This window comes from Cnephaeus nilssonii, assembly GCF_951640355.1.
Source record: "Cnephaeus nilssonii genome assembly, chromosome: 5".
NCBI lineage: Eukaryota > Metazoa > Chordata > Mammalia > Chiroptera > Vespertilionidae > Cnephaeus > Cnephaeus nilssonii.
Window position 1 is genome coordinate 60,716,022 of NC_137076.1, and position 288,358 is coordinate 61,004,379.

The 288,358-nt window shown below is 42.8% G+C and overlaps 3 protein-coding genes and 1 pseudogene across 12 annotated transcripts; 2 read left to right on the plus strand and 2 right to left on the minus strand.

The window, feature by feature from the left end:
• Window positions 1-7,756: 7,756 nt before the first annotated feature.
• On the plus strand, window positions 7,757-16,748 carry MGARP (mitochondria localized glutamic acid rich protein; the record flags this gene model as incomplete). Its single annotated transcript, XM_079770378.1, has 4 exons — window positions 7,757-7,838; window positions 11,733-11,836; window positions 14,807-14,900; window positions 16,215-16,748. 4 exons carry the CDS (start codon window positions 7,757-7,759, stop codon window positions 16,658-16,660), a joined length of 726 nt encoding a protein of 241 aa, XP_079626504.1. The 3' UTR covers window positions 16,661-16,748.
• A 43,621-nt stretch (window positions 16,749-60,369) lies between these two features.
• Window positions 60,370-154,200, plus strand: ELF2 (E74 like ETS transcription factor 2). Of its 4 annotated transcripts, none has more exons than XM_079771712.1 (10): window positions 60,370-60,562; window positions 86,720-86,804; window positions 88,040-88,278; window positions 102,213-102,378; window positions 138,537-138,650; window positions 140,355-140,528; window positions 146,215-146,301; window positions 150,436-150,628; window positions 151,449-151,796; window positions 152,198-154,200. In XM_079771712.1, exons 3-10 carry the CDS (start codon window positions 88,204-88,206, stop codon window positions 152,823-152,825), a joined length of 1,785 nt encoding a protein of 594 aa, XP_079627838.1. In that variant the 5' UTR covers window positions 60,370-60,562; window positions 86,720-86,804; window positions 88,040-88,203; the 3' UTR covers window positions 152,826-154,200. The 4 variants fall into 4 exon arrangements, with proteins under 4 accessions (XP_079627838.1, XP_079627839.1, XP_079627840.1 ...); XM_079771713.1 differs by lacking the exon at window positions 60,370-60,562 and adding an exon at window positions 61,186-62,591; XM_079771714.1 differs by lacking the exons at window positions 60,370-60,562; window positions 86,720-86,804; window positions 88,040-88,278; window positions 102,213-102,378 and adding an exon at window positions 110,566-110,650 and having other exon boundaries at window positions 152,198-154,189.
• LOC307099671 (small ribosomal subunit protein eS26-like) lies at window positions 93,377-96,728 on the minus strand (annotated as a pseudogene). Its single transcript has one exon. The product of its transcript is annotated as a small ribosomal subunit protein eS26-like (transcript).
• Window positions 154,201-157,276: 3,076 nt separating the features above from the next.
• On the minus strand, window positions 157,277-176,300 carry NOCT (nocturnin). 6 transcript variants are annotated; one of them, XM_079771723.1, is made up of 4 exons: window positions 175,920-176,300; window positions 163,260-163,297; window positions 160,190-160,459; window positions 157,277-159,235 (listed from the first exon to the last, which is right to left on the minus strand). In XM_079771723.1, the coding sequence occupies exons 3-4, from the start codon at window positions 160,449-160,451 to the stop codon at window positions 158,400-158,402; spliced, it is 1,098 nt and encodes a 365-aa protein (XP_079627849.1). In that variant the 5' UTR covers window positions 160,452-160,459; window positions 163,260-163,297; window positions 175,920-176,300; the 3' UTR covers window positions 157,277-158,399. The 6 variants fall into 6 exon arrangements, with proteins under 6 accessions (XP_079627849.1, XP_079627848.1, XP_079627846.1 ...); XM_079771722.1 differs by lacking the exon at window positions 175,920-176,300 and adding an exon at window positions 171,013-171,027; XM_079771720.1 differs by lacking the exon at window positions 175,920-176,300 and adding an exon at window positions 166,454-166,782.
• Window positions 176,301-288,358: the final 112,058 nt, after the last annotated feature.

Genomic DNA, 288,358 nt, shown 5'->3' on the forward strand with positions numbered 1-288,358 from the left:
CCATACATTTAAAAATTCAAAATAATAAAAATTTATTGTCTCTCCATTCTGATGTTAAGAGGAAAGTTTATTGCCTTATAATTGGCTTTATGTGTGTTTTAGGCTCTGGCCAACACTTATTATGGGAGATTCATGACAATATCTTGGGAAGTCACTTCTGAATATAAATTCAGAGTTACCTTATTTTGGAATAATTATGTAATCCAAATTCAGTGAAAGACCAGACATAGCAGTAACTATGTTTTTTAAAAATATATTTTATTGATTCTTCATAGAGAGGAAGAGAGAGGGATAGAGAGTTAGAAACATGGATCAGCTGCCCCCTGCACAACCCCCACTGGGGATGTGCCCGCAACCAAGGCACATGCCCTTGACCGGAATCGAACCTGGGACCTTTCAGTCCGCAGGCCGACGCTCTATCCACTGAGCCAAACCGGTTTCGGCATAGCAGTAACTATTAACTGTTGTCAATTTGGAGTCCTAGCTGATAGAGCTGAAATGACCTTAGAGGTCATGTAGACCAAGTTCATAATTTTACAAATGCAAAACCAGAGGTGAGAGATTTGTCCAACATCACTGTGGTAGGTAGAATAATGGACCCCCAAAGATGGTCATGTCCTACTCTCTGGAATCTGTGTCCATGTTATGTTACACGGCAAAGGGGAATTAAGGTTGCAGATGGAATTAAGTTTACTAATCAGCTGGAATTGAGATGTAGAGATTATCCTGGGTTAGTTGGTTGGGCCCATTGTAATCACAGGGTCCTTACAAGTGGGAGAGGGATGCACAAGTGTGTGTGAGTATGAAGGGATCTGAGAAACACTCAACTGGCCATTGCTACCTTTGAAGATGGAACGGGGCCAAGAGCCAAAGATTAGAAAAGTCAAAGTCACACAGCCCTGTTGTTACCTTGATTTTAGCCCACTGAGCCCCGTGTAGGATTTCTCACCTACAAAACCATAAGACAATAAATCTTTTTGTGTTTTCAAGATTGAGTTTGTTATAGTAGCAGTAGGAAACTACTATTTTCACATTGCAATAGAGACCAAGAAGTCAGCTATCAATTCCCAATTCAAGGTACTTTCCACTAAAACACTTAAAAATTCATAGTTCTGAAGGGAAGGGAAAACTAAGACACTTGAAATTCTGGAAACTGATAGCCTCAGTTGGAAATCTATACTAATTAGATCTGGTCAACTGGACATCTTCCAGACGTCTGACTTCCTTCTGGACAAAGCCACAGTGGCGGGGGCCGAGGCAGAGGCAGTTAGGGGCAATCAGGCCGGTAGAGGAGGGCAGTTGGGGGCAATCAGGCCAGCAGGGGAGGGCAGTTGGGGGTGATCAGGCTGGCAGGGGAGGGCAGTTGGGGGAGATCAGGCTGGTAGGGGATTGGTTAGGGATCGATCAGGCAGGCAGGCAGAGGTGGTTAGGGGCGATCAGGCAGGCAGGCAGAGGCAGTTAGGGGCGATCAGGCAGGCAGGCAGGTGAGCGGTTAGGAGCTAGCAGTCCCAGATTGTGAGAGGGATGTCTGACTGCCGGTGGGATCGGGCCTAAACCGGCAGTCAGACATCCCCCGAGGGGTCCCAGATTGGAGAGGGTGCAGGCCGGCCTGAGGGACACCCCACTGCCCCTTGTACGAATTTCATGCACCGGGCCTCTAGTAAAATATAACTGCAATAGACACTACTATAGGTCTGGCCTTGAGAAAAGTTACCCTGTGTGGACTTTCATCTTGATTGTGCCTGTATAATTCCAGAGGAGCTGTCATGAAGACCAGGGCTGTCCAAGAAAACGTTCTGCAGAGATGGAAATGTTCTGTCTGCTATCCAGTACAGCAGCCACTACTCCCATGTGGCGACTGAGCATTTGGAATGTGATTAATGTGACTGAATTTTTCATATTTAACTTGAGTTAATTTAAGTAGCCACAAGGGGCTGGTGGCTAGTTAGCACGGATATAGATTATGCTATGAGTAAACACCTCCCAGAGTTGTGCTACATAGTGACACTGGTTAATAAAAAAGAACGAAAAGCTTTCTAAATTAAATATTGAAACAGAACTCAAATTACTTTAAACTAGAAAAGGGTTATGAAGATACAGACTGACTCACAGACCCCAAGAATAGGAATACACCTGGACTCAGAAATAATTGGGGCCTGGGACTCAAATGTCATTAATACTTTTGCTCTTGGCTCTGCTGTCTGTGTACAGCCTCTGCATGCAGACCTCTTCCCCAATCCACATTATAAAGAGAAAGCCACAATCAATAATTCCTGGGTCTACATTTCAGTTCAAGAGATTAACTGGACTGGAAAAGAATCATTCTGCTTCTAAATCCCCAAGAGGAACTGTGGTCAAATGATGGTTCCTTTGGTAATAACATGAAAGACTTTCCATGAACAAGAGGATGCAGACAAAATGTAGTCATATGTCAAATACAATCAAGTGTTTTATTAGATCAAAATCAGGTAGACCTTTTTCACATTTAATGTCTGTGAAGAAGTCATTTAAATTATTTTAAGTTGCCATGGGGAAAACAAACAAACAAGCTATACAAACTCAATTTCAAGTATAAGAAGTTGTTGTGGGCCCTGGCCGGATTGGCTCAGTGGATAGAGCGTCGGCCTGCGGACTGAAAGGTCCCGGGTTCGATTCCAGCCAAGGGCACATGCCTGGGTTGCGGGCTCGATCCCCGGTCGGGGGCATGCAGGAGGCAGCCGATCCATGATTCTCTCTCATCATGGATATTTCTCTCTCTCTCTCTCCTTCTTCCTTCCTCTCTGAAATCAATAAAGAATTATAAAAAAAAAAAAAAAAAAGAAGTTGTTGTGGGTTGAGTTGTGCATCCCAAAAAGACATATGGAAGTCCTAAGCCCCAGCATCTCAGAACTGGGGAAGTGCAGCCATTGCAGATGGAATTAAGGTGAGTTCATACTGAATCCAATATGACTGATGTATAAGATTTATAAGAAAAGACAGACACATAGGGAGAAGACAATCATGTAATGATGGAAGCAGATATTGAAATGATGCATCTACAAGCCAAGGATTACTAGCAAATAGAAACTAGAAGAGGCAAAGAAGGATTCTCCCATACAGGTTTCAGATGGGGCATGGCCCTGAAAACACCTTAATTTCAGACTTCTAGCCTCTAGAATTGTGAGAGAATAAATTTCTATTTTAAGCCACCCAAGTCTGTAGCAATTTGTTATGGTAGCCTTAGGAAAACAATACAGAAGTGTTTGGAATATCATGTTTATTTTGCTACAGAAGATAAAGTGAGTAGATGGGGAGGGAGGAGAGTACTGAGTGACCTCCAAGAATAGTTTTAGAATTTACCATCTTGATTGCGCTTCCCCCTTCATTTTATCTAAATATTTTAGTCCATCAGGACTTTCTTGGTTGCTTGCTAATTTGTCTTCCTAGATATGCCTATCAATTGTTTCACTTTAGCCCTGGCTGTGTGGCTCAGTTGGTTGGAGCATCATCCCATTCTCCAAAAGATTGTGGGTTCGATTCCAGGGCAGGGAACATACCTAGGTTGCAGGTTTAATCCCCAGTGTGCATACGGGAGGCAAACGGATCAATGTTCCCTTCTCACATTGATGTTTCTCTTTCCCTTCCTCTCTAAAAACCATTAAAACACATCCTCATGTGGGAATTAAAAAAATAAATTGTTTCACTTTATATCTTTTTTTAATATATATTTTTATTGATTTCAGAGAGGAAGGGAGAGGGAGAGAGATACATCAATGATGAGAGAGAATCATTAATCGGCTGCCTCCGGCATGCCCTCCCCCTCCCCCTCCCTCCCCCCCCCCCCCCCCCCCCCCCCCGCCACCTCAGGATCAAGCCAGCAACCTGGGCATGTACCCTTGACCGGAATCGAACCCAGAACCTTTCAGTCCGCAGGCAAACACTCTATCCATTGAACCAAACCGTCTAGGGCTCAATTTATATCTATATTGATCTGTTGAAAGTATATGGTTATGGCCCAAGAATTTAGTGCTAAGAAAAACAAAGCTGTTTCTACCTTTCTGTGGAGATTAGGAAATCACTCAGTCTTTGATAATTGCTTTTAATTATATAGCACTTAAGCCTTGAATAAGTGTGATTAAGTAGAGGACCTCACATTATATTTTCAAAACTAGTATCTTTGTCAACAGTCACAATTAGGTGGAGGTCATCTTAGATAAGCTAAGTTATCTCTGACCCTAGATTCTTGTTTTTCCAACAAGACCAAGAAAAATGTCAAGGATGTGCTCAAGGGCAGCATTGTAAACAGTGTGCCTAACAGCTGGGAAACTATTGCCCAAGCCTTTTGTAGAGGCTTCTACAGCAAAGACCTAATGTTAAAATTCTCTAGGGTTTGTGAGAAGCTGCTTGCCACAGAGTGAATCTGACAACCCACAAGCATGTCCTCTCTTGAGAAATGTTTCAAGATGTGAAGAGTGTGCCATCAGACTGCAAAGCCACATACCCTCCAGGAGCAGTGGAGTAGGTAGAAAATTCCCTCCCATCAAAGAGGCATGAGCTTTTCACTAAGATGAAAAGGGATGTGGAGAAGTGACACTATTTCACTCAGTTTTGCCTTTCCCAGCTGGGATGGCCCTGTCTAATCTAGAGGATACCATAAGGCCCCCACTGGACTCCACCATGTATCAGATAAGATGGTGGGATTCAATGGATCCTGTCATATGTACACTGAAAGGCAGCAGGCCATAGTAAGGGAGCCTTGAATTTTGGCTTAGGCTGGAAGTAGAATCTAGTACCATCCCCTCCAATTAGCTGAGCATGTTTCACACCTAATGTGCTTTACAGCTTACAACAACCCTGTGAGTAAAAGAATTATCTACATTTTACCCAGACCAGTAAAGCTGACTCCCAAACTCATGCTCTTAACCACACTATTATACTACCTTGATTTTTTTCCCATATGTAGCAGTGATAATCAACATCCCCCTACGTACTCTTTAGGGGTGTTGAAGATGAACTACAAAAATAGGTGTGACAATACTCTTGGAAAAGTTTTTAAAGTCCTATATAACATGTGTGTTATTTTTGCATTTTAAAAACCAGTTTAGTTGTAACCAAAGGCCTTAGATTACATTTATGACTGATATCTGGCCAGAGATTTTTTAAAATATATTTTTATTGATTTCAGAAAGAAAGGGAGAGAGAGATAGAAACATCAATGATAAGAGAGAATCATTGATCGGCTGCCTTCTGCATGCCCCACACTGGGGATCAAGCCCGCAACCCAAGCATGTGCAAGGCCGATACTCTCTCCACTGAATCAAACCAGCTAGGGCTGGCCAGAGATTTCTTTGTGATCATTGACCCCATTGATGGTGGGCTTGTTTCAGTGTCTCTTTAATCTGATATTTTAACCTCGGTGAGTGACAGCAGAAATCATATCTTGCTCATTAAAGAATGCCCTGAAACAGTGCCTAGCACATTATCCTCAACAAATGTTTGTGAAATCAGTTATAACCAATCCCCAGCATCTTGCAAGGTCCTAGCATATTGTAGGCATTTTGACAGATACTTATAGATAGTTTGATGGAACCTGGGGATGATCCAGAAGACCTCAGACTACACCCAGACCCCGACTCTACACTGAGTTCTGAAGGGGAGCCTGAAATGGTCCTGAGAACCATCGTCATTTACAAATGTTCTCTCAGAAAGGATTATTTTTAGGGAAGCTTCCAACACATTAAATACCTATAATGCACTTGCCACTTTTGACTGTTCTTCTCCCTGGCAACCAAATCAAAATTCAGCCCTAAGGAAAGAATGAGCTGTAGTGGTAGACAGATTTTTTTTTTCTTTTCTTTTTAAATTTCAAATAGGGTCACGTCAAACTGGGGTGGTTAGGAGTACTCTGGACAGATTTGGTTTTATCTGTCAATCTGTCCTAGGTGCTAGCAGTTCATTAAACAATCTACACTACCAGTGAGATAGCTAATCACTAGTTGCAGGAGGATGTGTACCCGATGCTGGTCAAAGATAGTAAGTTTACTAATCTTCATTTTGTTACTTTCATGACTAATTAACTTGTTGGTGGAGGGCCTGGGGTCTACCCTTTCTCGTGCTGCTTCAGGTCTAAATTTGACCTCTCCTTAACTGCAGATTACCCAATTGCTCTTGTTAAGTGTTTAATCCCTAGGAATAGCTAGCTACTGTATCAAAACAACAACAACACCCATTTCTGACCATTGGTTTGTACTCTTCAAATGAGAATATGTTAAATATTATTAGAACTGCATTCAGAACTAGAATCTCCAAAGACTGTTTAGTTGCCAAGTAGCAAATAAGCAAATATTTTGTAACATGCCTTAGAGAAGTTGGAACCAGAAAAACTTTGTTCATATCCTTAAAAAAAAAAAAAAAAAAAAAAAAAAGACCATTAGTTCCTAGACATTCCTCCCCACCACCCTGTCGTTTGCTAAAGGGAATAATTGCCACCTCCCTCAGAGGGTTGAAATGAGAATTAAAGGAGATAATATGTGAAAGTGCTTTAGAAACTGTTAAGTGCCAAACACACTAAAAGATTATAGTAGGACACGGTCCCTACCAAAGATTAATCATTTAGAAAATGTTATAAACATAAATGGTTGGTATTCATATTCAAACCCTGACAAATTGTTGTAGCCACAATGAGGCAAGTGATTGAAATTTGGGGGAAGAAACTAATAATTTAGCATTTTTAGTTGATGTGGAAATGCTAGTCTCGCACCTCATAGAGGAATATACAGCATTTGAGGGGTTATATTTAAGGTCATTGTGGCGGTGGGGGGGGTTGGTGGTGGCGGGGGAGCCGTTAGCTCAGTTGGTTAGTGTCCTCCCCATAGGCCAAGGTTGCGGTTCCATCCTGGGTACATACAAGAAGCGACTAATGAATGTATAAATAAGTTGAACAACAAACCTCTCTCTCTCTCTCTCTCTCTCTCTCTCTCTCTCTCTCTCTCTCTCTCTCTCTCCTCCCCTCTCCCCCTCAAATCAATAAATTAAAATAAGGTCATCGTAACAGTGAATTGCTGAGAGCCAGCCATTGGGGATTTCGCGACTCTGAACATCACCCAGGACACTAAAGGGCAGGCTACTCCCCCTCTCCCCGCTCCCCTTCCACTCCTAGGAGAGCAAGGAGAGTGCGTGAGATAGTTGGGTTCATATTTCATCCGGCATCATAACCGATGTGTATGTCTTTATTATTATTATTATTTATTCCAGAGAGGAAGGAAGAGGGAGAGAGATGGAAACATCAGTGATGAGAGAATCACTGACCGGCTGCCTCCTGCATGGGGGATCGAGCCCACAACCTAGGCATGTGCCCTTGACTGGAATCGAACCTGGGACCCTCCAGTTGGCAGGCTGGTGCTTTATCCGCTGAGCCAAACCAGCTAGGGCCGACGTGTGTGTCTTACTCCGGATGCGAACCCTGAAACACTTCCAACCTTCACTGAGGAATTCCACTGAGCACAGCAGTGCCGGCAGGCAGGTACCGACTTCTCCATTCCCTATCCTTCTTCTGAGATGCCTCCATCCGCTTCTTGGACGTCGGAAAGAGCAGCAGAGCCTGCAGACCGGGGTCGAGAGAGAAAGGTGCAAACGACTCACCCCGACCCACGCCCAGCGGCCGCCCGGGCGGAGCGGGGCAGGGGTCCGCGCCCCTCCCCGGGGCGGGGCTGGCCAGGGCTCACCGCGCCCCGCCGCGCGCGGGGCTTCAGAGGCTGCAGCGCGGCGGGCGGGCGCGATGTATCTCCGCAGGGCGGTCTCCAAGACCCTGGCGCTGCCGCTGAGGGCGCCCCCCAGCCCCGCGCCGCTCCGGAAGGACGGTGAGTGCCCGGCGCTGGCCCTGAAGAGCACAGGAGCTTCGTGCGTGGATCCCGCGGGCGTCCCTCTGTACCTGTCTGCCCCGGGCGGGCCAACCCGACCCAGAGCCGCAATAAGCCTGAGTTGGGGGTGGGGGGAGAGAAATGGGGGAGGGTCGCAGGGTAGGATGCCCCGAAGTTCTTGGAGATTTTGAAAGTAGGGAACCTTTCAGAAGCCCCTTCTGAATGAAACCCGACTAGACTTTCTGGGTTCAAATCTTTTTTTTTTTTTTAATATTTTTATTGATTTCAGAGAGGAAGGGAGAGGGAGAGAGAGACATCAATGATGAGAATCATTGATCAGCTGCCTCCTGCACACCCTCCACTGGGGATCGGGCCTGAACCCAGGCATGTGCCCTTGATCGGAATCGAACCCGGGACCCCTCAGTCCTCAGGCGGAGGCTCAATCCACTGAGCCAAACCGGCCAGGGCCGGGTTCAAATCTTGATGTTGGGCAAGTGCTTTAACCTCAGTTTCCTCATTTGTACATGGGGACTATAATAGCTGAGTTTTAATGGGCTAATGTGTAGAAAAGAGCCCGGTTAACCTACGCTTGGCTTACCGTTTTTATTACTATGGGGACCAATGCGTCCTCCAAGTTCATGGAGAAGCAGAGGCATAGGGTGGTGGGAAGACAGGCGCTGACCCGTGAGCCAGCCCAGTGGAAGTTGGTTAGGGCTCTTGAGTAAATAAACTCAGGACTTGGCCGGGCGCCGCAGCCTCGACCCCTGAGCCTGGGCCCTGGCATTCCCCACCCCCTCCCGCAAGGATGTGGCCTTCGAAGCATTTTTCTTGGCGGCTGCAAATAGACCTGGAGCTGTCCAGCTGTTGGCCTCCATCGTCCTTGTATGTATCACCTCTTTGGATGTGCGAATTCATGGGGGGAAAAGAGCATCTTCAAACATTTCCTACAGGGAAAGTTGCACTGTGAGCTGGAAGCTTATTAATTGACAAGTACGAATGGGCCTAGCACAGTGCCTGGGACATCGTAGATGCTTACGTGTGAGCGTGGCAGTATTGGTCAGGCCACCAGGTTCGTGCTCCAGTGCGGTCCTGCCCCAGCCAGCTCTTTCTGACTCCTCACCTGTTTCCCCTCCCCTTTCCCTGTCCTGATGGTGGGTGTGGAGGGTGAGGGGTAGGGGTGGAGGGGGTGGGCTGCTCCTAGACCACCTTGTAGAAAGTTCTCAGTTTTCTCAGTTCTTTCTTCACGGCGCCTCACTTCCTAAGGCTTGCCAGGTAGCTTTAGCCCAGTTGGTGCGTCTGAGCCGAAGTGAGATAGAGAAAGACTTGCGAAAATTCCATGGGCCAATATTTTTTCACTTTGATTAGGCCTGTGCTGTTGATGATGGTGGGAGGGAAGGAAGGTCTGTCCAACTAGCTTTATTTTTCTCTTAAAATGCTGGTGGGAAGAAGTTGCCTTACAAGCAACAGAAATAAGGCGTCTTCATTTTTCTTGATCTTTAATACCGAGTGAAATAAAGCAAATACTTTTTCACTGATGAAATGGGAGAAGCCATTCATCTTAAACTTCTGAAGTTAAAGGGCTGTTATGATGGGGGCAGAAGAGGGAGGGAGAAAGATGAGACCATTGACCTGGCCTTTTGCGCTCTGGTTATCGTCTGCATCCCCCATGGTCATTACGCTTTTTTTTTTTTTTTTTTTTTTTTAGCTTCATACATTTCAAATAATTTCCTCTCCAATTGGGGGCAAAAGAAAAGTGGTTTAAAATTTCTAAATAAGTAGTTAGCAATACTGGTTGTAGCAGTATTGGTCTTCCTCTAACTTTCACCTAATTACTTTTTTGTAGCACTGATTTTTTTCGTGTATTTGAAGAACTATTATTGACTGGATATTTGACTTCAGTCATGGACATCAATTAACCTTTTATTGATTCTTTCCACTTTGACAAAAGAAAAAATTTTTTCAGTTTTATTGAAGGATGAAATTGTAACTGCCTCATCAAATTTTGTTCTCTAGTTTTCCTTTTAAAATGTACCTCTTTAATGAATAAATAACTTAGGTTTATAATACATTATTTAAAAAACACAGAAAGGCAAAATAATAGTCACCTGTAATCCTACTATTCAGTGAATGCCATTATTTACATTTTAGTATATTTAATCTTCCAGGCCTTTTTTTCCTCACGCATATTTTTCCTTATGCATATTGCTTCCACAAATCTGGGATAGTCCTGTATAACCTTTCACTTAACATATTGTAAATATTTTCTCAAGTAAGTAAATATTCTTCTGGAAAAGTTCTAATGGCTATTTGTTTCCCATTGTATGAATATGCTAAAATTTATCTAATTAATCCTTATTGAATGTTTATTTCCCATTTCATTGTTCTTTTAAATAACTTTGCCATAATTGTATTTAAGTCTTTACCTAAATCTCTTATAATTTTATTTATTTCTTCCTATTTAAAAAATCCTTTTGTTAGTTATGTCTGGTTGACAACTATAAAACTGACATATTTCCTCTGTAATAGCAAATGTATTTTTAAACCAACAAAAACCCCACTACAAGTCAATGCCATAACCTCTTATCACAGCCTGTTGGGGCACATTTGTAGGGAAAATATTTTTTTCTAAGAGATGATCATTTATATTCAAATTAAGAACATATATGTGGATTTTTTCCAATTTGACTACTACAAAGGTTCGTAATCAGTGCAATTTTTTAAAGATGTGCCCTCTGCAAAACATAACTTCTTACTAATCCCTCACCAAATCAAATTCCTTTATTCTTCCCAAGTCACTCAACTCATGCCTCATGTTGTATCTTCTGCCCCTAGTGCAATTTTCCTTTCATTTATTTATCTGACAAACTTCTACTTTCCTTCAAAACTCAGATCATGTCTTAGAATAGTGACAGCTGCTTTGAGCCAACTAGCTGAGTTTCCTTACTGTGTTTTCATGCTGTTGTTGAAGCTTCTACAGCCTTTATCATACTGCATTGAAATGATTGTCTATAGTTATTTGTCTGAACATCTGTTCCTTCTTTCTAAACTGTGAGCTACTTGAGGCCAGGAACCTCGTGTGCCTTGTTTACAGTTATATCCTAATGCTTCTAAGAATGGCAAACAGGTAACAGGTGCTCAACTGTTTGTCGATGGATAAATAAATGTCTCTTCGTTTTTATCTGTGAACTTTAAGCTGTTTCTAGGTTTGAATCTATTATAAAAATCCAATTCCAGGGAATGTGGTGTATATGCAAGCTCTAGCACTGCAGAGTAAACATATTTAAATATAACAACACAGCACTTTCATCTTTTCTATTAGTTTGTACAGAATTGTACTTCTATTTCAGATATGATCTTTTTGCAACATTTGTCTTAGAAAAACTTCTCACTGCTCATCTCTAAAGGCTTTATATTAGAAATATATATATATATGCATTTGTATTACAGATTTATAGAAGTGTGTTAGATTTCAACATAAATGTTTTATTTAACATAAATTTCAGCTATAAATATATTTAATTAATTTTTTGGAAGAATCATCTTTTCGACTAAAAGATGGAGTACATACAGTAATGGATTTCTTTTGCTTGTATGCATCTTGTTTGACAGTTGAAATTGTTTAGTGCTTTTGTCATTTCTCCTTACCCATGCCTGCACTTCTTCCAAGAAAAGCTTGGTGCTTAGCATCAAAATGACAGGTTTCATAAGTACTTGTCAAATTATATTGGGAAAATGTCAACTGGAATTACTACTATGCAATATTCCCTTAAGCTAAAGTCACTTGATGTTAATAGATTCTAGATTCACTGAGCAGAAGTACTTTTAAAGAAATAACTATTTAAAATACTTTTGCTTAAGCAGTGGAGCTAACCGTGTTTAAACTTGTTTTCCTAGCATCTGTTCGCTGGATGTCATCTAACAAGTTCCCTGGATCATCTGGGTCGAATATGATCTACTATCTGGTTGTAGGTGTCACGGTCAGTGCTGGTGGATACTATGTAAGTGTTTAACCACAGTGTGCAGGAATTCTCATATTTTACAACCGGTGGTAAAACTCAAAGCAATGTTAAGGTCAGAACATGAGATTAAATAACAAGATTATGAAGCTTTTTAAAGTATAAACTCATTATTTCTTAACACCTCTAAGAATGGATGACTTTCAGTAAAAACAATCTATAATAATAAAAGCGTGATATGCTAATTAGACCAGACAGCCGAACGACCTTCCGGACTAAGCTGGGGCTGCGAGGGCTAAGCCCCTTGCATGAATTTTGTGCATCAGGCCTCTAGTATTATTATAAATACTAATAATAATAGCTGACATTTGAATGCCATGTGACAGTCTAGGACTCATTTAATAATTACAACAATTCTATAAGGTAGATACTATTATTTTTTTTTGGTAGATACTATTATTAATATTTAACGGGATATTAAATATGTTTTGAAAAATTAACTTTTTAAAAAAGTTAATAGACTTTATTTCTTAGAGCAGTTGTAGGTTTACAGAAAAATGAACAGAAAATACAGACAGTTCCCATGTATTTCCTCTCACCCCTGTTTTAGCTTTTCCCTATCAATAAGCGTGCTTTAGTGTGGCATGTTTGTTACATCTGATGAATCAATATTGATATGTTATTACTAACTAAAGTCCATAGTTTACATTAGACTTCACTCTTTGTTCATTATAGGGATTTTGACAAATGTATAATGACATGCATCCACCATTACAATATTATACAGAGTATTTTCAGTACCCTAAAAATCCCTCGTTCTCTACTTATTCATTCCTCCCTCTCCCAATCTTTTAACTATCTCCATAGTTTTTATTAGCTTTATATCTTTATATATACTCTTATTATTTTTAAAAAGTAATATTTATCCATAAATTTAAAAAATTCAAAGTAGACATATATAAAATTAAAATAATGCTTTCCTCCCTGGTCCCCATATCCACTCCCCCCTAGATAATCACTGTAAAACAAAGCTTTTAATAATACGATTTTGGAGCTAAAACAATGGAACATTTGTGAGTCAAATAAGATAAGACTATTGAATCATTCCCCATTCTGTCATAAACTTTCTAAACTGAAATCTACTCTTCATTGTGAATAAAAGTAGAATAAGTATAAATCCTTTGGAAACCATAGGAATGCACAATCACTGCATTTTGGCTACAGAAATATGCATAAATGGATTTTTAGTCATAACTAGGAGCAGTTTGTAGAACTGTGTAGATGGCCAAATCTAAATACATATTCTAATCTTCAGTATTTTGAGAGCCTCAAGAAGCCAGGAAGCTTCAAACATGTCATTTATATTATTGTCCTCTACTAACCTACCAGCTTTCACTCATACCCAGGTTCCTTCGCTTTTACTCTCATTCTGTTGCTTAATGCTGAATGAGAGTAAAAGGGCTGCCCAGGGCTACTATAGCTGGATACAGGGCACTGGAAAAATAGATATTGGACTAGTCCATATGATTTCGTGGGAAGCCGGAAGACTTAATTTCACCTGGGCATCACTATATCCCTAATTAGGTTTACTAGTGCTAGACATGAACCTCTCCTGTATACTAAATCTTTCTTTACAAAAGCTATCTTAAACTGGAAGTTATAAACTGACTACTCCTGAGAGCCCCTTCTGGCCTTATTGTCTCACAATGGGAATGAAATTGGACAGGTGATTGATTATCTCTAAGTCCCCTTCCACCTCTAAGATTATATAGTTTTAATCTTAAATCTTGGAAGTGTTAATTCCCAAGAATCTTAGGCTACTTTCAGGAGGAGATACAGAATGTGAGGTATTTAAAAACATGAATTCTAGTCTTCTCCTCCCCTTCCTCGTCCTGTACTAAAATAAGTTCTATATTAGATTTATCTGAATTGAATCCATGGTAGCTAAGAGCAGTTTTTCATTTCCAAGTGAAATCTACTATGAGGGTCTCTTAAAATCTGAGAAAGGCCTAGGTCATTTCAATTATTTGAAGGTCTGGGTATATTTAAAAAAAAAACATAATGCCATACTGATTAAAGTTGTGGTATATATTTAAAAAATATTTTTACTGATTTTTAGAGAGAGAGGAAGGGAGAGGAAGAGAGAAATATCAATGATGAGAGAGAATCATTGATCGGGTGCCTCCTGCACACCCCCTATTGGGGATTGAGCTCACAACCCTGGGCATCTGCCCTTGACCAGAATCAAACCCGGGACCTTTCAGTCGGCAGGCTGACACTCTTGCCACTGAGCCAAACCAGCCAGGGCAAGTTGTGGTATATTTTAAATGCTTATGTTTAATAAATAATATCATTTGTTTAATAAATAATAAATTTGAGGCCCTCTCTTCTATCAGGCCTTCTATTCTGTGTTTGACTATGATGATTTTGGAAAAGCGAGATTCTTTGGGCCACACATGAGTGTGATTATTCAATTCTGCTTTAAGTAGTGTTTTTTCTTACCTCGTGTTCTAGCCCCTTGAACAATAAGACTAGTGTCCCTTAGGATGTTGCTGCTGGTCAGTTCAGGGATGTGAACTTCTACACAGGTTCAGTCCGCATTGGTGTGCTGAGAACTGAGGGTGCTGACTCAGCATATTGGTCCTAATTTGTCTTTGTCTTTCTATCTACTGGGCATGTTTTCAGTTATCCTTGACCCCTGTTACAGCATTGTTTCTTTCCTTCTTTCCTACTTAATGACAAAGGTTTCCAAATAGAAAATACAAGAGTAAATGATATGGCCCTGGCCAATGTAGCTCAGTCTTTCTCTCTATCTCTTTCCCTCCCTTCCTTCCACTCTCTCTCTAAAAATCAATACAAAAAATAACCTCCAGTGAGGATTAACAACAAAAAGAGTAGATGATATACATTGTCTTCTCTTCTTTGAATTGTATACACCTTTGAATTTGGCATGATGAATATAAATCATGTTAAAAAAATGCTTGCGAATAATAAGTATACTTTTGCTTTCAGACTTACAGGACAGTAACATCAGAGCAAGTCAAACACACTGGACATATAAAAAATTTGAAAGAAAAAAACAAAGCAGAGTTACAGCCACTTCAAGGTAAGGTGAATTTATTAGTATTGTTTTCCTTAAGGCTTTGATTTTCATCACCTTAGCCTAGCAATGAACACTATTTTCTTTTGGCTTCTTTACTGACTTAATCCAGAATGACTCTGGGTAGGAGTTCGTTCAAAAAGGAAAAGCCACCCAAAACCTAGAGAATATTGTTATACGTTTTGGATGAGTGCATTTAATAAATGAAAACCTTTTGCATCTATACTGCTGACCAGCAGTTTTGACTTCTTTGTGTGGTAATGTTCCTTTTCTCCTACTCAGGCTCCCATTCATGCAGGCATAATTTTAGTATCTGCCTCTCAGCAGCTTGACCTTTCATTTCCCTCATTCTTTTTTTTTTTTTTAAATCATAAAACTAATTTTTGTTTCAGTTTTGCTTGAGACCATCCAGTATCTTTGCCCAAAGTACACTTGACATTAGTATAAATCAGTCATGTCTGTTGAGTCTCTCAGTTGATCTAATTAATAAAATGGCAACTGCAGGAACAGAAACTTTACATTTTCACCCAAGTAAATGTTTCTTGCCTTAAACTGCTTGCTTGAACCATACTTTCTTCCATTTTAACTATAATACTATTATTATCAATTACTATGATCATTATTTGGTGACAGATAATAGCTGCTCATGGACCAGTTTTAGCCTTTTAGTCAAGACAATAAGAAACAGAATGTATAAGTGAACATTAAATATAATCATAAGAAGGCAGATTGTAATAATAATAAAATGCATTTCCATAGCATGTTAGTGGTTTTAAACCCCTTTTTATACACAACATTTTAATCAGTCTTCACAAAAGTTCTGTGAGATAGATGGCATTTTACAGATGACAAAACTGAGCTTGAGAATAAATTAGTGATTCCTCAGAGTCAATGCCTAGTAAGTTGGCTACATTTCCATGCTGTCCCGTGATGCGTGGGCTGTTTATTTTCCTGTTCTTTGTATTTGAGTAAGAAATATATATAAACTAATTTTTTTAAGTTCAACATGTTCAAAGGGTTTACAGAAAAGCAGATCCCCCATTTTCCCTTCCAGGGGCAGCCAATAATATCAATTTCTCTGAATCCTGAAGAGAGTCTTTGCAAATATAACTATCTATGCATATAACTTACCCTCCTTCTGTCCTAATACAAACAGTACCAAACTGTGTACATTGCTCTTTTCCCACTTCACAGTCTACGTTGAAGACCATTACATATCAGTACATATAGATGTCTCATTTTTTAAAGTGAGCGCACAGTGTTCTTCTGTCTTCCCTGCTCTTTCGATTAATACTTTGATTAATGGGCTAAATCTTGCAGGTGAACAAGAGAACCTGGAGGAAGTGGAGAAAGCAAGTTCAGCAGCCCCTGAAGTATCTTCGGAGGAAGCTCGGGTGGTGGATGCTGAAGAAAGCGCGGATGCTGCAGCTGCAGGCAGAGCAGAGGAGGCTTCAGCCTGTCCCGACGCTGCGGAGGCTGCTCAGGTGGAGATCACCGCGGTCGGTGCTGAACCGGGGCCAGAGGTTCCAAATGCCGCCGCCTGCGAAAGCACCCAAGTCAGCACCGGAACGACCTCGGAGGTCACCAGTGCAGCTCCGGATGAAGCCGTTGCCATCAGTAATGATAAAGGTACAGCCGAGAACGAAAGCTCTGATGAATATGCTGAACTGGAAGAAGAAAATTCTCCAGTTGAGTCAGAACCCTCTGCTGGGGGTGTTTTACAGGAAGAAGCCAGTGTTGGTGCTGAGGCCACGACTCAAGGCTAATCTTGCAGATTCACACTCAGCATAAACGCCATAGCAAGTCTGATAGGTGCTTTTGTAGTTTTAGTCATCTTAGTTTTAGTTTTGTTTTTTTTTTAAAGGCTCCTTTTGTAGAAAACTCTAATGTGCCTTGAAGGTGTTTGGTATCTGCTGATAGGTTTCAGGGTTGAGACATTTGAGATTACACGTGTCTGAAGGTTCCTAGTCTCTGAGGTCAGAATATGACACTGCAGTAAAGAGCTTCAAGAGTTCCATCTTCGGATTTAAGTTTTATATCATAGGAATCGAGCTATCTACACAACCTGCATCCACTCTAACTTTGCTGTGCCCCTTACCTTACTGTAATGTATGTAAATGTAGATTCTCAAGTTTTGATTTGAACTCATTTAAATAAAATTTAAAAATATTTAGTGCTTCTATTTTTATTCACCAATATATGTATAAATAATACAGTATATATTAACACACACACACATATAACATCACACGAACATTGCAATATTATCCAAGAAATCATGTAGTCTAAGGAGGACTCTGCATACAGCAACATGTGGCCTTTCTCCCATCTATATTACAATGGGTCTGTGCTCATATTTTCCATTTCAATTTAATTCAGTTTAATCAATGTATATTAACGACTTACACTTTATGCCAGGAATCATTCATTCACTGAACAAATATTAACTGACCACCTGCAACTTACCAGCTTTAAGTGGTGAGAATTAAAAAAAAAAGATGAAAAGTCCTACCCTTCCCAGTTTATATTCTAGAGTGTGATCAAACAATAAACAAAATAAATAAGAAAATTACATAGTATATTAGATACTGATAAGTGTTTAAAAAGAAAAGTAATGCAAGCAAAGGGTGATAAGTGTTGGTTAGGGGTGGAAGTTGTCATTTTAGATAGGGTAGCCAGAGACAGCTTTACTAAGAAGCTGTCTTGTGAGAAAAACCTGAAGGATACATAAGGGACCCAAGTCATGAGGACTTGAGTGGGGGGCAGGGGAGAATCATTCCAGATGAGAAGTGCAAAGGATTTGAAGCAGAGAGAATTGCAAGGTGCCCAGTGTGGCTAAAGTGGAGTGAAAAAGAGGGACAATAGTTGGAGATGATTTCAGAGAGAAAGAGACTGGTTCTGCAGGGATGGGCTAGATCGCACAGGGTCTGGTAAGATTTGGGCTATACTTGGAGTAAGTTGGCGAGTTGTGGTGGTTGTGGATGCTCTGCCTAGATCCCCTTAACTGGGCCAGTACAGTTACTTTCAGCCGCTGTTACACACACCTCTCCTCAGAGGCAGCTCACAACAACTAACTGCCATAGTGGTACATACAACAGGTGAGGCCAACTCATGCTCCAGAGGCACACTCCCACCCCCGCCCCACCCCGGGAGCTCAGGCTAAAGTTGGTTTCCAGCCAACATTCGGTCCTTGCTTAGCTTTTCTCCAGTCTTATCCGGTTGTCCTCCTCTTACTCTCCTGAGAGCACCCCTTCAGTAAATCTCTTGCAAATATCAGAAGCCAACTCAAAATGGACCAACAACAGGAGGATAGTTATTACTATGTAACTAGCTATCCAGAGGTCGGGCAGCTTATTCTGTGGCTTATTCTGTGGTTCACTCTTCAAGCTGTTTCTATTATTCTGTTCTGCTATCAAGAATGTTTGGTCTTGAGAACCAAGATGGCAGCATAGGTAACCGCCTGTACTTGCTGCCTCCCACAACCACATCAAAATTACAACTAAAATACAGAACTATCATCCAGAACTGCCGGAAAGCTGGCTGAGTGGAAGTACTACAACTAGAGAGGTAAAGAAGAAAGCACATTGAGACTGGTAGGAGGTGTGGAGGCGCAGAATGGGCTGGTCTGGCACCTGGGTGTGCCGCTTTAGTAATCCAGAAGGAGATTGCCTCAACAGAGGCTGCCTGGAGGAGCAAAGGGTCCCAGCCCCACACCAGACCCCCAGCCCAGGACCCAGAGCTGGGGAAAGAAGTCCCTATGGGCAGTAAGAACTACGGACTGTGAAGCTCTTTATCTGACCTTCAATTCTAAATAATAGCTTTGCTGGGTAGAGTAATCTTGGTTGTAGCTTCTTGCTATTCATCACTTTGAATATTTCTTGCCACTCTCTTCTGGCCTGCATAGTTTCTGTTGAGAAATAGCAATGTATGTAGTGCCTGTTTTCTGTCAGAGTGTATTGTCAAGCATTTAGATTTTTGCTCATGTGATAGGTGAAAAATCTTAGTGTAGTTTTAATTTGCATTTTCTTTATTAAGAATGAGGTTGCACATCTTTCCATTTGGTTAAGATCCATGTACATTTATATTTTTTTACAAATTATCTGTTCATATCTCCAGTGAATTTTTTGGTGTTGTCAGTACTTTCCTATTCTATTTTTTTACAAACTATTTATGTACTAGAGATGGTAAGCTTTTGTCTATGATTATCAATTATAAATATTTTTCCAATTTGTCATTCACCTTCTTAATTATGGTATTTTTTTGTACAAGAGATTTTTAAATTCTAGGTAATCAAATTGCTGTGTTGTTTCTGAATTTTGAGCCATTGTTAGTGTAGTGAATTGGGATAAAAAACAACCACAAATTCTTCCCTTGTATGCATAATCTTGTGAAGTGTGACATTATATATCTTCCTATCAAAAGATGCAGACTGGCCCAGCCAGCGTGGCTCAGTGGTTGAGCGTTGACCTATGAACCAGGAAGTCACGGTTTGATTCTGGGCCAGGGCACAGGTTCTGATTGCAGGCTTGATCCCCAGGGTAGAGTGTGCAAGAGGTAGTCAATCAATGATTCTCTCTTGTCATCGATGTTTCTATCTCTCTCTTCCTCTTTCTTCCCATCTGAAATCAATTTATATATATATATATATATATATATATATATATATATATATATATATATATTTTTTTTTTTTTTAAAGAGAAATGCAGACTGTTTTTCTATGCCCTTGAATTTGGCTTGCTTTGTACTCTGATTTGGTGGTATGCTGTGAAAGTGACTGTGAAAGCACTCATACTCTTGGAACCTGAGACCACCATGTGAAGAAACCTGGGCTAGCCTCCATGAGAATGAGACCATATGGAGAGAGAGGCCCCACCTACAACTAGCACTAACCCCAGATATGAGTGAGGCCATCCTAGACCATCCATCCATCCAGCTCCCAAGTTAATACCAGAGGACTGCAATTGTCTGAGTGAGCCCAGGCAAGATCAGATAAGAACCACCCAGCTGGACACAGACCAAATCGCTGATCCACATAATTGTGAGCAAATAAGATAGCTGTGTATTAAGCCATGAAAATGAGGTAGTATAAGCAGTGATGTGTAGTTAAAATAGTTAGGAAATGAAACTTAACTTGGAATTTGGTACAGACTTGCTTTGTATTATTGCATTTCACATTCCTCACCAAGGATGAAGAAAGAACTAGCTGTAGTCTGGCCGGTGTGGCTCAGTGGTTGAGCGTCAACCTAAGAATCTGGAGGTCACGGTTCAATTCCTAGTCAGGGCACATGCCTAGGTACGGGCTCCATCCCCCGTGTGGGTGTGCAGGAGACATCCAATCAATGATTCTCTCTCATCATTGATGTTTCTATCTCTCTCTCCCTCTCCCTTCCTCTCTGAAATCAATAAAAATATTTTTTTTAAAAAGAAAAGAACTAGCTGTGCCCAGCAGATCCCAAATTTGTCTGGCTCAACCTCCAGGCCTATTGTTGCCTTTTCTGAAAACTTTTTTAGAACAACTAAATGCCAACTAAATGCGACTGCATACTGAAGGTTTTTTTTTTTCCCTTTTAAAAGTCAATATTTATTTAATGCTGTGCAAGTGACTTTGAGAGTTCTCTTGAAGCAGCAGCTATCAAGTCCAAAAGCAACCTATATTTTATGAACCTTTTTCAATTTTAACAAGCAATGTAATGCAAGTTTAACAACAGTAGTCCATAAAAAGCACTTTTATTATCAGACCATTGACTGATTTTAATAAAATAAAAAAAAAATACATGACCCTAGCTGGTTTGGGTCAGTGGATAGAGCATCAGCCCACAGACTGAAAGGTCCAGGTTTGATTCCGGTCAAGGGCACGTACCTTGGTTGCAGCTCGATTCCCAGCCCTGATCGGGGTGCCTAAGGGAGGCAACCAATCGATCTCTCTTCCTCTCCCCCTCCCTTCCACTCTCTCTAAAAATCAATGGAAAAATATGCTCAGGTGAAGATTTAAAACAACAACAAAAACACCCCCCCACACACACAAAAACATGTTAAAAAACTCAAAGTGAGCCCGGCCAGCATGGCTCAGTGGTTGAGCGTTGACCTATGAACCAGGTCAGGGTTCGATTCCCGGTAGGGCACATGCGTGGGTTGCAAGCTCCATCCCCAGTGGGGGGCGTGCAGGAGGCAGCAGATCAATGGTTCTCTCTCATCATTGATGTTTCTATCTCTCTCTCCCTCTCCCTTCCTTTCTGAAATCAATAAAATATATTTTTTAAAAAGTCAAAGTGGGATAGTGTGGGGCCCAGAATGTGAAACCTATAGTCAAAGCTAAAAACTGGCAGCAGAATCAGATAACCATGTTACTACACTTTGATGAAGACAGATATAAAGGAAGACTAAGTTTAGAAAAATGCAACACCCATTCTAATGAAACACTGACATTTAAATATTACTTTAAATTTAAAAGTAAATAAAAATATTACTACAAATTTCTATTATTTTAATTCTTGAAAGAAATGTATGACACAGTCATGAACAATACATCTGAGATAACTACCCAGTCCTTTTTTAAAACAGTCTAAATTTTCTATCACAAAGGACAGTGTATTTCAAGCCAGCTTTTGAGAGTTGCGGTTGGATTCAGGAAAGATTAGTTTTTGAATGCGTTAGTAATTTCTGTGCCAAGTATTTGTCCTGTCAGATAGCATCTATTGACCAGAAGCAACACTGTCCATTATAATCAAGCATATTATATAATGTTTTTCCTAGTTAAATATTCCTCTAAATATTGTTCCAGAAAAATATTTATTTTATTTATCATTTTGGCTAAGTTTTTAGTGAATAAGTTGGAGGAATTTGGAAAGGTAAATATTAGTATTTGAATTTTTCACATAGATATATACTTTTAAGTAATCATTGACCAAGTAATGATTAAACTAATATCAAAACTTAACTTTTATTTTTCTGAGATTATTTCTTATGGATTTCTGGGATAGGGGAATAAAAAGAAAATTTGTTTCTTTTTTCCTTCATCACATGACATGAAGATGAGAAGATTGTGGGCATCATTACCCCTGCCCCCTTTAAGAATGAGAATCTCTCCTCACACAGCAGAAATGCTTTCACTCAGACCAGGGAAAGAATCCTCTTTGGAGGGGAAAATTCTATGTAGACTATGGTTATACCTATTTTGACTCAACCAGAATCATCAATTAGACTGATTTTTTAAATTTATCTTTAGATTAGATAGTAATTGATTGAATTTATCATGCAGTGATTTTATTCTATTAAGATATTTAGAACAACAGGTTTTATAAAGCCACAAATCAGTTATTTTAGTCATATAGAACTTTCAATAAGGAAAATAGTACACTTTTGAAAAGACCTCAAATAGTAGCAAAACATTCTGGAACCAAGCTCTTTTGAATTTACTACCATCACATCTCTCCCTCCTTCCAGTCCTCTCCATCTCCAAACTGTCTCCAACTGTTACCTTGGTTCAATTCCTCACACCTGTAGCCACTTAGCAAGTCTTCCTATTCGTCAGTTATTCTAAAACTAGAGGCCTGGTGCATGGATTCGTGCACTGGTGGGATCCCTGGCCTGCGGGGATTGGGCTGAAACTGGCAGTCCGACATCCCCCAAGGGGTCCTGGATTGTGAGAGGGCACAGGCCAGGCCGAGGGACTCCACCCGTGCATGAATCCATGCACCAGGCCTCTAGTATGCATATAAGATCTTTGGTTAATCTCTTCCTGCCCTCTCCCCTTCCCTCTGAGATTCATCAGTCTGTTCCATGTTTCCATGCCTGTGTGTTGAGCGTCTGCCCCTGGTGGTCAGTGCGCATCATAGCTACCAGTCGAACGGTCGAATGGTCAGACACTTAGCATATTAGCCTTTTATATATATATATAGATAGATGGCAAGATGGTCCTGTTATCTCCTAGTGTAAAACTTTTCACTAACCCACCAATACCTAATTGAGGACATTTAAATTTGTTATTACTTTACAGTCAAAATTCTTATTCTATAGTATGACAGTCAAAACACACCTGTCCAATCTCGCCCCAGTCTTATGTTCTGCCCTTATTCCTACTTTCCTGCAGCCTCCAGCCACCTTCCCTTCTCCATGAACCAGACAGTCTAAATGACTTAACAGCATCATTACTTGAACTTGTCATCCTGTTCATATTATGCCTCAAGGATCTTGTAAATGTGTTCACTCTACCTGAAAAGACACTCCCAACCCCGCAGCTGGCTCAATTTCTAATTACTCAGCTCAAACAACATCTGCTTTGCAATACCTTTCCTCACCTGACTGAGTTAAATCTATCACACCTTCCTTTGTGTTATTCTGTACCTTTCTCTATTATTGCATTTATCATTCTGTTTTTCATTTATTTGTTTATATTTTAGACTTTCTGAATAGAGTGGGAATTGCTTGAGAAGAAAAACCATATTAGGGCCCTCAATAAATGCTTGCTGAATAATATTATAAGGCTCACGGAATTATGGTCTGTTTTCTAGAGTTGACCTCTATGAAACTGCTGATATGCAGCCATTTTTTACCTATAGAGATAGAAATTCTATAGGATTCAACCTAAATATATCCCAATAGGTAAATCTTGAGAAGAGTTCAGATTGTTAACTTTACTAAAATAATTATAACTTCTAATGCAAATCCAGAATTTTCTCAGATTGTATGGAAATTCAGCTGAAGAAATTCCCAAATATAAAAATTTTTCCCCCATAAAGAAATCAGCCTAGCCCGGCCAGCATGGCTCAGTGGTTGAGCATCAACTTATAAACCAGGAGGTCACGGTTTGATTCCTGGTCAGGGCACATGCCCGGGTTGTGGGCTCGATTCCCAGTGTGGTTCATGCAGGAGGCAGCTGATCAATGATTCGCTCTCATCATTGATGTTTCTATCTATCCCTCTCTGAAGTCAATAAAAATATATTATAAAAAAAAAGAAATCAGCCTATAGTTTTCTTCTCTTTGTACAAAGCCTACCTGTTATTCTGAATGGAAGTTTTATCTGTCACTTGATTGCCTTACAATTAATATAGAAAGAGCTTCCAGCTCCATTTTGAGGTTGCTGAGGCTACAGGAAAAAGCTCTCCTATGATTACTTTCTGTACTTTTTTAAAAAAAACTTACATTTACAGATATCTTGCTTGAGTCTCTATTTGGATGCTTTCCTCTCATATCTTTGTTAATGGCCTAGGAGGACAAGCATAGGGTTTTGGTTCAACAATGCTCTGGGGAGCCTTTTCAACTTTAGCAACACCACACTAATCAATTTCCATGAGAAGTGTCGCTGCAGGCAGATTCCAGTGCAATTACACGTGCCACCTCCCATTATTGTAGCTTCACTGTTCCCGGAGAGCTTGTTTCCCAAGTATTTACACATGACTTTTCATAACAGTGACTGGCTTTCTCCCAAGCTGAAAGTTGAACAGAACTGTCTTCATATTATTTCTCAACACTCTTTCAAAACTCAAGTCAATATAACAAAGTTGATATGAGAGCTTATATAAGTTCTTGCAAAGACATTTCTTGTCTGACGATAACTCAGAAAGATTTACCCATGAAAGCAACGGTAATGAAGCAGGATTCTGTCTTAATTCTGTTGGACCTATTGGCAATTTGGTTATAGCAATATTTTCTGCTTTTCTTTAAAAGTCAATTTCCTGTTTCCTCATAACTCAGTACTAACTGGAAGCAGAATTCTCATATTCTTGTCAGCATACAGAGTTGGCCATCATCTGGACTATGTGGAGTAACTTTGTCTGGTTCAGTTTTGTCTAGTCAAGTTCCCATAGTTTGCAGTCTAAAATAAATATCTGGCTTAAAAATATATGCTTAAAAATTAAGGAAATTGTGTGTGTGTGTGTGTGTGTGTGTGTGTGTGTGTGTGTGTGTGTGTGTAGGGAACTTACCCTACTAGATATAAAGACTTATAAAGCTATAGAGATTAAGCCCAGCCAGGTGTGGCTCAGCAGTTGAGCATCAACCCAGCAACCAAGAGGTCACCAGTTCAACTCCTGGTCAGGACACATTCCTGGGTTGCAGACTTGATCCCCAGTAGGGGGCATGCAGGAGGCAGCCAATGGATGATTCTCTCTCATCATTGATGTTTCTATCTCTCTCTCCCTCTCCCTTCCTCTCTGAAATCAATAAAAAAATATTTAAAAAAGAAGGTAGTTGGTATAAGTGGATAAATAGCCAATGGAAAAGAATAGGGGGCTGAGAAAGTCCCCAAGTATATAGAAAGGAACATTATGACTGATTAGAAATCAGTGAAGAAATGATGAACTTAGTAAATGGTATAGGGATTATTGGGTATCCACATGGAAAAATAAATAAAATCAGCCCCTTACCTCACAATGTATACACACAAAATTCCAAATGGATTCACAATTTAAAAGTGAAAAGAAAAATTATGAAGTTTTTGGAAGAAAATACTTCTTTGATTTCAGGAAAGGGCAGGACCCCTCCATCTGCATAAGAATGCAAAATGCTCATTAGCCTGGCCCCACATCATACAGACAGTGCCAGGACAGGTATGTGCTCCAAGTCAGTTAGTGATGATCGAGGAAGTGTAATTTTACATTTGTTATTTACTTATAATATGTACCTTTCTGGATTTCAAACGGTATTTACAGTAACTTACAATAAGTCACAGTCATACTCTTTGAAAATTAATATAGGGAAATATGAAAACAGGCAGAAAGAAGAGGCAATAATTATAGATTCATGAGTAACTCATCTATATATATATATATAAAAGGCTAATATGCAAAGTGTCCCCTCCAGAGTTCTACTGGGAGACTGGGAGTTCGATCACTTGCTATGATGTGTGCTGACCACCAGGGGGTGACCCAGAATAAAGGAAGGTCCTGGCCGGCAGCCAGCAGCCAGAGAAAAAAGGCCCCAGCCAGCAGCTGGAAAGCCCTGATCGGCCCTGATTGCTGGCCAGGCCTGGAAACCCTACCCGTGCACAAATTTCATGCACCAGGCCTTTAGTTAAATATAAGCTCTTCTAGCACCTTAAACCTTCCACTCAAAGTTAGCCACTCACTACACGGACTTCAGCTGTAACTTTAGTTTTAAAGGAGCATGAATATTATATTTCCTTACCATGCAAAAGAAAGACAGTTATGAAAATTCATTCAATTACAATGAGAATGAATCTTACTACATCTCAAAATCTTAGGACCTGGTGAAAGTCATTTAGAGAATCCTTTCTCTGCCTCCTTGCATGAGTCCCAGAGAACTCTGTAGGAGACCCAGAAAACACAAATAACGGGCATTTTTGGGAAGGCATTTCTGGTTCCCTCTTGCAGCCTCCCCGCTAAGGAAAGATAAAACCAGCTAGGCATTTCTCCAGTCACTACAGACTTGGAGGCAGGGCTACAAGTGATTGCCAAAGTGTTTTCTGTGGCCAGAAAACACACGAGGAGCTGCCTCTCCGCCTCCTTTGGCCTGCTGGGACCGAGGAGGACAGAGAGGGTCCTGGTGTTTTCCAGATATGAATGATAAATAACTCAATAAGAGGGTGTCTAGTTATGTTAGCACAGGTAGAGGGAGAATAGTTGTTGTTGGGGTTTTTTTTCCTCTTTGGAATTTTAAGAATTGAGACCTTACTTGCTTTTTTCCCCTTTGGCAAGTTTTAATTAAAAAAAAAGATTCCTTTTCTCTGAATGGTTTAAAAATATTTAATTTTCTTCCAGGCATTTTTCTTGAAGTAATTTCCTGTTTTAGCTTGAAAAATGTTAAATGTGGGATGGGGATAAAGAAAGATCTACCAGACGTTAGGACAAATAATCCTTATATAAGGCCAAATCAAAAGTATCCCAAGAGAAGTACAGTCTTGCCATCTTTTATAATTGGTTTAAAAAGATGGGACTAAAAACATACAAATCTGTCACATGATTGCCTTACAATTAGTATGGGGAAAGCTTCCAGCTCCGTTTTGAGGTTGCTGAGACTACGGGATGAAAACTCCCCTGTGATTCCTTTCTGGTGTTTGTTGCAGGTTCTGTGATTGGCTGAGTGATCAAAGACCTGTGGTTATGGTGAGCTGCATATGTATTTTTCTGTCAAATGGCTATTTAAGAACAAGTTTTTTCCTTAGCCATAGGTGTTGCAGATTTGAGATTAGATTCTCATAGTTTTATGCTCAAGAGAGAATTGGGAATACTGAACCTGGAAGAGAAGGAAAGGGCTCAGATTCTCCAGAATAGTACCTGGTTATAATTTCCTGCCAGTCATTTCCTCTGCCACACAGCAAAAACCTTGCTGAAAATGGGAAGAAAGGTGATTATCCTTATTCTTAGATATTCCTGAGCATGAAAAGAGAGCCAAAGTGATTTCTTAATGTTCTCTTGGAGAGAAGAAACTGAAAGAAAACTGAACCATGCTTCTCGATTCTTTTTTTTTTTTTTTTTATGACCCCTGAAAAACTTTGTAGCATCAAGTCTTGTTAGTAGAGTTCTCTAAGTAATTTCTTTCATTTGGTCAAATCAATTCACTACTTTTCACAGCTCCGAATAACATTTATTCATAGGTATTTATTGAACTGCCTACTATGGTACTGTCATTGTACTAGTGTGGATAGACTGAGAAGCTTACATTCTAGTTGGGGAGAAAGAAAATAAACAAAATCCTATAAAGTATGTCAGTACACAGAAATGTGAAAGTAGCTATGGAAGCTTCTAGGAGGAGAGGGTGAGTCATGGTCACAGAGGGCTTCCTGGTGAAGAGAATTTCTCACCTGAGTTTTGAAGGATGAGTAGGGATAGCCAGATGAAGAAGTGGGAACGTGGGGCAGTAGGCATCCCAGGTAAAGGGAGGAGTCAGGGTGGCCATTCAGAGTCTAAGATGGTTGGAGTTCACAGTTGATTCCTGTGTAGGTGCTGCTACTGTTTTAACTAGAGTGTGTGCCCCCATGTATGCCGGATACATTCCAGTGCTACCTGGAGCGCTAACATGTTGGAATAGAACCCTAATAATCACAGAGTAGGCACATGTTTGGAGGACCGTTGCCTTTCTGGTCCTTTCACACAGTTCCTGCTGTCTGCATGCCTAAAGGACTTCCATGCTTTCACATGAACTAATTTTTTAGAAAATGTGGATGTTATATAATCAGAACGCCAATACCTAGAGGCAATTCGTTTTGCCATTAGTCAAGTATTTTATTGACTATCTTTGTCTCGGCTAACCCATCTAGATTCCACTGTACTACTTTTCAATCATGAAAAGGTTCCCTTGTTTTTAAGGCAATAAAACATTGTTTATTGTTTATGGCATTGTTTGGCATTTTCTTTGTTTGGAAGACAGAAAGATATAATAAGGCATTTTACTAGGCTTTTTAAATCTAAGCCATCATTTTTCAGGAAGAATAACGCATACATCTACAGCCTAACCATTAAATTCTAAATATGACCCATTAAAAAAAGAATTTTAAAAGATATCATTATTTTAAAAGCTATTTCCTGACATACTTCCTACCTCCCCATCCTGCAAAAAAACTCAAAAAAACAAAAAAAATAACACACCAAAACTATACACAAGATTACAGCTGCGTTTCTGGACCAACAAAATGATCATTTCTTTTCTGAAATTTGGCATATCTCTGTCTAGAACCCCTTCTGTGCTGTATGCCCAAAGGTCGTGATGCCAGTCACAGCTCCAGGAGGTTCCGCTATATCACTCCTGGTCACCGAGGGTATGACAGCACCCTCACTCTCCACTTTCCAGAGTGAACTAGTGATATGTTTTTCTTTTACATGTAAATCGAGCTTGACTCCTTGGTCCCTGGCTCCCAGCCCTCCCCTGCCCTTCCCTGGGGATTCCAGGCCCACGCCTCCCACCCAGCCAACCTTTGTGCTGCTGAAACCCAGATGCACCAGAGGCCTTCCTTCCTTCCTTCCTTCCTTCCTTCCTTCCTTCCTTCCTTCCTTCCTTCCTTCCATGGGTAGTTATGGAGTGCCTACTACATGTCAGACACTGCTCTAAGCAGACACCAAGACAGACAAAAATCCTGGTCTTCAATAGACTTATATTCTTTCCAGGAAATAATTTTTAATGTTTTCTTTTTCTTTACAAATCACCAGAGCATCATGCAATGCTGCCAGCATCGGTGCAAGCCTGGGTCACAAACCGGCTAGAACGCTCCGTATGACTTTCGTTGTGGAATTACCACCGCTGCATGTACCTTCCTTCTGAGCTCTGGTTTGCCTTTTTTGACTGCGGCCATCCCCATGTCTTGCACACCAGCCGCAGGATGTCTGTTTAGTCGCCCCTTGATCCCCTTCATGGAGAAGATATCCAGATTTTTGGCTCCTGTGCCGTCAGCACAGGTGATCACTACTCCCACCGGAAGGCTCAGGAAAATCCGAAATTTCGCACTGGAGGACCCACCACGTGCTCGCTTTAACACCTTGAACACCGGGAAGGGACTTAGGTTCTAAGGTGCATTTCTGTAGCCTGGTGCCCTGCTCTCCGTTTCCATGGCTTCTGGCACAGGTCTCCGCTGGTGTGGCCGGGGCCCAGTGTGCCTTCCAGGTACTTTGCTTCAGTGCCACTCTTAGAAGTATCCTTCTCAGTACAGCTCTTCCAGTTCATTACACGCAGATGTTTTTACAAGGTGTGCCCTAGTACCTAGGCAGGGAGAAATCCCTGCCTCAATTATATACTGGGCTCCAAGTCAACATCTGCCTCCCAGGATTCAGATCCTGCAGAAAGGTCTGGGGTGGGGGTTGGGAGGTATCAATGCAGCTTGTCCCTTCCCTATAGTAAATTTCCTCTAAAGGATGTTTCCCTCCCATTGTTATTTTAACCATCTGATTCCAGGCTCTCCACAGCCATCTTTGTCATCAGACATGAGCTAATAAATGTGAACCTTTGAAAAAGGGATCTATATCCCAATTTCTAATACATAAAGGTTTTTTCCCCATCCCTATATTAATTTGAGGATGCAAATAAAAGTGGAATAGAATACCTTTCAGCTTCACTAGACAGCATCCAAGCTCAAATGCCAATGAATGGCTACCTTTTTTAATCTAAATGTCTGAGCCTCAGGCTGCCATTGAGCTAAAAAATATCCTATTATATATGAAACCAGAGGCCCAGTGGTGGTGGTGGGGCTGTGTCCCTCAGCCCAGCCTGCACCCTCTCCAATCTGGGACCCCTCGAGGGATGTCCGACTGCCTGTTTAGGTGGGATCGGGCCTAAATGGGCAGTCGGACATCCCTCTCACAATCCAGGACTGCTGGCTCTCAACCACTTGCCTGCCTGCCTGCCTGATTGCCCCTAACCACTTCTGCCTGCCAGCCTGATCACCCTCTAACCACTCCCCTGCCAGCCTGATCGATGCCTAACTGCTCCCCTGTCAACCCAATTGCCCCTAACTGCCCTCCCCTGCTGGCCTGGTCACCCCTAACTGCCCTCCCCTGCTGGCCTGATCACCCACAACTGCCCTCCCCTGCCAGCCATCTTGTGTCCACATGGGGGCAGCCATCTTTGACCACATGGGGGCGGCATCTTGTGTGTTGGAGTGATGGTCAATTTGCATATTACTCTTTTATTAGATAGGATACAATAAACATTGTGATAAAGGTGAGTTTTTATTTTTAAATATATTTTTATTGATTTCAGAGAGGAAGGGAGGAGAGAGAGAGAGAAACATAAATGATGAGAGAGAATCATTGATCGGCTGCCTCCTGCATGGCCCCCACTGGGAATTAAACGCGCAACTTGGGCATGCACCCTTGACCAAAATTGAACCTGGGATCCTTCAGTCCGCAGGCCGACACTCTACCCACTGAGACAAACCAGCTAGGGCATAAATGTGAGTTTCTAAAAAGCTACCTGAATATTTCCTGGATTTTTATTTTAAACTAAGCTCTTTCCAGTTTTTATTGTAAAAAGTAATATATAATCATTTTTAAATTAGACAATGAATATAGAAAAACAAAAATATAAGCCATAGTCCACTATCCAGAGATAATGATACTTGTTTTTTTGTTTTGTTTTTTTTAAAATATATTTTATTGATTTTTTACAGAGAGGAAGAGAGAGGGATAGAGAGTTAGAAACATCGATGAGAGAGAGACATCGATCAGCTGCCTCCTGCACACCCCCTATAAAAATTTAATTATATTGCCCCTCCCCCAAATCATACAGAAAGACAGAGTATAAAAAAGTTCCTAGTTTTCCCCTACAATTCCATTTCTGAGGGTTAATCATTGGTATTAACTGTCCTCCTAGACATTTTTTGCATACATAAACTTATGTTTTCATTCTTTTTTAATCCATAGGTAGGTGTTGATTTGATTTATAAAATGTTACTTTTTTTTTCAACAACTTTGTTGAGGCATATTTTATGCATCACATAATTCACTCATTTCAAGTATACAATTCAATGATATAAAAATATGTTTTTATTTATTTTAGAGAGAGAGGTAGTGAGGGAGATGAGAGAGAAACATGCATGAGAGAGAACCATTGGTTGGCTGCCTCCTGCATACCCCAAGTGGGGATCAGGCCCGCAACTTGGGCATGTGCCCTGACTGGGAATTAAACCAGTGACCTCTTGGTGCACGGAACAATGCCAAACCAACTAAGCCACACTGGCCAGGGCCAATTCAATGATTTCTAGTACAGTTTGTGTATGTGTATGGGGATGTTTACTATTTTTTTAAAAATCTATTTCTTTTTTTTTTTAAAATATATTTTATTGATTTTTTACAGAGAGGAAGAGAGAGGGATAGAGAGTTAGAAACATCGATGAGAGAGAAACATCGATCAGCCGCCTCTTGCACACCCCCCACCGGGGATGTGCCCGCAACCAAGGTACATGCCCTTGACCGGAATCGAACCTGGGACCCTTGAGTCCGCAGGCCGACGCTCTATCCACTGAGCCAAACCGGTTTCGGCTAAAAATCTATTTCTTTATTGATTTCAGAGAGGAAGGGAGAAGGAGACAGAAACATCAATGATGAGAGAGAATCATCGATTGGCTGCCTCCTGCACGCCCCCCCACTGGGGACTGAGCCCGCAATCCAGGCATGTGCCTTTGGCCTGAATCGAACCTGGGACCCTTCAGTCCGCAGGCTGACGCTCTATCCACTGAGCCAAGCCGGCTAAGGCTGTTTATTATTTTACATGCACAACTATCACCACATATGAGTTTAGAACATTTTCACCATTCAGCAAGATCCCTCTTGTAGCCAGGCCAGTGTGGCTCAGTGGTTCAGTATCAACCTATGAGCCTGTGGGGTCATGCCAGAGGCAGCTGACCAGTGATTCTCTCTCATTATTGATTTTTTTTTTAAATCTCTCTCTCCCACTCTGAAATCAATAAAATATATATAAAAAAGATCATGTACATTTACTGTCAAGCCCCATCCCCTGAGCCCTTACACAGGGCAAATACTATCTACTTTTTGTCATTAGAGCTTTGCCTTTTCTGGACATTTCATATAAATGGTATCATATACTATGTGGTCTCTGTGTCTACTTTCATTTAGCATAATATATTTATTCTTAGAAAGTGCGGGAAAATGTTTATGGATGCTTAATGAGTTTCCTTTGAAAATAAGCCCTCACAAGTAAGAACTACAAAGAAGTTTTAAGTATTGCTAATGTTAGGGGAAAAACTCACAGCAGTTATTAGCCATTGAGAACCTGTGGAAGATGTCTAAGTTTTTTGACATTCCACTCTTCCCTCTAGTGGCCAGAATGAAAAAAGGATGTATGTTGTTAGAACACATGCCAGTTTCTTCAAATGCTCCTAAATGATAGTCATATTACATTTTGGAATTTCATAGGAGAGATGTTTCCTTTTTGTTTATTGGAGGTCCTTTATAAAACAAGTTTCCTGGGAGGCATAATTTATCATTTTCTGCGATTCTTCCTATCATCAAATTTACTAGCCTCCTCATATGGAGGGATTTAGAATGGTGTTAAGAGCTCAAGGCACTTTCCCAACTGCCCAAGTTCAAATCTCAGGTCTGCCAACTGCCCAAGTTCAAATCTCAACTCTGCCTCTTGCTAGTGGGATGTAGGGCAAGTTACCCACTCAGTATCTGAGTTTCTTCTTCTGTATGATGAGGATGATACTAAGATCTGTCTCATGGGGCTGCTGGGGGGACGGAGTGAATTAAGGTGCGTGGATCTCCTTAGAACAGTCCTGGCATGTAGTAGGAGTTGAATGAGTCTTATGTAGCCTCTGTGTCGTGTTGCCTGCCTTCATTCCTACTACAATAAACGCCAAAGCTGGCCCTTTCCTGGCTCTGCTGTTTCCCGCCACCACCACCACCACCCCGCCCCCCTTCTTCCTAAGGATTTGCGTTGTTAATTTTCTCCTCTTTCTCCCTTTGTAATTTCCTCTACTTTACTCTACCAGTTCATCCCACTTACTTCCATCTCCGGTATTGCCTCTCTAGTTCAAGACACCATTGTGCGCTGGTCACAATGGAGACTATTGTTACTGTCTTCTGGTCAGTCACCCTGCTTCAACCCTACAGCACTCTGGTACTCAGCAACTCGAGTATTTTAAAAACACGAACCAGAATTTTTTTGTTTCTGCTCAAAAGTAACGTTTTGTAGCCCTGGCTGTGTAGTGCGGTTGGTTAGAGCATGGTCCTGTTACACCAAGGTTGCAGGGCACATTCAAGAATCAACCAATGAATGCATAAGTAAGTGGAACAACAAATCGATGTTCTCTCTTTTTCTCTCTCATTCAAATCAATAATTTTTTAAAAATAAAAACACTTTTAAAAAGTGTTGTTTTGTAGGAATGGGAAACTTAAATGCTGTACGTGATGGATGTTGTAAGAATTCTTAGTAAAAAACAGCTCTTCCACAGCCCTAGCTGGTTTGGCTCAGTAGACAGAGCGTCGGCCTGCGGACTGAAGTGTCCCAGGTTCAGTTCCGTTAATGGGCACATGCCTGGTTTGCAGCTTGATTCCCAGTAGGGGGCATGCAGGAGGCAGCCAATCAATGATTCTCTCTCATCATTGATGTTTCTATCTCTTTCTCCCTCTCCCTTCCTCTCTGAAATCAATGAAAATATACTTTAAAACAACAACAACACAAAAGAGCTCTCCCACAGCCAGCTACTAAAGCCTGACAGTTTCTGCTTTTCCAGGTCCAGCACTGTAACCATGGAATTTCCAGTTTTGGAGACAGTCCTGACCAAGAGAAGCAATGTATCTAGAGCCCATTTTCACCCACAGATGGCGTCTGGGATTAACTCTACTGTTATTAGTCCTATAGTCCTGCTACTCCACACTTCCTCAGTGAGCTCTGGGACGCTAGCACCTATCCTCTGAGCTGCACCCTTCCCAACCACCTGCTGTGCTTGCCTGGGGTGTGTGGGTCTAAACTTTTGCTGCTGTCGACTCTAGACACAAGAACCCTCGGCTAGAAATGGAATCTTTCCTGACTACTAATTTATTATATTTGGATACTCACAATATGCTTAGGTTTTGTCATTTTTCTTTCCAAAGGGTTAGACTGGGCCTCCATCCCCTATAGTTCCTCTGGGGTCCTGATGGAGGCCACATGGACCACGTAACACTGACATTGACCTCACTCGGAACAGCATCTCCCCATTGGAGGCTCCTGCTGACATGCTCTGCCTGCCAGATTAGGACTCCTTTGGATATTGTGGGGGTGGGGCTGCTTATGCCCCCCTAGTGCTGACATATGTGACTAGCCAAGTTCCATGTAGTAGATTTTATTTACTTCTCCACAAAAGCAAGGAATAGGTTCATTCCCTCTCTTAGCCTTGTCCAAAAGCATTCCTATATGAGAAACTGACCGGGAGAGCCTCCATCCACCATCCCTGGCCCAAAAAGGCTGCAACATAGCACAAGAATTGAAATGGAGGCCCTAACCTCATTATTTCACACTAGAGGACTGGTGCACGAAATTCGTGCACAGGGGAGGGGGGTATCCTGCCTGCACCCTCTCCAATCTGGGAACCCTCTCACAATCCAGGACTGCTGGCTCCCAACTGCTCACCTGCCTGCCTTCCTGATTGCCCTTAACCGCTTTTGCCTGCCAGCCTGATCACCCCCTAACCACTCCCCTGCCAGCCTGATTGGTGCCTAACTGCTCCCCTGCCAGCCTATTTGCCCCTAACTTCCCTCCACTGCAGGCCTGGTCACCCCTAACTGCCCTTCCCTGCAGGCCTGGTCCCCACCAACTGCTCTCCCCTGCAGGCCTGGTCACCCCTAACTGCCTTTCCCTGCAGGCCTGGTCCCCCCAACTTCCCTCCTCTGCCAGCCTGGTCACCCTTAACTGCCCTCCCCTGCGGGCTTGATTGCCCCCAACTGCCCTCCCTTGCAGGCCTGGTCCCTCCCAACTGCCCTCCGCTGCTGGCCTGATCACCCACGATGGCCCTCCCTTGCAGGCCTGGTCCCTCCCAACTGCCCTCCCCTGCTGGCCATCTTGTGGCAGCCATCTTGTGTCCACATGGGGGGAGCCATCTTGTGTGTTGGAGTGATGGTCAATCTGCATATTACTCTTTTATTAGATAGGATGTGTGTCAGTAGGGTCCTGATGAAGGCAGATAATGAGACAGAGGATACAGGGCTGGACAGACATAATCAGCAGACCATGATGTGAATCTGACACATGAAAAAGGAAAAGGGGGAGGAAGCAGGATGGGGCAGAGAGAGCTTCAGGCCACCGAAGATCTGATCAAGTCTCAGCCAACCCATCCAGAGTGTTTGCCTGTAAGAGGAGTCCAGCTTTGGCCAGAAATGATCAGATGGAATAGCCCAAGCCACGCACAGTCCTTGGCTGTGGCTGCCCAGGAAGAGCATGGCCTAAGCCTGAAAGCCCAGGGGAACACTTCCTTGCAGCTGAACAGCATATTCCTTGCAGCTGAACAGCATCTCCTTCGAAAGAGATCTAAGCCTGCACCTCCTTGGCGTCCACAGCAGGGACCTTTGTATTTTTCAGCCAACTTTCCATCCTGTTGCAGGACCAAGTGAACCCTCAAAAATGTTTTGCTCATCAAGTAGCAAGATCTAGTTCCTAACTATGCTTTTTCTCTTTACTTCTTTCCATCACTACTGCCCCATTCCAAGCCATTATTTCTTGCTAGGGCTATTGCAATAATCTCTCCTGGTTTCCCCATACCCACTCTTGTACCAGCCACACTCTTCCCACTGCAGTCAGTCATCTTTTCAAATACAGGTCTAATTGGAACTCCTAGTAGCTTAGCATCAATCTTATTTGGTACACTTAAATCCTTGACATCATCTTCAAGGTCCTGACAGTCAGCCTCAATGACCTCTTCAGCCTAATTTCATTCCCTTCATTCACTTTGCTCTAATACTGTGGCCTTCTTTCTTTCCTTCTTCTTTTTTAAAAATGTTTTTACCAGGAGCCCTGTGCACGAATTCATGTACCTTGAAAGGAATTGTGGGCCAAGAGGCTGCATTGGGCACAGGGGCAGGTCTTGGCCCATCCTCCATGCCCCCACCTGGCCCCTCTCACCACGGCCCCCAGTCCCCTGTCTGCTGGAAGCCCTGCTCCTGTCGCTGCTCCCACCTGCTGACAGTGCCGGCCACGCTCGCACCCACTGGCAGCGCAGAGTGATTGGGGCTGGCACCAGCAGCGAATGTGAGGGGGCTGGCACCACCGTCAGTGGGTGCGAGCAGTGACTGCTTCCCTGATCGCCCCTCAGGAGCAGGGGGAGGTGGAGAAGTCCTGAGGGCAATTGGGGCCAGCAGCCTCCACTCGCACCTGCGGACAGCACTGAGAGATTGGGGCTGGCGTCTGGCACCAGCAGTGGGTGGGAGCAGCGGCTCTGGTGCCAGCAGCAGGTGAGAATGCTGGGCGGGACCACAGTGCACAGGAGCAAAGAATTTTCAGTGACCGTCAGAGGTTCGCCCCTATGACAGTGACTAGTGCCCCGCCTTAGCCTGGCACCCCCCCCCCCCTCACCTGCTCCACCATCCCGCTGCGGCTAACGTCCACCATGTTCCATTCTCTACCACCTGCTGCCAACACCAGCCGTGTTCCGTGCACGCCCCCTGGTGGTCAGTGCACGTCATAGTGACGGGTTGTTCACCCTTCGGTCTATTTGCATATTAGGATTTTATATATATAGATTGATTTCAGAGAGGAAGGGAGAGGGAGAGATAGAAACATCAATGATGAGAGAGATCATTGACTGCCTGCTCCCCACTCGGGATTGAACCTGCAACCCAGGTATGTGCCCTTGAATGGAATCGAACCTGGGACCCTTCAGTCTGCAGGCCGATGCTCTATCCACTGAGCCAAACTAGCTAGGGCCAGTGGCCTTCTTTCTATTCCTAGAAAACATGGCTCTTATATATGCAAATCCCTCTCCCTGGAATGTTTCTTGAATCCTTTCCATGTCTGAGAAATACAGTTTGGTGTCTGTTTACTATTTCCCTATTTAACATATGCCAAATTTGTTTTCAAAAATTAAGCAAAATGTAGGTAACAGGGCAGAATTTTTATAAAAATAAAATTAAGTATATAGAGAAACTATAAATAGACATGTAAAATACTGAGGACAATATTACCACCCAAGTCACACGTAGAAATAAGTTGAACACAATTATTGTTTTTGAAGAAATAATTTATTAATCATTTTAGTTATGTTTCAGATTACTATAACGAATAAGTTTGCAGCCAATTATTTCTGGGGAAGCATGAAAAAATTATGTAATGTTCTGAGAAAAGAAGAGAATTAATAAATGTAGGACTTCCATATCTGGTGGAACAGCCAACCAGAAAACCTGAAAAACTTCTTGCCATATAATATCTAGAAATTTTGGATAAAATATAATTAATGTTCTTTTAAACACATATCTTGGAAATATCTCTAAGGCAAAGAGAGGGAGGGAGAGAGAAGATATTAATAATTGATAGAATTAGCTGAAGTTTATAGAGGTGCTCTTTGACCTATTTTTTTCACTGTATTGTGTGCTTGAAATTTTTCAAATTAAAAAAATTAAGTAAAACTATAACAAAAAATAGCAACAATATAGACCCCAAATTCTGAACACAATATCATGTGAGACAGGGAAGAGGATGAGGGGGGAAATGCTCAAAATCAAAGCATTTCCAGATCCTTTATTCTATGGGAGGGTAGAGATAACTACTTTCTGCTTCAGGACAATAAAGGTGATAAACCAACTCAAATATCTCCTGGGGCTATAAATGTTAGATGTACCAAAGAAAAGGTGAGTCCTTTCAGCTAAGACTGCTACCGTGAGTAAAGGTCTTGATTCTGTGGTACCTTTTACACAATCTCCTGAAGTTTGAGCAGCTGCATGAGGTAGTGTCCAGAGCTACTTTCCTTTCTTGTTACCCCAAGTTCCCACATATCCTTTAACACGTCTTATCACTGAAGGTGATCTGTGTGTGTTCCTTTCATCTTCAACAAACTAACTGGTTAACATTCATTTCAGCAACCTTAAAGTTTATATTTTGCTAAAAGTCACAATTTCATGAGGAAGTAAACCACTGCTCTAGCAGGGTCGCCTAAGACCATCGGAAAACACAGATATTTACATTACGATTCATAACAGTAGCAAAATTATAGTTATGAAGTAGCAACGAAAATAATTTTATGGCTGGGGCTCACCACAACATGAGGAACTGTATTAAAGGGTCGCGGCATTAGAAAGGTTGAGAACCACTGTTTTAGACCATGAGATATAACCAAGATACCTGGTTCCACCTGGTAACATGATTTCATTGCGGTCAAGGTCAACGACACTTTACAAACTCAAACCTTTGTAAAGTTGTGGCTAATTTACCCTCACTTCTCACAGTGCAGAAAGTTAGTTCTGGGAGTAGGGGTTTGTTCATTTGACTCTAGGTCATAGGGCACAGGAGTGAAGTCGGAGGTCATGCTCAGGGGAAGGAACCCTGAGTGGCCATTCACAGGGTGACCTTTATGGTACTCCATTCTCTATTCTCTGAGTGTCTCTATCTTAAATAGTTTTGAACTGACATTTTTTCTCCTCCCTCACCCCCAGTTATAATCAGATTAGAATGGAGAATGCTGTCCTTTGTCCCCCTCCATCTCAGAAGGCAATGGAACTGTCATCAGGGACATGGTATAAATTTAAACAAACATTCTCTTTTTTCAGAAGAACTTTAAAAATGTATAACATTTATGCAATGAGATATGAACATATCCTCTCTAAAGAGAACGCAAGCACACTTGGTTTTGTTGACCTATAAAAGAGTGTTGATGTTCACGAAATCAGAAATGTGGAAAACTTATATATTTATTTGAGAATTTTTATAGTTCATTTGAGCCAAACTGACAACGCATGCGGGAAGCAAGATCTCAAATGCTCCCAGAAATTTAAAAGGAATTAGGCATAGTTTTGGAAAAGGAAAGTGAGACAAATCTAACTTCCAGATGTCCTGTTGTGGAGATAATGAAACCACGCCTTTAGAGTTCCTTGCTTTCCCCACATTTCTCAGAAACTTACATTTATATAATTTTTGTCCTGTGTACAAAAGTACTAGCTTTGCTCCCAACAGTTTTGAACTTTTTCAGGCTGCTTGAGAACAAGGAAATTTGCCTGGATGTGCATTGAAAGTTTTAAACAGAAGAGGGCACTATGTCAGAGCGTCAAACCCCACTCCTACCAAAGGAGAGAGGGAGAGAGAGAGAGAGAGAGAGAGAGAGAGAGAGAGAGAGAGAGAGAGAGAGAGAGAGAGAGAGAGTTAGTTTCTGGGCAAATTATGCCCAGAGACTGAGATTGCCTTTGCCAATAATTTATTTAACACAAGTTCACTGTTGGAATTGTTATTTATAATAAATAATATTTCACAAGCCAAAAGCATACAGGATAATATCTCTTAATAAGCCAACAAAGAAATAAGTACTTCAGCCTGGCTGGTGTGGCTCAGTGGTTGAGCATCGACCTATGAACCAGGAGGTTGAGGTTCAATTCTTGGTCAGGGCACATACTGGGTTGCGTGCTCGATCCCCAGTGTGGGGCGTGCAAGAGGCAGCCGATCAATGGTTCTCTCTCATTATTAATGTTTCTATTTCTCTCTCCCTCTCCCTTCCTCTCTGAAATCAATAAAAATACATTTAAAAATAAATTATCCAAAGCAATGATAGAGTAATCACAATGTTATTCCAAGCAAAGGAGAGATGAATGAAATAAATAAAGTCCAAATTTGGTTGGGTTGAGGTGGAACTTCTATGAGTTGATTCGGTAGAGTCAGTCCTATAAAAGGGCTAACAAGCAAACAGTCTAAGGAAGAGACAGCTTTATCACCAGAGATAGAGGATCCAAAGTTGAGAAACCTCTAGAAACAAACCCGTTAATTTTACTAATTTACTGCCCTACACCTCCATTCCATGTTAATTCCTTTCTGACTACACAACCCCAACCCTATGCTCCTTTGTCTTGTCAAATCCCTCCACATTGAATGTTTCTTTAAGTAAAAGATATATAAGTGGACTGTTCCACTTCTCTCACAGAGCATTATTCTTTTAAGTCTCTTGTGTATACATAACAAAACTTGGGATTTTCTCCTGTTATTATCATGCCTTGTGCCAATTTTATTAATAGCCACAAGAACTCAAGAAGGGTAGTCCCGCTCCCTGACAGCGTCTCATGCAGCAAGCTGACTTAAAAGAGCCTAACCCAAACTGCCAAGAGAAGCAAAGAAGAGAGATGGAGAGGGAGCATCCTGAAAGTGAGTGATTTTGTCACAATTGTCCTTGCCTGCCCAAAGGTTAGGCTATGTGAGCCAATAATTGATCACCGTATTTGACTAAGCTGGCTCAAGTCAGTTTTTGTCATGTGCCACCAGGAGTCCTGATAATTCAGTGGATGAAGTCCAAAGTTCTTTCTTCTTTTACTCTTTTTTTGTTTTTTCTAAAGGGATGATGACAATTCTATAACCCTCAGCACTAATCTGTTCTCAGCATATGCTATTCACACCAGGGATGCTACTGAGAATGATTTTTGCATTTCAGGGAGGCTAGAGACAAATCTACTTTGTCATTTAAAAGGTGTGGATTTATTCTCTCATATCTTAAAACCTCTCCAAAATGGCCATGTGCTACTTTTTAAGTAAGAAAAAAAGGCCAACCTTATTCTAAAAAAAATGGAATCTTCAGATAAAAAAGGATAAAATTCATATTTCTGTTTGAGGGCCTTTACATAGGCTGTGGGTAGGGGCTACAATACAGTAAAGCAATCTCTGTTTTAAAGTACTTCCCCACATTTTGCTCAAAATAGTTAACATAGCAAGGACGTTTCCTCCTTATAATTTCTTTCTATTCTGAGAGTGAAAGTGGTCTGCCTGGTTTTGAAGGCAAAATGTTCTACTGTTTAAAAATGTTTATTTCTTTTTAATGTAATTTTTATAACCAGGAATACCCATGTCTATTTTCATATACATTTTTCTAAAATCTTGAAATGAAGTTGATAGTTTATTTTTTTAAGTTTATTTCTTCATTTTCCCCCATTCATTTAAATGTTCATAATTTTGACAAGCTGCCTTCATCCTAATACTACTAGTAGTTAAACCAGACAGAATTGGGACCTCCCCACCCTTCAGAGATTTAGGAAAACTTGGTGCCAGCACCTATTTATTTTAGGGACTATGAGAGCCCAGATTCTGCTTTGAGATTTCTTTTTTTGCTTTGAGATTTCTGATAATTCCTCGAAGTTAGTTTCCTCAGGATGCCCTGTGTTTCTGCCTTAGGCCAAGATGGACATTAGATGGATGCACAAGATGTCTGTACTGCTTTCCATTGGAATTCCATGGCTACCAAGCACTTTGTGAGATTAATGTTTTTGCCAAGGATTCGTGGGGTTGCTGGATGGAAGCATCTCACAGGGCACAGCCAGCTTTCTGTCATCCCAGCGGCTGCACCTCCACCCTCTGTCTCTCCAGTGCATTCAACACATTCCTCTGTTTACTCTGGGCTGGACAGTTCTTCACACATAGGTCCCAGCTTCCAAGTAGGCTAATCATGGCATTTTCCCAACAAAGTTGGGTCTCATTCCTAAGCGAAATGATCACACCAGTTGCTAGGAGAATAACCAAGAGAAGTACTTGACATCTACCTGGGTTAAGTGATCATCCCACTGATCAGAAAGGTTGTTGGGTAGTGCTGAGAGTCTCCCATTTTCTATCTCTTTGTGTGGTCCATTCGGAAAATGTGAGCTATGAAACAGGAAAACCTTCCTAAATAAGTATATGCATGGGGAAAAATGTCATCTCTGACCATGGAATCTTTTAACTAATAGGCTGTAGTCATATTAACATCCTAAGAATTGTGTCATTACTTGTCACCAGATATTGGAGTTCAGTTGTTGTTATTTATTTAAAAGATAGAAGACCTAAGATACAAAAAGTTTTGTGGTCAGTCACAAATCTAGGATTATACATTTCTGGGTGTCCTGGCATCATTTCCAAGGTGTCTTCAAATCACAGATCATGAATTACTAGTTTTAAAGACCAGTTACTATAATGAAAATGTCCCTAGTAAAAGTCAGGGAAGCCAACCAAAGTCAACATTAATCCCCAAATAACTTACCGTCTAACTCTGGTACTTGAATAACTCTTTATTCAGGAAGTTATTCAGCACCACCTGGGGGAGTTCTTGCAATGAAGAATTTTGCAGAAGATGGTAAAGACAGCTTAAGAGGATAGGAAAGTTATTCAAGTATTCATGAATTTACATTTCTTTTATTGAACTTTATGAACTTGTAAAAATTAAAATCAATGTAATTCAATGTTTTGGGGAGAAACACTTGATTTTACAATTTTAAAAAAATGTCTACTGATTTCAGAGAGGAAGGGAGAGGGAGATAGAAACATCAATGATGAGAGAGAATCATTGATTGGCTGCCTCCTGCACACCCCCTTCTGTGGATTGAGTCCATAACCCGAGCATGTGCCCTTGACTGGAATCGAATCCGGGACCCTCCAGTCCCCAGGCCAATGCTTTATCCATTGAGCCAAACCAACTAGGGCTACAATTATATTTTGAGTGACTCATATGTACCAGCACTATTTGAGTCACTGCAAGGATACAAAGTTGTGTAGTCCTGCCCTTGTCCCCAAGTACTAGGGTGGACACAATAGTACTTACTCTATTTTATAGGCACCGTTCTAAGTGTCTCTCATTTAGTCCTTTACAAGCATATGAAGAAAGTGAGACTATAGCTAATATTTACTGAGTACTATTACATGTCAGACCTAGTCTAAGTGCTTTATATATATTAGATCATTTAATTTTCATTGAAAGCCTAGGAGGTATGTAATATTATTTTACAGATTAACTATATTAATCCTTACAATAAGCTTATTAATTAGGCCTTATTAGCATTCCTTTTTGCAGACGTAAACTGAGATGTAGAGAAAGTAAGTGATTAAATAACTTGGCCATGGTTACACATTTATTAAGTGATGGAGCCAGGAATCAAACACACCTAGCCTAATGCCTGAGTCTGTATCTTAACTATTCTTAAATGTACTTCCTCTACTATAAAACCCCATTCTATGTACACTTAATCTACATGAATTCAGCCATATGTACTGAGAACCTGAGAGAACTTAAATGGATAAGGCAGGTCCTCTGCTCATGCTACTCAGCTGGCACATGCTTTGGAGGGAATGGGTTATGGGGGATGAACTGTCCTGCTCGGTTCCTGTGACTCTCAGAGTGTGGGCATTTCATTAAGCTGAGGGACATGGTGGGAAAGCTCAGGGAGGAGCCAGTTGTAGCTAGAGCCAGGACTCTATTGAGAAAAGTGGTGGAAAGTAAGCCTGGAGAGATAGGCGGTGGGCCATTTTACACAGGCCTTTGTAAGGGAGGAAAAAGAGGAAACTAGACCATCAACTTACACCATACACGAGAATAAACTCCAAGTGGATTAAAGACTTAAATGTAAGCCATGAAACCATAAAAATCCAAGAAGAAAAGATACACAATAAAATCTCAGACATCTTATGTAGCAGAATTTTTGCTGATACAAGAGAAACAAAGGAAAAAATAAACAAATGGGACTACATCAAAATAAAAAGCTTCTGCACAGCAAAAGAAACCGCCATCAAAATGAAAAGGGAACCCAATGTATGAGAGAACATATTTGGAATGAAACATCTGATAAGGGGTTAATCTCCAAAATATATAAAGTACTTACACAACTCAACAAAAGGAAGACAAACAATCCAATTAAAAAATGAGCAGAGGACCTGAATAGACACTTCTCCAAAGAGGACATACAAATGGCCAAGAGACATGAAAAAATGCTCAAAGTCACTAGTCATCAGAGAAATGCAAATTAAAACCACAATGAGATATCACCTCACACCTGCAGAATGGCTATCATCAAAAAATCAACAAACAACAAGTGCTGGTGAGGATGTGGAGAAAAGGGAACCCTTGTGCACTGCTGATGGAAATGCAGACTGGTGCAGCCACTATGGAAAACAGAATAGAGTTTCCTCAAAATATTAAAAATGGAACTGCCATTTGACCCAGCAATCCTACTTCTGGGAATATATCCTTAAAACCCTAAAACACCAATCGGAAAGATTATATGCACCACAATGTTCATAGCAGCATTGTTGTTTTTTTTTAATCCTCACTCGAGGATATTTTTCCATTGATTTTTTTTTTTTTTTGAGAGAGTGAAGAGAGAGGGAAAGACAGAGAGAAATATCTATGTGAGAGAAACACATCAATTGGTTGCCCCCTGCACGGGGAGGAACCTGCGACCGAGATATGTGCCCTTGACTGGAATTAAACCTGGGGCTCTTAGGTTCGCAGGCTGACGCTCTATCCACTGAGCCAAACAGCTAGGGCAGCAACATTATTAACAATAGCAAAGATTTGGAAACAGCCCACGTGCCCATATCTTATATAATAAAAGCCTAATATGCAAATAGACTGAACGGCAGTACGACCAGTTGCTATGACGTGCACTGACCACCAGGGGGCATATGCTCAATGCAGGAGCTTTCCCCAGCCTGCAGGCCCCAGGCCAGCCAAGGCGGGTGCCAGTGGGGGGTGGGGCCGGCAAGCAGGGGCATCAGGCCAGCCAAGGCAGGTGCCAGTGGGCGCCCCCCCTCGCCCCACAGATTGGCCCTGATCACCGGCTAGGCCTACGGACACTACCCATGCACAAATTTCGTGCATCGGGCCTCTAGTGAATAGATACAAAAGCTGTGGGACGTTTACACAAAGGAATACTGTAGGTGTCAAAAAGAGGGATCTTTTTACCCTTTGGGACAGCATGGATAGACCTAGAGACTACTATGCTAAGTGAAATAGGCCAATCTGAGAAAGACACATATCACATGATCTCACTTATTTATGAAATCTAATGAGCAAAAATGAATTGACCAACAAAATAAGACCCGAAGCATGTTACCATGGAAGAGACTGACATACCTCAATGTGCGGGTGGGGAGATGAAGAGAGATAAACCAAAGAACTTATATAATTATATGCATAGCTCATGGACATGGGCAATAGTGTGGTGAAGGCCTAAGGGGAGGAGGGGGTGGAGTTGAGAGGGTCAATAGGGAAAAAAGGTGACATCTGTAATACTTTCAACAATAAAGATAAAAAAAGAAATAATGTGATAATATGTAGACAATGAATGTAGGAAAATTATTTTAGAGGTATGTCAGAGAGCTGATTAACAAAAAAGTATAATATATTTTATTTTTCTGGGTTATATAATATTTGAAGTAATGATCAGCTTTTAAAAATCTGTAATTTTGTGATTTATTTACCATTCTAAATAAATATGCATATTCACACCTAATTTTGTATAAATAATTATCTATTTTTTAAATAGAGGGCCCTCGCATTGTGTAAGTGTCAGGTCCTATAAAGGTTTGGAATGGATGGGATCCACAAGCTACCAGGAACCCAGACACTTCTCTCTTGCTCTGTTGTTTGCTCCTCCCTGGGGCTGAGGCACAAGCTGAAGGGCTTTCCCTGCTCTCAGTTTGCATATGGCTCCCCTACAACTACCAACACACATATGCTAGGCTCCAGACACTTTAAGAGGCTGTAAATAGCCTATTGGTCCCAATTCCAAATTCCTGAGAGATCAACTATGATAGGCCCAGTTTATACAAGGTGTACCTTGCTGGTTCAATCAGTCAGTGATAGCCAAAGAGAACAAAGTCACATGGTATGAGCATGACTGCTGGGGCAGAACCAGACAGTGCCTGGTTGTCAGAGAATAGGGTTGGCTTCCATCAAGGTTGAACTAGAGGGGTGCTGAGTAGGAATGAAAGTGTACCAGAACAGAAGGAAAAGCTAGAGAGCTCCACAACTGATGAAATCAGAGTGGGGAGGAAACAAGAATGTTAAATGGGAGGCGAACCCTTTATGGCTCAATATGGGAATGAAAGTGATAAAGTGAGGTTCCTAAGGGAAGACTAAGAGCTGTAGCATGTAAATCAGTTGCTCCTCCTAATCGGGAAATTCTCTTTCTTGTGCTAATCCTTGGAGGCTTTGATATATTTGATGAAGGGAGGCCATTTTCCTTATAACATTTCAAAGCTCATTTGTTATCTGTGAGGATATTTATTATTTATTGTTTTTTGTTTGTCTGAAGGAGACTGGCAGCATTACTATTTAGTTACACTGATAATTAACCTTCAACTATTTGTATAGCACATAAGAAATAACACTGCTCATATATACTGTAAGGATATTTTTATTTTAATTATTTTTAAATATGTTTTTATTCATTTCAGAGAGAGGAAGGGAGAGGGAGAGAGAGATAGAAACATCAATGATGAGAGAGAATCATCTATCAGCTGTCTCTTGCATGTTTCCCATGCAAGAGAGGGTTGAGCCTGCACCACAGGCATGTGCCCTGACCAGGAATAGAACCGTGACCTCCTGGTTCATAGGTTGACGCTCAACCTCTGAGGCACACTGGCCGGGCTATAAGGATATTTTTAAAGAAAATTTTACTTCTTTATAGCTCATCAAGAATATTTAAGAATATTTTTCATATGCTAACTTCTTAATACTATCATTTCAGACTGATGTTAACTTTGTAAGTTATAAAAAAATTTTTAAGAAGTGTTACCTAGAATACTAAATGGCCTTAGGCCCTGGTAAATTTATGTAAATTTACCGAGATTGTCTTCTCTTTTTTTCTTAAATCAGATCTTTGAAATATTTTCCCACAAAAACAGACATAGCTAGCATACCTCCAGTACACAAAAGACTCTTGCTTTCTTATCTTATTTTTTTTTTCTTTAACCCATTCACTTATCTCACCCCAAAAACCTGCTACTGGAAAACAGGATCCCAGCTAAGATATATATATATATTTAAAACATATTTTATTGATTTTTTACAGAGAGGCAGGGAGAGGGACAGAGAGCCAGAAACACTGATGAGAGAGAAACATCAATCAGCTGCCTCCTGCACACCCCCCACTGGGGCTGTGCCCGCAACCAAGGCACACACCTTTGACTGCAACCGAACCCGGGGCTCCTGAGTCCATAGGCCGACCTCTATCCACTGAGCCAAACCAGTTAGGGCCCAGCTAAGATAATTTTGTGGGAAGAGGGTTTCCCAAAGCCAGTCATATACACTACATGAATTAGTCATTAATCTGCTTTGAAGGTACCTAGACCATTTACAGAAAAACCTACAATTGCCATTTGAACCTTTGCCCTCAAAAAGAATCAGTGCTACCCAGTTGGTCTGGTCACCAAAAGTGCATCTTTAATACAAATCTGTCGCTTGCTGGTCTCAGCATGCTGTCATTTGGAAGTTTAGTACTTTAGGGCTTGAGAGGCAGGATATAGGGCCTTTGCTCTAGTACCATTAACTATTTCCTGCCTAACTGTACAAGTATTACCTTAATGATTGAAGGGCTCTTTGGGCTAATGGCAAATTAAAGACTGAAAATGTCAATAGAATAACATAAAAATAATTAAGTTTTCCATCATATGTGTTGGAAAAATGCCAAAATTGGCTTATAGTAAATGTAAATCACCTTATAAAAATATACAGGACATTCAAAGGAAAAACTGAAAACCAAAATAATTTTGAACATATGGGTATGGTTAGCTATAGACAAAATTGTCAAGTCTCCATTTGAGTCCACAGTTTGGCTAACCAATTTTAGCTCTTTCCTATGATTTGCCCAAGCTCCCTGATTTCCTTACTCTGCCCTGCTCACCAGATCCAAACCTGTTTCTGTGATTCTATACCTGGCTTTCTGCCTTCCACCATCTCACTCAGTCCCTCCCTCTCTTGTGGGGCGGAGTGGGGGGTGGGGGGTGGGTAGCTATCTCTTCAATTAAAGGGAGTTTGCTGTTGCTGAGCTCCTTCCACTAGGCTCAAGGGCATCAACATTTCCAAAGACCTTCCTCTTCTACAGCTCTTGTCTCAGTGACCTCAAAAAGGGAGCTTATAAAAATAAGAAAAATTTGGATTCAAATTCCAACTGTTGCGGAAACCGGTTTGGCTCAGTGGATAGAGCGTTGGCCTGCGGACTGAAGGGTCCCAGGTTCGATTCTGGTCAAGGGCATGTAACTTGGTTGCGGGCACATCCCCAGTAGGGGGTGTGCAAAGAGGCAGCTGATCGATGTTTCTCTCTCATCGATGTTTCTAGCTCTCTATCCCTCTATCTTCCTCTCTGTAAAAAAATCAATAAAATATATTTAAAAAAATTCCAACTGTTTAGTTGTATTAACACAAGCCAAGTCTCTTAATTTTTTAGGCCTCAGTGTCCCCAACTGTAGGACGATTAGGTTAGAGTAAATATAAACATTCCTGACAGTTCTAAGGGACTAAAAGCTGGAGGTTGGGGACTCCAACCTTGCCTCTTCCATCTGTGGAAGCTTACTTCTCTAGTTTGTACCGATCACAAAAGGACCTCCTCTGGACTCAGTCACAATCAATATGTTAAGAATTAATCATTGTTAACATATTAATTTCTTTCTCTACCCATGTAATCAAATGAAAATACAGACGTTGTAAGTGTGCTCTGAAATTCTCTACTAGCAGACTATAAGCCTCTTTCAGGCTTGTTGAGCTGTGATTGGGCTCCTTCACGTACCCTCAATCTCATGTCAAAGGTATTGACCTATTCCTAAGGAGAGTACAAGGCAGGGGGGGTCTAACTGCACAAGTATTATCTTAATGATTGAAGGGCTCTTTGGGCTAATGGCAAATTAAAAATATTAAAGACTGAAAACATCCACCCTGGAGGCCACAGTGAGAAGGAGCAGGAGGAAGGTGAGCAGCCTGTGAAGAGCACAGTCTGGAGCTAGCAATGATAATACCTTCCTGACTGGGTTTTTCAATGTAGGAAACATTCAAAGCTGTGAAGAATTTTTGTGAGTTTATTTGAGCCAAAACTGTTGACAATTGCCAGGAAGCAAAATCTCAACAGATTGAGATAATGTTTCGGGGAATGGCAGTTTATTTTATACACTAGGGGCCCGGTGCACGAAATTCGTGCACTGGGTGGGGGGTTCTCCTCAGCCCAGCCTGTGCCCTCTCACATACTGGGAGCCCTCAGGGGATGTCCTACTGACAGTCTGGCCTCCCTTTGTGGGAGACAACTGGGCTGATCAAGGAAAGGCACCAGCTCCAGCCCGACTGGTGTGGTTCAGTGGATAGAGCGTCGGTCTGCAGACTGAAGGGTCCCGGGTTCGATTCCAGTCAAGGGCATGTACCTTGGTTGCAGGCACATCCTCAGTAGGGGGTGTGCAGGAGGCAGCTGATGGATGTTTCTCTCTCATCGATGTTTCTAACTCTCTGTCCCTCTCCCTTCCTCTCTGTAAAAATCAATAAAATATATATATATATATATATATATATATATATATATATATATATATATATATATATATATATTTTTTTTTTTAAAAGAAAGGCACCAGCTCCATCACCCTGCTGCTGCAGTCACTGCAAGTCACCGCAGCCACCAAGGTGTTTTCATCAACACGGACTCCAGTCCCTTCACCATGAAAAAATTACAACTTTCTTTAGGCATTTTCAAGATGTGTGTTTCATAGGATATGACCTCTCTTTCTTTCTTTCTTTCTTTCTTTCTTTCTTTCTTTCTTTCTTTCTTTCTTTCTTTCTTTCTTTCTCTCTCTCTCTCTCTCTCTCTCTCTCTCTCTCTCTCTCTCTCTCTCTCTCTCTCTCTCTTTCTTTCTTTCTTTCTTTCTTTCTTTCTTTCTTTCTTTCTTTCTCCTCACCTGAGTATATGTTTCCATTAACTTTTAGAGAATGTGGAAGAGAAAGGGAAAGACAGAGAGAAAGATCAAAGTGAGAGGAATACTTTGATTGGTTGCCTCCTGCATGAACCCTGAACTGGGCCCAGCCAGGGAGGAGCCTGAAACTTAGGTACAAGCCCTTGATCAGAATCTAACCTGGACCCTGTGGTTGGCAAACCTAGGCATTATCCACTGAGCCAAACCGCCTAGGGCAGGTTATGACATTTCTTAGCCTTTCAGCAGCAGACCTTCGTTTTTTTCTCCAGAAGTGTGGTGGAAAAGCCCTAGATCACCTTTTTGGATTCTTATACCCAAGTTACTAAGAGTATTACCAGTGGTATACAGGGAGCTTAGCCAATGAGAGGTCAGAAAAGGTGTTTCCTCTGTAGTTCCCACCTATCTCCTCTGATCTCCGGCTCCGACCCTGCCAAGGCCTAAAGCCTCCAGCCCTGGGCAGGGACCCCCAGCTGGCTCCGATTACCCGCAGGGGACCCCAGCTGGCTTGATCACCCAGCTCGACCCCCTGCCAAGGCCGCAAGCCTCTGGCCAAGGCTTGAGGGACCCCCAGCTCGCTCCGATTGCCCAGCTCCACCCCGGTCCAAGGCGGCAAGCCTCTGGCCAAGGCTCGGGCCCTGGAGAGGGACCCCAAGCTGGCTCTGATCACCTGCAGGGGACCCCAGCTGGCTCCGATCACCTGGCTCCACCCCGGCCAAGGCCGCAAGCCTCTGACTGAGGCTCGGGCCCTGGGCAGGGACCCCCAGCTAGCTCTATTGCCCGGCTCCATCCCTAGCCAAGGCAGCAAGCCTCTGGCCAAGGCTCGGGCCCTGAGCAGGGACCCCAAGCTGGCTCCGATCACCCACAGGGGACCCCGCCTGGCTCCTATCCCAGCTCCGCCCCTGGCTAAGGCCACAAGCCTCTGGCCAAGGCTTGAGGGACCCCCAGCTCGCTCTGATCACCTGGCTCTGATAGCCCGGCTCCGAGCCCAGCCAAGGCCAGCAAGGGCAGGTGGAAAGCTTGGCTTCCTCCATTGCTGGGGAAACCCAAGCTTCCCTCCTGCTCTCTGTGACCTCAGCCATCGTGGTTCGGTTTATTTGCATATTCGCTCTAGATTGGCTGCAGGCGTGGCTTGTGGGCGTAGCGGAGGTGCAGTCAATTTGCATATTAGTCTTTTATTAGATAGGATTACAATCAAAAGAGGAGATGTAAGTGGGTTACATGAAATCCATTGGTGATAGATTAGGAAGCAAAGCAGGGAAAACTCTGAGATTGGATAAAAAGTAAAATGATAAACACATACTTCTTTTACATAGGTGGGCATAGGATAGTTAACAGTCAACAATGAACTCAATGAGAATGAGGGGGTTTGTGGTCTCCGCAGAGCGGTGCCTGTGCTTTGAGGAGTCCGGAAAAAGAAAAATTACTTTGACATACCAATGATATGTTATTATTGATGCAAAAAGGCAGTACACAGGCTCAGTTTAGGTAAAGACTGACGTTTGTCAGGGAAGATACCAGCCTAGACATGAGTACCCACCATAAACTTTTAGTTAAAAAGTTTTCATTTCAGGCCATCCTTTGTGGTTACTTTAGGTCTCTGAGTTTGCAAGGCCGCCTGCCATGCGGGCCTTCCCTGAGCTAATCAGGTTAGCATGTGGCCCCTTTTTGTCCACAGGTTATTATGAGGGCTAAGAGAAAAAGTAAAAAGAAAGTACACATTCAGTCAGCACTGTTTAAGATGATGCTAAATTTCAAAAGCATGTTGTTGATACTTAGGCCTCTGACTACATGTAACATAAATACAGGTATACCTGTACTATATTACTATACCTACTAGTATTCATGGACTCTTGAATATTAATTTTAACCATGGAACTTTTTTTATTTCCCTCTATTCTTTACATTAGGGAAGTTAACAGTCTCTCATGTAGATTCACAGTATTTTAATACTCGCAGCTCATCCTTTTCTGCCCGGAATTAACATTTTAATTATGGTCTTCCTGTGACCTTTTTATCTTCCATATTGATCGACTTTCTTATCCTGGCCTTAAATTTTTCTCTCTTTTTGCTTAGCAGTCTGTCATCAGCAGATATGGAAAGTACACTCAGATATGGTGCGGCAGACAAGAAGAACAGAATGCAGGAGCCACAGGCTGGGGTAGAGGGAATATGTTGATAACCAGGGAAGAAGAGAGGGGCTGGAAAGAGGAAGATAGGGAACATGGCCAGAAACATCAACCATTTGGGTGGCGCCTGCTATGCTAGGCAGAACGGGGACACCAAACAGAGGTGATTAGGGTTGCAAAGTGGCAGCAGTGACCTAAGAATCTGGGGGACTAGGTTGTTGCAGAAAGCAATACTTTTCATCCCTGATGTTTGGACAAGAACAGTTAAAACAAGGCTGTATTCAGAAAGTGGTTAAGAGCACAGGCTCTGAAGAAGGATTCAATCTTAAACTCCACTGTCTACTGTGTAACTTTAAAAAAGTTGCTTGTCTTTTACCATCAACATGAACTTCAATATGAAGATGGAGTTAATTATATGGAACTCATAAGATTAATGAACGGAAAGTATCTAGTAGTGTACTTATAGTGGCCAGTATTATTGTTTTTATGGCTATTATTTACTTTAATTGAAACAATGCCACCCACTCTGATTAGCTTGCCAATAAGAAAAACCTCCCAAGAAGAAAGCAAATAAATAATGGGGAAAACAAGTCTTTGGTTTGTTTTTCTAATCTTTAAGGCGATCTAGGAAATAAATTTTTAAAATTATATTACCTCATTTTAACTTAGTAGCATGGAAGAAACAGAGCTAAATGACCTTGAAAACTAGTCAGCTCACAAATAAGAAAATTTATTTCAGATCTTTCCCCATGAAAAATATTTATCTTTGTGTTTTAATGAATGACTATAGCATTTATCCTGAATTTTATTAAGAAATCAATTTTATTCAGAAACTTTAAAGATTAATACAGTCTTAAATCACTAATAAAATGTCTTCTTGTACATTTCATTTGGACTTTTAACTTTATAATAAAGGAGGCAAATTCTGCTTACAAAAATTAGTTTTAACATTGAAAAAAATTATAAATTCTAATTAGAATAAAGTGTTATCCATCTTAAACACTTCAAATATTTTAATAAAGCAATAAAATGTACTTTAATTTACTTGTGGATAGAATTAATAAAATGCCTCCAACTAAAGTACTATTTTAAAGAGAAGGTTGCTTTAAAAATATATCAAGAACTAAAATTATGAAATGACTTTAAGCATTTATTTTGCTAGAAATATTACACCATAAAATGACACATGCAACTCATGAGGATTCAATTTCCCTTGTATATTCAAAACATTATATTTTCTGCGTATTTGACCTGATTGCATTTGATGGCACAAATGCCATTCTTAATAATTGTTTCATTGGATTCTGGGAAATTAACATGTCCCCCTAAATTATTTTGGTTTTGATCATTCTTTAAGGCAGGTTTGCTTAATACACAATGTTTAAGAGATTCTGATTCATAAAAGGCAATCTGATATCTAAAATCAAAAGTGAGTTTGGGGATTAGCTTCCTTTGCTGACCAGAGTATGGGAGAGTTATGAATGATCATCTTTATAGAAGTCCAGAAAGGGGCAGTGGGAAGGATGGATACAGTGGATCACAAATAAGGTCAGCTAACACCAGAATATAATTGGGCAGTTGCCTGAAACCACAAATTCTTTAAGTAGCAGCAAAAGAAGAGATTTTTCTGGCTGTTCTTTCCAAGTTACATAGTTGTTGGTAACCTGGGGATTTGCCCACTTGTAATGAGAGAATCTAACAAATTTAAAAATTGTGTCAATTATTCAAAATTCACTACTTTGGATGCTCTTGTGGTGGTCAGTTGCCAACATGGGTCCTAGTGGTCTTCATCTTCTACTAGTATTTATGTCCTTGTGCAGTGTCAGCACTCACTGAATTGGGACTGATTTGCATGACCAGTAGAATATGGCACAGTGATGGCTGTGACTCCAGGGGCTCGGTCAGAAAGGGTAGCACAGCTTCCCCTTGTTCTCTTGGACTATTCACTTTGAGAGCTTCCAAAGATTAGCCCAAGAAAGAGCATTTCCAGTTTGGGAGGGGCACATGATTTCCTGGCTACCACTCAGGGAATTTAGTCTTCTTGTTCCTCACATTGATTATCACTCCCATCCCTAAACTGGGCCCTAAAGGGTCCTCTTCCCATTGTAACATATACAAATCCTGTCTAATAAAGAGGGAATATGATAATTGACCCTCACACCATCGCAAAGATGGCAGGGCCCATAGCCAATAAGGAGGGAATATGCTAATTGACTGCCACACCCTCAAAGATGGCAGCACCCACAGCCACAAGATGGCGGCGCCCAGTCCCCTCAGCCCTGCTGGGGCTGCAGGCGCCTGGCTGCTCCATGCACCTGCCTCTGGAGTCCCCCAGTCCCCTCAGCCCCCCAGCCGCCCAGGGCCGGCTCGAGGTGCAGGCAAGCCTCGGATGGTGGCTGCCCAGCTGCCCAGGGCCGCCCGAGGCTCAGGTAACCAGGGCCGGCCGAGGCTTGCGCTGCCGGCAGTGGCAGCAGCAGAGGTGTGATGGGGCGTCGCCTTCCCCTGATTGTTGGGTTGCCACCTGCCCCTGAGGGCTCCCGGACTGTGAGAGGGGGCAGGCCGGGCTGAGGGACCACCCCCTCTAGTGCATGAATTTTCATGCACCGGGCCTCTAGTATGATATAAAAGCAGGAAAACCTCTTCCCTTGGTTAGCCTATCTTACTGAAGACAGACTGAAATTTTAAAAAGCTTGTCTTAGATAATTAGAGAAATCAAAGGGGGAAATAAACCATCAAGAAGTACAAAAGTATTCTGCCCAGCCCAGCTGGCATGGCTCAGTTGTTTGAGCATCATTCCATGTACCAAGAGGTCCACTGGTTCAGTTCCCAGTCAGGGCACATGCCTGGGTTGTGGGTTCAATCCCCAAAAGGGATTGTTCCTTTTGCAGATGTTTCTATCTCCTCCTCTCCCTTCCTCTCTCTCTAAAATCAATAAAAACCTTTAAAAAAGCATTCTGCCTAATACACATTATATCATCTCATTTATATTTAATCCCTATAAATGCATGCATATGTATATAAATGCACAGGAAAAAAATCTGGAAGCTTAAGTGCTCATCTATCATTTAAGGTTAGCTGTGAAAGAGTAGAGGTATGGAATAGCTGGGCATGTATGGAGGGTGAGGAGTAGACAGGAGAGGAGAGAAGGAAAGGAGACTTGGTTTATAAAAAAAAATCTATTTTGTATTATCTGAAAATTGATAAGGGTATATTAATGAACTACTGTATAATTAAAATAAATGGTTCAATATACAAAAACCAAAAGAACCCCACAAAACCCAGCTCCTTCTTCTGCCACTCCTGGGGCTGCTGTGTGCTCGTTTAGTGCGGACCTGGTATCTCTTTTGTGAAGCGGCAGCTGAGGAGACTCTGGTGCTCACCATGGCCAACTGAAAGCCCAAGGAAGGAGTCAAGACTGAGAACAATGATCATATTAATTTGAAGGTGGCGGGGCAGGATGGTTCTGGGGTGCAGCTTAAGATTAAGAGGCATACACCACTTAGTAAACTAAGAAAGCCTATTGTGATCGACAGGGTTTGTCAATGAGGCAGATCAGATTCCCATTTGAGGGGCAGCCAATCAATGAAGCAGACACACCTGCACAGTTGGAAATGGAGGATGAAGATACAACTGATGTGTCCCAGCAGCAGACAGGAAACTAAAAAGGGAACCTGCTACTTTACGGCAGAACTCTGTTCCTCCAGACCAAGAAGACATTCTCAATTAGAAAACTATAATTTGGTTTCAACACATCTGACTACTATAGTTTTCTCTATTCTTTCATTTTCCTGTTCCCCATTCCTTTATTGTACATAAAGTAACTGATGTATGTGCACAAGCATTTGCATTTTTTAAATTTAATTTAATTTGTAATATATTTTATTGATTTTTTACAGAGAGGAAAGGAGAGGGACAGAGAGCTAGAAACATCGATGAGAAAGAAACATCGATCAGCTGCCTCCTGCACACCTCCTACGGGCGATGTACCCGCAACCAAGGTACATGCCCTTGACCGGAATCGAACCTGGGACCTTTCAGTCTGCTGGCCAACGCTCTATCCACTGAGCCAAACCAATTAGGGCTGCATTTTTTAAAACTAAATGGCCAATGGTATGTTTCTATCTACATCAAATGGAGATGGGATGGGAAAAAATACTGGTTCTGTGAAAAACACCCCCTTTCTACATTAGTGGCATGCTCATTCAGCTCTTATCTTTATACTAGTGGCCCAGCTTGCGAAATCGCATGCAGTAGGCCGCCCACCGCTTCTGCGGGAGCCAGCAGGAACTGGTGGGAGCTGCACTGCTTCCTTGGGAGCCTGCAGGAGCCACAGCCCCGAGGGAGGGAGCTTTGCTGCTTGCATGGGAGGCGGGAGCGAGCCACCGCTGCCTGTGGGAGCCGGGGCGAGGGGGAGGGACTGAGAGGTGCTCCATGCATCTCCTGGTGACCGGTTGGGCATGCAGCCCTGCCCACCTGCATGCGCCTGTTGCGCACGCAGCCTCCTGCTGATCAGTCGTTACGTGTGAGGGCGTGACGACTATTTGGATATTAGCCTTTTATTATATAGGAGGATTCCAGGAAGTTATTTTGCTCTCACTGGTTAACAAAAAAGAGAATATAAAAATTCTTGCTCACCTTGTTTGATTGGAGAATTTTAATGTTTTTCATTTATCATTGTAAAACCAAGGACAATTTTATAACTTTTTTGTACGTAGCTGTTACATGTAGGGCAATCTGTCTTTAAGTAGGGATAAATTACTCTAAAAAAATGAATCCTAGATCGTTTTCCCTTCAAGTCAAGTGTTTTTTTGTTTAAATAAACTTCTTGATTTAATAAAAAACAACAAAACACAACAAAACCCAGAAGTAAAAGCAATCTAGTTACTACGTAGATTCCTCCCATTATATGAGCATGTTTCTAGGACTACTGGCCACATCAGCCCTTTCCTACGGAACCTGACACTTCAGAATGCTATGCTGCAAACTTTCTGGGTTTCTTACGTGGCCAGCTTCCATAAGAGATGTGTCTTTCTAAGACCTGCTATCACAGAGCTGCCTTGGAGATATCAAGCTTGGCACCTTCAAGGACAATACCAAGAGAGCAGATTCCTGTCTCCTATTGTATCAGTCAACGACTGCAACACTAATTCTGGGTAGCAAACCACCTCAAAACATACTGCTTAAAGCAGCAATTCTTTTCTGTAGGTCACTGGCTCCAAACTGGAGGATGGTTCTAAACCTGCTCCATGTCTCTCATTTTTCTTGGACCAGCAGATTACCCAGGCATGTTCTTCACATTGTGAAAGACAGGTGTGGAGAGAGGCAAGTGGAAACATGCAATACCTATTAAATAATGTCAGGCTCAGAACTGTCACACTGTCACTTCTGTGCATGTTCTTTTGGCCAAGAGCAAGTGCAATGACCTAACCACACATCAATGGGGTGGAGAAACATTCTATCTCTAATGAGAGGAACTATAAAGCCACATTTCAAAGGGACACATGCCTGGAACAGTGAAGAATTGGGAGGAAATAATGTTATCTAGCAAGGTTATTCACTTGGGACCTTTCAGCTTACTTCCAATTGGCAGTGGAGGAAATACATTTCTTCTAATGGTGGCTGACAACAGGAATGATTTTTAAAAAAAATCTTTATTGTTCAAAGTATTACATAGGCCCTCCTTTTCCTTTCCCCCATTAACCTCTTCCAGCACCCTCCTCCCCCTTCACCACCCCATTGTCTGTGTTATGCATATATGCATACAAGTTCATTGGTTGATCTCTCCCCACCTATCCTCCCCTGCCTTCCCTCTGAGGTTCAACAGTCTGTTCATGCTTCTGTGTCTCTGGGTCTATTTTGACAACAGGAACGATTTGACCTTGCAGGTGAGATCTGTTCCCAACTCTAAGAATCAGGCTTTGTCCTTGCAAGCTCCTTAATATGCCATGTTTTTGTCATGGAGATGCAGTAGTATTATTAATTCCTTCAAATATCAAAGTGGACAATGGTTGCCACAAGTGGTAGGTTATTTCACAGGAAGTAGGGCAATAGAAATACTTCCCTAGAAAGGATGCTGTGCTTGTGGTATCCTGTTTACTGTGTATTAACATTTTGAATGTTAAAAGGCTTTATAAATTCTTTAGTTTAAAAGGGCGCCAAGACTTGTCATGTTTGAGGACTCAGGAATCCATAAAACTTCATTAGAGTTAAGAGGATCTTTTTTACTAACCCTCTTTGCTATCTGGGTTTCCCCTTTGTTTAAAAGTAAAAGTCCCTTCATTAAGAAAAAAGCCCACCGCTTTGCTTTTTAAGATAGAAAAGGAAGACTCATACCCCTCCCTCCAATAAATAGAGGTATTACTAGCTTTAAAAAAAGAAAGAGAAGATCATTGAATTCTTAGGTTCTTCAGGGACTTAAATCGGTGGGGCCTCCTGTGGTTCTCTGACATTTGAGCCCCATTCTAGGGTTATTTCCATGGTTCCCACGTTACTTTCCAGAAGAGCTACCACTTACATTCCTCAAGGTTTCTTCTTCGCTCAAGACTGGTTGTGGAGCAGCAAAAAGAGTAAAGCTGGAGGCCAGAAATGAACCTGGTGAATACCTCGCCAGGTCCTTCTGAGTGCAGCTGCAAGAGCCCGAGGGGAATAGAATCAGTCCCCACGCGCACGGGGCAGTCACAGCTCTTTGTTAAAGAAACAAACACCGAACCAGAACACGCTGCGGCTGAGAAATGTGATGGTGGTGGGAATAGATTGAGGCGTTTGCATGCATAGCTGTGCACGCGAAAGGCCTTTAGTGAGGCGCTTCAAGCGCAGGACAACCCAGGGCACCGTGTCATTGGCTTTGTGCACTTGAAGGCGCCTGAGAGTGCCTTGCTCAGAGGTTCCCCTTTGTGTGAAAGTGGGGAAACCAAAAGCGTGCAGCTACTGCTGGCTTTTCATTTTCGAATTGTAGGCGCCTGGGCCAAAATACTCCCGCACCGATACACTCCCGCATTCTCGCACCAACAATACTCGTGCTTGAGTTACTTCTCCGTCGCTGACGGAGCGAGGAGCGACAAAGGCTCGGTGCGGGCGCCGGCAGCTCCGGGAGCCGCGCCAAGGGGCTGTCCGCCTCGCTCCGCAGCTGCGCGCTGAGCCCCCGCCGCCCGCCCGTCAGCAAACGCGGGCACCAACCGCCGCGCCGCCCGGCCGTTGGGCGGGTGGTAATTTCTGGGAACGGGGCGGGGTCCGCGGGTGTACGGAGCCGGACTGGGAGGAGGAGCGGGCGGCGCCGAGGGGCGCGCGGCGGGCTGGGCGGTGCGCCGCGGGCGTCAGCGGCCGGGGCGGGGCCGGGGCGGAGAGGGCGGTGCGCTGCTCCTCGCCCGCGCCCCCACCTCTCCCTTAGCCCGGCTGAGAAGTGGAGTCGGGAGGGCGCGGGGCTAGTCTTCCAACCCCGGCCCCCAGTAACTGTCAGACTGCCCGAGTGCGGGGCCGTCCTGGAGGAGAGGGGCGAGAGTCGAGCCGGGGATGGGGTGCCAGCCGGGGCCCGCGAGGGCGCTCAGAGTGGGGAGCGTGCGTGCGTGCGGACCGGCCGGCTGGGAGAAGCGGGCGGGCGCTGCAGGTGCACGAGCGGCCTCGCCGCCTCTGCGCCAGTCCGGGAAGGGAATGGGGGAGCTCCGAGCAGGGCGCGGGACACGTGGGGAGAGTCATTACCTGAGAAGGCGCGTTAGGGAGAAGTTGGGGGATCGGGGGCGGGAGAGACCCGAGAGAGCCACGGAGGCAGGTTTGGCTGGCTGATGGGGGCCGAGGGCGGCGGGCCGCGCGGGGTATAAATAGCCGGCCCCCGCTTTGACAGGCGCTGCGGTGACTGGCGGTGCCGCCCCCCCCCACCCCCCGCCGCTTGGGGAGGGGAGGAGCGCTCGGAGCGGGCGGGGTGGGGGAGGCGGACTCAAGTGTCCTGGTGGCGGCGGCAGGAGGCCGAGGGGGAGGAGCCGAGCGGGGGGTGGAGGGAGGGGAACGGGGCGAGGGCGGGGGCCACCATTGCTCCCCGCGCCGGGCTCTGTGTCGCCGCGGTCGCCTCGGCGGTTGGGGGGTCGGTGGGGCGGTGCGGGCGGGGGGCGCTGCGCGGGGCGGCGCGCGCTGTTTTGTCTCCTCCTCTCCCCGTGGAGCGGCTCGGGCTGCCGGGGAGGCCCGGCTCCCTCCGGACGCCCGGCCAACGGCGGCGGCGGCGGCGGCGAGTCCGCGGCCCTGCCGGGAGGGAAAGCGACGCCGCGGTCTTCCCGGGCGACGCGGCGAGCAGGTAAGAGCGCGAGCGGCCGAGGCTGTGGGAGGGAGCGCGGAGGGCGCGGCGACGAAGCCTCGCTGTCCCGAGTGCCGCCGCCTCCCTCCGCGCCTCCCGCCCCGCGCCTGTGTTGTTTGCTCCGGGGTTTGCGGAGGGGTTTTCCAGAGGCTGTGGCCGTGACACCCGCGGGGAGCGGGGGGGACAGGGGGCTGGTGCCCTCGGGCAACGGTCGGGAAGCGGGACTCGGAGAAAGGGGAAGGCGCGCTGCGCGCAGCCCGCGGCGAGTGCGGGGCGCGGGGCAGGGCTGAGGGAGAGGTTACGGACCCCGGCGGGGGGGATGGGCCGCGCGCAGCTGGGCTCGCAGTGTTTACATCTCCGCGCGAGTCACCTCTGCCGAGAAGCGGGCTGAACTGACCCGCCTTCTCCCGCGGGGAGGCCAGGGCGGGGGTCCGGCTCCGGCTCCGGAGGAAGCGCGTCCTGGGAGGGTCCGGTAGGGCGGGAGGCTGCGGCCGGCGCCTGGGCTGGGCGGCCCGCTCGGGGCGGGACCTGGGAGGCTCGGGCCGCTCGCGGTGGCGTGGAGGGCTGGAGGGCAGTTCTCTCCCGAGCCGAGCCGGGGCCCGACCGCCGCCTCTTACCTATCCGCCCCCCCCCCCCCCCCCCCGGCTGCTAGCTTGCACGGCAGGTTGTCCTCGGTCATTCTTTTATTCTCGCGCTCCTCGCCGGCCCCCTGCGGCCACTTCCCCTGCTCCCCGGGGGTAGGGAGGCTGGTCTCTGCTAGGAATCTGTTTTTAAACAAAACAAAAACGGGCTCTGGAATACTTGCGCGCCCAGCGACCGCCTTCTGGATCCTCTCTTCGCGAAGCTGGCCCTTGGGGAACCGTGCTACGGGCTGTTTTGGGGGGCCGCGGGGGAAGCGCGGGGAGGGTTCCGCGGGGGCTGCCCCAGCAGCTGTTCCGGCGGGGCCGCCGAGCCCCGCTCTTGCTCCAGTTGGGCAATTTTATTGCATGTCCGTAAAGGACGGGGAAAATACTCTTAACACACCAAGAGTAACCCACGTTGCTCAGTTTCGGAGGTTTCTCTTGGGCTAGTATCCCGGGCTCTCTTTTTCTAGATTCGCTGCAGACTAGCCTTCAAGTTTTTAGTACTTCATTAAATGAATGAGGGGACACGAGAATTTTCCTCCTTTCTTGTGATCATGAACATGTACTTCAGCTGTGTGGTTTAAATTTTAATCCGGTGATGAGAGAACAGTACTCGTGTGTTTGGTAATCAGATTTACTTTCCTTTTTATCTGTGAGCCTCTATGGAGAGGTAAATTAAGCACTTTTTCTGGAGCCATAATCACAGAAGAGTGCCAGAATCACCGGAGAATGTGTGTACCCCTTACTAAGATAAGATTGGATGTTTTTGTTTCAGAGTTTCTTCCTTTCTTCAAGACTATATAAAACGGGAAGTTGTTAAGTTACACTTAAAGGAATTTAGGAATAATTAAAGTTTTATACAGTTTACACAGTGCATTCATATGAATGTTACTGAGGTATCACCTAGCAAACACATGAAGTAGAAAATTGAAATATCTTGGGCACCTGAAATTTGAATATTTAATGCCATCCTGTTTTTAAATTTAGTAACAACTAATTAATCAATTATTGCTTCTGATTTCAGACATATATACTAAAAAATCATAATTTCATTGGAAAGAATTTGTAACTTTGAGATTTTTCTATCCTAAGTTAATAGATTGGTAACTGTGTTGATGGCCTTTACCCCACAGATTGCACAAGTGTGCGTTTTTTTGGTTACAGCTTTGAGATATAATTCACATACCATTCAGTTCACCAATTTAAAATGTACAGTTTAGTGTTTTTTTTTCTTTTAAATCCTTATCTAAGGATATGATTTATTGATTTAGAGAGAGGGGAATGAAAAGAGAGAGAGAGAGAGAACGAGAGAAGAGAGGAGAAGAGAAAGAGAGAGAGAGAGAGGAGAAACATCAATTAGTTGCTTCTCCTTCATGCCCAGACCAGCGATGGAATTGGAAACCTAGGTATGTGCCCTGACAGGGACTTGAACCCACAACCTTTTGGTGTATGGTACAGTGCTCCAACCAACTGAGCCTCCTGGCCAGGGCAGTTCAGTGTTTTTTAATATATTTATAAAGTTTTGCCAACTATCACCATAATCAATTGTAAAATCTTTTCATCATCCCAGAAAGGAACCACATACCCATTAGCAGTCACTTTCAATTTTCCCCCAACATCCCCAGGCCTAGGCACCACTGATCTACTTCTTTGTACTTGCCTGTTCTGGGCATTTTATATAAATGGAATCATGCAATATGTGATCTTCAGTGGTTGGTTTCTTTCACTTAACACAATGTTTTCAAAATGCATCCATGTTGTAGCATGTGTCATTATTTCTTTTATTGCTGAGTAATATTCCATTGTATGGATATACCACATGTTATTTATTAATTGGTGAACTTTTGAGTTTCCACATTTTAGCTATTGTGAATAATGCTGCTATGGACATTTGTGTACAAATTTTTGTTTGAATGTGTTTTCATTTCTGTTGGGTATGTGCACTTTTAAAAAATCAGCTTTTTGAGTTATTTAATTCCAAAATTAATTTATTTTGAGTGCACAATGCAATGATTTTTAGTAAATAGAAGTATTAAACCACAAGCTAGTTTATTTATTTTAAATATATTTTTATTGATTTCAGAGAGGAAGGGAGAGGAGAGAGAGAGAGAAACATCAAGGATGAGAGAGAATAATTGATTAGCTGCCTCCTGGGATTGAGCCCAAAACCCAGGCATGTGCCCTGACTAGGAATTGAACCATGACCTCCTGGTTAATAGGTCAGTGTTCAACCACTGAGCCATACCGACTGGGCACCACAAGCTAGTTTTAGAACATTTCTTTTTTTTTTAAAAAAAATATATTTTTATTGATTTCAGAGAGGTAGGGGGAGGGAAAGAGAGAGAGAAACATCAGTGATGAGAGAGAATCATTGATTGGCTGCCTCTTGCACACTCAGTACTGGGGATCAAGCCCGCAACCCAGGCATGTGCCCTTGACCGGAATCAAACCCGGGACCCTTCAGTCACCAGGTTGACGATCTATCCACTGAGCCAAACCAGCTAGGGCCAGTTTTAGAACATTTCTATTGCCTCCAAAATTTCCCTCTAGACTGTTTGTAGTTAACCCTTATTTTTACCCCCAGCCCCAGGGAGCCACTGATTTGTGCTTTGTCTCTATAGATTTGCCTTTTCTGACTATCATCATCATATATAATAAAAGCCTAATATGTAAATTGTCTCCTCTACCGGGAATTAGACTGCTCGCCATAACGTGCGCTGACCACCAGGGGGCGGTGCGGAACATGGTGGGCGTCGGCAACATGGTGCTGGCAGTGGGCAGCAGTGGAGGTGCTGCCAGCCCCCGTGGGCCCCAATGAGAGCAGGACTGCAGTGGGATAGTGGAGCAGCCGAGTGGGCCGCGCCAGGCTAAGGAGGGTGCGAGGGGGGCCCAATCACCCCGATTGCCCAGCGGCAGTGGTGGCGGGGTGGGGGGCCTGGGGGTGGGGCTGCTGCCTGGCTCCCAGGTGCTAAAGGAGAAAGGGCGAATAGCAATATTAAAATACTAGTAGCCCTGCGCACGAATCCGTGCGCCAGTAGCTCTCTGCAGGGCCTGGCCACTCTGCGCCCGCTTCCCAGAGGCCCATCCTCGGCCGGGTGCGGAATGCTTGCCTCGTTGCTGTGGCCACTCACGCTGCCCGCTCAGGACTGCGGGACTATGGTGGGGCTGAGAGGACTGGGCACTGCCATCTTGTGGCTATGGGCGCCGCCATCTTTGTGATGGAGTGATGGTTAATTTGCATATTACCCTTTTATTATATAAGATTCCTTCTAATTATTTTCCTTTCAGTGTGCACGAATCTGTGCACCCGGCCACTAGTTTTATATAAATGGAATCATACCATATGTAGTCTTTTACATCTGGCTTCTTTCACTTATACTGTTTTTGGAATTTATCTTTATTGTAGCATGTATCTGGATTTTTTCCTTTTTACTGCTGAATAAGTATTCTTTTGTATGAATATACAACATTTTGTTTATCTGTTGACCAATTGATGGGTATTTGAATTGTTTCCAGGTTTTTTTATTTTATTTAAAAAAATTTTTTTTTAAAAAAAGTTTTTATTGATTTCAGAGAGGAAGGTAGAGAGAGAGAGATAGAAACATCAATGATGAGAATCACTGATCAGCTGCCTCCTGCATGCCCCCTACTGGGGATCGAGCCCACAACCCGGGCATGTGCCCTTGACTGGAATCAAATCGGAATCGAACCTGGGACCTTTCAGTCCTCAGGCCAATGCTCTATCCACTGAGCCAAACCAGCTAGGACCTTTTTAAAAAATATATATTTTATTGATTTTTTTACAGAGAAGAAGGGAGAGGGATAGAGAGTTAGAAACATCGATCAGCTGCCTCCTGCACACTTCCTACTGGGGATGTGCCCGCAACCAAGGTACATGCCCTTGACTGGAATCGAACCTGGGACCCTTCAGTCTGCAGGCCGACGCTCTACCCACTGAGCCAAACCAGTTAGGGCTTTAAAGATTTTTAAATTGACTTTTAGAGAGAGAGAAAGGGAGAGTGAGAGTGTGAGAGAGAAACAGCATGCTCCCTACAGGAAATTGAGTCAGAAGCCTGGGCATGTGCCTCTACAGGGAATTGAACCAGCATCCCCTCAGTGCGGTGGTCGCCAACCGGTGGTCCGTGGACCACTGGTGGTCTGTGAGGTCCAAAAGGTTGGCGACTGCTGCCTCAGTGCATGGGACAAGGCCCAGCTAACTGAGCCACACCGGCCAGGGCTGTTTCCAGTTTTTTGTTTTATTTTTTAAAATATATTTTTATTGATTTCAGAGAGGAAGGGAGAGGGAGAGAGAGATAGAAACATCAACGGGAGAGACACCATGGATTGGCTGCGTCCAGCATGCCCCCTACTGGGGATGGAGCCCAAAACCTGTACATGTGCCCTGACCGGGAATTGGAACTATGACCTCCTGGTTCATATGCTCAATGCTCAACCACTGAGCCACGCAGCTGGGCAGTTTCCAGTTTTGACTGTTGTAAATAATGCTGCTTGAACATTTGAGTACAAGTCTTTATGTGAACATATGGTTTCATTCTCTTGGGTAGATACCTAGGAATAGAAATGCTGGTTCATCTGTTTAACTTTAAAAAAAAATGCCAACCTGCTTTCTAAAGTGGCTGTACATTTTACATTCCTAACAGCAGTGTTTGAGAGTTCAAGCTTCTTCACATTCTTGGCAACATTTATTATTGCCATTTTTATTATAGCCATTCTAGTGGGCATGAAGTGGTTAACTCACTGTGGTGGTTTTAACTTGCATTTTCCTAAAGACTCAAGGTGTTGAGCATTTTTTTCATATGATGATTAGCCATTTATATATCCTATTTGGTGAAATAGATACTCAAAACTTTTGTGTGGTTTTCATTTGTCTTTTTATTATTGAGTTATAACAATCTTTGTATGTTCTGGTTGCAAGTCCTTTATTGAATACATGATTTGCAATTATTTTATCTCAGTGAGTGGCTTGTCTTTTCAACTTTTTTATTGGAATCTTTTGAAGCACAAAGTTTTAATTTCTTTTGTCAAAAGTTTAAATTTTGCCCTAACCGGTTTGGCTCAGTGGATAGAGCGTCGGCCTGCGGACTGAAAGGTCCCAGGTTCGATTCCGGTCAAGGGCATGTACCTTGGTTGTGGGCACATCCCCCGTAGGAGGTGTGCAGGAGGCAGCTGATCGATGTTTCTCTCTCATCAATGTTTCTAACTCTATCCTTCTCCCTTCCTCTCTGTAAAAAATCAATAAAATATATATTAAAAAAAAGTTTAAATTTTGATGGAGTTTAATTTTTCCAATTTTTTACTTTATAGATTAATTTTTTGTTGTTATAAGAACTCTCTGCCTAATTCAAGGTCTCGAGGATTTTCTCTCTTGTTTTCTTCTAGATGTTTTATAGTTTTTGCTCTGATATTTATTTATTTATTTTTAAATATATTTTTATTGATTTCAAAGAGGAAACAGAGGGAGGGAGAGAGAAACATCATCGATGAGAGAGAATCGTGGATCGGCCGCCTCCTGCACGCCCCCTAGTGGGGATTGAGCCTGCGACCCAGGCATGTGCCCTTGACCAGAATCGAACCTTGGACCCTTTGGTTCACAGGTGGACGCTCTATCCACTGAGCCAAACTGGTCAGGGCTGCTCTGATATTTAGATGTATGATCTATTTTAAGTTCATTTTTTAAAAAAAATACATTTTTATTGATTTTTAGAGAGAGAGATGAAGGGAGAGAAATAGAGAGATAGAAACACTGCTGAGAGAGGAAGTCATCGATTGGCTGCCTCCTGCATGGCCCCCACTGGGGATTGAGACCGCAACCCGGGCATGTGCCCTGACTGGGAATCAAACTGGTGACCTCTTGGTTCCTGGGTCTATGCTCAACCTCTGAGCCACACCAGCCAGGCTTGAATTCATTTTTATGTGTGATGTGAAATAAATGGGTCTAAATTCAGTTGCGTATGGGTTGTCTCAGCACCATTTGTTGAAAAGACTGTCATTTCTCCATTGATTGTAAATGTAAAGATTTATTTCTGCACTCTCAATTATTTTTCATTATCTATATGTTTGTTTTTATGCCAGTACTGTTCTGTCTTGGTTAATGTGCTTTGTGGTAACTGATGGGACCAGGTAGTGTTAGCCTTCCAATTTTGTTCTTGTTTTTAAAACCCGTGGCTCTTCTGGGTCCAGTATAAAAAGGATTGGCTTGTCAATGTATATATAAAAAAAAAAATCTTGGAATTTTGATGCAGTTTGGGGAGAATTGTCACCTTACAACATTGGGTTTTCTATTACATGGACATGGAAATTTCTTTTCACTTATTATTATTTATATGTTTTTTAAGATATATTTTTACTTATTTCAGAGAGGAAGGGAGAGGTAGAGAGAGATAGAAACATCAATGATGAGAGAGAATCATTGATCGGCTGCCTCTTGCACGCCCCCTACTGGGGATTTGAGCCCGCAACCTGGGCATGTGCCCTTGCCGGAATCGAAGCTGGGACCCTTCAGTCTGCAGGCTCTATCCACTGAGCCAAACCAGCTAGGGCTCTTTTCACTTATTGATCTTTAATTTTTCGCAGTGATGTTTTGTAGTTTTGAGTGTACAAATTTTGTACTTAAAATTTATTTTATTGTGGTAAGAACACAACATGAGATCTACCCTCTTTTTAAGTGTACAATATAGTATTGTTAAGTATAGGCATAGTGTTTTATAGCATATCTCTATGTTTAGCAGCGGGTTCCTTTTTAATCCTGGTTTGTTCAGAGTTTTTATCATGCATGGGCATTGGACTTTGTCAGATGCTTTATCTGCATCTGTTAGTGTGACTGTCACAGATTGCCCAGGACTTTCCTGTTTTAAGCACTGAAAGTTCTGTGTCTTGGGAAAACCCTCTGTTCTAGACAAACCAGTATGGTTGGTCACACTAGTATCTGAGATGATTATGTGGTTTCTGTCTTTTATTACATTAATATGTGTATTCTATTAATTGATTTTGAGATAATAAACCAGCCTTATATTCCCAAGATAAATCTCACTTGGTTGTGGTGTATAATCTTGTATGTTGCTTGATTTAGTTTGCTAATGTTTAGTTAGACATTTTTGTGGCTCTGTTTATGAGAGCTACTGGTCTGAAGTTTTCTTTTCTTGTGATGTCTTTGGATTCGGAACAGTAATACTAACCTCACTGAATGAATTGAGAAGTGTTCCCTCTACTTTCTCTGTAAAAGTTCCTGAAGGATTGGTATTATGTCCTTGAATATATTTGGTAGAACTCACCAGTGAAAGCGTCTGGGCCTGTTTTTGTTTTTTTTTCCTCTTTGTGAAAATTTTAAAATACTAATTTCTTTACTTGTTATAGGTCTATTCATATTTTCTGCTTATTTTTTAGTTAGTTTCAGTAATTGTGTTTCTATGAATTTGACATATAGTTCATAATATCTTCCTATATATGTTTTTAATATTGCCAGTATAGGTAGTGATGTCTTTCTTTCATTTGTAAAATTGATAGCATGTATCTAGTCTCATTTTTACTTGCTCATTTTAACTAAAGGTTTGTCAATTTTGTTACTCTTTTCAAAGAAACAAGTTTTGGTTTAATTGATTTTTTCCAGTTGTTTTTCTGTTTTCTATTTCATTGATTTCCATTTTAATCTTTATAATATCACTAGAGGCCCGGTGCATAAAATTCATGCACTGGGGGAGGAGGTGTCCCTCAGCCCAGCCTGCACCCTCTCCAATCTGGGACCCCTTGGGGGATGTCTGACTGCTGGGTTAAGCCCGATCCCACCGGCAGTCAGACATCCCTCTCACAATCCGGGACTGCTGGCTCCTAACCGCTTGCCTGCCTGCTTGCCTGCCTGTTTGCCCCTAACCACTTCTGCTTGCCAGCCTGATCACCCCCTAACCGCTCCCCTGCTGGCCTGATTAACACCTAACTGCTCCCCTGCCGGCCCGATCGCCCCCAACTGCCCTCCCCTGCCGGCCTGGTTGCCCCCAACTGCCCTCCCCTGCCAGCCTCGTCGCTCCCAACTGCCCTCCCCTGCAATTCTGGTCCCCCCCAACTGTCCCTCCCTGCTGGCCTGATGGCCCCCAACTGCCCTCCCCTGCAGGCCTGGTCCCCCCCCCCCAACTTCCCTCCCCTGCTGGCCTGGTTTCCCCCAACTGCCCTCCCCTGCTGGCCTGATGGCCCCCAACTGCCCTCCCCTGCAGGCCTGTTCCCCCCCCAACTTCCCTCCCCTGCTGGCCTGGTTTCCCCCAACTGCCCTCCCCTGCTGGCCTGATCTCACCCTCAACTGCCCTCCCCTGCAAGCCTGGTCCCCCCCAACTGCCCTCCCCTGCCGGCCTGGTTGCCCCCAACTGCCCTTCCTTGCTGGCCTGATCGCCCCTAACTGCCTCTGCCTGCCTGATCACCCCTAACTGCCCTCCCCTGCTGGCCTGATCTCATCCCTGACTGCCCTCCCCTGCCGGCCTGATCTTGCCCCCAACTCCCCTCCTCTGCTGGCCAATTTGGTTTTGATTGGTTGGTTTCTATGCAGTCAGTGTAAAAAGCTCCACCTCCTAGGCAGCCATTGGCTCCTCACAGTTGACCTAGATTTGGTTCTGATTGGTCGGTTTCTATGCCAGTCAGCGTCTCTGGGCCTATCAGCAGGAACTGATCAAAAAGGCGGGGCTGGTCAGCAGCCCTGGTGGAGGCCTGGAGAGAAATGGAGGTGTGGCTGCTGACCAGGCCCGGAGCTAAGGAGAGAGAGGCAAGTACTGATCAACAGCTGCCACAGAGTCTACGGATCAGACCTTGCTTCTCTCTTCAGGCCTCTCTCTGGGCCTGATTTGCAGCCCCCTCAGCAGTCAGTGCTGGGTCGCCACGGTGACCTAGCACTGACGGCAGGACTGACTTCTGGTTGGTCGAGCCTCCCGGTTGTGGAGGATGTGACAGACCCAGGGTTTTTATATATTAGGATTCTTTCTGCTTGCTTTGGGTTTAGTTTGCATTTTTTTTAGTTTCTTTCTTTCTTTTTTTTTTTTTTTAAAATATATTTTATTGATTTTTTACAGAGAGGAAGGGAGAGGGATAGAGAGTTAGAAACATCAATGAGAGAGAAACATCGATTCAGCTGCCTCCTGCACACCTCCTACTGGGGATGTGCCCGCAACCAAGGTATGTGCCCTTGACCGGAATCAAACCTGGGACCCTTCAGTCCGAAGGCTGACGCTCTATCCACTGAGCCAAACCGGTTTCGGCCATTTTTTTTAGTTTCTTAAGGTAGAAGCTTAGGTTATTGATTTGAGATTGTCTTTTCTTACCTAGGCGTTTAAATCTATAAATTTTCCTCCAAACACTGTGTTAGCTGCACCTCATACGTTTTTATATATTCTGATTTTTAACATTTTCATTCAGTTCTAAATATATTCCTTTGTGATTATTTCTTTGACCCATGGGTTATTTAGAAATGTATTGTTTAATTTCCTGTTATTTTGGGATTCCCCAGATTTCATTGTTGTTGATTTTTAATTCCCCTGTAGTAGGAAAACATATTCTGTATGATTTTTCTCATTTTTAATTTATTGAGACATTTTTATGTCTTAGTATGTAATCTATTTTGAGGAGTGTCCCATCTGTGCTAAAAAAAGAATATATATTTGGCTATTGTTGGTCTGAATGTTCTGTAGGTGTTAGGTCAAGTTGGTTGATAGTTTTCAGTCTGCCTATGTTTGTGCTGATTTTCTGTCTAGCTGTTCTATCAATTACTGAGAGTGAGATATTAAAATATTATTGAGGTATTTATTTTTGCTTAATGCTTTTGGGGTACTGGTAATTGGTATGGTATACATGTATAATTACTTTAATCTTACTGATAAATTGACCTTTTCATCATTATGAAAGATCCCTATTTATTGTAATATTTTGTCTGGTATAAGTATAGCCACTGTAGCTCTCTTAATGCTTACTGTTTGCATTGCATATCTTTTTCTGTCCTTTTACTTTCAACCTATTTGTGTTTTTGTTTTTAATTAAAAATGTGTCTTGCCGCCCTAACTGGTTTGGCTCAGTGGATAGAGTGTCGGCCTGCGGACTGAAAGGTTCCAAGTTCGATTCCAGTCAAGGGCATGCACCTTGGTTGCGGGCACATCCCCAGTAGGAGGTGTGCAGGAGGCAGCTGATCGATGTTTCTCTCTCATCGATGTTTCTAACTCTCTATCCCTCTCCCTTCCTCTCTGTAAAAAATCAATAAAATATATTTTAAAAAATGTGTCTTGCCTGGCTGGGTGGCTCAGTGGGTGAGCCTTGACCTGTGAACCAGGAGGTCAGGGTTTGATCCTAGGTCCGGGCACATGCCTGGGTTGCAGGCTCGATCCCCAGTGTGGGGCATGCAGGAGGCAGCCAATCAATGATTCTCTCTCATCATTGATGTTTCTATCTCTCTCCTTTCCTCTTTGAAATCAATAATTTTTTTTTTTAAACTTGTCTTATAGGCCACATGTAGTTGAAATACTTTCTAAAAAAGTCTGACCATATCTCCCTTTTGATTGGAGGGTTTAATCTGTTTATATTTAGTGTAATAATGTCTTCAGTTTTACTAGTTATTTTCCATATATCTCATTTCTATTTTTTTTTCTTTGTTCATCCTCTGCTGCCTCTTCTAGAGTTAATAGATATTTCCTCATTTCTATTTTGCATTTCTTTGTTAGTTTTTTAACTAGATTTTTAGAGCTATTACCTGAGGTTGCTCTAGGATTACAATATGTATCTTTAAAATATTTTTTTAAATCCTCACCCCGAGGACCATGTTTTATTGATTTTTTTTTTTTTTGAGAGAGAGAGGAAGGGAAGGGAGGGAGGGAGGGAGGGAGGGAGGGAGGGAGGGAGGGAGAGAGAGAGAGAGAGAGAGAGAGAGGAGAGAGAGAGAGAGAGAGAGAAAGGGAACACCAATGTGAGAGAGAAACATCAACTGGTTGCCTCCCGTATGCTCCCAGCTGGGGATAGAACCTGCAACCGAGATACATGCCGAGAGAGAGAGAGAGAGAGAGAGAGAGAGAGAGAGAGAGAGAGAGAGAGAGAGAGAGAACGAACACCAATGTGAGAGAGAAACATCAACTGGTTGCCTCCCCTATGCTCCCAGCTGGGGATAGAACCTGCAACCGAGATACATGCCCTGACCAAGAATTGAACCCACAGTCTTTTGGTGTATGGGAGGATGCTCGAACCAACTGAGCCATCTGAGAAACATCAACTGGTTGCCTCCCGTATGCTCCCAGCTGGGGATAGAACCTGCAACCGAGATACATGCCCTGACCAAGAATCGAACCCACAGTCTATTGGTGTATGGGAGGATGCTCGAACCAACTGAGCCATCTGGCCAGGGCACAGTATGGATCTTATTTTATCACAGCCTACTTCAGATTGACTAATTTAATTATGGTAAAATATAGAAACTTTGCTTTATTTTCTCACCTCTCCTGTCTGTTGTTAGTATTGTCATATATGTTAAATTTGTATGTATTAAAAGGCCAACAATACAGTTTTATAATTTTTTATAGGTGTATGTCTTTTAAAACAGTTAAGAGAAGAAAAAATACTTATACTCTTATATTTGCAAATATATTTATCTTTTAATGTGCTCTTTTTGTGTGTGTGTACTTGAGTTACTGTCTGGTTATTTCCTTTAGCTTGATGGACTTCCTTTAGGATTTCTTGTAAGGCCAGTCTTATCAATGAGTTAGCTTAGTCTTTGTTTTTGGGGGGATTGTTTTTATCTTGCTTTTATTTTTCAATAGTAGTTTTGCTGAATATAGAATTCTTTGTTATAGATTTTTTTCTTTCAACACCTCGAATATGACATCTCCTGCTTTCTGATCTCCATTGTTTATGATGATTTGTTTTTCTCTGTGCTTTCAAGATTTTCTCTTTGGTTTTCAACAGTTTTACTATGATGTGACCAGGTGTGGATCTCTTTGTATTTATTCTGTTTTGGAATAGTTAAGCTGAAATATATAGATTAGTATTTTTCAATAATTTGGTGAGTATTGACCATAATTTCTTGAAATATTTTTTCTGTTCTCTTTTCCCTCCTCTTCTGGGACTCTCCTTACATGTATATTGGTATGCTTGATGGTTTCACATATGTTTTTGAGGCTGTGTTCATTTTTTTATAATTATATATTTTATGTTCTTCAGAATTGGTCATTTCTGTTGATATATCTTCAAGTTCACCAACTCCTTTCTGTCATCTCAAATACGCTATTATTGAAGCTGCCCCAGCTAGTGTTAAGCCATACCACACTGAATGTGCCTGATCTCAAATATGTTATTGAGCTCTGCTAGTGAATTTTTAATTTTGGTGGTTACACTCTTCGACTCTAGAATTGTTGTAGCTTTCAAGTCCAGAATTTTTATTTTATTCTTTTTTTGGTAATATTTGTACTTTTATTGCATTTGCCTATTTTATAAGTTACAGTTGTCAAACTCTCCTTTAATTCTTTAAACATGGTTTTTTTTTTCAATTTGGAAATAACATTAAAGTTTAGATAGAAAATAATATCTAAACTACTCATTAAATCCCAAAGTGATGTTTTATTTCTAAATTACTTTCAGTATTTTTCATTTCTATTTTATGATATGCCTGAGAGTATATTATTCTTAAATGTTAAATTTTATCTGATATACTCTTAATTTAAATATAATGAACAGTTTACTTAAAATTACTAATGTTTATTGATATATAAGTGTACTTGTCTAAAGACATGCCATTAATTTTTAAACCGTAGGTCAGTCTCTGAACTGATTGTGTGGTATAATATCTACTTGTTCATATTTCTTGTTAAGTAATTCTCTCATGGTAGGTGCTAATGGGTAGGAAAAACAAACAAACAAACAAAAAACAGAAGAAGCCTAAGAGAGCAATATAATCAATTAGAATGGTTAGAAAATACTAAAATCTTCATATCAATCTGCACTTATAATAGTATAGTATTCATTCACTTTAGGTTCTTGAAAGACTGCCGTAAACAAGATAATGTAGTACCTATTAAGGAGACAGACATTAAACTGATTCCCCGTCAGGGCGAAAGCCTGGGTTTTTGGCTCGATCCCTGGTTGGGGGAAGTGCGGAGGCAGCTGATCGATGTTCACTTTCATATTGATGTTTCTCTCTCTCTCTCAAAATTAATAATTTTTTAAAAAACAACATATAAACAAGGTAATTTTAGCCTGAAAAATACAATGAAGAAATGAAATAGGGTAATGTGATATCAAATAGAGAATGATAGGGCAGCTACATGAAAATGGAATATAATTTTGGGGAGGGGAGCCAAGAGGGAAATGTCTCCTGCAGGGGTGGTATGTGAAGTGATATCTGCATGATGGGTAAGGAGGATTCTGTCTGTTGATGATCTGGAAGAGCCTTGTATCCTGGAGAGCAGGGGGTTTAGAATAAGCTTGGTGTGTTGTAGGAATAGAGCCATTGTGGCTGGGGCTCAGGAAGCCAGTGAAGGAGCGATGAGGGATGGATGAGGTCAGAGACGTTGGGTGGGCTAGCTCTGATTGATCTTTATATAAGAGAATTTAGATTTTTTTTCTAAGTGCGGTGGGAATCCACTGGAAAAACATAGCAGTCAGTGACCTTGATTCTTGCCTAAAAGTTTATTTACACTTCAGTATTCAATTTTTTTTCTTTAACAGTTTCTGAGTGTGAGTAAATAGATGTAGGGTTTTTTTAAAAAAATAAATAATTTTAGCTTCATAAAGAATATCAGAGAAAAATAACTTCTTCCGGATATTTCTTTTTGAAATTTAACTCTCTAAGAATAAAATAAAATACCAATATGTATAAAACTTTAAATGTGATACAATTATAGCAATGGCAAATGTGCTTGTGTTAACTTTAACCAATTTATATTAGTATTATAAAATTATACTTTCAACTATAATTACGGCCTAAAATATACAGAAGACCTCATGTAGTTGTATCGTGACTGACTTTCTAAATAACTTGGTATGTAAACATTTTTTTTCTTTTATTATTTCACTAGTACAAACTGTCACGGTTACTTTTATTTGGCTAACTGATATTAACATAAAATTATAACTTTTAATTACTTCAGATTAGATAGTGTGGAATAAAGTCTTTTTTTGGGGGGGGGCGGCGGGAGAGAGAAACATTGATGTGAGAGAGATTGATCAGCTGCCTCCCGCACACCTGCTACTGGGGATCAAGCCTGCAACCCGGGCATGTGCCCCGACTGGTAATTGAACCAGGGACCAGTGATGCTCAATCCACTGAGCCACACTGGCAGGGCCAGGCATACTTCGTTTTATTGCACTCCAGAGGTGTGCTTTTTACAAATTGATGGCAAGACCCAGCACCAGCAAAAAGATTAGAACTGGCTTTATTGTGTTACTTGATTTATTGCAGTGGTCTGGAACCAAGCCCACAATATCTCTGAGGTATGCCTATATATATTAGAAATGATAAAATAATAGAAGGAAACCAGGAACAAGAATAAGTTGAGCTAGGGGTTAACATTGTTGTCTATTATGTGCCAGACACTGTTTTGAGAGGTCTATATACAATGGATTAAAATAGCTATGAGGCAGCTCTAGTGGAGCTTATATTCTAGTTTGTGTTGGTGGGATGGATAGAAAGATTTGCATTAAGTATGTACAGTAATCTCCCCCTTATCTAAGGTTTTGCTTTCCACCTTGGGGTTCACTGTGGTTCAAAAATATTAAATGGGCCTGGCCAGTTGTTCAATTGTTAGAGCATCAGCATGTGGACCCAAGGATCTCGGGTTTGATTCCCAGTCCAGGGCATGTATCTCGGTTGCAGGTCCAATCCCTGGCCCCCATCAGGGTGCTTGGGGGAGGCAACCAGTCAGTGATTCTCTCTCATTATTTACTAGAGGCCCGGTGCACGAAATTCGTGCACGGAGGGGGGTTGTCCCTCAGCCCAGCCTGTACCCTCTCCAATCTCGGACATCCCTCTCACAATCCAGGACTGCTGGCTCCCAACCGCTTGCCTGCCTGCCTTCCTGATTGCCCCTAACCGCTTCTGCCTGCCAGCCTGATCACCCCCTAACTACTCCGCTGCCAGCCTGTTTGCCCCCAACTTCCCTCTTCTGCCAGCCTGGTCACTCCTAACTGCCCTCTCCTGCAGGGTTGATCACCTCCAACTGCCCTCCCTTGCAGGCCTGGTCCTTCTCAACTGCCCTCCCTTGCAGGCCGGGTGCCTCCCAACTGCCCTCTCCTGCTGGCCATCTGTGGTGGCCATCTTGTGTCCACATGGGGGGCAGGATCTTTGACCACATGGGGGCAGCTATATTGTGTGTTGCAGTGATGATCAATCTGCATATTACTCTTTTATTAGATAGGATGATTCCCTTCCCCCTTCCCCTTCCTTTCTCTAAAATCAATAAAAACGTATTTTTTAAAACATAAAATAGGGTAAAGTTGCCCTGCTGGGTTAGCGCAGTTGGTTAGAGTCTTGTCCCGATATGCCAAGGTTTCGGGTTCAATTTCCAGTTAGAGCACATAGAAGAATCAGCCAATGAATGCATATATAAGATGTTTATCTCTTCCACATCCTCCTCCCTTCCTTTCTTCCCTCCCTCCCTTTCTCTCTCTTTAAAAAATTCATTAAAAAAAAGATTCCTAACCAAAAGCTAATCTACTTTGGTTTCTAAGTTAGCATATGCTAATTTGCTTTATTGGACTATAAATGTGTCCAAAGAACAAAACCAAAAAACTTCTCTAATCTGGTAATTTATATGTTCTATAGGCTTCTACTCAGCCATAATCAGTGAAAATGAGGAAACTTAGAGGAGCATTGCGGTAGGTTGATTGTAGGGCTAAACTTTATAAATGATTTAAGAAAAAGGTCACATTCATGTATTGGGAGTATAGCAAGCAAGTAATATAGTGATTGCAGAATTAGTATTAAAACTCAGAATCTTTTGGGTTCTTATCTATACTCGAAGGCCAAAGTTACAGTATTTTCATGAGTAACCTGACCATATTTTGAGTAATTATATTTATAACCTTACAGTGATACAATTTAGATCTATGAATAAAAAAAGTAGGTTTTTCTGCTCAGCGGGCATGGCTCAGTGGTTGAGTGTCGACCTATGAACCAGGAGGTCATGGATCAATTCTTGGTCAGGGCACATTACCCGGGTTGCAGGCTCAATCGCCAGTAGGGAGTGTGCAGGAGGCAGCCGATCAATGATTCTCTCTCATCACTGATGTTTTTTATCTCTCTCTCCCTCTCCCTTCCCCTCTGAAATCAATTAAAATTTTTTTTTTAAAATAAGTTTTTCTTATAAAACTCAATTCTAGGGTGAGGGCATAAGTGGGAGGGTCTGTGGGGCGGTAAGGACATATGTAATACCTTAATCAATAAAGAAAAAAAAAACCCAACTCAATTCTGTGTTAAACATATAATACTTTAAACTCTAAATTTCATGATTATTTAAATTTAATTTTAGGTTTTAATTAGTAAGACCTAGAAAGTATATTCATTTTAGAACAGATTAGTGAATGTTGTTTTTTTAAAAATATATACTTATTGATTTCAGAGAGGAATGGAGAGGGATAGAGAGATAGACACATCAATGATGAGAGAGAATCATTGATCGGCTGCCTCCTGCATGCCCCCTACTGGGGATCCAGCCTGCAAACCTGGCATGTGCCTTTGACTAAAATCAAACTTGGGACCCTTTAGTCCACAGGCCAACGCTTTATCCACTGAGCCAAACCAGCCAGGGCTGAATGTTTTCATCTTACATTTTTGTTCTCTAATGGTGTGCTTAAGTAAACTTTCAGAGCCAGTTCATTTTTTATATTTTATTTCATAATCTGGATGAGTTGAGAATGTTCCAGGAAGTCCGCCTTTATGAATCTTTACGTAATATTTGGACATTGAGATGTTGTTCTTAATATGTCATATCTACTAGTAAGCACTTAAACTCAATCATGATATCACTCTATAATGATAAAGCATTTTAAACCTCCCATATATAGTCTGTGGGAAAGATGGTGTCCATGTCCTCTTCATTCCAGACCATTATGTTTCTGAGATCTCAAGAAGTTAAATAACTGGCTCTTCAGAAAATAGTTAACATAGCAAGTTTGAAACTGCTGTCCTTAGAAAGGCCTGTTTGCAAGGTTGGCCCTTGGCTGGCATCTGGGAACTTGGCTCTCAGGGTGTTCCCAGTAACTGATAAGGGTGATTCACTGTGCCTAGACTGTTTGTGCAAACAGTACGGTTTATGGTGAACACCTGCTTTTCTCCAGGGGTCTGTAGTATTGGTGCACACAAGGCAGAGGGTGCCCCGGTGACCTGCCTGCAATGAAACCTTGGGCGCTGAGTCTCCGATGGGCATGCCTGGGCAGAAACACCGCATGCACATTGGTGCATTTTTGCTGCTGTGGGGGAGGAGTAAGCTCTGCCTGACCTCTCGGGAAGGAGAGAGCATAGGAAGCTTGCAGATTGATTCCTCCAGATCCCACCTATGTCTTTTTCCACTATGACCTGCTGTATATCCTTACTCTAACCATGAGTACAATGACCTCTGACATACCTCTTCAAGACTAAAAGATCCTGTACTGCTGAGGCTGAAGATTTGTGTTTTAACCTCTGTGTAAGAACTTTAGTTCCCTTTGCCTGGTGATTAGAGTCCCAGGTACAGGGACTCTAATCCTTCAAATAAAAGTAAGCATGCATTTGTTTATTATATGTTCTACAGGCCCATTCATGCCCATGTTCTGGTCCTATGGAAGAAGCTGTAAACCTTTGACTTAATTAGGTAAAGGGAGATAATCTTGTAAATAGTTTTCCTCCTAGCTACTTTTCCAGGGGGCCTTTTTATTTAGTACTATAAAAAGTTTATATTTTGGTTCTAGGTAGTTATGGGTAAATTTGAATAAGGCCTATGCCTAAGAATAATTTCTTGCTAATACAGAATTCCAGGCCAACATTTCTTTCTAAAAAAACAATAAAAAGAAATAAAATACTAATGCATATTACACATAGATGAATATTGAAAACATTAAGTGAAAGAAGCCAGTCACAAAAGATCACATATATTATTCTATTTATATGAAATAGACAAGCAAGTCTCTAGATATAGAAAGTAGATTAGTGGTTGCCAGGGACTGGGGATTGGGGACTGATAGGGAGTGACTGCTAATGGGCATGGGATAGGGGCGGGGAAAGTGCTGAAAATGTTCTAAAATTAGATTGTGGTGATATCATACAACTTTGTGAATATTCTAAAAATCATTGAGCCCTGGCCGGTTTGGCTCAATTGGTTGGAGCATTGTCCCGCACACTAAATGGCAGTGGGTTTGATTCCCAATTGGACGCATACCCAGGTTGCGGGTTTAATACCTTGTCAGGGCACGTGTGGAAGGCAACCAATCAATGTTTCTCTCTCACATCAATGTTTCTCTCTCTCCCTTCCTCTCAAATCAATTAAAAAATAAAAAGTAAATAAAAACCGCCCTAACCGGTTTGGCTCAGTGGATAGAGCATTGGCCTACAGACTGAAGGGTCCCAGGTTCGATTCCGGTCAAGGGCATGTACCTTGGTTGTGGACACATCCCCAGTAGGGGGTGTGCAGGAGGCAGCTGATCGATGTTTCTCTCTCATCGATGTTTCTAACTCTCTATCCCTCTCCCTTCCTCTCTGTAAAAAAATCAATAAAATATATTTTAAAAAAGAAGTAAATAAAAACCATTGAATTATATACCTTAAGTGGGTAAACGTGTTAATTATATCTCAGTAAAGCTGTTTTAAAAATGGTAAATGCATATGTAATTTTGTTAGACATTGCCAAATTCCACTTTCAAAGTGTTGTATCAACTTGTCTTCCCAGCAGCAATGTATAAAATTGCACAATTTTGCCAACAGAATATGGTGTCATACATTTTAATTTTCACCAGTCTGATAGATGAGAGAAATGATATATCGTTTTTTGAAAATTTGTATTTTCTATGAGTGAATTTGAACTTTTCATATGTTTAAGGGCCCTTTTTATATCTGTTTTTGTAAATTGTATATTTTCCTTGAGGTTTTTGGTTCTTTATTCCTCTATTTCAAGCGTTCTTTATATATATTAGTAATATTAGTCCTTTGTGATGTAGCATCCTATTTCTAATATCATAGATTGAGTGTTCCTTGTTTTTTCACTTTATGTACACACGAGCCTTTTGATGAGAATGTGGTCTGTACTCTAGGGCAACTAAATTATAGTACAAGTAGAATTTACTTCTGGGTGCTACTTAGATTTGCTATCTGTTCACACAGAGTTTTTCTTCCGTCCTGATTAATTCACTTAGTATTCATTATTCAAAGTTGTTTCTCTTATTATTGCCATGCCAGTTTTCACCCCTTCTTCTAAGTTCTAGACCTACTGGTGGCTCCTTTCTGAAGTCTCTCTAGAACCCTACAAAGCCAGCTTGGGTGTTCCTTTTTTATGTCCCCACTGTACTTTATAGTTTCCTTTATGGCATGGACACTGTAATTCTTCTCTGTGTTTCTCCTTACTAGACTCTAAACTGTTTAAAGGCTGAGTTTTTACTTCATTTTTGTGTTTCAGACATGATGCTGCTTAGCATATGGTAAGTATTCAATAAGTATTGGAAGAACTGGCGTAGTAAGAGATAGGAAAGAGGTGATGCCATTGTAGGGGGAAAAACTGTCCTTGGAGGACAAGTGGAATTTGAATAAATGAAGAGGACATTCCTGATGACATGAGAGGGATGGGGATGTGAATGAGCATGGTGGTGTGTACAGTGAACAGTGGAGGTAGTTGTCTTACTGGAGCATGTTTGCTTATTCTTATATTCATCACATCTTGGCTGTGTACCTACTATATGAAAGACACTAGTTTAGGTAGTAAAACCACAGATGTAAAAAACCTGATACACTGATGTTTAAAACTTGGTGCTTTGGGAATTTAATAGGGAGTAGATTAAGGAGTTAAAAATGAGCAGGGTTTTAAAGAACACTGAAGGAAAGACATAGGTGTTTGGCTTGGTATGGTTGATAGGACTTGGCAAGTGAGCGATCTGCTGGAGGCTATTATTTTCCAGATGTTTTGAGTCAGGGAGGTATATACAATGTGATTGGGGGAAGAAAATTATAGAAAATTATAATTGAGCTCTGAGGGGATGAAGTCGCATTAGAACTGAGACCTGTAAGACAGGAATTGGCCCAGTGGTTAAGCATGGGAGGGATGTTCAAGACAGGAGAGAATATAGGAAACTACAAACAGCTGTGGTATGAAGTTAGATGAAGTAAAGGAAGGTGAGGCTGGACAAGTGAGCGTGGGTTAGATACATGATCTACATACCCGAACATATCAGAATGAACATTTCATAACTTCTGAAAATAGACCTAGACTTCTTGGTTGTCAAGATTTGCAAAGAGGTTGGGATTTCATCTTGAAGGTGTTGAGGAACTATTGAAGACTTGAGAGGGGCCTGACATTATTCTATCTCAGACTACCCTGATATTGCAGTAGATGGACTGGAAAGGGGCAAGATTAGAGGCTAAGAGACAAATTCTGAGGCTCTTATAGCAATATAGAGAAGTGATAAAGAGGACCTCAACTAGGGTAGAGGATATGAGATTATAGAGAAGGGGTCAAGAGTGAGAGTATGATGGTGTTGATGGAGAAAGGAGTCATGGATCTCTGTTTTGTAGGCAACTTGTGTTGGTGTTGAGCTAAGCACAATAGGAGAGGCAATATTTTTGTGAAGGTAGCCAAGAAAAAAAGAAGAGTTTAGCTTGGGACATATTCTCCTCCCACACTTTTCCCCATACCATTTAATGGTGCTGTGATGTATCTTTGGATTCATTCTTCACTCTTTCACAACCCACATCCCATTTGCTAGCAAATCTTTCCATTTTACCTTCAAAATATATCTAAAAGTTACCACTTTTTATTCTCTCCAAACCCTACCACTTGTTCTAGCCACTCATTTCTTACCCAGTTATTATAGTAGCTTTCTAACTGATTTCCCTGCTTCTGCCCTTGCCCCTGTCTGTTCTTAACCCAGCATCTGAATGATCCTTACAGGTCATCCTTCCCCTGGAGTAAAAGTCAGAGTCCTTACAGAAGGCCTTTATGGCCTTCACTTTCTGTCGTCATCTTCTGTTCTTTCTCCCTTTTGTTCACTTCACTCTAGCCATATTGGCCTCCTTGCTGATCCTTGAACTAGTCAGGTGTACTCCCTGTTGCAGATCTTGAAGTTCATCTTTCCTTTGAAGAAGGCTCTTTCCCCAGTCATAGCTTACTCCTTTTGGGTCTTTAGTCATATGTCAGTTCTTTAGTGAATCTTTCTCTGACCATTCAATTTGAAATTGCAATCCTCTTCCCTGCCAAATATTTTCTCCCTTTGGTTCATTTGTCTCCTTAGCTTTCATCACCATCTACATATGTGCTATTCATATTTTTATTATATATATATATATATATATATATATATATATATATATACACACACATAGATACATATATATTATTGATTTCAGAGAGGAAGGGGGAGGAAGAGAGAGATAGAAGCATCAGTGATAAGAGAGAATCATTGATCTGCTGCCTCCTGCACACCCCCTACTGGGGATTGAGCCTGCAACTGGGACCTGTGCCCTGACTCCGAATTGAACTTCGACCTCCTGGTTCATGGGTTGACACTCAACCACTGAGCCACACTGACTGGGCTATTTTGTTTATTTTCATCTCTCCCCACTGGAATTTAAGATTCATAAGGACAAGGACTTTTGCTTTATTCATTGCTGTACCTCTAGCACCCAACACTGTGCTAACATATAATATATAGAAGCCCAGTGCATGAAATTCATGCATGGGTGGGGTCCCTAGGCCTGGCCAGCAATCAGGGCCTATTGGAGCCATCTCGCCCAGTCCTGATCGTGGCCAGGCTGGCTGGGGCCTGCTGGCTGCTGGCAAGAGCCTGCCAGACTGGGGGAGGGTCGGGGGGGAGGGACCACGGGAGGTTTGCTGGCCGGGGGGAAGGACCAGGGGAGGTTGTCTGGCCATGGGAGGTTGGCTGTGGGAGCTCCCTGACCACCAAGGGGCAGCTCCTGCATTGAGCGTCTGCCCCCGGTGGTCAGTGTGCGTCATAGTGACTGGTCAACTGGTCATTTGGTCGTAACGGTCGCTTAGGCTTTTATATATATACTAGAGGCCCGGTGCACGAAATTCGTGCACGGGGGGAGGGGGTTGTCCCTCAGCCCAGCCTGCACCTTCACCAATCTGGGATCCCTCTCACAATCCAGGACTGCTGGCTCCCAACTGCTTGCCTGCCTGCCTTCCTGATTATCCCTAACCGCTTCTGCCTGCCAGCCTGATCACCCCCTAACCACTCCCATGCCAGCTTGATTGATGTCTAACTGCTCCCCTGCTAGCCTGTTTGCTCCCAACTTCCCTTCTCTGTCGGCCTGATCACCCCTAACTGCCCTCCCCTGCAGGGTTGATCGCCCCCAACTGCCCTCCCTTGCAGGCCTGGTCCCTCTCAACTGCCCTCCCTTGCAGGCCTGGTGCCTCCCAACTGCCCTCCCCTGCTTGCCTGATCACCCACAACTGCCCTCCCTTGCAGGCCTGTTCCCTCCCAACTGCCCTCCCCTGCTGGCCATCTTGTGTCCACATGGGGGCAGGATCTTTGACCACATGGGGGCAGCCATCTTGTGTGTTGGAGTGATGATCAATCTGCATATTACTCTTTTATTAGATAGGATAGAGGCCTGGTGCATGGGTGGGGGCCAGCTGGTTTGCCCTGAAGGGTGTCCCGGATCAGGGTGGGGTTCCCTTGGGGCGTGGGGCGGCCTGGGTGAGGGGCCTGTGGTGGTTTGCAGGCCAGCCACGCCCCCCGGCAACCCAAGCGGAGGCCCTGGTATCTGGAATTTATTTTCCTTCTACAATTGAAACTTTGTAGCCTGGAACGGAGCCAAGCCTCTTGCTCGCTCCATGGTGGCAGCCATTTCTGTTGGAATTTATTTATCTTCTATAATTGAAACTTCGTAGCCTGGAGTGGAGGCCTAGGCCGGCCAGGGCTGCAGAAGCTTGGCTTCCTCCATTAGCCTGGGGCAACCTTAGCCTCCTGCTCTTCCAGCTCCTTGGCTGCTGCCATTTCTGTTGGAATTTATTTACCGTCTATAATTGAAACTTTGTATTCTTGAGTGGAGGCCTGGGCCTGCCAGGGTGTGTGGGAAAGCTTGGCTTCCTCCATTGCCAGGGAAACCCAAGCCTCCCTCCTGCTTCTCCGTGGCCACAGCCATCTTGGTTGGGGTTAATTTGCATACTCGCTCTGATTGGCTGGTGGGTGTGGCTGGTGGTGTAACAGAGTGATGGTTAATTTGCATATTACTCTTTTATTAGATAGGATAGTAGAATCCTGGTGCACGAATTCGTGCATGTGTGGGGTCCCTTGGCCTGGCCAGTGATCGGGGCCAATTGGAGCCGTCTCACCCAGTCTCAATCGGGGCCATAGGGACTGGCCAGCCAGGGGGAGGGGCCGCAGGAGGTTGGCCGGCTGCGGGAGGTTGGCTGTGGGAGGGCACTGACCACCAGGGGGCAGTTCCTGCATTGAGCGTCTGCCCCCTGGTGGTCAGTGAGTGTCATAGCGACCGGTCGTTCGGTCATTCGGTCGGTTAGGCTTTTATATATATAGATACACACAGTTAATATTGTTGACTTACTGGATTGATTAATGGTATGCCTCAGATATCCTGGAATAGATGTGTATTTTTTATTATACACCCTATTTCATTTCAGAAAGAAGTAGAGGTAAGAAAGTATCTAGTAGACTAACTAGAGCCCATGCAATGATTTAGACTGGAAGAGAGATTGTCATGAAGCCATGCCAATACATGAGGTAGCTTAGAGTGTAGAGTCAGAAGAGGACTAGGGATGGGATCCTGGAAATACTTCCATGTTAGTGTTGACCAGAGAGTAGCAATGTCTTTAAACTTAGCAAAGTGGGAACCCTGTTTGGGCCTTGTGCTTTGGAGTTCCTCATCTGGCCTTCCTTCAGCTACGCCCCTCCTGATAAAATTAGGATTTGGGGAAGAACTGAACTAGTCCATCTGTACCTTTTTCTAGGTCAAGTTCTGAGTATTTGAACCCCTGCCCATGTGGCCCTTCACAGGCCTCTTTTCTGATCCTTTCCTCTCTTGAATGTAGCCTAAGGGATGGCCAAAGGGTATCAGTTTGCAGGCATGTGGCCAGAGCTTGGGATGCTACATGTATGTATATGAGGCTTCTTGTAGTATGGAGTGGAGCCAAAGTTGGGAAGATATAAAGAGACAGGCTGCAGGCCAGGTATGTGTGTGTGTGTGTGGGGGGGGGGGGGGGGGGAGGGGAGGTATGGTTCTCCCATGCCCCCATAGAACTTGAGGGAATCTGAATAGTTCAAATCAGAACTTGGCCTTTTAGATTGTTATAAAGTATGTATGGCAAGATGGCAAGGTAGAATAATTTAATAGCTTGTTAGCTTGATTTATAACTTTTAAAAATATTTACATATATGGTATATGGATTTCCATTGTAGCCTTGTTCCAAGTTCCTTGAAAATTAGGGGTGAGTCTGTAAGAGGAAATTGAAAAGGAGAAGCTAGAGAGGGAGAAATAAATTCTGGATAGAGTTTCAAGGAGGGTATGAGCAACAGTGAAGACAGAAATGTGTCCATTGGATTGGACAACCAGAATTTAGTAAAACTTTCAGTTGGTGGTAATTGATGACAAACTTCCATAGAAGGTGGAGTACCTGAGAAATTAGAAGTGGAGACAGAGTATAGAAGACTTTTCTTCTAGAACATTATCCAAGAAAGGGATCAGAGCAGTAGCTGGAGGAGAATGCAGGGTCACGGAGGAGGACTGCTCCATGTTTAAGATGAGAGAGTCTTGTAAATGTTTAGACGTTGAGGGAGAGGACCCGGTGTTAAAACAGATAAGGTTAGGGAAGAAAAGGAAATAATTGATGGAGCAAGGGCTAAGATCCAGGGCATAGGTCAGTGGATTAGCTTTTGAAAGGAGGAGGGCTTTAGAGGAGGGTTGGGATGTTTGGATGTGTCTGGAATGTAAATTTGGAGGGTGAGAGCGCCTGAGGAAGGTGACTTAATAGGCAATAATATATCATCAACATTGCTTTATAGTAGTTTTTTGGGTTAGTTTTTAAAAACCTGATTTTATATTTCTGGGGATCAGGGATTATATCCTGCAGCCACTTGAAATATAAGTCCTAATATGGGGCATAGGCTGTGTATGTTGAATCTGTCCTTACTTAGTAATTGTTATTTAGTGGTGACTTGCAATTTTAAGTTTGATAAAAACCTCTGATTTCTCAATACCCTAGAAAGAATTTATTATTATTTGTATTACATAATGTGTATTATTAGGCTTTGGAGATGGTTTGTAATAAGTACATACTGTCTGAATTACACTTACTTTGGGAAATATATTTTTAATAAAAGTATATTAATACTGTCTTTTCCCCCCCGCTACTAGTTCCAGAGAACTGCTGGTTTATGTTTTAGCTCTTGCCAAGTTGTGAAAATAGTGAAGGATGCTTAAACTACTTAACATTCAAATTGTAAGTAAAATTTATTTATGTTATTATTATCTATATGTTTAGAAAACAGAAACTGAAAATAGTCATTATCTTATATGATAATGGTGAGCTTCAGTGTGTGGGGCTGTGGATTTTTCTTATTTTTTTATTAAGATACAAATACTTCCTCCATTTCTGTTGATAAGATAAAAAAGGAGATAGTAGTACTGAATGGTCTTAAATAATGAGGTGAAATTTCTGCCCCCATCCCCAGATATTTCTTTTGCTTGTAGGAGTTTATGGAAATAGTTTATTATTTTATTTCCACATTCCCATGGTACCAGTAAACTTAATGGAGGATATAATATTAATGAAATGATTTTTTAGAAATGTATTTTCTCTTTATAGTTTTTTGCATTCTTTAATTTTTATATGAAAAAGTCCTATAATCTCTGTAATTTCTCTATGAAAAAGTTAACATTCACAAAATCAAATAAAGTGTAACTTCTTAGGAATAATCTAATGCATAAATCTAGATGGTATACATATTGAAATTCATCCCTACTGAGGAAAACTGAATTATGTTTACTTGAAACCATTTGCTATATTGCATATTGAACCAATAGCAAAAAAATTATTGAGGAAAAAATAATAAAGTAATGTTTAAGGTATTCCAAGTGATTTCACTACTTTATTTTCAAATTACTCTATTTGGAAGTACAAACTACTCAAATTAATCTGTTTTATAGTTCTTGTAAAGTATTCAAAATGTGACCACAAAATTAGATTGCTGCCATAGCAAAAGACAGTTCTAATTATTCAGATAAATAAACTAAATGAGCCAAAGAAGAACAGTAAAATATTTACAAACCAATAAATCTTTTGATTTGTCATATAGGCAACTAATGTTAGAAGTTGTCTCGGTCCAGCACATTTCATGTCTTCATGCATAAAAGTTTTTTAAAAATATCTATGAAAATATTTCAGGAATAAAAGAACACCTTCATAAAGATAGAAAGTTATATAACATTTTATCTCTTAGAATATAAATATCATAATGTCATGAATGTTCAGTAGCTTGGTAAGAACTTAATTTCAGTGAACTTAGAAATGCTAAAAAGTAGAATGCTCATTACTGCCCTCTTTTGACACAGGGCTGTATAAGCATATCTCCTTTTAGTTTATACAAATGTTAAAAATTAGATTGCAAAATAGGTTGTGCTTTATATCTTTCCTATACGTTTTTAATAACTTTTCAAAATTCTTCCTCTTTTTAGGCTCTCTGGTTAATCATCTTTAGAAGACTGGATTTCTGGACATCTACTCCACTCTTCTATTGACTTTTAAGATATGATAATGCAAACCTGTAACACTGGCAATCATCCATGAACCTTTAATTGCACTGATTAATAGCATTTCAAGCTTCCTCAGGGAATATACAATGACATCAGCTGTGGTTGACAGTGGAGGAGGTTCTGTTTTGGAGCTTTCCAGCAGTGGAGTAGAGAATCAAGAGGTTAGGCACCCAATGTATTATGTTACTGTTTTGTTCCTAGACTTCAGTGCATAGACTTAGTTTTGAAGTTAATGGGAAACAGGTATTTGAGAATAGAAATGTACGATTGAAATTGTACATGTACACATCATGTGTCTTTATATAATTTAGGTAATAGAAGGTTGAGGGAATGTACTGCTGGACTCACCTGAGTTGTTGGAACATGCATATGTTGGAATGAACTGGGAGAAAAAAATTGAAAGAGAGAATACTGTAGTATTAGTTGAGAGAGAGATTTTAAAATTTATTATTTTGTATTATAGAGTCTATAGATATATATTATACCTAAATTAAATTAATCTTAAATTAGAATTTTGTATCTCCTTTAGTTGTCATCTTTGGTTTTTGTTTTTGTTATATCTAATTCAGTGTGAGGATCCATCATATTTTAATCTAATATATTTATATGTATATATGCATTACATATACATATATGTGTGTGTATTTAAGACTTTAGATAATTTGTAAATCAGTAAAGAAATTTAGGTTTTGAAATTTTATACATGTAGAATTTTTTACATTATTAGCATTTTGGGTTATTTTCATGTTATTGATGATATTAAATAATCAGAGATGGGAATAGAAAAATAACAGTACCAGAAATATAAGAACTTCCAGGGCCTGGCTTCTGTTCCCACCAATGGGAAGGAGCTAAATTAAAATAGAATAATGCTGTCGCACTAATGGACAAATATTTGGTCAGACATGAGGTGGGAAAATGGAGAGTTTACTGTATTTAGAAAATCTGTTTTCTCTATAGTCTGTGAAAGATACTGCTGTTATTGGTACTCGGTACCAGCATAGTGGTATAGTGACATGACTGAGAAACAAGTTAGGGCATCAGTCTGTGTGTTCTGCAATCTGGGTTCTTTTTCTTGCTTGCCTGGTGTCTTGCTTGGTGTCTGTCAGTCTTCTAAGATAGCGATGTGCAAATTCAGTGGGAAGGAGATAAAGCAAAGCTTACTACTTTTCCTTGGTTCTCAATGGACTTGGTAACTCAGATGCTCCTGTCTGTCGTATAGGAATCTAAAACTGGTTCAAAGTCCATTAAGGGAAGCCACAGCTACAGAACATACTTTATTCTTGTGATCAATGTCTACTTCTTCCTTGAAGATTTACTTTCTGTAGGATCACTTTCAGGTGTGATTCACCAGAGATCAGGGACCTGGGGGACTTCCATCCATATCACCCAAACCATTTATTGCTGCTTCTTCAAGAGCTTTCTCTTTGTATTATAGTTTTTCTCTGTTGGTATTTAACCGTATGAAGGGAGATGCCGACAACAATAGGCAGAATATACTTACCTTGTGCTGATTGGGTACCGTCACTATGGAAAAGAATACAATAGTTTATTTCCATATAAATATAAGGAAGACTCATATTTTTCTTCCTTTACATGGAATCCCAGGTGTTCTTGGCTTAGAGAACTAATTATAAAAGAGAGAATCTGATAAATGTAGTCATTTTACCAAGGCATTTTTGACTAATGATTTATGTGGTAGCCTTACAGGGTGGTCACAAGCATATTAAGTAGTATTACACCAGAGTGGGGTAAACTATTCTTGGAGAAGGTTTTCTTCAACAAATATTAACTGACCACTTACCTGTGTCAAGTAATTTTCTAGGCATTAGGGATAAAATACTTCAGAATGGCTGTGAAAATAAATGAGGACTAGAGATGGATGGAGAGGTGTTAGAGGATATTTTAATTAGGGTGTTCAGGGAAGGCTTCTCTGAAGAGGTGTTATTTTAGTTAGACTTAAATAAAGTAAGGGATTGGGCAATAGAAACATCTGGGGAAAGAGAATACCAGGAAGAAAGAAAAGCCATTAATATCTGGAAAATATTCTCATTTTACAAAGGGAGTTTTGGAGATAGTGACATTTGAAAGATAAAATTTTTTTTAGAAATATATTTTTATTGATTTCAGACAGGAAGGGAGAGGGAGAGAGAGATAGAAACATCAATGATGAGAGAGAATCATTCATTGGCTGCCTCCTGCACGCCCCCTACTGGGTATGGAGCCCATAACCTGGGCATGTGCCCTTGATGGGACCCTTCAGGCCGATGCTCTGTCCACTGAGCCAAACTGGCTAGGGCTGAAAGATACATTTTTTATCTTACACGCAGTTTTTCAGGAATATATCTATAATATATAGTAGTATATAATATCCATACTGTAAAATATAGGGTGGGTGGAAAAAAATGACCTTCAAGATTCTATAATCATAACTCCAATCTGAAGAAAAAATAAATGTATAAAAGGTGGTGGGTACTGTATTGGATACCTGAAACTAATATAATATTGTATGTCAATTATAATTGAAAAATAAAATTTAAACAATAGTCAGTAGTTGGCCAAACAAAAGTGGTAGGCACTTATTAATACATGAGAGTTATTAATACATGTTTAGGCTTTATTTTTATAACTTTATTTCTTATTGTAAAAGTAATACATTTTATAAAGTTAGGATAATCCTGTTCTGACAAAGATACCACAAAAGTAAATTACAATCAAACTTATGAGTGTAGATGTAAAAATCACAAAAAATAGTAATAAATATACAAATTGCAATTATATATTAAAAGTCCAGTTACCAAAAAGGATTTAGATATACAAGGATAATTCAGTATTGAGAAAACGATTACTGTATCTCTCTACTAATATGACATATGACATATGATATGTTAGTAGGAATAAAATACTTAATGAAATGGGATTTTATGAAATTCTATATCCACTCCTGATAAAAACTCTTCATACTATAAGTATAGGTGTATACTTTCTTAACATTATAAAAAATAACTTACAAATCAACAGCCAGAATCCTGTTTAATGGTGAAGTACTAAATTATTTTCTTTAAAATTGTAAAGAAGATAAATGTAGGTAGTACCATTACTATTATTTAATATTTTCCTGCAAGCAGGCAAAAAAGATACAAATATTATAAAAGAGACCAAATTATTATTTGTAGGTAATATGAATAGCTACCTGGGAAAACCAGAGGGAATCCATGGAAACCCATTAGAGCTAATAAAAGTTTGGCAGGTACAAAATTAACACAAAAATATTTAGCTTCCTTTTGTAAGGACTATAATTAGTTATAAAAGATCATGGACAATAAGATCCCTTTCAGAAAATTAACCAAAAATATAAAATGTTGAGGAATAAGTATAAGATATATGGGACTTGTTTGAGGAAAATTATTGATACTGAAGTACATGAAAGAAGACTTCAATAAACAGCTATACTTTATACTGGTATAGGAGAGATGGGAAGGTCAGTGTTGAGGACATCAATTTCCTTCAATTAATTTATCTATTTAATACCATCTTCATCAAATGTTAGGGCAACTTTGGGAAAAATTAATTATATAAATCTAATGATTGCATGGGAGAGTGAGCATGCAGAAATAGGTTTCACAGAAATATAGGATTAGTGCAGGGGGGAAAAAAAGATTTAAATATAATTCTAAAAACACAGTGAATATAAGGTCTAGTGGTCATCTGGTTCCAAACGAACAGGATTGGGCTTTTTTTTTAATCCTCACCCAAGCAGTGAGGATATTTTTTCCATTGATTTCTAGAGAGAATGGAAGGTTGGGGGGGATGGATGGGGGAGAGAGAGAGGGAGAGAGAGACATTAATATGAGAGAGAGAGACATCAATTAGTTGCCTCCCGAATGCGCCTTGACCCAGGTCAGGGCTGGAACCTGCAGCCCAGGTATGTGTCCTTGACTGGGAATTGAACCTGTGACACTTGGGTGCATGGGTTGACGCTTCAACCATTGAACCACACTAGCCAGGGTGGGATTGGGCATTTTTTCACTTTATATTGTGATGGAATAAGAGACCAGATTGTACTTCTACCATAAGCAACTAGGAAAATGAACAAAACATATGAAATCCCTGTTTTTGAAACATTGGTGCTGTGGTCTGAATGTCCTTCCAAAATTCATATGTTGAATCCTAACCCTGAATGGTGATAGTATTAGGAGGTAGGGCCTTTAGGCAATGATTAGGTCATGAGGGAGGAATCCTTATGAATGGGATTAGTGCTCTTAATAAAAGGCTCCAAAGAGAGCTTTGCTTCTGCTATGTAGGGATATAATAATAAGTCTGTGACCCAGAAGTGTCACGCTGGCACCCTGAACTTGGACTTCCAGCCTCCACATCTGTGAGCAATAAAGTTCTGCTGTTTAAAAGTCGCCCAGTGTATGGTGTTGTGTAATAGCAGTCTGAAAGAACTAAGACACTTAGATGTCAGACAGCGCAGGACTGCTTTCTGAGAGAAGAGAAGGTCTGATTGTACTGCCTTATTGCTTGGGGCACTTTCTGGACCACAGTGTGGGAGGAAGGATCCAAGCAGAGTGTGACATTCTCACTGAATTGAGGAAACAAAATTTGGAATTTGGAGAGGCTAACACAACTAATTTCAGGGACAGAGTATCAGAGGAAGAATATCAGAACTCTGCCCTGGTCTTTAGCTGAGTGAGCTGCCCAGGTGTAGTATGAAGTTCTGTGAAGCCAGGCAAAAAATGACCAGAACATGTGTAAATTCAATGAATTACTGAAAAATCTATAGAGTTCACTCAGTGGTGGGAGGAACTAGAGTTTCAATCAGAGTAGAGAAGGGAACCAGGACATTCATGAGAGACCCTAGAAGTCATGCCTTATGGTCAGGCTACAACAGCTCTACAACAAAGGGTGCTCCAAACTTGCCCTAAAAAGTTTAAAAATAGGCCTTGAAAGTTGATCCATAAGTATCTGTCCTAGTAAACATTATTAAAATATTAAAATAAGACAACAAAAGTAGAACCCAACTTCGTAAAATCTGCATATTCAGCACCCAGCCATGTTAAATGCAAAGGAGCTGGCATAAAATCTATAACTTGGAGAGAAAAAACTGTTAATGACAACAAACAAGATAGGGATGATGAAATTAACAGAGAAGACTTCAGAACAGCTGTTATAAATACGCTCAGGAAGTAAAAAGAAGTTTTTAAGGTAGATACCTAGAAGAGGGATTGTTGGGTCAGATGGTAACTTTATTACAAATTTTTTTTTTGAAGTACAATTTCCATTTATTTTCCCCCCAGAGAACTTTTCTTCACTCTTTAAAGATTTAGCTCCTTACATGGGCTTTGGTGGAGGTCGTGGGGCAGCACCCGCAGGCCTAAATCGGGGTGGGGGTGTTCGGTCCTCCCGGGCTTCACGAGAATGATTCCTGAGTACCTTGCTGTGAATGGCCCAGCTCACACAGGAATGCAGCTTCACACACAGCTTGGGAAGCACACAGGCGTCGAAGACACTCGCTTTGGAGCTGTCCCTAACGGCTGCGGCCTCTACTATGTTTCGAATGACAAACTTTTTAATGGCCTTGTCCTTGGGAACACACCAGGCACAGTTGGTGCAATGAATAGGCTGCACATGGCCTCAGCCTTTTTTGGTACGACCATCATTCCTTCTTTTCTTGGTCATCTTGGAAAGGAGGACCCGAGAGAGCTATTATAGTTTTTTTGAAGAACTGCCATGCAGTTTTCCATTGTGGCCAAATATATGGTGACAGAAGATGATTTAACTTTGGGTGGTGGGCACACAATGCAATATACAGATCATGTATCATAGAAATCTGCAATTGAAACCTATGTAATCTTACTAACCAATGTTACCCCAATAAATTTAATAAAAAAAATTTAAGAATAGTTTTAGTAAGAATTCAAAAGAAGTTAAAATATGAACCTCAGAGGAGAGGTATAAAAGACATAAAAGAACCAAATGAAACTTCCAGAAATGAAATATTATCTGAAAAGAAAAATTCACTGAATAGGATTAAAAATAGATTACGGTAGGTACTTCAAACAAAAGGACCAGTGAATTTGAAGAGAGCAATAGAAACTACATTATGGCCCTAGCTGGTTTGGCTCAGTGGATACAGCGTCAGCCTGCGGACTGAAGGGTCCCAGGTTCGATTCCGGCCAAGAGCACATGCCCTCTCAATTGGAAGAATACTATTGAAAGCTTGTTATGTTATACATAAAGTAATATTATTTGTAGATAAACTTGGTAAGTTAAGCATATTACAAAATCTAAAGAATCACCAAACAAACTAAAAACAGACTTGGTTATCTATAGGACAATATCAAGTTTATGTAATTTGAGTTCCAGAATGAGAGGAGAGGACAACAACAAAAAAATAAGAAATAATGGCCATAAAAATTTCCAAATTTGATGAAAAGCATAAACTTAAAGATCTGAGAATCTTGCCCTAGCTGGTTTGGCTCAGTGGATAGAGTGTCTGCCTGGGGACCGAGGGCTCCCAGGTTCGATTCCAGTCAAGGGCAGATACCTGGGTTGTGGGCTCGATCCCCAGTAGGGGATCTGCAGGAGGCAGCCAATCTGATTCTCTCTCATCATTGATGTTTCTATCTCTTCCCTCTCCCACTCTGAAATCAATAAATATTTTTTTAAAAATCTGGGAATCTTAGCTGAAACCGGTTTGGTTCAGTGGATAGAGCGTCGGCCTGTGGACTGAAAGGTCCCAGGTTCGATTCCGGTCAAGGGCATGTACATTGGTTGCGGGCACGTCCCCGGTAGCAGGTGTGCAGGAGGCAGCTGGTCGATGTTTCTCTCTCATCAATGTTTCTAGCTCTCTATCCCTCTCCCTTCCTCTCTGTAAAAAATCAATAAAAATATATTAAAAAAAATAAATCTGGGAATCTTAAATCCCAAGCAGGAGCAAATAGGCACCGAGGCACATTATCATAAAATTGCTGAAAGCCAATTTCAGGAAGAAAATCTTAAAAGTATCCAGAGAAATATTCCTTACATACAGAAGAACAAAGATAATGACTACAGATATCTTGACTGAAACTATGCAAGTCAGAAGATAGTGATTTCTTTAAAACGCTGAAAGACTAAAACTTGTCAACCTACCATTATATATTCAGTGAAAATGCCCTTCCGATGAAGCTTTTTTTCAGACCAACAAAAGCTGAGAGAATTTATCACCAGGGAGCTTGTGTTATAAGAAATATTAAAAGAAGTTCTTTAGGAGAAGGTAAATAAAACTTAGGTATACCAAATGGAAACTGAGATATACATAAAGGAATGAAAAGCACTGGAGAAATAGCTAATGTATGGGTAAATATAAAATATTTTTTAAATCAGTTTTTAATTAAAAAAAGTGTTTATAACAAAAATATGAACAGTATATGCTAGGGTTTACAATGTGAAGAAAATGTATGACCATAGTAGAACAAAGGGTGGGAGGAGGGAATTGGAAGAATACTATTGAAAGCTTGTTATGTTACACACAAAGTAATACTTGTAGATAAACTTGGTAAGTTAAGCATATTATAAAATCTAGAGAATCACTAAAAATCAATATATACATAATAAGCTAATATTTGAATTAAAATGGTTACTAAAATATTCAGTTCAAAAGAAGACAGAATAAAAGGAACAAAGAATCAAACAATGAACAAGATTAGGATGGTAGATTTCAATCCTGTTTTATCGATAATTGTAAATATTCTAAGAAGTCCAAATTAAAGTAGATATTGTCAGATTGGGTTTAAAAAGAAGTCAAACCAATTTATGTTTCATATAAGAAATTCATTTTAAGTATTAACAACACAGCTTAAAAGTAAAACTTTAGAAATAAGTGTGCTATGTAAATTTAATCATAAAAAGGCTAAAGTGGTTTCAGGATAAGATTATTACAAGGGATAAACATAGACATTTCATAATGATAAAAGGACCATTTTGTCAAGAAGAGTTAACAACCCTAAATGTATATACACTCGGTGTTAGAGCTTCAAACTACATCAAGCATAAATTGACAAAACTGAAAGAAGAAATAAAGTAGATAAATCTACAGTATTAATTGGAGATTGCTGCATTTCTCTCTTGGTAATTGACAGAACAATTAGAAAATCAATGAGATAGAAACATCAATGATGAGAATCATTGATTGGCTGCCTCCTGCACTCCCCACTCTGGGAATTGAGTCACAATGCGGCCATGTGCCCTGACTGGGAATCAAACTGTGACCTCCTGGTTCATAGGTCAACCCTCAACCGCTGAGCCACGCTAGCTGGGCCAAAGATCTTATTTTCAAATTAGCTCAGATTCACAAATACTGATGGTTAGGGCTTTACCATCTTTTGGGATACACAAGTCAACCTTTAATAGGTGAATTGAGGGTTGTATTTCAAAGAATGTTAAAAACCATTGTTTAGTAGTTAAACTTCCCTTTTAGACAAATGGGGCATCATGACAGCTTTTTGCACAAAGGATTCTGATTGTAATGTGAAAAGATGCCCTCCAATGTCAGGGCAAGTATAGTATGTTTGAATGCTATTCTTACAATGTAAAAATAGCCGTCACTAATTGGTGCACATTTAATTTTCAGGGGACTTTTAAGAATAGTATTATAACCTCTTTTTTAAATATGAAGAAACTGGGGTTTAGAGGAGAAACGCAGGGTGGGGGAATAGGGAGGGATGTTGATAATTTGTTCCTAGTTAGACATGTTAAGCTTGAAGTATCAGCTGAATATTCCTGTAGTGATGTTAAGTTGGTAGTTTAAAAGTTGGATCTGGAGTTTAGGAAATGGGTCAGAGTCTAAAGCAAATATTTAGTAATCATCAGCATAAGAGGTGCTATCCGAAACCATAAGAATGGGTAGGGGGTAGGCTTGCCTGGGATGGTAGTGTAGAGTAAAAAGAACGGAGATGCTGAAGACCGAACCTTAGCAAGTTGGCTAGGTTTGAGTCACTGGAGATGGAAGAAGTGTCAGAGGAGATGCTTAAACATAAAGTGGTTTCTAGAAAGAGAAGTGGTTCCTGAAACAACTTCATTTAAAAAGAAAGTTTTTTTAAATGAGGTGATGGTCAGTGTATAGTCTGCAGAATGGCGGAGGAGAGTGAAAACTGAAATAGAATTTGATCCCTGGTGACATTTTGAGTGAATAGTTTCAATGAGGTGGTGGAATCCAGATTATAGATATATGTACAAAATGAGTCAGAGAATTAGATTGTCTTTTTTAGAGGTATATACAGGAGGAATAAGGAGCAAAGATCTGGAGTTCAGGGATGAAAGGAGGGAGAAAGGGAGAGAGAAACATTGGTTGCCTCCCGTATGTGCCCTGACTAGAAATCGAATCCACAACCTTTTGATGTACAGAAAAAGGTTCCAACCAAATGAACTACCCTGCCAGGATGAATTTAAAAAAAATTTTTTTTGGTGCTTTTTATGCATAAATGGAAAGAACCATTGAAACATTAAAACAAAACAAAGAGAGAGAAGAGTCATCCAGAATCCTAATTGGTGGGGAAGAGAGTATTGGCCTTCTACAGAATTCTAGTCCTCAAGTATTTCATGGTTTAGAAATTTTGACTTATTTTCTACTGGTAGAGTGGGGATGGGTAGTTCACAATATAAATTAATCTCAGATTAACCTTACTATTAAATACTAGAGGCCTGGTGCATGAAATTCATGCACGGGGGTGGGGGTGTGCAGCCCGGCCTACACCCTCTCCAATCTGGGACCCCTTGGGGGATGTTTGCTGGTTTAGGCCCTGAGGGATCGGACCTAAACTGGCAGTCGGACATCCCTCTCACAATCTGGGACTGCTGGCTCCCAACCGCTCGCCTGCCTGTTAGCCTGCTCACCCCCTAACCACTCCCCTGCTGGCCTGATTGATGCCTAACTGCTCCCTTGCCAGCCCAATCACCCCCAACTGCCCTCCCCTGCTGACCCGATTGCCCCCAACTGCCCTTCCCTGCCAGCCTGATCGCCCCCAACTGCCCTCCCCTGTAGGCTGGGTCACTCCAACTGCCCTCCCTTGCCAGCCTGTTTGCCCCTAACTGGCCCCCCCCTTGCTGGTCTGGTCACCCCACGCAGCCTGCTGTTCAGTCGTTTAGTCATCCCTCACTAACCCCTCTGCTGGCCTGCTTGCCCCACGCAGCCTGCTGTTTGGTTGTTACTGTTACTGTGACGGCATCCTGAACAATTTGCATATTCCTCTATTATTAGTATAGATGCTATTCAATTTCAGAGGAATGAAAGAAGTTATAAGTCCCTTGGATTATATTTAAATAAAATATTCACTGCTTGTGTTAATACTAGTTCAGCTGCTACTTATGATGCTGTTTTCTGAGTTTCCAATGAGTGGAGACCTCATGTCATCTTCCTTCCAGTATTACCTATCCCATTCTCCTCATTAACTGCTATCTTCCAGCTGGGTGGTGCTGCGTGTAGGCTGTGGTTATAAAGCTGAGCAAGAGGCATGATGATTCAACTGTTTCTATATTCAATTTGTGGGAAAGAATATTTTTTAATGGCAAAACATTGGACTTGTATTTTTTACCATATACAGAGTAGGACTGGCTGCCCCCTACACGGCCTCTACTGGGGATCGAGCCCACAGCCCAGGCATGTGCCTTGACCAGAAATTGAAACATGACCTACTGGTTCATGGGTCGACACTCAACCATTTAGCCCCACCAGCCGGGCCAGCATGTACTTTCTCTTTTTAATTTGCTGTATCCTTGTTTTGTAATTTATTTAAAAACTAGAGGCCTGGTGCACAAATTCGTGCACCAGTGGGGTCCCTCAGCCTGGCCTGCAGGATCAGGCCAAAACCGGCTCTCCAACATCCCCCAAGGGGTCGTGGATTGCGAGAGGGTGCAAGCCAGGCTGAGGGACCCCACCAGTGCACAATTAGAGCCAGGGAGAGACGTGGGAGGTTGGCCAGCTGGGGAGGGACCATGGGAGGACTGTCTTGCTCAGTCCTGACCAGCCAGACCCCAGCAGCTAACCTACTGGTCGGAGCATCTGCCCCCTTGTGGTCAGTGCATGTCATAGTGAGCGGTTGAGTGGCCTTAGCATATCATTAGCATATTACGCTTTGATTGGTTGAATGGATGACCGGACATTTAGCATATTAGGCTTTTATTATATAGGATTTTTTTGCGTGAAATGTTTGATACAAAATGAAGAGTTTATAAAATATATATGCTTCAGTCTAAGAATAACAGAAAGAATACATATTATCTATCACTCAGGTGAAAAAAATAGAAACCACTAGTATTTAGAATACTGAGAGTGTCCCTTTATCATATTCTACCTTGTCTGTCTCCAGAAGTGCCATTATCTTGACTTATGTATTATTTTCTTTATAGTATTAGTAGAGGCCCGGTGCATGAAAATTCATGCACTGGAGGGGGGGTCCCTCAGCCCAGCCTGCCCCCTCTCATAGTCTGGGAGCCCTCAGGGGTGGGAGGCGACCCGGCGATCAGGGGAAGGTGACGCCCCATCACAACTCTACTGCTGCCACTGCACAAGCCTCGGCTGGCCCTGAGCCTCGGGTGGCCCTGTGCCTCAGGCTAGCCCTGGGCGGCTAGGGGACTGAAGGGTCTGGGGGACTCCGGAGGTAGGCACCCCGGCGGGGCTGAGGGGACTGGGCGCTGCCATCTTGTGGCTGTGGGCGCCGCCATCTTTGAGGGCGTGACAGTCAATTAGCATATTCCCTCCTTATTGGCTGTGGGCGCCGCCATTTTTGCGACAGCGTGAGGGCCCATTAGCATATTCCCTCTTTATTAGATAGGATTGTCTGCGTATATGTTCCTAAATGACATATTTACTTTGAAAAATGAATAGTGTGTATCAGGCTAACTGCATTAGGGAAGGACTGCATTTCCGCAGTTAGATGAAGGCTTCCAAGAAGAGGGCTGACTAGTTGGCATCAGGTTCACTGACTTTCAAGAGCTTCTACTCAGGCAATCCGTAAGTGGTGTCACGAGTTAGTTCTTGGACACATAGGGCTGGCTTGGTCAGGAACCAGTCTGGGCTACAGTAGGGACCCTGTGTTACATGTTTGTTCAGCAGGTATATGTTCCCATGGAAAGAGTGCTGCTCTTTATTTTTTATGTCTACGCTCTTTGTGCTCTTCTTTCAGCACTTAGGAGAGTATCAAAGCAGAACACACTGGGAGGTGAAAAGAGTGTTCGCAGCTGATGCAGGTGGCAAGGAAAGGTGGGGTGAAGGGGCTATCAAGGCAAGCTCGCTATGAATGAAAATCTGGAATAGGCTTATCTGGATGTCCTGTGCTTAGAAACAACGTCAGTGTTTATCTTGGAGATGGCAGTTTGTCGTGCTGTCTCGGGAGTCATATTGCTGCAGTCTGGACTGGTTGCCCTTTAAGTCCAGTGCACAGCTGCATGCTGGAACCTGTCTTCCTAGGCCTCCTTGAAGATCACTGTCATCCCTCTCCCAGCTTTGATCTCCTGCATGTTCTGTATCCTAAGTCATCTTTTTTGTTGTTGTTGTTAAATTACAAATTTACTCTTTTTTTAAATATAGAAAACACTTTCCAATTGCTTCTTGAGAAAGAATGCAGGGAAAGTAAATGTGAGCTCTTTCATGTCTGAGAGAAGGCTTTCATAAGACGGTTTGGTTGGGTGAAGAATTTAGGTTGGAAATAATTTTCCTTTATAACTTTGAAGAAATGGTTCCATTGTCATCTTCCTTCCAGTATTAGGGTTGAGAAGACTGAACTGAGTCTCAAGTCTGTGTGTGTGATGTGTATTTTCTTTCCAGAAGCTTGTAGAATCTTTTTTTGCCCCCAGTATTACAATACTTCACAGTGATGTGCCTCAGGATAGGTCTCTCTTAATTTTTTTACTAATTACTTGGTAGGTCCTTTCAAATGGGCAGCTTTAGGTCCTTCAGCTCTAGAAAAATCTCTATTAATTCTTTGATTTCTTTCCAACCTCCCCTTCTCCCTCTCCATATTCTTTTTTCTGTAATTCCTGTTATTAATATATTGGCCTCCTGGACTGTCCTCTAATATTGTTCTCTTTTCTAGTGCTTTATCTTTTTCCTCTGGTTCTTGGAAGACTGCCTCAGTTTTATCTCCCAAGCCTCTCTCTTTTCATTTTGGTTATTGTGTTTTTAATTTCTAAGAACCCTTTATTTTTAAATGTTATTTATTTATTGTATTCTGTTCTTGTTTTATGGATATAATATATGTGAGGAACATTAATATATATGTGTGTGCATGTATGTATATATTCTTCTTAGACAACTAGTAATACTTGGCTATCTGCTCATGATTAACAGTTGAAGACTAAAATGCTGACTGAAAACGGTTTTTGGTACAGTACTGATACTAGCAAATGTGCCTAATAGACCTCAAAGGTACTCTTGTTTCTCCCTCTCCAATCTTCTGCTCCGGTGGGGAGGGCTGGTTACTAAGCATTGTGGAGAAGAGTGGGTCTAGGAGCCAGAGTGCTTTTCAAACAGGCTTAATGGGATCTTCCTTGTTTGAGCCTCCTCTTTCTCTACCAGCTGCTGCTGCTCCATTTCCAGAATTAATTTGAGATTTTGCCTTCTGTGGGTCCTCCAGTGTCTGTGCTGTTTCTCAGCTGGCTCTGCTTCGAGGCTGTGATTTGGCTTTCCTGGGTCCCCTAAACCACTTAATAATATTCACCCATCCACTTTCAGTCTTCCAAGGTTTTGTTACTCTTATCTCTTCTCCTTTGTAGCTTTTATCTCTTCTCCTTACATGGTTGTCTAAAAGTCTTTTGCTGCTTTCATGAGAGTGAAATTATGTGCATGTTTTTAATTTGCCATCTGAATTCTAAAGCCCCGATTATTTAAAATGTGTATTAGTCTAAGTTTCACCTCTTAAGACTTGGACAGATTATTAAAGTTAACCCTTTGCATCTCTTGTTTTTTGTGTTGTTGTTGTTTTTTACGTTCATATTTATATTGCATTAAACTCATTGTGTGGATTCCTTGAGACTCTAGGAACTCAAGGCTTTATAAGTGAATCCAGCATTTGTGAATAAAAAGGTTGATTGTTTTTTAAATTTGCTCTTGTAGGAAAGTGAGAAGGTTTCTGACTATCCAGCAGTGATTGTGGAGCCAGTTCCGAGTGCCAGATTAGAGCAGGGCTATGCCGCCCAGGTTCTGGTTTATGATGATGAGACTTATATGATGCAAGATGTGGCAGAAGAACAAGAAGTTGAGACCGAGAATGTGGAAACAGGTAGACATCTCATCACATGTTTATTATTTCTAACTTTCTCATTTTGTGTCATCGTTGCTATTGCCAGATGAATAATATACTGAGACCCCTTCCTTTTAATGCTATTTAGTATAGATTGGAAAGCAGTGAAACATCTCTTGTTTAAGGAAATTTATATGGACATAAGTTCTCTATTATAATTTTTGAGGTATAACAGAGTCTTATATCATGGACCCTAATGACAAAATTACAGGCCCACAATAATTATTTTGATAATTTTTTTGGAAGTGCAAAAGTTGACTAGTTGTTATTTACTTGTATTAGAGGTCAGTAGGCTAGTATATGAGGGTAACTTTTTAAAAATTTAAAAATAAATAGGGTATTCTCATTCAGTAACAGATTAAGAGTTTCTTTGAATCAGTATTGATGGAGCAGTATGATTCCTTTTTTCATAGGTCAGAGTATCTTTGCAGTAATCTATCAGATTCTTCTTCCCTTTAAGTCTTAGAAATTGTGGTGTTTCAGTCTGTCTGTGGTGAGATAACTGTAAGTTTAATTGGGGGTTAGTGTGTATAATTCTTGGAGAAACCTTTTAATTTTTGCCATTGACTATAAAGAAAAAAAGAGTATTTTACCAGAAGGATTGCAGTGACCCTTTTATTATAATAAACATTAAAATTTATCTTTGGCTATTAATGGTGAAAAAGAATCCTTACGCTTGGTGTACAATTCTAGTAAAAATTCGTAAGCATTTCGATAAATTCCTGTAAATGTAGCCAAGTCTCACGATTAAACATTGTGAGAATTGGACGTCTTGCCGCTTGCGGAGGCCCAGGAGCACTGTGTAGCACTGCTAGCTTCTTCCAGCTGAAGGCTGTTCTTCCTCCGGCCTTATTTGTTGTTGAGCTAAGGGATTGGAAGCTCCCTTGCTCTTCAGAGCTTCAGAGCGATGGCAACAACAATGCCAGCAAACCCCAGGTGACTTGGTGACCGATTCATTTTCAGAACAGGTTGCCAAACATTTTAGATGGGCGTGGTGACTGTAGTCTGTGCTGGTACTTGATTTATGGTAGATAATGCAAGTGGCAGGAAGATACATGTGTTTTTCTGAGAGTTTGGAGAGTTTTCCAGATAGAAGGTAGAAGTCTAGTGGCAGAGATGAATTTTCTTCTTGAGGAAAACAATAAGCAAGAACAGCTAACAGTATTATGCATGATGAAGTAGCTGTTGAAACTGATTTTATTATAGGAGCATAACTAAACAGAAAACTAATAGTATAAGAACAGAAAGTCTTAATAGGTAAAATTGAATGAAAAAAGTAGAATTTGTGTGAAATTTCTGTAAAATGTTCAAAAGCATAAGGAAGGCTATGATTTTAGTAGCAAATTAGAAATTATAACAAATGAAAACTACAGTGCCAAGTTTGCATCAGTAGAACATTGTTTTACCACAAAATATTTATCACATTAAAATATCAGAGCACGTTGGCCAAATCTTATTGGTTGTGCAGTTGGTGGCCAGTGCTTCATTAATTTAAATTACTTAGATAAAAACAATTCCAAATAGGAAGCAAATATAATCCACTAAAGGTATTTGATTTTCTTGGTCTTTAACTCTGAGGGTGATGATATCATTTGCAAGGCAGAGATATGAGTGATTGTGATATTGAAAAGGAGGATATACAAAGTCTGGGTAAAGTAATAGCTATTTTTATGATATTTTAAAAGTGGTTTTTGAACACTTGATGACATTTTTTTAGATTTATTTATTTTAATACTAAAAGGAAATGTTAGTAAATAACTCACATAATTCTAAAATAGTCTAAGTGTACTGAGAAGTTCATCTTAATTTTTTTTTTTTTTTTTGGTTAATCCTCACCCAAGGATATTTTTTCCATTGATTTTTAGAGAGAGTGGAAGGGAGGAGAGACAGACAGAGAGAGAAACATTGATGTGAGAGAGGCACATTGTCTGGTTGCCTCCCGCGTGCACCCTGACTTTGGAGCCGGAGATCTAGCCTGCAACCCAAGTATGTGCCCTTGATCAGAATCGAACCCAAGACCCTCAGTCCACAGGCCGACGCTCTATCCAATGAACCAAACTGGCTAGGGTTCATCTTAATTTTTAATTACATACTGGCTCGTGAATTTTTAATGAAATCTATGCTTGCTTTATTCTAAAAATAAAGGTTAGTATAGTATAATTATTCTTGTCTCTCTCTTTACAGAACAACACTGTAAAACTTAGAATGCAGATTAATTGTTTTAAAAAGGCAATGCCAAATTTATACTGAAAACTGCTGGCACATACATCTTTAATCGCCACAATTTAAAACACTTGTATTTATTCATCATAAGGCATGCAGACCATGGAATGAGTCTATAATATACTGACTTATTTGACAATACTATAGCTCATGGATTTTTAATAACTTTATAAGGATGGGTAATATATATAGATTAGTTTAGAATAGTTCATCAGAGCTTAATTTTGTTTTTATTTAAAGAATCAAATGCATTTTTAAATGAGTTAAAATCTGACTAAATTTTCGTTCTTCTGACAGCTAACATATAGAATGTATACAAAATGAATGAAGGTTGTTATGATTTGTCCTAATGCATGTTTCCTTTTGAGTAGTGGAGTAGGATCAGGCTCATTTCTCATGGTATAAAGTTTTCACTAAAATTCCAGATACCTGTAAATTTTGGAGAAACTGAGTGGGAAGAAAAGCAAAGGAATATTTATAAAATAGTTATATCAGGTTTTATTTGGGGAATTGGTGGAAATGAGATAAATACAGAATAAGATTTCCTTTTGTACATCTAGGGAACACTTCCTGAAATGTTCCTATATTATAACTTAGGTAATATACATTTAAAAATGTTCATAATTAGCCTGGTGTGGCTCAATGCTTGAGTGTCGACCTATGAATGAGGAGGTCATGGTTGATTCCTGGTCAGGGCACATGCCCGGATTGTGGGCTCAATCCCCAGTGGAGGCAGCCAATCAATGATTCTCTTTCATCATTGATTTTTCTCTCTCTCTCTCCCTCTCTGAAATCAATAAAAATACATAAATTTAAACATGTTCGTAATTATACTAATTGAGTTGTATGTCAATTCTCTGCATGTTTACAATAAGTTTTTCTCCTTTTATTCCTATATATCCATATATATGAATCCACACGAGAAACATGATGTCATCCAGGCAGGAGTACTGTAATCATATAACAATACATGTTTAGCCATTTTTATTATTTTGTGAATAAAATAATTTCTAATTTTGTTAGGTGTAATTATAGACTAAAAGTCTACATTTTTCTCACAGAGTTTATATGTAATTATAATTGTTTCCTAAAATTTATAGGGAAAATCAAATATGTTTTGAAACTTTAAAAGTAGGCATATTCATGTAAATCTATAAACTGCTTTTTGATGATTACTTAGGGTTAGTAATCATAAAGAGCCTTTGAAGACTAGCAATGCAGTCTGGCTGAAGGTGGTCTTGAATGGCGGGCAGGAAATACCTCTGTCAGGGGTTGCAGGCTCTACCAGTTCTGGAGGCTGTTCCTGAGACTGATGGGGTGAGTTGGGGGTGGAGAGGAATCTCTTGAATTCCATACTAAGATTGGAAAATGCAGTTTTTATGTTTACTCAAAATATATGTATATTATATGGCTGTAAATTTTAAAAGGTTGTTACAGATTACTATTTTAAAAGTAATAAGTTTATGCCAGTGCAATTAATAACAGATAGCTTTTTAAATTTTTATTTATTAATTTGAGAGTGAGAGAGAGAGAGATTTGTTGTTCCACTTATTTTTGCATTCATTGGCTAATTCTTGTATGTGCCCTGACTGGGGATTGAACCTGCAACCTTGGTGCATCAGGATGAAGCTCCTGGCCAGGGCAAGCCTAGCTAATAAAAGGGTAATATGCAAATTAACTGCCACTCCGTCACAAAGATGGTGACGCCCATAGCCACAGGATGGAGGCACCCAGTCCTCTCAGCCCCGCCGGAGTTCCCCAGTCTGGGGGCAGGGCGGCCGCTGAAAACAGGCAGCGTGAGCGACCTGGTGGAATGCTTGCTTTGTTACCGTGGCGATGAGGCAAGCGTTCTGTGCCTGGCCGCGGATGGGCCTCTGACCAGGCCGGGGTGCAGATGGGCCTCTGGGCCGCGGAGAGCCTCTGGGCAATGGGTACGGAGCGGCCAGGCCCCGCAGAGAGCTACTGGTGTGCAGGGCTACTAGTAATAGATAAGTTTTGATAGAAATCTTTTAAGACTTGTCTGAGAAGATTGAGCTGTTTAGGCTCTCTGCCTCTTCATCCTGCACTTAAATTTTACTTAAATTTATGAGAATATATTAATAAGTACTTTGCATTTTTTATGTGCAAAGGCACTGTTTTCAACATGTTTCAAAGAAAAGTTCAATTTACAGGATTAGGGAATGTTTTAGACAAAGTGAAGAAGGAGGATACTTGGTAGGATTTAGATGGACAGATAGGAAGTAGGCAAAAGGCACTTTAGACTAAGGGAAATGTCTTTAATAAATGGGTGGGATATTAAAGTTCAAGGTTTATTTATTTTTTTAATCCTCACCCGAGGACATTTTCCCATTGAGTTTTATTTAGAGAGAGTGGAATAGAGAGGAAAAGATAGAGAGAAACATGTATGTGAGAGAAACATATCGATTGGTTGCCTCCTGCATGCGCTTGGACCAGGGCCCGGGCCAGCGAGGAGCCTGCAACTGAGGTACATGCACTTGACTGGAATCAAACCCAGGACCCTTCAGTACCCAGGCCGACGCTCTATCCACTGAGCCAAACTGGCTAGAGCTCAAGGTTTGTTTAGATGATACTGAGTAAATAAGACATTGACAGGAGGTTCCATTATGAATTGTGACTAGATTGTGATTTGAACCCAAGAGTTAGTCATTAGGTGTATAAAATGCAGAAATATTTGAGAAATTTTGAGTGGTAGGGGGAAAATGAGGCAGAAAGGCTAGCTGTTGCGTCAAGGGATAACTTGAGAAATATTAAAACAAGGTTAGAAGTAATAGGAACAGAAGGGGCATATATAGGCTATACTACTATATAAAGTCTAACAAAACATGACAGATTAAAGAGAGAGGCTTAGTTAAGATATTACTCAGTTTTGTTTTTTTTTTACACTAAGTGATAGTGATAGTGTCGTGTATGGTTTTGAGGAAGGCAAGATTGTTTCAGGAAACAGGTAAATTTGGTAATAGGCGTGTTGATTTTGAGTTGAAGCAGAGCACCTACAGGGACATATTCAGGTATTTAAAGATAGGATCCTGACAAATGGATAGTCAGGGTCCCATCACAAAAGAGATGGCATATTCAAATTAGGATAATTTAAGGAACATTAATTTTATTCCCCTTCATCCCTCTAATCAATCCCCTTTCAAGACCTCCGTTGACCAAACCCAGTCTGAACCCAGGGGAGTTCTGTTGATGCAGTCAGCCTCCTGGGACAGACAGCAGAGTGAAGAAAGGTGGAGACTAGATCGGGAGGAGCAAGTGGAAGCCATTTAGTACCACTGAAGCTTAGTAAAGAAAGGCCAAGCAGCAACTGATTTGGGAATCATTCTCATTGAAGCCATGGAAATAAATGCAATCTCCAGGGCGAAAGGTATTTGAGAGATTTCCCCAGGGGAGAAGATATTTAAATTCTATATTGTCTCTCTATGATCGAGAACCAAACACAGAATTAAGGAATTAACCTTAGGGAATGTTTACATTTCAAGGAACATGAAGAAGCTAAAGAGTAGTGGAAGATATTCCTGAGCTTTTTTCTTTTTTTCTTTTTAGCCTTTTAAGTAGCTCTCATCAGTAGGAAAGGGAAGAATATTAGCTGGCTTCGTTAGTCCTGGTTTAAGATTTCCACTTTATCACTTATTTGGCAGTATTTAATCTGTTCAGAGCCTGTTTCACTGTCTTAACATAGGACAGGACATCAGGGTTGTGAGCATTACATAAAATAAACATATAAAACATAGTGCTTATGATGTAGTAAGTGCTCCATAAGTATTCTCTTAACTTCATTAACATCTTTCCATGTGCCTTCAAATATGGAAAAGGTCTTTTATACATTAAAACAGAGCATTTGTTTACTTCTCTGTTATATTTTTCTCTTTTTTTCACTTCCACTTGTTAAAAAAAACCAAATGCTTTGTACCTCCAGTTTGTACTTTTTGCTCATCATTCCTTTCTTAACTTACTGTTTGGCAACTACATTTATCATTCTCCTGAAGCTCTTTGTTTATCAGATTTCAAAGGCCACTCCTCTGCCAAATTCAGTGACCCACAGAATCATCCAGAAATAGCTCCTTCTTAATCTGGCCTTCTTATCTATTGAAACACTGTATTCTTGCTGTTTTTCTTACTGCCCCTGGCATGGACTTTATGCTTTTGAGCTTTTGGTCAAATAGTTTTCTCTCAAGAATGTGTTCAGGTATTAACCAGTCTTTAAGGCCCAACTACATGAAACTTTCCATAGAGATTGTGGCCTACATTAAATATTTCCTTTCCTGATCTTCTGTTAGACCGTTGAGGTACGTGCCCTTGACCGGAATCAAACTTTGCTACCCTTTAGTCTGTAGGCCAGTGCTCTATCCACTGAGCCAAACCAGCTAGGGCTGATCATTTACTTTCTTATACTGTTCTTGTGTACATACTCCTTTTGTTTTCAAAGTGAGTGTATAAGTCCCTTGAAGACAGAAATAATATTTTTAATTTTTTTCAAATATGGTATGTAATGTAGTGTATTGTATTATACATAGCTGTTAGGAAGTACAGACTGAAACAAATTGAGTTTTGATTTATATTGCAGTATAAGCATGAACCATCTAGCCCAGCTGGTGTTGCTCAGTGGTTGAGTGTCGACCTATGAACCAGGAGGTCATGGTTCGATTCCAGATCAGGGCATATGCCTGGGTTTTTGGGCTAGGTCCCCAGTAGGGGTGTGCAGGAGGCGGCTGATCAATGATTCTTTCTCATCATTGATGTTTCTCTCTCTCTCTCTCTCTCTGAAATCAATTAAAACATATTTTAAAGAAATACCTAAGCTCTAGCTGATTTGGCTCAGTGAATAGAGCATTGGCCTGTGTACTGAAGGGTCCCAGGTTTGATTCTGGTCAGGGGAACATCCCTGGGTTTCGGACTCAATCCCCAGCAGGGGGCGTGCAGGAGGCAGCCGTTCAATAATTCTCTCTCACCATTGATATTTTTATCTCTCTCTCTCTCCCCCTCTCCCTTCTTCTCTGAAATCAATAAAAATATATATTTTTAAAAACACGTAAAAAAGAACCATCATTGTAAAATCTTTAATTTTTTTGTTTATATGCTAAATATTGACTACCTTATAGGAGTTATTTAAAATATAAAAATATAGATATCCAAAAAAAAATTAATGTGGTCACCTAAAATACATCAAAACCATGTTGTCAGGCTGAAATTATTATCATGTTAAAATCTCATTAGGTTTTCATCATTCTTGCTTACACCTAAGTTTTCTTTTTTCTTACAATGAAAGCACATGCATGCTCATTGGAAAATTTGAGAAGTACATATTGCAAAGAATAAACAAACAGTGAAAATGACCCATAATCTTACCAGCGAGAGGACAGTAATTGCTGCTTTTCTACACTTCCTGCTGGCCCTTTTCCCCCCAATGTTCTTTTAAGCATAATTACCATTATGTTATGTAATGCAAGTAGAATTACTAATCCTTATGAACAAACATTGACTGAAAGGTGTCTAGTAGTTTCCCCCTTCCCCCTTCTGATCATTGGGAACAGAACTTTGGTTTTTAACCAGGTAAAATAAAGTAATTATCAAGAAAACTTAGAAAATTTCTTTTGTGGTCAACAAAATTGTGTTTAGGCATTAGTTGAAAAGGCAGATGAATGATATAAGAATTTTCATGCAATTCAACATGAAAGCGGTACTTTTAAAAAAATAAGTGGAAGATTAGGTTTTTAAAAATGCAGTTTAAGAAAATAAAAACAGATTTCTCTCTTGAAAAATAAGGAGTCCAATTTCTTTCTTGAAGAATCTCAAACTAAGTTGGCTTCATGATGAGCTGTGACAATTTTTGTATTTGTTATATCATCAGAAATCCTCCCTGTGGCACAAAAGGACTCTTTTAATTAGAAAATATTGTTGCCACAGGGAGGTAGAAGATCGACATGAAAAACTGGGCATCTGAAAAGGAGCCCCTATCCTAGGATTACCTGAAGGGGAAACAGATTGAGCCAGAAAGAAGACAATGCTGGTAGGTTGGTTTTTAATTTATTAAGAATATTTACAATTTTACATTTAATTACAATTATTTCAACTACCTATACCATATTTTTGTTTGAAGGGTAAAAATGATTCATTCCTCCTGAAGGAAGGAGAAATAAACATTATATAGTATTTTTCCTCTTAAACAGTTTGCAGGTTTCTAACATTTGTTTCTTTTATAGATAAACCTCTAGGGCTTTTCATATCTTCACTTTCTTAGAAGCCACCACTTAACATCTTCAAGCCTTTTAAAACATATATATGTATACTTTTATTGATTTCAGAGAGGAAGAGAGAGGGAGAGAGAGAGATAGAAACGTTCATGAGAGACATCCATTGGCTGCCTTCTGCACGCCCCCTACTGGGGATTGAGCCTGCAACCCAGGCATGTGCTCTGACCAGGAATTGAACGCAGGACCTCTTGGTCCAAGGGACGGCGCTCAATCCCCTGAGCCACACCAGCCGGACTTCGAGCCTCTTTTAAAATTTTCATTTCTGCTATTTCTGCTTCTAATCTAGAATTTTCCTAAAATTTTTTGAAGCATTTTCTTCCAGTTATCTATTTTTTTGAGTTTAGCCTAATCACTAGTTTCCTAAAAACATAAAAATGTGAATCTTAAGTTCATTTAGTTTTGATCTAGAATTGTTTGAATTATAATTGTACTGTGATTTAGATCAGTTAGAAAGCATTATTAGAGAAAAGTTTTAATATTTTAGGAGACCATCAGTTGTAAGATACATTCTGATTTTAGAGTTGTCAAAATGTGAAAAAATGTATATCTTAGAATTAATAAAATATATTATGCAATTATATGAATCATGACATTTTCATTTTTTTGGAAATTAGACATTAAAATATCAGGTTTATGAAAAATGGAAATGAGTTGATATTGCGGAAGTCTCTATCTTGATTAAGATCTTTAAATTCTTTTTTTAAAAAATAGATTTATTGAGGTAACATTGATTAATAACATTATAGAAGTTTCAGGTACACAATTTTGTAATATATTATATTCCATTGTGTGCTCACCATTCAAGTCTAGTCTCCTTCTGTCACCATATATTTGATCCCCTTTACTCTCTTCATCCTCCCCTGATCTAAGATCTCTAAATTCTTTACTGTCTTTTAAGAGGGTATTTAATTTAAAAAATTATTTAACTGTATTGTGTAAAACTATACAAAATAACCATAGTATTAAATTATGGAGAGTATAGAAGTTAAAAAAATATTTTAGTATAACACATTTACTTAAGTCAATAGTTTTATCATAATTGTCACATTTTAATTGGATTTTATGATCTAAAAATAAGGTAAAATAAAGCTGCTTTCTAAACTACTATTTTAAAACAGAATCCTTCAAAGGCTCTTTAAAATAGCCAGTGATTTTTAGTGTACTTGAATATATGTTTTACAGATTGTTAACTATGTGAAAAAGAAAGTAGTGGCCAACAGCAAAAAATTAGCTACCCTGTTAATTAGTAAAGCAGATTTGAAAAAGACTGATTTTAAATGGTATTTGTATACTTTCCAAGAAAAACTTCTTTATTTTACATAAAGGGAATGATAAGTATGTCTGGGAAATAGATTATTAAAGCATGTTTGTTTGGTTTTGGAAACTAGTCGAATCTATTCCTCAGACTTAAAAAACACACACTAGGTAACAATTTTACTATATAACAATGTGCCTAAATAATACAGCTTTATTAATTCAGACAGAGGAGAAGACCAAAGACCAATCATAATTTTAAAAGGGTGGCACACAAGGTTGCAGGTGTTGCCAAGAAGGGATGCTTAAGGTTCTTAGATGTACAAATAAGAACTTCAAAACCTGTCCGCATGAAATTCACACATTCATTCATCCTCTGCCAGCTCTTGCTCAGGACTTGCAGCTTGTCGGGCTCAGAGCTGCGTACCTTGTGGTAAACAAGACCCTGGCGTTGCCAGGCTTTCAGCTTTGTGGAGAAGGTGAACAGTGAAACACAATAAAATGTGATGAGTGTTAATGATGGGATTAATGAAAGGTTTATAAGAGTATACAGCAGGGGAATGCCTCCCTGAGGGACTGACATTAAACAGATTAGAAGGGTTTGAAGTTATTAGCCAAGCTGAGAGTAGCATGGTTGAAAGTCTCCGGGAAGGAGAACCTGGCCTGTTTGAATTGCAGAAAGGAATTGAGTGTAGCTAGAATATGGATTATGCGAAGGTAAAGAGATTAAGGTGATGCTGAAGAGGTTAAAAAATGTCTTACTGCCGAGGGCTTGGTAAACTTTGTATCCATTTATGGGACCTTATCTTTAGGACAGTGGGAAGCCTTTTAAGAGTTTTTTTTTCCCTTTTTATTTAGCCTCCATATGTTTGAATTTTTAAAAATATATATATATTTTTATTGATTTCAGAGAGGAAGGGAGAGGGAGATAGAAACATCAATGATGAGAGAGAATCATTGATTGGCTGCCTCCTGCATGCCCCACACTGGGGATGGAGCCTGAAACCCTGGCATGTGCCCTGACTGGGAACTGAACTGTGACCTCCTGGTTCATAGGTCGACACTCAACCACTGAGCCACACCGGGGCTGGGCTGTTTGAATTTTAAAGTATTTTTTATGCAAATTTAGTGGTAGGTCATATTTAAATTTCATCCTAAGGGCATAGTTGACAGTTAAGGACTCTGGGTTAGGGGCAGAGGAGCAAATCAAATGGGATTAAGCACTTAGAAATCTCACCATTTAAAAAAATATATATTTTTAATTATTTCAGAGTCAGAGAGGGAGAGAAAGATAGAAACATTAATGATGAGAAAGAATCATCGATCAGCTACCTCCTGCACTCCCCACACTGAGGATTGAGCCTGCAACTTGGGCATGTGCCTGTCCCAGAATCAGACTGTGACCTCCTGGTTTATAGGTCAACACTCAACCACTGAGCCACACTGGCCAGGCAGCCTGGTTTTTGATAAAACTGGATTTTAGGAGGGGCCTAGGTATCCCCTGTACAGAGGGGCCTAGGAGAAGGTTCAGGAGCCTGACTGAAGTTTTATAGGTAAAGAATCTTGGTCAATTGCAAGGTTTTTTTCTGGTTGAGAAGTCGTCATTTATACCTTCTTCTGCCTTAATTCCTAGTCCATTGCCAAATCATGTCAAGTGTGCCTCCACAGTATATCTTGAATCTACCAATTTCTTCCCATCTTCATCGTTACTAGCCTAGTCGAAGTTGAAGTTATTTTTCGTATGAGCTACTGCGTTGTCCTTTGGCCTTCTAATTGGTTTTCTTGTTTGAACTCTTTTCCCTTCTTCCTACCACCCCAAACAATCCATTCTTCACATAATAGCCAAAGTGACTTAAAATATATGTTTATAAATTGAGTCATAATACTTCCATAAAAACTTTCAGTGGGTTCTAATTACACTTAGGATGATATTCAGGATATTTTAAGACACTGAATAATTTGGCTCTTCTCAGCTATCTAGCAACAACAACAACAAAACTCCTAACATTTGAAGTTTCTTTACTATATGGCCAGGAATAGTTTTTAGGGTTTTACATATCATATGTAATCCTCTCAACAACCCTAGGCTGAATAACTTGTCCAAGGCTAGATGTCTGTTTAAGTGGCGATGCAAGGATTTAAACTTAGTAAGGAGAGCTCCAGAGCCCAAGCTCAGAGGTATTTATGATTAATTATAGCATCCCCCCCATCCGAACACTGTTATCTTTCTCCTTTTCATTAATCCTTCTTATACCTTCACAAGGGCGCTCACATACGCAGGTGTTTTGTTTTTTCCCTGGAACATACGCCTTTTCATTTTTCAGCTTCTAACTCCTCTTCCTCACTTAGATCTCAGTTTGAATGTCACTTTCTCAGAGAGAGAGGCTTTAGTTAATACTCTTCTATCTCACTTAGGACTGTTGTGTTATTTTTGTCATAGCCTCAGCTACAACTTGTGATACAGTAAACTCCCACTCTAAGGTGGTAAATATTTTAATATATTCAAATGTATGAAAAATGGCATTATTGTGAGTTTAATGAAATGACCCGAGTCTGTCTTGTGTGAAGGAAGACGTGTGTGTGGAATGGGCTCCAGGGTTCAGACCGAGGTATCTAATGAGTCTAAGGTGTGGCTGGGGTTTGGTGCCACCTGGTGGTATCTGTGCACTCCAGGGACTGCAGTTGGAAAATCCAGTGGAAGGTGGGAGGCAGTTACAGGTCACTTATCTGAAATCATGTGTTCATGAAGTTTTACTCATGAATATATATATTTGTGTCTATGTTTAATGTTTCCTCACAGTATTTCATACAGCCAGAGACCATATCCAGTGTGTTTACTGGTATTGCTTAGAGCCAAGATACCAAGTAGGATTTCAGTAAAGTGTTTGTTGAATGAGGAGGGAGTGAATGAGAAGACATTGTGAACCAGAACAGAATGCCAGGAATTTTGTATTTTATTTGGAGACTGACGAATAATTTAACTTGAGATGAGACTTTGTGGAGATACACGGTTGAGAGAGAAAAGGCTAGAAAGGCAGAGTACAACCAAGTTGTGGTGGCCGTTGAATAAAATACGAACTGTGTGAAACATGATCTGGAGAAGACAAGAAGTGAAAAGGACATTTATTTTAAGCAACTAGAGCATACTAAAATAATAGAAATAGAAGACATAGCTTCCAAAATACTACATTGGGAGAAGGGGAGGTAGGTAAAGAATACAGTAAACTTGACCAGTCTAACAAGGGGCAACAAAGGATAAAAATTCTGGAAATAAAAATAATAAATCAAGCCCTGGACGGTGTGGCTCAGTTGGTTGGAGCGTCATCCTGTACACCAAAATGTTGCAGGTTCGATTCCAGATTAGGGCACATACTCAGATTGCGGGTTCGTCTCCAGTCAAGCACGTACGGGGAGGCAACCAATCAATGTTTTTGTCACACATCAATGTCTGTCTGTCTCTCTCCTCCCCTTCCTCACTCTAAAAATCAATTAAAAAAATTTTTAAAATCCTAAATCAAGATAGTAGAAATAAGTACCAAACATCAGAAATTGTATTAAAATCACCTATTGTGATATTAACATGTTTTGTGTGCTGTTTTTAACAGGTACACAAAACAAAATCAAATAGGAAGAATGGAAAAATACATTCATCAGAAAAATACCAAAGGAAGCTGGCATCATAAAATAAAATAGAATTTAGGGTGAAAATCTTTGAATTTGGACATTGAGATACTCTTCAAATTACTAAAAGAAACAATCCAGAAAATAATCATCATAAACTTATATTCATCTAACAACATAACTTTGAACTACTATTTAAAGCAAAAACTTTCAGAATTATAGAGAGAAATGGGCATGCTACAAAACATTGGGACTTGAATACATCTCTATCAAAGCTGAAAAATCAAGCAGAAACAAAATTAAAAAATGGCATCAAAGAACTGAACCACAGGACTGGCAACTTTCATAAACTGGAGATATATTGAACATTGTGCCTAACCCAGTAAATACAATCTTGTAATATTAATATATATATATATATATATATATATATATATATATATATATGTATATATGTATATACACACGCACACACACATCAGTTTTTAACTGTGTACTAGACTAGGTCATAGAAGAATTTCAGCAATGTCCAGAATATCAGCATCATTAAAATATTATTTCATCATAATGTAATAAAATTAGAAGTCAATAATGAAAAGATATGTCATAAAATTGGTAAATAAAAATTCATTAATGGATGAATGAGGAAATGATAATTATAAAATGCAGCTAAAAACAAGGAGAGCATTGCATATAAAGATCTGACATATGACTTAAGCAGAACTCATGGAAATTTAATAGCTCTAAATGTATTTATTGAAAAGGAAGAAATATTGATATAATGAGCATATGTTTAATGCTAGATGTTAAAGAATCAACAGAATAAATTCAAATTAAGTAAAAAAAGAAATAATAAATAAAACTCAATATTCAATGAAATAGAAAATAAAATAATACATTATTAATAAAACCATGAAGTTAATAAAAATGGATAAACTGTAAAGACAGATCAAGGAAAAACGAGTTCTATAATGAACAAGAATATGATCAACAGAATGGAGAGTTTTAAAGTTATTAGAGAATACTGTGAACAAACTATTGCCAAGGAACTTAAAGACTTATGACGTGGACAATTACAAAAATATATATCCCTGGCTGGTGTGACTCAGTTGGTTGAGTGTTCTCCAGTGCACCAGTTCGATTCCCAGTCAGGGCACATACCTGGGTTTTGGGCTCAATCCCTGAGGAAACGTGCAGGAGGCAGTTGATCATGTTTCTCTCTCACACCAATGTTTCTCTCCACCCTTCCTCTCTCTCCCTCGCTCTTCCTCTCTTTAAAATCAATAAAAACATTAATATAAATTACGTATAACTAAAAAAGAAATAGACAATCTAAACAGATGAATAACCATTTAAGTTCTGTAATTTCACATATGCATCACCTCATTCAAATAAAATCCAGACTGAGGTCTATTCTAAAATTTTAAGGGATATATAATCCCTATCATAAACAAAGTATCTAGAAAACAGTAAAAAAGGAAAAGTTATCCAACTCTAGTATAACCTTAACCTTAAAACTCTCCCAGTATAAAAAAAATAAGTTGTTGCAAATTTATGTATGGTCATAGCTACAAATATACTAAATAGTAGCAAACCAAATCAATCACTGATTTAAAAATACATAATGACTAAATGCATACTAGGAAGGCAAGAAAGGCCAAAGATTAGAAAATCTATTAATGTAATTCACCACATGAATAAATTAAAGGAGAAAAACAATATAATTATCTCAGTACATCCCAAAAAGCATTTGTTAAAATTCACCATCTTCTGAGGATAATGACTTAATCAGGATTGGGACTTGATAAAGGGCATTTTTCAAAATCTAGCCCTGGCCAGTGTGGCTCGGTTGAGCATCGTCTCAAAGGTTGCCAGTTCGATTCCTGGTCAGGGCACATGCCCGGGTTTGGGGTCTATCCCCAGTAGTGGGCTGCAGGAGGCAGCTGATGGATGTTTCTCTCTCCCTTCCTCTTTCTCTAAAATCAATAAAAACATTTTAAAAAATCGATTGCAAGTATCATAATGAATGGGGTAACAATGCCAGCTTTCATCTTTTCTAACTAGCATTATTACTGGGGCTCCTAGCAAATACAAATAAGACAAGGAAAAGAAATAAATGTCATAAAGATCAGAAGGGAAGAAACAATATTGTTATTTGCAAATGGTTTAATTAACACAAAATTTAAGAGAATATATAGGTTTTAAAACTAGTGTTCATCAGGGTTGCAGTATTATAAGAGCAATAATCAGAAAATGAAACAAAAAGATTCCCATTCAAAATAGTAGGAAAAACTTAAGTATTTAGAGATAAATCTAACAATATTCAATATCTTTATGAAAACATGAATTTAACTTTTATTGAGGGACATAAATAAATGAAGATATATGTAAATTCCTTAAGAGGAAATTAGAAAATCTAAACAGACCAAAACTATTTTATTTCTTTAACATTTAATACAAACACACATGGACAAGTAAACATGTTAAAGCTATTAATTCCCCAGTAAATCTATAAATACAGTACAATTCCAGTGAAAATTCCAAGGGGACTTGTTTTTGGTAGAATTTCACAAACTCTTAGATAAAGGTCCAAAAATTGTCTAGTCAATTCTGGAAATGAATAAACTGGGTACATGCCCTTCTATCTGTAAAGCATGATTTTGAAACTATAGAAAATATCTAAATATGTTATTGGCCCATAGCTCATTTAGTGTAGGATAGAGTAAAGAACCCAGAAACAGAGTACCATATACCTGGTATATAATATACAGTGATTTAAATCGGTGGGAAAGGGTGAACTGTTCAATTAATTGTATTAGGATACTTGGCTTTTTATATAGAGAAAAGTAAAAGTAGATCCTTATTTCATACCCTCTTGTTTTTTATTTTTTTCAGTTGATTTATTTATTCTTCTTTATTCTCTTTCTCTATACAACAATCTCATCTTCCTCCCTATAAGCATCAAATTTAATTTGATTAATGGGTATTTTTTAGTGTATTGAGTGTATATATCCTGTGGTATATATTTAAAATTTATACAATGGTATTATGTATCTCACTTTGTTTCATACTTTTTAAAGTAATTACTGTCCTTAATATCCATTAATGTCCATGTTGCTTTGTATATATCTAATGTTGCTTCTAACTGCTGCACAATGTTCCATGATAGACACCCAACACATTTTTCCACTTGCCTAGTAAGGGATACCCATCACTCCTTTCTTATATCAGCTATTGCTGCATAACAAACCACCCCACAGTTTATTGGCTGGAAACAAAAAAATCTATTTATAGGTATATACTGTGGAGAGACTCTAGCATACATGCTTAAGAAAACCTAGGTAAGATTTTTTGCAACATTGTTTATAAAAGTGAAAATTGAAGCAATTTTATTTTCCAACTGGTAGATAATTTGATGAATAAAATGGGGTAAATTCATGTACTGGAATACTTTGTAGCATCTGAAAAGCATAGCTATATTTACTTATACCAACAGGTATAGAATATAAATCTTGAATGGAAAAAGTAAAATTTAGAATGGCATATATAGTATAATGTCATTGATGTACCCAAAGCAAAAACAATGCTATATATTCTGGGATACACACACACACACACACACACACACACACACACACACACACACACAATAGATATATACACAAAAACATAAAAGTATAAAAATAGACTGGAAGGCCCTGGCCGGTTTGGCTCAGTGGATAGAGCGTCAGCCTGCGGACTGAAGTGTCCCAGGTTCGATTCCGGGCAAGGACACATGCCCCGGTTGTGGGCTCGATCCCCAGTAGGGGGCATGCAGGAGGCAGCCGATCAATGATTCTCATCATTGATGTTTCTATCTCTCTGTCCCTTTCCCTTCCTCTCTGAAAACAATAAAGAAATATGTTTAAAAAAATATATACTGGAAGAATATATACAAAACTCATGTCAGTGGTTCCTTTTGGAGAGATGGAATGGTGAATAAAGACTGGAGGTAGTAGTTAAAGATGTTATCTTCACCTATATTAAAGTTACTACTTTAAGCCATAAATAACAAAATAGTTGGTCTTGTGTTGTGGGAATATGACTGTTTGTTACATTAGTTTTTGTAATTTCATGCATGTTTTAAATCTTTCTCAAAAATTGTATGAGATGAGTTCTTAAATTAGAAACACAGGTTATGCATTTCTAGCCTGGGATGATGGTGATGTCATTGACAGAGTATGAAACAAGGGAGATTTGTAGATAAAAGACCTTTAGGTATCAGTGGGTTTTCCAAATAAAGATGCTTACTAGCCCTGGTCAGGTGGCTCAGTTGGTTGGAGCGTTGTCCCATACACCAAAAGGTTGTGGGTTTGAACCCTGGTCAAGAGTCAACCTTTCGATACTTCTCTCTAACATCAATGTTTCTGTCTGTCTCTCTCTCCCTTCCTCTCTTTCTAAAATCAGTAAAAACATCCTCAGGTGAGGATTAAAAGAGTGATGCTTACCATACAATTGGAAATTAGAACTTAGAGCTAAAAAAATAAATAAGTCAAGCCTGAAGATGCTGGTTTTTTAGTCAGTACAGAAAGAATACTGAAAGCCTTGGTGCTGAACTGATGCTAGATACCATTCTTGATAGAATAGAGAATGAAGAGAGAAGGTGTCTAAGGATGACACTTTGGGAGAGCAGTCAGAATTAAGGGTGAAATCAACTGAAAAGAAATAGGAATAAAAACAAAGCCAGACAATTTATAATTTTACTAGAGGCCTGGTGCATGAAACTTGTGCACTCGGGGAGGGGTCCCTCAGCCCGGCCTGTGCCCTCTTGCAGTCCGGGAGCCATCAGTCGGACATCTTTAGCGCTGCTGCGGGGCAGGAGAGGCTCCCACCACTGCCGCTGTGCTCGCCGCTGTGAGCCCGGCTTCTGGCTGAGTGGCGCTCCCCCTGTGGGAGCACACTGACCACTAGGGGGTAGCTCCTGCATTGAGCGTCTGCCCCCTGGTGGTCAGAACACATCACAGTGACCAGTCGTTCCGCTGTTTGGTCAATCAGCATATTAGCCTTTTATTATATAGGATTATAATGAAAATCAAATGAAGTGAAGGATTTCAATATGGGGTAGTCAATAATGCCATTTGTTTGGATAAGTAGAGTCAGGTGAAGACTAAGAGGACTTTGCTGGGTTTGGCACTTATTAAAATCTCAGTGTTGCCTGGCCAGTGTGTCTCAGTGGTTGAGCATCAACCTATTAACCAGAAGGTCACGGTTCCATTCCTGGTCAGGGCACATGCCTGGGTTGTGGGCTCAATACCCAGTAGGGGACATGCAGGAGGCAGCTGATCAATGATTCTCTCTCATCATTGATGTTTCCCTCTCTCTTTCTCCCTCTCTCTTCCTCTTTAAAATCAATAAAAACATTAAAAAAAAACACACAACAAAGCTCAGTGTTGACCTTTGAAGCACCTTTTAATGGGTAGGGTGCAGAAGCTGTGTTTCAGGGGGGTAAGGAGATTAGCTAATCTGAATATTCCTTTTGGAAACAATCAAGATAGAATTTGAGTATAGTTGTAATGTTTTAGTTAAGAACTCCATTATAAATTTTTTTCATAAATATGCTAAAAAGAATCATGTATTACCCTTGTAAAGTTTCACAGGAATTACAATTTTTTTTTTCAGAGACTAAACATTCTCTAATAATAATAAAGAACCTAAGTCCTTGAAATTAGTTGTCCTAAATGTTATTTAAAACTAGAGGCCGGGGGCACATATTCGTGCACTGGTGGGGTACCTTGGCCTGGCATGTGCCCTCACACAATCTGGGACCCCTCAGGGGATGTAGGACTGATGGTTTCAGCCCCGATCTCTGCAGGCCAGCCAAGGAATCTGTGCACCGGGCCTCTAGTATGCATATAAGATATTTGGTTAATCTCTACCCGCCCTCCCCACTCCCCCCTTCCCTCTGAGATTCATCAGTCTGTTCCATGTTTCCATGCCTGTGTGTTGAGCGTCTGTTCCCTGGTGGTCAGTGCACGTCATAGCTACCGGTCTAACGGTTGCTTAGGCTTATATATATATACTAGAGGCCTGATGCACGAAATTTGTGCAAGAGTAGGCCTTCCTTCCCCCAGCTGCCGGCACCGGCTTTCCTCTGGCACCCAGGACCTAGGCTTCCCTCTGGCTGCCGCCCTGGGACCCGGGCTTCCCTCACAGCCCTGGCTTTGTCCAGAAGGACGTCCGGTTATTATTATAGATAGATAGATATAGATATTATTAACTCTTTTAACTCACTTTGCAGTGTGTCATGCACATATGGGTGCTTAATAAATGGTATTTGAAAACATTTGTTTGTTCATCATCCATTAGAAAAGACTAGCTGCAATAATCAGTTGACAGTTCTCTAGGAGTGGCTGCCAAGAATTGGAAGCAGTGTTTTCTGCCATTAAATGAAGAATCAATAAGGTCAAGGAGAGTCTGGCCCAGGAATAACCTAAGTAAAATGCAGAAAAGATGAATCTAAGCCAAATCTTCATTCTCAAAATTGGTCCATACTGGATCCTTATTCATGATAAGGTTTTCATGGTCCATAAATGCATATGGCAAAATAACTTAGGATAAAATAACTTTGTAAAATCATGTACTGCTTTCAGAATCTTAAAATAACCATGGTCCTTCTCAGAAAAATGTACATTTTAGCCAACAAAATTTTACCTTTTTTTGACCCCTATTAAAAAAACCCATGTCTTAAAAAGGCTTTTTTATACATATAAGTAATTTAATTTTCCTGTCTAGTAGCTCAAAATATAGTATAAATTCACTAAGCTATTTTGTATATTATACTGTCTCCAAAAATTTTACCCTCAATGGATGTTCTCTGTGAATTGAGGAGGCTTATTTTTTTTCTTTTGTCATATTATTTAGTGCTACCAGGTGTAGAATTTTTTTTTAATTTCATAAATCTTTTTTTAAATTTAATAAATCTTTATTGTTCAGATTATTACAATTGTTTCTCCTTTTTCCCCCCATAGCTCCCCTCCACCCTGTTCCCACCCCACCCTCTGCCCTTACCCACCCCCACTGTCCTCATCCATAGGTGTATAATTTTTGTCCAGTCTCTTCCTGCATCCCCCACACCCCTTTCCCCCCAAGAATTGTCAGTCCACTCCCTTTCTATGCCCCTGATTCTATTATATTCACCAGTTTATTGTTTATCAGATTTTTTTATTCACTTGATTTTTAGATTCACTTGTTGATAGACATGTATTTGCTGTTCATAATTTTTATCTTTACCTTTTTCTTCTTCTTCCTCTTCTTAAAGAATACCTTTCAGCATTTCATATAATACTGGTTTGGTGGTGATGAACTCCTTTAGCTTTTTCTTATCTGTGAAGCTCTTTATCTGCCCTTCAATTCTGAATGATAGCTTTGCTGGGTAGAGTAATCTTGGTTGTAGGTTCTTGCTATTCATCACTTTGAATATTTCTCCCATCTGGCCTGCATAGTTACTGTTGAGAAATCAGCTGACAATCGTATGGGTGCTCCCTTGTAGGTAACTAACGGTTTTTCTCTTGCTGCTTTTAATATTCTCTCTTTGTCTTTTGCTCTTGGCACTTTAATTCTGATGTGTCTTGGTGTGGTCCTCTTTGGATTCCTTTTGTTTGGGGTTCTCTGCGCTTCCTGGACTTGTAAGTCTATTTCTTTCACCAGGTGGGGGAAGTTTTCAGTCATTATTTCTTCAAATAGGTTTTCAGTATCTTGCTCTCTCTCTTTTTCTGGCACCCCCATAATTCTGATGTTGGTATGCTTGAAGTTGTCCCAGAGGCTCCTTACACTATCTTCATATTTTTGGATTCTTTTTTCTTTTTGCTTTTCCTGATGAGTGTTTTTTGCTTCTTTGTATTTCAAATCTTTGACTTGATTCTTGTGATCCTCTAGTCTTCTGTTAGATCTCTGTATAATATTTTTTATTTCAGTCAGTGTATGCTTAATTTCTAGTTGGCCCTTTTCATATCCTCGAGGGTCTCGCTAAATTTATCGGCCTTTTCTAGAAAATTCTTGAAAAACCTTATAACCGTGGTTTTGAACTCTATATCCAGTCGTTTGCTTTCCTCCATTTCTTTCATTTGTGACCTGTTTCTTTGTCTCTGCATTTTGGCTGCTTCCCTGAGTTGATAGAGTGGCTTTGTGTGCTAGGTGTCCTATAGGGCCCAGTGGCTCAGTCTCCCCAGTTACCTGAGGTGGACACTCTTGGTGCACCCCTTTGTGGGCTTGTTGTAGTTAAGCCTTGATTGTTGTTGGTATCACTGGGAAGAATTGACCTCCAGGCCAATTGGCTGTGAGGATCAGCTGTGTCTACGCTGGGAGAACTTCTGTTCTGGAGACACCCTTATGAGACTAGACTTGCATAAGCCTCTGTGCTCAGCTTGGATGGGGCGGAGTCTCAGGGCGGAGCAGACAGCATTAGTTTCCCGTCAGCCCTGCCCTAATAGGCCCCTGTGTCTCAGTGTCCCGTGGTAATCGCTGCAAGCACCTCTGAGAGAAAGTCGCCCTCGAGTTCCGCCCGCTGCCAGACAGTCCAGTTTCTCCCCGAATGAGTCTGGGTCCCCAGAGTCTCGCCCAGAACTGGAGTTCAGCGCAGTCGGGAGCTTTTGTCTCCCTCCCGCTTGAGAAAGGCAGCCGCACACTCAGTTGCCAGTCCCCTCCGCGCGCACGTCTCAGTACTTCTGCCTCCTGCAGCTCCTCTGAGTCTCAGTGTGCTTTTCTCTTCCCTTCTAGTTGTAGAATTTCCACTCAGCCAGCCTTCCTGTGGTTCTGGATGATGTCCGTTTTGTCTTTTAGTTGTAGTTTTGAAATAGTTGTGCGAGGAAGCAGTTTAGGTGTTTACCTATGCCACCATCTTGGTTTCTCTACCAGGTGTAGTATTAATGGGTCCCTACAACAGAAATGTACTCAAAGTAAGTGCTGGATTATTATTTGTTGAATAAATGAATGAATATGTGACTATGGGTTTAAACATCTTTATTTTAATAATATTTTATAAAACCTGGCCTTAAAACAGTAGAATAAATCCTGCAAATAGAGAATTAAAGAGTAGTATAAAACATATGACAGAATTCATTTTTTTCTTTGTGAAGCTATAGACTGCATTCCTAATCTATTGTCTATCTTACAGGGTTGATGAACCAGGCCTTACTTAATGGTCTTAAATCACTTGATTTCCAGTTTATTATTCTTGATAGATATGTTTTTCTTGTAGCTTAGTTTTCTTAACCTTTTCCCCCCGTAAGTATACCCAACACATCATACCCCAGCTTTGAATTTCATCCTTAGATTGGTTTTATCAGAAAAAAAAGCTTAGGCTGTTTGGCCTCCTCTTAATGTTCTCCCACCAATTCACTGCTCAAAATTGTTCCCATTTAAAAAATATTTCTCAGACTCTTTATCTATTGCTTTAGCTTTTGACATTAAAAAGCCAGACAACCATTTTGCAATTTATAATTCATATGTATAATAGTAAAATAGGTTTAATTTTTTATCCATTTTATAACTTATAAGCTTTATAGATGAAGATTGTTTTGTAGAATTTTTGTCCTTGAAATCATAGATACTGTGTAACTTTGGTCAAAATTTTAACTTTTACACATAGTTTCCTGATGTGTAAAATGAGGTCATTGAACTAAATCAGTGATTCTCAAATAATTTTACCATTGGTAGTTAAGGAGCTTTTAGTACTAAAATAGGAAATTGGCATTCTTCTCCCAAATTATAGAAAAAAATTAATGGATAGAATATCTCCTACCTATAATTTTTTAAAACTTTAAAGCCTGTTTTATCCTTTGTTTGTACTAGTATCTGATAGAGCACACCATTCTGAGTTGTTTTTTTAAGTGTTATATATTATCTCATTCATGGTAGGGAAAGAGATCGTGATGTTCAAGTTCCTTATTTTTTAAAAATCTCTTGGTGATATTGTCTCTAGGCTCCTTTCCAACCATAACATTTTTTTATTCTGTGCACTAGATAAAGGGAAAACACAAATGAATTCAACAGGGCAAGCTAAAAATAAAAAACATTGAAAACCTATATGGTATTTGAAATAATTGTATATTTATATATATAGCTCCCAAGAATTTTTCCACCATGATTACTACAGGGATCATAAAATCCATGGACTAGCCAAAGGTATCTAATTATTAGACTTTAATGATAATGGTTATATTATGAAGACTTGTTTTCAAAATGGAGAGGTTGGAGGATGGAAGAGTTGATGTCCAGACTATAAAGAATTATGAAATGGAAAGAACTGCTCGGGACTCTAGTTGAAAGTTAAAGGTCATTCACAAACTTTACCCTGTTCTTTCTTTATCTAAGCTGTGAAATGTCACAAGTTGGGAGTTCAAACTGCTCCTTCCTTCTGTATTAATTCTCTTTTGCAGATTAACATATTACCCCAAATTTAGCAGCTTAAACAATAAACATTTATTATATTGTGTAGTTTTCAAGGTAAAGGTTTGGGGAATGGGTTATCCTCGTGGTTCTAACTCAGGGTCTTTCAGGAAGCTGTAGTCATCTGAAGGCTTGGTTATTAGCACTGCAGGTTTTGTCTCCTAGTAGCTCTGTCACATGACCGGTGGCAGGAGGGCATTTTCCCTGCCTAATGGGCTTCTCCACAGAGTTACTTGGTATACTCAAGACATGGCAGTGAGCTTCCTATGAGAGAGTGACTCAAAAGGAAGAGATCAAGCAGACAATTTCTGAAGTCACACCCCATCACTTCAGCTTTCTTCTGTTTGTTAGAAGTAAGCCATTAAGTCTAGCCCACACTCAAAGGGAGAGGGGGAATTAGGCTCCACCTTTTGAAGGGAGGAATATAAAAGAATTTTCAGACAAGAAAATCCATAGGTACTAAATGCATCATAACAGATAAACAGGCCTTGTTACTTTGGTGGTTGGGGAGTGTTTGAGGGTAAGGGCTCTAAAGCCAGAGATGCTTGGGTTCAAATCTTGGCCCTGCTTCCCATTAACTCTGACCTCGGTCGAGGAACCTTAGAGTCCTCATCTATAAAATGAGCACAATAGTAATACCCATTTCATAGGGAGGTAGAGAGGAATAGGTGAGAAAAGTGAATGTAAAGCATTTAGCATAGTTAGTGGCTTTTATTAAAATAAGAATTAGCTATTTTTACCTTAATTTTTCTTGCTAGTACACAGCAATAACTGTAATGTTATCAGAATATGAATTTATTCTCTAGTGTCTACCTATTCTCAGTTTTTTATTCTGCTTATTAATACCCGCTTAATCTTTGAAGACTTGAGAAATGCAGATTGTGTGTGTGCATATACACACATATGCATGTTATATATGCACATATTCACATATGGTTTGAAAAAGTATGTGTATATTTAAATACTGTCACATTTATATTTTTTACATTTGCCATGTTGCTAAATTCTTCAAATATGTTTTTTTTTTAAAATATATATTTTTTTATTGATTTCAGAGAGGAAGGGAGAGGAAGAGAGAGAGAGAGAAACATCAGTGATGAGAGAGAATCATTGATCGGCTGCCTCCTGCAGCACCCCCTACTGGGAATCGAACCCACAACCCAGGCATGTCCCCTTAACCAGAATCGAACCTGGGACCCTTCAGTCTGCAGGCCGACGCTCTATCTACTAAGCCAAACCAGCCAGGGCTTCAAATACGTTTTTAATGAATGTATTTCTATTTCCAAAAGCATCCTATCTTTACTTGCTATTCCCAGTATATTATTGGTTTATAAAAAGTATTGATGGCTTTTGAAAGCCTAGTTAAAATAGCAATGCAGAATTCTATTTACAATAATAGCATGGCAGAATTGCATTTATAGTCCAGGAAATTGTGTTTTTTACAGAGCATTAAATATAAAGGAGTTTTTTCTTCATTAATTTTTATCATTAACACATGTACATAAAGTATATAGTATATATGTGTGTATATAATAACTGTGAAGTATTATGCAGGAATAGATACAGCTTCTATTTTCTTATAAAATATAAGACCTGGATATATATAATCAGGATGTATAGCAATTAAAACACACACACATACTATTCACTTTTTTTTTTGCTATTCACTTCTTAAGGTATAGATCAAGAAACAAATAGTAAAATAAAAAGTTAGGTATCAGGCTTTAAACTGACAGCCAAGCTTACCTGTCACATCCAGAAAAAAACACACAAAACCTCTGTCTTACATTACTCTCTTCCCTTCTAAATACATGAAAAACTACTGATTGATAGGAGTGGAAATTCAGATATGTTATAATTTCAATTATCTGCCTAAAGGCCTGGAAACTAAGTCTAAGATGCTGCCTATCAATGGATGATCCTTATTTTAAACTGACTAGATCTAAAAAATAAAAGCTATCAGTCATATATTTCCTTTTGTCCAAGGAGTAGCAAGTTTACCTACTGCAAGAAAGAGTTCCTTATTTGGTTTAAGGGGAGTTATACTTTGGAAATGGCCTATAGGCTCTTTTTTAGGAGGGTGGGGATCGTGATGGTTGGGCCAGGGGAAAGGGCCAAAAGAATAAATTAGTATTCAGAAGAAATAAAAAAGATAAAAAGTCATAGCTATGTAAATTTATTCCGAAGTTGCACTGACATGTCAGGCAAATATTTTTAAAATGATATTGTATTAATATTACCACTGGAGGAATATTTTTCTCTAGATTATCAGCACAATTCATTCAATTCTGATAATAAAGACTATGCCTTATTGTCACTTGTAACTGCCAAGTCCTTTTTGTTTTTATTCAGCAAATACTTATTGAGCACTTACCATGTAGGAGGCACGGTTGTACTTAAATTTTGTGTAGGAACAACTTTGAGGAAAAAGTTGTTTCAAACTTTTTTTTTATTATCAAACTTTTTTTATATTGTGAAATTCTGAAACTAGGGAAGCATTTTCGTAGTTTTTGTTTTCATGAAGCCACGTCTGAATCATTTTATTGGTTTGATTTCCTGTGTTAATAAATTTGTAGTCAACAAATGGCAATTTACCTCCCCCTTCTATTGTATTTTAATATGAACTTCATTTGTAATGAGGTTTCTATCAAAAAGATTTTTTAAAAGTAGATGATGCTATAAATGAATACGTTTATTTGTTCCCCAATGAACCTAGCAGAAGTGAAAGGGTGCTTGAAAGTCATGGCTATCAAATTGAGGAAGGATAATCAGATCTCCCAGGGGTAGGAGTGTTGTGTTGTTTACTAATAAATGCCTGCTTAGTGTGCCTTCAACGACGAAAAAGGACGCAGTGGTCTCTGAAGTAGTTGGAAGTGTCTTACTTCCCAAGTACAGCTTTTAGAATATTTTGTGGATATGGCTTTTTTGGGGGTTGGTATTCCTGTTTTAAAGTGCAGCCTTTTCAAGTGAAGGGGTTCCATGTTGCCTAAGCTTTAAAACGGCCAAAACCAGTTAAAGAGCCACCTTTATTTACAGCTGCGGGACGCGGCGTTAGGGCCGTTCCAGGAAGAAAATTGGGCTCATGGCTCTTCTCCAGAGCGGGGACAATTGCAGACTTTCCTTCCGCAGAGCGTGAAATGCGCCTCTTCCTGCCGCGGGCCCGCCCCGCCCCGCCCCGCCCGCGGCCCCCGGGGCGACCCCAGCCTCAGGTGTCCCTCCCGCCGCGGCCGGCCGGCCGGGCGCTCCGGGGGCGTCGGGACTTCCTGTCTGGGCGCGGGGCGGAAGGATCGCGTTGCCAGCCAAGGCGGCCGCCGCCGCCGCCCCTGCCGTTAGGTGGTGGGGTTTCTCCGCCCGGCGGCGGGAGGCGGGCCGGCCTCGGCTTCCTGTCGGAGGACGCGCAAGGATCTGGGCGTCGGTGTGTGAGCGAGTGCGTGAGTGTGTGTCGGCCGCACGGCGTGGCTCGGGCCGCGGGTTCCGCCTCCCCCCGCCGCCGCCGCTCACGGTGGAAGTCAATGTGCAGCAGCAGCGCCAGCCCGGGGATAAACATGGCGACGTCTCTGCATGAGGGGCCCACGAACCAGCTGGATCTGCTCATCCGGGCTGGTAAGGGCAGGGGAACTTTTCTCCGGTGCAGCGGTGCAGCGGGCTAGGGGTGCACCCCAGGCGGGGTGCCTCCCCCGCGGCGGTCAGTGCCGGGGTACAGTGTCCGCCTCGGTCCCTGGGGCGGCCGGGGGAGAGGGGGGTAGTGAATGAAGTAATGGAGGCGACGAATCAGGAAGTGATCACCTTGGAGAGTAACCTGCCTTGGCTCCGGCACGGCCGCTGCTGGGGGGCTCGGCGAGCAGCGCGGCAGCGGCGGGCGGAGCGCTGGCAGCGGGAGCCGGGGCGCCGAGCCGCAGGGAAGTTGGGGACTCGGGCGGACGAGTTGCGCGCTGCGCCCCAGCCGCCGAGGAACCAGGAAGTGAGTGCGGCTGTTGTCTGTCGGCGGCGCCTGCCACGCTGTCTGGCCGGAGAGGCCGCTCTGCCCGCGGCCGGGGACGGCGGGCTCCCCGGTGAACGCTCGCCGCCCCCGCCCCGTTCTTCTTAGACCCGGTCCACGGACCCACGACTTCCGCATGGACGGGGCAGCCCGGGCCATGTCCGGTGGACCGCTACCCGCCAAAAAAATGCCCTGACCCTCCCCACCTTGTGCAGCCTCGGAGTAACGGTTCTGGAAGGGGCACTTAACGTGGAGCGGCCCGGGGTGCGGTGTCTCCCGGCCGCCCGCCGCCCCTTCCTCATCGCATGGGTGGCAGTGAAGAAGTAGGCTCATGCCCCTTCCCTCGTGGGTGTTTGTTTTTTTTTTTAGGGGGAGACTGGGAAGGACACGGAATATCTTGTGTACCCCTGACCTGGCGCGCTGGGGTGTCAGAGGAGGAGGCTAATTTTTGTAAACAGTGGGTGAAGGCGAAGGAGTGGGGCGGCGGGAGGGAGTCTCGGCCCTAGGGAAGTCTCAGCACGGAATTGCCCCCGTACCCCCTCCCCCCCCCCCCCCAAACCTCCCACCATAGCGGAAGCGCCTCGGAGAGGACAGAACGGCCGGGATTGACAGGCCTCTCGTTCCAATCTGCTCGCTGAGATGTTCCAAATGAGAACGTTGATTTCTGGGGGCGGGACTCGGGGCTCGCGCTGGGCCAATGGAGATTGGGCGGGAGTGAAGCTGACAATGTACGCATGGAATTGGAGGGAAGAGGAGTGTAAACACGGAAGTGGCCGCGGGGGTGGGGGATGTGCAGCGCCACTGCTGCAGCGGAAGGGCACGGACTTAAGTTACATAGAAGCGGCAGCTTTACTTAATGGACAGCGCTGCGAGGGCCCGGAATCGATGCAGCAGTGCTTGCATCCTATTGACTTACTAGAATAATAAACTCATATGTTCCTTTCCCCCGGTTCTATTTCATATCGCCACCGATGGGAATTGGAAGATGGGAAATACCAAAGAGTAATGCTGTAAAAGATGTTGCCCCCACCCCCCACCCCGTTTTCCAGCCATTGTTTTTAGGTAGGGCACGTGAAATTAGTTTGGTTGGTGAAACTGTGATTCTGTTCGATTGGGGGAAATCATGAACACGTGTATTTCTGAATTTAACAGAACTTTAAAGAAACTCTGGAATACTGTAACTGTGTGTATTGTATAACACATGAGTGACCAATCTTTATTCTGTAAAATGTAATACAAGACGTTTTAAGGGTCCCAAAGAAAAAAATCAGCTTACTGAGTAGTGATTAAAACACATTTGCCAGTTATTTTCTGATCAGAGTAAGAAATTAGTAAGAGGTAGAGTACAAGGAGAACTTGGTTCCATTGTGTGTGCTCAATTCACTAATAGCATAATATGAATTAAGGGATGGAATTTTTGGCTTTGTAGGATTGATTGGGTCAGTGATATTTCTGTGAGTGATAAACATGTACATTTCAGGAAATGGTTCCAGTGGTTTTGAACATACCGAGAGAACCATAGAATAACCCCTGTAGTTAGAATCTTGAAAAATATTGTAAAGGTAAAGGGCTTAATTTTGTCTATGGAAGGTATTTTTTTCATAAGCTTTTAGAGTTATTAGTGAAACTGAATGTGACCTGTAGATATTTTACTTGGAGTGGATACATTAGGCAGCCTACAGTTTGAAAATACAAATATTTAATATCCCTTTGTTAAGGTGGTGGTGGTGTTTTTTAAGTTAAAAGCCAACTTGCAGCCCTACTGCATTTACTTAGTATATATAAACCTTACAATCAAAGTTTGCTTCATAATTTTAATGTCTTGTAAAGAATATGTTTTACATATAATTGTTTTCAAATTATTTCCTCAATCATGTTCATGTAATCTGAAGCTCCTTTACAAGTCCTATTTTAGAAGGAAACTTGAGATAGGTTTGCTGATTTACACTAGGTTTATTCAGTGAGTTCAAGTTGGGGAGGAAAGGTGGCCCAGGAAATGTAGATCTGGGGATCTAAATTTTTATTGCTGCCAGTTTCCTATGACAGTGGGAGAGTAGTTTATAATGTTTGTAATTGTAAAATGGACAAGATAATACCTTTTTAATTCCCTTGAGGGAAGTTGTCAGGTGTTATACATCATCCTTCCTCAAAGATTTTACAGTCAAATTGAGGAGACAGATAAAAATCTATATAATATTTAAGTATATACAGTGATTGCTATAATGGGTTGATGATTAGTGTAGAATGACTGATAGTAAGAAAAAGTTATGGAGGAGATAAGATTTTCAGTTGAATATTGTTCGCTAAACTTTTTTTTCTAAGCAAATATAAAGCACTTAATGTTGTTATATGTTAACACTGTTATAAAGGTACTAACTAGAGGATATATTTTCCTTTTACTTTACTCCTTTAGAGGCTTAACTATCAACTTTAGTTAGCTATCAACTTCAGCTTTAGTTATAAACATTTATGCTGTCAGAAGAGTTTGAGTAAAGAATGAAATAAATAAACTTAGTTAGTAATCATTTTAACATACAAAAGAGTTGACATACTTTATAAAACTTTCACTGGCAACATGGTATGAGAAAGAGCCTTAATTCTGAAGTCAGGAGAAGAGGACCTACATCTGGCTGTCACTAAACTATATCTGTACTCTTTAAGGCTTCATTAGGATTGATTAGGTGATCTATAACTTTTAAAATTCTGAAATTATAAGTGGCTCAGAAATATTTAATAGGAGGTGAAGGCTTTTCTTTTTCTTGGATTTCTTTACATTATGCCATGTGAATGAACATGTCTAAGGTTATGAAATTGGGAGGTTACTCACTTTCTTTTAGCCAGTCTTGGAACTTGAATATGACTATGATATAGTTTACTTAATAATTTAGGCTCATTTCTAGTATGTACGTATATATAGTTTATGGGAAAAATGGATGTCGATAGGAAAAAAAGAATGTCCCATAATATTTCAGCAAAAGTATTGTGTATGTATAATCTGGATTTTCTTGAAGATTTTCAATTTAAAATATTCTGCCTTCTTATTCTCAAATATACTTTTCTTGACTATTTTTTTTCTTCTTTTTGAGAATTGAGAAGTAGAGTCACCATAAGCTTTAAACTCATTGTGTTACCTGTAAATTAAATGTTCAAAAGGTTGCAAAGAAATATTTATGAAAAACCTAAAAAATCGTTTATGTGTAAGTGGACAAAATACTGTTGTGCTTATGGAAATGGATACTTTGATGTTTATGTTTAGAAGTTAAACTTACAGAAACATGGGGATAGAATTTGGGTGTTTATTATATAATTACATTTGATAAAAATTACAGCTGCAGTTCTGAAAAACTTAAATTTCTGGTCTGGGATTTCTGGGAGTCTGTGAAGTCAAAATTGTTTTCATAATAATACTAAGACATTACATATTTTTCACTTTCACAAGTGTTCTGAGGAGTTTTCTGGAGGCTACATGATTTGATATTCCAACATACTTAATGAAGAAGCAAATAAGAGTTCACCTGTTTTCCACCATGTATTTAAAAGATTTGTAAAAGTGTGAAACAAAGCTACTCATACTCACTAAATTTTTTTGTTTTAGAACGGTTATTTTGGCTCAGTGGTTGAGTGTGGACCTATGAGCCAGGAGGTTGAAGTTCAATTCCTGGTCAGAGCACTTGCCCGGGTTGCAGGCTCCATCCCTAGTGATGATTCTCTCTCATCATTGATGTTTCTATCTCTCCCTTCCTCTCTGAAATCAATAAAACTATATTAAAAAAAAAAAGGAAAGGTTATTTTGCATAAAGTATTATGTTTACAAGTATTGGGTTAATTAAATGAGTTAATAAATATTTTGAAGTTTTGATAGATTTAATTTTAAATAATATAAATACACATAGAACTATTTATACATACAAAATCTTGGCAGTCCTTAAATTGGATGTAAAGGGGCCCTTTTACCAAAAAAGTTTGAGAAGCTGAAATATAGTTTTATTTAGTAAACACTTTTCAGTACTGTGGCCACTAGCCACATGAGGTTATTGAGTACATGAAATGTTGGTTAGAAACTGAATTTTAAAAATTTTAAATTAATTTAAATGTAAAAACTGAAGCAGTGGAAAACTTTGTCAATTACATGTTGAAATGACATTATCTTGGATATACTGGGTTAAATGAAAGGGATTAATTTCACCTGCTTTTAATGTGGTTACTGGAAATTTAAAAATTATATGTAGCTCATGTTTTATATATATAATATATTTTTATTGATTTCAGAAAAGAAGGGAAGGGGAGAGAGAGAAACATCAATGATGAGAATCCTTGATCAGCTGCCTCCTGCATGCCCCACATCAGGGATTGAGCCCGAAATTGGGGTATGTGTCCTGACAGGGAATCAAACCGCAATCTCCTGGCTCATAGGTCCACACTCAACCACTGAGCCATGCCAGCCAGGCTCATGTTATGTTTTTATCAGACAGCTCTACTTTAGAAAATAATTTTATTTTCTTTCCCTTTTCAACCTTATAACAACTATTGATGAGAAAGTTAAAGGGAAACAGGTAGCCGAAACCGGTTTGGCTCAGTGGATAGAGCGTCGGTCTGTGGACTGAAGGGTCCCAGGTTCGATTCCGGTCAAGGGTATGTACCTTGGTTGCGGGCAGATCCCCGGTAGGGGGTGTGCAAGAGGCAGCTGGTCGATGTTTCTCTCTCATTGATGTTTCTAGCTCTCTATCCCTCTCCCTTCCTCTCTGTAAAAAATCAATAAAATATAAAAAAAAAAGGGGGGGGGGGGGACAGGTAAAGACGAGAGTGTCCCAGGTCTTTATCTTTCCCCTCTTTTCATAGCATTCATTCATATTCTTCACTCACCCGTTATGTCATACATAGCCTTGGGGCATTAGAGGATAAGGTGTGGTAGGTCAGATAGTTGAGTGATGACCTTGTAATGTCAGTTTATGGTCTTGCTTGTAGTGGGATACCACTATCACCTAATGAAGTGTTTTCTGATTTTTTCCCCATTGCTCTCAAGTTAAATTGCTATTAAGTTACATTTTTGACTTTTAAGAACATTGTTATGAACTAGGTCCATTGCCAGCATTCTCTTCTGCAAAGCTGAGAGGTATGTCTCTTGTCAGACTTAATTACCAAGTTTGGTATTTAGTAACAGCTGTTGAGTGAGTCTGGAATAATCTACCATACAAACACCAGTTGATTAGAAAGCTAGAAATGGAACAAGAAGACCTCTTACCAATGGTAAAAGAAGGCATAAGCAAATTTAATGGCTCTATGATTAAAATTAAAATAGTTTTGAAATTTATTTGGTAGACTTATTTCTTCAAGGAGTATTTACCAGCAACACCAACTACTATTGTTAACTAGAAACTATCTCTTAGATTACTTTTAGCTTCATTGTTTCTATTTTTAAAATGAGTTGCTTATTATTTTCTCCCACAGTTTTTACACATAGGTTTAGAAAGACTCCAGCAAGTCAGGTTTTAAGCGAGAAAAAAGGAATTTTCAGCCATTGCTTATAGTTTGCTTACTTTGATTACACAAAATTGTTAAATTTATGTTTATCCTTAAGAGTTGTGTAAAACCTTTAGTTTAAATTGTGTTTGAATTATTGAGCAGAACATCTAGTATTAAAAAGTTTTTAAAAATTACAGAAACTTGAAGAGGAGAAATAACTTTTAAATTTCTGTTATAAAAATGACTTGTTGACTTACGTCAATGAAAGAAAAGGGAAAATATAGTGTCACTTTTTACAAAATGGGTGAAATATTCTTGGAAACTATCATGGGTACATTGCTGTAAATTGATCTAAGTGTGAGTTCTTAGGTGTTCATTTCTTAAATAGGTGCTTAGGGTTATTTTAGTAAATAAAAATGACAAAAAATAAAATAAGCATAAAAAAAAAGAAATCACTCCTTTTAAACCAACTTAGCTTACAGAGTAACTTTAAATTAATTTTGCACTTTCATTTAGTTTTGAAATATTTTACTTCCATTTATGTTTTGTCATTCTCTAGCTACACGAGGCCAGTGATCTAGTTATACTTATCTCAGTTTTATGGCATAGGGACTGGTACATTGTGAGAAATGCTCAACAACCATTTGTTGATTGTATATAAGAATATTAGATCTTCTGATTGATACTTCATTAGAAAATTTATGTATATTCTCATCCTAAATTTAAAGTATGAATAAATAAGTTTTCTTCTTAAATTTGTATGTATTTTATTTGTTTTAATCTGTAAATATAAATTTTCTGGGAAAATATAATATGTTGAGGTCAGAAATATAGGCAAGAAAATAATTTCCACTGATATAACTAATATGAAATTATGGTCTTGAAAATGTACCTCAAACTACTTAAGAACTTGGCAACATAATGTATTAATTGCTAGACATATTTCATTTGTTTTATAGCTTGAAAATCTGATAAAATTCTATTGCTGTATTATTATCAAATACTTGAAGCTCTGATTTTAATACGGTAGTTTTAAGGGTATGAATACAATTACATAAGGAATTAGTTTACTCTGGATGGTTTATTAATAGCAGCTAAGACAACAGCTAAGTTGCAACACAAGCAGACCTTGAAGAGAATGAAGTTCCTGGTATAAATTTTAAAAACTTGAGAATTTGCTTAACAGGGTTCTTTAGTGTATGTGAGTATTATAGGGAGGTACTTTGAAAAATATACTTGAGACTTGCAGTATATTTATACTTACTAATACTTAGTTCCTTAAAGTTGAGCTGGAAGGACTGATTGAATCCTTTGCTTCAGTGAAGCTGCAGATAAGAGTAAGCAGGGTCACCTAAAGATAGATTTACTTAGAGGTTTGGCTGCCTCTCTGGAACCGGTCAGCTTTGAGCAGATTTCCATAAATGGACAGAGCAACTGGAGAGACCCAGTACCTTGGTTGAGAGTGTGGATGATGTGCAACAGGTGGTAAAAACAGTCAGTGGATTTTTTTAATAAATGCTCTCCAAATGACTGGTGTTTAAGGCTGAGCATTTGGGGAATTTTAAGACCAAGTGAATTTTTTTTTTTTCAATTAAAAGTTTCCTGGAAACAGTTTTAAAAGATTCATATTTTTAATGTGTAGAACTTGTGGATTTATAATATGGTTTTATGGAATTTGTATAAATACTTTCTTTTAGTTCCTTTAGAAGATTAGAAACTGTTTTTAGAACCTTTCACCAAGTAAAACATTCAGTGTTTTAAGTCAGGATGTGAAATTAATATTTCGTTAAGATAATAAGTTTGTTCTTGAATTGCCTATTTTCCTGTAGGGTCATTGGGTTGTTCTTAAATTTCAATACATAAAAGACATACTTGCCTACCTACTATATGAAAGGTCTCTGTTAGGAACTAAAACAGATATGAAGATGAATTAATATAGCCACTCTGATCTCCAAGAGTTTATTGAGTTCTTATCTATGTATATGTTTTTTATGGGAGTCACCTCACTTTATTCTTACAACCATGTGAGGTAAGGAATACTACTGTTTTGTATTAGGAAACCCAGACTTACAAGGAATTAAATTGCTGGCCTAGTAACAGAAATTACTGGTATAAGTGGCAGAGGATAGAACCCAAGTTCTTAGACCTAGAAGTCCAAACCTCTGCTGTACACTTTACTGCTTCACAAATAATTCAATCAGCAAAGCAATAAACTAAGTTCAAAGAGAGAGTTACAAAAGGTGGTAAAATTAGAAAAAGATTCATGGGGGGAAAAAACAAAACAACCCATAAAAACTCTTTTAAAAAAAATTTCTTGGGTAACACCTAGCAAAATCCTGAAGGAGAGAGAGCAAGGTTATTGTGAAGGAAATTCCCACATGCTTTGGTGCCGCAGCTAATGCACTAACCCAGGAGGGTCTGTATGAATTTAACTAATTAATTAAAGTAACTTAGAAATATGTGTTTCTGACTAATTTTGATATGCATGACCCCTGATTTTAGTAACAGTATATCAAAATATATAATTGACTTTAGGATTGTTAATTCACAACCATCCTTATTCTCCATAAGTTAGTTTTGGCGCCTAAAATTGATACAGGTTTAAAATTTTAAGGGTTTTTCTTTGTTTTCCTTTGGATAAGATTCAGAAATTTCTCAGTAATTGCTAATAATCTCAATAGTTACTTTATAGTTAACATTCATTTTACAAAGTGAAGATACTAGATTGTTTTGGTGTTTAAAGTATCTCTGTAAATAATATACATAAACTAATGTGTATCAGTGATTTAGAGTTATGCCCATAAGAGTTAATTTGTATTTATGTCTTCCACAGCAGTGTGTTTTAATTTAGTAATGTGTTCAGTGCATTTTTAATTAAGTAGAACTTCTTTTCCCCCCAGTGGAAGCATCAGTTCATAGCAGTAATGCACACTGTACAGATAAGACAATTGAAGCTGCTGAAGCCCTGCTTCATATGGAATCTCCTACCTGCTTGAGGGATTCAAGAAGTCCTGGTATGTGAACTACCCTATTTATATTAAACCTGTCACATCACTTCATGTATCTAGAATGAATGGTTTTTAAGATACAGGGGCATTGTTGGTGTTCTCAAGATCTGTTATACATGAATACCTGTGACAGCAGTATTTGATCTTTATTTGTCAAAGTACCCAAGTCTTAAATACTTAATTTTCATAATAAATGAATGCCCAGTGTAGATAGACAGAAGTTTATTAAGTTGCTATTTAGACCTATCATGTCTTCCTTAACGCTGGTAAATTTATAAACCTTTGTACAATAGTCCTTAAGTGAATGGCAGATGGGGTGGCGGCGGGGGCTGGGGGGTGGGACGGGGACGGGGTGGTTGCCTCCTATGACCACCTTCAATTCTTTATTCTGTGATAAAGTGACTCCAGGGAACCATCTATTATGGAGAGAGGAGGAAGCTTCCACCACTCCCTTTCAGGCTGCGAGTTTCTCTTTTCTTTTGGTCCCTTTTTTCCTTTAAGGCTGCCTTTGAGAGTTATGTTGTCCTAATTTTCATTTACCCTAATTTTAATATTCCGATGTTAATTTAACTTGATATAGTAAGTTTGGATCTTCTTCTTCCCTTTTTTTTTTTAATATGTTTTTATTGATTTCGGAGAGAGGAAGGGAGGGGGGAGAGAGGGAAGGAGAGTTAGAAACATCAATGATTAGAGAGAATCATTGATGGGCATGTGCCCTGACTGGGAATTAAACCGGGGCCTCTTGGTTCATAGGTCAGTGCTAAACCTCTGAGCCACACATCTGGGCTGGACCTTCTTCTTATAGGACTTTACAATAAATACTAAGAGTAACCAGACTTTTAAAATAAAATAAGAATCCTATGTATTCACAAGTATGAGAAGAAAATTAGGACATATTGGTCAGTGTGTTAATCCATGAGAGTAGGTATTAACTATCTCTTTATTGAAATAGAAATGTCATCCTGATTATTTATGCACATTGGAAGAAAGCCGGGACAACATTATTGTTTATGTAATAGAGTGCCAAATAGCAATCTTTACTGTTTTAGTGACCCAAAATTTAGGGCTGTTTCATTAAATAAAGTTTTAAATATGAAAAGATATTCATTGGGCTGTAATGGGCATATTTTCCTTTTTTTTCATATTTTAAAATGAATTATAAGTGCTTATCACTGAAATCACATTTATTAAATGTCTTAAATTTTATACTATGTGCATAAGTTAGCTAGCTAGAAAATAATGATGGGTACATGGACGGAAAGTATTAAAGAACTCATTTTATTTTCAAATATTTTCCCAATTGTCAAAATAATGTAGTTGTCTACAATGAGCTTAAAAATACAGGGTGAGGAGAAAGTAGGTTTACAGTTGTGAGTATGTGAAATATATTTATTACTTACTGTATTATTTTCCATATGACCAACTGTAAACTAACTTTTGCCCCACTCTGTATATAAAAGTGAAGACCGGAAGGTGACTATTCATCTCCCCTTCTTACCCAGAGGATTAACATTTTCTTTAAGTTGATTTTTCTTGCATTTTATTTTCTTACATACTTTAGATCATATTGCATATTCAGCAAGTTAACTTCAAGTTCTTATCCTGCTTTGATGAATTATTAAACCTCACCTCTACTAAGTATTGAATTGTCCACAGTAAGAAGCATTAATGGGGGTGGGAAATTTTAATTTTTCAACTTTTTTTTTATAGTGGAAGTGTTTGTTCCTCCTTGTGTATCAACTCCAGAATTTATCCATGCTGCTATGAGGCCAGATGTCATTACAGAAACTGTAGTGGAGGTGTCAACTGAAGAATCTGAACCAATGGATACCTCTCCTATTCCTACATCACCAGATAGCCACGAACCAATGAAAAAGAAAAAAGGTAGAATATACTTATAAATTTCTGGAAGGGTGGGTGAAATTTTTTGTATGACATATATACTGTAGATTTATGATTGATGTTATCTTAACTAGATATTCTCAAAGAATCAAAAATTGAGATTTTCATTTTGTATTTTAACATGTTCATACTATTTAAAAGGAGTTAGTATTTAAGCCCTAAAAGTAGTTGCCTGAAAATGAGATCATAATGGGTGTTGGACACACAGAAGGAAAATCAGAGATTCACTGCACATTTGTCTACTTTGTGGTCCTTTTAGGTACTTGGTTACTTTTTTTAAAAGGAATTTAATCTTTCACTATTTTTCATAATCCTGTCTTCCTACTCTTTTGTGGACATGAAAATAAAAGCACAACTTTTTCTTTCGATACCTTCTTTTTTTTTTTTTTCCATGCCTTCTTTTAAATACCAAGATTGCCAATAGGGACATATAAGTGAAATAAACTCACTAGTGGGGTAAAGAGAAAGAGTATTTCCACTTAGTTGTCTCCTGCTGGGACATCACTCACCTGATCCTGGTAGGTGGGGCACAAGGCTCCAGCACATCTCCAACATCCTGAGGAGATGGGCAGTAAGTGGATCCTTTTCCTGTTTGAATCAAAGGTAAAACTTGAAATGACACCGTATACCAGGGATCCTCAAACTTTTTAAACGGGGCCAGTTCACTGTCCCTCAGAGCGTTGGAGGGCCGGACTATAGTTTAAAAAAAAACTATGAACAAATTCCTATGCACACTGCACATATCTTTTTTTTTTAATATATTTTTATTGATTTTTTACAGAGAGGAAGAGAGAGGGATAGAGAGTCAGAAACATCGATGAGAGAGAAACATCAATCAGCTGCCTCCTGCACACCCCCGACTGGGGATGTACCCGCAACCAAGGCACATGCCCTTGACCGGAATCGAACCCGGGACCCTTGAGTCCGCAGGCCGATGCTCTATCCACTGAGCCAAACCGGTTTTGGCTGCACATACCTTTTTTGAATTAAAAAAACAAAACGGCAAAAACACCCGCATGTGGCCCGCGGGCTGTAGTTTGAGGATGCCTGCCCTATACATATTGGTAGTCATCTAATTCCTCTTTCTTCACATTTTAGAATGGGGGGAAAAACAGGCAAAAATAAAGGAAAACTTTTTTTTTTTTAAAGGAAAACTTTTATTAAAAATAATGGTGTTTTTCTTTTCTTTATTAGAAGTGTTTCAAATTGATGTGATGTTCCCAGGTCTGTGCTTATTGCTGTGAGGGATACAATGAAGATTAGGTCAGAGTGCCTTCCCTCATAATACATCTATATATATGAAAGCCTAAGTGACTGTTCAACTGTTTGAACGGTAGCTATGATGCACACTGACCACCAGGGGGTAGACACTCAACACACAGGCATGGAAACATGGAACAGACTGATGAATCTCAGATGGAACGGTGGAGGAGGGAGGGTGGGACGAGATTAACCAATGATCTTATATGCATACTAGAGGCCCAATGCACGGATTCTTCATCCTGGCCTGCAAGAATCGGGCTGAATCCGTGCACTGGGCCTCTGACATCCCCCAAGGGGTCCCTGATTGCGGGAGGGTGCAGGCCAGGCCGAGGGACCCCACCGGGGCACGAATCTGTGCACTGGGCCTCTAATATCCTATATAATAAAAGGCCAATATGCAAATTGACCAAATAGCGGAAAGACCAGCCGCTGTGATGCGCACTGACCACCATGGGACAGATGCTCAATGCAGACGCTGCCCCCTGGTGGTTAGTGCGCTCCCATAGGGGGAACACCACTCAGCCAGAAGCCCTGAGCTGGGCTCACAGCTGGCAAACGCAGCAGTGGTGGTGGGAGCCTCTCTTGCCTCTGCGGCAGCGCTAAGGATGTCCGACTGATGGCTTAGGCCCGCTCCCTGCCGAGTGCACGAATTTCGTGCTCTAGGCCTCTAGTAGATTATATGTATCTTTTTAAAAAATATATATTTCTATTGATTTCAGAGAGGAAGGGAGAGGGATAGAGAGATAGAAACATCAATGATAGAGAATCATTGATTGGCTGCCTCCTGCATGCCCCCTACTGGGGGGATCGAGCCCACAACCCCAGTATGTGCCCTTGGCTGGAATCAAACCTGGGACCCTTTAGTCCACAGGCCGATGCTCTATCCACTGAGCCAAACCAGCTAGGGCAGATTATATGTATCTTGAGAGAGGTATGAATACATGACAGAATTTAAAAGGAAGAATCACTTCTTGCTGTAAATGTTTAAAAGCAAAAGACATACATATTAATAGCCTTGTTTGCCCACTGCCCACTGTACCCTTTGGCTGGTTGCATCCAATGGGAGCTGTGACAAAATACTTAAGAAATTTTTAGGTTTATAAGAGGATAGAAAAGTTCATGAAAAGCTGGGATCATTTAGGGTAGGTACCAAGACCTCTAAATAAATCAGTTGATACGTGCAATTAACCTATGTGGTTTGATATAAACCAGGAAATAATTTGCAAATTTAATTTTGATTTTATATATTTAAAAAAACAGATGGCCTTAATTTAAGAATTACATTTAACATCATTATTTACTTATTTATTTGTGTTTAAGTACATTTGGGACATACAGTTAAGTAGGTTATTTTTTAATAGCATGGTCTTTTGTATTTCCAGAGCTTGTAATATACTGATGTGTGTTGTGAATCTCAAAGGGAAGATAGCATGCGGTTTTCCAAAAAGGTTATTTGACTGGAGAACCCTTTTCCTACTGATGAATAACCTGTTTCTCAAGTAATGTGGTTTGGGAAATGTTGCTTTATAAGAAAGTAAAGTAAGCCTTTATGGACTAACCTTTCCATTAAGGAAGTGGGCTATTTTGTGATGTAGGATACAGTAAAGATGTTTGTATTATTACTGATTGATTTGTTCATATAAATATCATTTACATTGAGAAATTAAGTTCTATTTTAACAAGGAAGCCAGTGAACTTGCCGTTTTTATTTTGGGAAAGCATACTTCTTATTGATTAGAATTAACATAATGAAATCCTAGATCAGTGATGGGCAACCTTTTGAGCTTGGTGTGTCAAACTTCGCCAAAAAACTGAGCATAACTCGGGTAGTGGGTCACTTTGAGGAAAAAACATTATTTTGCAAATGTTTCATCCTCGGCATGCGGCCGCCTCAGCGGCCGCGTGTCATCAGAAATGGCTATGCGTGTCAATGCTGACACACGTGTCATAGGTTTGCCATCACTGTCCTAGATCACAGTATCTATGCATTTGAAGATATAAATTGAGGTACTTTAATTTAGTTCTTTATTTGGTTGAAAATAGTCCTTGCTAATGAAGAGTAGAGTGACATCATAAATCCCAGGTGTATGACAATCACAAAATCTGTAATAATATACAGGCATACCTCATATATTACTGGTTTAGTTCCAGACCATTACAGTAAAGTGAGTCACACAAATTTTTTGGCTTCCAGTGCACATAAAAGTTACGTTTATACTATTAAGTGTGCAATAAATAGCATTATAGCATTAAAAATGTTTATTACCTTAATTAAAAACACTTTATTGCTAAAAAATGCTGTCCATCGCTTGAGCCTTCAGCAAGTTGGAATCTTCTTGCTGGTGGAGGGTCTTGCCATGTTGTTAATGGCTGCTGACTGATGTGGGGGGTGGTCACTGAAGGTTGTGGTGGCTGTAGCAATTCCTTACAATAAGACAACAATGAAGTTGGCTGCACTGATTGACTTTCTTTCATTTGAATATGTAGAAGCCATTGTAGGATTAGCCTAGTTTCAGTATTTTGTGTCAGGGAATAGGGAGGCCTGAGGAGAGGGAGAGGTGGGGATCAGCTAGTGGAAGCAGTCAGAACACACACATTTATCAGCTAAGTTCACTGGCTTATGTGGGTGTGATTCATGGCACCCCAAAACAGCAGTAGTAACATCAAAGATCACTGATCACAGATCACCATAACAAACATAATTAACTTTTAATAAAGCTTAAAATATTGTGAGAATTACCAAAATGTGACAGAGACACGAAGTGAGCCAATTACTGTTGGGAAAATGGTGCCAATAGACTTGCTTGACTCTGAATCTCCTATTCATAAAAAAATGCAAATATATGCAAAGCCCAAAAAAGCCAAGAACAATAAAACAAGGTGTGTATGTATTTAATCTGAAAATACAGCAGTCTCCTCATTCCTGGCTTTGCTTTCCTCGGTTTTAGTTACCCACAGTCAACCCAGGTCTGAACATATTAAATGAAAAAGTCCACAAATGAATGAGTCATCAGATTTGAATTGCAGATAGTTCTGAGTAGTGTGATGAAATCTTGAGCCTTCCATCCCTGAACGTCAATCCTCCTTTGGTCCAGCATCTCCACACTGTATATATGCTCACTGCCCATTAAACTTAGTAGCTGTCTCTGTTATCAGATTGACGTTGTATCACAGTGCTTGTGTTCAGGTCACCCTTATTTTTACTTCATAACGGCCCCAAAGCACTAAAGTAGTGATGCTGGCACTTGAGGTATGCCAAAGAGAAGCTCTAAAGTGCTTCCTTTAAGTGAATAAGTATGTATGTATGTATGTATGTATGTATAGGAAACAACATGGTATATATAGGGTTCAGTACTTCCCATAGTTTCAGGCAACCACCTGGGATCTTTGAAGGTATCTCCCACTACTGGATAATATATGTGAATATTCCCAACCTCTTTGTGGAGGCTTCTCTTCACCTGCCAGCATTCATTCATCAGTGATGAAAATTGAATATAGTGCATTTCAGGTTTATGCCTTCTTTAGGGTAGAGAAGTATAGCTCTTGCTTTTCTGTTCATTGTGGATGCTAGTCTGAGGGAGCCTTCTGACAGAAGCAAGGAGAAACAAGAGTAAGGACATAAACATTTACTAGAGCCCAGCCTGCGTGGTTCAGTGGTTGAGCGTGGACCTGTGAACTAGGAGGTTCATGGTTCCATTTTCGGTCAGGACAGGTGCTGGGTTGCAGACTCATCCCCAGTGTGGGGTGTGCAGGAGGCAGCCAGTCAGTGATTCTCATCATTTATGTTTCTCTTTCTCCCTCTCACTTCCTCTCTGAAATCAATAAAAATATATTTAAAAAAAACACAGAAGACAAACATTTACTAGACATATGACATAATTAGTTGGAAGATTTTCTTACCTTTATAGTTTACTTGCATATTTGAGGGAAATTTAAACACTTATGCTTAAATTCTGGTTAATTGATTGGCTCAGAGCAGTAGAGAGTGTTTAAAATAATAGTTTTTACCTTTTCTCATTTGAACTCAAAGGGCTTGTGAGATTATCAGGTCCTCTGCAGTAACTAGGTAAAGCTTTTGGTAACAATCATCTAGAACGGAAAACAAAAGAAGTTTGCAGTAGAATCTGTTTCCATTGCCACATTATTGGAAAAGTTTAGCAAACTGAGGCTCTGACCATGTAAATAGTAGGTTAGTAGAACCTGACTTGCCTTATACATTGAGATTACTACCAACTAACTGCTCTAATCTAAAATTGTAGAAGTGCTTTTAATGTTCTTCTTAAGTGAGACTTCTTATATATATTAATATACAAATTCATCTTCATGAATAATGTATTATCAAAGAATCTGCTAATCATGCTTATTATTGTTTTTAATGTATGGTTTCATTATCTTATTTTTTCAGTTGGCCGTAAACCGAAGACCCAGCAATCACCAATTTCCAATGGGTCTCCTGAGTTGGGTATAAAGAAGAAACCCAGAGAAGGAAAAGGTAATTTGGGGAAGGCTATTATGGAGGCCAGATGATTTTTTTTTTTTCAGTCTGAAATATTTCTAGTATGTGCCCATGTGGCAGTACTATCTTTTTTTTAATATATATATTTTATTGACTTCAGAGATGAAGGGAAGGGAGCGGGAGAGAGAGTTAGAAACATCAATGGTGAGAATCATTGATTGGCTGCCTTCTGCCCATCCCCTACTGGGGTTTGAGCCTATAACCCAGGCATGTGCCCTGACAGGGAATCAAACTGTGATCTCCTGGTTGATGCTTAACCGCTACGCTGGCCGGGCAGTACTGTCTTCAGTAGTACTTAACAAGGAGCTTTTCAAACTCTATGCTCACTCCTGTCTGCCTGAGTTTCTGTAGCCATGGATACATGAGGGGAGTGCAAAGGGGTAGGCACTTTGGAAAAGGTCTTAAGTGCAATATGATGTACACCCCTTCTTAAGAGCTATTGTTCTAGAGCAAGCATGTCAAACTCCCCGCCCACGGGCTGCATGCCTCGTTTATTTGGCCTGTGTTAGCCTTTGAGTTTAACATACTTGTCTAGAGGATGTGTATGTATAACAGCAGGCATCCTCATCTAGAGCCACATAGAACTAAATGAAGGTTACAACTAAGACATTTTTGATACACAATTTCTTAACTGATAGAAGCTGTGCAGTAAGTAATTTAAGGCAAGCTGAATTCAATTTCCCAGTCACCAAATTTGAGTCATGTCAGTCAGGAATCAGAACAAAAATTTACCATTTTTTGCTTTAGAATTTGTATATTCTCATTACGAATAAAAATAGCAACAATCCTCTTACCTTCTATGCTCTCCTAATTTGTTGGGTAAGTTGATGTCAAGTAATCCTATCTAATAAAGAGGGGATATGCTAATTGACTGTCTTGCCCTCAAAGATGGCTGCACCCAGTCCCCTCAGACCCGCCGGGGCAGCAGGCGTGTGGCACGGCTGGGCCCACCCCCAGGCGGGTCCGGCCGCTCGGCGCGCCTGCCTCTGGAGTCCCCCAGTCCCCTCAGCCCCCCAGCCGCCCAGGGCTGGCCAAGGCGCAGGCAAGCCTTGGATGGCGGCTGCCCAGCCGCCCAGGGTCACCTGAGGCTCAGGTAACCAGGGCTGGCTGAGGCTTGCGCTGCTGGCAGTGGCAGCAGCAGAGGTGTGATGGGGGCGTCGCCTTCCCCTGATTGCTGGGTCGCCTCCCATCTCTGAGGGCTCCCGGACTGTGAGAGGGAGCAGGCTGGGCTGAGGGACCCCCCTCCAGTGCATGAATTTTCATGCACCGGGCCTCTAGTACTTTAATGGTTTCAGGTTTGTTCTGGTAATGTAATAGTTAAAAATTGATCACTTCCTGTGAATAAATGTTTTCAGACCAGTATTCAATAATTGGATCATTTTGTTTTTATTTACTAGTGGCCCGGTGCACAAATGCATGCACATTGAAAGGAAATTAATTAGAAGAAATATTTTAATATCGTTATTTGCCCTTTCTCTATAATAGAAGTGTCAACCAAATTCACGATCAACAATGACAGATCAAAACACATGCGTGTGACTGGTGCCAGTGAGAGCTTTATGTGTATTGTGCATGTGCAAGTCAGCTTAGCCTTTTATATATAGAGAATAAACTTGCCTAATTAGACCTGTTTTCTGATTTAGCTAAACTTTTTCCAGCCCAGTGAAGCACCCCAACTTCTCTTTCAGGTAATTGTCAGCAACACAGCAGTAAATACCAACACAAAGCAGATTATTATTGTAGATCACGTAGGGAGAACAAAGGGTAAAATATTTGACTGCAGCAGTGTTTGACTATGTTCTGCGCAGTGAGCAAACCTGAAGTCATTTTCAAGGCCCACCATTTCTTACTTCTTTTCAGTCGGGTCGTTTCTAAGCTTTCTAAATCTTCGTTTTCTGGCTAATGAAAAGAAAATAGGATCCCACGGAGTCGCCTATCTTCCTACTCTAGGACTTCTGTGAGGATCAAATGAGATGAGGCACATGGAAACACTTTACAGACATTTGGTTCAAGTGTAAAATGTTTGCACCTGGCTATAAAGCAAGTCGTGTTCCTGGGCTGAAGAAACCCCAAGGAGGCTAGTTGCTAGGGAGAGGAAGCCAGGCGTTGCTTTGTGACGTCATTACCTGGTGCCTACAGCCACCGTTGCTGGGCTGGGCTGGGCTGGGCTGTGGGTTGCGTTTTGCGCCATGGAGTCTCGGCAGTGTTGGCTGTGATTTGGTGGGCTGTCGCTCTAGGGTAGTGGCGGGGCCTGTGTCCCACTTGGGGAAAGCCAAGTGTTGCTTTGTGGGCGCCAGGTCCATGGTGCTGTTTCTCTTGTAAACCTGAATTCTGTTTAAAATTGTGCTGCATTTTTTCTCCTGTTACCTGAAAACATAATGTGTATGCATATATTAAAAATATTCTAACAAATGTCCAGGTCATATTTACCAGCTGGCATTCTTTTACTTAATGTGTGGGTATTTTGCATTGTGGTATTTAATCAAGACATTAACATGAGTAGAAGAGTGTTGATTTAAGACAAGTTTGAGATCCACTAAAATTAATTGTTGTATGTTTGTCTTTCTGGTGGCTGTGGAAGCTTCATATTTTCTTTGGACATCATTAGACGTCTTAGTTCTTTTTTTTTAAAAATATATTTTATTGATTTTTTTACAGAGAGGAAGGGAGAGGGATAGAGAGCTAGAAACATCGATGAGAGAGAAACATCGACCAGCTGCCTCCTGCACACCCCTCACAGGGGATGTGCCCGCAACCAATGTACACGCCCTTGACCGGAATCGAACCTGGGACCTTTCAGTCCGCAGACCGACGACGCTCTATCCACTGAGCCAAACCGGTTTCGGCGACGTCTTAGTTCTTGAAGTACAACTTTAATGCTATATGAATTTCAGCATTTTGCTAATACTGGTATGCTCCGTGCACCTACCATTCCACTGGAATTATTTATTCCATTCATATTACTTTTGTTTACAAGTCTGACTGATGGAGGAGCTTCTGGGTATTTAGGTCCACATTCTACTTGCAGGCTATATATTCTGTTGTCATAATTTGTCCTTGGTGGCCCTTGTGTCATATCTTCATCATCTTCAAGGCCCCAGCTAACCAGACCATCGCCTACTCCTTTTTGTCCTTCAAGTTCTTCCAACAAGTGAAAATTATGAGGAACTTTATCTCCTGTGGAGACCACCATCTTCTTCTGCACCCTGACGCAGCTGTCCCTAGCCATACATCTTGATGTATAGTAGTTGAAAGTGATGTAGTTCAAAGTCATGCATATATATATATTTTTATTTTAGAGAGAGGAATGTGGTGGGAGGAAACATCCCTTTTCAATAAATTAATAAATGCCTTTTGATGAATTTTGATCATAGAATTTGAGCATATATAAAAACATACAAGTTTAAATAAATTTATTCAGAGTTTAAATCTGTAAATTAATAAATATGATTCTGTTTTAAGTTCACTTAGTGCTATGCATTATGCCTTTGCCTTTATTGAACTCAAAATCTAGGCTAGGATAATATATGATAGTATAAAATCTAGGATCTCGATTATATTAGTACCATAACTGGAAATATACATAGGATGTTATTTTAAAAATCCAGCAAACAAAATAAAAAACTAAGAAAACAAAAAAAGAAAGGAAAAAAAATATCCAGCAAACAGCCCGGCTGGTGTAGCTCAGTGGTTGAGCGTTGAGCCAGGAATCAAGAGGCCACCGGTTCGATTCCAGGTCAGGGCACATGCCTGGGTTGCAGGCTCGATCCCCTGTTGGGGGGGCCATGCAAGAGGCAGCTGATGGTGATGTCTGTCTCTCATCAATGTTTCTTTCTATCCCTCTCCCTTTTGCTCTCTCTTTAAAAAAAAAATGCAGCAAACAAGTATATTTATGAATTTTGTTATGATGAAAGATACTTTATATCACTTACTAGACAACACAATTTGACACTGTTCAAAGATTGCCAATATAGTCAAGTACTTAAAGACAGACTCAGTACATTTGCGTTTACAAGTAGTAAATGATTTTATTTTTATCCAGCACAATTAAATAGTTGCTTCTAATTGTGTTAATGAATTTTTAATCAATATCTATCATTGTTTTCTAAGGAAACACAACCTACTTGTGGGAGTTTCTTTTAGATCTACTTCAAGATAAAAATACTTGTCCCCGGTATATTAAGTGGACTCAGAGAGAAAAGGGCATATTCAAGCTTGTGGATTCAAAGGCTGTCTCTAAGCTTTGGGGAAAACATAAGAACAAGCCAGACATGAACTATGAAACTATGGGACGAGCTTTGAGGTAAGAGCACGAAGGAACGAGTTTTCAAACAAAATTTACACATCTCTTTCTATTGTCTATTAGCTGTTTGAAGAGAAGCTGTGAAAATCCCTTATTTATGATAACTTAATTTTGGAGGCTGTTCTAGAGAAGCTTCTTAGATTTGGAGATAGATGGGGAGAGAGGAGTTTGGTCTAGATGTTTAAAATTTCAACATGACTGGAAAATCTGTTTCTTCAGAAAAGATGTGCTTTTGCATTTAGGACTATTCCATAATACAAAATTAAGTTACAGACCTTTAAGAAAATGAAACCCAAATGAAAGTTTCCAAATTGTTAATTTGCTTCAGTTCTTGTGAATTTGTTATAATGGATTTATCTTGACATGAAAATTTCTCAAGTTTTGTCAGTTTGAGAAACCACAAAACTTGTGTGCATGGCTTTTTCTAACTAAGGGTCCTTGTACATAATTTATGTGACGGTATTCACATATCCCACAGATTCATCTCTTCTAAGCACAGCTTATTAATTATTTTTCCATGTTACATCAGATTGTTTTTGTAATCTATGTATAAATCTGAGTTGAATTTTTATCAGTGTTCGTAAAATAGTCTGTATTTAGGTTAAATTACTTCCTTTAAGAATGAACTTTTTTCTACTTTATATATCTCAAGGTTATAGGGCCTACAGCACCAGGTTCCAACTTTATTCCTACTCCTGATTCTCAGCCATTTGAAAAATCCAGGCAGGAAGAGCTCCTTATTTTACAGAAATAAGTGAATGTTTCTGTTATTACCCATTCTTCATGGTGGTTTGATTCATTAAGTACCTTTTCCTTACAGATATTATTACCAAAGGGGTATTCTTGCAAAGGTTGAAGGACAGAGGCTTGTTTATCAGTTCAAGGATATGCCCAAAAACATAGTGGTCATAGATGATGACAAAAGTGAAACCTGTAATGAAGATTTGGCAGCAGCTGCTGATGAAAAGTCATTAGAACGAGTGTCACTATCTGCAGAAAGTCTCCTGAAAGCAACCTCTGTTCGTGGTGGGAAAAACTCATCTCCTCTAAACTGCTCCAGAGCAGAGAAGGGTGTAACGAGAGTTGTGAATATCACTTCCCCTGGTCATGATGCTTCATCCCGGTCTCCTACTACTACCACATCTGTATCAGCAACAGCAGCCCCAAGGTAAGTGAGGGGAAACTGTTAATTGTATGTGCTTTTTTAGAAAACTCCTTGGCAAAACGATATGTTCTTTTTTTCAATATTAGCATTCTAAGAACCCACTGTTGGTCAGGAATTGAAAAGTACCTGATATTTTAAATGTACTTTGTTGTTATTAAAGTAGGTGATGTCTCATTTAACCTGGGTTGATTTTTATGGTTTTCTAGATAGAACTTAATATGGGCTTTAGTTTTCTAAATATATTTATTTCATGGTAGTTCATGTTCTAGGTGTCAGGGGTTTGTCAGTACATATGGAAAATTTGGGAGCACTAGTTTGTACATTTGTATTTGCATTCATCATTTGCTCAAGAAACCTATTTCTAATTTATCATTAAATATAGTCTAATCTTTTTAATTTACTAGGACAGTTCGTGTGGCAATGCAAGTTCCTGTTGTAATGACATCATTGGGCCAGAAAATTTCAACTGTGGCAGTTCAGTCAGTTAATGCAGGTGCACCATTAATAACCAGCACTAGTCCAACAACAGCAACCTCTCCAAAGGTAGTTATTCAGACAATCCCTACTGTGATGCCAGCCTCTACTGAAAATGGAGACAAAATCACCATGCAGCCTGCCAAAATTATCACCATCCCAGCTACACAGCTTGCACAGTGTCAACTGCAGACGAAGTCAAATCTGACTGGATCTGGAAGCATTAACATTGTTGGAACCCCACTGGCTGTGAGAGCACTTACTCCTGTTTCCATAGCCCATGGTGCACCTGTAATGAGGCTATCAGTGCCTACTCAACAGGCATCTGGCCAGACTCCTCCCCGAGTGATCAGTGCGGTCATAAAAGGGCCAGAGGTTAAATCGGAGGCAGTGACAATAAAGCAGGAACATGACGTGAAAGCTTTGCAGCTGGTACAAGAAGAAAAACCGGCCGATGGAAATAAGACAGTGACCCATGTAGTGGTTGTCAGTGCCCCTTCAGCTATTGCCCTTCCCGTAACTATGAAAACGGAAGGACTAGTGACATGTGAGAAATAAAAGAGCAGCTCTGCGTGGACTTTAGACTGTTAGTAATAGTACTAACATAAATGTTTGCAAGGGATGTCATCAAGAAAAGTCACAAGGAGACTTTAAAACATTTTTAATGCATATAGGAAAACAATCAAACCTACTGGAAATAAGTTACCTATCCCATGTTTCAGTGGGAAATGAACTACATATTGAGATGCTGACAGAAAACTGCCTCTTACCTAGGAAACAACTGAACCCATCAATAAAAAAGGATTGAAAGGGACCAAGCAGCTCACTACAATATCAAGTTACACTAAGACTTGGAACACTAACATTCTGTAAGAGGTTACAGTTTTCAATGGGGAGGGGTTGGGATGGGTGATCTCATTGTTACATATAGCAATTTTTGATGCATTTTATATGCATACCAGCAATTATTACTGTGTTCACACAGAACTCACTTAACTGGTGCTATGTGAAGACTCTGCTAATGTAGGTATTTTAGAATGTGAATTGAAGAATGGATCCAAAAGCTTCAGAAAGAGGATAGCAAAAAAGATCTAGTGCGATTTTTAAATAAAATACCATATAGCTTAAGCTGATTTAAAACAAAGGCCTTAGACTAATTTTCGGTTTTCTTTATTGAAATAAGCTAATGGCTTGTTTGTGTAAAGCTTTTTTTATTAAAAGAAAAATTTTAAAAATCTTGTACCTAGCACAGTATTGTTATAGAATTTACATGTAACATTTTATATGGTAGTTTAAGTCTGTCAGTTTCTTAATTGTGGACAAATTAACAGTTGGCTCTGGCCTTTTGCTGTAACATGCCTGTGTCACTCAGCCCTGTCATCTGTGCAGACATATCAGTTTCTGTTCTCCTGTCACTTGGAAGTTAAGGCTCAGCATGAATTTTTGTCAGGTAATTCTTTATACCTGGAGTTTTCTTTCTTTTTTCCTTTTTTTTTTTTTTTTTTTTAGTTGAAGTTTAAGAGGGAAAGTACCAGTGTTCAAATTTGAACTATAATAGTTTGTATATTCAACATTTGAAGTATATTCTATTTTGTTGTACTCTTGTTTCAAAGTGTATTCAAGTAGGTTTTCTGAAATATAGAAATTTATCTTGCATTTTGGTCTCTGGTGATATTTTTAACAATATTCAAAAGCTAGTATAGAGACATCATTTTAGTTAAGAATAGAAGTCCTATTTCTCCTTTCCAACTAAAGAAATCCTACTTCTGTTTTGTTCTTTATATTAATATTTGGCAAATAGCTGCATGTTGCCACTTCCTTTCTAATTATTATCGTGAACTATAATGTTCTAGTTACCATAATGAATTTACTATTTTAATGTTGGCCACACTTAAAGAATTTATATTTTAAATCAAGACCATTTGCTTCTCAATCATACTTTCTGAAGGTTAGAAGAACAAGTAATATTCTGGCTCTTTTACAAATGAGGAACTGGAGGTCCAGAGGGATTACAGGAGTTTCCGAATTTCACACCGGACTAGGTGGTGTGACTCTACATCTTAATGCTCTTTCTATTACAAATAAAAGTTGTCTATTTTTACATCTTTTAGAAATTTAAATAAACTGATACTTATATTTTGTGGCCTTTAATTGTGCATTTCATCTGATACTAAAGTTGACAAAGATTTTTTTAACAGCTCCCTTTGTAATCTTTTTATCTTTACCATAAACATACCTAATGGTACTTTTTAATAAAAGCTCAAAAAAAACCCTCACCTGATTCTTACCACATTTGAAAGTTAATCTCAAATTCTACTTCTTTAAATATTCCCTACTCTGCTTTAGCAAATCATTGTATTCTTTAAAAAATTTTTTTTTAATCTTTATTGTTGAAAGTATTATAGATGTCCCCCCATTTGACCCCTCTACTCCGTTCCCCCGTCCCCCCAAGTCTTCTTGCACTATTGTTTGTGCCCATTGGTTTTGCATATAAGTTCTTTGGTTAATCTCCCCCTCCCCCACCCCAATTGTATTTTTTGCACCGAAATTTCATCCATAATACTGTTGCAGGGTAAGGATTATATACTCTATCATACCTACTCCCCCTCCTCAAGTGCTGAGCATATGAAACATGGACATTTTTTGATTTTGGTAACATTTGCTAAGAATATGTCATGTGCTATGGAGGGTAAAGGTACTTTAAATTTTAGTGAGTAATTCCCCCTATGCTATATTAATTGGTTCTAATTAGGTGAAGCCAGGGCTATCTAGCTTCCTCCACTTCTCTACCTGAATACTTTTGGGGTACATCTTTCAGAATAAATACACTTATGGTCTAAATTTGGAAACATGTTCACAGCATATACTAATTGGAGTGCTTCTGGTGATTGATTACCAGGTATATGCCTTTTAGTTTCAACCTTTTGAACTGTAGATCATTATATTTGCTTTTTGTGTCCAGCATATTGGAAAACCATATAATAATAGCTTGATGTGTCTAGTTTCCAGCCTCACTAGGCTTGTGAACAATGATCAGCAGTCTGTCCATTTAGTCCTCAGGTCATCTTCCAGCAACAATTCCAACCTTCACCACTCTGCTTACCAAATAACCAGCAAACCTCTTAGGGAACATGGAGGTCATGAGCTGTAAACTCCCCTACTCTGGAACCTTTGCTATAATATAACACCATCTTATTCCAGCATGCATCCACCACCTGTCTCCAGAGAGGCAGATGTGCCTTCTTTCTGTACTCAGCATCTCCTTCCCTTTCACTCCTACTTCTTTCCCTTATTCCAACACTAACCCATCATTTTGTCTTTCTTAATTATAGTCTGAATTCGACTTAGAAACAGTTACCGTTGAAGTCTCCAGTAATCCAGTGGTCAAGTCAAACTGCTTTTTTTTTTCACATGATCTTGTGCCTCAGCCTTCTTAAATTCTCTTGGTTTTCCCTAACTCCCCTCTTGCAGTTTTCCTCCTGTATGACCGACTCTTAGTTGACTTTGCTTTCCTTCAGCTTTCCCATTTGATGTCTGTGGGGCTCTCAGAGTAGTTGGAAGAATTGAGTGAGTTAATATGTTAAGGATTTAGAACGAGTGCCTGGCACATAGCACTTACTAAATGTTTATTATTATGATATTATCTCAATATATTAGACAATTCACCCATTCTTATGGATTCTACTACCAAATATATTGTTCTAGCCTATTCTTTAGGCCTTAGATGGGTTTATCTAATTGCCACCTGGCTGTTTCCTCCTGAATGTCCAACTCATCCATCTGAAATCTCTTCCTCTTTGCTCAATAAATGATGTTGCCAGTAACCCATTACTCCTTACCCTCCATAACAACCTCCCTCTTACTTGTTCTTTTCCTACTATGCTCCCATAACTGACTCCCCATACCGCTAACAGATTGTCTTCAGCTGTAGTCTTTATGGTGGTGGCTCAGCCACTTTGGTGAAGTTACTTGAGTGTTTTCCTGGATCTCCATGTATACAGAAGGCATACATGTTATTAAATTTGTTTTTCTCCTGTTAATCTTTTATTACAGGGATGTCTCAAACAAGAACCTAAAAGGATAGAGTGAACATTTATTTCCCTCCCCTACAGAGCAATAGGCTCTATCATTCAGCCTAGGTGTGTAGTGGGCTGTACCACCGCAGTTTTTGTAAGTACGCTATGATGTTCACATGATGCTGAAACCCGCTAATGACGCATTTCTCAGAACATGTCCCTATCAATAAGTGGCTGGCGACTGTATTGTTGGGTACCTGAAATTCACATACTACTTTGACTTTCATTCTCATTCAGATTTGTTTACTCAAGGCTGTCGTGATCTCTCTTCAGGTTGGTGTACTTTGGGGTAGGTAAACGATATTTAATGCCTGTACATATAAATATTCTAATTAGTGTTGTTTCTCAGCAACATGATTACTATTAGTCATGCTAAGATTTGAACCAAATAGGATGGATGTTCTTTCTGCTTGCCATTCCTTCCAGGTAGCTCCAAGACTTTATGTATACAATGTACTGAGAAACATTTGTTTCAAAAGTGGTTGCAATGCAGAATACTTGGGTGAACCATTTTGGGAACTACAACCTTGGCACTGAGAGATACCATATTACATAAGCACAGCAAAGATGCCTTCAACGTGCAGCTATAGATCTGCCTTTGTTCGCTTTAAAAATAAATATGTGTGTAAATGAATAGTGTGAACCCACCATGTTAACAGTATTAAAAGTCAAATCACCCTAGCTGGTTTGGCTGTGGACAGAGCGTTGGCCTGTGGACTGAAGGGTCCTCGGTTTGATTCCCGGTCAGCACATATGCCTGAGTTGTGGGCTCGATTCCCAGTGTGGGGCGTGTAGGAGGCAGCCAGCCGATCAACGAATCTCATCATTGAGGTTTCTATATCTCCCTCTCCCTTCCTCTCTGAAGTCAGTGTAAAAGATCAAATCTACCCCAGATTCTTTTTGGACTAAAAATACAAGCTATTAAAGTACGAGTTTTAAAAGACCATTTATTAATTTTTAATATATACAATTCATGGATTAAAATATTTAATTTATTACCAATAGGTTATTTGCTGGGATTTTGTTTGGAAGGGGCTTCACCTGTTCTTGACCACTTTTTTTTCCCAATGAAAGAATTCTAGGTTATCTTTCCTTTTACATTCTTTCTAGACACTTTGAACCAGTCACCTGGCTATCTTTAAGAAATTGCAATGACAGCCTTGTGAACAGGTTTTCTAGTTACCCATCTCTGAAAAGAAGGTCCCACTGACTTTACTAGCCACTGCCACATAACAGCTCCTAAATAACCTATCGTGAAAAGCACATTCCAATACAAATCACTGTGACATTGAGTGGCCACAAATGTATACGAATAGCATTCCAACAGAAAACTGTAAATGTGTAACAGTGATTAAATAACAAAGACCAACTGGTCATGGAATCTCTTCAAGAAATAAAATGGGAACGTGGAGGCACAGCAAGAATTGTTATGAAGAACTTATCAAGACCAGCTATTTCCATTTAAAAACAAACAAACAAAAACCCCTGGGGCCTCCAGGCTAAATAGTTCCTTTGTGCACTATTTTGTTAGACCCCAAATAAAAACATCTTAAAGCCTTAAGAAAATTACTATATAAATTACTCTATAACTTAGATTTGCATGGTTTTTAAATGTTTGTAATGCTATTGTTTTCACATTAAGATATAAAATATAAATACTGCCATGCATATCTTGTTGACATTTAAAACCACAAATAAATAACTTGAAATACTGTCTAGAGAAATTGTTCCTGCATACTTGTTAATTATGGAAGACTCAAAAGTATTTTTATATAGTGTCATCAAACTGAAAGCTTCAACACAAGACTAATTGCCCTTAATTGATCTAAATTTAATGCTAGGGGAAAGAAAAAAAAAAAAGCCAAAACTGGAGTGCAAACACCTTTTTCACTGAAGGGTTTAATGGAAAACATTTGTGAACTAGTGGGATTCCTTCCCTGAGGCATGCTGGAAACATGGAAAGTGAAGTGAGAGAAACTGGGAATCCTTCCTCAGGCAACTTATCCTATTTGTTTTCCTGAAACATCCCTGGTTAAGACTTGTGATTACAAAGTGTTTATGAAAGTCCATCAGGTTCCTTATTAAAGCTGAAGTCACACACTAGAGACAGGTGGTCTGAAGGATAATTGAAGGATGGGAGCCGGCTGGCTCCAATCTGTTCTTCAGTGAGCAAATCCAGAGCTGACCTCACACTCAGAGAGTGTTTAGAATACCAGATATAGTCCAGGGTGTGCCGGTACTCCCCTGAGGTCCGGATCTTCCAGGAAGTATACGGAGGTTCCGACTGCCCATCCGGACTCAGCAGCTTGTAGGCGCTACTCAGGTTGAGGCTGGAGGAAGCAAAATGTTTGTAGACGTCCTCTGTAGGCTCTGCATTGAAGTCCCCACAAACAATAAGGGGAATCTGGGCTCCCTGGGTGATGTTCTGCAGGTTCCGGAGAAGATCACAGCCTTGAGCTGATCGAAACTGCTCCCAGCCAGATCGTGCTTTTAAGTGGGTGACGGCGATGCAGACCTGTCGACTGGACTCCTTGCACTCTAGGGTCTGTACAATGGCCACCTGGTTGGTTTTCAAGGCCATGGCCGTCAGCCTGATGTTGGTGCTGTGGACTAACTTGAATCGGTTCTGGAGGAAAAACAAGGCACAGCCATCTGGTCCATTGTTATGCTCTACATCTAGACAAGGCGACCAGGGCTTGGGGAAAAATGTGCCTCGATAGCCCAGTCTGCTGAGGAGTGGTTGGAAGGTGTCAAAATAGTGGTCCACCTCTTGGAGACACAAGATGTCAGGCTGGTAGGCTAGGATTTCTTCTAGGATGAGACACTTCCGCTCTTCCCACCTGAGTGCTTCCACGGGGCACTGTGCGAAGTTGTCTTTGCCTTCCCCGAGAGCTGAAATAAAAAAGCCAGTCGGTTGTCAGCTACTACAGAATCATGACTAAGTGCCTGGGAGTCTCCTTGGGTTTTTGATATGACTCAAGACCCTCCCAGTGCTTCCTCCTTCAGGCGCTGTGGGTGATTCTTCTCTGCCTAAACAGCATTAAGTTTTAGCTTTAAACAGTATTCTTTGCAGTTCTAGGGATCTAAACTATGTCAGATGAGATAGACATGTTTAACTCTATATACTAATTTCAACACTGACTATGAATGGATATAGACACCATTCAGAATGAATGGGATCCTAAATAGGCAGCTTTTCCTACTTATGGATGAACAGCTGGAAAAAAATGAATGAACCAAACATTGAGAAGTCAGCAAGCATGCCCTATTCTGGGGGAGAAAAGGGCAAAAAAGCAGCCCTTGTTCCTTTTCCTTAAAATTTCAAACTGCTACGAGAGCTAACACTAGGGAAAGTTGATCAAGATGCGAATGGATGAGAATATGACCATAAGCATAACGGGTTCAGCACCACCCACACAGCTCCCATCCCCTGTAGCAAGTTCCATATGTAACCCATTCAGGAGACTCAGTTTCTCCCTTGCAAATGCTATCTTGGTGCTGTGGACTGAAAGGTGGACACAACAAAAGTAATGAGGCTGACAAATGATGGGTCCTTTAGATTTTGAAGTGCTGGGAAGTAGACTTTCATTGTACTTGGATGGCCTACAAACATGGAAGGTAAGGAATACGCCTCGAGTTGCTGGATTTATTAGTGAAAACCAGAAGACTTCCTTTCCTAACTTGCCCTTCTGGGAGCCGACGCTGCCCTTGTCACCCACCCCATCTTACACCTCCATTTGCCCACACCTCTTCCCTCCACGTGAGACATCAGTGCAGCAGCATGTGCCGAGGCAGAAAGGCAGTCACCACAAACCTAACTGCTCAGGAACAAAGCATCAGGCTTACCTTGAGCGAGGATGTTCCACTGCATGACCCTTATAGGTGGGTGGCTACTGGGGCAATCTGTCTTCAGATCCACAAAGTCCCTCTGGAACCGGGGAGGTCGACTGTGCAGGACTGCCCTGCATTCCTCGAGGAGCTCTTTAGGATCAATGGGCTCCAGATGTTCTGGGTCAGGTGACTCCAAATATTCTGGGTGCTGGGAGGCAGTGCTGCTGTTCAGTGTCTTGGCAAGAGCACTATAGAGTCTGCTCGTGCCGTTTCCCATGGAACAGGCTGTAGGAAAGGAAAGGAAAGCACAATTACACACTCGGCTCCTTTTCCTGCCTTTCAATTCCCACCCAGCTCAACTGGAAGGGAAAGCTTTTACTGTCCATAGAAGTAGAGACCTTAATGCAGGGAAATGCCATTGGCACAGGTAGATTAAAGGCGTTCCCAGGTTCTACCTTTCTACTGGGACAGGTCACTGAAAATACTATTAAAATTGATCTCTCCCCCTGACCGGTTTGGCTCAGTGGATAGAGCGTCGGCCTGCGGACTGAAGGGTCCCAGGTTCGATTCCAGTCAAGGGCATGTACCTTGGTTGCGGGCACATCCCCAGTGGGGGGTGTGCAAGAGGCAGCTGATCGATGTTTCTCTCTCATCGATGTTTCTAACTCTCTATCCCTCTCCCTTCCTCTCTGTAAAAAATCAATAAAATATATTTTTTAAAAAATTGGTCTCTCAGAGCTAAGATAATTCTTACAAGGGAAAAATGCCTTGATCTTTATCGCTTCCTCTAACCTACCACTTGTCTTTATAACTTATAAACCCAGTCTTAGAAAAGCATAGCTGAAACAAAATCCCCATTCCTTTTTCTACATAGTTTCAAAAACTTGAAAACCAGTTTTGTAAAGAGGCAGACGTTAGGAAGCCCATGTTAATCCTGGAGAAGAGACTAGGTTAGAGCAGGCTGCTGCTCTAGCTTGTAATCTACCCAGATCCCTCTGTTAGGAAAGAAATGGCTGGATTAAACCCATATCTCATTTTGCTTAGATGTCAGCTTTTTGCAGAGCTCTGTGAACCACACTGAGAATACAGTGGATAATCTATTATCAATAGCCATATTTCTTTAAAAACACACACAAGAAATCAGAAAAGGTATTGGAGGAAGGAAAGGGTCAAGAGACAGTTGCCCACCTTTCCTGGGATCCTGGAGGGAGGAAGGGTGAGGAGCCGTGCAGGCAGCACACTGCCTGATGGGCATCTTCTGGTGCTTCCTTTTTAGATCACTAAGGAGCGCGGCCTGCAGCTAATCAGCCTGAGGGAAGCTGTCCCTGTCACTTCACCTGTAAGCAGTGATTGCTCTTTCTGTTCACTATGGTATAAATTAGGGGCATGTTTTACTGGGGACCACTCCCAAACTTCTGTGTATGAGGAATATTGGTATGGAGGAATTTGGGTTTTCCTACTACGTCCATATCTTTGCCTTCTTTTGAAAGACACTAAATTTTCTCTATGAAAATACATTGTTTAGCAGGATCTGATGGGCTGTATCTGAAACTAGCTGTCAGTCAAATTCACGGTGACAGATCACAAAAGCAAATTCAAATATTTAGCACCAAATTTTTAAATATCAAGGTCAATAAAGCATGCTCTCTCATTCCTTTTCATCAACTCAAAGTAATCCCCCCCCCAAGAAAACTAGATTAAAGCAAAGAAACACCCTAGTTTTCCCAGCATACATTTAAGTGTACATGCATCGGCAAGCAAGACTTCTTTCTCACACGTGCACATGCACAGGTGGGCACATACACACCTGTTTTCAAACGGATTTGAATATGTTCTTTTTAGTCAATCTGCTTGCCTGAGTACATGGGTCCAAAGGAAGAGCTTTTCTTCTTGGCTGGCAGTACAACTTTGAAAATCTTTCTTCTGTACCTCCACTTTTTTTTTTAAACAGTTAAGAGTCCTACTAAATGTGGTCAGATCAGCATCACCTCAACTGTAGGTCAGTGTCACACGGGCCACAGCAAACTCACAGGGCACAGCGGAGTGCTTTAAATTTGAAGCAAACAGCAATACCTGACATCTGTCAGAGGAACTACCAGCTCAATGTAGCTCAGTTTCAACAGAATTGTTCTACATCATTTTGATGGCATCATATCTTTGCAAGCTGAGTTTTGGAGTGGTTAACTGTGATAAAAAGCAAGTAAGCGAAAAAGAGGATAAGTGCCCAATAGGAGTTAGTTCATGGTTTGAGGAGTTATATGAAGCCAGAAAAACTATCCTGAACTACACTTCCTTCTAGAAACTTAGAAAAAAACCTCAGATAAAAAGAATATGGAACAGAATAACATCTGTCCAGACAATGAAAGCATGCCAGAACGATGTACCCAGAAAGCAAATCAAAACGGTATCCTATTGCAAAATGAGTTGAAGGTCATTAAGAAAATGATAACTGGCCTAAATCAGAATGGGAAAACCCAGAAATGAGATAAAGCATTGGAGAGATAGTGGCAAATTTTATGTGCTTATTTTAAGCAAAAACCATCCAAAACACACATGAATAACAGGAGTTGTAGTAGCAAAAAATCCAATGCATGAAATGAAACAAACATTAAAAACTATAAATCAAAAACTTAAAGAGTACAAAGTTTCAACCATGCAGGATGAATTAAGTTGTGGAGTTCTAATATATAATATGGTGACTATAGTTAATAAAACTGTTTTATTTGCTCGAAATCTTGAACAGTAAATCTTAAGTGCTCACCACACACACACACAACACGATGTGAGAGGCCAGATGTTAATTAGCATGATTGAGGTATTCATTTCCCAATGTATACACATAGCAAAACATCACATGGTATACCTTAAATATATGTAATTTTTATTTATTAATTATACCTCAATAAAACTGGAAAAAATGCATAAGAAAAAATCAGGTTAAAAATGTATCATGGATTTTTTTCAATCATCAATGCATAAAGCTTGGTTTTTGTCACTCTGAGGAAAAAAAACAAAAAAAAAAACAAACAAAAAAAAACCCCACAACAATACTTGTAACTACATATTAAAATAACATGCCACATACCTGAGAATATCAACCCAGAGTAACCAACACCAACTGGACTGTAAAGAAAAAGAGAAAAGTCCCTTGGACATACAGGCAAAACCAGCAAGTAACTTAGAAGAAAAATAATATATGGCTCATCTATATGTGACTCAAGAATTTTCTATCCAGCAAAACCAATATTGACTCTAGCAGACCTTCCTGAGGGAATTACTAGAGCAGGGGCTGGCAAACTACAGCCCGAGTATTTCTGTGCAGTCCTCGAGCTAAGAATGGTTTTAAAGGCTGTTGTGCGCGCGCGCGCGCGCACACACACACACACACACACACACACACACACACACTCACACACTAGCCCACTGGAGGCACATCAGTAACCACGCTAAACTTCCTGTCCTCGTGGAGCTTCGGTTGTCGCGGGGGAAGACGAGATGACAGTTTGCCTTATGGGAGAAGTGCTATGGAGAAAAACAGGAAGGGCAGACGGAATGCTAGTGAGCGGGAGCTGCTGCCTTCTACAGGAAGCCCTACGAGGCCTCCGGGAAAGGTGGGGTGGGAGGTGGCGAGGAAATCAGTCAGTCTCCCGTAGATCCGGCATAAGGACACTGTGGGCAGAGGAAGAGCAAATGCAGAGGCCCCCAGAAAGGAGCATGCTTGGCAAGGCGACTGCCATGACTTCGAGTGACCAGAAGGTGAGGTCGGTGAGGACGGGAGCAGATTAAGGGCCTTCCTAGGACTTCCGCGGAGGTGGGAAACCGGGGAGAATTGTAGGCCGCAGAGAGAACCTGATTTCCATGAAAAGCCTCACTGGTCAATGTGTTAAAAATACACTACAATGTCGGGAAATAAGGGCAGACATAGGAAACCTATTAGAGGACAGTTATAATCCAGGCAAAAGACACTGGTAGCTTCGACTAGTGTAATAGGCAAAGTGGTGGGATTCTGAGTAAATCTCAACTGGCAACAGAAACTTTTGTTGATGACTTGGACATGGTCTATGAGAGGAGTCGTCAAAAGGCCTCCAAAGCTGCTGCCGGACAACCAGAGGGATGAAGATGCCAATAATACCTGCTGGGAAGATTTGGTGAGTTTGCGGAAAACAAGTTTGGCAATTAGCTATGACTGACGTTCAGGAGAGGGGTGCAAACCGGAAACAAATGTCTGGGAGATGTTAGTGGACAGGACCCTAACGTGAGTTTAGAGAAAAACGGGTCAGAGGACTGAGCTCTGGGCAGACTGGGGAAGTTGGGGTAGAAGTCTGCAAAACGGCATGGCCGGGGGGGAGGAGAAAAGCAAGGCAAGTCTGATCTTCCTGGAGACAAAAAGGGCCTCATCCACGAGTCGGTCATCTCGTGTCAGGCGCTACTGGACGGGGCGAAGAAAACAGACTGAGAACAGACCTGGATTTCCAACATGGAAACCCAGTGACTTTTAACAACAGCCAACTTCTTGGATTTGGTGCCGTTGTGGGGAGATGAGGAAATAGCAGACAGAAGTATTTAAAGGAAAATTTGCCCCCAAAGGAGAGAGATGGGGCTGGAGATGGCGGCAAGAGCCTTCTGGATATTCTTCACCATTGTCCGCTGGCTGACGGTGAGGCAGGAGGAGAGCCCACCGAAGCAGGACTCTGGCAGGATGTCCCAAGGGTGCTGACAACTCCTCTCCCCGAAAGGCAACCAGAAACCCGGACAGAACGGTCAAAACCAGCTGTTTCCGTGCCGTGGGTATGGACCACAGGCCCGCAACAAGCGGGGAAGCGCTTATTCCTCAAGGCTGGGAGCTTCAGGTCAGAACAGGGCTCCTCTGAGACATCCCCCCCCCCCCCCCCCCCCGCTCTATTTCTTGAGGTTCTGCTTCCCGGCATATGTCAACCGTTTGGCTCAAATAAACTCACAAAAATTCCTTAAAAAACCCCAAAAAAACAAAAAACAAACCACAACAATACCAATCCTCCACAAACTCCTGTTACTGCTTCCCATGCGCAGCCACTCTGGAAGACAAGTTGGCAGTTTCTTTAATAATCTAAGCATAGATTTAATATATGGCCTAGAATTCATGCGCCTAGGTATTTATGTAAGTGAACTGGAAAATCAGGTTCACGCAAATCTTTATAAGCAATTTTATTCATAATCGCCAAAATTTGAAGCAACCAAGATGCCCTTCACTGTGCAAACAGATAAACGACTGTGGTGCACCCACACAATGCAAAGTATGCAGTGATAGAAAGAAACAAGCTGTTGACTTGCAGGTTTCATCCATGCAACATGGGTGGATCTCAAATGCATTTCCGATATCAACCAGGACGTGCAGGGATCTTTAAGAGGAATGGAGACTTTGACAAATGAATTAATTCACAAGCTAGAAAATTAATAACTCAAAGTGAACACTATAAAGACTTCACATACTATTTTTACACTTTTAACATAGTTCCAGGACTTAGGCCCACTTAGGAACTGCAATGCAGTAAGGCCATTTACTTAAAATTGAAAAGAAAGCTGAAGATTCTGGGGGACCTTTCTCACCCTCTCCCATCCTAAGAATGATGCCGGTGATAACTCATTGCCTCTCACTTGTTCTTAAAAATAACATTAACTTTTTTCTTTTTAGGAGTATCAACCATTAAAAAAAATTCATTTCACATATAAACACATGTCCAATTGCAGTATTTCAAGCCATTCTTCTGAAGTTTTTATGCCTTAATAGGGGTTTTGCTATTCAGGCCTTCAAAAAAGATTGTCAAAGGTTCAGAATGAATAGCTCACCACCAAAAGCCTGATGTAAGATAGCACAAATAATTCATCGAGTGGTAACATTAAGGTATTGAAAAATACAAAGTCTTGATAAAACCTCTGCTGAAATCTGGCACTCATACTAGCTTCTAGTTCCAATTTTATGTGTTTTGGATGTGGGTATTTTCTATGAGACCTCACAAATTATCTGTTTTCTTGCCCAAAATTCCTTCCTTCCCCTCCCCGCATTGAGCCAATTCAGGAGAAAAAGTATCAGCCATCATGCTCTATGATATACATTATATAATTTATACAGGCAACAGGCAGATCCAGACAGCTTTATTTCTTATGCCTAGCTGTTCATGTAGCAACACCACTCCCATCCCTTGCCACTGCCCAATTCCATGAGCACATTTCCCTACACATTGAGAACTGGATGCATTATTAACTCACTGCTACTTTATAGGAATAGAAAACTCTCCTTACCCTTATAATGGTCTTCAAAGATTTGACTGCGATTATTTAGAATACATGTTACTCTCCGTATTGCCAGTCACTACGTCCGGCGCAAAAGCAGACCCCAACACAAGGTCCCAGAGTGCCGACCACGAGAGCTTGGAAGCGACCAGGGATTGAGGATTAGCATGCTGGATGAGAAGGAACCCCATCAGCTGACACCCAAACCGACTGCCCGCCTCCCCCCGGGGCCCTGCCCGCACCTAGAACTCCCGGCGGAGGGACATCTGGCCACATAATGCTCTGCAGTTGCCCAGCCACTGCTTATTCTCGAGCCCGCCCAAACCATTCAGTCCGTGAGTCACTGCTCACCCTTAGGTTGGAGCTTAGCCTCTTGACACCGGGGCTTGGCAAAACCGCGAGTTGAAAACCAAAAATTCAACAAAAGTCAAGGTTATCTGGGTACACACGTGGGAAGCTGCGGAGCTGCCCAACCTCGGGCCCAAGGAAACCTCGGCCAGTCAAGTCCACACAAACTGTAAACGACAGACGTCACAGGAAGGCGCCGCCGAGAGCAGGCCTGTGCTGCCATCTAGTGGCCGCGAGCTGAACCACCTCAGCAAGGGCAGGTGGCTCACTTCATTAGGCTCCTCAGAGTGGGTTCCTGAATAAATGTGGCCACCTTCAACACCAGTGAGTGAAAACACTCGCTAGATACCCACTGACATGAAGAAGCCTGGATACTGGATATGTGGTACCTTTATTAAAGCTGGTTGCAGCCCTAACTGGTTTGGCTCAGTGGATAGAGCATCGGCCTGCGGACTCGAGGGTCCCAGGTTCGATTCCGGTCAAGGGCATGTACCTTGGTTGCGGGCACATACCCAGTAGGGACTGTGCAAGAGGCAGCTGATTGATGTTTCTCTCTCATCGATGTTTCTAACTCTCTATCCCTCTCCTTCCCTCTCTGTAAAAAATCAATAAAATATATTTTAAAAAAAAGCTGATTGCAGAAATCAATAGATTCCTAGTCCCTCTGCCTGCACAGCTTTAAGGACCAAGCCCATGTCTCCCCTCTTACACCTGGCCTGCTTTCCTTAAATCGCCCTTAATATTTGAACTACAATTCCTGTCCTTGGCTCATTAGGCTGTAAGCTCCACGAGGGCAGGGACTGTCTACCTTGCTTACCCAGCCAGGCTTTATTTTACGACTGCGTGTGAGGCTGTAAGACGTTGATTCCTGGCTGGCTCCTAGAGACTGGATTCTAAGGGCCAACCTAGGAAGACACTCTTTTCTGGGAAGGGTCAGATGTTTCAGTCAGTGGCCAGTCTTCAAATGTCTGCTACTGAGCACTGGTGAGCGGTGGGCAGGCCCGCCTGGAGTCCTCAGCAATGGAGCACGCTATGGGCGAAAGCCCGGTGGCTTGAGCTTCAGCTTTTCTCAGTAAGATCAGGCTACAGCAAGCATGTCAAACTCGCGGCCCATGGACCGCATGCCTCGTTTATTTGGCCCGTGTTAGCCTTTGAGTTTGACATGCTTAGGCTACAGTTTCAGAGGCAAAACATTCAAACACATGACTTGTTAGGCTGCCTCGCTTCAAATTCTGGCTCCTCCCTTCACTAATAGCATTCCCTGAACGACTTAGTTACTTCTCTGTGCCTCAGTTCCTTCACCTGGGGATCAGTGCAGCCCTGTCACTGGGCTGCGGTGAGGACCCACTTAAATGAGCTATGCCCAGCACATCCTACTAAGTGTCAGCTAAAAGGTTAGCCATTCTGTCCCATTTAGTGCAGCTCACTTTCTGGGGCTCAGGAGAAGGCTGTTATCATCAGACAGCCTGCCATGTACCATACTACTTCCAGGCATTTTCATTCCTCTCCCCAGCAATCCAGCAAAGCTGGTCCTGATTCACCATTTCCCAGGTATGGTGCCTGGGGCTCAGAGACTGCACAGTTTTCTCCAGATTGCATAACCAGTGAGGGCCTGGCGCTGGAGAAGGCTACCTGCACCTTGGACCGCTCACCTGCATCTCTGCTGGCTCTGAGTTAGGACGACTGGGATGGAGCCTGGCCAGGGGCACACACAGGAGTAAACAGGTCGAATTCCACCGCCTCCTGTGGACGTCACTGCCATCCAGCACACCCACTGGCACAGCACAAAGTGTACAAAGCAGCATAACACCCCGCGTGGCGCTGCTACAGATATCAAGTGAAGGTCAGGACTCTCGACCTAACGTGTCTAAAAATACAAGCACCTACACACGGCGACAATCCCAACGACCTTTCCTTGCTAGGCCGCAGTCACAGAACAGACAAGAAGTCCAAAGTGCTCTCCAGAGGAGGCTGAGCTGTACCTGCAGTCCTGCCAGATTCATCTAGAAAATATTACTCCTGAAGAAGAAATGCCTCCACAAAAATGGCCTCGATTAGAACGTTTATAGCTGCTGCCGCCGCCAGCTGGCTTGCCAATCATTTGCACAAACTGGGCTTTTCTAGCACGATGACACTGCAGGGAAGTGTGAAGGAGCAGAAGAAACCACAGGCTGCTGCGGGCCAATGGCTGTCCACTCGAGCCCCAGGTCTGTGTTAGGACACGATGCCCACCACTAACATTCCTGGGACACTCAAGGAAATGGTCCATTTTCACAGGTGTAAATGGAAATATGAAAGCTAAAAGGAACGGTATAATATTTCATGACATGTGAAAATTGTATGAAACTAAAATTGCAGTGTCCATAATAAAGCCGATGTGTTATCTGGGGCTGTTCCCACACTGCAATGGGAGTAACAGAGTGGTGGTAACAGAGAGGCATGGCCTACAAAGCCTGGAATATTTCCTAGCTACCAAAGATAAATTAAATTAGGTTCTTCCAAAGGAAGCTTCTAAAAACTCTATGCTGAGTCAACACAGACAAAGGGTGGGAGATGCTGAGGGGCAACTGTTAGAACAGCTCATTCAAGAATGACAGTTGGGCCCTGGCTGGTTTGGCTAAGTGGATAGAGCATCGGCCTGTGGACCAAAGGGTCCCGGGTTCAATTCCGGTCAGGGCATGTACCTCAGCTGCAAGTTCCTACCCAGCCTAGGCCCTGGTCAGGGCTTGTGCAGGAGGCAACCAATCGATGTGTGTCTTTCACATCAATATTTCTCTCTGTCTTTCCTTCTCTCTTCCACTCCCTCTAAAAATCAATGAAAAAATATCCTTGGATGAGGATTAACAAAAAAAAACAAACAACAAAAAAAGAATGACATTTGGCTCTGTGGTGTGGCTCGGTGCTTGAGCATGGACCCATGCACCCAGAGGTCGCTGGTTCAATTCCTGGTTAGGCCTCCGTTTGGCTCAGAGCGTTGGCCTGCAGGTATAGGGTCCCAGGTTCAATTCCAGACAAGGGCACATGCCCAGGTTGAGGGTTTGATCCCCAATCGGGGGTGTGCAGGAGGCAGCAGATCAATGATTCTCTCTCATCATTCATGTTTCTATTTCTCTCCCTCTTCCTCTCTGAAATCAATAAAAATACATTTTAAGAAAAAAAAAAAGAAAAGAAAACCTCACATAATAGACATTGATTCTGATGGAACTTCGGAACAAGAATAAGAAAAGTCCTATAAGCTTATGAAGATAATCAATACATACTCACAAAGACATTTAAAGTTCTGAGGGAAAAGGTTTTTGGTAATGAGCAAGTGTTACTTTTGTGATCTAAAAAACTTTTTATTTAGGCCCTGGCTGGGTAGCTCAGTTGGTTAGAGTGTTACCCTAATACACCAAGGTTGTGGGTTTGATCCCTGGTTAAGGCACAACAAGAATCAACCAATGAATGCATAAATCAGTGGAACAAACTGATGTTTCTCTCCCTGCCTCTCCCCCCTTTCTTTCTCTAAAATCAATAAATAAAAATTTAAAAAAAAATTTTTAAAAGCCATGATAGAAATTAACTGTAGAGTACATCTCAGCCAAATCTAGAAAATCTGACCTATAATTTGAAAGATGACATCTTCCTTCTCCATGATGGTTAACATCCATGACAGCAAAACATTGAGAGGAAACAGAAAACTATTATATTCAAGGTATCACTAGAATCTACAAGGCAATTTACTTTGCACTCCGCACAGGATGAGGCATGGTGAGTCACAAGCATATCTGCAGACTGGCAGCCAGCCTGCCCAAGTACTGGAAGTGCAGAGAGTGAGAGGAAAGGAAAGAAAAGGGAAAGGAAGACAGTGGGAGAGGTGTGACAAGCCTAAGGCACTTCCCAGACATCTACCACAATAATTCGTTTTTAAACTTTTATTGATTTCAGAGAGGAAGGGAGAGGGAGAGATAGAAGCATCAATGATGAGAGAGAACCACTGATTGGCTGTCTCCTGCACGCCCCCTACTGGGGATCGAGCCCACAACCCAGGCATGTGCCCTTGACCGGAGCCAAACCAGCTAGGGCTACCGCAATAATTCTTTATTGTAATTTTGGCTGCTGGTAACTGCTAGGCACTCACTTCAATGGACTTCTCATGAAAATAAGAAACTTCATTGGTAAGAAACTTCTAGCAGGCGTTGAAGCATTTAGTAAAACAAATGTCCTCCCTGGCTACTCACCTGGGTTGTCAGTAAGTGCTGTCCACTGGGCTGTTCCTCACATGCTCAGGCCCCACTGGCAGACATGAAAACTCAGAAGATCCCCGTGGGGCTCCTCCCTTCTTTTGATAGTGGAAGGAGAAAAAAGGGCTTTACAGGAACAGCCAAAGCTGACGGCAACAATTTTCTTTAGCTTCCTTTCCCCTGGGCACCCCTGCCCATCTCGCCAATGAACTCACAGTGGCTGGTGTGTTCTCAAGTGTTGCTCGGACCACTGTAGTAGAGACAAGAGAGCAGCCAGCTAGGATTTCAATGGAGGTCTTACTCCTTCCTCGGGAAGTCAGGTTTCCCCTCCCCTATTCTGAAAGTAAATCCAAAATACTTCAACTGCTTTTCGTTAAAGTAGACAGTTCTACTATGGAGCTGAAACCTATGGATGTCATCTTTCGAATTTCTATTTATCCAAGTGGTTATCAAGGACCTATACATTCTGATTAGTGACTCCTCACAACAAAGGCCTCCCTTCCTCCTCCTTTTCCCAAGAAACCAGAATATAACCACCCCATGAAGTCCTCTTTCAGTAGACATCTCAGAAACCTCCATAATACTATATGCACCTACCTAGTCACTCCAAAAGTTGTACAGCTACACTGATCCACTGCCACTGTTAGGGGCAGAGGTAGAATACTGGGGGCTATAGTTATAAGAAATATTAATCTTGCTCTGTTAACCTTGATTGTTGTTCTAAATTAAAGAAAGCACATTCTAACCTGGCTGTGGAGTTGTACCTGTAATCAACCTCGGAATGCAGTCCATTCTCATTCAAGAACTACCTATCAGGGCTCTTTCCCCCTCCCCCTGTGGGAGTCTGTGCTAGTTTCTCAATAAATCTCTACCTTTTACTACAAAAAACAAAACAAAACAAGAAACTACCTATTATCATGGAAAGATTAAAAACCTTGTTGCCCAAACAATGGAGTCCCAACCCAGCCCCCATTGCCTGCTCCCCCAGGCCAGTAATACCCATTTTGCTTATCCATTCTTATTCCCTTTGCCTACTTCCCCATGTAATCTTTGTTCTTGTAACCCTATAAGCAGATGGCTGATGGGGAGGAAGGGACAAAACAAATGTTTACGAATGACCTACTCCTCTCCCATACTGCTGGCATCATTGGAATAAATGCTCATATATGATTCAACCCTACCTCTGCGTCACTGACTCAAGTAGTGACAGGAAGCCCAGACCCCTTGGCTGTCTGGTTTCACTCCCATAAATACACCAATGCCTTCCTTTTCTAAAAGCCTGCTTTTGTTCAGGTAGCTATTCTTCCTCCAGGGTCTTTTTAGTCAATTACTCTTTTTGTCAGTTGTTGCCACAATTAGTCATGAGACACCAGGTAATAGTTCGCCATTTAAGTATACTGTGTCCAACAGTCCTGTATTCAAACTCTTACCATTGAATGTTACAGGAAAACATACCTTAATTCTCCCACATGGAAGGCAATTCATTTCTGTAGAAGCTTGATAATTACAAGCTTTCCCATTTCTTCCCTCTCCTAAGCAGTTTGCTCACAATTAAGGAACATACTAAATAAAGCGGTCTCCTCAAATGAGCTGGTATTTGCTTTTAAAACTGTACTGAGAAAAAAGTAACACAGTCCAGTGGTGGAGAAGAGTAACTGAGTCCATGCTCCATTATCTGAGGAGGGGGCACCTGGAGGACAGCCCACAGATGACTCCTGACTGCATTTCCTCTGGGACAGGAACTGTGGCAGCTGCTGCTTCTGTATGGGGGCTGCTGTCCTTTTATGAGAAAAGGCAGCAAAACAATGTCCCCTTGAAATTCTAATAGCCCAGCATTTGATGACTGCAAAGGGACTGTACTCATCTTCCCAGTGACCTGATTGCCAAGGGGCATAAGCTAGGGAGGAGCTGATCATGGAATGGGGTCAAGTGTTGGGACTTATTGCCCCTACCTTACCCCCAAGACTCCCTCAAGAGAATAGCTGTTAGCTCCTTGAAGGCTTTTCTTGCCACATGTCTAAACTTTGGGGCATGTACACATAACTGGAGTTTTATTATGGTGGTTATTTTGTTAAGATATGGAACCTGGGGCCCAGCAATAACGATTCTGTGTAATAGATCCACAGGAGGCTTCATGAACCTGCACGCGTTTGTGGTAGGCAGATAGACACGAGCAGAGCAAGGACGATGGGCTAGTTACAGAAGGTCACCAGGGACAACGGACGCCTAGCAATGAAGAAGAACGGGTGGGGCAGGTGTTGGAGATATTCAAGACCTTGCCCTTAATACTTCCCTCCACCTCAGAATGGCAGATTGGAAATAAGCATTGTTATTCAAGTCCTCACCCTAAGACCTCTCCACCCTAATGCCTCAGGTCACTCCAGATCTTTTCTCCCCTGCGTATGGTTGACCCAGGGGGCTGGAGGAAAGTAACTTCCACCCAAGGACAGAAGAGACAGGACAGGCCCTGGGAAGTCAGTTTGCAGAAGAAAGCAGTTAACTCCCCTGAGGGTTTAAAAGGAGCCCTAGCCCACTCTGCAGGGCAGCTCTGAGCCGAGGGCTGCAATTTCCATTTGAGTGTCCTAGTTTGCCTGATAAATCTTATCTTTCAGGGTTTGAGTCTTGGCTCTGAATTCTTTTCTTGGCCAGAACTCCAGTAAAGTACTGAGGTTGCTGAACCCAGGTTTGGTCTGACCCCACTGGTCAGAGACCTGGTACAACAGTTTTAAGAGCACCTAATGCTGGCTCTGAGGCTCTTTAGAAATATGTTGCAAAGCGCCTCTTCTCTCACCCTGCATCCATGCCTCACCCGCCCTGCCTGCTCCTGGCTCTTCCCCAAACAAAATGTTTCCATCTTTCAATACTAACCATGCTTCAAGGCCCATCTCAAATGCACTCTCCCAGGTACTACAAATTATGCAGCTGAGTTTCCCACAAACGGGGAAATCACAAAGGCCAGCACACCCGGAGCGCAATGAGTGAGCCTCAGCCTGGGAAAGCCATCTTCATGCTCAGGCAACACACTTCTAGAGCCCTTACAGATGGCCTTTGCTGAAAGGGACTTCCTTACCTCCCACACCCTCGTGCTATTTGTAAACCTTTATCTTAAAGTAAAAGGTGTTTAATCTCATGAGTTATTTCTTTTTGCAAATCTCATCTGTCTTACTGGGCAGTGAAACCCTTAAAGGCAGACTAAGACTCACATTCTTTTACTTCCCGTAATAAAGCACCTACAGTGCCTGAGACATTCTAAACGTTTGGAAATGAATGAATGATGGAGCAACCAGTGAACCAATGTCCTGAGACAAGAACACGAAACAGGAAGATTGTCTAGATTTTGTACAACTGTCTACAGTAGCTTGAGGGCCATAATAATTTCTTCCTATGTGAAACCAGGGTGTTTCAGAGGACTTTTAAAAAAGTTCATAAAACACATTCCCAATGTTCGGTGTGACCTGACCGTGTTTTTCCTCAGCTAACAGCACAGCTATGTACATCCCTATTACACAAGCTACCTGTTTCCAAGGAGGACCTACTGACTGACTCTCCCCTGAGGGGCTTAATGATATGAGCCCGGACAAGAGACGCCAACTGGTTCTTTTCCTCCTCCAGCCCCAAACCTCTTGAAAACTCCCAGCAAGGAAAACACTAACTTCTACGGTGCTACTTATTCTAACGGTTATTTCAGTGTGCCTAATTCTTACAGAACTGGGGGAAAATATGGAAGTTCACCCTTTCTAAAGAACAATCTACTTGAGAGTCTCAGCTACCAGTGTAACATCTTGATTTTATAAGGATGCCTCAGCCGGTTAGTGTAGAATTATACCGCTTCACATTATTCTACATATTAGTGTACTCATGGTTAGCTTTGTAATAAATTTGTGTCTCCTTTAGTAATTTTAGTTCAAGAAGGGCTTAAATAAATAAATATATAAATATAAATAAATGCCTCAGCATAACATTTGCCAATAATCTGAATAGAGTTTCAAGTCTTGGCTTCAATCACATTTTGGATTATGACTTTCATTAATTAAAGAAAGTCACATTGAACATATTATTCCAGTTTGTCCTTAAATGATTCCAAAACTTTTGGAGTGAAATGTACGTATTTATAATGTAGGGTGGGCCAACATAATGTCTCAAACAGCTACAGCCTAACTTGAGCACAACCAAAATACACTTTTTAGTGTGAATTGCCAGTCTGAAAGAGAAACTTACTAATTTTAAAAGTATGACTAAATTGTTTGTATTTTGTGGCCACAGAGATGTGTCCTCAGGAAGAAACCGAGGTGGAAAAGAGAGGAAAAATCTTAGGTACGTGGTGTTTTAAAATTGGCTCACGGAGAAGGCATCACCTTTACAAGATCTTAATTAACCCAGATATATAGAACACAGATGACGTATTAGGAGCGGAAGGCTCAAAAAAAAAATCCAAAAAAATGTAAAGCGAGTCATTGTGTGCTACAATACATTGATACACTTATAAAAAAAAATAACAAACAGAACCCTGCAAGCCACAGGGTCAAATAAGTGTAACTTTCAATTATTACTTTTTTTGCATAAAATTTCCATAATTCGCGGAATATGAAGTAAAACCAACACAAATCATTTTCGGCTCAGCAAGGGGGGAATTAAAGGGAGGTCCAGGCGAGAAATACTGAAGGCCCGGCACCCAAGGCTCAAACACAATGAACCCGAACACAACGTTCCGGAGGCAAACCCCAGGCAAGGAGGGCTCGCTGGGGGAAGAGGAGAGCGGGAGAGGACGCCTTCCCGGCCCGGCCCGCCCCGCCGCCCGCCGCCCGCCGCCCGCCGCCCGCCGCCCGCCGCCCGCCGCCCGCCCGCTCCCATTCATTCCGCGCGGCCGCAGGCGGCGTCCTCCGGGGGGACCGCCGGCCACTCACCTGTTCGCGCACACAGCGTCGCCGCGCCCGAGGCAGCCACCAGGAGCCGGGGGGACGCGGGTCCGGGAGCGGCCGCCCGCGGGAACGACTGCCCCCGCGGGCCGGGGCCGGAGCCGGGGCCGGGCCGGCGGCGCAGGCCGGTCGCGTCCCTGTGCAGCAGGGCGGAGCAGAGCCGCCGCGGGCTCTGATACATGCCGGGCGCCGCTGCCACCACCACCGCGGCCCCTCGCACGCCCGAGGAGCGGAGCACGGCCGAGACGGGCGGGTGAACAGACTCTCGGGTCGTCCCTGGGAAGGGACGCTCCGAGCCGGGGAAAGTCCTGGACAGGCGAGCCCGAGGGAGAGGCTGGAGCGCGGATGCTGCTGCGGCGGCGACGGCGGTGGCACTGTCGACTGAGGACGGCGAGACCTGGAGGTACCCGGTGAGCCGGCACGCTGACAAAGCGGGCGCTACCAAGGGGGACCCGGGGGGGAATGCGTGGGGCGGACCCAGGCGCGACCAGGCCATATTCCAAGAATCGGGATAATTTTATTTTTAAAGGAAACATTTTATCCTCTAGTTGTGGAAGGGAGGCTGTCTGAGGCCTAAGGAGGTCTAAGACACCCGATGGAGCGGTTTTAAAGAAATGAGCCTCCCCTCCAGCTGGCTGGAATGGAAGCGCCCATAGGCTGGGAGTCCCCAGGCAGTTCCAGGGCTGGGCTCTGGGACACGTGTGTGTCGAGTAGAAGACCGCATCCGTGTGTGCGTGTGAGTGTGTGTGTGATTACAGCAAAGGGCGTATGCTTCCTACTCCTTTGGCGGAATATGTTACGTTCAACGACATTGAGCACCATAAAGCACCTACTGTGCGTGGGCGACGAATACGATAGTGTCCCTTTCCCCCAAGGTTGCTTTACTCAGGCGGAGGGCAGAAGATCTTGAGAAATCAGACCATAATGCTTTACAAGGTAGATTAAGATCGGTACCACAAGTTGTCATAAATTTGGCGATAGGGGTTATAACGGGCCTGGAGTTCCCAGGAGGTTTATGAGAACAATGGGCATGGGGCCGTAACGTGTAAGTCTAGAATTGACACGTGTGGCAGTGTGGGGGAGGGAAGAGTGGTGGTGATTTATACGTGAAGAAAGGAAATAAGCACAAAGCCCTGGGTGTATCTGGGGAAACAACTCTCCCTTTTAGTTATGCAGGATGGAAGCTAAGGAGCAAGAGAACAGATGCTTGGGCAGGTTACATTGTGGAAGGCAGAGATTATAATAGACTCAGTTTGGTAGGAAATGGTGAGCTGCTGTGTTTTGTGAGTTGGGCAAGGATGTGATTAAGGCCCTGCTTTAATGGAGGTCACGTATCTCTGGCACATGTCAAGAAAGGGGAGACCAGCTGAGACGAAAGATATTGTAGACTTGCTTCTTGTACTAGAGGAGAACGGATGGAAGGAACATCTCAGGTCCCGCAGGAAATGATGACTAACCAGGAATGGAAGTGGCGTGAGGGAGCGGGTGCCTAAGACTGGACTACCTCTCTGGATTACTTATGAGCTACAAACATTTTCTTGTTGGTTATCTCATAATTTTGCTGATTCTCCTATTTATTTTCAGACCTGGGTTATATGGAAAGTGACCTCACAGGGTGACCTGATCATAAATTCCTAACTGGTCAGGTCATTGTGGGTAGTCACACCCCAGGCACATAACTTTAAGTAAGAGGGTTACCTTTGCCTTAAGCAAGCTCTGCTCATTTTTTCTGTGCATCTAGGTTAACACACCTTTGCAATAAATTGTAACCACCCTTAAGAGAGCACATAATCTTACTAACTATCCTGTAATTCTATCCCCGCTTTGCTTTTCCCCACCTCCATAATTTAAAATGCATAAAAGAAACTGTTCGTCTCCGGAGTATTTGCAACCTTCCTCCCCAGCTTATGTCATCAGTTTGGTTCAAATAAACTCTTATAAAATTCTCTGCAGGTTCAGACCTTCTTACGTCAACATATCTAGTGCCCAGAAGGTGTGGATTAGTCAGCAGGCACAAGATTACACCTCCTGAAAGGCAAGCTCTTTGGCAAGTCAATAAACCCTCTTAATCTCAGTTTCCTTATTTATAAAACAGGTAGAATCAGACCTTAGTCATTAGAAATAAAAGGCAATAATAAAATAGGCCATAAAAGTGTTTTGCATACCTCACGTATTGGGATTCACAATATAAATTGAAAGCAAGACCCTCCAAAAGCAAAAACATTAGAACTTGCTTTATTGCAGTAGCCTGAAACAAACTGCAATTATCTCCGAGGTATGCCTGAATAACAAAAGGTTAAATTAGAATCTAAGTGATGGGATATATGTTTGGAAATAATCATAACAAAGTGTTGGGGGAAAAGTGCTGGAAAAATTAAAGTACCGTTCAAATATAAACTGTCATTATTAAAAGGGACTGAAAGAGCATGCCATCCTGGAAGTAATATTGTGTTTTATTATATATTAGAGGCCCAGTGCAGGAATTCATGCACGAGTGGGGTCCGGCCAGCCCTGCCCCTATCAGGGTGGATTGGGGCTGGGCCTGTTGGGAGGAGGAGATGGTGGGAGGTTGGCTTGCCGGCCTGCCCCGATTGGGGCCAGTCAGGGCCAGACCGGCTGGGGAAGGGGCCCCGAGGTTGGCTGGCCGGCCTCAACCCCTGATCGGGCTGGTTCGCTGGCCACAGTGGGTGTCATAGTGACTGGTCATTATGGTCGTTATGGCCATTATGGTTGCTGGCTTTTTATATATATAGATTAAAGCAATCAGAAAAATATGAGTTAAAACTGAATCACTTCAAAAATTTATTCAGTGGCTATTTGTTTAGTACATGTTATGTCCCAGGCTCTACATAAGAACATACAAAAATGAATTAAATGAAGTCCTTTCACAGTTTAATGGGTGAGGCACAAATTCTTATAGTCTATTATATATGAAAGGCTGATATGCTAAGTGTCCCTCCAACCGTCCAACTAGTTGCTATGATGCGCACTGACTACCAGGGGGCAGACACACAATGCAGGAGTTGCAGTGACGCACACTGGCCATTTACAAAGAAACAGCACCGTGGACCTGGCACCGACAAAGCAACACTCAGTTCCCCCCAAGTGGGACACAGGCCCTGCCACCACCCTGGAGTCACACCCCACCAAATCGCAGCCAATGCTGCTGAGACCCCATGGTGCAAAATGTGGCCCACAGCCCAGCCCACCCCGGAAATGGTCGCTGTGGGCGCCGGGTAATGACATCACATAGCAACACCTGGTTTCCTCTCCCAGCAGCTAGCCTCCTTGGAGTTTCTTCAGCCCAAGAACACGACTTGCTTTATAGCCAGGTGCAAACATTTTACACTTGAACCAAATGTCTGTGAAGCGTTTTCCTGTGCCTCATCTCATTTGATCCTCACAGAAGTCCTGGAGTAGGTAGGTAGGAGAATCAGTAGAATACTATTTTCTTTTCATTATCCAGAAAATGGAGATTTAGAAAGTTTAGAAACTTGACGAGACCTAAAAGAAGTAAGAAATGGTGGACCTTGAAAATGACTTAAGGTTTTCTCACTGTGCAGAATATAGTCAAACACTGCTACAGTTAAATATTTTACCCTTTAATCCTGAGTTGATCAACGTCTAGCTTCAGCTCTCAGAAGTGAAGCTGTATAAGAACACGTAATCTACAATAATAACCTGCTTTGTGTTGTATTTACTGCTGTGTTGCTGACAATTACCTGAAAGACAAGTTGGGGTGCTTCACTGGGCTGGAAAAAATTTAGCTAAATCAGAAAGCAGGTCTAATTAAGCAAGTTTATTCTCTCTCTATAAAAGGCTAAGTTGACTCGCGCATGCGAGATGCATATAAAGCTCTTGCTGGCGCCAATCACACTCGTGTGTTTTGATCTGTCATTGTTGATCGTGAATTTGGTTGAAACTTCTATTATAGAGGAAGGGCGAATAGCGATATTAAAATATTTCTTCTAATTAATTTCCTTTCACTGTGCACTAGGCCACTAGTATCTGATAAATATAGAATCATGATACAAGGAAACAGACCAGGAAATGCCTACTTGCCAGGAGAAGTCAGGAGAAGCTTTTTGAACAAGGTGACTTCCAAGCAGAAAGGTAGGAGGCAGAGAGAACAGCAAGGCAAAGAAAGGAGGGATGTTCTAGGAACAGTGAGTGCCACCACACCTGGTAAGATTTTTTTTTTTTAATTTTTCTTTTCTACACCTGGTAAAATTTGAGTGCAGGGCGCCCACAAGGGAGGGGTAGATGAGTTGGAAGCTGTGGGCAAGAAGGAGCACATGGTTTTCAGATGAGTTTGGACTTGATTCTGAGGGTTCTGGGGAACCTTTGAAAGACTAAGCAGAGCACGGCCGGCGTGGCTCAGTGGTTGAGTATCGAACTATGAACCAGGAGATCTCTGTTTGATTCCTGGTCAGGGCACATGCCTGGGTTGTGGGCTTGATCCTTAGTAGGGGGCATGCAGGAGGCAGCTGATCCATGATTCTCTCTCATCATTGATGCTTCTATCTCTCTTTCTCCCTCTTCTTTCCTCTATGAAATCAATAAACATATATTAAAAAAGAAAAGAAAAGAAAAGAAAAGAAAAGAAAAGAAAAGAAAAGAAAAGAAAAGAAAAGAAACCCACCCAGGGGATTCTGGTGCACACTCCCCCTTCGTCCCTCAGCACTGCCTCTCAAACAAATGAATTGGGGTCAGTGAAAGCGGACATGAGATGGGCTTAAGAACTATGACGGAGACAGAAACCACAGGCTTGAGAAACAGATGAAGTCCAAGGGAGTGAGGATAGGACCGTACAGGGATGGCTTGGTCACCGGTGGATAATAGTACCAAACAAGGGAAACGGTTGGAGATGCCTCTGTCAGAGGACCCTGATTAAGATTGAAACATATGATTGCAATGTGCCCCTGGGACACCCAGGTGGAGTCGCTTTGTAGGCAAATGAAACTATGAACCTGGGGTTCACAGCAGGGTCAGGGCCACCTTTAAGAGTTCAGTATTTGCAGCTGTGGATAACTAGCTCACCCACAAAAAGTCGAAGATAAGAAAAGTGTGAAGGTTGAAATTCCTGTGGGAAAGAGACCAGAGACCTGGTCAGAGAAGGAAAACAAGGAGAGATTGGTGTCTTAGAAGTAAGGGATGGGTTTTCAGAAGGGTTTAACGGTGATGTATGCTCCCAGAGGTCAAGGTGGGGACTGAATCCTTTGCAGTTGATAATAGAAGATGGCTTTCAGGTGAAAATGATGCAGGGATTTAGAAGTTCAAATTGGTAGTTACAGAATAGTCACGGGGATGTAAAGTACAGCATAGGGAATATGGTCAATAACATTGTAATAACTATGTATGCTGCCAGGCGGGTTCTAGACTTATCAGGCTGATCACTTCGTAAGTTATATAAATGTCTAATCACAGGGTTATACATCTGAAACTAATATAGTATGCTAGTAAACTGTAATTTAAAAAATATATTTAAAAAAAAGAAGGTGGCTTTATCTCTGTGTGAATAGTTGTAGATAGGCAGAGGGTTGTGGAAACCAGATTGTGAAAGGACAATGGGATAAAGAACCAGGTGAGTTGTCTTTTTTCTCTAAAGATTGGAGCAACCTCAAAATATACGTTGAGGCAAAGGAGCCAATAATCATAGAAGTTGTAGATTTTTTTTTTTTACTCTGGAGACTTCCTGCTTAGCACTGCTGTTTGCCCAGCACTTTCACCAGTTCCTGAGTTGATCAACGTCTAGCTTCAGCTCTCAGAAGTGAAGCTGTATAAGAACACATGCAAGCCAGAGGGGAAGGAAATCTCTTCTCTTCCTCTTCCTCTAAGGCTACCAATCCTCCTGGATTAGGGCCCCACCCTTTGTTAACAAACAAGATTCAAGCCCGGCTGGTGTGGCTCAGTGGTTGAGGGTGGACCCCTGCCCCAAAAGGTTGCTGGTTCAATTCCCAGTCAGAGCACATGTTCGGGTTTTGGGCTACATTCCGGGCGGGGGCATGCAGGAGGCAGCCGATCTATATTTCCCATTCATCAATGTTTCTACCTCTCTCTCTCCCTCTCCCTTCCTCTTTCTGTAAAAAGCAATAAAAATATATTTTAAAAAATTCAACTAAATACATTTGAAGAGCTAATTGGTGTCATGAACCCAGCAGCATCCCATCTAACAACTAGGAGGGCGCTCTGAGGGGGTTCTACAAAATGGAAAGCTTTTATAGGAGGAAGGGTGGAGCAAGGGAGCGATTAGGAAAGAAAGGGTTATTTTGGGGTCTGGATATCTTTTCTTTAAGGGAAGAGAAAGGGAAGGGCTTTATCAAGCAGATTGCCTCTTTCTGTGGGGGATGGAGCAGGCCCATGTGACAGATTGATTACCTTACTGTTGCTTGACCAGAAAATTCCAAACTGGTTGGTTAAGATTGCATTTCTGGGAGAGGTTGAAACTGCAATTAGATCAGGTATTAAGTCTAGGTGTGGTGGGCTTTTAGCACCAATGATGCCATTTTGGGGCTCTGGGTTTCTTGAAACTTCCAAACCTGTAGAGAATTTTTGTGAGTTTAACTGAGCCAAACTGACAACATGTGCTGGGGAGCAAGATCTCAAATGCTCCTGAAAATAACAGTTTTGTAGCTTCTTTTATTTGAAATTAAGGAAGAGACATAAGGAGGATTACAGGAAGGAGGGAGAATGGAAAACAGGGATTGGATTACGGGGAGTTAAGATTCCGTGCTCTCTTGAGGGTGGTTAGGGTTTATTTCAAAGGCGTGTTAATCTACATGCACAGAAACAATGGACAGGGCTTGCTCAGGGCAAAGATAAGCCTTTTACTATAAAGTTTTATGTCTGGGAGTGACTACCCACCATGACCTGCCCAGTTAGGAATGTATGACCAGATCATTCTGTGAGGATACTTTCCATAGAACCTTTTTGCATTCACACATCTTATCTTATATATAATAAAAGGGTAATATGCAAATTGACCCCAACGGCGGAATGACCAGAACAACCGCTCAACCAGTCACTATGAGGGGTACTGACCACCTCTCGGTCCCTTTCACCAGCCGGCAGGCTCCCAGTTTAATATACAAATGCCTAATCATGGGGTTAATTACCTTCTGAAAGGCTCTTATCTCCAAATATAGTCACATCTGAGGTTAGGGCTTTAATATGTGAATTTTGATTGCGGGGGGGGGGGGGGGGGGGCAGCAGAGGGGCCAATTTAGCCCATAGCACTGTCAAAGACTGAAACATATCCATGAGTAGTCAAACAAAATCAAGTAATGAAGACTCTGTCCATCTATATTTTTCATTCCAGTACACCAAGGTTGCAGGTTTGATCCCCGGTCAGGGAACATACAAGAAGCAACAAATGAATGCATAAAATAAATGGAACAACAGATCTCTCTCTTTCTCCCTCTCTCCTCCCCCTCCCTCTGTAAAAATCAATCAATAAATGAAAAAGTTAAAGGCAGGGAGTTTAGGGGAGGTCTTAGGGAAGGATCTCAATAAAGTATTCATGACCTTCCCCAGGTGTGTCCTTTCAAGGTTGTGGTCTCTACTGATTGGTCGGTGCCAGGGCAGGGTGTCATTAGTTATCATCACAGCTGGCCCTGGCCTCACCAGCCTGGTTTTGCGGCTTTTCTGAGCCTGAAGCTGAAATACAACTGAGGCATAGATGTTATGTCGAGGGAGGAGAGGTCAGGGGGTCTAAAACATATGTCAGGGGAGGAAAGGCCACCCTGCACCAGTTTTGCCTGTTGCTAGGCTCTCGGGCTTTCCACCCCGGTGACCTTCTGTAGAGGGCTGTCAATTGCTTGGCCAGGTTGATCAGCTGTCTGTCTCAGTTTCCCCATTCCAGTTGCCAAGGGATTTTCCTAGCTTCTTACTACACTGCCTCAGTCGGACAGAAGGGATGAAGGGTCATGTTAAAGAAAAGGAGTTTCTGCACCATTACACCATCTATTATTATGGAGTAGATTTGTTTGTTTTTTTCTAAAAATAAATGGAATATACAATAAATAAACATATAAATAGAATACGCACTGTGTACTCTTCAGAATAATGCTTTTATTTATTTTTTTTTTACTTTAAAAATATATCTTTATTGATTTCAGGGAGGAGGGGAGAAAGGAAGAGAGATAGAAACATCAATGATAAGAGAGAATCATTGATTGACTGCCTCCTGCACACCCACCCGCTGCTGGGGATTGAGCCCAGAACCCCGGGATGTGCCCTTGACTGGAATCGAACCTGGGACTCCTCAGTCTGCAGGCTGATGCTCTATCCACTGAACCAAACTGCTTAGGGCTAGAATAACACTTTTAGATTCATCCATGTTGTGTGTCTAATTAGTTCCCTCCCTGTCATTGCTGGGTAGTGTAGTGTTCAAGGTCAACATTCACCGGAATCAACGTGAAGATCTCTCTTTGGTTTTATTAAGCAACTCATGAATCTGAGCAGCCTCCTGTCTAGTAACTAATTTGGAGTTAGATGTCTTGTACAAAATGGAAGAATTTATTCAGCAGAAAGAGGATGAGGCTAAGAAAAGAGTGGGTTATTTCAGGCAAGGGCACCTTTTCTTGGGGGAAGGCAGAGGGGTCTTAACAGGCAGATCGACATACTAGTGCTGACCAGGAAATTGTCAACTGATTGGTTTAAAGTTCCACTCCTGGAAAAGGCTAAAACTTAGGTTAGTTGCTTGTTGTGGTGTGGTGATATAGCTTAGCAAAAATGACTCCATTTTATCCTGTTGTTCCTTTTTTTTTTTTTTTAACAGTAGTTTTCCATATGCTACAATTTGTTTATCTATTCCTCTGTTGTTGGACATTTAGGTTGTGTCCAGCTTTGGCTTTTAAGAATAAAGTGCTGTAGACATTCATGTGCTCATCTGTGTGTGGACACATGTTCTCATTTCTCTTGGATAAATGCCTAGGAGTGGAATTGCTGGATTGCATGGCAAATGTACATTTATAAAAAAACGGCCAAATGGTTTTTCTGTGGCTGTTACACAGGAAGACAGAGCGCCTCACTCTGAGAAGGTATGCCAGAGGTTTGTTTTTAAAGTAAACTTATTTTCTCTTTTTATTATAAGTAATGCAATACTACAGTCTCATTTTCAGGCATTACATCATTCAAACAAGACAAGACCAACCTCACTGCTAGCCCCTCCTTCCCCCCAGGTAACTATTACTAACAGTTCCTTTGGAAGGAGACGGCCTCAGGGCCTCAGGCCCGGGGAGGAGTCACAGGGCCTGCCCCCTAGGACAGGAGGTAGAGGAAGTGCCTGAGCTGAACGCCACTGGGCAGCCTCTTTCTCAGCTGCCCCTGGGCTTGCTGACTGTGAAAGGAGTGCTTTTCCACTTCTCCTGAATACTTATGTTTAAGGAAAGGCTGGCTGTTTAGAAACAAATATTCTTTCCCCCTAGAGCAGTGGTTCTCAACCTTCCTAATGCCACGACCCTTTAATACAGTTCCTCATGTTGTGGTGACCCCCAACCATAAAATTATTTTCATTGCTACTTCATAACTGTAATTTTGCTACTGTTATGAATCATAATGTAAATATCTGATATGCAGGATGTCTTAGGCGACCCCTGTGGAAAGGGTTGTTCGACCCCTAAAGGGGTCGCGGCCCACAGGTTGAGAACCGCTGCCCTAGAATATACAGTGATTGAGAAACATAGGTGGATTCTTTCTTCTGGGGTTCATTTTTCTAGACTCTGTTCAAACCATAGCCCACTGGGTACAACTGGGCTGCGAGTTGGACAATGGAGAGTTAGCAACATCAGGATTTTTCTACAACACCTGGAAGATGTGGGTAGAAGCCACCATGTGTTCTGTTTTCAAATGGTAAATTCATCCCAATTTTATCAATTCTAGGGGTGGGACAGAGACACCTTAACTGTAATTCTTAGCACATTGAGCATTTGCCTTTTTTTAAAAAATTTCTTTATTGATTAAGGTGTCACATATTTGTCCTCATCCCCCCATTCCCATCCCATACCCCTCCCCACGCATGCCCCCACTCCCCTGTTGTCCTTAACCACTGGTTAGGCTCATATGCATGCACACAAGTCCTTTGGTTGATCTCTCCCCTTTACTCCCACCCTCCCCTACCCTCCCTCTGAGGCCCGACAGTCTGATCCATGCCTCCTTGTTTCTGGGTCTGTTCTTGTTAATCAGTCTATGTTGTTCATTATTTCCCCTAGATGAGTGAGATCATGTGCTATTAGAAATACACTTATAAGAACCGAAAATGAGACAAGCAATAATGGTTATGCTTACAGGCAAATGAATCAGTCTGTAGTGAGTGTCTTTCTGGGCCAACAATTCTTCTGAGACCCAATTTCAATGTCCAACAGTTCCTTATGTGTACATGTCAGCACTGACATTTCAGTTCTGGATGGTGGACAAATGGTGGTAAGAGCATTTGCCTTTTATAAAAATGAACTTTAGACTATCAATTCTTGGAGACTTGTTTTTCCACAAGGTGATATGTGTTGGGTAACTCAGTTTCATGGCTCCTAACTCTGATTTGGAGCAGAGGGTATAAGGATCTCTAAGCACTCATTCATGTGTTCATTCCATAAACACTTATATTGAGCACTCACTATATTCCAGGCACAGTACTAGGTGCTGGGCATAAAACTATGAGGTTGAAAAATGCCCTCGTTGAGGGAGGAGACACAGATAATAAGCCAGCATAATAAATGGGATGCTTATACAGTGAGGTCAGCGCTATGAAGGAAGTAGAGAGGAGAGAGAGTGAGCAATATTTAACCTGAGACTGAAGGATGAGAATGAGCTTCACTGTGGGAAGAGCTGGGGCAGGGAATTGAGGGTAATGGCCTTGAGGTGGGAAAATCATTTGATGACTTTGAGAGACAGAAGGAGCCAGTGTGATAGGAGCCAGGTCACAGCTGTCATTTAAAGAGTTGGGATTTTATTCTAAGAGCAATGGAAATCCATTGGAGAGTAAGCAACAAAAAAATACATCCTCTGATTTATGTTTTTAATTTTTGGTCAATTGGTACCAGGTAATTTAAGTAAATTATGATACTTTTGCACAATGGGATGCCTTGTGGTCATTATAAATGACAATTCAGATCTACATTGACATGGAAGGATTTATATCACATATTGTTGAATGAAAGAGGAGGTGGTTACAGATGCATTCATAGTACAATTCCATTTAAATAAAATGTATATTTAAATACACATGAGTGTGTATATAGACAATTGCCGGGAACCAATTCCAGCTTGTAATAATTACAAGAGTTTCATCAAAAGGTTGGTGAAGCTTGGGCTGCTCAATAAGGGTGAGCCACATATGTAATTACCTGTTGGAACGGCTAAATGGCACTTCCCCCAAACCTGAATAGGATTGTTTACTGCTAGACAGTTCAGAGCATCTTAAATCTGCATGTTATTGCCTCCTGTTGGCCAAGCACCTGAACAGCTGTAGGCTATTCCCCAAACTGACAATGCTTCTGTACCCTACCCTTTAAAATCTTACCTTTTCAAGTGTATTATCTCCACCTTGCCTTGGGACAAATTGTGTTTATAAATAGCAAGGGGTCCTTAGATAAGGAGGTAGTCTTCAGTTCCTTTAGCTGAAGATCCTCTGACCCCCAGTGCCTTTCAAAATTATCTTTCGTCTTTGGACTCCTTCTGGAATCTACGTATCAACTCCTTTTTCCAGATTGCTGAATCCTTTGTAATGCTGGGAAAAGAACCCCGATAGACAATGTATAGACAGACAGATAGATAGGTAAATGTCTGAAGGATCTTCACTAGAATGTTAACAGTCTTTGATTGGTTTGATTTACTTTCTTTTTTGGGCGCTACTCTCTATTATTTAGCTTTTTTATTTACTATGAGTATGTTTTATACTTAAAAAAAAAAAGTATAAATTTTTTTCCACTTTGGAACAGAAATAAAAAAGATCAACATACTAAAAAAATAAGCAGTATAAAAAGAGTATAATAGGTACAACTCTACACATAAATTTAATAATTTAGATGGAAAGGACAATTCCTCAAAAAACAAACAAACAAAAAAAAACCAACCCCCAAACTATCACAACTTGCCCTGGCTAATGTTGCTCGGTGGTTAGAGCGTCAGTGAAGGGTCTCAGGTTTGATTCCCAGTCAAGGGCACATACCTCAGGTGAGCATTAACAAAAGAAACCCCCAAACAAACAAACAAACAAACAAAACCTATCACAACTCACCCAATACAAGATAATTTGAATACTCATATAATTATTAAGGAAGTTGAATTTAAGTACTCCCAAGGAAGAAATCTAGTTAGTTTAGATAGTTTCACTGGAGAATTCTACCAAATATAATCATAGAGTAGTGGGGGTTAGGACTTGAATGTATGAAGTTTGGAGGAAGGGTGAGGACATAATTATAGCCTACAGCATTCCCTAAGATTGGGAACCAGACAAAGATACTCATTTCATCTCTCTAATTCAATTATAGTGCTGGAAGTGACAGCCAGAACAATAAGACAAGAAGAGAAATAAAACACATACAGATGCAAAGGAATAAATAAAATTGTCCCTATTTGCAGGTTATATGATTTTCTTGGTAGAAAATTCCAAGGTATCTCCAGAAAAATAAATAAATTAAAAACCTCCCGGAACTAAGTGAATTCAGCGAGGTCACAGGAGACAAGATAAACATACAAAAATCAACCGAATTTCTATATGCCAGCAATGAACATATAGACACTGACATTAAAATCACAATACCATTTATAGTTGTGTTTCTTTTAAAGAAAATACTTGGGTGTAAATTAGGAATTGCACTGCTGGGCATTTATCCCAGAGAAACGAAGACTTGTGTATAAAAGTCTGTATGTGAATGTTTATAGCTGTATTAATAATAGCTAAAACCTGGAAACAACCCGGATGTCCTCCAACAGGTAAATGGTTAAACAAACAGTGATACATCCACACTGGAATGCTGCTTAGCAATACAAGGAGAGAACTGTTGGTACTCACACGACCTGGATGAATCTCTAGAGAATTAAACCCCCGAAGATGATTACTATATGACTTCATTTATCATTCTGTACTGAGAAACATATAGAAAAGGAGAAGAGATTCATGGTTGCCAGGGGTTAAGGAAGGAGGAGGTAGGGGAGGCCACCACGAGGGATCCTAGCTGTTCCGTATCTTGACTGTCAGTGCTGATATCCTGGTTGTGACTTGCAGTCTAGTTTTTCAAGAGGTTACCACTGGGGGAAGTTGGGTGAAGACCAAACAGGAACCCTCTGTATTGTTTCTTACAACTGCATGCAAATGTACACTTGTCTCAAAATAGAAAGTTCAATTTAAAAAAAAAAAAAAAAAGGAAGACAAAATTTGCTTGCTCTGTTCTCTAGTTGCCTTCCTTAGATTTTCCCTGACCTGTTAGGGAGGCCTTGTTCTTATTCTCTTCCTGTGGCCCAGGCACTGCGTGAACATACCAGGACGTGATTTGATGACTCATCTAACTGCGTCAAAGGGGCCTGCTGTTTGTCAGCCTGTGTGGGAAGCAGCACACCTATTTCCTTAGCAGATTTCCCTGATTTGTAGTGATTAAAGTTGACGACAGGGACACTGGTGAATTACAACATGAATTCCCCTGGGGGAATCCATGAGGAGAAAATGAGAGGTTAGAGCTCTCCAAAGTTTCCTAAAACTTGGGCGGGCGTGACTAGGGAAGAAGCCAGTCAACAGCTCTAGTGGATGGGCAGCATGTCGCAGCCTACATGCCCTCTGCATCCTCTCCTGCCCGACCCCCTCCCTGCACTCCCCTCCCTGGAGGAGACATTGGAGTTTAGGTGGATGCCCTAACTTAGCCATCTTCCCGTTCACGCTTGAATTATTTCTTTGTGGTCGTTGCCTCTTTTTTCTTTTTCTATTAGTCTTTGAATTTTTAAAATCAAGGATTATATATAGTATGCATGCCTGTTTTCATAAGCAAAAGGGGAAAAGGAACTCCTGTCCATTGAGTGCCAATATATTGTGCTAAGCATTTACCTTTGTTATTTAATTCTCTCGGGAAGGGAGGCACCATCTCCCCCATTTTCTAGATGAGGAAATGGAAGCTCAGGCAGGTGATGTGACTTCTGCAGGCGCCGGACAGCCAGGAAGGGTCCGAGGGAGCACAGCGACCCAGGTAGATATCTGCCTTCAACGCCATATCTGTCTATCATCTATTTACCTGTCCCTCTCTCCACCCCTCCCTCCCTCCATCCATCCCAGGCAGTAAAACATCTATATTATACATGCTGAACTTTCACTTTCACATGGGTGGCATGTTAATCCTAAATTACTGTATTAAGTGCATTTTCTAGGGTGGAAAAATGTGAGTTTTAAAGCAAGTTTCTAGTTCAGAAAAATGTGAGCAACCTGCCTTACAGTCTTTGATGAGGAAGAGTATCCATGGCCAAATGAAAATGTCTATTGGTTTGCTTATGTCATTTATACTGATGTGCTGTAAATCATAGCATTCTAGCACTGGAATAAATCCAAGTTCAAGCTCTCCAGTTTACAGATCAGGAAACTGAGTCCCGGAGTGATGAATTGGCTCAACCGTGGAAGTCAGGATTAGCGCTGCGATAGATTGTCTCCAGTCCAGTGCTCTGTTGAGGCTAGCATGTTGCTAGAGAAGGAATGCTGGAGTCACTTTCCATGCTCATAGCCTCTTTACCTGGAAGAAAGCCTAGCCTGGTGTTTAAGATCACACACTCTGAAATCATCTGAGAAGTGCCGTGTAACTCCTCAAGGCCCACTTCCTCTTTTGTGAACTGAAGTAATGGTAGTGCCAACCTCCCAGCGACCTTGGTGGGGATTAAATGAACTATTACGTGTAAGCCCAAATCAGAGCCTAGTGCACAGCAAGCACTTGATAAGCCTTAGCTATGATTTCTGTTGTTAATCCTCACCTGAGGATATTTTTTGTAATGATTCATTTTTTTATTTTTTTAATATTGTTATATTTTTAGAGAGAGTGGAAGGGGGAGAAAGAGAGAGAGAGAGAGAGAGAGAGAGAGAGAGAGAGAGAGAGAGAGAGAGAAACATAGATGTGAGACACATTGATTGGTTGCCTCCTGCCTGTACCCCGAATGGCGCTGGGGATGAACCTGCAGCCCAGGCACATGCCCTTGACGGGGAATCAAACCTGGGATCCTTCGGTGCTCAGGCTGATGCTCTAACCGCTGACTCACACTGACCAGGGCGCCTTAGCTGACCAGGTGTTTGAGAGGATGTCATAAAGAGCTGCCAGGAATTTATGGAGATGATTTATTTCTAAGACAATGCAGCCATGTGTCTACATCTGTGCAGCCTCTGACACTTACTGGCTGTGTGACCTTTGGAAAAGTCACATAATCTGTCTGGGCTTTATTTGTCATATAGACAATGGAGGAAATTGCCCAGCCAGTGTGGCTTAGTGGTTGAGTGTCGACCTATGAACCAATAGATCACGGTTGGATTCCTGGTCAGGGCACATGCCCTGGTTGAGGGCTCTATCCCCAGTGGGGAGCATGCAGGAGGCAGCCGATCAATGATTCTCTCTCATCATTATGTTTCTATCTCTGTCTCCCTCTCTGAAATCAATAAAAATATATTTAAAAAAAGAAAAGAAAACGGGGGAAATAATTCCTTCTTTGCACAGAGAATTAAATAACAAAGGTAAAACGCTTAGCACAACACACTGGCACTCACTAGACAGAGTTCCTTCCCACTTTTGCTATTGAAACAGCTCTGAAGCTTCTGGTTTGCAATGTTGTCTTTGGCTGCCAGGTGGCTGCAGGGCTCAGTCACCATGGAAGTGGCCATCATTTAACCTGAAACAAAGAGGCTCTGAAACTCATTTGTCTAACCTAGACTCAGGCCACCGTGCTTTAGAACATCATTAATGTGTTCTTCGTTGTTTGAATACTTCAGGAGAACCAGGTGTGGCTTCAGGGAAAGCGTGGGGCTATAGAGGACCGGTCACAGCTCTGGGCTCATAGAACCTTGGGCAGAAATGAGGGTGCTGTGTCCTAGCCGTGAGCTCTGGGGCAGGGTTCCCAGTCACGGTTTCTCATTCAGGGATGAGAGCAAAAAACACAGCCTTTGGAGGGCTGATGTGAGGATCAAACTAGATATAACACAGGAAAGTAATGATAGCTAATATTTATTGAGGACTGATGTGGCACACATTGTTTTAAATAATTCATGTAATTGCCACAACAATCGTATGAGGTAGGTACAATCACCATCATTGTTCGGATTGAAAACATAGGCACCGAGAATTTACACAGCTAGCTGAGGGGTGGAATCTGGACTTAAACCTAGGCATTGTAGCTCCAAAGCCCAAGCCATTAGCTGCCAAGCTTTACTGCTACCTGCACAGAGTAGGTAATAAAGAAATATTAGTTTCCCATGCTTTCACCTAAGATAGGCTTCTTCCATTGGAAGCCATTTTCTAAGTGGGGGAATTTAGTGTCCCTCACATCATAAGGAACAAATCCAGGAAATAGCTAACTAATAGTGAGCATAGCCCTGGCTGGGTAGCTCAGTTGGTTAGAGCATTGTCCTGATACACAAAGGCTGTGGATTCGATCTCCGGTCAGGGCAGATACAAGAATCAACCAACGAATGCATAGAGAAGTGGAAAGTAAATCAATGTTTCTCTCTCTCTCCCTTTTTCCCTCTCTCTAAAAAGTAATCAATCTATACAAATAGTGAAGGGGTAAAAAGAAAAAGAATAGTAAGAATAATTTATTGGATTGAATGTATAAACTGTAGGAGCACAGTAGAATTTTAATTAGTGCTTCATGGAATATATATCTTAAGATTTTTATGGAGAAAGCATGATTGTAAAAATCAGAACAGATCAACAAGTTATAGGAAAGGGAATGAACATCTGTTACGTCCCAAGCACTGTGCCGGCTGGTTTACTTTTGTTTAATTTTCATAAATTTTCCTGAGAGACAGAGATTGTGCTGGTGTACGGATGAGGAACCTTTGGCTCACAGAGGCTGAGAAACTTGCCGAAGCTCACACATCCCGCAAGTGTCAGAGCCAAGGTTCGGCTGGCATGTCCGTGTCCTCAGCGGATGGCTTCTACCATCCCCGCCTCCATCCAGAAGTCACACCATGACTCTGCCAGGCGCTGTAAGTCATGAAGTGTCCCTGGCTGTAATTTTCAGGCCTGTGCAAGGGCCGGCCCTGGAAAGCCTTGCCTTTAAGCCCCCTGTAGCTGTGGTAGGATGGGTGCAGGAGGAGGGTCTCATCCCCTCTGAGCCACACAGGCTCCGGCAGCATTCAGCGCTGGCTCTGGGTTTGGCAGGGGTCCAAGATTGAGACTTAGTTGTGATGCCCTTAAATGCACATAGGCCTGGGCTGACAGGAAGGCCCATTTGGTAGGTCCTACAGGGGTCTATTGACATGAGCCACCAGGGAGGCTTCTGGCAAAGGTTATGGAGGTGCATGAGCTTGATCTAAGCCTTTCCTTGGGGGGGATGGGGAGGGGAGAGGTTTGCCTTTTTTGCCAACCCTGAAGGGCACCAGAGTTGAGTCCTAGGGAGCAGGGTTGGGAGAAAAAAGTAAGAGAATAGTTTGACTAAAGTCTCCATGACTGGGACCCCACGGATCAGGTATGACAACTCCAAGGTGGGCCTGAGGCGCACAGAGGCCTTGGCAGCACATTGCACAGGGAGCCAGCACCCAACAGGGACAAAGTGTCAGGTGCCTAAGGAGGGCAGACAGGACTCAAGTGTGAGCACGTGGCGGACACACCCTCAGACCCTTAGAACCCTGGAGGAGGAGGTCTTGAATTGAGTTTGAAGGACCCACACGAGGTGGTGAGGTAGATTGGACGAAATGGTTTTGATATGATTACGCTGATGCTCTCTGTACTCCCAGGTTGGTAATGTGAAGGAAGATGGGTTAGGATGTGCTTTTAGCATGGGTCTTATCCCTAGAGCAGGGGTGGGGAACTTTTTTTCTGCCAAGGGCCATTTGGATATTTAATAACATCATTAGAGAGCCTTACAAGATTATCAACTTAAAAATTAGCCTGCTTGCCCTAGCCCCGTGGTCGGCAAATTGCGGCTCGCGAGCCACATGTGGCTCTTTGGCCCCTTGAGTGTGGCTCTTCCACAAAATACCACGGCCTGGGCGAGTCTATTTTGAAGAAGTGGCGTTAGAAGAAGTTTAAGTTTAAAAAATTTGGCTCTCAAAAGAAATTTCAATCGTTGTACTGTTGATATTTGGCTCTGTTGACTAATGAGTTTGCTGACCACTGCCCTAGCAGGCCTGGCTCAGTGGATAGAGTGTCGGCCTGTGGACTGAAAGGTCCCAGGTTCAATTCCGGTCAAGGGCATGTACCTTGGTTTCGGGCACATCCCCAGTAGGGGGTGTGCAGGAGGCAGCTGATCGATGTTTCTCTCTCATTGATGTTTCTAACTCTCTATCCCTCTCCCTTCCTCTCTGTAAAAAATCAATAAAATATATTTTAAAAAAATTAGTCTGCTAGCCCTAGCCGGCTTGGCTCAGTGGATAGAACGTTGACCTGTGGACTGGAGGGTTGCGGGTTCGATTCCGGTCAAGGGCACATGCCTGGGTTGTGGGCTCGGTCCCCAGTCGGGGGCATGCAGGAGGCAGCCGGTCAAACTCATCATTGATATTTCTATCTCTCTCCCTCTTCCTTCCTCTCTGAAATCAATGGGGATATATTTTAAAAAAAAATTAGCCTGCTAACAGACTGTCAATCTCAGAGGGAAGGCAGGAGTGAGTGGGACTAGATCAATCAAAGAACTTGTATGTGTATATGCATCACCCATGGACACAGACAATAGGGTGGTGAAAGCCTGGGAGGGGGGAGTAGAAGGGGTCAATGTGGGGGAAAAGGAGACATATGTACTTTCAACAATGAAGATTAAAAATTAGCCTGCTATATCGGGTCAAACATTTAATTAACTCCCCCCTAATACCTTGGCAGACCAAATGGAGCTGGCAGATCCCCACTGCTGTCCTAGAGACATCATTTACGACCCCTGAATCTAATGGAGGAGGCAGCGCACAGATGTTAATTGAACAGTCTCACAAATATGTTAGTCACTTTAAATTGTGATACGTCTTCAAATTGTGACAAGTATGGGGTGCCCCGCAGGTGTATATTGGGGATTCTGATCTGGCGTGGGGATGAGTGAATAATAAGTAGACGTTTCCCTGAAGAAGAAGTGATGTTTGCATTGGGGTGTGTGTGTGCCTGCCAGATGTGAACAGGTTAACTAAAGGACAAACTTTATTTGCACAAAACTTGACCTAACCCACAACACTCAGGAGATGTTTCTTCTCTGATTTGCAACACAGAGTTGCATTTCCGAAAGCAGAAGTTAGTGCTCAGAGGGTGTGTCTTGCACGGTTGGTCAGCTTTGCCTCTCAGGGCATGTGAACCGGAGGGCATCCGACAACCTTTACTCTTCTCATGACTCAGTCACCAACAAGCTGCATGATTTTAAGCAGATTTTATAACTTCCATTTTTCTACATGTTGGTGAGGGCAGAGAAAGGAGTGGAGTCTCCCAGGTGATCTCTACATCTCCTCCTGGTGCTTAAAAAATAAATAAATCCAATAGTAGCTTTTAAAGAGCACCCTGATATTTCAGATTTAGAGAACGGGCTTTTCCTTTCGAATTCATAATTCCTCAGAAGTGTCCAACCTTTCCCATTGACTCTCAGCATAGGCCTTAGGACAGTAGAGTTTATTTTGCTATCAGGTGAGGTCGCATTACTTTATTGAACACATGTTGCCATTGGTTATTGAACACCTGCCCAGGTGCTGAGTATGTGGAGGAGAATAGGATGTGTCATTGCCCCACCAAGTACCAGAGTCCACTGTCAATGTAGAGGACAACCATGTCACCAGGTAATTGCAACATCCTATCTAATAAAGAGGGAATATGCTAATTGACTGCCCCGCCCTCAAAGATGGTGGCACCCACAGCCAATAAGGAGGTAATATGCTAATTGACTGCCACGCCCTCAAAGTTGGCGGCACACACAGCCACAAGATGGTGGCGCCCAGTCCCCTCAGCCCAGCTGGGGTGGCAGGTGCATGGCACAGCCAGGCCTGCCCCCAGGCGGGTCTGGACGCTCTTCATGCCTGCCTCCAGAATTCCCCAGTCCCCTCAGCCCCCCAGCCGCCCAGAGCCGGTCCGAGGGATGACCAAATGACTGAACAAGCAGGCTGAGGGGACTGGGGGGGGGGGCATGATGGGTGACCAGGCTGGCAGGGGGGGGGTAATTGGGGGTGACCAGGCCAGTAGGGGGGCAGTTTGGGGCAACCAGGCTGGCATGGGGGGGCAGTGTCGGGTGACCAGGCTGGTGGTGGGGGGGCAGTTAGGAGCGACCAGGCCAGCAGGGAGGGGGCAATTGAAGGCGACCTGGCCAGCAGTGGGGTCAGTTAGGGGCGACCAGGTCGGCAGGGGAGGCAGTTAGGGGCGATCAGGCTGGCACACAGAGGCAGTGAGGGGCAATCGGGCTGGTGGGGTTTGGGGGCAGTTAGGGGCGACCAGGCAGGCAGGCAGGTGAGCGATTATGAGCCAGTGGTCCAGGATTGTGAGAGGGATGTCCGACTGCCGAGGGGTCCCGGATTGGAGAGGGTGCAGGCTGGGCTGAGGGGACCGCCCCCCCCCATGCATGTATTTCATGCACCGGGCCTCTAGTGTAGTGATAAATACAAAGAGAAGACATTACAGGAGAATGGAGGAAGGCCACCTAATGAACGTGTAGGAGTAAAATAGGGGGTTTCACTTGGAAATAGAACAAATAGGTGGGTAAAACCTTGCGGATGCTTAATAAATGGATATAGATGAACAAATTATATTGTTGTTCCAACTTCAAATGGTGAGATGGCTGATTCTGAGACCCCCCCTCCCTTATTGTTCTTCCCTGTCATAAAAGAAAAAAATGTAATAGTGGTTGTGAATGTTATGATTACAAAGAGCAAGCAGGCTGCTGAGCACATTCACCTGGGTAATGTTTACCTGCACTAGATGTTTTTTCCTAACTTTTCATTAGGTGATTGTTTCTACCACTAATCTTTCTACCGAGAGACTGGATAGAATGCCCTTGGCCATTTTCATCTTATTGTGTTAAATCTTAGAAAGGAATGGTTCGTTGTCTACAACACAGAGACAGGTAGGCACTGAAAACCTGGGGTAGAGAAATTCAATAGAAGTTTCCTCCCCAGGATGGGAGCACCAGAGGGGGTGTTGCGAGTCTGTGAAATGATACCATCATTTCTGAGCTGCGGAGAGCGAGGTTGAAAGAGCGCAGCTTTCCCCTTTCCCTTAATTTGCTCTGAACACTTGCTGTAGTAAAAAAAATGCGATTGGAAGCCCTAAGTGCAAATCATCAACTTCAGAAGAAAAATGTTACTTTTATGCTGTCCATTAAAACATTTACCTCCTCCATATGCTCCAGCACTTGCCAGAGAAAGAGGAATTTGCCCAATGAAACTTGCGAGCACATTTCTGAGAAATTGTTTTCCATAAATCTTGCAAATTACTGCACTCAAATATTCTAGGTTGTAGTCAGACCAACCTCTGGGGAGTGATTATCAGGGAAATAACCATGAAGAGCAATAAGATCTTGCACAGATCTGACTAGCAACACTAGGATGTGACCTTTTTGTGCAGGAGGCATTCATGCGGGCCGCCTGGGTTGCCAGGAGCTCTGTAATTAATGGGGCACCAGAGAACGGGTTCTTCTCTATGAGCTGCTAATTAGCCCTCCTGGAGACACCTATCCCCAACCACATCCAGGCTGTCATCTTCCCACTACTGCTTGCTGAGCGGGATTAGATGAACAGGCAAGGGGTGTGGCTGTCTAAATCCCAATACACACATCTCAAAGTCCCGTCTTTTCTCCCCAAGTGGTCCCACTTGAGGGTTACAATGGTGCTGCAGTAACACTTACAGTTTCTGCATTCCCTTTTGGGGGGAGATGCATGATTTCATTAGCAATATCATGAGTATTTTGAATGGTTTTGGACTCACAGATTGTTTTGCTTCCTTTTTACTTGTATGTTTGAGGCAGGTAGTGTAATATGGAGAACACTACTGATGTAGGGGCTGGGGGCGGGGGGGAGGGGAGGGGTCCAGCAACATGAGCACCTGTGAGCCACTGTGGGCTCTTGGCTCCATGCAGGAAGGAATTCAAACGTGAGTCAGCATAGAGTTTAAAGTGAAAGTGAGCTTATTTGTGAAGCCCCGAGACAGAGAGTGGGTACTTCACAGACAGAGCAGCCCCCTCTTAATCAGAATTTGCTTCCTTTATTGAGGTTTATTTAATAGGGGTGGGGAGATAGGCATTCAGTGAGGGGGAGGAATAGTCAGGATCTTTCTGGAGAAAGGGGCGGAGACTTCTCAGAGGAGCTCCATCTGCCACTTTGTGTCCTTATATGGGCGTTCTGTTTCCCATCAGGGCATCCTGCAGTGTGTCGTTTTGCATGCTGATGTATTACAATGAGCATTTAATGGGACTAGGGGTTATCTTAAGGTGAAATTAGTGGCCATGTTGGATTGAGCTGGTCTTTGCGGGTGTTAAGCCATAAATCGGCCAGAGGTGGGGTTTGGGGGGAGTGGTCTTACTGTCTTCTTGACAGTTCCTGTAGCTTTATTGAGTGCAGCTGTTTGGCCACTGTGAACGAAAGAAGCCACCTGCTAACCTGACAAGCACAGGGGAGGCCTGTGTGGCAGTCTTGAAAACTCAGAGACCTAAAATAACCACAAAAGATGGTCTGAAAATTAAATATTTAACTACAAACAGGTTATAGTGGGCAGTCATTCCTAAGCTGATACCTTCCCTGACAAAGATCAACTTAGATCTTCTTTCCTGAGCCCATTTGCCTTTTTGCCTCTAAGATAACATATCTGTGAGATGTCTGGGTAACTTGTAACTTCCTTCTTTTGCTGGAGCCCCTGGGGCACAACCAAATGTGGTAGGCGCCAGGACAGATGCCTCAAATTCCTTCATTATCATGTTAATTGTTCCTGTACCCACCTAAGTATGTGTCCATCATTTTACTTTTTATCCAATCCCAGGGGTTTCCCACCGTTTGACTTTATCCCACCTCCTTAATCCATCACCAATGAATTTCATGTAGCCCACCTATGTCCCTCCTTTGATGGCAATGTATAAAAATAGATGTAACCCTGCATTCTCCGGAGCATTATCTCAATTCATTGAGGTTCTGCTTCCCGGCATATGTCGACAGTTTGGCTCAAATAAACTCACTAAAATTCTTTACAGGTTTCAATGTTTTTTTTTTTTTCCCGTTAACACCACATACCCTGTTTCACTACCACCTGTAGTCAGGGGAGGCAGAAACCTCCCTTCAGGTGGCCCTGCAAGGCTCTGCAGGCTGAGCTCTGCACAAGGATGCCAGCTGAAGGGCGAGCAGAGCCTGAAATCCAGCCCATTGCCCAGCATGTGTCTTTGTGCATGTTAGAGCCCAGCCGTTCTGAACTCAGACTGACTCTCTAAACTGATAGTGTCCTGGCCTTTTATATCCTGGAAACCAGCTCTATCACTTACCAGCCAGGAGGCATGGCAGCCTTGGGTGAATATGAAGGTAGAAGCAAACCTTTTAAAACCAAAGACTAAGTCGGATACTAGGTTATTGTCTGTGATTGGTATTTGCTGGAGAAAGAGTCATTCACCCTAGTACACCATACGATGTTTTACTTCTCCCGTTCACTACCACGGTCTGGAAGTAAGTAGATGGGATTATTTGTCCACAGTCTCAGCATTACAGTTAACCTTTGGTTAAAAACTTACAGGGCTCGAGTACTATTTGGCAAATTATGAAGCTCCAGTGCTATAAGCGATAGCATTTGGCAGTCAAGAGATGCTGACATATCTTCCAGGAGACCACGAAGGTCTGGTTCACCTGGGTAAAGGTTGCGTGGTAACTGATGTTTAACATCGGTGGCTGCAATTCTGCTGAATCAGCCCTCTCAGACCAGCACCGTGTCCTTGGCAGTGGTGCGCTGGGAACACTGTGGGCTTTAGAGGCAGAGGCTCAGCCTCAGCCCTTTCCAGCGGAGGGAACTTGAGCGTATTCCTGACCTTCTGAGCTCCAGCTCCCTCATCTGTAAAATGCCTTCTTCCCATAGTGTTAGAATTAAATAAAATATGTAAAGCATCTAGCGTGGAGCCTGGCACAGCATCGTAGGTTCTCAGTAAATGTTAGTTTTCCCCTCCTCCCTCTTAAACCTCTTTGACGATTTCTTTATTAGTTTCCTTGGACTGCCATAACAGAGTTCCGAAAATTGGGTGGCTTAAAACAACATGTATTTATTCTTACAGTTCTAGAAGCCAGAAGTCCAAGTGCAAGGCGCTGGCAGGGCCCTCCTCCCTCGGAAGCCCCCGGGGAGGCTCCTCCCTGGCCTCTCCCGGCGGCTGCTAACCTCAGGTGTTCCTTGGCTCGAAGCAGCGTCACTTCATCTCATCGCCTTCTTCCTCCTGTGTCTGGGCCTTCACATGATGTTCCCTTTGTGTGTCTGTGTCCAAATTTCTCTCTTATAAGGACACCAGTCACACTGGATTAGGGCCCATCCTAATGATCTCATCTTAACTTGGTAACATCTGGAAAGATCACATTTCCAAATAAGGTCACACTCATAGGTACCAGGGCTTAGGGTGTCAACTAACCTTTTTCTGGAGGGCACAATTCAACCGGTAACAATTTCCCATCGTCTGTAGGAAAATAATAATCCAGTAATTGTCTAATAACTTTAGAGGTTCTAGAAGGCTTTTGTTATCTCTGCCCAGGAAGACAGGTCTTTATATTTTTTGTTAAGGGGGAAATTCCCACTAAAACCAGGTGGTGGTTTCGTTACAGATGAGGATGCCTATTTAGATTTGGTGCAAAAATTCACTTGTTTTGCTAAAAACCAGGAGAAGATACCTCCCCCCCCCCCCACTTAAGATTTCATCACAATCACTTCTCCAGGTTGCAACATAGTTTTCATAATTTTCACAATTGATATAGGATCTAGTTGATACACACAGTTTATTACCTGTTTGTTGGGTATTTACAAGCCACTAATCAAGAATTCACTTGATGTTATATGACTACAATACCACAGACCAGTCTTCCCAAATTCGTGCCATGTTCTTGGCCATTGAGCATTGGACACAGTGCAGCTGTTTCACCACATGCCCTATCTCGCTACCCTGTCTGACCTTGTAGAGTCAGACAGACCAGGAGTCACACCTCAGTCCCGGGTCTTTCTAGCTGTGTGAACTTGGCATATAAAAAAAGCGGTAGAACAATGTTTAAAATAAGCATGTATTTATGTTCATCTGAAAAACTTTATCTGTATCTGGAAAGATCCATACAAAAACTGTAGAGCAGGGAAAGCCCTGAGAAGTGGGAATGAAAATTAATTAGGGGCTGAGGAGGACATTCATATTTTACTACATGTACATTGTATTACATTAATTTTAAAAAAAGATTTTTATTGATTTCAGAGAGGAAGGGGGAGAGGAAGGGAGACAGAATCATTGACTGGCTGCCTCCTACACGCCCCATACTGGGGATGGAGCCTGCAACCCGGGCACCTGCCCTGAGCACGGAAATGAACTGTGACCTCCTGGCTCATAGGTCGACGCTCAACCACTGAGCCACGCCGACTGGGTGTACCTTTCCTAGTTTTTAAAGAACCAGTTCAATCAACTAATTCAAAACCAAGTCAACCAATTCAAAAAAAGCAACTGTTTTAAAAGCAGGTAATTATTTGGAAACTAAGGGAATCTGACATTTTGAAAATTGGTTGACCAATTCCTCTCCATCACTTACCAATTGGAAAAGATAATTATGGAAAAAATTCAATTTGAGAAGAGTGAAAGAAAAGAGAAATCTTAGTTCTTCCTACTGTTGTCTCTGATTAAATTTTTTTGTAACCCACCAATGGTACATGCAGATATCCGAGTCTCTTTAATTGTCTTCCTTTTTAGAGAAAGAAAACACCAGAACATTTTTTTATTAGAGCAAATACATCCTTGCCCTGGCTGGGTTGCTCAGTTGGTTGGACCATTGTCCTGGTACGCCAAAGTTGTGGGTTACATCCCGGGTCAGGGCACAGACGAGAAACAACCAAGGAATGCATACATAAGTGGAACAAAAAAAAAAAAAAATGAATGTTTCTCTTGCTCTCTCAAATCAATTAAAAATTTTTTTTGAAAAAAAAAGTGCAAATACTTTTATTAGAACTGCCAAAGAAATATTTGCTTTTGTTGTTTCAGATGTTGTTTTTAATAGCCTTAATTTTTCAGCTGAAACTTGATTTTGTGTTGTAAGCAAATGTTATTCTTACTTAAAAAAAATTGATTTTAGAGAGAGGAAGGGAGAGATAGGGAGAGAAAGAGAGAAACATTGATATGAAAAACATGGATCTGTTGCCTCCTGCACATGCCCTAACTGGGGATCAAACCCGAAACCTGGGTATGTGCCCTGACCAGGAATCAAACCGAAAACCTTTTGGCGTACAGGACGACACTCCAACCAACTGAGACACACTGGCCAGGGCTATTCTTACTTTTTTATATAAAATTATCCGTAGCGATATATAAGAATATATAACCAGTAAACATTTCACAATGATTACAAGTCTCCTGGATATAATAGCAATGATTTTTTTCAGTTATTTTTTCTGCAATTCTGGCCAACAAATTCTGTTTTCTCAAAGGATGCACAGCTCAGCAGCATACATCGTGTGTTACCTTTAACATCTGCTTTTGAAAAGTATTGTCTACTGGCTTTAAAAATGAGGATTCTTCCATTTTACGCTTCCCACCATTCTAACAAATACTTAATAAAATACTAGGAAGTTAGTGATGTACTTAGGAAAGAAAATGACCTAAAAAATGAAATTTCCATATTTCATATTCTTCACTTATCATTCTAATGTTATAATTCACTTAATTTCCAATTAGCTTATAGAAAAGATCTTTATAAGAGATCATTCCATTTTGATTTATACTTATTGAAAGGTTACCAAAAATTTTCACAAGTAATTGGGTATGAGATTTTTATATTTGATTAATAAATGATGCATTTATACAAATTAGTAAAATATGTTTTCAGTAAATATAAGAAGTTTCATAATCAATTATTGACAGGTTACAACAGTTCAGTTAATGTTATTTGAAAACCTGACCAAAAAAAAAACACACAAAAAAACCTGGTGTGATTCTAATAAGTAAAAACAAGAACTAAGTTCAGGCTGAGAGGTCACTGAGGATATTTCGAAACAATTTATACGTCACCAGTAAGAATACAAAGATGGTTTAAGTGACCCTCTGTACTAGTACATATGTGGTTATACATTCATTTGTGTAATGCTTCTTGGGGCTGCCTGTCCTCAAAGTTGACTGTCATCATTGTCAGCTTTGTTTCCAAAGAACTTGTTAGTCACCTAACATACATCATAGCACGCCCCAGTGATACCCAGAGAAGTACTAGTACATATACATAAACACAAATCGTGGCTGCAGTTCAAACATTTGACATTATGCCTTTTGTGACGTAGGTGGCATAGACATGGCTTCCCTCGGAGTTCATAGTTTAAAAAGGTGAGGCCCTCATGTTTCGTGTTGCTGCACTGGATGGAGGACTGACCGGTTCTTAGGCATTTAGAGTCTCTTGTAACAGCAAGTACAGAATCTGGCATATAGAAGCAGCTTAATAAATGCTTTTTGCATTGCAAGATGACCTTTAACTGAATGCAAATGAAAGTGTCAAGGAGACAAAAGTCTCTGGAAAGTAAACTTAATGCTGATGCCACATGCTATAATACCAACCTGAGTTTTATTTTTTAAAGAGAAACAAAATAAAAACATCCTCTTGTGTAACTAACATGTAACTAATATAGTTAGATTTCACTTTCAAATCTTCTTTATTTTAATATATATTTTTAAAATTGATTTCAGGGAGGAAGGAAGAGGGAGGGGGAGAGAGAGAGAGAGAGAGAGAGAGAGAGAGAGAGAGAGAGAGAGAAACATCAATGATGAGAGAGAATCATTGATTGGCTGCCTCCTGCACACCCCCCACTGGAGGTGGAGTTGCAACCCGGACATGTGCCCCAACTGGGAACTGAGCCGTGAACTTCTGGTTTATAGGTTGACACTCAACCACTGAGCCACACCAGCTGGGCTCAAATCTTCTTAAATGATGTGTGATAAAAATACAATTTCTGTGTTTTTTTTTTAATCAGAAATTTGAAATATATTGAAACATCAAGAAATATAATTCAGAAAAATAATGAAATGTCAACATTAGGAAAGCCAATAATGCAAATCAGCTCACATATTAATAAATTAAAGGAGAATAATCAAATGATGATCTCATCAGATGCTGAAAAGACACTTGATAGAATTCAATATGCATTCCTATTTTAAAAGAAACTTTGACTGTGTTCTCCCTCCCAGGAGCATGCCTGTGTCTTTCCCTTCCCCCTCTTCATCCCCCCCAGGCACCCATCTCCTCGCCTCTAAGGGACCCCAGGAGACTTGCAACCAGGGGAGCAATGGGCAGCGGCAGCTCCTCCTGGGCTCACCCCCTGAACCTGTCTCCAAGGCCCCCTTTCGCTGGCTTCTCAGTGAGCCAGAGCAGCCCGCCCAGGCTCTGTCCTGTTGCTTCTTATATCTTCAGCCCTTACTGTTTCACTGTCCCCGCTTTAAAAAACTCTCAAAAAACAAAAACAAAGAAACTTTTCATAAGCTTTGGTAAAGGCAGAGACCACCGCAAATATAATAACGAGGCGTTAGGAGATTCCCATTAAAGATGGAGACAGGGTAGGAGTTCCAGCATCACATTGTTTGGGATTTTTGTTTTTTTTACCACATTCAGAAGCATCTTCCAAAGGAATTTTAAAAATTTCATAAAAGTACTAGAAGAAAGTACAGGAGTTTTAAAAGCAATTACTATTTTTACAATAATCTTCCTCCCTCCCTCCTTCCCTTCCTTTCTCTCTGTCAATATTTTTGGTGTTGGCAGGCCAGGAGAGAAGGCGGGCAGAGGAACTGCAGTGATGCAACGAGCTGCACAGGTACAAGGTCAGAGGCAGGTCTGGGTACTGCACATCCTTGAATTTCTACAAACCTCTGGTGCACGGCAATAACCCCAGGCAACCTCCTGGCAGCCAGCCAGGAGCTAAAGGGGAGGGTCTGGGACTAGGGACAGGGAAAGTGCCTGGCATAGCAAGAGCCCTGGGGGACAGAGGGAGTCGGGGGTGGGGGTGGGGGTGAAGGGGGTACACCCGTCCAGCTGACTCAATGTGCTAAGCTTCAGAGTGGAGCTGGCACAATGCAACAGGAAACTGGGGGAAATGATATCTGGAACCAGGGGATTGCAGAAACCCCACACTTATATAATTCCCCAGAAAGGTTCTTTTCTGAGAATATTTCAAAAGAGACGTTTTGAATCATTTCTCCAGAAGACATTGTGGTTCATCAGAATTAGAGCGTTCAGAAACAAGAGGAGGATCTCTGTCTCTTCCCATTGAAAGAACCCTTTCCTCATTTTTTTTTAAAATATATTTTTATTGATTTTTTACAGAGAGGAAGAGAGAGGGATAGAGAGTTAGAAATATCGATCAGCTGCCTCTTGCACACCCCCTACTGGGGATGTGCCCACAACCAAGGTACATGCCCTTGACCAGAATCGAACCTGGGACCCTTGAGTCCAAAGGCTGACGCTCTATCCACTGAGCCAAACCGGTTTCGGCCCTTTCCTCATCCTTAGCAAGCCCGAGAATACGGCACTTTTGTACCCCGAGAGTGAAACCCTGACTTTCTTCAGGCAAGTCGCTCGCTGTTGCCAACGTCAAGTTACCTGGTGCCTCTGATGTTTCTTTGTAGGTTACAAGCTCCCAATAACAGGGCGAGACAAGCCATCATCTGTGTTCCTGGGAATGCTTTGTTCTATAGCGCTGTGACATTAATCTCTTTCCTAACTCAGGCTTTATAGCTCCTCTGTCTCAGCATGTCTGCTCCCCTGGCATCTTGTTCCCTCTACGTATAGGATTGGGGGGTAAGCTTATTACTCTTAGCAGAATCCATTTATAACCCCACAGGGCTGGCAGGGATGTGAAATACTGTTAGAGTGATATTGAGGTATAAATCTTGCTGCCTCCATTGTCAAGTCTGTCGTCCAGGTCAATCATTTGCTATTGCTTCACTACACATTGATGGCTTTTGGTATCGATCACAGGTCAATTAGCAGGTTTTGGCCTACCCAGCATTTTCAGTACTGTTATGTGACTTTGATTACATTGGCTCTTAGGGGAGGAGGTGTACTGGAATCTGAAGATACAAGCTGTTTATTTAAAACTCTTATCTCACCCGTGGCTGCTTTTTTTATTTTTTTAAAGTTTGTTTTATTTCAAATAATGTCACCTTGGCCTCTAGGGCTCCAAAGTGTTGTTTTTCTTTTTTTCATTTTGATTATCAGGTGTTCTTGCTTACACCCTAAAAAAAACCCCAAACCTCTGGTATTTTAAATTGTACACACATTTCTAAAGCATTGGGGTCCCCTGTTTGCTCCAACAGGTACCTGTTTTGAGAGCTTGAGTCTGCTCCTTAAGGAATCCTTGTCTTGGTCATGCTAAAGGACAACATCCCCCAGTAAATGTGAAGATCTCACTGGCCCATCTAGCAACTAGAAGAGCTCCCAGGAGTTGTACGAAACGGAAGGTTTTTATCAGCAGAAGGAGGGTGGGACTAAGAAGGTAAAGGAGTGGATTATTTCAGGCAAGGACACCTTCCCTTAGGGGAACACAGGTGGTCTTATCAGGCAGACTAGAGGCCCGGTGCATGAAATTCATGCATGGGTAGGGTCCCTAGGCCTGTCTGGCAATCAGGGCCAATCTGTGGGGTGACTGGCAGGGTGATGGGGCGGGGGGGCCCTGCTGGCACCCGCCTTGGCCGGCCTGGGACGCCCACTCGCCGGCCCTGCCCCTCACTGCTGCTGCCGCCAGTCACCCCTGCGGGCACCTGCCTTGGCTGGCCTGGGGCCTACGGGCTGGGGGCACCTCCTGCGTTGAGCGTCTGCCTCCTGGTGGTCAGTGTGCATCATAGCGACTGGTTGTTTCACCATTCGGTCGATTTGCATATTAGGCTTTTATTATATAGGTTCATTTCACTAGTGCTGACCAGGAAATTCCAGACTGATTGGTTTAAAATTCTTCTGGGCGAGTCTGAAACTGCAGTTAGGTTGATTATTAAGTTTTGGTTTGGTGACTTGACTTAGCAAAACCTCCATATGCATAGCAGCATTATTTATAACTAGAGGCTCGGTGCATGAAATTAATGCATGGGGTGTGTGTGTGTGTGTATGTCCCTCAGCCCAGCCTGCACCCTCTCCAATCTTGGACCCCTCAAGAGATGTCTGACTGCCCTGGGATCGGGCCTAAACGGGCAGTCAGACATCCCTCTCACAATCCAGGACTGCTGGCTCCCAACCGCTCGCCTGCCTGCCTGCCTGATTGCCCCTAACCGCTTCTGCCTGCCAGCCTGATCACCCCCTAACCACTCCCCTGCCAGCCTGATCGATGCCTAACTACTCCCTGCTGGCCTGGTCCCCCCAACTGCCCTCCCCTGCAGGCCTGGGTCCCCCCCAACTGTCCTTCCCTGCAAGCCTGGTCCCTCCCAACTTCCCTCACATGCAGGCCTGGTTCCCCCCAACTGCCCTCCTCTGCAGGCCTGGTCCCTCCCAACTGCCCTCCCTTGCAGGCCTGATCCCTCCCAACTGCTTTCCCCTGCTTGCCTGATCGCCCACAACTGTCCTCCCCTGCTGGCCATCTTGTGGCCATCTTGTGTCCACATGGGGGCGGCCATCTTTGACCACATGGGGGCGGCCATCTTGTGTGTTAGAGTGATGGTCAATTTGCATATTACCTCTTTATTATATAGGATAGCCCCCAAATGGAAATAACCCAAATGTCCATCAACTGATAAATGGATAAGCAAAATGTGGTATATCCATGCAGTAGAATATCATTTGGCGATAAAAAGGAATGAAGTACTGCCGTAGCCACTTTGGCTTTGTGGATAGAGCCTTGGACTGCAAACTGAAGGGTCTTGGATTCAATTCTGGTCAAGGGCACTTATCTCTATTTCTACCAATTGATGTGTTTCTCTCTCTCTGTCTCTCCCCCTCCCTTCCACTCTCTCTAAAAATTAATGGAAAAATATCCTTGGGTGAGGATTAAAAAAATAAATAAATAAATACCCCCCTTTTTTTTTTTTTTTTTTTTAAAAAGAATGAAGGACTACACATGGATGGACCTTAAATGTTATTTTAAGTGAAAAAAGCCCGACACGGAAGGCCACTGTTGTATAATTCCATTTACATGAAATGTCCAGAACAGGCAAACTCATAGAGACAGAAAGTAGATTGGCAGTTGCTTAGGACCAGAGGGGGAGGGGAAAGAGGAGTATGACAGCTAATGGGTATGACGTTTCTTTTATGAAAATGATCTAAAATGAAATTGTGGTGTTTGTACAAACATGCCAATATATTCCAAATCAATTAATTCTATACTTTAAATGGGTAAATTGTGTGGTATGTGGATTATATCTCCACAAAGTTGTTTTATTGTTAAAGAAAGGAACAGCACATTTAGAAGGAACCAGTGAAAACACGGCATTGGCAACAGCACCGAGATCTGTGTGTAATCAGGAAGCCTCCTCTTAACCCCGTTTCCTTCCTGGCTGCCCACCACCCCAAACGGATCTCCCCAGAGCCCCGTGTTGCTTGCATCAGAACAATCACTCAGCACTGTCATTGATGCACGACTGCCTAAGTGATTCTTGGTCTCAAACCCACCTTTCCAACCTGGGGTCCCGCATGAAGCATATAGAATTTAGGGGCTTATCGAATTTATAAATTGGTTTATTGTCTTTTGGCTCTAGGGTAGGGACAAGCAGAAATGTAAAAACCATGAAGAATTAATTGTCTTTCAGTTTTTCAGTTACTGTCTTTTCTAGATAAAAAGCAGCGCAGTGGCTGTGAGGTAATGAACTGGCACCCTCTGGAAGCCAGGGACTTGTGATTTATAGAAAAAAAATTACAAATAGGAAATGAGGTAGGAAAGCAAATATTTATTAAAATGAGAACGAGAAGGAATTGTGTAAATGAGGCGTCCTGAAAGGGGGTCGTCCTTATTTAGGAGGATCTGCTTCTGCTGATCGTAAAAGAAAGCTTGGATTTCATCCCGAGGCCTCTGTGTGCCTAGCACGTGTGCCCTCTGTTGCTGAGCCGGGGAAGGGTTTACTGCGTGTCCTAGAACAGCGGGGGCTGTAGGATCAACCACCTTTCTGTGCTCATCAGTGGGTAGATGTGGATTAGGTGTAAGTCAATACAATCATCAGTTTCCTCTTTATTTTTGTGAGACAAGTAATTGAGCCTTCTGTCCAGTATAGACCCTATGTATCTCTATCTCAGTACCTTGTACATGACCAATAAATATAGCTGGGCTGTTCTTTGAGTGTGAAGTTCAAGCTTTGAAACATGTGCCTCTGGGTGTTTTTCTAGCAAGGTTGGTGTGTTTAAATTGGTTTATTGTCAGTCTTTTGGCTCTAGGGTAGGGACGAGCACAAATGTAAAATCCATGAAGAATTGTCTTTCAGTTTTTCAGTTACTGTCTTTTCTAGATAAAAAGCAGTGCAGGTGGGCGCGGGGTAATGGACAGGCTCCCTCTGGAAGCCAGGGACTTGACCCGAGCCCCCGTGGGGCTGCAGACTGCCCGCCATGCTCCCCGGAGCCCCCATGGTGATGGTCACACAGATCAAGACCCAGGAGTTGGCTGTTTCTAAATTTGGTAGATTCATTTTATGTTGCACTGAATTTCCTGGAAAACGACAAGGTCAAAAATGCAGAAGGGGAATTCCTCGGGAGCAGTTCCTGGGAAATAAAGGATTCCTTTGTCCTTATAAAGTCTGAACTCCAGGCCACTGACTCATGTTTCATTGTAATAGCAGAGCAGAACTTGGTGGCTGGTCTTATAAAAGTTGTCCATGAGCTACATTTATTTTTAGGTTCTGTTTAAACCACAGATATAAGTAATGAGAAATTGTTATGTTGAAATAATAAGAAAAGGTTATGGTGTAATTTTTATCTTTAACCCAAGAAACATGGCATGAAAGGAAGCAGAGTGGGTCAGGGGTAACACACTGCTTCAAGAGTCAGATTTCCTGAGTTAACTTCTGGTCTCAGCAACTTTGCGTGGTAGATGAAGGAATCCCTCTTGAAAAGGAATTACTGTTTTATTTAATGATAGAAACAATGTATATACATTGGAGGAACATTTTTATCTAGAGAAAATGAGAAAAAAACAAACACAAAACCCCACCAGAAAAATGTTTTGTAATTCTACTACTCCTAAATCATCTCTATAAATCTTTAGGTTAATATTTAAGTGTATTTTCCTTTAATGTTTGATATAGATTATAATTTCTATGTAAAAACATACAATTTGAAAATTTAGAGACTATGTTAAATAGTAGATTCTTTGTACTCAAGAACTGAACATTCAGAATTGTGTATATTTTTATTTTTTATTTTATTTTATTTATTTATTTTTTTAAATTTAATAAGTCTTTATTGTTCAGATTATACAGTTGTTCCTCTTTTTTCCCCCCATAGCTCCCCTCCACCTGGTTCCCATCCCACCCTCTTCCCTTACCTCCCCCCCACTGTCCTCATCCATAGGTGTACGATTTTTGTCCAGTCTCTTCCCACACCCCTCACACCCCTTTATCCCTGAGAGTTGTCAGTTCACTCCCTTTCTATGCCCCTGATTCTATTATATTCACCAGTTTATTCTGTACATCATATTTTTAATTCACTTGGTTTTTAGATTCACTTGTTGATAGATATGTATTTGTTGTTCATAATTTTTATCTTTACCTTTTTCTTCTTCTTCCTCTTCTTAGAGAATACCTTTCAGCATTTCATATAATACTGGTTTGGTGGTGATGAACTCCTTTAGCTTTTTCTTATCTGTGAAGCTCTTTAGCTGACAGCCCAGATTCCCCCCGTATGATGTTCAATTCTGAATGTCAGCTTGGCTGGGTAGAGTACTCTTGGTTGTAGGTTCTTGCTATTCATCACTTTGACTATTTCTTGCCACTCCCCTCTGGCCTGCATAGTTTCTCATAGTTGAGAAATCAGCTGACAATCGTATGGGTGCTCCCTTGTAGGTAACTAACTGTTTTTCTCTTGCTGCTTTTAATATTTTCTCTTTGTCTTTTGCTCTTGGCATTTTAATTATGATGTGTCTTGGTGTGGTCCTCTTTGGATTCCTCTTGTTTGGGGTTCTGTGTGCTTCCTGGACTTGTAAGTCTATTACTTTCACCAGGTGGGGGAAGTTTTCAGTCATTATTTCTTCAAATAGATTTTCAGTATCTTGCTCTCTCTTTTCTTCTGGCACCCCCATAATTCTGATGTTGGTACGCTTGAAGTTGTCCCAGAGGCTTCTTACACTATCTTCAAATTTTTGGATTCTTTTTTTTTTTCTTTTAGCTTTTCCAGTTGAGTGATTTTTGCTTCTTTGTATTTCTAATCTTTGACTTGATTCTTGCGTTCCTCTGACTTGCTGGTGGGTGTCTGTATAATATTTTTTATTTCAGTCAGTGTATGTTTAATTTCTAGTTGGTCCTTTTCCATATCCTCGAGGGTCTCTTGCATATCCTCGAGGATCTTGCTAAATTTATCGGCCTTTTCTAGGAAATTCTTGAAAAACCTTATAACTGTGGTTTTGGACTCTATGTCCAGTCGTTTGTTTTCCTCCATTTCTTTGGTTTGTGATCTGTTTCTTTGTCTCCCCATTTTTGCTGCTTCCCTGAGTTGGTAGGGTAGCTTTGTGTGCTTTGTGTGCTAGTTGTCCTATATGGGCCAGTGGCTTGGCCTCCCCAGTTACCTGAGGTGGACACTCTTGGTGCACCCCTTTTTGGACTGTGTGTACAGCCTTGTTGTAGTTAAGTCTTGATTGTTGTTGGTATCAGTGGGAGGAGTTGACCTCCAGGCCAATTGGCTGTGAGGATCAGCTGTGTCTACGCTGGGAGACAGCCTTATTCCTATATTTTTATTTTTTAAAATATGTTTTTATTGATTTTAGAGAGAGAGAGAGAGAGGACAGGAAAGGGATAGAGAGATAGAAACATTGATGAGAGAGGAACATTGATTGGCCACCTCCTGCACGCCCCTCCCTTGGGATTGAACCTGCAACCTGGGCATGTGCCCTGACCCTGACTTGGAATTGAGCCAGTGACCTCTTGGTTCATGGGTTGACGCTCAACCACTGAGCCACACCAGCAGGGCTGAGTTGTGTATATTTTTAGCAATCTGAAGGCCCATGAGAGGTAGACACACAAGATTGCTGACAAGCTGGTTGGTAGCAGTGAGTCAACTGGAAGTGAGTCACCCTGTGGCTGCCAAGTGCTTGCATCTAAATTTGGCTTTACTGTTCTATTCAGGGGAAGAGCAACCAATTGACAGTTTGTGGTCAGTACTGCTTAGTACCTCTCAATACACATTCTTCCCTTCATAGATTAGACATACTGTCATCCAGTAAGAGAACACATTCCTAATTTTCTTTGTAAATAAGTGACTTAGTTTTAACCAATGAGATGTAAACAGAAGTGCACACAGCTACTAGGAAGTATTATTTTTCCATTTCTCTTGGGTGGAATGTGATTGCTATGGCTAGAGCCCAGCAGCCACCTTGGACCCTGAGGTTATGTAAGTACCACAACATTGAGGACGCTGACTGTGAGCTGGAAGGATCCTGGTTCCTGACAATTTTGTGGAGCCACCATATTAGTATTGGGCTGCCTATCCTCCAGATTTATTTTACATAAAAAAAGACATACTTTTCTATCTCTTTTAAGCCAATGTAATTTTTTGTTGTTGTTCTGACATTTAGTTAAACTTGATCCTAATGGATACAGGCTTGTTCACTTTTACCATTTACCTAATGTGGGAGTTGTTGACTCACCTGTGGGAAACCAGGAAAAAGTGGTCTCACTGTGGAGGAGAGAGCCAGAGTCATCCTGGTCTTGGTTTCATGTCTATTCATGTCTATTCCTGCCATGTCCCATGGACCCAACAGTAAGCACAGCTCTTAAAAGCTGAGTCTTGCTCTGTGTTTTTGGGTGGGTTGGGCTTGGGGTGGAGCCATAAGTCCCTCCACCCTGAGGGAAAGCCAGGACTGGCCAGGGAGGAGTGTAATCAAGAACAACCAGAAGACGAAGGCATCACAGAGGGTTTTCCTAAGGCAGCTGTTCTTCATGTATGTCCAGGGACACTGGCATCCCCTGAGCCCTTTTCAGAGAGTCCAGGAGGTCAAAATTATTTTCATAATAATACTAACATGTTATTTACCTTTTCCCAAAACGTTGAGAACTCCCGCTCTAGGTTTTCCTTAAAGAGAGCTTATCTCAACCACAGTGACACCACATAGTTAAGAGCAGGAGCTGGAGACAGTTGTCACATCACCGGGTGGTGAGTGTTTCTACCTAAAGACTCTCTCTGGGCCCTGTAATCTCCAGGGAAGAATCACGGTCCCTTGGGCGGAGGAAAGAGTGCCAGGTTCAGGGAGGTGGGTGTTAGGAGCTAAATGTGCCCCTGCCAAGTGCATATGTTGAGTTTTACCCCCCGCCCCCGGCCCCCCAGTTCCTTAAAGTGTGACCTTATTTAGGAGATAGGTGAAATTAAAAAATTTTTTTCTTTTAGGTTTTGGTTTGGCAATAATTTTCTTTTTTAAAAAATTGAGGTATACTTGACATATAGCATTATGTTAGTTTCAGGTATGCAACTTAGTGATTCATGCTCACCGCAATAGGCCCAGTTAACATCTGTCACCATAGTTACATTTTTGTTTCTTGTAATGAGAACTTTTAAGATCGACTCTCAGCAATTTTCAAACATACAACACAGTAATTTTAACAATAGTCATCGTGCTGAACTATACATTTAAAATACTCCTCATTTGAAATATTGGTGTTATTCATTCCCCAGAGTTTGAAAAAAGTTTCAAAAGGTTAAATGGACAGGAATTTGGGAGCTATTTTATGTGAGAGTCTATAGGGCCGTAAAAGGGCATCTCCTCCACCTCTCTGATTTTGTAGATAAGGTAACTGAGCTAGACTCGGCTGCCCCGCGTTGGGGCTGGGGAGCTGCTAGCTTATTGCTTCCTAACGAGGAAGCAGGTTAGAAGCTCCGGGCGTTGGGTGCCTCACGCCAATCTGGATGCTCATTCTAGGCCCCGTGATGGGGTTTGGGGAGTGTGGGCGGCAGGAGAGAAAGCAAGAACCCTGGTGAACTTCCTTCTGCCCATCTCTGGCCCTCTCCTCCCCAGACTGGAAGAAGCAGGCATTTCTTTCCTCCCCATCCTTTTCAGCAGGACAGTAAGCCTCCTGGCTGAGTCAGGGTCACCAAGGCTCCTAGTTTGCCTGGGACTAAGAACAGCCAGTCTGCTAGAACAGGTCCAGTCCCCTGCAATTTGGGAAGAGGGCGTCACCCCAGTCCTGGCTCTCTGAAGCCTGTGGGGCTTATTCCCCAAACGTGAGAGAACTCTGCGATTCGAGCTGAGCCCGACTTGGGTTTGTGCTGGGCTGAAGACACCGAGGAAATCTCTTTAGCTCAGAGGGTAGTTCTCAAAAGGGAAATTCCTGTTTCCCTGAGGGGCATTTGGAAAAAATTGGAGCATTTCTTACTGCGACCCTAGCTTCAGCATGCCCTTGGCATTTGGTGAGGTGCAGAAATGAGCATGACAGCCCCCACGAGGAGTGATCGGCCCACTTCCTATGCCAGTGGCTGTGACTCCCTGAGCCCGAGCAGAGCTGCCTAAGCTTGGTTTTCAAGCTCAGTCTCGCTCAAGAGGCGCCATCCTTCTGGCCTCTTGCTCTGGGGCTCCAGGTCCCAGCGGTTCTCCAGGAAGGGGAAGGCTGAGGAAGGGTAGAGTTTAGAGGAGGGAGATTGCACGCGGAGGTAAAGCATTTGTGAGACCTTACCTCCTTACAAAGCAAAGGCCCGGGGCAGAGGGAGTCTCCTGGCTGGGGAGCTCCCAGGGCGTAGCCAGCTCCACCTCGGGGAGGTCCTGGAGGTCGAGTCCAGAGACTTCCGTGTAACCTTTACAGAACATTGAGTAACTGTGTGCAGCTCTCATTAGAGAGTGGTCCATTTGTCATCTTTATGAAATTCCAACTTAGAGAACATGTTCAGGTCTTGGAACATAAGGCTGCTCAGACAGGGCAAGTTTAGCACCAAGATTCTGAAGCTCCAAGTGGGAAAAATGGCCCTGGCCGGGTAGCTCAGCTGGTTAGAGTGTAGTCCCAATACACCAAGGTTGCAGGTTTGATTCCCGGTCAGGGCACATACAAGAAGCAACCAATGCATGCATAAATAAGTGGAACAACAAATCTATATTTCTCTTCCTTGCCCTCTAAAATCAATAAATAACCTTTAAAAAAAAAAGTGGAAAAAACTGGATGAGAATTCCCTGATGAGATGCTGTCTTCAGGAGGTGTTTCTCCCCAGCTGGGGTTGCTATATGGTGTAGAAGCAGGAAACCCCCTTCAAGAGAGCCACCTCAAAAGGATTTCCAGCCCTAACCGGTTTGGCTCAGTGGATAGAGCGTCGGCCTGCAGACTGAGGGGTCCCAGGTTTGATTCTGGTCAAGGGCATGTACCTTGGTTGCGAGCACATCCCCAGTGGGAGGTGTGCAGGAGGCAGCTGATCGATGTTTCTCTCTCATTGATGTTTCTAACTCTATCCCTCTCCCTTCCTCTCTGTAAAAAAGTCAATAAAATATATTAAAAAAAAAAAAAAGGATTTCCAGTTTACACAGAGCCTCTATCTTTGCTTATAACAAACTCATCATAAAACTTATTTGATAATCTTTTTGGAATATATTTATCTATGGACGCTTTAATATTTACTCAACACTTTTTGCAACCTGCTTCTAGCCGGTCTTCCTTTACTAAAGAGTCAGGAGAGCTAAAATATATCCCGGACTTGCCTGTAACTAGCACACCCAACGTTTGGTGTGCCTGGGGCAGTTCGGCTTATATCTGTTGTCATGGCATAATTATTAAAAGTGCCCCTTCACGGTCATGGTCATCACTGGGACTTGAAGTTGGTGGTGGTGATTGGCCGTTTGGCTGGCCCATGAGTGGGGGCATTCGTTCCAGGGCAGCTGTGGCAATTTCCCATGTGTCACGTGTTGAGTGACAGTGGTGGCAATGCTGTTCCTGGGAATGGCTCTGTGGTGTGGTTGGATTTTCCCAGGGTGCTTTGTTTCTGGCTGTGTAGCATCTAAACCTGTTTCCCTGCTCTTACTGGGAAGTCTATAAGCTTCCTAGTATTTTATCTTATTTCATTAATTCTAAGATGCGCATTTTCCCGTTTTGAAATTGGGATGCTTCTTACAATCAATGACATATAATAGTTCAATTAGCAGTGTTATATCTTTCTTAGTGGTTTGTAAAATAACTAGTAGCCCTGCACATGAATCCGTGCGCCAGTAGGTTGCTGCCGCCCTCCTGTAGCTCTCCGCCCACTGCTCCGCCCTCCTGTAGCTCCCCCTGTCCCCCCCTCATAGCTTGCTGCCCTGCCCCCTCCTGTAGCTCTCTGACTCCCGCTTGCTTGCTGCCCTGCCCTGTCCTGTAGTCCTGTAGCTCTTCACCGCCCACTTGTAGTTCACTGCCCCACCCTCCTGCAGATCCGTGATCCAGTCATTACACTGTCAGTCGTTACACCTCATGGCGTAACGGATAGTTAGCATATTCCTCTCTTATTATATAGGCTGGTGTGCCTTACAAATGGTGGCCTGTTAGCTTCAGTGAAAAACAGTAATGAACACTTTCCATTTGTCTTAGTCTGCTTGGGCTGCCATAACAAAATACCACACACAGTCTAGGTGGTTTAAACACTCCCAGTTTATTTTCTCACCGTCTGGAGGCTGGAATTCCAAGGTGAAGGTTCCAGCCAATTTAGTTTCTTGTGGGAGCTCTCTTTCTGGCTTGTGAGTTGCCATCTCACTCTGTCCTCACATGGCTTTTCTTTGATGAGTGTTCTCACGGAGAGAGAGGGAAGGATGGAGGAAAGGAGGGAGGGAGGGAGGGAGGGAGGGAGGGAGAGAGAGAGAGATTGATTAAGCCTGAGTACTCCCTGATGTGTGTGTGTGTTTTTTTACAAGCACACTAATCCTATTGGATCAGGGCTACATCCGTATGACCACATTTAACCTTAATTACTTCCTTAGAGGTTTCAGCTCCAAACACAGACACATTGGGGTTAGAGCTTCAACACACAAATTTTTAGGTGACACAAAAATTCAATTTGTAACACTACTTTAATCAAGTAAAGTAGATTATATCGTTATAACCAATCACCCAGAGCTACATAGAATGCAAACAAAAGTGGAACTTAAGATGGCTAGAATGTGATTCTTTCCCTAGTAACTGAGTCCTAGGTCACCTTTTTTCCCTTTTAAAGTTCCACCCAGCTTTCTAAAAAAAAAGAAAAAGGTTCTGTAAATCAGTGCTTTCTAGTAGAAAATATGGGATTTTGCAGTGTCTGACAGTTTCTTAATATCCTGCATTACTTGTTCACTTCCTGAGTGGCCTAACTTTTTCTCTGTCATTTACTTTCAATTCCTTTACTATACCTGAATTTCTCCTAACTCCTTACTTTTTAAATCATAAGAGAAACATATAAGATACAGTTGGTCTGTAGCACTGTGTGTTTTTTAAAAACTGTTTTTCCATAATGTGGTCCAGTCATTTTGCAATATGACTATCATCACCACCATTATCGTCATCAATATTGCCACCAAAAGAACTGAAGTGTGTATGTGACGATTATGGTAAGTGTCTATCATCGAGTCTTACTGTTCTTATTTCTGACATGTCTCTTGAATTTGATTCTTTCCCTTCCCACTGGCACTGTCCTGGCTGGGATCTCACAGTCTCCCACCTGGGTAACTGCATCTAGCCTTGTCCTTGCCTCTCAACCTGCTCTCCTTACAGTGATCGGAGGTCTTTTAGGCATCCTAAGGAGCCTTGGGTCTCAAGAGTTGTGGCTGAGCAGAGCAGGGACATAAGTGCTTCAGGTAGGAGGTATTAGACATTTTCTTTATCCAGATATTCATTTATGTAATCATTGCTTTGCTTAAGGGCTGGGAAAAATTCTTCCTACAAAAATCTGAACCCTATCCAGTTTTGTCAGGAGGTTCTGACATGAACTAGATTGAAGGAGGGGTAATGGTGAGCACATGTATGTGCACACACATGTGCACACACACACACACACACACACACACACACACACACACACACACCCGTGAATTAGAAGTCATGATAGGAAATGTGGCACAATGAGCCAATCAAGGTCTAAGTATTCGATGGGGATGATGGTTCTACCTTCAAGCTACATCTGGCTACATGTGTGAGTCTTGGGACAAAGAGCTGTATTATTTAGGGTAAAACTAAATCATTATAATAAAGATATTTACAATAATTAGGTGGCTTAAAGAAGACAAACGTTTATTTCTTTGTTAGCCATAGTTCAAGGTGAGCTCTGCTTAATGAATTCATTCAGGAACTCAGGTACCCAGTTTTCACTACTGTCTTCTAAATCCTGGGCTCCGTCACCTAGGGAGTAAGTGTCAGAGTCAGAATCTGGACCCAGGAGGTTGGCTCCAGAGTGAAGCTCTTGACTAGTATGTTACAAGAAGTTTCCCTAACCCTGACCCCACCACTGCGGCGGAGCCCAAAGTGGGTCAAAGACAGTTGCTGTCTATCTTTGTAGCCTGCTTAGTGCTCTCTCTAACATTTAGTGGATGTCAATGAGTGTGTGATGGTTGGTTTTATGTGTTAACTGAGCTTGGCTACAGGACCAGCTATTTAATCAAACACGAATGCAAGTATTGCTGTATTAACGACATCGACAATCAGTTGACTTGGGGTAAAGGAGATTTGCCTTGGTTTCTATCTCTCTCACCCTCTCCCTTCCTCTCTGAAATAAATAAAATAAAATAAAATAAAAAGCCATGGTTGCAAACAAACCGAGTACTCAGGCCCTTATCCACATTTTGTATTTCCAATTCTCTTATTGCACACTAGGTGTCACCCTCCACTCAGTGAATTTATTTCTGAGCTGAGCATTGTGGTGAGTTCGTTAGGAAAGAGAGAGCTATTGGCAGAGTGTGTAAGTGAAACGTATTTTCAGTTACTTTCAAATAGGACATTCCCTCTCTCCCCCACACACTTTGCAAGAGGCATTCATTATTTCTTTAGCAAAAAGAAATCCTTCAAAATTCACCAAAGGAAGACGGAGGACAATGGCAGTCTTTCTCGTTCCAGCCCGTGGCACGGGGGTGTAGACAGGGGCAGAGCTGGACTGAAATACGACTTGCCTTTGAAATTATTTCCTGAGCAAAGCACAGAGCTGCAGGGCGATGATCCTAGAGGTACAGAGACTCCCCCCACCCCATCCTCTCCGCAGCATCTCAGAAAGGACCCTTCGCGGGTGAAGGAAACATCATTGACCTCATTTCGTTTTCTTGTTGTAACCGGCATTTTCCATCATGAAATGTACGCGTGAACCTTTGCATTGGATTGCTGAGGTGACAGAAATCCAAAGAATTCACAACACGAAGGAAGTTGTTTATTTCAGGTTGTTTAGGCTGAAGCAACAAGCAGTGTTTCATGGATGACGGCCACATCCCCTTTTATTCCGGGAGGTTGGCCAATGAGTGTTTCCCTCAGAACCAGAGAATGAGGGCAGCTAGGGTGGTATGGCTTTGTCTCCTTCTCTCTGACTTTCACACACAGATGCCCCTGAATGACAAAGCTTCTTTACAATGTGGAAACGTCAGAGGTAATGGGGGGGGGGGGGGGGTGTTGGTGGCTGGCGATGTGGCTCTGCATGGCTTTGGTAAACCGAGGCCCGTGACCGGGCCGGGAGTTCCAGAACCATTTTCGTTTTAAGTAATTTGAACTCTTCAGATAGTAATTGAAAGCAACTCTCATCCCCACTTTCCCAAAACAACAATATCCCCCAAATGACAAAAATAAAACGGACAGTTTCAAGTGTAGGCCTGAGATTTCAGGTGTGAACTGACTTGCTCTCTGGAAATCTGTGGGCCAACCATGCTTGTAACCAGCAGTCATCGAACAAAGATTGGCCGCGCGTTTGAGTGATGTGCTATCATTTTGCCAGAACCTTGAGGTCTGCTTTTCATACACACACACAATTGCAAAGTTTTACCAAAAAATCATGCCTTTTGAATCTTAGATTTTTATGTGCTTTGAGTTTATTAGAATAAATCTCAATGTTTGGTGAGACTGGGTCACTGGTGGCTGTCCCCAAACCATTAGTCCTAAGCCGTAATTTGGTCTCATTTGGCTGATAGTGAAATGTGACCTGCTCATGTCCTGTGTACGTGTATGTGTGTGATGAGGCTTTGACACAGTTCTTGGTGTTCTTGTTCAAGGTTCTTAGCAAGGTTCTGGAATAATTACTGCCATCAGGACAGAATTGGGAACTATACCTGCACATTAATATTGGGTCAGGTCAGTGCCTTAAAAGTGACACTGGGTTTGAATTACACATAAAACTTTTCCTCCCCAAATTACAACTTTCCATATATAGACAGTCCTCAAGTAGGAGAAATATATAAGAAAATAAATAGAATTAATTCATCAACAAGTATTTAGAGAGCACTTACTATCTCAATACTTTTTCTGATTACAAAAGTAGTACATATACATTGTAGGTATTTGAAAAAAACAGATAAGCACACAGAAGAATATATACCCCACTCATAATTCTATCATCCAGAGATTCAACATTCCTGTTTTGGTGATTTATTAATATTGAGTTTATATATTTCCAGTTTTGGGTTCTATGTATCTATCATCTATGTATTTAATTTAACCTATATCTATACCCATATCTATCTATCTATCTATCTATCCATCCAACTTAATCTATATCTATACATCTATCATCTAATTCAATCTATGTACCCATATCTATCTATCTATCTATCTATCTATCTATCTATCTATCTATCTATCATTTATCTCTCTCTCTACATTGTGATCATGTTGTACATATTATTTGGTAAACTACTTCTCTTTCATTTTTTCTTGTTATTAAATATTCTACAACATGATTTTTAATGGCATAGAAGTGTTTTGTTATTCAGACAGTTTTAAAAACCAATCCCCCAATGGTTGGACAGTTTTGTAGCTATCATTTCATGTACATTTATAATTAGTTCTTTAGGATAAAAACTATAAGTGGAACTTTTTAAAAATATATTTTTATTGATTTCAGAGAGGGAGAGGAAGAGAGAAATAGAAACATCAATGATGAGAGAGAATCATCGATTGGCCGTCTCCTGTACACCCCACATTGGGGATGGAGCCTGCAACCCGGGCATGTGCCCTGACCAGGAATCGAACCCTGATTTCCTGATTCATAGTTCGATGCTCAACCACTGAGCCACACCAGTCGGGCTATAGGTAGAATTTTTAAGGTCAAGGGCATGTATATGTTTTAAGGCTCCTCCATGTTGTAAATTGCCTTCTTTAAGTCAATTTACATTTATTCCTACCAGCCGTATACAAACATTAATGGGTCTTTGCACTATTGCCTTAGAAATCTCTTTTATAGTGACTGCCAACGCTTTTCCCTGGTTTTCTTAGTGAAAAAAACAAAAAACAAAAAACACACCAAAAACCAAAAAACAAAACAGGTTTATTTAACCTCAGCCTTAAGATGGCTGCCTCTGCACATTATAAAGGATATTTTATACTAGATTAAAGCGAGAGCAAATAAACAATAAAAAGTAATAGTATCACATCTCTGACTGTGGGCATTTATTACAACAGGAGTAGTTTAGTTTTAATTACTAGTGATAAACACTTCATAGGCTACTAATAAACGCCCTGCAGTATATCTTGAAAAAATGCAATAAACTCTGTCAGGTGCGAATTCACTGTAGCCCTTGACTCTAAATCTCTGTGGAAGGAAGGATAAAACTGCCATTTTTCCTGGTGAGAATTATTGGGAGACTGAAAAGGAAGTGAGACTTAGCAAGGTTCTGGAATAATTACTGCCATCAGGATGAAATTGGGAACTATACCTGCACATTAAAGTAGAGCTAATATTGGGTCAGGTCAGTGCCTTAACATTTTTAAAAAAAAACAACATTAAATGTAGTGCTTCAGAGATAAATGAAAAAGTTAAGAATAGGTTTAGAAAAAATACCAGTTGGTACCTGGTTACCTTTGAAAATGCATTGCTGCTTAGTTAGATTAGGGGGAAGTTGCATTTGGAAGGCTTTGACATACCGTTCTTTGTAAAGTTGGCAAAACTGGGGCAAAAATATGCAAGTCAGAAAATATTTAGGTTCTAGGTTATCATCTTTATTTGTGCTGACTTTAGGGGTACTTTTGGGAACCAGGAAAAATTCCTTTTTATTCATTTTGTGAAACTTTCTTACTCTTCTTTTTCTCCTAGCTCATGTTAAAATAATTAAAAATGGAAATAGCTTTTTGTTTTTTCCTGATCTACATAAAAGGAAGTTCTTTTGTGATGTGCTTATTTGTGTCCTAATCCCATTTTTTATTAGGATGCTTATCTTTTTCTGGTGTTTCATAAGAGCTCCTAAAATCTTGAGCAAATTTGTTATTTTTTCTGTCATGTACATTGTGAATATTTTTCAATCTGTTTGTCAACTGCCTTTACATTCTTTGGTGCCCTTAAGAAAGCATGCAAAAGTTTAAAAAATATGATGTAATTGGGAACTCAAATCAGCTTTTTTCCGTTCAAGTAAAAATCTGACTGGATATAACACTTTCTATCAACACTCTCTCTCTTCTGCTCACTGAATGAAGAGAGATAGAAAGGGGAGAGAATGATGGGTTGACCTATCTATCCCTTTCCTTCTAAGTCATCACTTTTCAGTGGCGTTGGCTAATCCAGGGTTGTCACGCCGGTGGGAAATGATATGATAGGTTTCCTTGGTGGTTATAACACTGTTAGGTTCTTTCTGGCCAAGCTGATTTGAAGGGAAGGTGTGGCCTCTTAGGGGTCAGGCTGCTGGGGCGATACTTCCTCAGTCTCCAATGTACCACTGAGTCACTCGGGACTCCCGTACATCACGGGAACACTGGAATCCTGTGCACGGGCATCGCCAATGGTACATGTGAGCCGGAGATGAGGACTGGTGTGACCCACGTGCACACATGCGCCCTCTGTTCATGCTCCATTGTCCCATTGGGCCCTACTTATAAACACAAGTTCAAAGGTCAGATTGTTAGGAATTTGAAGATGGCAATCATGGAGCACGGAATCACGAGTGAGGCCCTTTAGAACAGGGGGTGGGGTGGGGGGGGTGGGCGGGGGGAGCTTGTCACTCGTTGGAGCCATGAAGCGGGCCCTTAGGGGACCCACACTAATTCCTGCTGGTGTTTGGGCCTGGGCCACGGGTTAGGGACCCAGGCAGCTGGGGGAGAAGAAAGGGACTTGGACCTGGCAGCTGGTGGTAAAAAGGACCTGAGGCCTTAATAATGAACCCATGGCACAGTCTCTCATCTCCCAAAACACATTGCCGACCTCCACGACCCAGCTCTTGCCCACACACACTTGCCCCGGGCCGGGACGTTTAACAGCGCACTGTGGCTCGTGTCAGCCGTGTCCCAAGAGAGCGTGAAGGGTATAGGCAGCACCCGAGGGCCCCGCCAGCTCCCACGGGGGGAACGCTGAGCCTGTACCCAGAGCCCAGCTCCACTCCCACACGGAGATGCCCCGAGAAAGAGGCGTAGAAGCACCTCCTTCCTTAATAGCCTTCCTTCCTGAAAACGTCCTGGCTCCCTTGCAGAACGGCCTTCTCCAGTCTATCCCGGCCGCCACTGCCTTCCAAGGTGGTGAGGGACCCTCCGTGCGAGTTTGTAAAACGCTCGAAATGTCCAGAAAAAGGACACCAGCGAGCCGAAGGCACGGTTACCACGCCTTTGAAAGTCTGTGTTTTGTTACCAAACGTTCTCTCCTGGAGACACAGATCCGCGTGGCTTATTACCTGCAAGGCCTCCTGGGGTTCTCCCATCCCCATCACTTGCCTGCAGAGGGTCCTAGTCTCCCTGAACTTTCCAAAGGAGCGTGAAACTACCCATAAAAGTGCTACGAAGCGAACACCGACGCCGGGGAGACTGGAGTATTCCTTTTCCCCTACCAGCCAGCGAAGTATCTAATACCCTGATCCGTCCGCTCTCTCAGACAGAAGCCACAAATCTCTTTTTGTTTTGTTCAGCATATTGGCACAGCGGCAAGTTCATATTACACTCCGTCTCGAATCTCTCTGGTAACCTCACCGAGTCTCACCAAGTTCACACAAAGGGCGAGGCAAATAACGCTGGGCTGCAGGTGATTGTTTATTTATGGACTTACCTTGTTACAGCCCAGCCTCTGCCCAGGGCCTTTCCCGAAGAGCTTCATAAAAAGTAATAGTAACTGACATTCATCACACACTGAGCTTCTCTTCCCATTTCCTGCGCCTTTAATAGATCCCTGCAGAGGGTGAGGAAGAGCGCTCGGGCTATTGTCAGACAATTGCATTACTTGGCTCTCTCCAAGCTCATCACAAATTCTCTGGCTGCTGCTTGGGGGAACCACACTTTTGAACAGATGACATGGGTGTCGTTTGTAGATCTTGTTACCAACCTTTGGCCGCCGTTTTCCTTGGCTTCCTCTTGCTCCCAACTTCATGGTTCTCCTGAGCGCGCCTTATGGCTCAGGGAGGAGGCCAGGGGACAGAACAACCCCTGCTTGCACTCAGCAGCATTGCTCAGGAAGCGTCAAAGCACTTACAGTGGACGTGGCCTCCGTTTCTCTGGTAGGAAGACTAAGAGCGCTTGGGTGTACGATGGCACACTCTGAATTCTGAGGAGGTGGACAGATACCCTCATGGGAAGAGCGTTTCTCTGTCCAAAGGAACATTTCCAGCTCCTTCCTGCGTGGGACTTGTTCACTCTCCTTCTTCCTCTCTCTCTCTTCCTCCATTTTTCTCGTTTTGCTTTGTAAATGTTTTGAAAATTTGAAAATGTTTTGAAAATTGATTATTTGAGCCTTCAGTTGGCTTCAATGTGACAACAGAGTGGTCTTCGAAGTGACTGGAAGATCTGAATTGCAAACTCCCTTCCGTGGCTTTGGGCATATTTAGTACCCAGATTTATTCATGGACTTCAGTATGGTCATACACGCAGCTGCCAATGGAAAGGAGACGGAGTGGGTGGGGTGGAATGGGGGGAAGCTGCAAGGCTCATGAGTCTTCCAGGCAGCCTGGCTCTCTTCCCTCCTCCCCTCCTCCCCTCAAATTGGGTGACTGACTCTCTTTGCTGCTCCCCCAGTACCTGGCACATACTGGTAGCTCAATCAATACAGTTACCACTGTGTGTGTGTGTGTGTGTGTGTGTAACTGGCTTTATTACCTGGCATTACCAGAGTAATTATTAATCATTGTTAAACAAAGTTTAATGCAAAGACTAAAAATTAATATTTCAAATGTAGTGATTTTCTAAAATTATAATAATTGATTCAGAGTTATAATAATTTCCAACTTAATAATGAAGCTTCTTTATATACCACATTTTTCATTCTATTAGCTAGAACACATAGAAATTAATATCGGTGGGAGAGCCCCCTGTGGGTAGCAATTTGGTAAAAATAACCAGTGAGCACAAATCCGAGTGCCTGCCTTAGTCCTGTGGAGAGAACACGCTTGCTCACCGCAGACAGAAGCAAATGGGCGTAATCTGAGTGAACCACAGGGGCTAGAGACTAATTGCTGCTTTCTCTTGTCTGCACCCTTTAAAATTGTACCAGGTTAGGCTCTGTTGCTATTTTTAAGTGTTCTGGATTGTGCACGATAAGGTCGGAATTGGTCCTGACCTTGTCATTGGAACACCCTATCCTTCAGACCTTAGGGCTTGATGGCCGAGATGAACTTCGGATCTTGAACACATTTTAAACTCAGAATAATCAATTTGGGGCTTATTGGAAATTCAACTTGCATTTTCTCCTTGTGGCATGAGTTGGCATGTCTCCTCAGGAACCTCCAGATGTATCTGGGGTTCCTCCCATAGGTGTCTCCTCACACTCACTGAGGTTCAGCTTCTGAGAGGGTGCTGCCCACCTCTGGGTGCTGGGCACCTGGCTCTCTCGCCTCTCCTAGATGGGCCCCCGTCCGGCTCTGAGTGGATTCTGCCCAAAAGAGCCTGTCTGTCTTGGTCAACCCTCATGTCGTTCTCTTTCTGGCAAAATATATTTATTGAACCCCTATTCTGTGCCAGATTTTGGACTAGGAATTGGGGACACATTAGGGAGAAAGACTTGGAATTTTGGACTCTCAAAATTCTCAAATTTTCATAGCTCTTGCTGATAAGGACCTAAACTTTATCTTCAAGATGACATTTCTTTACCTAGGATGATTTCTTATGTGCATGCACACGAGAAAAAAAACAGGAAAATTAAAATGGACAATTGCAGCCTGGCTGGTATGGCTCAGTGGTTGAGTGCCAATCTGGATTGTGGACAATAAGGACAATAAGAAGGTCACGATTTGATTCCTAGTCCGGGCACATGCCCAGGTTGCGGGCTCCATCCCCACTAGGGGACATGCAGGAGGCAGCCAATCAATGACTCTGTCATCATTGATGTTTCTATCGCTCTCCCTTTCCCTTCCTCTCTCTGACACCCCCCAAAAATATATTTAAAATGGACAAATGCAAAAGAAAATTCCTGAACATTTTGAGCCTTCTTTACCATCTGTAAAATTATGGCAATATTCAAAATACATAGATTTATGAACATAAACTTTTAGCATACTGTTTCTCTGAGTGAGATGGTGCTATATTGCTTTGTATGCAAAGAAAAACAATTGTTGTTCCTTCCTACTTTAAACACCCTCCCCAAAGTGGATTTCATCTAAGCCACCATCTAATAACAGAGACAAATAGACTAAATTTTGTTAAATCGATGATTAATTTATGTGTTCTCTTCCTGGAGAGTGAGGACTCCTTCATACTTAAGTAGCTAGAGCTTAGCATAGTACCTGGAACGTACAAAGGATCCAATACATGTTTGCTGGATAAATAAGTGAAGGCAGGCAGGCTTTAGGAAGCTTAAAAATGGGACAATCATCTTCTTGACTATGGTGTTGGAGTGGAAAGAAGGGAATGAAAATAGAAATCTGAGGGTCCCCTACATATACTGTGTGCTTATTGCACCCCTAAGTGTGCTAAGGACCTTACGTACATGACATGTATGAACTCACATTTGATTTCACAAGGAAAGAAGCGTCGGTCTCATTTTACAAACAAGGAAACAAGCTTAGTGAGTTTATGAGACATGTTCAAGCCACACAGCAGATTACCTGGCAGAGCCACCATCGGAACCCAGGAAGGAAGGTCAGGTTCACTTCAAGTTTATTGCTCTTAACCATTAAGATGGACTGTACTCTACCGACTGACTGTCCCAGTGCTTTGGTTTATGCAGACCTGCTGGTGGGGTCTCTCTCCACCCCTCTCCCACTGCCCTCTGCCACCCCCCCCCCCCCGCCCTTTTCAGGATGCGGAGCCTGCAAATATTAGTGTTGGGAGGGAAGATGCCAAGGTGTGAGTCTTCTTTGAGAGTCATATTGAGTTGGAGGAAAGGTATAATTTGATGAAATTTCCAATTTTATTTACTGTTAAGATGTATTTTTGTGTGGAGGGGTAACATATGGTAGTGGCGTTGAAACATAAATCTCTGATGAGTTGTATGAAAATGAAACTATTGTCTTATTTCGGGAGGATGGGGGTGGGGGGAGGAGAGAGAGAGAGAGAGAGAGAGAGAGAGAGAGAGAGAGAGAGAGGTGTGAAAGCTTTCTTGTGCTTGTGTCTCAATCCAATGTTGGGTTTTAGAATAAGATCTCCCGTTAATTTTGGGGAGTTTCTGCATCTTCTTGGCCTGGAGCCTTATTTATCCACCCATTTATTTAGGGGGTACAGCATGCGTTCCTGAGATTCTGGTTAGTGGGAATGTTTGCCCTTCAAACACAGAGTGGATGCAGTCTGATGCTCCCCTTCAAACCTGGAGCCAGAGCGCTCTCTCCCCCGGAGAAGGCCCCCTCCCTCCTGGCCCCGTGCTTTTGACTTTGCTCCTCCTCCAGGCGAAGGGCGGTAATTAGCACACTTGGCGCAGGTCAGGCTTTTTACCTTCTGAATGAGGCGGGGGACGCTTCCTCCCTCGCCTCTTTGGGTTTGGAAGGGCACCCTGGGTTGGGTGTCATCTGCTCCTGGATGTAAGGAAGGGAGGCTATGAGAAGGCATTAAGGACAGCCTTTCCCCTATTTCACTGGGCTCCTGCGTCTGTCACCGACCCTGGCAGGCTGACGGAACGTTACACAAATAACTCTCCCCCTTAAGCAGCCACGAGGCAGCAGCAGGCGGCTTTCATTTAGAGTCTATCAACTGAGAATTGATAAAGTCATCACAGAACAACTGTAGTTTGACCCTGACCTGACAAAGGAGATCGAAAGTGTCTTGTGTGGAGAGACGCGAGGGGGCTGGGAGCACCACCACTGGCTCAGAAAGAAGCTGCCAGTCGGCTAAGGGCTCTCCGCTCGAGTGTATTTAATAACTGAAAAGTAAATAATGAAAGGGCAGTCAATAAACAATTGTGGTTAAATAAATTATTCATTTTAACAATACTTCCGGTGTTTGCCCAGAGAAGGGAGACCTGCCTGTCTGTTTTCTGGCCATCAGCTCCGTCCAGTCTTGAGGCTGCCGGAATGCGGTGTTGTTCACATGCTGGACAGCAGAGGGCGCGCGTGTCACACCGAAGAGCCGGCCCAGCGCCTTCCTGCGTTTAGGAAGCAGGACAAGATAGAGGAGACAGGAAAACGTGGCGAGGAGGTGGAGAGCAAGATAGAAACCGAGTGGATTGGCACGGCAATGAAAAAGGTGTTTTTCACAGGTAGATCAAATTCAACCCTGTACCGAAGCAAGGCATGAGGAGATAAATAGAAAACAGTTTTTCCATATTCCTTGGTGAAAATAACTTATTTGAAAACAGGAGGATGACAGATTGGGAGCAGTCAGGGCAAGGGCAAGGAGAGATTTGTAAAATCCCAACAGTTATTTCTGTCTTCAAAACCGACTCTGATTTTCAGCAAATACTCTCAGGAATCCGGTGGTGGGTTCTCTGGGGCTTCACTACCAGTGAGCAATCAAAAACGCCACCCGCTGCTTTTGTTCCAGACAGCCCACCGGGCACTGACTATGCCCGGCATGGAGATGCAGCCCCAGCGCCAGCCAAGCTCCGTGTTCATTTTCTGTTCTCAAGGCGGCCTTGTTATATTTATGGAACGGTGTCACCTGGGACAAGACTGTTGCGAGTGGAGAAGGGCCACTGTACTCCCTGGAATATTGACGGTATACCGAAAGCCCAGGTGTGATGGGCCCTCTGCAGTAATGCCGATGCTAAAGCAATTGGTATTTATTTATAATAACACATGAGGGGGCCCAAGGGAAGAGTCGCCTTATTTGCAATCAATCCCAGCTCCAGGCTGTTGTTGCCACACAATCGGCGTTGCTTTAAGTGACAAATTGGCTTCTCTTCTTATTCCGACTGTTATTTCTCTTCAAGGGGGATCCATCATCTCCATTACAAGGCCTTGGAGCTCCGTACCACACGCAGACACACACGAACACGCTCGCCGTGAATGCGCTCAGGAAAGAAGCCTGTCTCCCCTATGCCTATGCACAAACCCCGTTTCTGCCCCTGCCCCTGCCCCTGCCCCTGCCCCTGCCCCTGCCCCTGCCCCTGCCCCTGCGAGCACTAAGACGTTGACAGGAGCAGGCGGAGTGGAAGAGGGCGCCGGGCTTGTGGTGAGGCAGACGGTGAGGCATCTGGTGACGGTGGGCCGTTATTGACGGACTGATTTCAGCTAGCAGCCTGATGGGAAAGTGGATGTCTCAATCCACGAGACTAAGCAAGCTAGAGTATTTAAAAGCAGACTTATCATGTTTGTTTGTTTAAATTGTAGATAACGTCTTCTCTCAGCTTGTGGCAGACACACTTTTAAGGTGGTCCCCCCATAATCTCTTTCTCCTGGTGTTCACACCCTTATGACTCTCTTCCCCTGAGTGTAGGCAGGACCTGTGACTTGCTTCTAACCAGCAGGATATGGCAACAAGGTGACAGGATGGGTGAGATTACATCTATGTGATCACATGATCCTATTACAACACACAAGATGGCAGCTCCCGTGTTGCTGGAGTCTCTCTTTCTCCCTTGCTGGCTTTGAAGAAGCAAGAGGACTTGCAGGGGAGCCCCACATGGCAGGGAGATATAGATGACCTGTTGAAGCTGAGGGCTGCCTGCCTCCTGCTCCCAGAAAAAAACTAAAGCCACGGTCCTGCAACAACAAGGAGCTGCATTTTGCCAACCACTGGGTGAGAGTGAAAGGGGATCCTTCCCCGGTGCGCCTCAGATGAGACCACATCCCCAGTCAGCACCTTGATTGTAGCCTGTGAGACCTTACTCATACTAAGATAAAATTAAAGCTACATAGAGATACCATTTTTCACTTATCAGGTTGTCTGAACTCAAATCTTTGACAGTACCCGCTCTTGTCAAGGCTGACAGGGAAACAGGGGTCCTCATATATTGCTGGTGTCCACTATTATATCGCCTATGGGGGGGAAGGCGGAGGGGATTAACTTGCCAATACTTCTCTAAATTGCAAACACATACATCTTTTCATTAAAAAACAACAACAAACACTATTGGGAATTTACCATACAGAGATATGAGCACATGTATACAATGATATATGTTCAAAGTTATTGACTGTATTTTTCTTAATGCCTAAAGATTGGAAATAATCTAATTGTTCATCAATATGGAACTGGTTAAGTCAATTACTAGTACATTGCATCAATACAACAGAATGTTGAGCAATACTATACTGTAGTATAAACAAAGAGGGAGTCTATGGATTGGAATGGAAAGACTGACAAGATCCCCCTGTCTGGTTTGGCTCAGTGGCTAGAGTGTCGGCCTGCGGACTGAGGGGTCATGGATTTGATTCCGGTCAAGGGCAAGTACCTCAGTTGCAGGCTTGGTCCCTGGCCCTGGTCTGGGTGTGTGCGGGAGGCAACCAATTGATGTGTCTCTCTCACATTGATATTTCTCTCTGCCTATCTCTCCCCCTCCCTTTTATTCTCTCTAAAAAATCAATGTCCTTGAGTGAGGATTAACAAAAAAAGAAAAAGAAAAAAAAAAAAGAAAAAGAAAGGAAGACTGATAAGTCCTTGGCTAAATGAAATGGTTAAATGGAGTGTGTGGAGTGCATTACCTCTGCTGAATAACAGGGAGGAAAGAAATGTCTTCATATGTGCTTAGATTTGCATAAAGTCACTCTGAAGGATATCTTTAAAAATCTGACAAAGTGGTTGCCTTTTTAGAGAGCTGATTGGGGCCGGAGGGGGAATAAAGATGTTTCACGTTACCTCTGAAGATTGTTTGATTTTGAAACCTGTAAATGGTTTATCTATTCAAAAAAACCCGGAGATTCCGAGCATTTCCATGCTTTTCCGTCTTTTCTGTCTGGGGAGTATAGACCTATTTATCATTTACGTAGCGTGTGTACCGCCTCTTGCCTTAGGCAGGAGGGGACAGCTTACTGTCACGGTAAAGAACATGCCTGGAATTTGGGGTCAGTCAAACCTGGCTTCCAATTTTGGCTCCATCATCTACTAGCTGTGGACCGAGGGCCAGCGGCGTCACCTCTCTGAGCTCTGCTCCTTCACTTGGAAAATGAGGGTGCACCTCATTTGATACGTGTGAAGAATAAATCCGATGCTAGTGTCATGCTCAGCACAGTGGGTGGAAGTTACTAAATACTCCTTAAGCCAGGGGCGGGGAACCTTTTTTCTGCCAAGGGCCATTTGGATATTTATGGCATCATTTGTGGGCCATACAGAATTATCAACTTAAAAATCAGCCTGCTATATTTGGTCAAACATTTAATTAACTCACCCCTAATGCCTTGGCCGGGCCAGGCCAAATGATTTCGAGGACCCTGTAGAGCCCCACCCCTGCCTTAAAAGATGGCTAATAGTAAGCTAGAAGCTCTAGATGCCAGGGGCCTTTTGCTTGGTGTTCCTGCTCCTCTGTTATTTTCTCCCACCAACTCAGTCTGAGAGTACGTTCTGCGAACGCCGGTGTTGTTCATGAGCGTCCCATGATGTGGATGGTGACCCGGTTGTTTCCTGAGTGAGTGAAGGGAGACAAGTATTCTGGCACTTAATTCATAACTGAAAAGTATAAGGCCTCACCTGGTGCTGGAACATGAGGGCAGAAATTGCTGCCTCTTGTCCCCCTGGAGGCATGACCTCCCTTGGTTTCTAGCATTAGTCAGGAGCAGCAGGACAGTGACCTATGACTGGGGCTCCCAGGTGGGCTGGGCCTCCCACAGGACTGAGGTGAGCCTCAGGTGCATTTCCCCATTTTACAGACACTTCTCTTCACGCTGTGGCTGGAGCCCGGCATCAGTAGTTCCACAAAGGATTATGAGCACCTACCTTGTGTTTGACAAACAAATCTGGAGAAACAAAGACAAATTGGATCTGGTGTGTGTGTGTGTTTTAATCCTCACCTCAAGATATGTTTTTTGTTGATTTTAGAGAAAGAGAGGAAGGGAGAGAGACAGAGAAACATCAATCAGTTGCCCCCCATATGCACCCTGAGCGGGGACTGAACCCACAACTTAAGTATGTGCCCTGACCTCAAATTGAACCACCCACCTTTTGGTGTATGGGATGATGCTCCAACCAACTGAGCCACCAGCCAGGCCGATCTGTTTTTATTTAAAAAAAAATTTTAAAATTGATTTTTTAGAGAGAGGAAAGGAAAGAGAGATAGAAACATCAACGTTGAGAGAGAATCACTGATTGGCTGCCTCCTGCACACCCCACACTGGGGCTTGAGGCCACAACCAGGGCATGTGCCCTGACCGGGAATGGAACCATGACCTCCTGGTTCATAGGTTGGTGACCAACAACAGAGCCATACCCGCCAGGTAGCTTGTAGGTAAAACCAATCCCGAGGACAGCCATTCTTTGTTTACTGCGCAAAATATGTGGATTTCCCCCAACTCCTTCCATCTTCTATCCCTTTTAATTTCAGCATTTTAGATGTAGCCCAGACCGTCCTATTTTCCGGCTCACCTAAATGGAACACATTTAAGACCATAAACCTGAAGGTCAAAGGCACAGATATCAGACAAGGGACTTTAGGTTACACATGGATGCATTTGGCTGAATCCTACACAAGAGAAGTTAACATTACAGCAGCCACAGCTGAGAACAGGGAGGGTGCAGGCAGCTGATTTATTCGCATTCACCCCTCTGTGTACGTGTCCTCAGGGAACAAGCTTTGTTACCGCACTGGGGAGCTGAGTTTGTGGCTCGGATGCTGAGCCCGTGACCTCTCACCCTTACCCCGTCATTTATGGCCTTTCGCAAAGATGGAGCCTAATGGGCCTTCTGCTTTTTCCTGTTTGTCAGATTGAGACTATAATGATGTCAGCGAGAGGATGGCGTAAAAATAATTCAGAATCTTTAAATTAGAGGCGTTCATTTAATACTAAAAATACTGCTGACGGCTTTGATGTCAGAATACCAAGAACGTGCTGGCCTCCCTCAGTGCCGGAGAGAACTCTGCTTCCTTTGCCGAGACAGCTGGCTCCGTCTCCGTGCAGTGGGTGAAAACGGAAAGTGAAGCGAACTAGACCTGTCACATATTGCGTGATTAACTCCTAAGCCTGCAAGCTGGCCTCTCCTCCTTCCTTCCTTACTTAGCGGCAAACAGTAGCTGAATGTCCAGCAAATCCTGGACCTGGAAAATTTGTTGCTCCCTCCAGGTCCTCCTCAGGGGTGTCCAGTGCAAGGGATGGAGGTGTTGGCTCCTCTGCAGCCACTAACTCGCAGGTGTTGCGATTCAGTGACCCGCACTTCAGAGACCTCTCTGCGGCCCTCCCTCCGTGGCTGTGTGGGTGGCCGTGCGGGTGGTCCTGTGGGTGGCCGACAGCAGCACCTCACTCCCGAACCTCACTCTGCTGCTCATTTTGAACGGCGTTTGGAGTGCCCTGTGTGCTTTTCGAGCCCCTGGGAAGTGGAGCAGAGGGGCCCAGAGCTGTAGGCTGGGACCATGGCCATGCTCTGGTGGCCACTGTGCTAGAGATGCTGTTCGTTCCTAGGCATCTCTTGAAAAGCATCCTTTCTCACCTCCACCACCGACCCACAAAGGGCAGAGCCTGCCACGAGATCCCCGGCTCAGTACTGAGGTTGTTGGAGCCATTTCCTGCAATGTTTATCCGCTCCTCTCTGTGTACCTTGCCAGCCAGAACAAAGCAGCGCTGCTATGGAAACTGCAAACACCAGGCAATCCTGCCCTGCACTTGGCAGCCAGGCCTGGGGAGAGATAATGGCTTTTGTTGTTATCTATTGGGCGCGGATGCTCAGTCTGTGGTACCCTCAGGCCCTAACCGGGGACGTGCTGACTGCACCGTCAGCGCTCTCTGTAAACTCCCCGCAGTGCCCGAGGTAACCGGCGCGGCCAGGCCAGCTCATTATCCCGACGACAACGCGCGCGCAGGGCTGCGGGCTCCCCTGACTGCTTCTGTGGGCTCCTCACTTTCAGGCGACCCAGAACTCTCAAAATAGCTTGCTGACCTCTGTAACTCCCCGAGCCCGACTGGTTGGCAAATATGACACCCTGTTTTCCTTTCTTTCTTCCAAGACGTCTAATGCATTCTCCTGGAGAGGCCTGGGACTCCGGAGCCGTCCGATGGGGCAGGAGCCTCGGTGACCCTCATCCAGTGGGAGCAGCCTGCCACACTCAGCACAGGTGCGGGACCTGTCCCCCCCGAATGAATACAGGGCACAGCCTCTAAACACACATTGGATACGAAGCGGCAAAGATGATTAAAACTTCTCTGTTGGCTGCAACATTTCATAAGAAGTCAGTTTACTATCTCTGACATAAGCCTCAATGATGCTGGGGCAATGGGGTTCAGAGACTGAATGATTGGGTGCAGGAGCCCTTGACCCTGGGTGGTGGCCAGGGGAAGTCAGACATGGCCTGGCAGGAGTCGGTGTGGACAAACACAGCTGTGTTGAGAAAGCGCCGATGCCTTGGTCTATTTTCCCAATAATTGTGCTTTGAAAAGAGCTTTCTGCTTTGAAATGCGGCCTCCCTTGTTCTTGGAGCTCACGTGTGCAGCAGGAGAAAGTTATTCCATCTCTACTTCTGAGGGTCTCGGGGACCGGCTTTCTTAGACTCTCAAAGCAACGGGGGCCATCCCCCCACCCCCTCACGCTGGGCAACACCCATCTTCTCTGGTTTCAGAGGGCTCACTTTGGGAAGAGATAATCGTGGGAAAATCTTCTGACCCATTTGCTTGCAAATGCTCTTCTTTGGTTAGGAATATTTGATATTCTTAAAGCTCTTGCCCCATGAAGTGAGGTGATTTTCAAATTCTATTTGATCCTCTAAAAGCTAGCTAGCCTTGTTCTCAGAAAAATTGTAGCACAGGCACACACACAAAGCAGTTCAAATTCTTTTAAAAAAAATCTATTTTTATGATTGATTTCAGAGAGGAAGGAAGAGAGAGAGATGGAAACATCAATGATGAGAAAGAATAATTGATCTGCTGCCTCCTGCACGCCCTACACTGGGGGTTGAACCCGAAACCCGGGCATGTGCCCTGATCAGGAATCAAACTGTGACCTCCTGGTTCATAGGTCGATGCTCAACCACTGAGCTGCGCCAGCCAAGGCAGTTCAGATTCCTGACAGTTATTTCTCACTGTAGATTGCTGCTCACAGGAATGTTTAGAAGAGAGAGGTGGGTCATTGTGAGCCCATTCTTTTCCGGGATAGAATGGAGCAGGGCAGTCCCCGGCTAAGAATTTCATGGAGGTCTTACCTATGGTCATTTTAAAGCTGGAGGCCAGCCTTGGTGCCGGTCAGGGAGCCGCAGCCAACACAGTCCCCTGCAGAGTGTGGGGTGTTCACCCTGCGGATCGCCTGGTCCAGCATCATGAGAGAGTATCAAACCGATTATCGCTAGCCTGGGAAAAGGTCTAAATTCAAAATTCAAAGTGCGGTTTCTACTGAATGTGTATTGCTTTCACACCATTATGAAGTCGAGAAATCACAAGTCGAACCATCTTGAGTCAGGGACTGCCTGTATTTATGTGACGTCTCAGTGGGTTGGATTCCAGCTGGCCATAGGGACACACTTTGAATTTGGGGGTGAGGACATGGTGATGACGGTATGTGTTGCTCTGCATGGTTATGTAAGATATTAGCCTCACTGTGAGAGAGGCAGCCTGGCCACTTCAGGGCAGGAGTCCACTCAGTCCTACGGGTTGGAAGAGGGGATACACAACGGATATGTGAGATATATATATATATATATATATATATATATATATATATATGCAGCTAGAGCAGGCAACTCAGGTTTTTTTAAAATTTCCTTATTTATTAAGGTGTTACATATGTGTTCTTATTCCCCCATTCCCTCCCCTACCCCCCCCCCCCCCCACTCATGCCCTCACCCCCTTGCAGGCAACTCAGTTTTGCTTGGCGTGCAAAGGGTTTGTTTTTAATTCAAAGTAGTTGCCAAATTACAAAACTTTGGAGATTTTATATAGAAATCCATATTTCTCTCTTCTTTCAAGCAACTAGAGGATCTGGCAACAGTGGCCTGCAGTCTGCAGGGTAACAGCTGGCGACTGCTGGAAGCCTCTTCCTTTAGACAAGGCGTGCCTCGCCCCGTCTGCCGTGGTTTTGTTCCCAGCCTGTATCACTCGTTGGCATCACCTGTGTGACCACTGTGGCCATGTGTGCTTGTGACTCCTGGTCTGAGACTATCTTGCTGACCTTGAAGTGTCAAGGTCATCACTGACTAGTCTGCTAAAGTTTCACTTCTTTCCTTGGGCATGATTTGAGATGAGTAACTCAGATTTGGCCGAACGAAAGGTAGGAGGTAGATTTTGAGGGTAGGGTTTCTTGCAGGGTAGATAAAGGGTTTTAGTCTGAGGTGTGTTTCTGTGGGTAGAATGCTCAGCGGGGCTAACACATAAGCCCTGGGCTGTGAGGGGCTTCCCACCATAAGGGTTCACTCTGCTTTCAGCACACACTCTGCCTCAGGGAGGGTGGGCAGCCCTCTATCTTGTAGTGAAGCTATCTGGAACACACAGCCTCCAAAAATGCCACAGCAGGAGAAGAGAGGCAGGGGAGACTCTTATGCAGGGAGTTTATGACCAGACCTGGGACGTCGCTTACAATCATATCCCATTGTCCAGAACCCAGTCAAATGCCCTAACATTCACTGTGAGGTAGCCTGTGCGCCCAGGAAGAGAAAAATGAGACAAGTTCTCTGGCCGGTGTGGTTAAGTGGTTGAGCATCAACCCATGAACCAGCATGTCATGGTTAGATTCCCAGTCACGACACATGCCTGGTTTTAGACTCAATCCCCAGTAGAGGGCATGTAGGAGGCAGCTGATCAATGATTCTCTGTTATCCTTGATGTTAATATATCTCTCTCTCCCTCTCCCTTCTCTGAAATCAATGAGATAAATTGGTGAACTCATAGCATCGTCTGTACAGCAAAGATTAAAAGAAAGGTATGCTTAAAAAACCCCCACCATTTTATTTATTGATTTGAGAGAGAGCGAGAAAAACATCGATTTGTTGTTCCACTTATTAATGCATTCATTGGTTGGTTCTTGTCTGTGCCCTAATCGGGGATCAAACTTGAAACTTTGGCATATCCGGACAATGCTCCAACCAACAGAACCACATGGCCAGGGCCGAAAGGTATGTTCTTGAGAGATTTGAAGACCAGAGGACAGGGTGAGGATTAGGGTGTGCCCCTGGTTGGGGACGAGGTTCCTATCTGGGTCCTTTCTCCTACCTAGAGGAAGGGAAACAGCACCTTAAGTACAAGAGCACTGGGCTCTCTTCCAGTGTGTAATTCCCTTTAATCCCCCAACCTTCTAGGGAAATCTGCTCCGCCTCCCTATGTGGCCTTTGGTTGAGGGATGCGGAGATTAAAGAGACAGTGCAATGAAAGAAAGTGCTGCCTGCCCGACCCTCCCTGCTGGCTCCCTTAGAGAAGCAGCAGCATCCACCCGCAGTCCGTGTCCAGGAGTCCCAGACAGTGACCAGCCACAAAGAGTGGTGACCTGCCCCACAGCGGGGAGCCCTTCCCAGTACAGAGCTCAGGAAGGAGGTAGCTGAAGCCTCCTTTTGTGAATTTCTACCAGAGAAAGCTGACCTTGGGAAGGGGATGCTAACTGCTTGGGCTGTGCTTTGCCATAAAAATAGCTCACAGCCCAGGTCTTATTAGTATCCTTTACCATCGATCAGCACTATTGATCCAGCACCTACACAGCCAGGCACCAGCTGGCTGAGCACTTTGCAACCTCATCTCATTAATCTTCTGGACAACCTGATGAGTTGCATGGAATTCTCCCCAATGTACAGGCGAGGAAATGGAGGCTAAGAGAAGTCATTGAACTCAAGGTCACAGAGCTGGTGAGTGGCAGAGCCAAGAATCAAACCCAAGTCTGTTTGATTCTGAAGCCATTCCATTATTGCTCAACTAGCAATGGGTCAACTTCATTCTACTCATTTATGAAGGACACCAGCTGATTTCTTCAGTGGTTAACCTGCCTCAGGGGGTCCTCAGTAAAGGGGACTCTGTGCAGGACGTGTTGAGATCTCATATTATATTCCAGGATTTAGGGCAGGCCTGGGATTGCTCCTGAGGTTGCAGGTAGAGAGAAGTCCTACTTTGTGAAGTGTTTTAGAGCCGAGTGGCCTAAAAGTCTGGGAGAGCTTAGATAGGGACAGATTCCAAGGCTGTTCATGAGTTTACGTTACTCCTGGGTAGTACAGATAGTGTTCTGGAGATTCTGGCCTGAAATAGATAAAATAAAAAGAGGAAGGAAGAATGGAGGAAGGGAAGGAGGGAGGAAAGAAAGGTAAAATACAATATACTAGTATAATACATGCACATATAAATTACCTAGACAACATGGGTCAGTTAATATTAAAGCTTATTTGCCTACTAGAGGCCCTGTGCACGAATTCGTGCACCAGTGGGGTCCCTCAGCCTGGTCTGTGGGATCAGGCCAAAACCGGCTCTCTGATATCCCCCAAGGGGTCCCGGATTGCCAGAGGGTGCAGGCCAGGCCAAGCCAAGGGACCTCACCAGTGCATGATCGGGGACACGGAGGGATGTGGGAGGTTGGCCAGCCAGGGAGGGACCATGGGAGAACTCCAGGGCATGTCCAGCCCGTCTCACTCAGTCCCAATTGGCTGGACCCCAGCAGCAAGCTAACCTACCGGTTGGAGCATTTGCCCTCTGGTGGTCAGTGCACGTCACAGTGAGCAGTTGAGCGGCCTTACCATATCATTAGCATATTACGCTTTCATTGGTTGAACGGCCGACCGGACGACTGGACACTTAGCATATCAGGCTTTTATTATATAAGATATATCTGGCTGTGTATGTGTGTGTGTGTGTGTGTGTGTGTGTGTGTGTGTGTGTGTGTGTATACAGGGTGTCCCCCCAGAATGTATTGACACTTTAATAGCTGATAGCTTAAATTTTTCTTCAGTTAATCCTCACCAGAGGATACTTTTTCCCATTGCTTTTCAGAGAGTGGAAAGGTGTGTGTGTGGAGGGGAGAGGAACATCAATGTGAGAGAGACACATCGACTGGTTGCCTCCTGCATGTGCCTTGACTGGGATGGCATCTGCGACCCTTCAGTGCTTGAGCTGATGCTATAACTTCTGAGCCACACCTGCCAGGGCTGATAGCTCAATTTTGAAAATGAAATATATTTTAATAAGCACTGCCTTATAATTATTCAAAGTGTATGTATACATTTTTTGGGGACTATAAAAATATATACACACACATACACATATACACATACACTCATATTTAAATTGTAGTTTTTACAAATATGATATTCAACTCCATTTCTGTAGCAGGCTTTTGAGTGCTGTTCCAAGTACACAGGTGTGAGCTGAGATCAAGGTTGACAATCAGTTAGACCCGACCAGGCTGAGAAGATGGTGAAATGTTAGGAGAGGGGCTCAGCTCAGAGGCCAGGAACAACCTGATGACATCACAAGGCTATTTTTACGTGGCATGTAATGGCCTGATCCTTAAAGTTCTGTGGGAAATATGGATCCTTCTTGTTTGGACGTATAGGTTAAACCGTATAATATGATGATGCTTTGGAGGTGCTTGGGATATTATTGTGAGTTTCCCTCCCTGAGAACTGCTGATCTATTAGGGTCTGTATCATTAAAAATCCCCAAGCTGTGCCCGGGCAGAGTCCTAAAGACGGGAGCAGAGCCCGCAGCGCCCTTTTCAGGCATGCACATGGGCACCGTCGGAGAACAGAGCTGACTCCCGTCCTTCCCTCCTTCCTTCATAGCTTCAGATCTTGCGTCTTTGCAGCACCCGGAATCTCTGTAGTAAAATTCGGCTTCTTTGTTGTATCCAAGGTTGAAGTTCAGTGAAAGCACCAAGTTTTTCATAGTCTATGCCGAGTACAATGTTGAGATGACCTCCTTTTGGGTGTTCAGTGTTTTTGCTTCTTAAATGAAGGCTTCAAGCCGTTCTATTAGGTAAGTCTGGCCACGTTACCTAAAATACGCTGTTTTCTGCCTTGCGGGGAGGGGAACAGAGGGCCTGTTGGAAGTCAGAGAACATCCCTGACAGTTAAAGGGGAATCAATACCCATTTCTTCTTGGGACCCAAGAGTATCGTTTAATTTCTAGGCATGGGGAGATCCAGGCATTCCAATTAACGCCTGATCCCGCCCTCCCCCCCCCCCCCCCCACCAGAGTGTAATAAAACAAATACTGCAAACTTGAAAAAGAGAAAGGGCAAAAAGAAAAACCATGAAACAAAATCTAAAAAGGCAGAAATCCTGTTGCCCTAAGGCTAGTTAGGTGCTTTTATTCAAAACAGACTGTAACATAACCATGATACCCAAAGTCTAAACCGAGGCGCTTCTAGTGAGTTACAGCGAGTACAGGAGGGAGGGGGTGCTGAGGAGGGAGGGGGCGGAGGAGTCAGGGGCTGGAGTCACGACTTCTCAGAACTCCTCCCATTGGGCTGGAATCCTTCTTTGAGGAAGCTGAGAGGGGACTCATTGGCTCACTGAGGCCTGTGATGGGAAGACCAATAATTCTAATTTATTGATACTCACGAAATGCCAGTGACTTGAATAACCTCTAATCCTTGCATTTCTGTTAGATGGGTATTATTATCCTTGTAGTTTGTATTGTATAAGGGCAGAAATGGAGGCTCCGAATCTTGCCCACTTAATTGTTGACACTAATGGAGCACTTACTATGTGCAAGTGCTCTAGGTATTGTATTTCAATTGATTCATCAATCAATTAATTAATTATTTTTAGCCTCACCCTCGGGTATGTCTTTATTGATTTTAGAGAGAGGAAGGGAGAGAGAGAGAAACATCGACTTGTTGCCTCCTGTACGTGCCCCGACTGGGGATTGGACCCTCAATCTGGGTATGTGCCCTGACCAGGAATCGAACCCACAATCTTTTTTGGTGTACAGGGAGACTCTCCAACCAACTGAGCCACCCAGCCAGGGTATGTTGTAGGTATTTAATATGTTTAACTTTTTTATCTCCCTATGTTGTAGGCCACTCTTATTTTCCCCATCTTACAGATGAAACTGAGGCACCTGAAGTGAAAGGGCTCATCCAGAGTCACCCAAATAGTAAATGTGAGGGCCAGGATCCAAACTAAGTCTGTCTGATTCCCCAACCTCACCCCCTCCACCTGCCCCCATCTTAGCATGTTGCAACTCAAAATGCTGAAACTATCAGAAACATCACAAAATCCAGAAAAGAACACACTATTTTTATTACTTTACTAGAGACCCGGTGCACGAATTTGTGCACCAGTGGGGTCTGGCTGGCCCACCTGGGCCAATTGGGTGGGGCCGACTGGGGGAGGGGTCGTGAGAGGTTGGCCGGCCGGCCCCACCCCTGATTGGGGTGGTGGGGGGCAATCGGGGGCAGGGACGGCTGCGGGGAGGGGCCATGGGTGGTTGGCTGGCTGGCCCTGCCCCCATGGTTGAATTCCTGGTCAAGGGGGCTCCTGGTCGAGGGGACAATTTGCATATTAGCCTTTTATTACATAGGATTTTTTTAGAACACCTACTTATGATTTTTCCTCTACTTTTTTTGGGCAGCAGAGTTTGATGGCTTCTTTGCATGACAATGATTTTGTAGTATCAATATCTATAGTGAGAATAGAAAGATAATTCAGTCCTTCCTTTAGCATGATTGATCAAACCTTTTATTTTATTAATGTTGAGAATACAGAAATCATGTGATGCCATACACAAACTCAGTTGATATAACTATAGGATTTGGCCTATGATAAAGGAGTTATGAAAATTCTATTTTGCATGATTCTCATAAAAATATCTAGTGCATTTATAATTGTATATCATGCATTATTGAGTATATTCCTGACAGAAAGGAATTTTTGTTTTGACTAGGCTCCAATGAGAATTGAATCTTCTAGTTATAGTTTCACACACACTAGCTTCTGGTTCCTTACATTTCAAATCTCATTTCTCTTCGGCTACCCACCTCCAGTGTTGGGTGCCGTAGGTAGGGTGACAGTGCATTCTGCTTTATCTGGGCCAGTGTCAGTTTACACCTGTTGTGATGGCATCATTACTAGTAGGGGCTTCCCTTTCCCTCTCAAAAGTGTCCTGGTGGGGAGGAAGGAGTTACAAGTAGCTCACCTGTGATCCATGTCTCCTCTGATTCCAGTAAAGAAAGGAGGTGGCCTTGTTTCCCTGTGAACATGCTGAAAACTGGGCCTCCTGGTAGGTAATGATATGAAATAGGAGAGACCTTATATGTGGAATGTTCCTAGTTGGATGTCCCTGGTTTAGGATTACTATGGTCAACAGACCTAGATGTGTAGACTTATAAGGCACGATTCCTGGGGAAGATCATGTTACCTCTACAGCTTTATGGGTATAAAATGGGCATGTTTCATAACCTAAAAACTCCCTGCTGTGTGAGGCGATGCATAAACCCCATCTAGAGACCCCACATGTTATTACCGTGGGTCAGAAGGAGAGCGCCTGATGTGGGATGGGATGACCTGGGAAGTGACATACTTTATCTCAGGCATCACCCTGCTTTGCCTATGCCTCTTGATTGCTTATATCCTTAAAATTACTATTACAGCTTGATTTGGGGCAATGTCTCTGATTTGTAAGTCTGATTTGACAACCTGACCTTTTAGGCTATCTCACCTGGTTTGAACAATAGATTATAGGGCATCCTGGCCTTTGGATACATTCACATCTTCATGTGACCTTTAGCTCTATCTTTGTGTCTTAATGTTGGACACATTGGCACAGAAGGAGTTTTTCTGGAATCCTATCAACGACTTGACTGACACAGAAATGACAAAGAACTTCTCAGGTGGCGCTGATGTTCCTGCTCATTCAATGTTGTGAGAACCACTGGTTTAAGACCATTAATTGAACTGTCTGGGTCCCAGTCCCATTTTGGGGTCTTGCTCTGAAAAACAGGAGCCCAGAAGTCTTTGAAACCTTGCTTCCCAAGTGCTGCTTATGTTGCTCCTGGCCTGGCCTTTTAGGACTTAGGTATAAGTCTGTTTGGTTTCACAGCGTTACTATGCTTTCTAGTCCCAAACTCCCTCCATGTCTTTTACCAACATTTAAACCAGATAATTTTAATATCTGGGGGACCTCGTAAGGACATGCACTTGACACAGCCTGAGCAAGTTTCTGCTGCCTAGAGATGCTCATTACACCACAAGGCTGTTCAGGACACAGAGGACCCAAGAAATAGCACCCGCCCCCCCCCCCCCCCCCCCAGCCCTGTTGTTCAGCAGGGCATATTGGAGAATCTGTAAGGAGATCAGTTGCTGCCAAGATCTAATGATAAAATGCCAACAATATAGACATACCCCAAAGTTGGATACAGAGTCTTTCCCATTATCAAATTCCCAGGGAGAAATTAAAGTTCAATTACTAAATCTCCCTGAAAGTTCAAGTCCAGATATATTAACGTCCAAAGAATGTAAAGTTAGAAATAAGTTATGTTAAAGCCCCTGCAATTTCGTATTTTGCCGAGTCACTGGAACCACTCCCTAACCCCAGCACACACACCAAGTACAACCACGTTCAAGTTTTAGCAGTCTGCACCACTTCTGAGACCTCCCTCATAGTCCAAGAACCTAAGTTGAAGGCCACGTGGCCTAAACCTCTCTCTAGGGGCTCATTTGCCTTTGCCGAAAATCTTGGTTCTCTGTGGAAGGCTGGAGTGGAGGGAGTATTTGCTGGAAGCCAGCACGCAGGAGGCCTTTCTTCCCTTGCAAGCAGTCACCTCTCTGAGGGCAAAGCCGCCATCATCTGCAGGAGGGGCAGAAGCTTTTCCCATGAACACAGACCAGTGGGCTCCCATATGCAGGGTGGCCTCCCAGGCCCACGGATCTAAGGCTCTGTCCCCAGACTTCTGATTCAGGTTGGGGGCAGGGCCTGCCAACCAGTATTTTCACAAGCACCTTGGGTGATTTTGCTGAAGGTTTGGCCTGCTGAATTCGACTGCAAATTCCTTGAATGTGTTCCCAGTTTCCAGCACAGCATCTGGAACGTATTAGGAGCTCAGTGAATATTTGTGTACCGCATAAATCACTTTGGATCTGAAAGGTGAGCGGGGATGGCCAAGAATCTTAGGAAGAATTTCATAGTGTTCTTCGCTGTGCTGGTAGTTCTCAGCTTTGCCAAGGATAAGAGATTCTTCTCATCAAAATGTATTTGTTAATAAGTTCTTGGGTTTTAGGTTCTGATTGAGGTGGGAATGGGAAGGAGAGAACATTATAAAGTCAATTGCTTTCTAAAATTACTGGGACTGTGTATACATTTATCAAATCACCACACTGTACACTTTGAATATATTACAATTTTATCTTGTCAATTATACCTCAATAAAGTTGAGAAAAATTCCTGGGACGGTGGAACCCAAAGTCATGTCAAGCTGTTTGTCAAGGACTGTCACTCTCTGTAGTGACCGGTGCCATTAGTCAGATGGAACCTGCACTGGATGCAGAGTGCAATTCATTTTCTCCGTAATGCTCTCTAACTATAATTTTATGCAGCTACTTCTGCTTTTAGCTCTGCTTTGACTTCCAACTGTCTTCTGTTAGCCCTTATCTCTTACATACTGATTTTTAAAAATTTAGGTATTTTATGCAAAATTCTTGTCTCCATGGAAGTTTCTGGCACCTTGTTCTGCTTTACTTTCTCTCTGTTCCTTTCCTGCACATCTCTAAAACAGAGAGAAATCTCTGCAGCTAATTTGATTCTCCAACAAATTACTGGAACTCCTTTGATGAAGGACCTTAGCCAACAGCAATCTGTACAGAATGGATTTTCAACTTTTCTGTGCCCATACTATATATTTTTTCAGAAAGTTACAGATTTTATGTAACTGGACCTGGCAATGGGTCCTCAAACCTAGGCCGAGGCATGTTTTCCTACTGGTAGGAAAGCTGTCACTAGACCTAATGAAGGTAAGAAATAATTATGCAGCAAAACGTGATCTGAGCTGCTCGGCCCTCGGCGCTGTGGAGGTGAATAAGGTAATCCTACTGCACCTGAGTGTGTGAGAGCCTGCGTGCCACCAGCCGCCATCTCAGGGAGACCAGGTGAGGCCCTGAGCCACCTCCACCGCCTGCCTGCTGGTGAGGCTGGCTGGCTCCTCTGTTCTGTGAGCCATGGGGTAGCCCATCACTCTGATCCATCCTTGTATGTCTGAATCCTCATCGTGAAGGCAAATCCATATTCCGAGACATTTTTGCTATTGTTCACCCTCACCCAAGGATATTTTCCCATTGATTTTTAGAGAGAGAGTAGAAGGTAGGGGAAGAGACACATTGGTCACTTCCTGTATGCGCCCCGGAGACTGGGGATCGAGCCTGCAACCGAGGTATGTGCCCTTGACTGAAATCGAACCCAGGACCCTTCAGTTCGCAGGCCAACGCTCTATCCACTGAGCCAGACCGGCTAGGGTCTGAGACATTTTATATACTGCACTCTTTGAAGCAGATTCTCAGTCTTCGGACTTTACTACTTCCACCTGTGAAGCAAAAACCTAGCCCTAAAAAATAACTCTGGGTGTTGATGTGCCACTTTAAGACACAATTCCTGTTCCCTTAGTTCCAGTGTAAACAGATGCATGTCTTGTATGTTGGCCAATCATAGAAATTTGGGTCTCAGCCACCCCACTCATCTGCTATCTCTGCTGGTCTCCTGCAAATCTCTGTAAACCCAGGAATAGTTTGTTTTCATCCACAATTTATTTCTCTTCTTCCATCTGCATTACCAGTTTATTTTCCCAGAACTTTTTTCTCTTTGCCTCTGCACCAGTGGTCCTCACACACTAGCATCCATCAGAACCTTCTGAAGTGTGTTAAAACCACCTCCTGAGTTGCTAATTCAGCAGGTTTGGGTTGAGGTCTGAGCATCTGCATTTCTAATAACTCCCCAAGTGGTTTTTATGCTGTTCCGGGTCCAGGGACCACACTTTGAGAACCACTGCCCTAAACCAATTGTATTGATTTTGATTAACTTCTGGACGGTGATAAATTTAAAATACCATCAAGTTAATTTAAATACTGTCAGGTGGAGCTGATGTTTAATTAATTCTGATTAAATTAAATAAATTAGATCAATTTAAAATGCCATCTGATAAATTTAAATGCCATCAGTCAGAGATGATAGTTCACCCACAGGTCCTACGAAAAAGGGCAAAAAAATTAAGAGTGAATGAGCTTGGAGAACCTTTTGCTCCTACACATTCTTCAAATCTATACAGGAAGAGGCCGAGGCAGTGAATGGGGCCCATTTGTGTTGGTGCAAGGACAGGAGAACATAGTGATGTTGTAGTACATTATTTTATCAGCTCAGCTAAACTGTGTGCTGGAATATAACCCTTCCAGCCCAATATAGGTGCATATGCTGATAAAATTAGTCCTTTCTCTTAATTTAGAAAATGATTGTTGTTGAGGTTCTGTTATGTGCGGGACACCAGGTTAAACACAGCTGTGCAAGTTTATGACAAGATATGGTTTTAAGAGTTTGCAATCCAGTATATAAGATTAGTCAGAACTATAATCAGGGCATAGTATAAGTGTCATGAGTGACACACACGTTCATTATTTTGCATGCTCAAAGGAAGAAAGGATGATGTGAGGCTAGAGTTGCAGGATGAAGAATGAGGAAAAGTGTACCAGAAGAGGGGACCCTTCGAGGGGACAGTGAACTTCCCAGGACAGGGACTATGAGCTGGTTGAGTGTGTGAGGACACGAACACAGCACCTGAGCAGGTAGGTGGTTGCCGAGTGCTTGTGGGTGCATGTCCTGAAGGGTGCGTGTGACTTAGGTGGAAAGGGTGAGGGTCTTCATCTAAAGAATGGGGAATTTTGAGAAGAGTGAGAAAGAGAGAGAGGGCCAATTTCAGACCTGAAATGCCAGCTTGGGGAATTTATTTTCAAAGGCTTTTGGGGACTCACTGGTATTGTTTGAACTGGAGAAACAATCTGGATAAGTTGTGGTTGGGTGAATATAACAGGTTATGCTCAATGAGCATTTGCTAATGTGCTAGGCTCTGTGCTAAACACCTCATGCAGAATACCTCATTTAATCCTCCTAACAACTCTATCAGGTAAGTTCCTTTCAAACTCCAGAACAGCTGTACTGAGAATGCCAGTCTCCCATACTTATTATGCCATATAGATGCCAGGTTTATTTATGTAATTTCCTCTGTTCTCTTTGATATTTTTATTCTGAATAAGGTATTTTAAGGGAATTAACACAACGAGAGTCCCGTTGCGTAGGCCTCTGCTTTAATTTTCATCAATCACACACATTCTTATTTTCACTTACCAAGGAGGCTTGAAAGTTAACATAGCGAGCGGGGGGCAAAATTAATTGGCGTCTAGATTTCCTTAGCAGCTCTGTTTCCCTTTTTATTAGTGTCATTCCTGAAAAGTGTGGTTTAGATGAGGAGGGTTCACAATGTGTATGGGGAGGGGGAAGCAAAAAGAGAGAGATAGAGAGACAGATAGAGAGGGAGGGAGGGAGAGAGAGAGAGAGGGAGAGAGAGAGGGAGGGAGAGAGAGAGAGGGAGAGAGAGAAAGAGAGAGAGAGGGAGAGAGCGAGCGCTTTGAGACAGGTAAGCAGAGGGTTTGTAAAATTCTTTAAGAGAATGTTTACAATGATTATTCACTTTCCTTTCAAGTTTCAGGATTTGTGCAGGGTAAGGTGAGGAAGTTTCAGTCTGATGTATTATTTCCAGGTTTCTGCATGAGTTTGAAAGTGGAGAATTAGAACTTGAAGAAGCAACCCTGCCCTTTGTCTGACTTTGCAGAGCATCAGTTTCCAGGGTTCATTTCTGGCCAGTTTCACACTGGACAGCCCAGCAGTCCCCAACAGAACCGGATGGTGATAGTTGACATGAGAGGAGACTTGGGAATCTTTAGAAGGGTGACTAATTTTCCCCAGGCCCAACCAGGACTCTTTAAATCTATTTTTCACTTATTTCCCCACCTGGCTAGAATGCAGAACTCTCTTCCCACTGATGATTTCTTAAGGTTTAAATGGCCTGCCTTGGCAGTGTTAGTAAAAGTTTGAATGAAAAACACAGAAGCAAGGAAACCATTACATAGGAGAAACACGTTGTTTTCCTCTGACTATGGACGAGGGATCAGAATATGTGGTGGAAACAGGGAGGGATAAGAGTAGCTTATCTCCGGGATCCCTGGGTTCTCTTAGTGTCAAATCACATTCCCACTATTTCTAGACGACTGCAGAATAGCCCGTGACCTTAGTCCATTCTGACATCCATTCAGTTTGGTGAACCAAAAGTCAATCCAGCTGATCGACTGAGTTGGCTGTCAGTTGGACGAGAGCCATGGTTTTTCAACCCCAGCTGGTGTGTTTGGAGGGCGGTAAGGAACTCCAAATCGGCACCTACCAGGAATGTTCCTTATCCCCCATCAACATACACTTGCTCAGGCTCCTTCCCTCTGTTTTGGATATGCCTGTGGGGTTCTGAAAAGGCACCACAGTCATTCTCACCAGCCTCCCAACCCTCGATGGGAACCTTCGAGTTAAATGTCCCATTCAGGTGATTTGCAAGGCCTTACGTAGTCTCCAGGCCTTAGCAGATTTAACAAAACAGGAGTGAACTGATGGTTGATTTTCTGAAAGAGAGAACATGAACAATACTATGCTTACCCTAAATGATTGGGAGGATAATTTTTGGAGGGTCTGGGGTCCGGTGCCTCAGTACATGTTATAGGAAAGCCTCGAAGCCCCCAGCACAAACGTGAACCTCCCGTTCAGGGGAATCCTTTACTTCTCTCAACTTCTGCATGGAAGCCACTTCCGGCCGGCTCTGGCAGTGAGGGGCTTTCTCTTTGGAACGTCTGCTTTAGGAACTGAATAAGCCAGCCTCCAGGGCCGGGCAGTGCGGCCCCTGCAGGAGGAGGCTGTGTGCCATCCGGGGACCTACCGATGGTTAAGCCGCACGACGAACCGAGATTTATGATCACCTTCCCAGTCAATTAAAATTCCAGATATTACGAAGGCAGAATTCAATTAAGGTTAATTGGGGCTTCTGAAAACTGCCTTTCCAAAGGGAAACCATGATGGGATTGTGACTCCTCGTGGGTTTCCATCAGCTTTAAATAACTTTCCGGGCCTTTCTTTCCTTGGCACAAGACACAGCCGCTCCCGCTGCCTGGCTCCTGCTATTATCATTCGATTCAGATGTTGATTCTGCTGTCATAAGTTATCACGGTGACTTATTTGCTTTTTTGGCTTTGTCTTCTTCTTAAAAACAAAACAACCCCCCCCCCCCCCCCAAACGAAACAAAACTCCCAAGGCTCTCAGCAGACCAGAACCCTAACAAAATCATAACCCTGAGCCGTGCGGGAGCCACGGTGGTCTGACATGGAAGAAATATAGTCATTTGGAAGATTGTGACAACATTTCAGAAGCAATTACCCAAACTGGAAAAATAACCCATTTCTCTCCATTTGCCATTAAGGTGGATGCAAAGGTTTGCAAACATTGTCAGTGAAGGGAGAGAATGTAGCAGGAGCGTGGTGGGGGGTGGGGTGGGGTGGACGGGGTGGGAGGGGGAGAACAGGTGCAAACAAGAATTAGGATGCACGTCAGGCTTCCCATCCCACCCTAAATTTTATTTTCTCGTCGTCCAGGGCTATTGTGACAGTTCTGAGCACAGATGATTGGACTGGGAGAACACCTGGGACGGGGCCTCCCTCACCCACTGCAGAGCATGTTTTCGCAGCTCACAGAGCAGTCTGGAGCAGGGAGCGAATAGTAATTTCAGCAGCCTCTTTCCTCCGCATTTCCCACCTATTGTTCATTGCTGGAGACTGGTAACAAAAAGCTAAAGAGGGATTTTCTTTTTGAAAAGAAGAAGCGATAAGCGTGTGAGCCGGGGAGAGGTGTTCTGTGGTTCTTCCGAGGAGCGCAGCTACGCATTTGCCCCGGGCAGATAGGGGCGCCTCCTCCGGGAATTGGCAGCCCCTTCCTGGGTTCTCAGAGCCCTGCCTCTCCTTGTAGGACTGCTCGCCGGAGCCCGCGTGCTGGGGACACGTTCGTTGTAGAGAGGGCTTTGGACATGGCCGTGGTTCTCTGAGAGCCGAGCGATGGCTTAGGTGAGACAAGCAGGAAGGCTGCCGATTCGTGTCCTTTCCTTCTGTGCCTTCCAGCAGGCGGGACGACAGGGCCGTGGACAGGCGGGGGCATGTGAGTTATCCGCACGGCTGTGGATGTGGCAATTAACAGGTCTATGCAGTGTCGCAGGATTTAAATGAGCTCCTTTTCAGTGCCTCTTCGTTCAGATTGCTTCTGCCCCTTTGCAAGAAGGGCACACATTGGAATTGTTTTCTAGGGATTGATAACCTAAAAATAAAAGGCCACACTGAGAGGCAACCAGCATTTATTTGATATTAAAAAAAAAAAATAGAATAGCTACTTGGGAAGCACTGATTCAGGCAGAAGCCCAAATGGTGTTCCGATTAGGAGACAAAAAAAAAAAAAAAAAAATAAAGGTATTTATGACAAAGGGAAGGGGAACAACTCCATCAACAGAAGGAAGGCATTTCTGTTGGCATAGAAAAGCTAACATAGTGATGCTAACTCCAAACAATGCTTTTAATTTTTAGTCCGGTAGTCATCAGTCTGGTAGTCATAATATCTGCTGCCTTGTCATTCCAGAAACAGTTCTTTGGGACACGATGATGCTTTAGGTCCAGTCCACAGGTTGTTTAGACCCAACTAAACAGTCCAAAGGTTTGAGCAGTAAGACATGCAAGGTGGTTCCTCTGGGATTTCAGCTCCGGCTCCATTTTAATGTGGCTCCATTTATGTTATTATTATTATTTAAACATATTTTTATTGATTTCAGAGAGGAAGGGAGAGGGAGAGAGAGATGGAAACATCAATGATGAGAGAGAATCATTGATCGGCTGCCTCCTGCATGCCCCCTACTGGGGGTCGAGCCCACAACCTGGGCATGTGCCCCTTGACTAAAATTGAACCCGGGACCCTTCAGTCCACAGGCTGATGCTCTATCCACTGAGCCCAACCGACTAGGGCACGTTACTATGATGGTTACTATTATTTTTAATCCTCAACCGAGGATATTTTCCCATTGATTTTTAGAAAGAGTGGAAGAGAGAGAAAGACAGAGAAATATCGATACGAGAGAAACACATCGATTGGTTGTCTCCTGCATACCCCGACTAGGGCGCGGGCCAGAGAGGAGTCTGCAACCTAGGTACATGCCCTTGACCGAATCGAACCTGGGACCCTTCAGTCCTCAGGTCAACGCTCTATCCACTGAGCCAAACCAACCAGGGCACGTTACTATTATTTTTTAACAAGACAGTGATGGTCTCAGGAGCACAAGCATCCCATACATCTCTCTAATCTAGGAAGGAAGGCACCTACTCACGTACTTCTCAATTCCCGCCCCCTCTCTCTTATTCAGGCAGGTTGGAAAAGGAGAGCCCGGAAAACGAGAGGTTCTAACGTTGTATCGAGGTTGAGGGGGAAGTGTCTGTAATCAGAAATCTGGGGTGTAATTATACGATAGCCAGAAGAAACAGGCAGGTGGAGTGAGCCTCCAGAGCCCGATTGCTAATGAATTCTCTCTGTTCCTTATGGAAAAGAGCCCCATTTGTAAAATTAAAAGTCAGTGCCTCTTTGATGAGAAGATTTGCACGCGGCCGTCCTTTTCTCCTGTGTTGTGCACTTGGAAAGGAGAGTGGGAAGCCGGCCCTGTAGACAAGGGCACTGGAACGGAGCAGGCAGCCTGCTTTCCCCTCGTTTCAGGGCTGTGTGAGCCGTTTCCCCAGAGAACTTGATCGGTGGTACGTGCCTGGCTGTGCTGAGGAATAGGGCCTTCTGCACACACATCGACATGCCAGTCGATTCAGAGGAGAAAACAATTGAGACCAGTCTTTTGGCACTGCTGCGTAGCCACCGTAAGTGGTTGGCTGAGTTTTTCACTTCTTTAAAAAAAATATTTTATTTGTTGATTTTTTACAGAGAGGAAGGGAGAGGGATAGAGAGTTAGAAACATCGATGAGAGAGAAACATCAACCAGCTGCCTCCTACACACCCCCTACTGGGGATGTGCCAGCAACTAAGGTACATGCCCTTGACCGGAATTGAACCTGGGACCCTTCAGTCCGCAGGCCGACGCTCTATCCACTGAGCCAAACCGGTTAGGGCAGTTTTTCACTTCTTATCCTGATGCGGGGGGGGTGGGGGGGGGCATCCTGAGCTTGTGGGTATGTGTTCCAGCTGACGGAAGTGCAGGGGCAGCGGCCACCAAGCAGCGCGGATGTTGCAATGATCTGGTGATAGGGTTTCTAATGGAAACACTTAACATTTGAGGAGACCAGGAAACATCTACTTCATAGACCTGCAGGGTTACCTGAAACCCGACCTTTGCATTTCTTTCGGGTCACATAGTAAATGCCACCGATTAGCAGCCGCCTGAGCCGGCTGGAAGCAAGGCCTGGGGACAGCTGTTTGCTGCCACCATTCGTGCAGGCTGGAGAGAGCCATGTTTAAGTTTTCCGGAAATTTGTGAGCTGGATGTTAAACGCAGCCTTCCCTATTAATGATTTAGTTATATAAACTTAAAATTCAATAAATTATACTAGAAACAAAGGCAGTAAGTACGCAGAACTTACCGTTTCCTAATTATTTTATGGTGATCGATACCTGCAGGCTATTTACACCTATGGTATCGGTGTGGGGGAAATGCTATATCCTGGTGACTGTACGTCTCTTCCCGACTCCCTGGTCAGTGACGTCATGTTGGTCACTTGAAATGAGCCACAGTGACAGTATTCACACCACCACGATGAGAAATCCTGCAGGCCAGGGCTTTTTTCTTTGAGCCAGTGCGCTGGTGAGCATTTACCAGCACACCACTGTGTGTGTGTGTGTGTGTGTGTGTGTGTTGGTGTGTTGTGAATGTGTGAGTGTGGGCGTGTGTGTGCATGTGAGTGTGTATGAGTGTGTGTGTGTGAGTGTGTGTGCACACACATGTTGGGTGGTGGCATAAGGATTTGTATGCTGAAAAAGCAAAGATACTTGTTTTCAAGTTGTGGGAGTGTCTTAGTCAGCTGGACTGCTACAGCAAGAACACCATAGGCAGAGTGGCTTTAACAACAAACATTCTTTCAGCTCTGGAGGCTGGGAAGTCTGAGGTCACGGTGCCTGTGTACTCCGGTTCTGGTGAGGACTGTCTTCCTGGTTTTCTCACATGGCAGGTGGTTGGGGGGTGGGATGGAAGCAAGCTCTTGTGTCTCTTCTCCTAAGGACACTGGTCCCATTATGAGGGCTCTATCGCCATGGCTCAACCACCCCCCAAAGACCCATCTCCAAATAGCACCACACTAGGGAATTAGAGTTCACCTCTGAACGCTGGGAGGACACAAACATTCAGTCCATAGCAGGGGTCAGGGGTGGGGTGGGGGTAGGTTCCTGGGGACCCTGGGCTTCCTGGGAGAAGAGGGAATGCTGTCCAAGGACAGGAGGCTTCCAAGAGAAATGGGAGGATCCAGGGTCAAGTCCCTGTGCTTTGTGGATCTGTCTGGGGCAGCCTGAGGTAAGAGGGGCCTTCTAGAGCCCCTCTCTTCTGCTTTCTTTCTCCCCTTGCCCTTCCCACATCAGTATTGGCCAGTGGTCCATACCAATACCTAGCTTCACTCCTTATGAGGGGAAATTTCTGACAGACTGTGGATTCTGTGGCTCGGTTATGTTATTAACTGAATGAATAATGTTGAAGCCCTAACCCCCCAAGTTTTGGTGTTTGGAGGTGAAGTCTTTGGGAGGTAATTAGGTTTAAATGAGGTCATGAGGGTGGGGCCCTATGATGGGATTAGTGCCCTTCTAAGAAGAGGAAGAGACTCTAGAGCTCTCTCCTCAAGCATGCATGGAGGATAGATCATGTGAACTCACATGAGGAAGCCAACTCTCACCAGACACTGAATCTGCCAGCACCTTGATCTTGGACTTCTAAACTCCAGAACCGTGAGAAAAGAATATCTGTAAGCCCCCTGGTCTATGGCGTTTTGTTACAGCAACTTGAACTAAGACAGATTATGAGTATAATTTAGTACAGACCGGTTGGGGTGATTTCAAGGTCTTTGTCTACACACAATGAAAGAAGCAGGTGAGGATTCCAGAGTGCACTGTGTGTCCACTCAGCTTTCAGGAGGATGATGGGAAAGATACCGAGCTGGGAACCAGGAGGCCTGGCCTCAAAGTCAGGCACCGCACTTGGAGCTGAGGATTATTGGGCAGGAGACAAATAGCCTGTGTTCTCTCAATATAAAACGGCATGTTCATCATGATGCGGAATAAAAAAGGAAGGCTGTTTGAAAATTGTAAAACAATCCTGGCCAGGTGGCTCTGTTGGTTGGAATGTTGTCCCACACACAACAAAACAGGTGGCAGGTTCGATTCCAGGTCAGGGCACATACCCAGGTTGTGGGTGTGATTCCTGGTTGGGGTGCGTTCGAGAGGCAACCAATCCATGTTTCTTTCTCACATCGATCTTTAACTCTCTCTAAAAATCAATTAAAAAAAAAGGAAATTGTAAAATATTGCACAATGTAAGGTGTTAGTAGTCTGGGGGCATCTTTATTTTTTTTAAAAAAAATATATTTTTATTGATTTCAGAGAGGAAGAGAGAGGGAGAGAGAGATAGAAACATCTATGATGAGAGAGAATCATCGATTGGCTGCTTCCTGCATGCCCCGCACTGGGGATGGAGCCCACAACTGGGCATGTGCCCTTGACCGGTATTGAACCCAGCACCCTTCAGTCGGCAGGTCAACACTCTATCCACTGAGCAAAACTGGCTAAGGCCAGGGGGCATCTTTTAATTCACAAGCCCAGTGATAAAGGATATTTTTCTAAATTTCTGGAACTCTGTGTACCTGTTTTTCCTTATAGCCTTCCTTCTTTCTACCTAATATTTGTGACTCTGTTATTTCCTTTATTTTGGTCTTTCTTCTCTTTATCCTCTCTCTCTATGCTTCTCTCTTTAGCCCAGGCATCCTCAAACTACGACCCGCGGGCCACATGCGGGTGTTTTTGCCGTTTTGTTTTTTTACTTCAAAATAAGATGTGCAGTGTGCATAGGAATTTGTTCATAGTTTTTTTTAAACTATAGTCCGGCCCTCCCACAGTCTGAGGGACAGTGAACTGGCCCCCTGTTTAAAAAGTTTGAGGACCCCTGCTTTAGCCCTTTTCCCCCTCTCCTTTTATCCCCTAAATTCTATTATAAAATTAGAATATTTTGAGTTCATTCTTTTGTTTAAAAAATGTCAAAATCACCTTTTGTTATTTGCTCACTAAAAATGCCCCCTCCCCCCTGCAATAGGAGCATTTTACAATTGGGGGACCTTGTCATTCTCCTGACTCAGTGGCCCTGATGCACCTCACGCTGGGAGTATGTTGCAGAAATTGCTAGGGGAGCTCCTCTTGCAAAAGTGGCGCCGTGGAGGCCTGGGATCCCAGCTGCCCTGGAGGGAGGGCGGGCAATTAACCTTGGCAGTGGAGCAGAACCCACTTAAATTTGTACCTGTAAATCCGCACCTTTCCTTAAGCAAATGCGATGGAAGAATCCAGATTTTCATCAAAAATAAATTAAAATTGGAGCCCTCACATTATGAAAGACTTTGCGGGGAGATTTGTTTCATGAGCAACTCTTGTCAGTGTAGTTAAGCCGTGTTTTGATTCGCATAAATTCATTACCGATAGGGCTTTGGCTAGCAGCGCGCCGACCGAAGACGGGAGCGCACCTGGGATGAGCTGCAGAGGCAGCTCACGTTTTCAGTAAGTTTATTAGCCAGAATCACTCCGATTTCTCATGGCACTTTATTGCTTTTTAAGTTTCCTTCTTTGAAGGGGGGAGGTCGAGCCCAGGAGAGCTGGTTGTGCTACTTCTGCCCACTGGGGCGCAAACACACCCCATTTATTTGGACTCCTGGTGCTGTCCTGTCTCCCGTTTTTGCTCTAGGCAGGGATTTTGGTTTCTGTGATGTGTGGCGTTGAGAAATCGGGTCACTAGTGAAATGCTTCACGTAACAGACAGATGATCTGCCATCGGAACCGCACACAAAGGATGTGCCCCGAAGGGACCACCCCGACGGGAGTGACGGGCAGAGCTGACTTGTCCGGGTGTCCTGGATCGGAATGTCCTGGCCAGGATGGGTCTCAGGACTGCGGGAGCCCTGCTCGGGCGGCACATTCGCAGGAACGTCCTAAGGGCGCTGCAACGGTGGCGGGCGGCGCCGCCTTCTTGGGGCAGAGTTCGCTGGAGGTTGAATGGGGGACTGGACCAGCGGAGCTGTTTCCCCGACTTTGTGTCCACAAGGCTTCCCCTGTAGCGTCTCCCGAGGCCGCCCGATGTTCTGGAACGTTGGGCTCCAGGTGGAAGGGAGCCATGGAACCACGGGAGTCCTTTCCATGAAGACCGTGCTTCCCCCGGAGGAGGTTCTTTCTTCATCCCAGTGATTTCTGTCAGTGTCTGAACCAGATCACCGTGCACTCAGTGTCGGAAAACGCGAGCCCTGGCTGGTGTGGCTCAGTTGGCTGAGTGTGGTCCCACGGCGCCCAGAGGCCGCCCGCCCGGTGGGGCACAGGCATGGGTGGCGGGCTCCATCCCCAGCAGGAGGCGTGCAGGAGGCAGCCGATTGACGTTTCTCACATGGATGTTCCTCTCTATCCCTCTCCCTTCCTTTCTCTCAAAAATCAACAAAAACATAAAAACTAAAGAGAGAGAAAAAAAGAGAGAAAGAGAGAAATGCATCTCACTGTTCTGGAGGCCAGAAGTCTAAATCAGTTTCTGGCTAGAACACGGTGTCTGTGGGGCCGGGTCCCCCTGGAGGCTTTGGGGGTGCGTTACCGGCTCTCCGCTCCCTGAGCCGGGGCTCCCTCTGCCCCTCGCAGGAGGACACCTGTGATTGAAGCAGGGCCCACAGAGCTAATCCAGGATAATCTCCCACCACAAGATCCGTAATTTAATCACGTCTGCGACGTTTTTTGCCAAGTAAGGTAACATTTACAGGTGCCAGGAATAGGGGCGATTCTTCAGCCTGGGACACCGCTCTTCACTTCCCAGCAATGCTGTGTCCCGGTCAGCGCAGCAGGCCTGAGTGGCAGTGCGAAGGCCTCCCATGGACTTCCTGCCGACCGAGGGCTCTCGGCCTCACAGCGCGTGGGGTGTGTGTGTCACAAAATACCCGCAGAGTGAGCACCGTGGCACCTACATTGCTTCCAGCCCCCTTTGCAGGACGATAATAAAAAGCAGAATGATCAGGTCAGTTTTTTTTTTTTTTTTTTTAATTCTCTAACGACAGTGTACCCTTCATCTTCTGTACCCAGGGCTGACCCCTCCCACGCCCATCACCTTGGTATATGGTACTGCTGCTCTGGCTAATTTCTCAGAAAAGGGGCCAACCCCTACTTCACCGATTGACGATCCACCCGGGGAGGCGAGAAGCCTCGCCCACAGAGCTGGGTGTGGCGCCCACACCTGCACTCAGGGCGGCTCCCGCACAGCCCAGGGCGGAGCTCTTTCGCTGCGGTTCTTCTTCGTGACCCGCCACTGGCTTCCCACGTACTGAGCCAGGAAGGCTCAGAGGTTCAGCCTGACCCTCACCATCCTCTTCTGAGCTGTCACCTGCTTTTTCTTGGGGGTGCTTCCCCCGCTTCCCAATCAGCCCGGCTGTAGAGGACAAGGTTCTTCCTCTGGTTTGCCTGTTTCCTCCAGCAGGTGGGGCACCGGGCCCAAGGCCTCCAGTGAGGCTCACCCTGGGGAGCAGGACAAGAGAAAGGAAACAGCCCCAGAGAGGCTGCAGATCCCGGACATCTTCTCTCATCCTCACGGCCGCGAGTCATGACCACAGTTCTGTGTCCTCGCTCTCCTGTTGGGTGGGACATCTCTCTGAGAGGGTCTTGGGTACATGTCTTCTTTACCTGGCCCGTGTTAGCTCCCCAGGTCTGATGGAGCTGGGTGCTGGCGCGTGGACTGAGGGGGCTGGTGGGTCCTTCTAGCCCTCCCCCCTCCTCTGGCCAGGTGCGGAACTTCTCAGTCGGCCCCCAGGTTTCCTGAGATGGCGCTAGGGCAGTGGTCGGCAAACTCGTTAGTCAACAGAGCCAAATATCAACAGTACAGCAATTGAAATTTCTTTTGAGAGCCAAATTTTTTAAGCTTAAACTTCTAACGCCACTTCTATCGCCCAGGCCATGGCATTTTGTGGCAGAGCCACACTCAAGGGGCCAAAGAGCCGCATGTGGCTCGCGAGCCGCAGTTTGCCGACCACTGCGCTAGGGGGTTGCTGTGCACGGTGCTTTGCGCAGGTTGTGTGTGTCTCTCTTGTTACCCCGCCCCCTCGGGAGCTCCCTGAGAGCGACACGGAGTGCAGAGCCACGCAGAGGCCGCTCTTCCTGTGACTTGGATGATACCCCAAACCCGTGCAGTCACCCACAAGCTTGGATGGAATACTGACTGACTTGTATTTCCTCGGCCAGAGACAGCCCTATGTGGCTTTTCCTTTTTTATCCTTACCTGAGGCTATTTTTATTGCTGAGAGAGAGAGAGAGAGAGAGAGAGAGAGAGAGAGAGACATCGATGTGAGAAACAGTGATCGGTTGCCTCCCGTATGTGCACTGACCGGAGATTGAACCCGCAACCTTTTGGTGTCGGGGGACGATGCTCTAACCAATGAGCCACCCGGCCAGGGCCTCTGTGGCTGTCGGCACTAACGAGAGGCCAGGTGGCCTTCCTGACCTGTTGCCCTTCCTCTGTGTCCTCTCCTCCCCCCTTCCAGACCGTTCTCAGGGGAGGAGCAGCTCTAGGAAGGGACACCCTCAGGCTGTCTTTCCTCTAAGACTTAGGGGAACCCCAAACAAACCAGCCATCGTTACAGCCCACCTGAAAGCTCCATGCGGTAGCCCCCAGGGTCCAATTCCTGCTTGACCCCCCCACTCTGCCTGTGGACACTCCTCAGGGGGGGGGGAGGGGAGCCCGCGCCTCGCAGGCCGCCTTCTGTGGGGTTTCCAGGTCCTCCTTCCTGCGGGACCCCACAGGCGCTAGGCCAGATAACGATGGTTCTCCCTTCTCTCCGGAGGAGTTTGACATTTCCTGAATTGGCTCCTGAAGCTCCTTTACGATTTCTTCTCTCAGCCTCACCCCTGGGAGTCCTGCTGCTTCTGTGACCTGCTCCCTGGCTGTTTGTGGGCGGGGGCGGCACAGGCCAGCCCTTAGGCCAGTGATGGGCAACCTTTTGAGCTTGGCGTGTCAAACTTCGCCAAAAAACTGAGCAGAACTTGGGTAGTGTGTCCCTTTGAGGAAAAAACATTATTTCGCAAATGTTTCATCCTCAGGAGCAGCAAATGTTTCATCCTCGGCATGCGGCCGCCTCAGCGGCCGCGTGTCATCAGAAATGGCTACGCGTGTCAGTGCTGACCCGCGTGTCAGAGGTTCGCCATCACTGCCTTAGGCCGGTGCTGCCCTGGGTGACGGTGAAGCCGCTGGGCCTTTGGGCCCACACAGCCTGGCCGCACCCGGAGACACCGGCTCCGTCCTTAGCATTCTCCCTCCCCTCAGCCCCACGAGTTGGTCCCCACCCCGAGTCCCCGTGGCCTCCAGATGGGCCTCCGGTCAGGGCTCCTCTGGAGCAGCAGCCGGATGAGGAGCATCTGCAGCCCAGGTTACTGCGGGGGTTGGGGGGGGGGAGGGGGGCTCCTGTGTGATCCTCCCTCCCTCATCTTCTCTCCCTCTCCCCTTCCCCATGCCCTCCACAGAGCAGTCTCTTAAAAAGCGCATCTTTCCAAAAGGAAATATTTCAATATACGAGACAATAAAAGACAATACCCACCCAGGGACCAGGAGATAATTTCCTCACATGCATTTTCTGACGGTTTTGGCAAAGCTGCCTCCCAAACATCTGCACTGAATATTCCCCACCACAGGTGTGCGCTCGCTGCGGCCGCGGAGTAAGTAACAGTCAGAATTGTAATCACTTCGGCGGCCCGGGACCCGCCGGGCCATCTATCTGGATTTGCTTCTTGGGGCCGAAGGAGGCCTGGGACGGGCGCCGGCGCGGCACCGGGCAGGCTCTTTCTGCTCTGCGGCCCGGCGAAGGCGGCCTGGGCTCATCACTGCACCGCCCCGAGGGTCAGCCTGTGGTTCATGCTGTCACGGTGCTGTTGTGTCTCTGCTTCACAGTGGAGAGAACGAGGCCCTGGGTACCCCAAGATTAGGTCCTGACTACCTCAGTCCCCTCCTCTCCGGGAAGGAAGAGGACGGACCACTCTTTCGCCCCCTCCTAGAATGGTCCGCGGCTGTAAAATCACTCCTTCCAAATTTATACACTGCTGCTGCCGAGCGTGGCGGCCCCTCTCATTTCCGAGGGGTGGGAAAGGTTCCCAGCAATCTGCAGGCTGAGCTCAATGCCTCTTTGTGCTTTCCATCACCGCCGAAAAGAAAATCTTCCGAATCGTCGCGGAGAGAATAGAAACCTTGAAAAAGTCTCAGAAAAAGACAAGTGCCTTCGCTGTAGCCTGTGTTCCACAAAAGGAAAAAGATCTTGACATTTTCCCAGGAGTGAGCGAGCGGGCGCGGCGATTGTAGGAGTTAATGCAGGCTCTCCCCGGAGCTTTGGGATAAGGACGGGATCATGACCGAACTTCTCAATGAGCTTTTTCAGGGCTGATGCACAGGCTGGGATCTCGGGGGGCCTTTATGTTTCTCGAGGGACGAACAAAAAGGTTGTTTTAGCATGTCTCTAATTCTGCCTTTCTCAGGAGCCTGCAGACCTATGCATGTATGTGTGTATGTGTGCTTCTATGTGTGTGTGTGTGTGTGTATGCATCTGTCAGCCTCTCTGGTGGTCCATCCCTCCATCCATCTGCCTTTCTGTCTCTTTATCTCACTTGCTTGCTCTGTCTGCCCCTTCTCATTTTTGGCTCGTCACTCTGAAATTACTTGTCTTCCCAGTTAGAATGAGTAATGAAGCACCCCCCCCCCACCACACACACCTGTGGTATGCCAATCTTTCTCCTGAGTGGACTGTGCGGACAGGTTCATTGGATTAAAATTCCAAGTGTGCTCTGAAGGTTGGAGCATGCCTCTTTAAAGCCTCCTCAGGGTTTTCAGAGATTCCGAGGCAGGTGATCGCAGCTGCTGACAGTGGCCTCTCCTCTGAAGGGTCCCGGAGACCTTTCCGTGTGGCCTTCGAGGAGGCGTCCCAGGCGCTGCTGGCGGGCAGAGTCCACCTCTTCCCACTCCAATTCTCTGTCTCCCAAGTGTGGGCAGAATTGGAGGCTGCGGACCCTAGGGATGACCTCCTCATGCCCCCCACCCCGCCCCCCACCTTAAGGAGCTTGTTCCTCTTGTTTTTTGGCACCTCAGTTGAAATGGAGCTTGAGGTCTAGGGCAGAGACATGCTTTTTCTGAAAACAAACTTAGTCATGCAACCCACAAACCGAAGTTTTGAGGAGCAAAGCTCTGTGTTAGCGCCCCGGCCTTGCCCATTTTGACTTGCTGGAATTTATTAATGGTACCTTGAGAGCGTAGGTACCGTTACAGTGTTTTACATGTAGCAACACACTTAATTCTCACAATGACCCAATGGGGTAGATACTATTAATAGCCCCACTGTACAGGAAAGGGGTTAATGAGGTAACTGGTGGATGGTAAGGCGCACATTCTGCTTGGGGATTAAGCAGACAAGGGAATCCAAAAAGTGAATTTCTGTCCTCTCCATATTTTACTTTTAAATTCCCTACTGACAGGCAAAAATAATTTTAAAAATAGGGCAATAGAATAAATAGGGCAGGGAAATGGAGCAATGATGACTGGATTCATGATCTGCCGGGGCTGGCGTAAGAGTGCAGGGCTCGGCATTATCCCCAGGTGACCCTTGGCCCCTGGGCCCCGGGGCTGCTCGAGAGAGAACCTCTGTAAGGCAGACGGGCCGCTTACGCCTCCTGTCACAGTCCTTCTGAGCCCCACAGTGCTGACGATGGCTTCTCTTTGCCGCCAGCCCTCCTCGGCCCCGCAGGCCTACAGACTTGCTGGCTGGAATGGAACCTGGGTTTTCATCTACGCCCAACTTCTGTTGACCTTTCCTCTTCAAATACATTGGCCAGCAGTGGCCCCGGAGGGGTGGAGTGGGCAGAAGGGAGAGGAGCTCTCGGGACCAGTGCCCCACACCTCTGGCCGGGTTGCTCCCGCATCTGTTGGCAGGTGCAGGGTGAAGGGAGGGAGGGGACTGCACCCCAGCCGCTGCTTCTGTGAGGCCGGCGGGCTCTTTGTCAATAGTGTCAGCTGCTGTTTGACACCTTTCTGGCCAGAACATTAGCCGCCTGTGCTTTCAAATGGGCTACGCTTGGCTTCTGTTCTTAAGCCTCTAAAGCCGCGCCTGGAGAAAGCAAGCGCCTCTAGGGTAGGATATTGACAGCTTATCTAAATGGAGAGGCCATGTGGAGTGCCATTTTGCATATGTCCCTTCACCATGCCAGTTGGCACCGCAGAGCTCAGCACAAGCCCTGAGCATTTTCATGCTGCTCCCTCTACACACACACACACACGTGCATGCACACGCACACACATGCACACATGCACGCACACACACACCCTGTGCATCCCAGACCACATGCTTCAAGCAGGTGACTAAACAGAGGCAGCAAAAGCACGTTACAGATTGGTCTGAAAATGGCTCCTTTTAAAAATGCCAGGAGATCCGGTTGCAGCTCTGTCTCTGGGAGTCTGTGAGGAAATGTCACGGCCCCTGCACAGTGTTGGGAGGCACAGAGCTCCTGGGCTGGCCAAGTCTGCCCTCTGCCAGGCCTCTCTGGAGCTTGAGCTCTGTCTGGAGCTTTTCCGCCAGAGCCTCCCATTCTCCTGAAACTCCGAGAAGAAAGCATTCACCAGACCTGGCAGGACACGGCCACTAGATGGAGCCAAAGGTCTGTGAAACATCTTTTGGGGCCGCCCACATGGGTCATTCCGCCCTGAGCTGAAGAATCCTTGTAGAAGAGAGAGACCGTGATCATAAATCCCACCAGCAACAGCAGGTTCATAATGCATCCGAATGACTACATGTTGTATTTTTTTTTTCTCTCTCTGAGAAATAAAATTTCTCTTTCAGTGGAGAAGGATGTTCCTTAACGTCTAACATGCGCTAATGTTAAATCTCTTCCCTAAGTGGCTGGCCAACTAAGCCTTTAATGTGCACTGACCCAGACATCTGGGCCAAGTCTGTGGTGAAATGCGGATTGATAGCCGGAGGACTGAGAACACATAAGCCACAGTCTTGGCAGCCTGGGTTGAGAAGGTTATTTTCCGCCTAAAAAATGAACATTTGACTTGTCAAAACCGTCTTTGCATGGATCCACTGAGACTGAATCTGCAGGTTAGAGAGACAGTTTACAGAAAATGTTTTTCATTTTGGAAGGGAACTTAAAGGAAAAGCAGAGACTAATTTCTTCCATTTAAAAAGTATTTACCTATTTGAGAGTGAGTGTGAGAATAAAATATTGGTGGGACAGAAATACAGTCCTTTGTTGCCCTGGCTGTTGCCTTTCCACAGCCTTCCATGTTACCTGGGCAGGAGGAAACACAGACATTAAAAAAAAATAGCCCAATGGGAGAATCAATAGCAGAATCTCTATAGAACACAAGACATTCACCTACATCACAATTATTATTCTTAATGCAGTCCCTTTCCCAGCAGTGCCATGTGACCATGGGGCTGGAATGTCCTAATTCCGATGTATTTTTGGGTACCTTGCTGGTGATCCCCTTACATGTGGACTGCTTATCATGTGCAAATATGATATTAGGTAAAAGCAAAAACCCAAACAAAAACCCCCACACACCTAAAACTTAATTTGATGTTGAGTTACAAGTCCTTCGAAAGCTCTCCCTGCCATAGACTCCCAGCTCATTCCCCCCACTGACATCTTGAAACTGCACCAGGAGGGCAGGTGACTTGCGTGCCTTCTTCACTCTGGTCTGCCCAGCACCTGGCATCGAGAAGGACACAGAGTGGGGTCTCAGTCTATACCTGCTCAATGGAAGACTGGCACGAAGGTCTGGCATCGGGCCTGGCATGGAGAGACCATGTTAATTTTTCTACATTTTTGTAAGGGTCACATTCTGAAATCTGCATACCAGGTATTTCAGATGGATCTTCTACAGGCAGGTATTTATTTACCTGGAGACTTGCAATCCAACGAATGGAAAAAGCAGATAAAAGTAGTCCCCCATTTCTATAGTGGGAACTACTCCTGCTGCCTTCCAAAATCAGACCAGGAGTTGAAAGCTGCACAGTTATTTTTAACAGGTGTGTTTTTTTTTGGTATCACAAGTAAGAGGCATTTACTCTGTCAACATTTTCCTTTTCCGGAGTTCGATGGTGTTTTACTGGTTTCCATTAGGCTGAGCCGTCCTCCCGTATTTAGTTCAGGCCCACGTGGCCGTCGGTGAAAGGGCTGCCAGCGCACAGGGAGGCACGCATCCCATCGTCACCGTCAGACCCTGAGAAAGCGAAGCAGGAGCTCCCAGGGAGCTGAGACAAGCGTTTCTTCTCCCACTGACACACGTTTGCATGCTTTTGTGTCAAACTTTATTTCCAGAAATGGAATAATATAGGAAGCAGGTGGATGTCGTTCAGGCTTTGAGTTTCTCTTTGATACTTCAGAAGACTTCTTCCTTGCAGCTGCTCCCCTCCCCTGCCTTCTCCTCTCCTTCCCTCCCCACCCCTGCCTCCATTTCCCTTTGCTCCCCTCTCCTCCAAGCAAGGAGATAGGTCTGTTTCTTTCCTTTCAAGATGAGGTAAATCATAGTCTCCAGTTTTTATTATTATTATTATTATTATTATTTTTAAATTTTCTTTATTGATTAAGGTATTGCATATGTGTCCTTATTCCCCCATTGCCCCCACCCCCCACTCATGCCCTCACCCCCCTGGTGTCTGTGTCCATTGGTTAGGCTTATATGCATGCATACAAGTCCTTTGGTTGATCTCTCCCCCTTACCCCCACCCTCCCCTACCTCCCCTCTGAGGTTTGAGCATCTGATCATTGCTTCTTTGTTTCTGGATCTGTGTTTGTTCATCAGTTTATGTTGTTTATTATATTTCACAAATGAATGAGATCATGTGATATTTATCTTTCTCTGACTGGCTTATTTTTCTTAGCATAATGCTCTCCAGGTCCATTCATGCTGTTGCAAATGGTAGGAGTTCCTTCCTTTTTACCACAGCATAGTATTCCATTGTGTAGATGTACCACAGTTTTTTAATCCACTCATCTGCTGATGGGCACTTAGGCTGTTTCCAAATCTTAGCTATGGTGAATTGTGCCGCTATGAACATAGGGGTGCATATATCCTTTCTGATTGGTGTTTCTAGTTTCTTGGGATATATTCCTACAAGTGGGATCACTGGGTCAAATGGGAGTTCCATTTTTAGTTTTCTGAGGAAGCTCCATACTGTCTTCCACAGTGGCTGCACCAGTCTGCATTCCCACCTGCAGTGCACGAGGGTTCCTTTTTCTCCGCATCCTCTCCAGCACTTGTCGTTTGTTGATTTGTTGATGATAGCCATTCTGACAGGTGTGAGATGGTACCTTATTGTCGTTTTGATTTGCATCTCTCCGATGATTAGTGACTTTGAGCATGTTTTCATGTGTCTCTTGGCCTTCCTTATGTTCTCTTTCGAAAAGTATCTATTTAGGTCTGTTGCCCATTTTTTGATTGGATTGTTTATCTTCCTTTTGTTAAGTTGCATGAGTTCCCTTAAATGTTGGAGATTAAACCCTTATCAGTGATAACATTGGTAAATATGTTCTCCCATGCAGTGGGCTTTCTTGTTGTTTTGTTGATGGTTTCTTTTTTTGCTGTGCAGAAGCTTTTTTATTTTGATGTAGTCCCATTTGTTTATTTTCTCTTTAGTTTCCATTGCCCTAGGAGCTGTATTGGTGAAGAAATTGCTTCGGCATATGTCTGAGAGTTTGCTGCCTGTGGATTCCGCTAAGATTTTTATGGTATCCCGTCTTACGTTTAAGTCCTTTATCCATTTTGAGTTTATTTTTGTGTATGGTGTAAGTTGGTGGTCTAGTTTCATTTTTTTGCATGTATCTGTCCAATTTCCCCAACACCATTTATTGAAGAGACTGTCGTGCATAGTCTCCAGTTTTAGTGGTTCTGTCTCCTTGGGCTGCATCCCCACTTGGTGATGTGGAACCACAAGCCAAGGCTGGGGCATGTTTCAGCCACCCAATACCTGGGCCATAGAAGCTGGGATACAACCACAGCAGGGCAGAAACTCCTACCTCCTGTCCAGCTGCTGAGGCCGCTGACCCAGTTGGGAGAAGGCCAGAACTGGCCTCCAGCTCTGTCTCCAGCCAATTTCCTTCCCATGCATGTGTGGACCTTCTGTTGGCTGTCAGACTCAAGAGGCAAACTGAATACCATGCAGATCTGAGCTTTCTCATTTGGCCACTCTTTCTTTTGAGACTTATTCTAATCAGAATCTAAGGATACAGCTGCAGGACATGCTTCTCTTTGTGGTCCCCAGATGTTCCCATAATTCTCTGGGGCAGCACCCCATCTCCTTATTCCACAGGGCTCATAGCAGGAAAGCTCTCTCTGAAGATAGCTCTTAATAGATATTCTCATCAAAACACCTCCCAACAGTTCTTTCTCCTCTCTGACACACACACACACACACACACACACACACACACACACACACACATTTAATCCTCACCCTAGGATATGCTTTTATTTATTTTAGAAAGTGAAAAAGGGAGAGAGAGAAACATCAATCAGTTGCCTCCTATAAGTGCCTGACTGGGGATCGAACCTGCAACCTTTTGGTGTGTGGAACAACGCTCTAACCAACTGAGCCACCTGGCCAGGGCCCTGTTTTCATATTTTTATCAGAACACAGGGACCCAGAGTTTGGGGAGGGTTCTGGGGTCATTTGTGTATATCTACAGAGAGAGGTCTGTCTCAATCATCTTGATATCAGATACCATTTTTTTTGGCACCTCCGTTGAAATGGAGGCAGAAAGAGCCTAATTCTGATAATTTGTTCCCTGAGGACTAAATGAGATGTTGTAAGTAAAAACCAAATATGAAGAGCTTTCTGTCAACAACAAAATTTTGTGCAAATATCACTTATTAGCATCACAGTTTTCTGTTGATCTGATAATAGTCTATGACAACTACTACCAGGAAATATTAAAAGAATTTTTCCAGTTTAAAAAGATACTGTTGGGAAACAAAGTTTAGATGCTAGGATTATTGGTGAATGATGATCTTTGATGGGGGAGCAGTTTATCTCCAATCCTGTATCAGAGGCAGTGGACAAGTCGTGGGTAAACTGAGTGCTGCAGTTGTGAAGTGAAAACCATAGTTACTGAGGATACATCCCCAATTCAGGTTGTGCAGCACAAACAGAGGCAGGCCAAGTAAACAAGGCCCTTTCCAACGCTAAAGAGAAATCCCATCAGCACTTAATAACAAAGGAATGAGAGGGATGGAGGGAAAGGGGCATTCCAGGCAGAGAGCCTGGTGAGCAAATGGAAAGAAGGGACTCCACGAGGCGTGTGTGTGTGTGTGTGTGTGTGTGTGTGTGCGTATGTGTGCGCGCGCGCCGCACATGTGACTTTGCATGTGCATGCGGGAGCACATGTGTGCCTGTGTACCTCTAGATGGGGGAAAGGTGTCTTCAGAGCATTCATTGGACCCTGAGCTGGCTTGACAGAAGGTTGACGGAGGGAAGGGTCTTAAGAGCCAACGTTGAGTTCAGATTTGATAAACAGTGCATGTTGAGTCATAATGGGTTCTTCTAAAACATGTTTTTTCATCACAAAAGTACTACATGGGTGTAGCAAAACCCAAAAACATTACAAAACATGCATAGAACCAGGGTGCTGTGTCTCCGTTGCCATCTGGCGCGGTGCTTTCACACTGTTCCTTCTGGTCCAGAGCAAGGCTTTCTGTCCACCTGTAACCACTCTCCAGCGCTCACATCTCACCTGATTGGAGGCAAGCCTGCAGCTCAGGGACATCTAGTTGTTGGTCTAGATCCTGGGGGTTTTCCGCTGGAGGTGGTGCGGAGGCAGGCGTGGGCTGTGCTGGGTGGACATCCGGGTGACACACCACCCCGGGCCCTGGCTGGTCCTCACGGTGGAGCCAAGAGAAGAGGACTCAGCTGCTCGTAGCTTCGTGCAGCAGCTCCCTGGAGTTGGCCCGGCTTTCTCCTGTGGGGCTTACGGCTTCTCCTGTCCCCTCTCCTGTTCCCGGCAGGGTCCCCTCCGTGTCTCCTCTCGTCTCGCCCGGCCTTGCTCCGTCTTAGACCTTCACTGTCTTTGTGTGCTGCAGAATCTTCCTGCCCTAGATTTAAGTGGAAAACAGAAACATTTTATTTTTTTTTTTTTCTTAAAAGTCAAGCATTGACTTGTTCCTTTTCCTTGTTCTCTTGTGTTACACTCATGTCAGAGTACCGGTAAAGGGTTTTGGTGAGTCCAGTTAGGGGGAGAGACATGCTGATTAATATTCCCATATGTCCAGTGTAAGAGTGAAAGCTCTCCATGACCCCATCCCAGAGGGAAAATCATTGCTTACGCCTGCTGCATGCCTTTCCATATTATCCTAGGCATTTAATGATGTGGAAATATGACATATCATTGTGGCTATATCACTCACAGAAATGGGATCCTACTCTTCTGCACTTTGCCTTTTTCACTTAACACACTGAGGACATCCTTCTGAATTGTTAGTGTAGATCAACCTCAGAGTCTCTAGGGGGAGGAGGAAATGGCGTTTTGGGAAAGCTGCTCAGGCAGTTCTGAGAGCTAACCCTCCTCCACCTCCAGTGCTGCCCAGTGACCCCTCTATAGTTAATTCCCTCACCCTCCGTGCCGTGCTCACGGGTGGGCGCTGTGCTCGATGCCATGTCAGCATGCTCCTTGCCACTTTGTTTTATTTTAAAAGTGCCTTCTAACATTTCTCCCTCCCGCCTTCCTTTCTCTTTACCCTTTTAAAAACAAAAAAGCAAAAAAACCCCACTACTGAATATAAAGAATACCATTAACGAGGACGAAAACCACAGAAAGGTTTTTCTCTACTTTTCCCTTCCTGTAGTTAGAACCATAACTGAACTTTGGTCACCCTGGTCGGGGGGTGGGAGGTGGGGAGAGCCATTAAAAATGTCCATGAGCCCTGGCAGGTTTGGCTCAGTGGATAGAGCGTCGGTCTGCGGACTCAAGGGTCCCCAGGTTCAATTCCAGTCAAGGGCATGTACCTTGGTTGCGGGCACATCCCCGGTAGGGGGTGTGCAGGAGGCAGCTGATTGATGGTTCTCTCTCATTGATGTTTCTAACTCTCTATCCCTCTCCCTTCCTCTCTGTAAAAAATCAATAAACTATATTAAAAAAAACGTCCATGAGTCTACAAGCGAGGCCCTGCCCCTGTGCTGGGGTGGAGCAGGGACCCTTGGGACTGAGTTGAGGCTCCTCTGATTCCTTGGAAGGGAGCATCCCTCTTCAGCCACTGCTGCTAAGTTCCTCATGAGATGTAGTTGTGCTTCTGCCTAAGAGCGCAGGGGAGGGTGCCGGCCGAGCCAGTAGCTCGGCTCTCCTGGGACTTCACTAATCCAACAGGTAGGGAGAGGCGCCCCCCCGCACCCAGCTTTCCCCGTCATCGCCCAATCCCTGGTTTCTTGATCACCGGTGTTCTTGCCTTTAATAGCCAGACATAGATTTCCAGGCTGGAGGGAGCTGGTGCCTCAGCACAACCTGCATCCTCACACAATCTCTGTTACACTCTTCACGGTCAGAGGCGCCATTAGAAGTCCAGCTCGTCCCCCACACCGGGGAGATAGTTCAGTAAATATCTCTCCAACCTCAGTATTCTGTCTCTGTCAATACGGCAACATTTTGGCAAGTTTGATGTTCAGTTCTTAGGAGCCAAGTAACCTTTTTTGAGCCGGGGGAGGAAGGACCTATGTGTCAGGACAGGAAGACCTTGCCCTTCACCCCAAACTTGTGCAAGGAGATTTCGGGGTCGTGGATGCTGGGATTCCTTCGCCTCTGTGACAGCTTCTTTCTACGAGGTCCCTTTTCTTGAGCTCAGATACCAAGGCTGGTAGCAAACATTATAAACCATAACACCAGCAACCATGATGAAGAAAAGAGAAGATTCCTGAAGAACAGACAACACCCTCTGATTTTCTTAGGAAGAAGGGGCACGGTTATATTACAGTGCTTCAGGGGTTCTTCTGACCAGGGGGTGGGGTTTTCACTCAGGAGAAGGTGAACTCCCCTGCTCTGCATTTCCCTGTCTAGTGTTTTATTTATGACTCCTTCTTCCCATCTTCCATCTTACAGATGAGGAATTTGAGGTACCAGTAGGCTTGGTAAGTCTCAAGGAAAAAGTGGAATTTGAAACCTCTGTTCAACTGCTTATTAAGATAGAGTCTCTGTTAATCTCCATTTTTATATTCCTTCTGGATGTGAGATCAGAAGATACTGCAGATGCCCTGGAGAATTTCAGCACAGAGGCAGGAAGACCACTGAGATTTCGGAGTGCCGGCTCATGGGTGCAATTTGGATTGGCCCTCCCCTCAGCTGGCGGTCCCTGGTACAAAGGATTCAGATTTGATGGCCTAGGCCAGTGATGGCGAACCTCTGACACGCGTGTCAGTGCCATTTCTGATGACACGCAGCCGCTGAGGCGGCCGCATGCCGAGGATGAAACATTTATGTTATTTAAACTATAAATATCGCGAAATAATGTTTTTTCCTCAAAGGGACACACTACCCGAGTTATGCTCAGTTTTTTGGCGAAGTTTGAAACACCGAGCTCAAAAGGTTGCCCATCACTGGCCTAGGTGGACCATCCTGCTTCCTGGTCTCGGGATGCAGGACAATAAACATCACCAGGTAGGCTCTTAACTGTGGGCTCCCAATTAGTGGGATGTATACAAGACATTTTTTTTTTTTCCCCTGGAAGAAACAGAAGGGAGGTTCAGAGGAATCAGTGAGCTTCTCGGAAGTCTATCCATCCAAGATGTTTGGAGGAAGAGCCTTCTCTCTGGGGACAGGCCTATACCAGCTCTGGCACAGGTACTGTTCATAGTCTGAGAGGGAAAAGCCAGGACGTCACAACTAAGAATGTAACTGAACCTTGTTAGAAATCAACACAGTGAGTGGAATTGAGCTGGGAGATGAAGCCCCAGCCAACTGGGCCTGGGATGTGGGAATTTTTGTTCATCAGCTCCCAGTCTAGTTTTGTTCAGCGATAATGCAATAGCAGTTCTGCATGCTGATTGGCTAAGGGAGGTTCTCTTCTCCGACAATGAGAAGATAATCAATCATGTTACTGGCTTTTGTCTTGGCGAAGGTATTTAGGTTTCAGCCAGCTGGTTAGCTGCCTCAAGGCCACCTGCTTGACTGAAAAATAAAGAATCAGTTTCTTTCACTTTGCAAGAAGGGGGAAGTATTGACTTGTGTGATAATTTTAGGTGGATGATTAAATTTGGCCTCTTAGGCTCCAGCTGAAAATTCAATTCAGATGACTGGTTTTTCTTTTCATACACCATTGAGCAATCCCACGTGCTGCCATGGCTAATGTCCCTGCTGCTGATTGTCCCTTCACTTTAACAAAGCACAGAATCCCCAGCCCACTCTCTATTTCCCGTGCCTCCCAGCTATAGGGACATAATGAGGAAACACACTCTTTCTGAACACACGTTAAGAATACTACTCTATGCAGCCATGCTCAGAGGCTCTCCCAAGTAACCGAATTGCTCTGTAGGATGATTCCTCTGACGGTAGTTGATGAAATATGCCAGTTTCCCCTGGTGCATTTTGCATGTACAGTGCAATCAGTCCTACTTCTGGTGCCACTTGGCTGATACATCACAATCTTAGATGCCAAAGTAGTGAACAGGTTCAATGTGTATGATCTAGCCCAAAATAGGATAGTCATTTTTGACTTCCTCATTCTCCACATCCAACCCATCAGCAAATTCTGCCATTCTATCTCCAAAACATTTCTCCAAACTTCCCACTTCTTTCCATGTTTACTAATCACCCCTTCCCTCCCCCACAACACCAGGAAAAACAGCCATCCTCTCTCACCTGGACCACTGCAATCATTTCCCAAGTGTTCGCTCTGCTTCCATTTTTGCCTCCAGAAAAGAATTCTCTGCACACCAGTAACAGTACTCTTTTTTTAAAAAAAACAATGAGGTCACAAAGCTCCCTTTATTAAAACCTTCTAATATCTGCCCATAATTATCAGGTCCAAATGAAGCTCTCCGACTGTGTCTTCAGTACCTGGTGAGGTCTGGCCTCTGCCTGCCTCTCTCTTCCTCTCCCTCACACTGCTCTTGCCATGTCTTGACAGCTTCAAGTTCCCTTCCATCTTAGGGCCTTTAAAGTAAGTATTCCCTGTGCCGGGAATGTTCTTCCCCCAGCCAAGCAAGGTCTTCACAGGGTGTCATCATTTTTATTCTGTTTTCAACTTCAATGTCAACTTCTCAGAGAATCTTTCTTGACTATTCAAATTCAAGTAGTCTAGACCTTCTGGATTATGTTATCCTGTTTTGTTTTTGAAATAGCACTAACCACTACCATGCATTTTCTCTTGTTTATTTGTTTATTGCCTGTCTCCTTTATCAGAAGGTAAGATTGGTTACAATATGGACTATTGTCTGTTGTGTTCAGAGTATGCCCAGTGCCTAGAATAGGGTCTTGTAAGGAGCAGGTGCCCAGTCAATGGCTATCTAGTAAATGAATAAGCAAAGCCTGGCAAGGACATTTTCCTAAGTAGGATGCCTTTAGGTGTGGCCCTATCAAAAGTTTAGGGGATGAGAGCCTGGCTGGGTAGCTCAGTTGGTTAGAGCATCATCCAGATATACCAAGGTTTCAGCTTTGATCCCCAGTCAGGGCACAAATAAAAATCAACCAATGAATGCAAAAAGAAATGGAACAACAAATTGATGTTCCTCTCTTTTCCTTTCTCTCTCTCTACAAACCAATTTTTTAAAAGAGGATGAGGCTGAATGACTTATCACAGGTTTATTTTTGATTCAGATTCTGAGCTTCTAAGTTAACAGGTATTTTCTGAGGCCTAATGTATGTGGTGCTATTAAGTGGACTCAAACAATGACAACCTCTTATCTTGAGGAGGTAGGAGACTGACCTCATTCTCAGCTGATTTGATCAACTGAAAAGCAAAATGTACCATTAATTTTAGGATCCATTATATGTGACATTTTTGTCTTGCTAAAGGTTAGGGTCCAATAGGAGAATTGGAGAGCTCACTAAGCATTGTATCTTTATTCACATTTGGAAATTAGTTGGTACTGGGGACAGTCCGTGCACTCACCCTGATTTGGGGTCTAGGTCTTATTTTCCCAGGAAGGGCTGGCGCCTGTGCCATGTCTCCGTGTCTAAAATCTCTTATTCATGCATGCACAAAGGGCAGGCATGATTCACACAGGATGAATCCCTGAGCCTCACAGACAGGAGAAGAATGTAGAGTCGTGATACTGAAACCATTTCTCAGCCTTAGTTGTCAGTGCTGGGACCCACTTCAGCACATTTCTGAAATGAACTCTGCTAAGGCGAGGTCGGTGACACCATAAAAAAGAATTTTGTAATTAAAAAGGCTTAAAGGGATCACTGGCAAGATGGCCTTTCTTCTTTCTTTCTTTCTTTCTTTTTTTTAAACCAAGTCACTTAAAGAAGTAAACTTGATAGAAGTACTTCCTTACATCAGTGTTGCCCATCAGTCAAAGTGACGGGAGCCAGACTGAGCAGAGACGCCCCTTAAGGAACTCTAAGGGGCGGGTTCAGAGCTTGCCTTCGCCTGGGAAGCCATTTATCACCTGATGAAGGCATCTATTTGGTGACTTCAGTGGTCCTTAAAGTTTGGTCAGTAGGATTAGAAATAAGATACAGATAAGACAGCCCATTGGGAAAGTCCTACCTTTTATGAACAGCTATGAGCCTCACTATTTTAATTTACCAGATGGATACTAGTGATTGAAAATATTATGATAAAAGGGACATATATAATACTTTCAACAATAAAAATTAAAATAAATATTATGATAAAAGAAAACAATCTCCTCCACCAGATCACATAACATTTAATGTATATTTTACTGCAGTTGACCCATCTGGGCTTCAGAAGTTACATCTTACTGGCTGATTAATAAATTAGCCCAAATAGCCCGAATCAGCCCTGGCCAGTGTTCTCAGTGGTTAGAGCGTTGGCCCTTGAACTGAAGGGTGGCAGGTTTGATTCCCGGTCAAGGGCATGTACTTGGGGTGCAGGTTCGATTCCCCAGCCTCAGTCAGAGCACAGCAGAGGCAACTAATTGATGTGTCTCTGTTACATCACACATTGATGTTTCTTTCTCTTTCTCCCTCTCTTTCTCCCTTCCACTCTCTCTAAAAAACAATCAATGGAAAAAGTATCCTTGGGCGAGGATTAACAGCTACAACAAAAATACCCCAAATCAGAGATAACAAAATGAATGAAGAAGGAGCAAGAGTCAGAGCATCTGCCTCTGGGTGTCCTGAGGGGAAGCACTGATTTTCATGGGCCATCTGTAACGATAAGTGGCTGGAGGAGTTGACTTGAATTCAGCCTCTCTCTGGAGTTAGGGTCCCTAATAAGATAGTATCCCATGGGAGGAGTTTTAAATCAGAAACTTGGCTGGTTCTTTCTGATAGTTGTTTGGAATGACCAGGACCACGCATATCCTCACAGAGCAAAAATGGCCACATAGCTCTGAGGGGCAGAGGAGAAGGTTTAGAGAGCATATGAGCTAGAGGATCTCAGAGGGCTTCCAACCTGAACTCCTCCCTCCTTCTGCCAACAAAGGAAATGAGCTTTGAAAGGGTTCAATGACATACTGAGTGGCACACAGAGAGTTCAGGACTAAGTGAGGGCTGGGACCCCAGTGTGGTGACTCATAGTCTTTCTAGACAGAATGGAAAGTTAGAAAAAAATATTTTAAATTATTTTTTCCAGTTTCATTGAGAAATTGGCATATATCACTGTGTAAGTTTAAGGCATATAAGCATGATGGTTTAATTTTCGTATGTTGTGAAATAATTATCGCAGTAGGTTCAGCTAATGTTCATCTCGTATAGATACAATATAAAGAAAAGAAAGAAGAAAAGAAAAAAAGAAAAATAATTTTCTCCTGGTGATGAGAACTCTTAGGATTTACAAATTATGGTTCGATACTTTGAAGTAGGAGGCACTGCCTTAATTGTCTGCATGTTGTTAGGCCCAAGAGCCTCTTCCATCCTTGTTGAGGGGCGTGCTAACCGTCTCTCCTTTCATACAACACAAAATTATTATTTCTGATGCTTATTATATTGTCTTTTAAGTGCTGTCTTTCCACAGTGAGGTGACATGTAATGAAAGAGCTGCAGTGCCTGAGTTTGAACACAGGATACCAGCCTGAGGATTTTTTGCAGAAGAGGCACATGAACATATTTGATGATAGAGGAAAAGACCAGTGGAGGCTAGGGTGAGGCTGCAGATGCAGTTGGTCTTTGAGATTGAGGCTGTGACGGGAGACCAGAAGGCAGATAAAGAGATGAGGGAGGCAGGGACTCCCCTCTGGAGAGTCAATGTTTTTTAAATATATTTTTATTGATTTCAGAGAGGAAGGGAGAGGGAGAGAGAGATAGAAGCATCAATGATGAGAGAGAATCATTGTATCAGCTGCCTCCTGCATGCCCCACACTGGGGGTCAAGCCCACAACCTGGGCATGTGCCCTGACTGGGAATTGAACTGTGACCTGGTTTATAGGTTGACGCTCAACCACCGAGCCACGCTGGCCAGGCTGGAGAGTCCATGTTAATGATAAATGAAAAACCTCTCTATATAAGTGCTCTCTCACACACAAACATGCACACATAGTGAATGATAGACAGAAAATTAATAATTCTTGCTTGGGCTGATTCTTTTCAAGAAGTTAATCTGAAAATGATTGCTATGACTGACTATTGTGGATTTAGGTAGGGAGAGAAAATAGTTTCCATTTTCTTGTTTAAGTTCCAGAGTTTTTAGGACTATTTTAATGCAATTCTTTGCCTACACAATATAGATTGTGGGGGACTAGCTATATTTCATAGAGACATGAGATCACTATCCCCCCTCCCTTTCTTTCTCTTACAAACCGATTTCTAAATGTTGAATACATCCCAAGACTAGGGTCTATAAAGCGGCCTTAACAATTTTACCAGAACTACCTACTAACCATATATCTTTAAGGCATCTTCAAGGTAGCACAATACAAATAATAAAAAATCTGTCAACTCTATGTTCCAGTCATGTTTGGGGGCTCAGTGGACAATGTGTACATTTTGTAAATTTTCTTCCAATATTATTTTGGCTTAGCCTGTTAGGAAATGCCAGGGGAAGAATAATGGGTGCTTTATAATCACCATAAAAAATACCCAGAATCCTTTCGTTTCACATTGATTGTGATGACAAGCCTTCATTCCTGCTCCAGATGCTGTTCCCACCCGGAGTTCAGGACTGCGAGCGATAGCTAAAATAATGCTCTTCTCAGGTTTGTAATCTCAGGAAACACCAGAGTCCCAGAAACAGTCAGTTCATGTTTATCCGAGGTTTGAACAGCCGGAGAGCCCCCATCAGCAGAGTGAAATTCGAAAAGTGCCGGCCTGTGATGAACAACGTTTATAATTGTCACCCACAGCTTGGAATAGTCCTGGAGGCTGGGCGGGTTGTCAAAGAGCGATCCCTTTCTGTTCGGCCTTCGCATTCAATTTCTTTCATTTGATTTTCTAATTTTCTAAAAACAGATCGAGTCCGGATTACTGAACCTTAGCCAGAATATTTGATGGGCAGAGACACTGACGTTCTAGCCATGTGTGAATGTGGACAAAGGGAAAGGAAGTCCCGCCCTATCCTGTATCCTGCAGTGGTGACAGGGATGGTGAAAGTCCCTTCTTTAAAGTGAAGCTACTTGTTGTGAAAGGGGAAAGAAAGTGTCTTGCCTACCGGCCTAACCACCCCAGTTCAATCACACAAAAGTAATACCTCCCCAAAGGTTACCAAGGGCTAAATCCAGCTCCTGAAGCGGCTGCAGTGACTGCTTCCCTGATCTAATTACCCACGGAGAGCCCTGGGAGCCCAGTCTGGGCGGGAGGCCCTGCCCTACTTGCCTGAAGGGTGAGGTGGGAACGGGGCTTATTTAAAATCCCAGACACAGCCCTCTCTTCTGCAGTTGTTATTTCCCACCCTCACCTCTGGACACTTCAGCACATTCACTGGAAACATCATCACAGGAGAACGCGGCTTTGACAGCAACCTTGCTGAAATTATTTATTTTCCCTGTTCTGGCTTGCACTTGAATACTTCTCCATCAACAGCACGTCTGATTGAGTTGGCACCACAAACCCTTTTGTATGCTATTTTTTTTCCTTCAAGAAATATTAAAGTCTGAATCAAATTGGAATAGTGGCCTGGTAATGATCTCATTATATATAAATACAGAAGCGCGGGCAGGGGAGATAATGACTCCAAGACACAGGTATGCAGCGCGGACCTATTATCTTCCCAGGAGCGGCCCCCACTCTACCCTCCTCCAGCTCCCCCATGACATCCCTTTAGTGTAGGGTTCAAGCTGCAGAAAACGGATGGCTGATTGAGACTGGGAGGCAGGCTTTCTCTCCCCCTCATGACATATGTTAGGAGATGAAAGGAACCTGGGCTGTGTGTTTACTCTTCCTTCGGGAGTTTCACATGTTCGGATTCATCGGAAAGACTGGAAGGCAGAAGGAGAGACATTTGGTGCTGGCTGAAACCATAGCCATTCTCAGTGTGAAGTCTCCTCGTTTGGTGAGGATAATTGCGATGAGGCAGTTCTGGGGATAGATGCTACTAAAAGATTTTAAAAAATAACAGGCTAGCCACCCTGTTTGAGTTCTTATAGAGCAAAAGAGCACACCCAGATGGGGGCAGTAGGGTGGGGTCTGGGGTGGGAAAGGCCCTCCGAACGTGGCCTAGTGATGAGCCCCCGGCATCTTCTCTGGCTGCCAAGGCATCCGAGACGAGTTTAGCAGCTCACAGAAGGCCACATACCGGCTTAGATTTCCAATATGGGCAAAGCAACCCTGGCAAAATATTACTTCCTGTGATTAGCAGAAAAAAAGAAATTGGGTAGGAGAGAGGATAGACCACAATTGCTCTCAATGTCCCTGTTAGATTCTAAAGGGGCATTTATTGAAGAGAGGTTGCCATCTGCCATCTTAGATCACAGAGAGGTGGCGTGGAGGGAAAATGCTGGGCTGTTTCTTTTGGCATGGGGTTATAAGGTTTATATTTCCCTTCTGATGTCCATTGTAGGCACTATCAAATACAGAATAACATTGTAGGCATCGTTATTGGACAAAAGGATGGAATGAGTAGCAACAACATTTTGCCCCTAGTTAAAAGTCTTTCATGCGATGTATATGGTATGCTGTTGAGCAATGACAATAAATTCCTATTGACTGAGAGAGTATGGCCATAAAAATCTAAAGAAGCTAGGGTTAGTCAGACTAGACAGGGGGCCTGTGTGACCTGAGGGGAGCCCCTGCTACCAGGTGGGACCATTCCAATTATGGGGACAAGTAGGACAACTGTCCTTGGCCACAATGGGATCCACTTATGCACGTGATGTTTGACACTGTTTTTCTTAGTTTATTATGTGTTGACATTTGTAATGCTTTAGCCCCAGCAAAAGAATTGTCTTCCTCTCCCTCCGGTGCTGCAGGTACTGCTGGGATTTGGAAGGATGTTTCCCCCACTTCTGCTCTGACTTCTTTGGGTGATGGCAACTGAATATGAATTTAATTGTTTGCAGAAATTGACCCTCACAAGTCAGGCAAGTGGATAATATATCACAGGTCATGACTTGATGTTCAGTGGGAGAAGGATTGGTTTGTGGCTACAGATATTTGGAGGCTGTGGAGGCAGGAATTTTATCTGATAGACCAGAAGTCTCTGAAGGAATCCCTTATTTCCTCAGCCCGTTTGCATTTATTTAACTAGTTTAATGGTGACTTCCGGATGCAGCCTGCATTGTTTGGGGAAACACAGAAATAAGAGTCACAAGACAAGCCACCTCTAATTTAGTAGGTTGATAAAAGTAGAACATAAAAACACCACCACCTGGAACAAATTTGGGGTTGGCCTCATGTCTACTATTAGCTAGCCTTTCTGGGCCCAAGCTTCTTCTTAAAAACAAACTAATTGGACTGGATCAGAAGTTTGAAAACATTAAGGGCCAGATGTAAATATTTTAGGCTTTTTGAGCCATAGGGTCTTTGTTGTGACTACTCAACGCTGCTATTGTATCATGAACGCAGCTGTAGACAACCTGTAACAAATGGGCCTGGCTGTGTTCAAATCAACTTTTATTTACAAGAATACTTGTAACTAAAAATCAGGTGGGCCAGATTTAGGCTCTTGCTGGACCCCTGGGCTAGCTGATGGCTATAGGCCCTTTCTGGCTAGGAAATGTTATAGATTCTTTACATTCCACATTGATTTCAGCCTGGGAGTGTGGAGACATTTCTTTGGCTTTTCTCTTCTTGAGGAGGAGCATATAAAGAATGGCAATAGAAGTGGCCTGGAGAGGCACCAGGAGGGATTCCCTGCAATGTTCTGATTGAAATCGCAATGGGAGGAAGCCATTAAGTAAGGTGGGGAGAAAGGTTCCATTAATCAGAGATGGGTACTGCTGCTTTAGCTGGAGATCTGGCTATTAGCTCAGCAGGAAGACGAGGAAGACGAGATGGGGTAAGCGGCAAACACAGCTTTCCAAAAGGCAGAATGCTGAAAAGTTCTCTTTAGAACAAAATTTTTATGTCATTCCTTAGGATCCAAGGCATAGTCAAGAATGACATTTTGATTGTTTTGGGAAACACAATCTAACATAGCACTCTAACAATCTAAGAAGCTTAACAGTCAAACACAATTTAAACATAGATTGATTTTTGTTGAAGAAATACATATATATGTACACACACACACACACACACACACACACAGATCTTCCCTCGAAAACTTTCCCATTTATTATTTTCATATCTTTGAATAACTGGACTTTCCCAGACATTAAAACAAACGTACAGTTGCAGGACTCTTCCTGTTGCAAGTGACAGAAATGCCTTGCTCAAATGGACTTAAAGGGACCACGTGGGCTTAGAACAGTGCAGTTCAGGGGAATGCTGACTTCATCTGAGGTAGGGTATCAAATGAGGTGATTAGTTTCTTATTGCTTTCATGTCTGCCTTCCTCTGTGTGTCAGTTTCATCTCCTGGCTGACTCCTTTCTGGGTAGTAGGGTGTTATCTTAAGCCTCACCTTCAAATGCAGCAAAGGAGTGAGCTGTTCCCTGCCCCCCAAAAGCCATAGCATAGTCTCTGCGTGTCTCCTTGGCCCTGATTGGGTTAGGTGCCCATTCCTAAGCCCATTTCTGCAGCCTTAGCCAGTTAAGTCCCACTACACAGCTAAGAATGGTTGATGGAGGATCCCCAAAGGAGAGTTGGATTGCATTTAGCAGGAAGAGGTGGATGCTTGTTGGGTAACAAACAACAGATGCCTGGCACAATGATACTTTATAAATTTAAAAACACTTTATGGAAATGATCCCATTTGATTTTACAACAATTTTATGAGAATGTTTGTCAGCTCTTATTATTTCCATTTTCAGATGAGAACACTAGAGCTCAAATCACATGACTAGTTCACATCTACGTAGTTTGCAAAAGAGATTGAATTAACTTTTCTATCCCAGTGATGTGCTGTCTGACCACTAAAGGACAAAACTCTCACCTCTCTTGTTTCGGACTAGATGTCTATTGATTGGATTAGCATTTGGGCAGTCATGTCATACTGATTTTATGACAAAGTTAGAGCCTCACTGATTTGTTACACAATTGCTGATAAAATGTAATGCACCTAAAAGGGCTTTTTGAACTTAAGTGCTGGACTACGTTTATTGCCATGATATCTTGTATTAGGTTTTTGCCATTTGTTGTGACCTGGCCAAAACTTTGATTCATGTGCAATGTAAAAGATTAACCATCTCTCCTGGCTTTATGCCATCTTCACGTCTAAGAAATGTAGCCTATTTCACCTTTAAAAAATTATTTATTTATTAAAAAACTCTTTATTGTTGAAAGTATTACATATATCTCCTTTCCGTCCCCCGCCATTGACTCCTTCTAGCCTACCCCCACCCCAGGCCCTATTTCATCTTTTAAGTAATTGCTAAAAAAAAAGTTGAACAGTACGATATATGTAATATTGAATAATTACTGATTTTAATCTGGAATGAGATCTCTACCTTTGGCTTGGCTCAATATTTTTGTAACTGATGTATTAGAAATGTGAATCACTTCACAGATGGAATATGTCTTCTCATTTGACCTCTTTTCTCATATTTCTAATATGAGCAGAATTTTGACTGAGAACATCACCTTTTGCAATGAAAAGCCAAATGATTGTCCTGGCATCAACGGTAACTATGATTTTATGACTCCTCCCCCACCCATATCATTTATTTTGGATAGAGTTGGCTAAATTGTGGCTATCCAGTTAAATGTAAAATTCCTGCAATGAAAATAATAAGATAATCACAATGGTGACCACGTGTTGGAATCTCTCAACATTTGGTAATAAATACAGCAGACAGTACACATTCCCCCAGTGACTTCATTTTCTTTTGAAGATTAGCAATGAAAATTCTACCACTCAAATGTAAGGGAGACAAGGATTTGGCCAGAAACATCATGTAGGACTTAAGTGTCTTGGGCAGGAGGTGGTGGGTGGGACTGAGTCGTCTGCTGGTGGGATGGCAGTGAGGCGTTCTACACAAACATCATCCAGCTTTGCTTTGGGTTTATTTAAAAAACTTTACAGGAGGTTGATTTTGTACTAGAATCAGTTATTATAGCTTAAACAAGATGGAGAAACATTACTCCATTCAATTTCTCTAAGAAGACTCCTTGTGGGGTTGGTTTTAGTCCTGAGCAGGGAGGTGTGTTCCTTTAGCCCCATTTTGGGAAGGTGTGCAGCGGGGGTGGGGGGTGGGGGCGCGGGAGGGGGTGGGCTGCAGAAGCCTCTCTGTCCCAGGTGATCATCTTGTCCCCAACAATGGCCAGAGCTCGGCTGTTTCTGGCTCTGCCTACTTCTCCTGTCTCCGCTCCCTCTCCCCTAGCCCCACCTTAGATCTTGTAGAAATGCTGTCATTACTTAGTATTTCATACAATAAATTTTGCCTTCAAATTAATGAATGAGTTTCAAAGAAAAATGAATGAAAGCTATTCTTTTCTTCCTTTTCCCATGAAGTGATTAGCTATTACAATCCGGGACATACCGTTTCTATGTAAAAGGAGAAATATACCAAGAACAAACTCTGTCGCCTTTCCCCAATCACACTCAGACAAGGAGAAAACAGCAGCTGGTCTCTGCTCAGTGCTCGGAGCTGCCCCTCCTCTCCCAGGGCTTCTCAGCCCCTTTCTTCCTCTCACTCCTTCCTTCGCTACAGAACAGGTTATCCAGGTGATAATCAGCGAGAAAATGTTCCAGCCTTGTTTTAAGCCTCAGCCACATTGCACTGCTTAAAAGAGGTTAAATGCTCGAGTGAACCTGTGCTTTCCACCCGGGGGCCACACAGCCCTCAGCTAGGCGATCCTGCCTCCTCGCCTCCTCTCGACAAAGGGAGCCTCAGCTACCCCGCAGCTGCTGACTTGTGCTTGGAAATTCAGTCCTCTCAAGGTAATTCCTCAGCTTAGGAAAAAACTTCTACCAGCTGAATAACAACAACGAAAAAGTAAAAAAGCTTCTAGCAGTGAATTCTGGGTTTGATGTCTCCCACGCCAAGCAGGCTCACTGCTCTCCACAGACACCAGGCCTGGGGATGGTGGGGAGCATTGTATTGTATGAAGTGATTTTGTGGGCTCACTAGACGATTCCCAGCTACTTCTAGAACACCCCTCTCAATCTTCTTTCTCTTCTGAGGTCTGTCTAGACCCAAAATGACTTGGGGGCCGTCTGGGCCACTCTTACTCTGCAAGTGGCCTGGCTTTGTATGTACATCAGAGAGCAAAACGGCTTCTGCCTTCTCTTAGCCGGAGCTGCTCTCATTGCTTAGAGAGACACTTGGGTCCTAAGGATGGAGACCAAACTAGCAGTGAAAGGAGATGTGGAGTTCCCATTGATGTGGTGGCTCTCTCACCTCCGACAAGCTGGTGGAGATGGCCATCATCCTGGGCCAGAGCAGATGTGGAGAAATTTCTTTTGATGCAGGAAAGTTGCTCAGAGATTCTGCAATACCCTTTGCCTTAAGACCCTTTGGATCATTATTCTCAAGCTGTAAAAATTTTCCCTTCCTTCCCTCCAAAGCTGCTCCTGTCCCCGGCGGCAGGAAGTCCCCAGTGGTGGCTGCAGGTGCTGCTGGGACAGTCCTCTGCCTCCTCACCACCGGCTTTGTGGTGGGAGGATTTGAATGCCCTTGTCTCTTCAAGCTTCAGCTCCGAGTTTCAGGATGTGTTTGGGTAAGTGCAAAATCCAATAGTCACTGAACCCTTGATAATCTTCTTTGCCCTGTAGAAGTATGTTTTTATTCATTCGTGTCTTCAGGAGGTAAGAAATAAAGCTATTCTGTTCTAGGCATAAATTAGCATTTTTAACAATGCAGTGCAAAAAATGTAATTTAAATAAAACTGATTAGAATTTTGATAGGGCACCTAGGAACCTCTAAACAAATGCTGATCAGGTAATGAGTGGAACGAGTCATTTATTTTAGTGGTTCAGCTATCTGTTCGATGATTGGGTCACAGTTTCCCAAACATAAACGGTGACTGTTCATTAATTATTCACTTCTGGCTAGGTAATTGTCCAATTTAACTACAAACTGTGCGCTTATAGGCAAAGCCACAGAAGACAGCAGAGGGAAAAAGTAACAACCTAGATAAATATTTTCTTTTTGTAATAACATTCACTAATTCAAGGACTCAGAGAAAGGGGAGCTATTGTTAGACTTTGGCCGTAGTCTTGTCTCTGTGCAATGGGCTAAATTGCTCATCATTTGTTAAGCTGGGACGCGTAAGCCCCAGAGTGCCGAGCTTTGCAAATCGGCGTTCAGCTGTGCAAGTTGGCATTCCGCCTGGCTCCATAGGTGTCGCTTCACCTTTGGGTCAGTGCGCAACGTGTTGTAAGTGGGACAGAGAAGCTTCCAAACGCTATCCATGGAATCGCTCGTTTTTCTTCAGGTGCGTCATCCTGGAAAATGTTCTGAATCCATCTGAAAGGCTTAATTGTAGGATCTTTCGCCTTTGATATTTTGGAGTCTCTTTCTTTTATTAAGAAGATGAAAATGTTTTCCTCTTATTTCGGGAGGTCGTCCAACCCAGGAAATTCTTGATGTGGCTGCTCCCCCAGTATATCATTAAATTCAGTGTTCTGGTTTGCTTACGGATGAACTTTCTTGGTAGTGAAAATTAGTTTATCGGCCCTGTTGTCTTAATATCATCTTGATAGTAGGATGTCACGTCCTAGAATGTAGACTAGAAATTAAATTCCAAGAAAGGCAATAAGTTAAAACTTTTCCCCACCCCCCTTAGGATAAAGCATTGTTTTAAAGGGAGAATCATCTATTTATTACAGTTTTAACGTTGCCCTCCTTGCTGTGTGTGTGTTTTGTGTGGGCTGAATTTCCAGGGATGTGGCTCTACAAATAGTATGCTGCTTTGAATGAGCACTTAATAACTGAGCAGGTGAGAGGCAAGGGCCACCACGCACCCGTGGCCTGATGGGCTAAGCTTGGCTTAGCAGTTTGTGTGAATGGCACTTGTCTTTATTTATGCCGCTGCCAGGAAAGAGAACATCATCCACCTTTGGGTAATGGCAGGTGCAAAGCAAGCATCCGAGGCGGTGCCCAGCGGAGGCATGTGCCTGGCTCATTACTGAATTAATAAAGCTGGGGACTAGGGAAGGCCCACGTGCAGGCAGTGGAGTGGGAAGTGTGTGCAGAGAATTACCCTCGTGCTGGAGAACAAGAGCCACCATCTCCGGGGAGAGTCTTTGTTGCCCAAACTCACTGTAGCCATGGGGAGGGAAAGGTGGAGGTTTGGCATTGATGGAGGAATTTATAGCGGCCTGGCTCTATGTTTGCAAAATCCAACCATCATTGGAAATCCTATTCCTTCTAACAGGCCTTAGGCCGTTTTACAGCTGAATAAACTAAGGCAAAGATAGGTGAAAAGAGTCACCATACTCACAAAATAATTCCGAGGCCCAGGAGAAATAAGAACCAGTTGTCCACCTTAAAGCAATTTTAAGTCACCTAGGCCTATGCATATCCCTACACCTCATTATTTTTTTTGGCTAGAGTAGGCTTTTTAAATTTTATTAGAGTGACATTGGTTAGTAAAATTATTTAGGTTTCAAGTGTACAGCCTGTACTACTTCATCTGTATATTGCATTGTGTGTTCACCACCCAAAGTCAAGCCTCCTTCTGTCTCCATAGATATACTCTTTACTACCCCCTCCCCCACCCCTCTCTCCCTCTGGTAAACACCATACTCTTGTCCACCTGCACCTCTTTTTAAAAAGAAAGAAAAAAGGAATTAGATAACACTATTAGAGATGGCTTAATATTCTAGAAATGATTTTGGTTCTAATGAATTTAGAAATATGCTAAGAGAATTCACTACCTTGAAACAAACAAATGGCAAATGGATAAAATATGGTGTTTGGGGTAATTTATTTTCTCTGGCTATGTTAACTCTTGAGCAATTAACTCGGTTATTTCCCTAATGTGAACACGGACTCTATTCTTACTAAAACAATTAATTGGACAATTGTTCTAGGGTGAGCATTTACTTCATTTTCCCCTTCTCCTCGCCTTCCGCACGTGCCTGGCTCTCTCCGTGAGAGCAATTTCAATGGCAGGAGGTCTATGTAGAGATTGTAAGCTCTCAGCAATCATAGCGAGGAGCTCTGGCTGTGCATTCATTCTCAGCAGATCCCCACCCATCTTTGGTTTTTATGCTGCGCTTGCTTCACTGAGAGCCACCTTGTAATGTCACCATTATTTTGGTGGGCACATTAGAGCCGATTGTTTCCCGAAGCAGCCTTCAGTGCCCCCGTAACCTCCACAGCTACCTTATCATAATATTGGAAAGCAATTTCTCCTGACTGCTGTGAGCCAACACCAGAAATCCAAAACGCTGCCACAGTCATTAAGTGATTTCCAATTAGTTAATTGGCTTCACAGGCTGCTTCTTTCTAAGCTGCACCTTCAGTGAAAGGCAGAGCCATCCATTTTTGAAAGAGGAAACATCCTGGGGCCTCTGGGTTTTAAGATCCTCGAGCAGAGCACCCTTCCGAAGAAACTTCCCTCACCTCACTGGTCCCACAGAACACACGATGTTGTTATTGTTACAGAAAAGGATGGCATTTTGCTCCTGGCATTCCCCAATGGTCTAGGGTTTATTTGCCCACTTGAACTTGGAGTCAAAGGAAGTGAGGCAGATGACCCCAGAGCAGCAGGAACACGGAGACTTTCTAGATCCACACCGATTCTTCTCTAGGGAAGGTTCCCGGGCCCCTGTGTTCGGTGGCCCATACCTGTATGGCCGCTCAGGAATGCTCTATCAATCCCCACTGAGCAGGAGGGCAAAGTCCTTAGCCTGGCTCTGTGAGAAGCTGCTTTTTGGGAAGGGGATTGTATGTGGCCCGAGTATGACATGCTTGGCCTAGAGCGTCCCTAGTCAACATGTGTGTTGTTAATGGGGGGAAGGGGAACATAATTTTTGAGCAATAATAGGATAAATAGTTACACATTTGGATAAATATTTACCCAATAGGGTAAATAGGGTAATAGTTACCTAATAGCATAACTCAGTCATCTATTTCCCCGATAGGGAATACTTGGCTTTAATAGAGAGAATGCATACAAAATGAATGCAAATGTTCCTCTCTATTAGACAAAGATGCAATCAATCAAATATGAAGCATCAGAGAACAGTGTTTGAAAGCATGGAGTCGGGAGAGAAGCTGTCTGGGTGGAAATCCTGACCGTCACCTTTCAGTTGCGTGACTTTGGATAAGTACTTGACCTCTCTGTGCCTTGGTCTCCTGAGGAACAGGGAGAACAATAATACCATCCTCACAGGGTTATTTTAAAGAGTAAACAGGTATTATATTTCCCAAGTCCTTTAGAACCAGGTCTGATACATAGTTTGTTAAACCAAATTTTATACTGTGCCGTGCTTTTGTTCTCTCTGTTGAGAAAAACCGTCGCACCTAAGGGTTAGTTAATTACCTATGAGAATCAATACTCAGTAGATGAGATGCTGGCAGCCCACTCAGCCCGTCAGTCCATCTGTCAGTCCATGAGGTTCCCTGCCATCAGCTCTGTAAGACCATTTCTTTTCCCCAGACTCACTCAGCCTGATCTTTTTT

Bases quoted from the DNA above. Each gene is read 5' to 3' on its own strand.
- ELF2 (XM_079771711.1), top strand. From the start codon at position 129,332: ATGCGCCTCTTCCTGCCGCGGGCCCGCCCCGCCCCGCCCCGCCCGCGG. The intron at 140,529-146,214 runs GTAGAATATACT...TTATTTTTTCAG, and splicing joins ACCAATGAAAAAGAAAAAAG to TTGGCCGTAAACCGAAGACC. The intron at 151,797-152,197 runs GTAAGTGAGGGG...TTAATTTACTAG, and splicing joins TCAGCAACAGCAGCCCCAAG to GACAGTTCGTGTGGCAATGC.
- NOCT (XM_079771718.1), bottom strand. From the start codon at position 176,112: ATGTATCAGAGCCCGCGGCGGCTCTGCTCCGCCCTGCTGCACAGGGAC. The intron at 160,460-175,919 runs GTGAGTGGCCGG...CCTTTCCTACAG, and splicing joins GACGCTGTGTGCGCGAACAG to CCTGTTCCATGGGAAACGGC. The intron at 159,236-160,189 runs GTAAGCCTGATG...TTTTTATTTCAG, and splicing joins GTGGAACATCCTCGCTCAAG to CTCTCGGGGAAGGCAAAGAC.